At 41.5% G+C, this 288358-nt stretch overlaps 2 protein-coding genes and 1 long non-coding RNA gene across 8 annotated transcripts; 1 reads left to right on the forward strand and 2 right to left on the reverse strand.

Annotated features, from left to right (window-relative positions):
- Positions 1–8102: 8102 nt before the first annotated feature.
- Positions 8103–176496, forward strand: GTF2A1L (general transcription factor IIA subunit 1 like). Of its 6 annotated transcripts, XM_055540050.1 has the most exons (10): positions 8268–8535; positions 10863–10964; positions 11156–11279; positions 21707–21762; positions 24237–24321; positions 25352–25671; positions 43165–43425; positions 44114–44203; positions 175953–176055; positions 176147–176496. In XM_055540050.1, exons 1-10 carry the CDS (start codon positions 8326–8328, stop codon positions 176200–176202), a joined length of 1407 nt encoding a protein of 468 aa, XP_055396025.1. In that variant the 5' UTR covers positions 8268–8325; the 3' UTR covers positions 176203–176496. The 6 variants fall into 6 exon arrangements, with proteins under 6 accessions (XP_055396029.1, XP_055396025.1, XP_055396026.1 ...); XM_055540054.1 differs by lacking the exons at positions 8268–8535; positions 175953–176055; positions 176147–176496 and adding exons at positions 8103–8257; positions 58032–58231; XM_055540051.1 differs by lacking the exons at positions 175953–176055; positions 176147–176496 and adding an exon at positions 58032–58231.
- Positions 68375–131509, reverse strand: LHCGR (luteinizing hormone/choriogonadotropin receptor). The gene is made up of 11 exons (XM_055540047.1): positions 131346–131509; positions 110600–110671; positions 108432–108506; positions 104874–104948; positions 102909–102983; positions 102743–102820; positions 89745–89813; positions 84006–84080; positions 79963–80148; positions 76105–76185; positions 68375–69527 (listed from the first exon to the last, which is right to left on the reverse strand). The coding sequence occupies exons 1-11, from the start codon at positions 131507–131509 to the stop codon at positions 68375–68377; spliced, it is 2103 nt and encodes a 700-aa protein (XP_055396022.1).
- A 99141-nt stretch (positions 176497–275637) lies between the features above and the next one.
- LOC129623052 (uncharacterized) lies at positions 275638–277677 on the reverse strand. Its single transcript, XR_008700317.1, has 3 exons — positions 277055–277677; positions 276164–276282; positions 275638–276008 (listed from the first exon to the last, which is right to left on the reverse strand). It is a non-coding gene; the product is annotated as an uncharacterized LOC129623052 (long non-coding RNA).
- Between the last annotated feature and the right edge of the window lie 10681 nt (positions 277678–288358).

Genomic DNA, 288358 nt, shown 5'->3' on the forward strand with positions numbered 1-288358 from the left:
TGTGTCTAATTCATGTTGTCCCTGCCTCTCCTGATATTTGAAGCACCTATGATAACATAGAATATTTAAGATCCTACCATTACACCTTACAAAATGAGACCAATTATGAAAGAAGATAAGTACAGTTATTGTGGGAACAAAGCTGGTTGGTTCTTTCCAGGTCATAGCCTTAAGTTCAATGTATTAGTTTTTACCACTGTCTTCTCTAAGTAGAAATTTAGGTTGGAAAATTCGCTGGAGACAGACATTATTCTTGCTAATATTTCATGTTCATATTTGATTATACATATTGTGATTAAAGTAATGAAAATGAAATCATTTGATAACTTGGAAATTACTGAATTCTTATCAAGACCCTGATGAGAATGTTGGAAAGTAGCCACAGAGAAAATTGTGTTTGAAGACATCCTTCACACTTTCCATGAGTTAATTATAGTCACTAATTTTCATACGTACACAATGTGTACATCTCTTCAATATTAATGTGTTAGCCGCTCAGTCTTATGTGACCCCATGGACTATAACGCACCAGGCTCCTCTGTCCATGGAATTCTCCAGGCAAGAATACTGGAGTGGGTAGCCATTCCCTTCTCCAGGGGATCTTCCTGAACCAGGGATCGAACCCATGTCTCCAGCATTGCAGGCAGATTCTTTACTGTCTGAGCCACAAGGGAAGCAAATAAATTTGCACAAGTTTACATGCTCAATTCAGTTCAGTTCGGTTCAGTTGCTCAGTTGTGTCCTACTTTTGTGACCCCATGGACTGCAGCATGCCAGGCTTCCCCATCCATCACCAACTCCTGGAGCTTACTCAAATTCATATCCATCGCATCAGTGATGCCATTCAACCATCTCATCTTCTGTCATCCCCTTCTCTTCCCACCTTCAATCTTTCCTAGCATCAGGATCTTTTCCAATGAGTCGGTTTTTCCCATCAGGTGCCCAAAGTATTGGAGTTTCAGCTTCAGCATCAGTCCTTCCAATGAATATTCAGGACTGATTTCCTTTAGGATGGACTGGTTGGATCTCCTTGCAGTCCAAAGGACTCAAGAATCTTCTCCAACACCACAGTTCAAATGTAAACACCACAGTTTACATGCTATAAATGGGAAAAGCTGGGATTTGAACCCACCCAGTCTGGTTCCAGTCTTTGTGCTTAACTGTAACACTATACTGCTGTGCTAAGTAGATGAGATAAGCATTTAAAAAATAGGTTGTAATATGATCATGAACAGTGTTCCACCATGTGATAAGGTCACCAGTTGGCCATAGAACTGTGTCACAGGGTCATTTTAGCTGAATTCCTGTTGAGGTTGGGGGAGGGATTCTGCATGGTGGAATTGTATCTGATGTTCCAATAATGTAAGTTGATTTTACAGTTGTATTAGAAAATGGAAAATGTTATAAAAGTGCAAAGTATAAATCAGAACTACTAACATCACAAACATTTCAAAGTTACAAGGTAAGGCAGTGATTATCTGAATTTTCATTTCCTGAATGATGTGAAGGATGAAACAGAAGCAGAGAAACACAATACTGCTGGGTTTACTGCATTGTGTAAAAAATGTTCAGAAACTAATTATAAATATTTGCTGCCTTAAGCCATATGCTCATAGACTAACTTGTATTTTTCATTACTGATAAATATATTATTTAGAATCTAGAGTTACTGAAATGCCCTGTGTTTGACTGTAAAATTTAATATGTAAAAGATAATGGGCTGTCTCTAAAATACATTTTAAAAAACATTCTTATTCAGAGAAAGGACTTCATAGATATGGCCTTTTCTCACAATAAGCAAAGAGAAATTGTTTCTTTACTTTTGTAATAATATCACTGAAACCTCCAGGCAAAAGTAATAAGAACATACGGAAGGCAGAGAAATTAATCTGATTATTAAGATTTGCTTAAATGTTGTAAAACCAGTGTTGATTACAAATGATACATTAAATAGATATTATAGCTTCTAAACAAAGCAGGAGGAGATGAAAGTCTGATGCTTTGAGCTGGGATGGGCAATCGGGGAGGAGCTTTATGCTTCGCCACAGGTGTACTTTCAAAGAACTACATACTCAAAGAAGGACCAAAGCTCAGCATTCCTTTCTTATTCTCTATTTACTAACATAAAAAAGAGTCACTGTAAAATTGCCTCACTGAGACTTTGGGATCTGGAAATTTAAATTTTAGCATCAAAAGTGTTTCGTGTATGCACCACACTTCCCTTCTGAGTTTGAAAAATTGACAAAAGAAATGTGATCATTACATGACTACAACAGTCTGCTTGTTTGATGATAACCTGGGGTCAACACTATCAAATATCAGCCTGTACAGATTCCTTTACATACTTTTCAAATGCTCTTGGGACTGATGAGGATATTCAAGAAACTTTACATGCTGAGATTACAATGAGAAAAAACCAAGTCTTCACTAGTCACAGTTCAATCAGAGAATGGGGCCTGTATTAGCTATCCCATTTTGTGTAACAAATTATCCCCAATATTAACTGCTTAAATGACAAATATTTATTATCTCGCACAGTTTCAGAGGATTGGGAATCTGGGAGATGCCTCGAGGGTGTTTCTCGTTCAGAGTCGCTCAAATGGATACAGACAGGCTATCAGTCAGGGCTGCAGTCATCTGAAAGCCCATATGGGGGGGATCAATTTCCAAGCTTACTTTTGAGATTGTCTACAGGCTTCTGATCCCTGCTGGCTGTGGACTGGAGTCTTGGTTCTTTACCACATGGACCTCTCCACAGGTTGAGTGTTTGACTATCCTTACAACATGACAGCTATCTTCTCCCAAGTGAGTAATCTGAAGGAATCCAAAGATGGAAGCCATAGTCATTTATAACGTAATCTTAGCAGTGGCACGTCATTACTTCTGCTTTATTCTATGGGTCACCCAGACGAACCATGGTACAGTGTGGGAGGGGCAAACACAAGGTCGTGAATACCAGGAAGTAAGGAATTTTGGGGGCCATCTTGGAAGCTGGCTATCACAGGTTCAGAGCAGATTTGCAGCCTGGATTCACCTGGAATGTAGGTTAAAGTATACCTCCTCTATTTTTTTTCTTTTCTTTCTTTTAAAAAAATTTTTTTTAATTGAAGCATAATTGCTGTACAGAATTTTGTTGTTTTCTGTCAAATGTCTACATGAATCAGCCATAGGTATCCATATATCCCCTCCCTTTTGAGCCTCCCTCCCATCTCCCACCCCATCCCACCCCTCTAGATTGATTTAGAGCACCAGTTTGAGTTTCCTGACCCATACAGCAAATTCCCATTGGCTATCTATTCTACATATGGTAATGTAAGTTTCCATGTTAAAGTATACCTTCTCTAAAAGCCATTGTCTACTGTTGGGAAGAAACTACATCTCAGTCTAGTGACCAGGCAAAACAGACCCTCAGGGGCAAATGGAAAGTTACTGACATCTCTCTGCTAAAGTTACATAACCTCTCTGCAACCTGAGTCCACTAAATATACTAAGAAATAACAGTTCAACATAGTCACTTTTTATAAGGAGCTAAACTTGAATGGTTCTATGAAGACTTACAAGACCTTTTAGAACTAACATCCAAAAAATATGTCCTTTTCATTATAGGGGATTTGAATGCAAAAGTAGGAAGTCAAGAAACACCTGGAGTAACAGGCAAATTTGGCCTTGGAGTACAGAATGGAGCAGGGAAAAGGCTAATAGAGTTTTGCCAAGAGAATGCACGGGTCATAGCAAACACCCTCTTCCAACAACACAAGAGAAGACCCTACACATGGACATCACCAGATGGTCAATACCAAAATCAGACTGATTATATTCTTTGCAGCCAAAGATGGAGATGCTCTATACAGTCAGCAAAAATAAGACCGGGAACAAGACTGTGGCTCAGAGCATGAACTCCTTATTGCCAAATTCAGACTTAAATTGAAGAAAGTAGAGAAAATCACTAGACCACTCAGGTATCAGTTCAGTTCACTTAAGTCGCTCAGTCGTGTCTGACTCTTTGTGACCCCATGAATGCCAGGTCTCCCTGTCCATTACCAACTTCAAATTGCTTACGATTATACAGTGGAAGTGACAAATATATTTAAGAGACTATATCTGATAGAGTGACTGATGAACTATGGACAGAGGTTCATGACATTGTACAGGAGACAGGGATCAAGACCATCCCCAAGAAAAAGAAATGCAAAAAGGCAAAATGGTTGTATGACAAGGCCTTACAAATATCTGTGAAAAGAAAAGAAGCAAAAAGCAAAGGAGAAAAGGAAAGATATACCCATTTGAATGCAGAGTTCCAAAGAATAGCAAGGAGAGATAAGAAAGCCTTCCTCAGTGATCAGTGCAAAGAAATAGAGGAAAACAATAGAATGGGAAAGACTAGAGATCTCTTCAAGAAAATTAGAGATACCAAGGGAACATTTCATGCAAAGATAGGCTCAAAAAAGGACAGAGATGGTATGGACCTAACAGAAGGAAAAGATACTAAGAAGAGGTGGCAAGAATACACAGAACAACTGTACAAAAAAGATCTTCATGACCCAGATAATCACCACGGTGTGCTCACTGACCTAGAGCCAGACATCCTGAAATGTGAAGTCAAGTGGGCCTTAGGAAGCATCACTATGAACAAAGCTAGTGGAGGTGATGGAATTCCAGTGGAGCTCTTTCAAATCCTGAAAGATGATGCTGTGAAAGTGCTGCACTGAGTATGCCAGCAAATTTAGAAAACTCAGCAGTGACCACAGGACTGGAAAAGGTCAGTTTTCATTCCAATCCCAAGGAAAGGCAATGCCAAAGAATGCTCAAACTACTGCACAATTGCACGCATCTCACACGCTAGTAAAGTAATGCTCAAAATTCTCCAAGCCAGGCTTCAGCAATATGTGAACCGTGAACTTCCAGATGTTCAAGCTGGTTTTAGAAAAGGCAGAGGAACCACAGATCAAATTGTCAACATCCACTGGATCATGGAAAAAGCAAGAGCGTTCCAGAAAAAATCTATTTCTGCTTTATTGACTATGCCAAAGCCTTTGACTGTGTGGATCACAATAAACTGTGGAAAATTCTGAAAGAGATGGGAATACCAGACCACCTGACCTGCCTCTTGAGAAACCTATATGCAGGTCAGGAAGCAACAGTTAGAACTGGACATGGAACAACAGACTGGTTCCAAATGGGAAAAGGAGTACGTCAAGGTTGTATATTGTCACCCTGCTTATTTAACTTATATGCAGAGTACATCATGAGAAACGCTGGACTGGAAGAAACACAAACTGGAATCAAGATTGCCGGGAGAAATATCAATAACCTCAGATATGCTGATGACACCACCCTTATGGTAGAAAGTGAAGAGGAACTCAAAGCCTCTTGATGAAAGTAAAAGCGGAGAGTGCAAAAGTTTGCTTAAAGCTCAACATTCAGAAAACTAATATCATGGCATCCAGTCCCATCACTTCATGGCAAATAGATGGGGAAACAGTGGAAACAGTGACAGACTTTGCTTTTTGGGGCTCCAAAATTACTGCAGATGGTGACTGTAGCCATGAAATGAAAAGACAGTCCTTGGAAGGAAAGTTATCACCAATCTAGACAGCATAATAAAAAGCAGAGACATTACTTTGTCAACAAAGGTCCATCTAGTTAAGGCTATGGTTTTTCCAGTAATCATGTATGGATGTGAGAGTTGGATTATAAAGAAAGCTCAGCACCAAAGAACTGATGGTTTTGAACTGTGGTGTTGGAGAGGACTCTTGAGAGTCCCTTGGGCTGTAAGGAGATCCAACCAGTCCGTTCTAAAGGAGATTAGTCCTGAGTGTTCATTGGAAGGACTGATGCTGAAGCTGAAACTCCAGTACTTTGGTCACCTGATGTGAAGAATTGACTCCTTGGAAAAGACCCTGATGCTGGGAAATATTGAAGGCAGGAGGAGAAAGGGATGACAGAGGATGAGATGGTTGGATGGCATCACTGACTCAATGGACATGAATTTGGGTAAACTCTGGGAGTTGGTGATGGACAGGGAGGCCTGGCGTGCTGTGGTCCATGGGGTCTCAAAGAATCGGACACGACTGAACGACTAAACTGAACTGATGAGTTCCAAGGTCCACATTTAATTTCAAAAGTACATATGTTCATCTGAGAAGGATAGAACATATAACGAAGTCTCTTGCATGGTAGGCAGATTCTTTACCTGCTGAATCATCAGGGAAGCCCGAATATAAGATAGTATGCTATCACAGAAAGTTAAGTGATTACCAATTCTATGCATTTAGGAATCAAGTTTTAAAATTTGACTATGAAAAAGATGATAAATGAGAATTTCAGCTTATTTCCCAGGTTGGATAATTTAATTGGATATTTTGATATCAGCAGGAATCAATAACTGTTTCTAGCTTTTCTATTTTAGGTGTAAGATGTCACTTTAAATAATTTTGGTGGTAAATTGCCAGGTAGAGACACAATCATTAAAAATGATTATATAAAATTCTTGACTTTTTGAAAAAGAAATTTCAGATAGTTTTCAATATAGGAAAATCTTCTAAAGAGCTTCATATAAATCAGCTTCTTGAAACTCATCAACCATAAGGTACCTGACCCAGGCAAAGCAAATACAGAATGGTTGGGCGTAAGTGGCTGTACTGAATTTACATGCTGCTGCTGCTGCTGCCGCTAAGTCACTTCAGTCGTGTCCGACTCTGTGTGACCCCACAGACGGCAGCCCACCAGGCTCCGCCGTCCCTGGGATTCTCCAGGCAAGAATACTGGAGTGGGTTGCCATTTCCTTCTCCAGAATTTACATGCACAAATACTCAATTTTAAACCTGATAGGATTTTTAATCATTAACTGATTTAAGTCTTCTGGTTAGGTCAGGACCTATCTGATAGGACAGAAAGGCTTCTTTGAAAGGCAGAGTACTGGCAATAGATGACTTCTTGCATTATCTAACCCTCCAGGTTATCTGTGCTTACATCTGCCCTCAGCCCCAGGCAAGCTGTGCCCCTGGATGCTTTACCCTTCAAGGGAAGGAGGGAATTGTTACAGGTCAAGAGACTGTGATTTCTGCCTGAGGAGGAAAAGGAGCTGGGTGGTATTGGGATAATGACTTTATTTTAGCAGCGGTTCTCCACCTTGGCTGCATAAGATAGAATCAGATTCTCTGGGGGAGAGACCCAGGTGCCAAACCTTTAATAATCTGCAGGTGATTTCAGTGTGCAGACAAAGTTGAGAATCTTAGTTTTGGGACACCAAGTCTTATTTAAGTGCCCATCAGAATCACCTGGAGAGAATGTTAAGCTTACAGAAGGCTAGGTTGTCACCTCTGGAGTTTCAGACTCAGGAAATCTGGCTGTGCTGTGCTGTGCTTAGTCGCTCAGTTGTGTCCAACTCTTTGTAACCCCATGGACTGTAGCTCGCCAGCCTCCTCTGTCCTTGGGGATTCTCCAGGCAAGAATACAGGAGTGAGTTGCCACGCCCTTCTCCAGGGGATCTTCCCAGCTCAGGGATTGAACCCAGGTCTCCCGCATCGCAGGCGGATTCTTTACTGTCTGAGCCACCAGGAAAGCCCAAGAATACTGGAGGGATAGCCTAACTCTTCTCCAGGATATCTTCCCGACCCAGGGATCGAACCGGGTTCTCCTGCATTGCAGGTGGATTCTTTACCAGCTGAACTTCCAGGGAAGCCCAGTAAAGTCTGGGGTGGGACCCAATAATTTGCATTTTAACAGCTTCCCAGATGAAGCGGTTGCTGCTGTCCCACACTTTGAGAACCCATCTTAAAAGAGTTAGATTCTTGTTACATACTGGAGTTCAGCTGTGAGTGGGGCCTAAGGAGAGGAATGAAAATTAGTAGAAGACAGACACCTCTAATTCCTCTCTTTTCAAAGGTAAAGTGAACTGGGATCTACCACTGCATTGCTCATTCCCTATTTTGGTAGCCTTTATTTTACAACTTGAGAAAATAAAGGCTCTTTAAGGGTCATGTGAACAGCCCAAAGCTGATTACTCTGGTGGTTTCTTTGCTCCAGTAGACCAACCTCTCCCCTACCTCAGCACCTAATCTCCAGTTAACCCTGATCGGTTTATTAACCTTCTCTCCTCCCCTGCCCCGCCCGCAGCGTCTTGACGTAGTTGCACGGACAACGTGCACCCACATTCAAAGCCCACAGGGGGCCGTCCTCGGTGATGCACCTCGTGCTGCGCAGGCGCAAGCAGCAAGGCGCTGGAGCCGGTGTCATGGATTGTGTCAACTGGGTGGTAAGTGAGGATCATCAGCATGGCCTCTTGGCCTGCGCCCCGTGGGCGGGGAGTGTGACCCTGCGGTCATGGAAGCGGAGCTCCGCACACCACTTTTTTTCCTCCTGGCCCTTCACAGACATTCAGAGGCCCTCTCTCTTAGGGGCTTCTGCTGTTCTTCGCCTCCATGTTGGAGGACACGGATTAGAGCCAGTAGCTCACCTGGAAGTTGGATCTGGCTCCCATCAGAAGAGCAGATGTCCCTCCTCTTCTCCTTCTCGCTTCTCATCCAAACTGAGGTCCTCTAGAATACGGATGTGGGATGGTGGTTAGAGGTGGAATGCACCTTAGCCCTTCCAGTTTCCTATGTGTTTAGAATTACTAAATTCAGTTTTACTTTTAATTGTAGCCCTTAATTTTAGTATGGCCGCTGTTGAATCTAAGCTGTATTATTTAACTGATACAACAGGTAATGTGATACTTTGTTACCCCAACACATATTTTTAGAGGTCTCCCTCATCCTTCCATTTTCCCATCCGTAAGTATCTTAATGTTTAAGTGTTCAATTGAAATTGATAAACGGAGACGTTGCTCTCCTACCGCTAAGGAGTACCTAAACCTCACATGAGAATTGATAGGTTAAATGGCCTTGTGAGACTTTCTATCAATCTTAAAAACCTGAATTAAAGATAAAGGCAAGGAGTCATGTTGATTTTCAGTTCATTTCAAGTCAAAAGTTCACATTTGGTTAAAGGCAATGTAGTTTGTCCAGATCTGTGGTATTTTATGGGTTCCACCTATACATATACAGCATAAAAGGGTTCATGTCTTGAGAAAAGTTATTTTCATAATGTGTATCCATTGTCTGATTTTAGTGTGTTTTAAGATATGTAAAATAATTATACTTGAATTTACCATGTATACCATTTGATTATAATGAAGATAAACATAAAGTCTAACTGTAGTCCTAGAAGAGAAAGTACGTTCAGTTCCTACTTTGCTTTTGAAATTTTGTGTTGTAATGGGTCATTTTCGATGGCTGCTGTTACATTCTGAGGGTAGATCTTAAAAGATGTTTTTATCCCTAGGAGTTTTTCCCCCTTGCTTTAAATGTGATCACACTAGCTGAGACCAACACTGAAGCCTCAGTTTAGCACTCCTTTATCAGGGTAAACTGTTTTAGAAGAAGAGACTAATCTAGAGCACCTAATCTTACTGTTTATATTTGTGAATAACATATTACTTAAAATATTGTTGATTGGCTTATTTATAGGCTTACCCTTCGTCCTCAGAAGGATAAGTGTAAAGCCTAACTACTCTTGGCATGAACGTATTTATTTACTGAGTGGTATGAAAAAGCAGTCCTTGAATAACAGAATTTTCAATTTGGCCTGTTAATTGCTGAAATAAGAGCAATTCAACTACATTCCTATTTTGTCATTTCCTATCAGTCCACTAGGTCAGGTCAGTATTGTTAGTATACTTAGCATGGCTCTTTTTTTTTTTGCATTAATTTTAAAATTTTATTTATTTTTATATTTTATTTTATGTTTTGGCCATGCTGTATGACTTGCAATGAATCTTCATTCCTTGACTAGAGATTAAACTCGTGCCCCCAGTAGTGAAAGCATTGAGTCTTAACCACTGGACTGCCAGGATTATGGTGGAAGTGAAGCGCAGTTTACATAGATTTGAAGGACTGAGTTTATTTCGCAAGGGCTATTTTTCTATTGATATAGACCAATTTTTAATCTGGTAAAAATCTGCTTTTAGGATGTTACTTACTCTCTGCAGACTATGGAAGGATAAGGTTCATTTAGTTTCTTAGTTTCTGTCCCTCTTAGGAAATCCTTTTTGTTGCAGTTTACTTGACATGGTTCAGGATATCTTTTGGATTATGTGTGTTTTGGAAGTAGGAAGCACTTTGGTGACTATTGTAAATGCCTGCCCCAAATTTATGAGTTGGAATTTATTTACATTTGTGGAAATAATAAACTCTAAAAATGCTCTTTTGATCTGTTTGAGAAAAGAGTAAACTGAACAAAAGGTTCATTTCCACCTGCCTTAAATTCATTTCCTTTTAAAAAGGACTGGGGAGGTTAAATACTGGCACAGAAGTCAGGGAACATAAAAACAAGCATACATCTTGATGAGATTTGTACCTCGTATTTTCTTGTAGTATTGTGATTCAGGGCTTCCCTGATGGCTCAGCAGGTAAAGAACCTCCTGCAATGCAGAAAACCCAGGAGATGCCAGTTTAATCCCTGGGCTGGGAGGATCCCCTGGAGGAGGAAAGTGGCAGCCCACTCCAGTATTCCTGTCTGAAATATCCCTTGTACAGAGGAACCTAACAGACTGTAGTCCCTGCGGTCACAAAGAGTCAGACCTGAGTGAGCAGCCTACACTCTCATTGTGATTCAGCCTTATAGATAAACTGAGACTATGGATCTGAAATTAACACAATTTATGAAAAGCTAAGACTATACTGGGAATAGGATGCATTTAGTGAAAATCCTTGTGGTGGCTTTTCTTTAAATATAAGATTAGAAAGTGTACATTTCATGTTTTTTAAGGCTGGGCATGCTCAAACTTGAATGTAAAACTTTTAACAATTGCTTTTATGTAGGCTAAACTTTACAGATCTGTAATTGAAGATGTGATTGAAGGAGTGAGGGATCTCTTTGCTGAAGAAGGTGTGGAAGAAGAAGTCTTAAAAGACTTGAAGCAGGTTTGTAGAGAGTAAAAGTTTGTCTTTTGTTTTTTCAGCTTAAAAAATGGCTAAACTATAATTCAGAGCTCTTAATTAGCATTTAATACTTACCCACTTATTGAGATTTCAGTTGACAATTTAAAAGTTAAAAGAATAGCAGTAAATATCCTAATTGTTTTTTAAAGCCAACATTTTGTTTCTCTCTGCAGCTCTGGGAAACAAAGGTTTTGCAATCTAAAGCCACAGAAGACTTCTTCAGAAATAGTGTTCATTCACCTCTGTTCACTCTTCAGTTGCCACACAGCTTGCACCAAACATTGCAATCATCAGCAGGTTGGATACAGTTAGTAAATTAGTAGTATTTGTCTTTGTAACAAATTCTCCTTTGGTGGTGGTTTTGAATTAGGGTAATATTTTTAAGGTAAGAGGGCTTGGACTTCAAAAATCATTGTTAAATAAATGAATGCAGGATAAGTCATCACTGCCATGTAATTATTGATAAGAAAATTAGGTTGTTTAAACTATTTTTCTTTTTTTTTTAATTCTGTAGTCCCAAAAGGTGACAAAACCATACTTCAGAAGAACAGTTGTATAGTTCATGGGCTATTGGGAGTGACCTCTGGTTATTTCAGAAAATTTAATTGGCTGTAGCCAAGGAGTAATCCAGCCATTGCTGGTAAAGAAGCAGAGGGAAAGATGGGTACTTGCAAGCTTGTACACTCTTTTTTCTTGCTGTCTGTATGTATTATAAATTTGCCATTGAATTGGAAGCAAAATGGAGCTTTTGTGAAGATGCCTAGAAATGGACCTTACGTGTATTGTCACTAATCTTGATCCTAGTGAATCTAGATCTCTGCTTTTAAGGGAAATATTTGTCCATAATATGTCTATTAGTTTACACTGGAAAAGATTAGCTGTTAGCAATACTATTATGTCTTTCTAGCCTTTATTTCTTTTTTCTCCCCTGATTCTTACGATCATTATGCTGTCCTGATATGTGTATGTGTATACATTTTCTTGTTGATACACAGAGAAGCAGGCAGATAGAGACACTGACAGACGCAGAGGCACACACCAGCAGACACACCTAGATACAGACATGCCCAGACAGACACACACACACAAAGTAGGTTTTATTTGATTTAGCTGGGATTCAATAGATTAATGTCTGTAAGGGTGGATTAAATTGTCAGTACAAACTGGTGTGGGCCAAGGCAAAGGGACAATAGTAAGTAGGCTTGTACCTTCTCTATAACAAGATGAGAGAATTTAAGTGTGGTAGCAATGATAATGTATAAAAATGAAACCAGCAAAGAGTGGTGAGTTACCAAACAGCTTTTATCTGACTCTGTGCTTAAAATGTAGAATATTGCACTGTAAGAGTTAGCCATAGCAGTTTTAATTACTTAGTTGACACACTGAAACATTTTCCATCAAATTTTTTTTTGGCTATGCTTTCATTTTTAATTTTACTGTTTTATTAGGGCATTCCTTTTATTTCTGCATTTAAATAACATTCTTTTACTCTTTTTTTCATCATTAAAGAACTTTAAAGATTTTTTTCCTTAGGAGTGGCTTGGAGTGTGGTCCATGTGGAGGAGTAATATACTTGACTGGATTTTATCAAAAGTGTAGTTCTTGAAAAAAGAATAGCCAGAACACTTTCACTATCTGTCATTCAAAATTGCAATACTAGATTTTGCCGCAAGATGGTAATATTACCAATGATTTAAATCACAAAATAGTCTTGCAACTAATATATCTAGCTGACTTTCACTCAATGCTTCATTCTAATTTCTTTCTTAGAGGTTAGAATAATAGACATAATTACATTTAAACAAGATAGTTTTTCTTATTCTCTCCTGCTTCATTCATAATGAAGTGAAGAGGAAGCACGCGTGTCCTGTAAAACTGCACCGTAGGCCTTACTGCCTTCCATCTTCATTTCTAGGTACTCCAGTACCTAGTAAATTACTAACCTCATAAAATTGGAAGTGCTTTTTATGTCTTCTCATTGTATGCTTTTAAAAGCCTGATTAAGATAACCTAAACTTCTACAACCTTTTCATCTCTTGATAACAAGTTCTAATTAAATCTACAATGGAATAAGTCATTTGCCTTTGTCTGTTCCACAAATTTTATTATGTTTTCTTCGTATTATCCATTTGTTTAATAATTTGCTGTATCTTCAATTGTCAGCTTTTTTTTTCTTTTTTTGGGTGGGGGGTAACTCAGGAACGCTTTACACTTTGAAATCAAGAATCTCAAAGTACTTTTCTTTTGGGTTATAGATATCTGGCATATTAGAAGTTAAAGCTGAGACTTTTTAAAATGTTGATTTATTAATTTAAAAAGTGATTGCATGTTAATATATATTTGTTTAAAATAACTTTTCTAGAACAAAAAGTATTTAGTGAGAAGATTGGTATTGTTTCACTTTTCTGCAATTCTAGTTAATGTCTGGCTTAATTCAAGACAGCTGGATTCTCATATCTATTTCTAAATTTAATCTGTTGTGATATGTAGTTTTAGCAAAACTACATATAAGAAGAAAATCTAATATTCCATGGTTCAGTTCAGTTCAGTTTAGTCGCTCAGTCGTGTCTGACTCTTTGCGACCCCATGAATCGCAGCACACCAGGCCTCCCTGTCCATCACCAACTCCCAGAGTTCACCCAGACTCATGTCCATCGAGTCAGTGATGCCATCCAGCCATCTCATCCTCTGTCGTCCCCTTCTCCTCCTGCCCCCAATCCCTCCCAGCATCGGAGTCTTTTCCAATGAGTCAACTCTTCGCATGAGGTGGCCAAAGTACTGGAGTTTCAGCTTTAGCATCATTCCTTCCAAAGAAATCCCAGGGCTGATCTCCCTCAGAATGGACCGGTTGGATCTCCTTGCAGTCCAAGGCACTCTCAAGAGTCTTCTCCAAGACCACAGTTCAAAAGCATCAATTTTTCGGCACTCAGCCTTCTTCACAGTCCAACTCTCACATCCATACATGACTACTGGAAAAACCATAGCCTTGACTAGACGGACCATTGTTGGCAAAGTAGTGTCTCTGCTTTTGAATATGCTATCTAGGTTGGTCATAACTTTCCTTCCAAGGAGTAAGTGTCTTTTAATTTCATGGCTGCAGTCACCATCTGCAGTGATTTTGGAGCCCAAAAAATAAAATCTGACACTGTTTCCATGAAGTGATGGGACAGGATGCCATGATCTTTGTTTCTGAAGGTTGAGCTTTAAGCCAGCTTTTTCACTCTCCACTTTCACTTTCATCAAGAGGCTTTTGAGTTCCTCTTCACTTTCTGCCATAAGGGTGGTGTCATCTGCATATCTGAGGTTATTGATATTTCTCCCGGCAATCTTGATTCCAGCTTGTGTTTCTTCCAGTCCAGCGTTTCTCATGACGTACTCTGCATATAAGTTAAATAAGCAGGGTGACAATATAAAGCCTTGACGTACTCCTTTTCCTATTTGGAACCAGTCTGTTGTTCCATGTCCAGTTCTAACTGTTGCTTCCTGACCTGCATACAAATTTCTCAAGAGGCAGGTCAGGTGGTCTGGTATTCCCATCTCTTTCAGAATTTTCCACAGTTTATTGTGATCCACACAGTCAAAGGCTTTGGCATAGTCAATAAAGCAGAAATAGATTTTTTCTGGAACGCTCTTGCTTTTTCCATGATCCAGTGGATGTTGACAATTTGATCTGTGGTTCCTCTGCCTTTTCTAAAACCAGCTTGAACATCAGGAAGTTCACGGTTCACGTATTGCTGAAGCCTGGCTTGAAGAATTTTGAGCATTACTTTACTAGCGTGTGAGATGACTGCAATTGTGCGGTAGTTTGAGCATTCTTTGGCATTGCCTTTCCTTGGGATTGGAATGAAAACTGACCTTTTCCAGTCCTGTGGTCACTGCTGAGTTTTCCAAATTTGCTGACATATTGAGTGCAGCACTTTCACAGCATCATCTTTCAGGATTTGAAAGAGCTCCACTGGAATTCCATCATGTCCACTAGCTTTGTTCGTAGTGATGCTTCCTAAGGCCCACTTGACTTCACATTTCAGGATGTCTGGCCCTAGGTCAGTGATCACACCGTGGTGATTATCTGGGTCGTGAAGATCTTTTTTGTACAGTTGTTCTGTGTATTCTTGCCACCTCTTCTTAATATCTTCTGCTTCTGTTAGGTCCATACCTTTTCTGTCCTTTATCGAGCCCATCTTTGCATGAAATGTCCCCTTGGTGTCTCTAATTTTCTTGAAGAGATCTCTAGTCTTTCCCATTCTATTGTTTTCCTCTATTTCTTTGCATTGATCGCTGAAGAAGGCTTTCTTATCTCTCCTTGCTATTCTTTGGAACTCTGCATTCAGATGCTTATATCTTTCCTTTTCTCCTTTGCTTTTCGCTTCTCTTCTTTTCACAGCTATTTGTAAGGCCTCCTCAGACAGCCATTTTGCTTTTTTGCATTTCTTTTCCATGGGGATGGTCTTGATCCCTGTCTCCTGTACAATGTCACGAACCTCATTCCATAGTTCATCAGGCACTCTATCTATCAGATCTAGGCCCTTAAATCTATTTCTCACTTCCACTGTATAATCATAAGGGATTTGATTTAGGTCATACCTGAATGGTCTAGTGGTTTTCCCTACTTTCTTCAATTTAAGTCTGAATTCCATGGTTAGATAATTGAAAAAGCAGGAGTATTTTAATAGCTTTTTTGGGTAATTTGGTACTAAGGTAAAACTCAACAAGTGGTAGCTTTTGAGAGATTAGGTGCAAAGTAGAATCAATATCAGTGGACTTTTTGAAACTATATCAGTGGACTTTTTGTTAAAGTTCCCTGGTGTATCTTGCACTTTGAATGATTCTCTAACCTATGTGTAATTTTGTAACATATGTTGATGACTTGGAAAATGTTAGTTCACTGAGTTAAATATTTGACACATTGTTCATGATACAGGGTAAAAAGTCATTAGCATCCACCCACATCTCATCAGAAAAGTGTTCTAAGTATCAGAAAGCAATGAAGCTCACTGTTGTGGATATAGTTTCCAAAATTCTAATTTTTGCTTGAAAACTTGAATTTTATCATTCCTAAACAAACATTGTCAGTTCGCTTTTCTTTGAAGTGATGGGCACACTTAGTTCATTTTCAGAAAACTGCCATATACCCAGCTTTGAAGAACCATGGTTACTGTCAGTTTTTCTTTCAAGTAAAAGTAGTGTTTGTTGAAAAAAAGAAATTAGCTATGTCAGCTCCCAACTTAAACAATAGCACCATTGCATCTCGTTGTACTTCCTTGTACTTCTGTATGCTACAGAAATGCTTTATATGTTCTTCCAGTTTCCTCATACAGAATATTAAAAGGAAGTATACTTGAGGGTTGAAATTTAGTAAAAATAATTATTTATAGTTACATTAAGGAACTTCTTGGAGAAGGAAATGGCACCCCACTCCAGTACTCTTGCCTGGAAAATCCCATGGACGGAGGAGCCTGGTAGGCTGCAGTCCATGGGGTCGCTAGGAGTCGGACACGACTGAGTGACTTCACTTTCACTTTTCACTTTCATGCATTGGAGAAGGAAATGGCAACCCACTCCAGTGCTCTTGCCTGGAGAATCCCAGGGACAGGGGAGCCTGGTGGGCTGCCGTCTCTGGGGTCGCACAGAGTAGGACACGACTGAAGTGACTTAGCAGCAAGGAACTTCTTAAGTGAAACAGTTTTGTTGTTGCTGGTTTTATTTTTTTGTTGTTGTGAGTGAATAGCCGTAGAGAGTAAATACAGTGAGCACTAGTAGGGTTTGGTGCTAACAGGCTTACTTCATGTGACGGTGCCTTCAGTTTTAATCATTGTGGCTTTGTGCCAAGTGCAGATGTCAATAATACCCTGCCCCAAATGCTTAGTGAGAAATGAAAAAGGCATAAATTGCCTTGATACCCTGGTGGCTCAGATGGTAAAGAATCTGCCTGCATTGTGGAAGACCTGGGTTCCATTTCTGGGTTGGGAAGATCCCCTGGAGGAGGACATGGGAACCCACTCCAGTATTCTTGCCTGGAGAATCCCCATGGACAGAGGAGGCTGGTGGGCTACAGTCCATGGGGTCACAAAAGTCGGACACGACTTAGTGACTAAACGACCACCATTCTATTATTATATATCATTTATAGTCTTTTTTAAAAATAATTAATTTTAAAGAGCATCTTTAGATTCACAGATTTGAGAGAAATTTCGCATGTACTGCTTGCTCCCTACTCAAGCATTAGCCTCTTTAGTTATCAGCATCCCTCAGGAGAGTGCAGTATTTGTTATAATTATAAATAAACCTGCATTGATATGTAAAGTCACAGTTTACATGATCACTTTTGGTGTTCTACATTCTGTAGGGTTGGGCAGGTGCATAATGATTTGAATCCATTGTAATAGTTTCATACAGAGTATTTCCATTGCCCCCAATACTTCTGTGCTCCTCTTCATCGGTTCCCCTCACACCACTCCTTGGAAACCACTGATCTTTTTACTACTAATATCTCTATAGTTTTGCCTTTTCCAGGTTGTCATATATTTGGAATATTATACTATAGTATATAGCCTTTTCAGGTTGGCTTCTTTCCATTAGTAATATGATTTTAAGATCCTTCTGTGTCTTTTCATGGCTTGATAGCTCCTTTTGTTTCAGCACTAAATAATATTCCATTGTCTGGAGGTACTGCAGTTAATATACACTCATCCCCTGAACAATGACATATTGGTCTCTGAATTTGGCAATTATGAATAAAACTTCTGTAAAAATGAGTGTGCAGGTTTTTGTGTAAAAGTAAGTTTTCAACTCCTTTGTGTATAAATACCAAAGAATGTGATTGCTGGATCATATGATAAGAGTATATTTCATTTGGTAAGAAAGTGCCAAACTTTTCCAAAGTGGCTGAACCATGAGAGTTTGTTGCTCTGCATATTTATCAGCATATTGGTGTTAGGTCTGCCATCTGTATATCTTCTTTGGTGAAGTGTTTGTGTAGCTGCTTGATTTATTTTTTAATTTGATTATTTTGTTGTTGTTAAGTTTTAAGAGTTCTTTGTGTATTTTTAATAAGTCTCTTATCAGGTATGTCTTTTGCAAATATCTTCTCCCAAACTGTGGCTTGTCTTCTCATTCTCCTGACTTGTCTTTCACAAAGCAGTTTTTAATTTTAATGAATTCCAAATTATCAGTTATTTCTTTCATGGATTGTGCTTTTGGTGTTGTATCAAAAAATTCATTGCCATATTCAAGTCATCTAGATTTTCTCCTATGTTATTTTCTAGGAGTTTTATGGTTTTGCATTTTACATTTAGGTCTATGATCTGTTTTGAGTTAGTCTTTGTGAAGAGTGTAGGGCCTGTATCTAGGTTCCTTTTCTTTTTTTGCATGGTATGTTCAGTCTCAGCACTTTTTGTTGAAGAGACTGTATTTGCTCCATCTTACTGCTTATGCTTCTTTTGTCAAAAGTCAATTGATTATATTTACGGGGGGTCACCCTGGGCTCTTTGTTCTGTTCCTTTGGTCTATTTGTCTATTTTTGTTTTGCCATATTACACTGTCTTGATTACTGTAGCTTTATAGTAAGTCTTGAAGTTGGGCAGTATTAGTAGTTCAGTTTTTTCTCCTTGAATATCATATTGGTTATTCTGGATCTTTTGCTTATAATGCACTTTTGAGAGAGAAATGGGATTCTATTGATAATAACTTCAGAACAATAGGTGTAAACTGGGACTGTCTTGAGCACACTGGGGTGTGTTGTCAGTCTGCCCATGATTGCTGTATTCCTAGGGCCGTTCCAATCACCATCTGATTTTTGGTCTTCATGTCACATAGTCTTTTTGATGCAACCATCAGTCACTGTGGGAAGAAGATAAGGAAGAACCAGGAACATTGAGAGATTTGTTGGCTTTCAGCTTTGAGCATTGAAACTCTTAAACTTCAGGTACAAACTGCATGTCCAATTGTTCTTGAACTTGGATCGGTTGAAAATTTAAGCATTGCTGTTGTTTCTTGAGATGATTTGAATTAGAATATTCAGTTTGGTCATCAGGAGACAGCCATGTGCTAAAGAGTAGTCACAAAGAAGAAATTTACCAGTCTTTGCACCTCTTGAATAATGTGACTTGGATATTAAAATTTGGAATGGTTCAAAATGGACCCAAGTTTGTTAAGCTGCCTTAATGTATTAAAGACTTTTTGGTGTGTAGGGAAAAACACACTTATAACTGTGAATGTTGTTATGCTGTATTATATATTGTATAGTATATATTATGCTATCTTTTTATAAAGTTCATTAAATTATATTTGGCAGATTTTTAATTCCTTCTATATTCTAAAGCTTATTGTTTGTGAAATTTGCTATTTCTAGAGTATGAACAAACACCAAAATTCTGACTCTTCCAGTTCAAGTAAAAACATGTATTCAGTTAAAACTTAATTGGTTATCAAAACTGTCTTGAGTATTTTAAAAAGTACATTTCAGGCACATATAATTTGTGAATGTGTATGAATGGTGAATTTAACTTGTGAATTTAGTATCAAAATTAAGTAGGAACTGTGTGAAACTTTACTATAAAATTTTGTTAGTTCAGTTCTTTTGATGACTATAAAGAAACTCTTAAAACTCTCTTATAGCTCTGTTTGATTTACATGAGTAGAGAGAATTATCCTCTGGGATTTATTTCAGAGTATTTAAAAGGGGAGAATTGTTGCTATTTTTCCTCAGAAATTCTTTTAATTGCTGCAGACAGTATGTTAACAGATTTTTGTTTCCTCTCAGGCTGTGACTTAAGCTGTACCAGCCTAAGCTTTGCTCACTTCAGCTAATTAAGACTAATACCATTGTGTTCCTGCCACTCCAGTTCTTTCTAATTGAGCCTTTCTAAAAGAATGCCTGCTAATAAGCAAAGCCATAGATGGCAGAGGATAAAAATAATTTTGTACCTCATTAACTATCAGTCTCTGTAGCTTCACTTCTGTTGTCTTAATGTGACAAGAATGGTTAGTTAAAAAAATTTGCTCTTCTGAGCTGTTTGTTGTATGTAATGGAGCCACTTTAGTGTCAGAAGTGGATCTTTGGGGAAGTGAAAGTGAAGTCGCTCAGTCGTGTCTGACTCTTTGCGACCCCATGGGCTGTAGCCTACCAGGCTCCTCCATCCATGGGATTTTCCAGGCAAGAGTACTGGAGTGGGGTGCCATTTCCAAGTCTTCCTTAATACAGTATGTGAAAAAAAATACCATAAAAATATTATGTTTAATATATACATGCTGCTTAAACATGCAAAAATGTTTTCTATTTCATTAAAGAAAAGAGATGGTCTTCTAACAGTCAGGTTCAAGTAGATAAAATGAACCTTGAGGTAAGGTTTAAGGTTATATTGGTCAACTAAGATCCTTCTAGTAACTATTTGTTTTTTAGACTGATGTTTAAATAAATTTTATTGAAGCATAGTAGATTGAAAATGTGTTAGTTTCTGCTGTACAACAAAGTGAATCAGTTATAAATATACATATATCCACTCTTTTATAGATGCTTTTCCCATATAGCAGAGAAGGCAATGGCACCCCACTCCAGTACTCTTGCCTGGAAAATCCTATGGATGGAGGAACCTGGTAGGCTGCAGTCCATGGGGTTGCTAAGAGTCGGACACAACTGAGTGACTTCACTTTCACTTTTCCCATATAGGTCATTACAGGGTTTTGAGAAGTTTCCTGTGCTATACAATAGCTTCTTAATAATTACCTATTTTATATGTGGTAATATGTGTATGTTATTCCCACTCTCCCAATTTATCCCTCCCCCACCTTCTCCCACCCTAGTAACTGTAAGTTTGTTTTCCCCATCTGTGACTGTATTTTGTAAATAAGTTCATTTGTACCATTTTTTTTGATTCCACATATAAATGATATTATATATTTGTTTTTCTCTGTCTGACTTCACTCAGTATGACAATCTCTAGGTTTCCATGTTGCTGCAGATGACATTATTTTGTTCTTTTTTAGACTTATTTTTAAACAATTGCATTTAAAACCATTTGGCCAACCTTCTAGATGTACAAAACCAAAGGGATAGTTAGCATAGGAAATTGGTGCAAATAAAGATAAATGAGATGACAGGTTTAATGCAGGTTGAGTTGGTGTTCTTCTAAGAATTTATTGTCATATTTTTCTTTGCAGTTTACTTGAAGTCCTGCAGAGACTTCAGGAGACATGTTCTTTTAGATTTACTCTTAAAACTGTGTATCTATGTTTGCTTAATTACTTGACTAAAGTACTATAAATAAATTTTCATGAAATAAATTAATTGAAATTTCTTTTGAACCTATTAAAACTTAGAATGATTTATGGTAGTTTACATTTTTGTTTTTTTTGCTCAAAGTATAGTTGCTTGGAAACATGCCATAAAATTACTTTTTTTCCATTATGAAAAGTTGTGATGGAGGTACATTGACTTCCTAAAGACAACCTAGCTGTTTTACTATGGACTTCTATAATACAATATACTTGATTGCAATGGGATTTTCTTTTGGTACTTAAAATAGTTGTAAAGTCTTTATCTGAAATTGTTGGGAAAAGATATGATTAACTATTTTTACCTCACTTGGAATCAGAAAGTATAGAATTTATCATGGTTGAAATGTTAGTGATGGAAAGCATTAAAAAAAATAAGGTATACTTAGAGAAATTTTATTAAATTGGTAAAATCTAATGACTATGTAATGTTTATTTTGTTTTCTATACAGCATCGTTTGTTATTCCTGCTGGTAGAACTCGTCCCAGTTTTACCGCAGCAGAACTGGTATGTAGCTTATTTAAGATATATTTTTAAAAGAGATGCCCCAGTTTTAGTGAATGGTGGCTGAAGGCTGGGCAGAGATGTAATTTGTAAAACTTTAGTTGAATGAGGAAAGATGTCGTAAGGGATGGGAAGACAAAAATAGCTTCTATAATATAGATGTTGGAAAAATTCACGAGTTTCAGATGTAATATTTTCTCACCAGCTTTTCCTATCTTCCAGAGCAGTTGTTAGCATCTGCCAAGACTGTACCTACCAGATTAGGAAATTTCTAAAGTTACATTGTACGGAGTTTTAATACACTGTATAATGTTATATACTTAGTGGTTCCTAAGTAGATGATTTTGATATGCTGCATTTTCTGACTTTTTCCCCCCTAGCGTTGAGGCACATCATAGTTCTTCCTTTTATTTAAGTGGAATATTTGGTTATTTTTTACCTTTGTATAATAGAGGTCGGTTTCCCCCCTAGGATTTGGGGGCAGAAGATAAAATTTAAAATTTACATATAGAAAATTGAGTAGTTTTCAGGTGGGGAAAAATAGAACTATTTCTCTCTCTCTTTTTTTTTTAAAGGTTTCCCTGGTGGCTTAGTGGTAAGAAATCCACCTGCTAATGCAGGAAATGCGGATTCCATCCCTGGATCAGGGACATCCCCTGGGGAAGGAAGTGGCAACCCATTCTAGTATTCTTGCCTGGAGAATCCCATAGACAGTGGAGCCTAGTGGGCTACAGTCCATGGGGTCGCAGAATTGGACACGACTTTGCAACTAAACAACAACAAAAGATGATATATGATTGACTAACTGTTCTTCACCTTCTTCCAGCCCACGAGTTACCTTTCTGGGTACAAGATTTTTGTTGTTGTTTAGTTGCTAAGTTGTGTCTGACTCTTTTGCGACTCCTTGGACTGTAGCTCTCCAGGCTCCTCTGTCCATGGGATTCTCCGGGCAAGAATACTGGAGTGGGTTGCCATTTCCTTCTCCAGGGGATCTACCCCACCCAGGTATAGAACCTGTGTCTCCTACATTGGCAGGCAGGTGCTTTACAGCTGACTCACTTAGTGGACCATTTATTTCTGTTTCTTCATTAAAAACAAAAATCATAGTCCTTACCACAATTTTTAGAAAGAATGGTGCTGCTTTTGATAAGATACCAGTGAAGAAATATTTCTATCTTTGGAATTCTTGGAAATAAGTTCTCATTAATGATGGGCTTCCCTGGTGGCTCAAATGGTAAAGAATCTGCCTACAGTGCAGGAGACCCAGGTTTGTTCCTTGGGTTGGGAATATCCTCTAGAGAAAGGAATGGCTACTGACTCCAGTGCTTGCCTGAAGAATTCAATGGACAGAGGAGATTGGTGGGCTACAGGCCATAGGGTCACAAAGAGTTGGACTTGACTGGAGCAACCAACGCACACACGAAGAGTAAAATCAGATTTAGAAAGTAAAAAGTGATAGGGCCCTACAGTATTGTATCCCAAAGGTAGCTGTTTTAACTGTATGATATATATCCATTTAGACTTCTTCATTAAAGAAAGTTGTATTAATTTTCACAGTAAAAGTAGGATCATTCTCTGGACTATTTCTGTCATTTCTTTTTTCTAAACTTAGTAATATAGATGGCCCTTCTCAATGCCAGGTAAATATTGATTAGCCTTAGTGGATGTGTCACAGTTTAATTAACCAGCCTTTTGTTTATGGACATTTAAATTATTTTTAGTATTTTTCTAATATGGCATTACATTGGTGATACTAGTAGATAATGTGTTGGTGTGTTTGTGATAATCAGGTAATTGGGATAAATTTCTGGAAGTAGAATTTCTGGGTCAAAGATAATGCATGTTTTTAGTTTTGGTATATACTGCAAAATTGCTGTCCAAAAGGATTGTACCATATATGCTCATATAAGCAGTGGAGTGAGAGAATATGATTTTTATCATATTCTTAGCAGCATTGGGTAATATTAATCAGTCTTTTAAATTTTTGCATGTCAGATAGGCAAACATGTTTCCTTATCTTTTCATTTAGTTTTTAAAAAATTTTAAAACCCTAAGGTCTAATTATTCTCAAATAAAAATGATACACTTTAATCTGCTTTAAAATAATATTAGTGATCAACTTACAGACTAGAGGACTCCTATAAACAACTGTGGATCTTATATTTGACATCTTGAGGATCAGTGCCCATTTTAAAGCTATGTTGTGGGCAGATTTTATGAGTCAGTGTTCATGTTATTTATGAAGACTTACTGACTTCATTGCTAATAGCCATAGAAGGAAATTCCTTTTATTTTTAATGAGATGATCTACATCAAATATTAAAAAGCTGTTTTACTCAAGAGTACTCAGCCCTAATGTTGGGTTACTATTGTCCTGTTGACCTTAATCAGATTTTTTTGTATCCTCTATGAGATCAGGAAAAAAGTTTCAAGTAAAGCCTCTTTCTAACTTTTGAATGTAAAATTCTCATATCTAGGGCACCTCAAACTCCAGTGCAAGCTTTACTTTTCCTGGTTATCCTATTCATGTACCGGTGGGTGTGACACAGCAGACTACATCTGGTAAGAGTATAGTCTTACGAATATTTTGTTTTTAGCATTGGTACTGATTTCTGGATATTAACTTCCATGAGTTTAAATTAACTATACCTCAAGTCATTGAAGTTATAGGAACTTTTGATAAACCTTACTTAAAAGTAATAATAAATAGTAGTTGTTATGAAAGCAAGCTACCGCAAAAAAACACTAAGCCTCTCTATTAAGACAGGCACTAAGCTTGTCCCCACATTTCACTTCCAGTTCTCTTTCCCCACATTGTATAAGATGCTTTGTGTAGGTTTTCTCTAGTTTAAGCTAGTTCCCGGAATTTTTATACACATATCCCAGCTAGGTCTAATCAAGAAAAACTAAAGATTAGATTTATCAACCTTTGCCTCCTTTCTTATTGGAGATTGTATCAGAATATTTGAAAAATTTGGAGGTTTAACTTGTGTCTGCTTTTCAGAGAACTGTTTCTTTATTTGAAAGAGAATCATACCTATTTTTTTTTGGTCATTACAGAGTTTAAGCAAAGTACCTGACTCAGTGTTCAAAAAGTAAATTTCTTTCTTCTTTTTAGTATTATTTTAAGGAAAAAAGGGGAAAATTTGTTAACTTTTGAAATTATTAAATCCTTTTTGGACAGCCTTGTCTTATAGTTGTTCTATGGTATCTTATATCTAAAGTATACATTCTCCATGACTAGGTTTCTTAAAAATCCCAATTTAGGTTATTAACACTGTAATTTATTACACAGTGGGAAAGGCTCATGGAATAAATATTGGTGGCCTGTGTATGTCTCCAAATGTGCCATATAAGCAATAGTGGGAAAAGGCTAAAGTTAAAGCAAGATATATTTAATTTTTCGAAATAAGAGTAATACATTATTATGGTAGAAGACACACACACAAAAATCTGGAAAAAAAAACTCCTAGAGATAACCACTGTTAACCTATTGATATATTTCCTCCTGGTCTCCTGTGCATGAGATTGTTTTTTTTTAAAGGAGATTAGGATTCTGTTATACTTACAGTTTTGTTTTCTCCTTTTAAAGCTCACCTTTGTAAAGTCAGTGTACCATTTATGGTGACACAGACTTCTGAAAGAGCAAATGTTCTTCAGCATCCAGTTCAGCAAGTATTTCAGCTGCTTGGGCAGCCGTCAATAATACAGACCAGTATTCCGCAATTAAACCCATGTTTTCTTCAAGCAACTACTGAAAAATCACTGAGAATGGAAACTGTGCTCCAGCAACCTATAGTTCTTCCTTCTGAGACAGTGGATAAGAAACATTTAGAAAACACTACCAGTGATATTCTTGTACCTCCTGGAAATGAGCATAAAATCATATCTGAAGCTTTATTGAATCAGCTGGTAAGCTCTCAGTACATCAGCTTTCCAGGTGGTGTATTTACTCCACAGGTCTCTCAAACAGATTCCATTGTGGAGCCAGTGCTCTGGGTTTCAGCTCGCATGACTCAAAATCTGCATGGGCCCCTTTCCACTGGCCCTCAGGGAGCTCAGCACCAGCATGTGCTTGAGGCTCAGCCTAGTGTTCTTAAAAACAGGATGTGTGGATGTGATTCTGTAAAGCAACCAAGAAATACAGAGGAGCCCAATAGCCTACCTGTCTCAGAGAAGGTAGTACTGTGGTTAACTTACTGATATTAACAGATAAACAGTAGCCAGTGATTAGATGTCCTGAGTGGCTTTTTTTTTAACCTGTAACATTACTCAAAAGTATGCTTTGCTTTTTCGTTTAGAAGATTGTTTCTTTATTTTCTTTAAACACACCTATCAGTTTTTAAAAGTATTCATGCTCAGCATTTCTAAACTTTTAGTTTTCTTGAATGAATTAGAATATTTCTTTGAAGAAAATGCATTTGTTTTAAGCTTCCCTGGTGGCTCAGCTGGTAAAGAATCTGTCCACAGTGCGGGAGATCTGGGTTCGATCCCTGGTTTTGGAAGATCCCCTGGAGAAGTGAACGGCTACCCACTCTAGTATTCTGACCTGGAGAATTCCATGGACTGCATAGTCCATGGGGTCACAAAGAGCTGGACACAACTGAGCGACCTTCACTTTTCAATCTGTTTTATGTTTCCCTTACATTGTGAGGATTGTTTTTGTGTGCAGATGAAGTTTAAGATTCAGAAGTGCATCCTAGTAATTAAGTGAGTATTTTGAGGTAATTCATTAAATGTTCAAAAGAGATCCAAAGTCTTATTTCTTGTTCTACCTTTGTGCTTAGTCACTCTGTTCTACATAATTTTCCTAAATTTCCATATGAAAGTTTTCTCTGCACGAGGAAGTATCTTTCTGGTAGATATTTTGTTTCTCTGTTTGCTAAAATACTAATTTCTTTTGGAATTCAAACCACTAAAAAATAGCTCCTAATTAACTTTCCATATTAAAAATAGGTTCACATTACTAATTTCCAAGGAATTCATAGTGATTGCAGAAAGATTCATGGAGAATTTTGCATGGTAAAATTAAAAAATCTTGTGTTATTTTTTTACAAATGTAAAATGTCTTACAGCTAACTCTACTTATACAATTTAGTGACATATGACAAATAATTGAAAACTTGTGTCTCCGACTAATGATTTAGTAGTCCTTTAGAAATGCTGTACGAATCTGTGGCAATATAGTAGTTAATTGCAACCTTAATACTTTTCTAGATAAAAGGGAAGGGTATAGTATAAGGTTTACTATGAAAGAGAAAGTCACTCAGTCATGTCTGACTCTTTCCGACCCCATGGACTGTAGCCTGCCAGATTCCTTTGTCCATGGAATTCTCCAGGCAAGAATATTGGAGTGGGTTCAGTTCAGTTCAGTTCAGTCGCTCAGTCGTGTCCGACTCTTTGTGACCCCATGAATCGCAGCACACTAGGCCTCCCTGTCCATCACCAACTCCCGGAGTTCACCCAGACTCATGTCCATTGAGTCAGTGATGCCATCCAGCCATCTCATCCTCTGTCATCCCCTTCTCCTCCTGCCCCCAAATCCCTCCCAGCATCAGAGTCTTTTCCAGCGAGTCAACTCTTCGCATGAGGTGGCCAAAGTATTGGAGTTTCAGCTTCAGCATCAGTCCTTCCAATGAACACCCAGGACTGATCTCCTTTAGGATGGACTGGTTGGATCTCCTTGTAGTCCAAGGGACTCTCAAGAGTCTTCTCCAACACCACAGTTCAAAAGCATCAATTCTTCGGTGCTCAGCTTTCTTCACAGTCCAATTCTCACATCCATAATGACCACTGGAAAAACCATAGCCTTGACTAGACAGATCTTTGTTGGAAAAGTAATGTCTCTGCTTTTGAATATGCTATCTAGGTTGGTCATAACTTTCCTTCCAAGGAGTAAGCGTCTTTTAATTTCATGGCTGCAATCACCATCTGCAGTGATTTTGGAGCCCCCAGAAAATAAAGTCTGACACTGTTTCCACTGTTTCCCCATCTATTTCCCATGAAGTGATGGGACTGGATGCCATGATCTTAGTTTTCTGAATGTTGAGCTTTAAGCCAATTTTTGCACTCTCCTCTTTCACTTTCATCAAGAGGCTTTTAGTTTCTCTTCACTTTCTGCCATAAGGGTGGTGTCATCTGCATATCTGAGGTTATTGATATTTCTCCCGGCAATCTTGATTCCAGTTTGTGCTTCTTCCAGCCCAGTGTTTCTCATGATGTACTCTGCATATAAGTTAAATAAGCAGGGTGACAATATACAGCCTTGACGTACTCCTTTTCCTATTTGGAACCAGTCTGCTGTTCCATGTCCAGTTCTAACTGTTGCTTCCTGACCTGCATATAGGTTTCTCAAGAGGCAGGTCAGGTGGTCTGGTATTCCCATCTCTTTCAGAATTTTCCAGTTTATTGTGATCCACACAGTCAAAGGCTTTGGCATAGTCAATAAAGCAGAAAGAGATGTTTTTCTGGAACTCTCTTGCTTTTTCCATGATCCAGCGGATGTTGGCAATTTGATCTCTGGTTCCTCTGCCTTTTCTAAAACCAGCTTGAACATCAGGAAGTTCACGGTTCACATATTGCTGAAGCCTGGCTTGGAGAATTTTGAGCATTACTTTACTAGTGTGTGAGATGAGTTCAATTGTGCGGTAGTTTGAGCATTCTTTGGCATTGCCTTTCTTTGGGATTGGAATGAAAACGGACCTTTTCCAGTCCTGTGGCCTCTGCTGAGTTTTCTAAATTTGCTGGCATATTGAGTGGAGCACTTTCACAGCATCATCTTTCAGGATTTGGAATAGCTCAACTGGAATTCCATCACCTCTACTTGCTTTGTTCATAGTGATGCTTTCTAAGGCCCACTTGACTTCACATTCCAGGATGTCTCGCTCTAGGTGAGTGATCACACCATCGTGATTATCTTGGTCATGAAGATCTTTTTTGTACAGTTCTTCTGTGTATTCTTGCCATCTCTTCTTAATATCTTCTGCTTCTGTTAGGTCCATACCATCTCTGTCCTTTGTTGAGCCCATCTTTGCATGAAATGTTCCCTTGGTATCTCTAATTTTCTTGAAGAGATCTCTAGTCTTTCCCATTCTGTTGTTTTCCTCTATTTCTTTGCATTGATCGCTGAAGAAGGTTTTCTTATCTCTCCTTGCTATTCTTTGGAACTCTGCATTCAGATGCTTATATCTTTCCTTTTCTCCTTTGCTTTTCGCTTCTCTTCACAGCTATTTGTAAGGCCTCCCCAGACAGCCATTTTGCTTTTTTGCATTTCTTTTCCATGGGAATGGTCTTGATCCCTGTCTCCTGTACAGTGTCACTAACCTCCATCCACAGTTCATCAGGCACTCTGTCTATCAGATCTAGTCTGGAGTGGGTAGCCGTTCCCTTCTCCAGGGGATCTTCCCAACCCAGGCATCAAACCCAGGTCTCTTGCATTGCAGCAAGATTCTTTATTGTCTGAGCCACCAGGGAAGCCCAAGGTATCCTATAGGGTACAGTGAAGGATAACGAACAAAGAACATGTTTATCAGAAACCATTTGACTTATTCTTAGAGTGTTTCAGATGTTTGATGAAGCCTGTTCAAAATCTTTTAGCAGGTGTTTTTAGTTTAGTTTGGTATAATGTATTAAGGGCTTCTCTAGTGACTCCGATGGTAAAGAATTCACATGCAATGCGGGAGACCTGGGTTTGACCCCTGGGTTGGGAAGATCCCCTGGAGGAGGGAATGACAACCCACTCCAGTATTCTTGCCTGGAGAATCCCCATGGAGAAAGGAATCTGGCGGGCTACAGTCCATAGGGTCGCAAAGACTCTGACATAACTGAGTGACTAAGTACACACACTAAGGGTAAAACACTTTTTGAGCATTTTTTATCATATTTTCACAAACCATATAAAATTTAAGAAATGTAGGATAAATTCCTAATTATGAAACAGATGATTTTGAGAGAAAATGACTGTAAGTGTTTTCATCACTTATAATTTTAGAGGCGTTTTCCTCCTGGAGTCTGACATTTAAAGATTTCTGGAGTGATGATTCAAGGACTTATTCTGCTGTCACCTATTAGATGTCATCTTGTATTGTTTTGATATGGAGAAGTCGATCAGTTAAGGAGGATTAAGCGAGGATTGTTTAGAGGGTAGTGGTTAAGAGCTTAAGCTTTAAACGCACAACAGGTTCAAATTCCAGGGTTGCCTCTTAAAAGCAAACTATGTAATGTTGCTCTTTAAAATTCAGTGATTGTCTGTAAACTGGGCATAAAACCAGCCTCATAATTTTTAGAGTTATCAGAGATGTTTATGGAGTTTTTAATAGCTTCTGTCACCATGATAAGATTTAGATTAGTGCTGTTACGCTTTATGGGCATGTGACATATTGGATAATGGTTCATACAACTTGTTGGTTGATTTTAAAATATATCTGTATTTAAAACACAAACATTGAAAGGAATTTATGTTAAAAATTTTTTCCGTTGGATATCTTAAAATAGTAATCTGGTAAAATTTATACTAATATAATTTTCAAAAAAGTTTATAAATAACTCTCTATAAGTAGCTTTCAGAAATTCTTATTGCTGAAAACAAGTTACAGTTAGCCCTTCGTGTACAATTAGCCTGCTTTTCCTGTGTAGACTGCCAAAGATCTTAAGTTTTTATGTAGGTTTAACATCATTATTGTTGCATAAAATATATTCCTGACAGTTTTTTACATGCTCCTATTTTATGGTGCATATTATTGTATATTACTATGTTAAGTTTTTCCTCAGTGGAGGAATTTTGTTTTCTAATCTTACAATGCTATAGAAAATTAGGAACTCGGATTTTCATTGTAACTCCCAAAAGTAGAAGGACAGAAATGGGTATGATGGTGTATCTTCTCCAGCTCCTTTTCATCTCTTGCTTCTCTCCCCACCATCTTCATTGTCCCTCTCCCAGATATTATTTCTGCTACCTTCTCTTTAAAATATTTACCTTTCTGACTGCTTCTTCTTATCTCCTTCATGACTCCTCTTTATCTGCCCTTCCTGTTTCCTAAAGGTTCTATCCTCAGCTCGTTTCTTAGTTCATGTTTTCCATGGGCAGTCTCATGCAATATCATGGTTTTAACTATGATCTTCTTATTGATAACTGCATTTCCAATCCTGTTATTCTCTTGAACTTCAGTCTCCAACTCAGTGGACATGAATTTGAGTAAGCTCTCGGAGTTGGTGATGGACAGGGAAGCCTGGCATATTGCAGTACATGGGGTAGCAGAGTTGGACACGACTGAGTGACTGAACTGAACTGAAAGTATTGAAATCATATAGAGTCTGTTCTCTTATCATACAGTGGACTCTTAAACAGCAGAGGGGTTAGGGACCCTGAGCTCTCTGCAGTGAAAAATCTACGTATAAGTTTATATAGTCAGCCCTCTGTACCCATGAAAGTGAAAGTCACTCAGTTATGTCTGACTCTACTGGAGTGGGTACCCTTTCCCTTCTCCAGGGGATCTTCCCAAGCCAGGGATCGAACCCAGATCTCCCTCATTGCAGGCAGATTCTTTACCAGCTGAGCCACAAGGGAAGCCCTCTGTATCCATGGATTCAACCAATCACAGATCTTGCAGTACATATTTATTGAAAAAGATCCATGTGTAATGGACCTGCACATTTCAGACCTATATTGTTCAGGGGTCCACTGTATGGCATGTGATTTACCATTTTAGCCATTTTTTAGGTGTTCAGTTCAGTGCCATTAAGTGTGTTACATGGTTGTGCAACCATCACTACTGTGCATCTCTCGAACTTTCTAATCATCCCCCAACTGAAATTCTGTACCCATTAGAAAATAACTTCCCATTACCCCCTCCATTCAGCTACTGGTAACTTCTATTCTACTTTCTGTGTCTATGAATTTGATTACTCTAGGTACCTTGTGAATGGTATCATACAATATTTGTGCTTTTGTGACAGGTTTATTTTACTTAGCACATTTTTAAGGTTCATTCATGTTGTAGCATATAAAGGAATTTCATTCCTTTTAAAGACTGAATCATATGATTTTTGACATCCTTTAAAACCAAGTATTTCTGGAATCTATTCCCTCTTCTCCATCTATTGCCTTAATTGTCTCTCACTTGGGATAATATAGTTCCTAACTAATTACTAGCCTTATAGTCTTTGCGTGTTCTTATTCCACTCTTCCCAATCCACCCATCCTAGAGGTTAAAAGATTCAGGGATGAGAAATGTTTGGGATTCCTTTTATATCCCTTAATAACCATGTGAGTTGGGCAAGTTTCTATATCCTCATTTGTAAATAAAGATAATCGTATCTACCATAGAATTGTGATGGTGGGAAGATTATGTGAGAAAATCAGTGTGAAGTGCTCAGCAGCATACTTCCTAGCACATGGTAAGAACTCAGTGCACATTTGCTATGATCTCTGCTCCTCTTGCCTACCATAGACTTACCCAGCATACAGCCCGCTTGCCATGTCACTGACTGCCCATCAAGCTACAGGATAAAATTTAAACTCCTTGTGAAAAAACATTAATAGAAACCTCGATTAAATACAGTTGGGAGACCTGCAGGGGGCACTCTTCACACCCAGTGCTGATGGCAGAGCCCAGCTAGAAGAAAGACCCTTCATGTTTCCTGACAACAACTTAACCAATGAAAAGCAGTGGGATCTTTGTTTACTGCAGCTTTCCCAACTTCTTCTTTCTATAAGCTCTCTTCCCTCGAGGGGACTTGCGCATAGCCTCCCATGGTTGCACACCCCACATCTCTGCTGATCCTGAGTAACCCTGTCTATGCTGAGAAATACCTGGTGGTCTCCTTCTCCTAGGCCGGCACTCAGTGTGGCGCACAAGGACCTCCATGCTTTCTGCGTTTCTTTCTTACTCTTCCTTCCTTTCGTACCTACTGCTTTATTGGGAACAACAAACCGCGAGCAATTAGCTATGTTGACTTTGTTGTTTCCTGCCTCTCTTTGGTTTTGCTGTCCTCTCAGCTTTGTGCCTGGATTTTTCTCCCACCATCCTTCCTTATGGTTAATTCCTACTTAGCCATTTATTACTTTCTCCAGAAATCTTATTTTAATACCTTTCTACCTAAGCACTCCCCTTTTATTATTAGCTTGGATGTATCTCTTCTGTATCATCATAGCCCCTTAAGCATGTATCTGTCATAATGTAGTGAAAAGATACGTTACAATGTCCTCTGTGCACGGAGAGGTATATTTTATTAATATCTGTGGACCCAACACCTGAGGGGGAAAGATATATATGCATATTAGAATATAAACTTTAAAAGGGAGGATCTGTGACTAGTTTATTTGGCTCAATAATTCTCAGCTCTGGCTAAATATTAGAATTATTGTGTGCAGGCATGCTAAGTTGCTTCAGTCATGTCTGGCTCTTTGTGACCCTCTGGACTGTAGTCTGCCAGGCTCCTCTGTAGCTGGGATTCTCAGGCAAGAATACTGCAGTGCGTCGCCATGCCCTCCTCCTGGGGATCTTCCTGACCCAGGGGTAGAACCCGCGTCTCTTACCTCTCCCGCGCTAGTGCCACTTGGGACACCCATTAGAACTATTGGGACATTAAAAAATTCCAAATCCATTTTGATATTCCTCTAAGATAAATCATCATACTGATAGTTATTTGAATTGATGATTTAGTTAATTGAGCACATATTTTTTAAGTCACTATATGATACTTCTAAATGAATATCTCTTAATCAGATTTTAAAACTCAGCAGCGGCCACAGGACTGGGAAAGGTCAGTTTTCATTCCACTCCCAAAGAAAGGCAATGCCAAAGAATGTTCAAACTGCCACACAATTGCACTCATCTCACACACTAGCAAAGTAATGCTCAAAATTTTCCAAGCCAGGCTTCAACAGTACATAAACCATGAACTTCCGGATGTTAAAGCTGGATGTAGAAAAGGCAGAGAAACCAGAGATCAAATTGCCAACCTCAAAAAAGCAAGAGAGTTCCAGAAAAACATCTACTTCTGCTATATTGAGTATGTCAAAGCCTTTGACAGTGTGGATCACAATAAACTGTGGAAAATTCTTCAAGAGATGGGAATACCAGACCACCTGACCTGCCTCCTGAGAAATCTGTATGCAGGTCAAGAAACAACAGTTACAACTGGACATGGAACAACAGATTGGTTCCAAATCGAGAAAGGAGTACGTCAAGGCTGTATATTGTCACCCTGCTTAATTAACTTATATGCAGAGTATGTCATGAGCAATGCTGGACTGGATGAAACACAAGCTGGAATCAAGATTGCCGGGAGAAATATCAATAACCTCAGATATGCAAATGACATGACCCTTATGGCAGAAAGTGAAGAAGAACTAAAGAGCCTCCTAATGAAAGTGAAAGAGAGTGCAAAAGTTGGCTTAAAGCTCAACATTCAGAAAACTAAGATCATGGCATCTGGTCCCATCACTTCATGGCAAATAGATGGGGAAACAGTGGAAACGGTGACAGACTTTACTTTTTGGGCTCCAAAATCACTGCAGGTGGTGACTGCAGCCATGAAATTGAAAGACACTTGCTCCTTGGAAGAAAAGTTATAACCAACCTAGATAGCATGTTAAAAAGCAGAGACATTTCTTTGCCAACAAAGTTGTGTCTAGTCAAAGCTATGGTTTTTCCAGTAGTCATGTATGGATGTGAGACTTGGACTATAAAGAAAGCTGAGCACTGAAGAATTGATGCTTTTGAACTGAACTGTGGTGTTGGAGAAGACTCTTGAGAGTCCCTTGTACAGCAAGGAGATCCAACCAGTCCATCCTAAAGGAAATCAGTCCTGACTATTCATTGGAAGGACTGATGCTGAAGCTCAGACTCCACACCTTGACCACGTGGTATGAAGAACTGACTCATTTGAAAAGACTCTGATGCTGGGAAAGATTGAAGGTGGGAAGAGAAGGGAGAGACAAAGGATGAGATGGTTGGATGGCATCACTGACTCAACGGACATGAGTTTGAGTAAACTCTGGGATTGGTGATGGACAGGGAGGCTTGGCATGCTGCACTCTATGGGGTTGCAAAGTTGGATACGACTCAGTGACTGAACTGACCTGATGTGATGTTTTTATTTCTTTGTAGGAAAAAGCCAATTTAATAAAATCTATTTTTTGTATTTGTCAAAATATGTTGAGATATATTTCACCCCAGGTAAGAGTAGAGTGGCATGGGATGATCTTGTACATAGCTAGGTAATAAATAATCATTGCCATTGCTTTATGGGAGATACTTGGTTCAATTTCTGTTAAGAATTAAAGAAGATGTACCCTGCCATTCATGATTATTGTTGTTCAATTGCTAAGTCGTGTCCGACTCTTTGTGACCCCATGTACTGCAGCATGCCAGGCTTCCCTGTCCTTTACTATCTCCCAAAGTTTGTTCAAACTCATGTCCATTGAGTCAGTGATGCCATCCAACCATCTCATCTTCTGTCATCACGTCCCCTTCTCCCGCCTTCAGTCTTTCCCAGCATCAGGGTTTTTCTAATGAGTTGGCTTTTCACATCAGGCAGCCAAAGTATTGGAGTTTGAGCTTCAGCATCAGTCCTTCCAAAGAATATTCAAGACTGATTTCCTTTAGGATGAATTGGTTGGCTCTCCTTGCTGTCCAAGGGGCTCTCAAGAGTCTTCTCCAACACCGCAGTTCAAAAGCATCAATTCTTTGGCTCTCAGCTTTCTTTATGGTCCAACTCTCACATTCATACATGACTACTGGAAAAACCATAGCTTTGACTAGACAGACCTTTGTTGGAAAAGTAATGTCTTTGCTTTTTAATATGCTGTCTAGGCGTTGGTTATAACTTTTCTTCCAAGGAGCAAGCGTCTTTTAATTTCATGGCTGCAGTTACCATCTACAGTGATTTTGGAGCCCATGAAAATAGTCTTCCACTGTTTCCACTGTTTCCCCATCTATTTGCCATGAAGTGATGGGATCAGATGCCATGATCTTAGTTTTCTGAATGTTGAGTTTTAAGCCAACTTTTTCACTCTCCTCTTTCACTTTCATCAAGAGGCTCTTTAGTTCCTCTTCGTTTTGGCTGTAAGGGTGGTGTCATCTGCATATCTGAGGTTATTGATATTTCTCCTGGCAGCCTTGTTTCCAGCTTGTGCTTCATCCAACCTGTTGTTCAGTGTAGAGTTTTTAAAATATATTCTGTATATGAACTCTGTATCAGATACATAATTTGCAAATATTTTCTCCTATTTTGTGGGTTTCTTCTTCACTTTGTTGATAGTATCCTTTGATACACAAAGGTTTTAATTTTGATGAAGTCTGTTTTATCTTTTTTTTTTCCTTTTTGCCTGTGCTTTTGGTATCATATCTAAGAAACCATTCCCAAATTCACTGTCATGAAGATCCTCCTCTATGATTTTTTTCTGAGTCTTGCAGTTTTAGGTCTCATGTTTTAGTTTTTAATCCATTTTGAGTTAATTTTTGTATATGGTGTAAGGTAAGGGTTCAGCTTCATCCCTTTGCATGTAGATATTTACTTTTCATAGCATTTGTTGAAAAGACTGTTGTTTCCTTGTTTAACAGTCTTGTTATTTTTATTGAAAATCATTTGACCATACATGTGAGAGTTTATTTCTGGGTTCCCTGTTTCACTGGTCTTATTTCTGTCTTTATGAAAATATACTGTTTTTGACTACTGTAGTTTTATATTATGCTTTGAAGTCAGTATATGTGGGACCTCCAGCTTATATTTTCTTTTTCAAGACTGTTTTTGTTATTCAACATCCTTTGAGGTTCCATGTGAATTTCAAGATGGATTATTCCATTCACACCAAAAATGTCATTTGGATTTTGATAGGGATTACACTGAATCTTAGATGCCTTTGCATGCATGCTAAGTCGCTTCAGTCATGTCCAACTCTGTGCAACCCCATAGACAGCAGCTCACGATGTTCCTCTGTCCATTGGATTCTCTAGGCAAGAACACTGAAGTGAGTTGCCATTTCCTTCTCCACTTAGATGCCTTGGGTAGTACCGATATCTTAATATTCAATATTAACTTCTAATCCATGAATGTGGAGTTTATTCCCATTTAGTGGTGTCATTTTTGACTTCTTTTCGCAGTGTTTTGTATTTTTTAGTGAACAAGTCTTTTCCTCCTTGGTTATGTTTATTCCTAAGCGTTCTATTTGATGGTATTGTAAATGGAATTGCTTGCTTTGTGTTCAGGTTGTATGTATATAAATGCAACTAATTTTCTTATTTTTTTTTCTGTACCTTTTGCTGAATTTGTTCTAACATTGTGTGTGTGTGTGTGTGTGTGTGTGTGTGTGAAACTTTTGGGGTTTTGTACATAATAAGATGTCATCTGCAAACAGAGCCGGTTTTACTTCTTCCTTTACAATTTGGATGCCTTTTATTTCTTTATCCTATTTGATTGCCCTAACTAGGTTATATTGAATAGAAGTAGCAAGAGTGGGCAGGGCACCTTGGATGAAAAGGAAAAGCTTTCTTTTCACCAGTGTATTAGCTGAGGTCTTCTCATAGTTTGCATTTATTCAGTTCAGTCAGTTCAGTCGCTCAGTCATGTCCGACTCTTTGCGACCCCATGAATCGCAGCACGCCAGGCCTCCCTGTCCATCACCAACTCCCAGAGTTCACTCAGACTCGCGTCCATCGAGTCAGTGATGCCATCCAGCCATCTCATCCTCTGTCGTCCCCTTCTCCTCCTGCCCCCAATCCCTCCCAGCATCAGAGTCTTTTCCAATGAGTCAACTCTTCGCATGAGGTGGCCCAAGTACTGGTGTTTCAGCTTTAGCATCATTCCTTCCAAAGAACACCCAGGACTGGTCTCCTTCAGAATGGACTGGTTGGATCTCCTTGCAGTCCATGGGACTCTCAAGAGTCTTCTCCAACATCACAGTTCAAAAGCATCAATTCTTCAGTGCTCAGCTTTCTTCGCAGTCTAACCCTCACATCCATACATGACCACTGGAAAAACCATAGCCTTGACTGACCTAGAGCCAGACATCCTGGAATGTGAAGTCAAGTGGGCCTTAGAAAGCATCACTATGAACAAAGCTAGTGGAGGTGATGGAATTCCAGTTGAGCTATTCCAAATCCTGAAAGATGATGCTGTGAAAGTGCTGCACTCAATATGCCAGCAAATTTGGAAAACTCAGCAGAGGCCACAGGACTGGAAAAGGTCAGTTTTCATTCCAATCCCAGGGAAAGGTAATGCCAAAGAATGCTCAAACTACCACACAATTGCACTCATCTCACATGCTAGTAAAGTAATGCTCAAAATTCTCCAAGCCAGGCTTCAGCAATACGTGAACTGTGAACTTCCTGATGTTCAAGCTGGTTTTAGAAAAGGCAGAGGAACCACAGATCAAATTGCCAACATCTGCTGGATCATGGAAAAAGCAAGAGAGTTCCAGAAAAACACCTATTTCTGCTTTATTGACTATGCCAAAGCCTTTGACTGTGTGGATCACAAAAAACTGGAAAATTCTTTAAGAGATGGGAATACCGGACCACCTGATCTGCCTCTTGAGAAATTTGTATGCAGGTCAGGAAGCAACAGTTAGAACTGGACATGGAACAACAGACTGGTTCCAAATAGGAAAAGGAATTCGTCAAGGCTGTATATTGTCACCCTGCTTATTTAACTTATATGCAGAGTACATCATGAGAAACGGTGGACTGGAAGAAGCACAAACTGGAATCAAGATTGCCGGGAGAAATATGAATAACCTCAGATATGCAGATGACACCACCCTTATGGCAGAAAGTGAAGAGGAACTCAAAAGCCTCTTGATGAAAGTGAAAGAGGAGAGTGCAAAAGTTGGCTTAAAGCTCAACATTCAGAAAATGAAGATCATGGCATCCGGTCCCACCACTTCATGGGAAATAGATGGGGAAACAGTGGAAACAGTGTCAGACTTAATTTTTCTGGACTCCAAAAATCACTGCAGATGGTGACTGCAGCCATGAAATTAAAAGACGCTTACTCCTTGGAAGGAAAATTATGACCAACCTAGATAGCATATTCAAAAGCAGAGACATTACTTTGCCAACAAAGGTCCGTGTAGTCAAGGCTATGGTTTTTCCAGTGGTCATGTGTGGATGTGAGCGTTGGACTGTGAAGAAAGCTGAGAGCTGAAGAAATGATGCTTTTGAACTGTGGTGTTGGAGAAGACTCTTGAGAGTCCCTTGGACTACAAGGAGATCAGTCCTGGGTGTTCTTTGGAAGGAATGATGCTAAAGCTGAAACTCCAGTACTTTGGCCACCTCATGCTAAGAGTTGACTCATTGGAAAAGACTCTGATGCTGGGAGGGATTGGGGGCAGGAGGCGAAGGGGACGACAGAGGATGAGATGGCTGGGTGGCATCACTGACTTGATGGACATGAGTCTCAGTGAACTCCGGGAGTTGGTGATGGACAGGGAGGCCTGGTGTGCTGCGATTCATGGGGTCACAAAGAGTTGGACACGACTGAGCGACTGAACTGATCTGATGTGATCTGACTAGACGGACCTTTGTTGGCAAAGTGATGTCTCTGCTTTTGAATATGCTATCTAGGTTGGTCATAAGTTTCCTTCCAAGAAGAAAGCGTCTTTTAATTTCATGGCTGCAGTCACCATCTGCAGTGATTTTGGAGCCCCAGAAAATAAAATCTGACACTGTTTCCCCATCTATTTCCCATGAAGTGATGGGACCAGATGCCATGATCTTAGTTTTCTGAATGTTGAGCTTTAAGCCAACTTTTTCACTCTGCTCTTTCACTTTCATTATGTTGAGGCAATTTCTTTCTATTCCTTGTGTGAATTCTTTTAAATCATGAAAAGGTGTTGAATTTTTCAAATGCTTTTTCTGCACTAATTTAGATGATTGTGTAGTTTTTTCCACCTCTTCATTCTGTTAATGTGTTAATATTAATTTTTCATGTTTTGAACCACCTTTGCATTTCAGGAATAAATCTGACTTGGCCATGGTGTATGATCCTTTTAATGTGCTATTGAATTTTGTTAGCATTTTGTTGAGAATTTTTTTTTTTTTTGGCTGTACTGTGCTACTTGTGGGATCTTAGTTCCCTGACTGGGGATTGAACCTAGCCCTTGCAGTGAGAACTCAAGAGTCCTAATCACTGGACCATTAGGAAATTCCCTTCTTGAGGATTTTTGAGGATTGAGGTTATAAAAGTAGAATTCTTTTTTTTTTTTTTCAGCTTTCTTTTTTTTTTTAAATTTTATTTTATTTTTAAACTTTAGTGAAGTCATCTGGTCCTGGGCATTTCTTTGTTGAGAGATTTTTGATGACTAAATTCAATCTCATAATTGGTTATAAGTCTGTGTATATTTTCTCTTTCTTCATGATTCAGTCTTGGCAGGTTATGTGTTTTTAGGAATTTGTTCATTTCATGTAGGATATCCAGCTTGTTGGCATGCAGTTAGTCATAGTATTCTCTTACAGTTCTTATTATTTCTGTAAAATAAGTAGTAAAATTTCATTACTTCTGATTTTAGTTTTCTTTATCAGTTGAGTCATATATTTATCAATTTTATTGATCTTTTTGAAGAAATAACTCCTGATTTTATTTTCTCTATTGTTTTCCTTTTCTTTATCTCTGCTTTACTTGGTATTATTTCCTTCCTTCTACTAGCTTTGGGCTTTATTATTTCTTCTTTTTCTAGTTTCTTAAAATTATTAATAATTTGAGATCTTTCTTCTTTTTTTAATGCAAACATTTACAGCTATCAGTTTCCCTCTGAGCACTGTTTTGCAGTATCGGATAGGTTTTGGTGTGTTGTGTTTTCATTTGTCTCAAGATATTTTTTATCTTTTGACAAAAGATTCTGATTCTTTTGATTTCCTCTTTGATCCATTGATTTTTTTTTTTAGACTGTTCTTTAACTTCTCTATCCTTCTGCTTTTATTTCTGGTTTCATTCCATTTGTGATCAAAAAAAGATACTTTGTATGATTTCAGTCTTTTTTGTGGCCTAACTTACCAGCCTATCCTGGAGAATTTTCTGTGTGAACTTGAGAAAAATGTGTGTCCTGCTGCTTTGCATATTTTGTTTATGTTTGTTAGGTGTAATTAGTCTGTCATGTTCAAGTTCTTTATTTCCTTATTGATATTCTGTCTTGTGGTTCTATTCATTATTGAAAGTGCAGTATTGAAATGTCCTACTATTATTGCAGAGCTATTTCTCCCTTTTTGTTGCATATATTTAGGAGCTCTGATGTTTGGTGCATATATGTTTATAATTGTTATATTTCCTTGATGAATTGATCCTTTTATCATAATATAATTTCTTTGTTTTTAACAGTGTTTGGCTTAAAGTCTATTTTGTCTGATATTAGCATAGTTTCCCCAACCCTTGTGGTTACTATTTGCATGGAATATCTTTTTCCATAGTTTTACTTTTGACCTGTGTGTGTCTTCCGTTTAAGTTGAGTCTCTTGTAGACAGCATATTGCTGGGTACTGTTTATCCATTCTGCCAAACTGTTACTTTTGATTAGGGAGTTTAATCTATTTACATTTAAAGTAATTACAGATAGGGGAGGAGTTATTCTTGCTATTTTGTTATTTTCTGTGTGTCTTTTAGCTTTTTTGACCTTCATTTCTTCCCTTATTATATTCTTTTGTGTGTAGTTGATTTTTTGTAATGACACATTTTGATTCCTTTCTCATTTCTTTTGTGTGTATTCCACGTTTTCTTTGTGATTAAAGTTGTTAACAGTCTATTTTGAACTGATATCAACTTTAATTTCATGTAAATACTCTGCTCCTTTTTATTATTTCCTTGTTTGCTATGAGCTTAATTTGGTCTTCTCATTTTAATTTCTTAAAGTGGAATTTTAGGTCAGCGATTTGAGACTTGTTTCTTTTCTTATATAATCATTTAATGCTATAAAATTCCCTCTACGCAGTGCTTTAGGTTCATCTCAAGTTTTACAATATCATGGTTTTGTTTGCATTCAGTTAAAATTATGTTTTAATTTTCCTTGTGACTTATTCTTTGACCCATGGGTATTTAGAAATGTGTTGTTTAATTTGTAAATATTTGAGGATTTTCCAGATCTTTATATTACTGATTTCTGGTATAATTCCTTTTGCTAAGTGAACATATACTTTGTATGTGTTATATTTGTCAAGGTTTGTTTTATGGTCCAGAATATGATACATCTCATGAACATTCTGTGTGCTCTTGAAAAGAATGTGCGTTTAGCTCTTTGGGAGTAGAGTTTTCTGTAAATGCCAGTTAGGTATGTTGGTTCATTGTGTTGTTCAGGTTTTCTACATTCTTACTGACTTTCAGTCTACTTTTTAAATTGATTACTATGGAGAGGAATGTTGAATTCTCCAGCTATAATTGTGGATTTGTCTGTTAATCTTTTCATTTCTGTCAGTTTCAATTTATATTTTCTTTTAGTGTTTGGCTTATTCTAGTTAGTACAGTCCTTTATATTTTTAATTTATCCATTAAACGTGATGTCACTTGTCCTTTCTACTTTGTTGAATTATTGTTTGAAATAAAACAGTTAAAACTTTAGAGGTATTATTTAATTTTAAATTAGTTTGTATAAAAGCTGAAACTTTTTTTTCTGGGCTTTCTTTTTTTAAAAAATTACTTATTTTAAATGAAACAAAGATGAATATTTTTAATAATAAAAGGTACAGTTCACCAAGAAGATAGACATCATAAACCACTAGAATATCAGAAGAAATATAAGGGAAAATAAAAAAATATATAATCATAGTAAGACATATGAACATTTCTCTGAGAATATTTTATCAAATGCAGAAAAAATAAGAATAAGAGCATCTTGAAATGATGTCATTTATAATTTAAATGTAATAGATTTATATTTAATTTATATTAATCATATCCTACACAAATATATTTAAAATTTTGTATCTCATAGGTTGTTATTAGATGTCCATAGGACATTTAGAAAAACTGGCAAAAAGAAAGTAGAATTCTTTTTTGTGTGACACATGTTATATGTATAAACATGTTAATTTTGAAATTATTTTCCATTATAGGTTATTATAAGATATTGACTATAGTTCCCTGTGCTATACAGTTAACCTTTGTTGCTTGTTGCATATCTTTTTAAAATTAGAAATGTATAAAAACTGATAAATATTACCTGAAAGCAGACAACTGATTTCTGTCTATGTATGACTGCGAGTTTATTTACAATTTAAATATAAATTTATCCCCATATTACATAGAAATGCTAACAATGTTCTAAAATTCAAAATTAGGGAACATCACCTGACTAGGGAGAAATATATTTTAAGAAGCCACTTACAAAATGCTTATGTAATTTTATATTTTGCTGATTCAGTGTTTTGTATACTTCCTTTGACTTACAAAACTTTATTGCATTACTTTCTATTTTTAGGATTCCAGTTCTCAGATGGATTTAAGCATTCGGGTAACTGATGGTGACGTTAATGAGATAATTCAAATAGGTGGAACTGGAGATACATCTTCCAATGATGAAATAGGAAATACAAGAGATGTAGATGAGAATGGATTGCTAGGGATTATTGATGCAGGAGACCTGAAGGTAACTGAAGAAGAAACTGGCAGAGTATCAAATGAAGATTCAAGTGTGAACAGTAGTGATAATGAAGACCCTGAGATAGACCTTTTGGAAGAAGTAAGGATTATTTTTGAGTTGAAAGTTTTAAAAATTTATAGCATTTGTGTTCTAATATACTTTGGAACCAAGAGGAATAACAGTTCAGATCAATGCTGTCTTTAGTCTTTAAAGTGAGACTTACTTGTATTTGTACTTGTATTTAAGCTTTTGACCTTAAGCTGCAATGTAAATCAGTATTAAGTATTTAGGAATCAGTTACTATATTTGTTAGTCTTAACTAGAGGTAGTGGGAGTTTGAAGGGATGAGAGTGAGGTTAAAGAAGGCAGCCAGGGTAGAAGCATAATGTTTTGCTCTAATCCTAATATATGCCATGAACTCTTTGTGGAATGTGATAATTAAGAAGCATAAATGTTATTAGCTATCGTTTATGGTGGCCTTACATATGTGCCAGGTACCATACTAAATCGTATTGCCTTTTGTTATTTAACATTCCACTGCCCTATGGCTCTTATTACTGTTCTCATTTTGCAAATGAGAAAACTGAGCTATGAGGAGTTTTAATAGCTTGCCAAATAGGTCAGTCTTGTGGTTGTTGAGTGGCCAAACTGGGAGTCAAACTCAGGCTGTTTGACTTTTAAGCATAGTACTATTCTTTGCACTTGGGAGAGACAGAATATGTCCCTCTATCTTTAAAAAATTCAGAGTATCATAAAATTCCTTAATGTGACTATCTTTCATCTTTAGGACCCTTTAAATTCTGGAGATGATGTTAGTGAGCAGGATGTGCCAGACCTGTTTGACATGGATAATGTGATTGTCTGTCAGTATGATAAGGTACTGTACTCACCTTTTAGACTTTGGATTGATTAATTGCATTTATAGGAGAAAGTAAGCAAAATGACAGGAAATACTACGATGAGTTTTTATTCAGTTAAATTAATCTCAAACAGATAGTTAATTCTATAAATTTGAGGGGTATTTTGGGTCTAACACTGTGCTGTGTGGTCTCAGTGATACCAAAAAAGTGACAGTCCTTGTCTTAAAGAGGGGACAATCTTATTGAAGCAAGATGTTTCTGTATGGAATAATAGAATGGCATACAATAAGATGGTAGGTAAATCAAAAGCTAAAATATGTGACAGATAAATCAAATACTAAAATACATGGCATGTAAATCAAATACCAAGATGAGTGGCATGTAAATCAAATGCTAAGATAAGTGGCACAGACAGTTAAGTCCTAGAAGTGGCTGGGAAATGCAAGAAATCATTTGTAGTTGGAGTTCTCCACAAATCCTTCCTGGGTGATGTGGGGCTTTTAAATAGGTCTTGAATGATTTGTAGGATGTAGATAAGTATGGAGAGTAGGCATTCAGGAGAGTAGAATAGCCTAATAAAAAGCAGAGAAATGAATGCATGTAGAATTATAAGGAACAGTGAAGAGACAACTCTGCCTTGAATAAAGTGTTTTCCTTTTGAATATTTTAGGAAATGAGGCTGGGTGGGGGACAGAGGTTGAAGCAGATTGGAAAACCCAAAATCCTGGTAGGGAAAATTCAAACTTGATTTGGTGGACATTAGCCCTCTAAGGATGATATTGAGAAAATTTCAATTGGGTTTAAAAACTGGCTTTGTTAATTTGGAAGTGGCAAATAGTAAGAAGAACAGGGATGGTACCTAAAGTAACAGAGCCCAGACTAAAGATGGAAGCATAGAACATAGAAGAATTAGAGATTATGTTGGAAGAATCACTGGACTTTCAATACTATGTTGAAGATAAGTGGTGAGAGTGGGAATCTTTGTCTTGTTCTAGATTTTAGCAGGAAGGCTTTCAGCTTTTCACTGTGGAGTATTATATTGGCTGTGGGTTTGTCATAAATAGCTTTCATTATATTGAGACATGTTCCCTCTATACCCCCTTTCATAAGGGTAATCATTTTTAATCATTAATGGGTGTTGAATTTTATCAGATGCTTTTTCTGTTGAAAGGATCACATGGTTTTTGTCCTTTCTTTTGTTAATGTGGTATATCGTATTGATTGGTGTGTATTAAACCATCCTTGTACACCTGGGGTGAATCCAGATTGGTTGTGGTGTGTGAACTTTTTTTACGTGTTATTGGATTTTGTTTGAGAGAGAAGCAAATCAAAGCTACGGTGAGGTACCACCTCACACCAATCAGAATGACCATCATTAAAAAATCTACAAATAACAATTGCTGGAGGGGGTGTGGAGAAAAGGGAAACCCTCCTACACTGTTGGTGGGAATGTAAATTGGTATAGCCACTATGGAAAACAGTATGGCGGTTCCTCAAAAAACTAAAATTAGAGTTGCCATATGATTCAGCAGTCCCACTCTTGGGCACTTATCTGGACAAAACTGTAATTCGAAAAGATACCTGCACCCCAATGTTTATAGAAGCACTGTTTACAATCCAATAGCCCAGCACATGGAAACAATCTAAATGTGTACCTACAAAGGAATGGATAAAGACGATTTGGTACATATACACAATGGAATATTACTCAGCCACAAAAAGGAATGAAATAATGCCATTTGCAGCAGCATGGATGGACCTAGAGATTGTCATACTGAGTGAAGTAAATCAGACAGAGAAAGAAATACCATATAATACCACTTATGTATGGAATCTAAAATACAACACAAATCAACATATCTATGAAATGAAAACAGACTCACAGATGTAGAGAACAGACTTGTTGCCAAAGAGTGGGGGTAGCGGAGGGAAGGATTGAAGTTTGGGATTAACAGAGATAGAATATTATACATAGGATGGATAAATGACAAGGTCCTGTTGTACAGCACAGGGAACTGTATTCAATAACTTGTGACAAACTATAATGGAAAAGAATATGAAAAAGAATATATATGTGTGTGTGTGTATAAACTGAGTCACTTTGCTGTACAGAAGAAATTAGCACAACACTGTAAATGAGCTATACTTCAGTAAAATTAAGAAAAAAAAAGAATCATTGGGATCTAGTAATTAGCTGGATATGAGAGAGTGATTGACAAGGGAGAGCTAAAGATGCCCTATACACTTTACCTATTTAAAGTGTACAATTCAGTGATTTTTAGTATATTTATGGATATGTGTAACCATTGTTATTGTTCAGTTGCTCAGTCGTGTCCGACTCTTTGTGACCCCATGGACTGCAGCACATCAGGCTTCCCGGTCCTTCACTGTATCCCGGAGTTTGCTAAAACCCATGTCCATTGAGTTGATGATGCCATCCAACCTTCTCATCCTCTGTCACCCCCTTCTTCTGCCTTCAATCTTTCCCAGCATCAGGGTCTTTTTCAGTGAGTCAGCTCTTCGCATCAGGTGGTCAAAATATTGGAGCTTCAGCATCAGTCCTTCCAATGAATATTCAGGACTGATTTCCTTTAGGATTGACTGCTTTGATATCCTTGCTGTCCAAGGGACTCTCAAGAGTTTTCTCTAGCACCACAGTCTGAAACTGTTAGCACAGTCAATTTTAGAAAATTTTCATCACCTGAGAAAGAAAGCCTATTGCCTTTAGTTCTCACTCCCATACTGCTCCATTTCCTCCCATCCTCAGTAGTAAGGCACTGCTAATGTACTTTCTGTCGCTGTAGATTTCCCTATTCTGGAGTTTTATATGAAAAGAATTTATAATAGGTGGTATTTTATAACCGATTTCCTCTGCCACACACAGTGTTTCAAGATTCATCCATATCATGGCTTGTAACAGTTCTTCATTCCTTTTTACTGATGTATATTAGTTCTTTGAATGGATATACCACAATTTGCTTATCCGTTCATCTGCTGAGTGACATTTGAGTTTTTTCTAATTTTTGGCTATTATGAAGAATTTTGCTATAAATATTCAAGTTTTTTTTTTGCGAATATATATTTTTGTTTCTCTTGGTATATACCTAGCAGTGGAATTCCTGGGTCATACAGTAATAATTTAACGCACTATCAGACTATTTTCCAAGATGGCTGTACTGTTTTTTCATTCCTGTTAGTAGTGTATGAGGATTTAGATTGCTTCACATTCTCACTAACACTTGTTATCTGACTTTTTGATTCTAGCCATCCTAGTGAGTATAAAGTGGTATCTGGTGGTTTTGAGTTGCATTTCCCTGATGACTAATACATATTTATACCTTTCACTTTTTTCAGTAACAATTTCAATATACTCAGGAAAACAGAAGATGATATTTTGAATTGCTGTAAAAATAAATCCTTTTCTCTAAAAATAGGTTCTTCTCTCCTATAACATTTTATATATATAGAAAGTGGGAATTTATATGCTAGTAAACATAAACATAAGAAGGAAGAGGTAATAGAAAAGGAACTGGTCTTGGTTTGAAACTGTTTAGATTCTTATTCTTATAAATAGTGTATTGCATTCTATAAACAGTGTGTTGCATTATATAAGGCATTAGATTATATTTGCATTCCACAGAGTCACAAATAGTTTTCTAGACCATTATGGATCAGATCAGATCAGTCGTTCAGTCGTGTCCGACTCTTTGCGACCCCATGAATTGCAGCACGCCAGACCTCCCTGTCCATCACCAACTCCCAGAGTTCACTCAGACTCACGTCCATTGAGTCAGTGATGCCATCCAGCCATCTCATCCTCTGTCGTCCCCTTCTCCTCCTGCCCCCAATCCCTCCCAGCATAAGAGTCTTTTCCAATGAGTCAACTCTTCGCATGAGGTGGCCCAAGTACTGGAGTTTCAGCTTTAGCATCATTCCTTCCAAAGAAATCCCAGGGCTGATCTCCTTCAGAATGGACTGGTTGGATCTCCTTGCAGTCCAAGGGACTCTTAAGAGTCTTCTCCAACACCACAGTTCAAAAGCATCAATTCTTCGGCACTCAGCCTTCTTCACAGTCCAACTCTCACATCCATACATGACCACAGGAAAAACCATAGCCTTGACAAAATGAACCTTTGTTGGCAAAGAAATGTCTCTGCTTTTGAATATGCTATCTAGGTTGGTCATAACTTTCCTTCCAAGGAGTAAGCGTCTTTTAATCTCATGGCTGCAGTCACCATCTGCAGTGATTTTGGAGCCCAGAAAAATTAAGTCTGACACTGTTTCCACTGTTTCCCCATCTATTTCCCATGAAGTGATGGGACCAGATGCCATGATCTTCGTTTTCTGAATGTTGAGCTTTAAGCCAACTTTTGCACTCTCCTCTTTCACTTTCATCAAGAGGCTTTTGAGTTCCTCTTCACTTTCTGCCATAAGGGTGGTGTCATCTGCATATCTGAGGTTATTCATATTTCTCCCGGCAATCTTGATTCCAGTTTGTGCTTCTTCCAGTCCACCGTTTCTCATGATGTACTCTGCATATAAGTTAAATAAGCAGGGTGACAATATACAGCCTTGACGAATTCCTTTTCCTATTTGGAACCAGTCTGTTGTTCCATGTCCAGTTCTAACTGTTGCTTCCTGACCTGCATACAAATTTCTCAAGAGGCAGATCAGGTGGTCCGGTATTCCCATCTCTTAAAGAATTTTCCAGTTTTTTGTGATCCACACAGTCAAAGGCTTTGGCATAGTCAATAAAGCAGAAATAGGTGTTTTTCTGGAACTCTCTTGCTTTTTCCATGATCCAGCAGATGTTGGCAATTTGATCTGTGGTTCCTCTGCCTTTTCTAAAACCAGCTTGAACATCAGGAAGTTCACAGTTCACGTATTGCTGAAGCCTGGCTTGGAGAATTTTGAGCATTACTTTACTAGCATGTGAGATGAGTGCAATTGTGTGGTAGTTTGAGCATTCTTTGGCATTACCTTTCCCTGGGATTGGAATGAAAACTGACCTTTTCCAGTCCTGTGGCCACTGCTGAGTTTTCCAAGTTTGCTGGCATATTGAGTGCAGCACTTTCACAGCATCATCTTTCAGGATTTGGAAAAGCTCAACTGGAATTCCATCACCTCCACTAATACAGTATCCTTAGTGGTACTGCACTGTGGAAAATAGCTTGCAGTTAATTAACACAGTGCTTTATATTTTTCAAAGTATTTTTAAAAAGCATTTATTTGTCTGTTTGAGGCTTTAGTTGTGGCTTGCAGGATTTCTCTGCATCATGTGAGATCGTTTGTTGCAGTGTATGGACTCAGTAATTGTGGTACCGGGTGAGTTGCTCTGTGGCAGGTGTAATCTTAGTTTCCCGACCAAGGATTGAACCCATGTCCCGTGCACTGCAAGGCAGATTCTTTTTTTTTTTTTTTTTTGCAAGGCAGATTCTTAACCACTAGACCACTAGGGAAGTCCCCAAAGTATTTTCTTATACATTGTCTTTTGCCAACAACCTGTGAGGTAGATAGAAAGAGTGGTGTTTGATATTAGTGTTACCAGGTGGCACAGTAGTGAAGAATGTTCCTGCCAATGCAGAAGATGCAGGTTTGATCTCTGGGTCAGGAAGATCCCCTGGAGTAGGAAATTGCAACTCGGTCCAGTATTCTTTCCTGAAGAATTCCACGGACAGAGGAGCCTGGCAGGCTACACAGTCCATGGAGTTGCAGAGTCGGACACGACTGAGGATGTAGCATGCTAATAAATCTAGTTGTCTGAGGGCAATCTAACTAGTGAATATTTTAAGAACAATACAAAACCAGGACATTGGGGGAACTACTGAAAAGTTTTTGAAAAGGAAGTGAGAAAGTTGGAAGATAGCTAGCAAAGAGAATATATCTGCAATCAAAGTGGGATTATAAAGTAATTAGCCTCCAATTAAAGTAAATAAATTTAAATTAAAAAAAAAACAAGGTGGGATGGGAGGAACCATTGTTTTAGTGAATTTTTATGAAAGAATAACTTTCAAGTTCTGGTTACTAGTTGTCTTATTTGAAGAAGTATTGAATGTAACCAAATTCAAGTAAATTGAAAAACTTCAGTAATAGTCTTGTAAGAGCTTTACTGCTTAGTGTGTTTTGAAGGCCAGTAGTATCAGTTCCCCTGGGAGAGTGTTAAAAATAAGGAATTTTGAGTCTTATCCTAGAGTACTGGATCAAAAGTGCATTTTAACAAGACTCCCAGGTGATTTTCATGCTCATTAAACTTTGAGAAGAGCTGGGTTTTTTGTTTGCTTTTCAGTATATTTTATCTGACTTTGATTATCATATGAGATTTAACTTTAAAATTTATAAGCTAACAGTCAAGGGAAAAACTTTGAGATTAAGATGTGCAGTGAAAAAGGGTTAAATGAAGGTCACTGATAAACATGCGGAATGAAAGTTATGGACATACTATTTCAGAGGCAGAGAGAATGTATATGATTAATATAAAGATTAAAATAATAAAGATATTATAGGGAAGATTAATTGTGAAATGAAACATTTTATTATAGTTAGGAGTGTTCTGTGTTATAAATAGGATACTATTTATAGTGGAATGTGAAACTATTTAAATATGTTCCATTTTCATTTAACAGTTTAGCTGACTTTGTCCCTTAGATGCTAGTATTACCAGGTAATTACTAGTGTGTAGCACAGTATCTCTCTCTCTCTCTTTTGTTTTTTGAATAGATATTGCATACACATTGTTAAAATACCTAAATACTATAAAAGGTGTACCATAAGGACTCTGGTACCCAGTCCTTCCCATCTGCTCTTCCTACCAGTAGCTCCCTGTCACTGCCTTCAGTGCAAAGAAGTAACCAGTTACATTAATTTCTTTATATATTTAGTCTCTTTATTCAAGTAGAGCCTAAAGGGGTAGCATAGACAACACTATATTTTGCAACTTGTCTTTTAAGAGATTAGCAATATATCTTAGAAATCTTTGTCTGGATATTTTTATAACTGTGTAATATTCCATTGTGGAATTATTAAAATTTCTTTAACTCTTCTCTTATTTGAGCTATTTTTCAGTTGTTTGCTATTGAATGACCATGTACATAAAATAAACATTTCATATGTGGGCAGTTTTATCTATTAAATAAATATCTATAAGTGGAATTACTGGGTTAAAGGGCAAATATATTTGGTTAGATATTGCCAGAATGCTCTCCTGGAGGTTATTCCAGGATATATGCCTATTACAGTGTTTGAGAGTCCTCCTTTTTCTACAGCTTTGCCAATGGAGTGTAATGAGACATTTGGATCTTTGTTATTATGAAAGGTGAAAAATGATACTTTGCTGACATTAACTTTTTGTGTGTTATGAACCATTTATATTTAATTTTATGTGAACTGCTTGTTCATAACTTTTGTCTGTTTTATTTGTATTTATTTCTAATTGGAGGATAATTGCTTTACAATGTTGTGTTGGTTTCTGTGTACAACAACGTGAATCAGCCATAAGTATACATGTATACCCTCTCTCTTGAGCCTCCCTTTCACCCTTTTAGGTTGTCATAAAGCAAGGAGCTGACCTCCCTGTGTTATACAGCAAATTCCCATTAGGTATCTAATTTACATATGGTAATGTGTATATTTCAATGCTACTCTCTCAATTCGTCCCACCCTCTATGTTTTAAAAAATTGAATTATTAGTCAGTTTATTGATTCCTAAGAGTTCTGTATTATTTTAGGAGAGATTAGCTCTTGGTTAGTGCAAAAATAGTTGTTCCTCAGTTATTTGCTTTCAATGCTTTTTCTTCCTTTCAAGCAGATGTTGAACTTGTCAACCTTTATTTTATGGCTTCTGAATTTTGAGTCATGAATAGAAAGTTCTTTTTTACCTCAGGATTTTAAAGGGATTCACCCATGTTTTCCTCTAGTATTTCTTTGGTTTCTTTTAAAAAATGTAAGTCTTGATTGATGGAGCCATTTTTCTTGGTGTGACAGGTGATTTCAAATTTTTTCCCAGATGGCTACCCAGTTTTCTTAATATTGCTTATTGATAAGTCTATTTTGTCTCCACTTAAAAGAGAATGATTTCTTTATATCTACTGAAGTTCAGTATTTTGAATTTACTCCTTGATTTTCTGTTTTGTCTCATTGGGTTGTCCATTAACCTCTGCTACATTGCTTTAATTGTTTTGAGGTTTTTAATATCTTTATTTTTTAAAATTTATTTATTTTAATTGGAGGCTAATTACTTTACAATATTGTGGTGGTTTTTGCCATACATTGACATGAATCAGCCATGGGTGTACACGTGTTCCCCATCCTGAATCCCCCTCCCACCTCCATCCCCATCCCATCCCTCAGGGTCATCCCAGTGCACCATCCCTGAGCACCCTGTCTCATGCATCAAACCTGGACTGGCGATCTGTTTCACATATGATAATATACATGTTTCAATGCCATTCTCTCAGATCATCCCACCCTTGCCTTCTCCCACAGAGTCCAAAAGTCTGTTCTTTACATCTGTGTCTCTTTTGCTGTCTTGCATATAGGATCATCGTTACCATCTTTCTAAATTCCATATATATGCATTAGTATACTGTATTGGTATTTTTCTTTCTGACTTACTTCACTCTGTATAATAGGCTCCAGTTTCATTCACCTCATTAGAACTGATTCAAATGTATTCTTTTTAATGGCTGAGTAATATTCAATTGTGTATATGTACCACAGCTTTAATATCTTGTAAGGCTGGTATTTCTTCATATTCTTTTCCAGAGTTTTCTTGGACATTCTTATTTATTTCTCTGTATTGACTTAAGAATCAGCTTCTTTGGTTAAAAAAAAAAAAAAACCTGTTGATATTTTCCCTGAGATCACATTAATAGAATTTGGTATTTTAGTAATATTGAGGAGGAGTGGGTTGCAGTTTTGGATGTGATGTCCAGGGGAGGCTTTACTGACAATGTGATAGGGTAAAGATCGAAAGAATGTAAGAGAATGAGCCATGAGGATATTTGGATATAATCATTTCAGACAGAGGGAACAATAAATACATAAGTCCTGAGGTAGAAGAATACCTGTGTGTTCAGGGAACAGTGAGGAGACCAGAGCATTAAGTGAGGGGAAGAACATTAAGTGAGAGGAATGACCTTTTAGGCCATTTTAAGGACTTTATTTTTGAATGAGAAATCATTGGAGAGTTTGAGCATAGAAATGATATCTGATTTATGTTTTTAACAGGGCAACTCTGGCTACCATGTTTAGAGTAGACTTAGTGGGGGACAAGGGTGAAAATAGGGAAACGTGTCATGGAACATATCAGTCCAGGTGAGAGGGGATGGTAGCTGAAACAAGAGTAATAGTCACGGAGGTGGTGTAAATGGTTGGAATATGAATATGGCTTGCAGGTATATGAGGTGTGAGTAAAGATTATGTCCAGAGTAATAGACATGGACGTGGTGGAAATGGTTGGAATATGAATATGGCTTGCAGGTATATGAGGTGTGAGTAAAGATTATGTCCAAGATTTCTTGTCTGAATGAGTGGCCATTCCCCACTGAGATGGGGAAGACTGTGAAGTTCAGGGGAGAATGTATATCAGTGTCCTTGTTTTAAACTTGCTTGAGATGTTTATTGGACATTCAGGAAGATGTGTTGAAGCAGTTGAATGAGAATCAGAGTTTTAAGGGAGATGTATGAGCTGGGGTTATAAATTGTGGGAGTCATAGTTGATATTTAAAACCATGAGATTAGATAAGATCACCAAGAGAGTGATATAAACAGGAAGAAGAGTCCTGGTACACTCTAAAAGTGAGGCGAGGGAGAGAGACGGAGAAATCAGTATAGAAAACAAAGGAATGGTCAAAGAAATGAAATAGAAAGAAGTGGAAAACCAGGAATGTTCTGTAAGCCAAATGAGGAAAATATTTCAAAAAGGAGAGTGTATTTAATGGTGCCAGTAGTCGAGTATTTGTAAAATTTATTACTAACTATGCTATGTCTTTTTTTGCTACAGGAAACAGGCTGTTTATAACTGTTGCTTGTATATGTGAAAACTATGAATTTCTATATATTAATTTTGTACCAATACTGAATTCTTGTTTAGTCATTTTTAATTGATTATCTTAGATTTTTCAGATATCCAGTCATTGTGTCTGCAAATTTATTTCATCTTTTTCAGTTTTCATATCTCTTCAGTTCAGTTCAGTCGCTCAGTCGTGTCCAACTCTTTGCGACCCCATGAATCTCAGCACACCAGGCCTCCCTGTCCATCACCAACTCCCAGAGTTCACCCAAACTCACGTCCATCGAGTCAGTGATGCCATCCAGCCATCTCATCCTCTGCCGTCCCCTTCTCCTCCTGCCCCCAATCCCTCTAATTATGTTGTCTAGTACCAATTGTACTCTCCTTTTGTCTACTATATTGGCTAGTACCTCTACAGTGAAAAGTTAGATAATAGTTTTCTTGTCTATGTTCTGACTTGAGTGGGAATATTTTTAGGATTTTCCTCACTAAGCACTAAGTCACAGCTTTTGGGTTGAGGTAGGGGAGAGAGAGAGAGAGAGTGTGTGTGTGTGTGTGTGTATTCTTAGGACATAGTGTTTCTTAAAATGCTTGAGTTTTATCAAAAGCTTTTTCAGCATCATTGGGGATGATTATATTATTTGTCTCCTTAGGTCTAGTAATACAGTTTTTATACTAATGAGTTCCTAATGTTGAACCATGGTTGCATTTCTAGAATAAATATAGAAAATAATTAATAAATGTAGTCACTTGATAAAGGTAATGGTAAGAGTTGTTGCTGCTTCTGCTATTTTTCTTTTCCTGATATTGGTCAGATTTTATCATTTCTGTTAAGGATTCTGTTGTCATGGTTGTGTTCCCTGAGACCAAAGATAAGTGCACATGAAAATTAGAAAATCAAAACCCAGAGAAGAAATTTTCCATCGTTAGGACATTTCCCCCCTCCCCACACAAATGGAGGACTTATCCTTTGTATTTTCTTGTGCCTCCCCAAATGCATCTGTATACTAGACACAGGGTTTTCTTCCTCAGTTTGACTATTTGCAGTCAACAACTAGGTTTAATTTTTACTCTTGATTTCAGAGCATGTATTTCTAAGCTTTTTAAATAGTCACTTGTGATTTACCCAGAAGTAACAATAATTGTATGATTTCTTACCTATTAAGACGGTAAAATTTTCTAGTTTTTATCTTGTATCAGCCTGGTTTACTGAATCTAAAGAATAGCCAGTAGAATCTGATAGATTATAAGCTATATTTTCTGACCTTGCTCAGTGTGTTCTTTAGGACTATTGACTTTCTTCTTCAAAATGAAACACAACTATTTTTATCATTCTTGATATTAACTGCATCCTCTCTATTCCTTTGCAGATGTAGTGACCTCTGCTGTTCTTGAGCAATCCAGGCATGGCCCTCTCAGGACTTCTGTTCTCTTTGCCTATAATGCTCTCTGGTCAACATATTCTTTTTCTGTCTTTGCTCATATTTTGCCTCAAGCTCCCACTGATGCTTCTACTTAAAATTGTAACCCCATCTCTGTGTTCGTGATACTCTTTTTTCCTGATCTATTTTTCATAACACTTCCCAGGTGGTGCTAGTGGTAAAGAACCTGCTTGTCAATGCAGGAGACATAAGAGACATGGGTTCGATCCCTGGTCGGGAAGATCCCCAGGAGGAGGGCATGGCAACCCACTCCAATATTCTTGCCTGGAGAATCCCATGGACAGAGGGACCTGGCAGGCTACAGCCCATAGGGTTACAGAGAGTCAGATGCGACTGAAGCAACTTAGCTTGCATGCACACCACTTTTTATTAGTCTGTGGAGTTTATGGTTTTATTGGCTTTGTTTTTCCCATCCTTAGTAAAATGTAAACTCTTCAAAGACAGTAATTTTTTTCCTGTTCTAAAAAAAAATTATATATTTTCCTTTTTAAAAAACTAATAAATCTCTAGTGCTTAAAGCAATACCTGATACATAGGAACTCAGCAAATATTTGCTGAATTAATGAATAAACTATCCTAAAGAGATTTGGAAAACTCAGCAGTGGCCACAGGACTGAAAAAGGTCAGTTTTCATTCCAATCCCAAAGAAAGGCAATGCCAAAGAATGCTCAAACTACCGCACAATTGCACTCATCTCACACACTAGTAAAGTAATGCTCAAAATTCTCCAAGCCAGGCTTCAGCAATATGTGAACCGTGAACTTCCAGATGTTCAAGCTGGTTTTAGAAAAAGCAGAGAAACCAGAGATCAAATTGCCAACATCTGCTGGATCATGGAAAAAGCAAGAGAGTTCCAGAAAAACATCTATTTCTGCTTTATTGACTATGCCAAAGCCTTTGACTGTGTGGATCACAATAAACTGTGGAAAATTCTTCAAGAGATGGGAATACCAGACCACCTGACCTGCCTCTTGAGAAACCTGTATGCAGGTCAGGAAGCAACAGTTCGAACTGGACATGGAACAACAGACTGGTTCCAAATAGGAAAAGAAGTATGTCAAGGCTATATATTGTCACCCTGCTTATTTAACTTCTATGCAGAGTACGTCATGAGAAACGCTGGGCTGGAGGAAGCACAAGCTGGAATCAAGATTACTGGGAGAAATATGAATAACCTCAGATATGCAGATGACACCACCCTTATGGCAGAAAGTGAAGAGGAACTAAAAAGCCTCTTGATGAAAGTGAAAGAGGAGAGTGCAAAAGTTGGCTTAAAGCTCAGCATTCAGAAAACGAAGATCATGGCATCTGGTCCCATCACTTCGTGGGAAATAGATGGGGAAACAGTGTCAGACTTAATTTTTCTGGGCTCCAAAATCACTGCAGATGGTGACTGCAGCCATGAGATTAAAAGACGCTTACTCCTTGGAAGGAAAGTTATGACCAACCTAGATAGCATATTCAAAAGCAGAGACATTACTTTGCCAACAAAGGTCCGTCTAGTCAAGGCTATGGTTTTTCCTGTGGTCATGTATGGATGTGAGAATTGGACTGTGAAGAAAGCTGAGCACCGAAGAACTGATGCTTTTGAACTGTGGTATTGGAGAAGACTCTTGAGAGTCCCTTGGACTTCAAGGAGATCCAACCAGTCCATTCTGAAGGAGATCAGTCCTGGGTGTTCTTTGGAAGGACTGATGCTAAAGCTGAAACTCCAGTACTTGGGCCACCTCATGCGAAGAGTTGACTCATTGGAAAAGACTGTGATGCTGGGAGGAATTGGGGGCAGGAGGAGAACAGGACGACAGAGGATGAGATGGCTGGATGGCATCAGCGACTTGATGGACATGAGTTTGGGTGAACTCCAGGAGTTGGTGATAGACAGGGAGGCCTGGAGTGCTGCGATTCAAGGGGTTGCAAAGAATTGGACATGACTGAGCAACTGAACTGAACTGAAAGAGATTTTATTTATAAAGAACTCCCTGGTGGTCCAAAACTTAAGAATTTTCCTTCCAATGCAGGGGATATGGGTTCTATCCCTGGTCAGGGAGCTAAGATCCCATATGCTGTGGAGCAGCTAAGCCCACACATCACAACTAGAGAGCCCACATGCCACAACTGTTGAAACCCACATGCTCTGGAGCCTGCACACCACAACTGCTAAGCCTGTGAGCCACAACTGGAGAATTCCTGCACTGCAACAAAGGATGACACAATGAAGATCCTGCATGCCACAACTAAGACCCAAGGCAACCAAATAAATAAGTAAATAAATAAATATAAAAAAAAAAAGAACTCCCATTTAGGGTCACAATAATCCCATGGGATATGCAAAGAAATGTAAATAATCTTTTAACTTCTTAATTTGATTAATTTAGACTGTTTTTCTCCCTCCAGATTCATCGAAGCAAGGACAAATGGAAATTCTATCTGAAAGATGGTGTTATGTGTTTTGGAGGGAGAGATTATGTATTTGCAAAAGCCATTGGTGATGCAGAGTGGTGAAACTTACGAGCTCAGTACATCATAAACATCAGAGGAACTATATCACATATTGTTCACTGTATGGAATTTAATAAAATTATAATTCAGATGCAGATACAAATATACAATGTTACATTTCTTTCATTTTATATTTCAGACTGTTTAACAGATTTTTATTTTTTAACCCTCATTGTGCCACTACAAAGCACAGATGTATTAGGTGTGATGTAGCATGGAGAAATTTCATATTTCTGTAATTCTGAAGTAAAATTTAAGTCAGACTCCAGTTCTCCAATATGGCAAGGTCAGTATCAGTTATGAGACTGGGGCTGGTGTTCCTCCCACTGCTCAGCAAACCATGTTACAAAAGATCCTGGAGAGTCTTGTGAGTACCTAGATATTCAGGAAGGCATCTCTAGATAAAACTAGTCTACATTTATCACTGACAGTATGCTGATTGTGCAAGCCCAGATGGGTCCTTGGAGACAGATGCCTCAGTTGAGCCTACAGTAGAACATGAAAATCTTTGTCGATGCCAGGATCCCTAGAGCCAAGGATTAGCCTCTGGGTTTATCTTGTGGCCAGACCATTCTTCTTTGTACCCGATATTTCCCTGGGGAATTCTAGGGAGTGGGTTAGGTTTCCATTTTAATTCTTAGAACTTCATATTTCTGTCTTCTTCCTTCATCTCTAATTTTTTCCTACTTTTCTTACAGTGGAAGACTCCTTTGCAAAGTCTTATAACATCAAACATAATGTCTCTCTTCATTTTTCCTAACAGGGAATTCCCTCATTGAGTTTAGGCTTTCTAAATCAAAAGTCAAGAAGAGATGTTCTCTTCAGGAACCTTCTATTTTGGTGAGACAATCTCATTTGATAACAGAAGACCTGGATAATTCTTAAAATCAGAGAGTGGAAACAAAATAGCTCTCATTTTCTTAACACCAATGAAAACAGAGCAAATTAATATTTCAGTAAACTATTCTGCAATATTCTCTTTCTTAGTAATAGATTCAAATTCCTTAAAGGAAACTTTTCCCCATCATACTGCTGCTTTTAGTGGATGGAGTGTGTGTGTGTGTGTGTGTGTGTGTGTGTGACTCAGTCATGTCTGACTCTTTGCAAACCTATGGACTGCCATAGGTTTGGACATAGGAGACTGCCAGGCTCCTCTGTCCATGGAATTCTCCAGGCAAGAATACTGGAGTGGGTAGCCATTCTTTCTCCAGGTGATCCTCCTGACTCAGGGATTGAACCGAAGGTCTCCTGCATTGCAGGCAGATTCTTTACTGTCTGAGCCACCAGAGAAACATGGTCTCTAAGTTTAGGATCCCTACTTTTGGCCCTAAATAGTGTTCTCCACTCGGACTTCCCTTGTGGCTCAGGTGGTAAAGAATCCACCTGCAATGAGGGAGACCTGGGTTCGATCCCTGGGTTGGGAAGATCCCCTGGAGAAGGGAAAGGCTACCCACTCCAGTATTCTGGCCTGGAGAATTCCATGGACTGTATAGTCCATGGGGTCACAAAAAGTTGGACATGACTGAGCGACTTTCACTTGCTCACTAGTATTCTTCAGGACAGTAATTCTGTAACAAAAAGAAGTTCCGAGATGGAATGGGTGAAAAGCTCCTTGAGGGTTAGATTCCTGCATCTGGCTGGTCACAGGGTGAATTCCCCATCTCTTTTTCAGAGAGAGGCATCCCTACTTAGTTTAATTTATTCCAGTGCTTGTTCTGTTCTACCCAAGTGACTCAGCTTCTGTTAGGTCTTTTGAGATATTTGGGTAAATCTCATCTGGACCGTGGACGACATGAGCGGGACACTGCCTTTGGCCTCAAGGTGGCAGCTGCATGAGGATTCAGTTAGTACTAGTTGGGTGGGCTGGTGCCTTCTTCGTCCTCAGGCTCACTGTCCTTTTCACCACCACCTCTGCTATTTCACATCCTGCTCTGGCTCCTGAGAACTTCCAGGAGCTATGGATTCTTCATGGATGTTACCCACCAGGAAATGTTCATCTTTTCCCTTCATGGATGTTACCCACCAGGAAATGCTCATCTTCTCTACATGGAAGGCAGAAAGAGGGCACTTATCCTCTGTGTCATTTCTGAAATGTACTCCCCCACCCCCACCCAGTGTAGAGGAGGGCACTTTCTAGACTTCAGGTGCTCTCAGTCACCCTGTATTAAGTGCTGAATTTATCGACAAGGTGTGTTCACTTGGAAATTGGGCTTTAATGTGTTGGTTTAAGTGTTTGGGAGAGGTGATAATAGTTGTTTCTAAAATTCCTTTCCTCTTTTCCGTGGTGAATTTTAAATTCTCACTTTGCTTCAGTGATTTTTAAAAAAACTATATTACAAATACTACTATGTTGTCCTCTTTATTTATGTGGTACATTTTATCAGAAAAAAAGTCATTGTCTCATTTGTGTCTTTGCATGCCCTCATGCCTCTGATTCTGTAAAAATGTAAAAACATCCATTTAAAATAGACTTACCACAAAACAAAACAAGCTCCGTAATTATTACCTTTGCACGATAGTATAAATGATGATAGTTTGGGTGGTGAATGCACAGAGAACTAAGAGTCCCCAAATTATTGTGGACCTAGGTGCCCTTTTATCAGTCTCAAATAGTACTAGAAAAGAATCCTGAGTCTTGAAAAGTTGTGTAAATTAATGGTTTAAATGTTATTTTGGCCAGTGCCACACTAAGAAATGGGCTCCCCTGGTAGCTCAGATGGTAAAGAATCCGCCTGCAACACAGGAGACTGGGTTTGATCCCTAGGTGGGGAAGATCCCCTGGGCGAGGGCATGGCAACCCACTCCAGTATTCCTGCCTGGAGAATCCCCATGGACAGAGGAACCTGGTGCGCTGTAGTCCATGGGGTCGCAAAGAGTTGGACATGGCTTTGAGTGACTAAGCGCCCACTAAGAAGTAAACTTTAACAACCAGTATGTGTTTGCATGTACATAGATACATATAGCACAAATAAAAGTATCAGAAAATCATATCTGCTTTTAACATGATAGCCTCCTATCTCTGATTCTATTCTGTTCATTAGAAAAAAATTGTTGATGGTATTGGCTCTATAAGTTGTTTCACTACCTACTGATGGGTCATATTAAAAAAAAAATTTTTTTAACCCATGTGTTAAAGATAAAATGAAACATATTAACCTATTTTAAAAGAGAAGATTATTCTCTAAATCCTGTAAGTTGTGAATGTATCTGAGACCTGGCTTTGATATGGTATTACTTTTAGGAACCTCTTTATCATGTCCAAGCTTAACATTTCTTGTTACATATTTTAGCAAAATGTCATAAAGTGAGTTATGTGGTCTTGTAAATACCATCCTACACCCTTTTATAGATGGTGAATGTGTCCCTAATAAAAAGGTTACAGTTTATTGTGTTATGTGAAATTCACATATCATGTATAGTAATTCAGACTTTTTCTCATGCATGCATCCCATAGAGCTTTTTTTTTTTTTTTTTACATGCTTTCCACCTCTCCCTGTCGACTGCGAAGATCTTGAGTTTGCATAGTTAGTCTCTTAGGGACTGACCAGCTGACCTTGCCTGGATTACCTTCTTACCTGTTTCATTCAATGTGCTATAATATGTGTAAAAAAATCATATGTATAGCTCAGACTTCGTAGGGCAATGAGAAGCCAGTTCTGGCTGAGGAACTCAGTTGAAGTCATTTAAGTTGTGTAGCAAAACTAGTAACTTTAGAATGAATCAGTTCAGTTCAGTCGCTCAGTCGTGTCCGACTCTTTGCGACCCCATGAATTGCAGCATGCCAGGCCTCCCTGTCCATCACCAACTCCCAGAGTTCACTCAGACTCACGTCCATCGAGTCAGTGATGCCATCCAGCCATCTCATCCTCTGTCGTCCCCTTCTCCTGCCCCCAATCCCTCCTAGCATCAGAGTCTTTTCTAATGAGTCAACTCTTCGCATGAGGTGGCCAAAGTACTGGAGTTTCAGCTTCAGCATCATTCCTTCCAAAGAAATCCCAGGGCCGATCTCCTTCAGAATGGACTGGTTGGATCTCCTTGCAGTCCAAAGGACTCTCAAGAGTCTTCTCCAACACCACAGTTCAAAAGCATCAATTCTTTGGCGCTCAGCCTTCTTCACAGTCCAACTCTCACATCCATACATGACCACAGAAAAAACCATAGCCTTGACAAAATGAACCTTTGTTGGCAAAGAAATGTCTCTGCTTTTGAATATGCTATCTAGGTTGGACATAACTTTCCTTCCGAGGAATAAGCGTCTTTTAATTTCATGGCTGCAATCACCATCTGCAGTGATTTTGGAGCCCCCAAAAAGAAAGTCTGACACTGTTTCCACTGTTTCCCCATCTATTTCCCATGAAGTGATGGGACCGGATGTCATGATCTTCGTTTTCTGAATGTTGAGCTTCAAGCCAACTTTTCACTCTCCACTCTCACTTTCATCAAGAGGCTTTTGAGTTCCTCTTTACTTTCTGCCATAAGGGTGGTGTCATCTGCATATCTGAGGTTATTCATATTTCTCCCAGCAATCTTGATTCCAGGTTGTGTTTCTTCCAGCCCAGCGTTTCTCATGATGTACTCTGCATAAGTTAAATAAGCAGGGTGACAATATACAGCCTTGATGTACTCCTTTTCCTATTTGGAACCAGTGTGTTGTTCCATGTCCAGTTCTAACTGTTGCTTCCTGACCTGCATACAGATTTCTCAAGAGGCAGGTCAGGTGGTCTGGTATTCCCATCTCTTTCAGAATTTCCCACAGTTTTTTGTGATCCACACAGTCAAGGCTTTGGCATAGTCTATAAAGCAGAAATAGATGTTTTTCTGGAACTCTCTTGCTTTTTCAACGATCCAGCGGATGTTGGCAATTTGATCTGTGGTTCCTCTGCCTTTTCTAAAACCAGCTTGAACATCAGGAAGTTCACGGTTCACATATTGCTGAAGCCTGGCTTGGAGAATTTTGAGCATTACTTTATAGCAGTGGTTAAATGGGTGGTGAGAAGGGGACTTTAGTGGGGGAATTTATTTCAACTTTTGTTAGTAGGTTAGTACAGTGCTGTTTGTCTGTAAATATACTCTGAGCTAGTTGGAAATTTTATAATTTGTAACTAGAAAGCTAAATTATAAATAGGAAGCTCATGGTAGCAACTCTTAGGAAGTAACTTGATATTAATAAAAATGTTATACATTATGAAAAAACTTTTTCCAGTTGTGAACATGTTTTATTGAAATCTTTGTGGCATAAAGATTCTTAATTTGCATGTGAACTTAATACATTTTTGAAAAAACTAAAACCAGGCTCTTTATCACAAATGTTATAACTTTTGGACAAAATGCCTTTTAAAAATATTTTGTAAGTTTAGATGAATTACTCCAAATTGATTAAATCTTTTTAGTCATTCTGCAGTGTACATCAAACATGGTAATACAAAACCAAAAAATGCAAGATAGAAATATAAATTTCTTGAGCATTTGATGTTTTATGTATGAGAGATTATGTAGATTAGGAACATACACTTTCTATGAAGCCATCTCATAAGAAAAATGCTCCTTAACAAAGATTGTTTTGTATTTCAGTTATGAAAATGAATCAGCTAAAAATATTAATTGCCTTACTTGTAAGACTAGGATAGATATAGTGGGAGAAACAAAGAAGTAGGTGAGAAGTTACTAAAGGAATTTATAACGTGTGTGAAATAAGAGATATACATGTAAGATAATAATACCATCAGTGTAGAACAAAAAGAAGGGATACAGATGATAGGTGCTAAAGAAGTTTAAAGAGATAAACCATTGTGGATTACATATTTATTATTTATGCCCTGCTCTATTTGACTTTAGTGGATTGGGGAGGGAATCTTGAATTTTTGGTAGGTATATAATAAGATGAGATAGGATTTTAGGAAGGTTAATCAGTGGTGGAAGAATTTTTCTTTGGAAGAAAAGTTATGACCAACCTAGACAGCATGTTAAAAGGCAGAGACGTTACTTTGCCAACAAAGCTCCATCTAGTCAAAGCTATGGTTTTTTTCAGTAGTCATGTGTGGATGTGAGAGTTGGACTATAAAGAAAACTGAGGACCGAAGAATTGATACTTTTGAACTGTGGTGTTGGAGAAGACTCTTGCGAGTCCCTTGGACAGCAAGGGGATCCAGCGAGTCCTTCCTAAAGGAAATCAGTCCTGAATATTCATTGGAAGGACTGATGCTGATGCTGAAACTCCAATACTCTGGCCACCTGATGAGAAGAACTGACTCATTGGAAAAGACCCTTATGCTGGGAAAGATTGAGGGCAGGAGGAGAAGGGGACGACAGAGGATGAGATGGTTGGATGGCATCACCGACTCAATGCATATGAGTTTGAGTAAACTCCAGGAATTGGTGATAGACAGGGAAACCTGTCCATGAGATGCTGCAGTCCATGGAGTCGCAAAGAGTTGGACACAACTGAGCGACTGAACTGAAGTAAACTGAATCAGTGGTGGTGGGTATGAGAGTATGGCCATAGGAAAGGTTAGATATGAATAAAAATGAGGGAGGTGTAGAAATACTTGAGAGGTAAGGGGAAATGGCCTGAAATGTGGGAATGGTGATAGGAATGCAAAATAAAGAACTGATGTGGAAGACAATTTGAAGGGATAACTAATGAATGAAAGGATGCGAGGATGAGGAAGATAGTACACTATGACTCTTGTGTGTTAAAACTTAAATTATAATGTAGAAAGTAAAGATCAGTATTTGTGGGAAAGGCTGTAAAAGTTGTTTTCAGAGTATAGGTACAAGTAAGGCTAAAACAATAAAGGTATAATTTATTATTTAAAGTTATCTATAAGGATATATTTTATTTTTTCTTTTGTTTACTTTCTGCTGTTTTGCTTGCTTAATTGTTTTGGTTCTGTGATTATCAATCAAAAAGTTTACTGTGTGTGTGTGTGTGTGTGTGTATAGCAACATGACTAATTAGCATTCTCTCATCATTGAGACAAATTCTAGAACACTTGCTTACAAGAGAGAGAACAGCATCTGAATAAAGACAAGCAACTAGTTGTGGAGTAGAAAAGTCAGAAATATGAAAAACACATTATAGAAAAGAGATATTTTATAAAGTTTATACTTTTTTTATAATCTACTTTGAAATACTTTGCAAAATGGCATAATAATTGAATGCAGACTAAATGTGTGGAGAGTCTAGTTGTGACTTTACATTTATTTAACAAATGCCAAAGAAGAGCGAAAAACTGAAAATAACCCAGATATCCATTGATAAGAAAATAGAAAACAGTGTTATATTCATACAATTGGATACTATTCAGCAATGAAAAGGAATGAACTATTGATTCAAGCAGCAGCAGCAACGATGAATAGCAAAAACATTGTGTTGAGTCAAAGAGCTTTATACAGAAGAATATTAACTATATGATTCTATTTATATGAAATTCTGGAGCAGACAAAAATTCATCTCTTAGGAAAAATATAACCATTATTATCCTGGGCTTCCCAGATGGTGCTAGTGGTAAAGAACCCTCCTGTTGATGCAGGAGACACAAGAGCCCCTGGAGGAGGGCATGGTAACCCACTCCAGTATTCTTGCCTGGAGAATCTCATGGACGGAAGAACCTGCAGGGCTACAGTCCGTGGGTTGCAAAGAGTTGGACATGTTAAAACAGCTTAGCATGTATGCATTACTACTCTTGTTTCACTTTCATGCATTGGAGAGAGAAATGGCAACCCACTCCAGTACTCTTGCCTGGAGAGTCCTGGGGATGGGGGAGCCTGGTTGGCTTCCATCTATGGGATCTCACAGAGTCGGACACGACTGAAGCGACTTAGCAGCAGTAGCAGCAGCAGCAGCAGGGCAGAGGGGAGGGATTAATTAGGAAGTGACATGAGAAAACTTTCTGAGGGTGAGTGTTCTGTATCTTCATGAAGGTTTGGGTTACATGGGTGTATACATTTCTTAAAATGCATTAAATGGTATGCTTAAGGTTTGTCTATTTCATCATATTTAAATTTTACCTTAAATATGTAAACAAATATTAAACTTCAGTTAATGATAAGCATACTGAAGGGTTTAAGGGCTGACAAATACTGATGTTTGTAACTTAAATTGCATCAGAATTGATGGATGGATAAATACTGGATAGATATTAATAATTATATAGAATTATTTTTCTTATCATGATATTTTCTAAACCAATATAGTAAAATGTTGAGTCTCAGTATATGGGTGTGCACTGTACAATTATTTCAAATTTTCATATATTTGAAAATATCACGATAAAATGTTGGGGGAAATTAAAAGAACTTTGAATACATATTAAACCTTTGGATGGCTATGATTTACCAATATGGGAGGAAAGTTATGAACAACCTAGATAGCATATTCAAAAGCAGAGACATTACTTTGCCAACAAAGGTGTGTCTAGTCAAGGCTATGGTTTTTCCTGTGGTCATGTATGGATGTGAGAGTTGGACTGTGAAGAAGGCTGAGCGCCGAAGAATTGATGCTTTTGAACTGTGGTGGTGGAGAAGACTCTTGAGAGCCCCTTGGACTGCAAGGAGATCCAACCAGTCCATTCTGAAGGAGATCAGCCCTGGGATTTCTTTGGAAGGAATGATGCTAAAGCTGAAATTCCAGTACTTTGGCCACCTCATGCGAAGAATTGACTCACTGGGAAAGACTCTGATGCTGGGAGGGATTGGGGGCAGGAGGAGAAGGGGATGGCAGAGGATGAGATGGCTGGATGGCATCACTGACTCAATGGACATGAGTCTGAGTGAACTCCAGGAGTTGGTGATGGACAGGGAGGCCTGGCGTGCTGCGATTCATGGGGTCGCAAAGAATCGGACACAACTGAGTGACTGAACTGAACTGAACTGAACTGAAAACAGTGTTAAAAGGCTGGGGTCCTGAATCAGAACTTTGAGTTTGAATCCTATAAGTTGAAGCTTTTATCAGTTTTGACAACTTGGGAAAATTGTAATGGGCTTTCCTCTATTCTAAAATGTGAATGATATCTTCATCATAGAGTTTTATGAGATTAAGTGGGTTGAATTATATAAAATACTTATCAAGATGCTTGACATATAATAAACTTTCAATAAAGTTAAAGTTTCAATAAAACTTACAAAAGCATTGCAGTTAAAACCATAATTTTATTGTCCTATAAGAGTCAATTCTGATAAATAAAATACCTTCTAGCAAATATTGGATATATTTTTCAATACCTTCAAAGATAAAAACTATGAAAGTTAAATATTTTAAAATATTTAAGCATTTTCTTTTACTTCCATAAAAGATAGGGCCCTAGAAAGAAAAAGAAATCATTTTATTTTTCTTGTAGATTTCATAACTTCAGTGTCATTCAGCACATTTTTTGCATGCTATTGCTGAGATCCTGAGCTAGGAAATAAGGAAGCAAAATTGAGACAGGGTTCCTACCCACAAGGAGTTTACAGTCTACTATTTAATGCTTCACTGCTCTTTAGAGACTAAATGTCAGACCAACAGGATGAAATACGCCTTTAGATGCTTACCTTACATTAATTCTAAATAGTATAATTTAAAATTTTAATAATTATTAAATCTAGGATCCAGATATGGGATAAATAAATGTCTAGGACAGCACTGTCCAATAGAACTTTCTGTGATGATGAAACTGTTCTGTATATGTGTTGTTCAGTATAGTAACCACGGGTCATGTATGGGTATTGAGCACTTGAAATGTTGCCGAGTGCAGTTGAGAAGACACATTTTTAATTTAGCTTAATTTAGCTGCCTGTGTCTTGTGGGTACCAGATTGGACAGTGCATCTCCAGAGTCTATATTTCTCAAACTGTCTGAGGAAAAGGACTAGTTATTTCAAATTTCAAATCTCTTATGGACTAATATTTTTGTAAAAATGCAATAAAAATTACTGTAAGGATGAAATGAGAAAAAAATTACAGTCATGCAAAACACCATCTCATTTTTGAAATAGTAGATACAGCAGACATAAAATTAATCTGTCAAGATTGCTGTAAAAGTTTCTAAACAATCTGTATTGTTATCATGTGCCAGTGACAAATAGTTTTTAGACTGGCCATGGTCATGGAACACATTTTGAGCTAGGTAGAGAGTCTTTTTTTGCCTAATGTGCCTAACACATAATTTCCTGAAACCAACTCTTTGTTAATATTGCTGGTAGAGATAAATTTTTTACATATTTAAGTATAATTCAGTAATGTGTTTACTGATATCACAGTTAACACTCCTTACAGCAAGTCTTGTCCAGGACAGCTGAATATTGACATTGTAATGTAGTCAACTTGAAGGTAGACCGGGAGGGCTTATTTGATCCAGTGAAGCCATTTTTGCAGTTGGAGATATAAGCTGAAAAATCCTTCCTCCTATAAAGTTCAGCTCGATATTTACAGCAGCCAAATTTGCTCAGCAACAGAAAGAAATCCCTTCGGAATGCCTTCGTGAAAATTGCGTACAGAAACGGATTGGCGCATGAATTGACAGGATAAAAGAGAACCAGTAGAACCTTTGAGTTGGTTACTGTAATGAGGGGCACTTTGAAGGCAGCTGAGATGGCAAAGAAAGAGATTGGTGCCATGCAGGTGAAATCGGTGAAGATGAGGACCGCCATTTTCTTAGCAATCTTCGTATCTTTGTTGGTAGCCATCAGCTCTGGATTTTGAACTGCAAAATAAATTTTAATGTAGCAAGCACAAATGATGATGAAGGCCATCACGTTGAGAATCAGGATGGTTAAGATGTAGACCTGTGAGAGCGTGCTTTCCACATCCATGGGGAGGCAAATGCTGACCTTCATGTAATTGCTGACACCCACAAGAGGCAACACGGCAATGAGAGTAGAAAAGAGCCATCCTCCGAGCATGACTGGAATGGCATGTTTCAGTCGCAGCTTTTGGTCCAGTTGAATAGCATAGGTGATGGTGTGCCATCTTTCTAGTGTGATGACTGTGAGGGTGTAGACAGAGAGTTCACTTGCAAACACAGTGAAAAAGCCAGCCGTGCTGCACCCACTCCCTGTCTGCCAGTCTATGGCATGGTTGTAATACTGGCCTTTGGTCTGGGCATCAACTGAGGCAATGAGCAGCAGGTAGAGTCCCATGCAGAAGTCTGCAAAGGAGAGATTGCACATGAGAAAGCGGGGGACTGTCAGTTTATAACGACTGGTCAGGAGAACCAAGAGGACAGTTACGTTTCCCGTGATGGCTAGGATATTAATCAGCCAAATCAGGACTCTAAGGAAGTCGTAGCCCATAATGTCTTCACAGGGATTGAACGCATCTGGTTCAGGAGCACACTGGAGTGTCTTGGGTAAGCAGAAACCATAGTCATAATCCCAGCCACTCGGTTCACTCTCAGCAAAGATGGTGGAATAACTGTAAGAAGAATATTGTGACTCAGTGTAAACTTAAGAGATTTTCTATGATTCTGGGTATTGAAAAACATTTAGAAATCGTCCCTAGTGGTTTTTTGTTTTCTTTTTTTAAGGACAGCAAACTAAAGGAAACAAAGTCAAAACAGCCTCAATCTTATATTTATTTGTTATCTGAGAACTCTGAATTGGTGTAGGAGTTCCTTAAGAAGGGAACGAAAAGCCATTTAGATTTTTTTTTAATATGCAGATTTTACACAGTGATGCAAGGATTTAATGAAGCTGTTTACAGAGCATTCTTTTCTTTGGAAAACAAATTTAGAGACATAATCTATGCTTGCTCAATCTAAAAAAACTTTCTTGACATTTTCTTAGCTATTTATCTCCTTTAGTTGCTAACCAAATTGCTATCAAGCTGTTTGTCTGCAGTAGAACACAAATGGGATTGAAAGGCTCACACTATTGAAGATTATCAGCTTTGGGAGGACATGCTGAAGTCCTTGGTTAATCAGGCAGCCCAGTTGAGAAATGGAACCAAGGTTAGGTTACTCAGAAGAAATTTAGGAGCAGAGGGAGAACAGAGTCATGAACAATAGAAAGAAATAATTGAAAATAGATAATTCTTAGGATATGAGTCAGATTCAGAGAGTGGATTGACTGAAGAGGGACTGTGTCCCTAGTGAAGGAATGGTCCCACTCTGGCACTCCCTTTCTCCCAACCCCACCGCTACTGCTTGAGTTCAGATTTTCATTCTTTCTAATGGGACAGTTACATTAGTTTTCTTCATGGCATCCTTCCCCCAATTTTAGCCCTCTTCCTAGTCCATCTGTATATTCCTACTGGAATGGCTTGTCTTATGCACAATACATTAATTCCAACATTTCTTAGTTTCTCATTGGCTATGGGATAAACTCCAGACTCCTTGTGAAGACCTCTAAGTCTCTCCTTGATCTGCATTCTGTCTCCTCTTCTAACCTCATCTCTAAGAAGCTGCGTGTGTGTGCGTGCGCAGGCATACCCAGTCTTGTCTGACTCTCTGCGACCCCATAGACTGTAGCCCACCAGGCTCCTCTGTCCATAGAGTTTTCCAGGCAAGAATACTGGAGTGGGTTGCCATTTCCTATTCCAGGGGATTTTCTTAAACCAGGGATCGAACCTGCATCTCTCCTGCCTTCTGCATTGGCAGACCTGTCTGTACGTGTAGCTTACCTGGGAAGCCCTTAAGAAGCCGTAGTGCTGTACAGTTCAGAACATAGGCTCTGGAGCAAGACTACCTGGGTTCCAGCTTTTACCAGCTGGGAGAGTTATTTAACATTTCTGTTCTTTAATTCTTCATTTGCCAAATAAGGATAGTAATCACACCCCCCCTCACTGTATTGTGCTAAAGGATTAAATGCATTAAAACATGTAAAATTTTTAGGATAATGCCTGATACCTAGTAAGTACTCAGTGACTGTTAGAGATCCTTATAATTATCTCTTGCAAATCCTTTATGCAACCCTTTGGTCACATGAAAAGACTTGTGGCTTTCAGAACAGGTTTTTGCTGTCTTGTCCCTTTGTCTTTGAATGTGTTGTTTTTTCTTCCCTCTTCTCCCTCATTTCTCTGGAGAATTCCTCCTCATCTTTAAAGATAATCGTGTCTATGAAGCCTTTCTTGATTCTACACCTCTAAGGAGTTTATCACTCCTCCTCTAAGCTGCATTTACTGTTGTAATTCTCAAACTAACGTGGCCATTATGTGATGATACATGGCTTATTTAACAGTATATGAAACTATTCTTTAATAACCATGAAGGCAGGGGACTCCATCTTGTTTATGTCTGAACTCTCAGTGCTGCACACAGTTTTGTCCCAGAGTATTCATTCAATAAATGTCGTGGGATGAATAAACCAGGGTGATGCTGGCTTGGGAAGGAATCGTGAGGCTGCAGGAACAGTGAGCGATACAGGATGATGCGTGTGTGTGCTGTGCGCACTCATGTCTGACTCTCTGTGACCCCATGGACTGTATAGCCCACCAGGCTCCTCTGTCTATGGAATTTTCCAGGCAAGAATACTAGAGTGGGTTTCCATTTCCTTCTCCAGGGGATCTTCCCAAGCCAGGGACTGAACCCACATCTCCTGCCTTGGCAGGCGGATTCTTTACCACCCGGGAAGCCCCATGATGCATGTAGGCTTAACAAATTTTCTCTTTGCCCACAGTCAGCTAACATAATCTTGAAAGGTGGAGAAATGGGCATAATTTTTCTGTCTGGGCCATTACAAATATATATTTCACCCCAGAGTTTCTCACACATTAAAAGAGCATTTTTCTCTACTCTCAAAACTTAACTTCTTATTTTCTGTAGAAGGGAGTGTGTACCTAATACTGTTACTGGATAAAATGATATATTTGAGCAACACAATTACCTAAGGGAAAGAACATAGATTTCCAAAAAAGTGAAAAGAAATCTATGACCTGGGACACCAAAAAATGTGCTATAATGTCATAGAAACCAGATTGAAACTGGAAAAGTACTACTGCCACTCACAGGAGACTGCATAGGAAACTCACTTGTTTTATTATTAAATATACCTAGCATATTTGTTTGTACTCGTCCCATGCATCAGTATAATTACCTAATTTTTAAATCTTTAAAGAGCTAATGGTGGCTATCAGAGTGATGAAGGACCTGGGAAAAGCCCTTCATTTTATTGGTAAGGAGCCAAGATTAAAGGGGGTAAGTGCCTTGCCCAGGCCCCTCAGCACTGGCCACTAGTGGCAACACGAGGTCTTCACATGCATCGTCCAGGGAACTTGCGTCTACTCCACCATCTCTCAGGGTTTTTCAAGGTGTGGCCCTTGGACCACTTCCATCAGAATCACTAGTGTGTTCATTACAACGCAGATTCCTTGGCTTCACTTCAGACCCTGAATCAAACTCTCTAGGGACAGAGCCCAGGAATGTGCATTGTAAGCAAGTTCTCTGGATGATTCCTACAAAATAATAACCTTCATTACATCACATGAGAACTTTCCAACTATTGTTGCCTTGGTTTCCTTTACTACGTCCCCCTTCTCAAAATAACTTCAGCTGCTGCTGCTGCTGCTAGGTCACTTCAGTCGTGTCCAACTCTGTGCGACCCCGTAGACGGCAGCCCACCAGGCTCCCCCGTCCCTGGGATTCTCCAGCAAGAACACTGGAGTGGGTTGCCATTTCCTTCTCCAATGCATGAAAGTGAAAAGTGAAAGGGAAGTCGCTCAGTCATGTCCGACCCTCAGCAACCCCATGGACTGCAGCCTACCAGGCTCCTCCGTCCATGGGATTTTCCAGGCAAGAGTGCTGGAGTGGGGTGCCATTGCCTTCTCTGTCCAGCTGCTACTAGAAGCACTAATTTAAAGACATTAAAAATTCTGCCATGGTTTCTAAATAAACTTACATCACTAAGAGATCAAACAGGTTTCCTTTTCCACTCCCCTGGTCCCTTGCTCTTTCTTTTTTTGCCCTACTGGGCATACGTCTAGGTTTTTCTCCCTGATAATTTGTCTTCGGACTGAATACCTATCTGCTGCTACTTACGTTTGTGCCCTGGGATGACTCCTGAGGGCATCAACATGCTTATTGACAAAACCCTGCATGGAGCTGTCTTTAGTACTGAAGGCTGTGCAGAGAGTGTGAATGGACTTGGATGGGCTTAGCAATATTGAGTCAGAGGAAGGAGAAACAGTAGCACCACTGCTCCAGCAACAATCAATAGACAGGAAAAAAGACGGGGGTTTTAGGAGGACAGTGGGGCCAACCATAGCAGTAGAACACCAAAATATCTTAGGGAGAGCAGATAAGACTCAGTGGCTGGCTCTAGAATTTCTGAACTCCAGGGACTCAGGAGTAGCAATCTAGTGGGAAGGGAAGGAAGGGGATTTATCACAAGAAATGTTTTCACGGGGAGCACATTCTTTTTACTTAGATTATATGTTAATTTTAGGTAGTTTTGGGGGATGCTGAAGACTGCTGCTGCTGCTGCTAAGTCGCTTCAGTCGTGTCCAACTCTGTGCGACCCCATAGACGGCAGCCCACCAGGCTCCCCCGTCCCTGGGATTCTCCAGGCAAGAACACTGGAGTGGGTTGCCATTTCCTTCTCCAATGCATGAAAGTGAAAAGTGAAAGTGAAGTTGCTCAGTCGTGTCCGACTCTTCACGACCCCATGGACTGCATGCAGCCTTCCAGGCTCCTCCATCCATGGATTTTCCAGGCAAGAGTACTGGAGTGGGGTGCCATCATTTTCTCCAATGCTGAAGACTAGAGGACTTGCAGTGTTAGCATGGCAGACTCAAGACTGGATGCTTACTTGGGAAGGCATGGAGTGGTAGGGGCTGATGGTTATTGAGACTGAGCTAAAGTCTCCCCTCCCACTAAAACACCCCTTGATGGTACCACAGACTATACCCAAAAGTGGTTTCCTACTGATGAAAAAAAAACACATGATTGCAAAAGTGTTATGTGGAAGGTGATAATGGAGAGAATATTGAGAGAGAAGAGTGGGAAGGGTGAGGAAAGGGAATGCTGAAGGATAGATGGTGTCAGACCTAAATGAAAGGGAAAAGTAAAGAAGAATAGAGACTATAATATAAGTTACCCTAGCTGTCACAGTCTTTAAAAACTCCCTTTATTCTCATGCTTCTGAAAGCCAAATGATGTTTCTATTGTCCCTTACAGTTGAGGAAAAAAGTCTCAGAATAGATAAGTATTGTCAAGGGAAACCTAATGTTATAGGAACATTAGTGTCAAGAATTCATATCCAAGTCTGAGGAGCTCCAGAGCCCAGGGTCCTTCCATCATACCACCCTGTGCCTCTATATATCTTGCAGATTGATAGGAAAAAAAGAGAAAAGGCAAAAAGATGTAGAAGAGAGAATGGAGATTGGTAGGGTGCCTTAGAAGGGCATCTGGTTTGGTTTTGTAGCCTGAGGGGCATGGAGTGGGGGATGGGAGTGGAAGGGAAGTAATAACACTTGCAAATCACAGCAAATGTGGCACCTTTTGAGGCGCGCACCTTTACCGCTGCACCAAAGTGTCATGCCTTTGGTTTAAATTTCCCCCCAAAGAACCAGCATATTAAGTTATAATTTATAGCCTTTTCTATTTTAATGTGCCTTGACTTACTGAGCCTCATTCTAGTATCAGTGGGCTCCCCTGGTGGCTCAGATGATAAAGTGTCTGCCTGTAACGCTGAAGACCTGGATTCAATCCCTGGGTTGGGAAGATCCCCCGGAGAAGGAAATGGCAACCCACTCTGGTACTCTTGCCTGGAAAATTCCATGGATGGAGGAGAGCATCAGACATGACCGAACAACTTCTCTGGTTTCTCTACACTTGAACGTATATGAAATGCCAAGGCAGTAGAAAAATGTTTTTGTTTTTTTTTTAAATCAGGGGCTTCCCTGATGGCTCAGTGGTTAAGAATCTGCCTGCCAATGCAGGGCTGCTGCTGCTGCTGCTGCTAAGTCGCTTCAGTCGTGTCCGACTCTGTGCGACCCCATAGACAGCAGCCCATTAGGCTCCTCTGTCCCTGGGATTCTCCAGGCAAGAACACTGGAGTAGGTTGCCATTTCCTTCTCCAATGCATGAAAGTAAAAAGTGAAAGTGAAGTCGCTCAGTCGTGTCCAACTCTTAGCGACCCCATGGACTGCAGCCTACCAGGCTCCTCCATCCATGGATTTTCCAGGCAAAAGTACTGGAGTGGGGTGCCATTGCCTTCTCCGCAATGCAGGGCACACAGGTTTGATCCCTTTCTGGGAAGATCCCACATGCTGCAGAGGAACTAAGCCCATGTGCCACAACTACTGAGCCTGTGCTCCAGAGCCTGGGAGCGGCAACTGCTGAGCCCATGTGCCATAACTGCTGAAGCTGGTGCATCTGAGAGCCCATGCCCTGCAACAAGAGAAGCCACGACAATGAGAAACCTGCCCGTTACGAGAAGGGTAGGCCCCGTTCATCACAACCAGAGAAAGCCCGAGTAGCAACGAAGACCCAGTACAGCCCAGAATAAATAAATCTTTTAAAAAATATCAGTCAGTAGAATAGAAATGCAGCTCCCATCCAATATGTGTCAGTGATAGTGTTAGGTCTAAATAATTTTAAGCTCTAGAGCATAATGATCAAGGTGGCCTAAGTCTCTTCGAAGGGGAGTGGCTGCTTCTAGAAGCTGTCTACAATCAGGTAATCTTTGTGGAATGCTGACCACATGACTAGTGAAAAATCCTTACAAATGAGGCTATCATTAAACAAGTCCTTAGTGACATCAGAATACCTGCAAAGAAAATTTTAATTTTGGAAGAGAATTTAATATGACTGTAAAATGAATATGTAGGTATGTTTTTACAAGTATTTTTGTAAACAGTTGAAGAGATAATTGATCACCTGGAATGCCTTGTAAAAAAACACACACACACCCCATTTTAAAGCTATTAAAATATGCTCTGCAAACATGGCCCCAACCAAGACTTTTATGAAAAGAAAATCATTGGCACTGATAATGCTAAGGTGCCCACAGAATGAGACATGGCTCCCCGAGTTTCCTTCCATGCAAATACTTACAGTGTTTCATTATTTGGTCTCCTTGCTGTGCTTTCACATTGTTTGGAAAAGTTTTTAAAAATGGAAAATGAAAAATTCTGCCTGAAAGAGGTAAACAAACAAACAAACAAAAAAACCAGTTGAGCTTTTGGTCTTTAAGCCTGCTCATGCTTGTTTACGCTTTGTTCTTCCAAATTCTTTCCCTATTACACCAGCGTTGTGTTCTGTACCATTGTCCTAACTGAAACACTTCCAGGGGAGAGAGTGAAGGCTTCTGAGTTGTCATTAGAGTGCTTCCAGCTTAGATAAAATGCTTCTGAATGCTAAGTGTTTTGTGTGGGCTCTAGAGATGAAAAAACTTAAATTTGTCACATTGAATCATGGATTTTTCAGTGCTCATTAAAAGATAACTTTGTGGCATATTCAGGTTTTTCTACTCACCACTCTCCTCCCCACATCGGCCTTGATGAACAAATAACCATTCAGAGTTCATGGCTTTGAATTATAACTGGGAATCTCTCTTGTAAAGATTTGAAGATTCTGGACCTGGCTTTAAAATGATGTGAATTTTCAGCCTTTTTGGCTTATGTGCAGAAATATAATGTGGTTGCTCCCTATTCCTCCATCTTTCCCTCTAAGAACTGTAGCCTGTGGAAGGGGGTAAATGTCAAGAAATTAAAAGAAGGCTATACTTATATTCCTAAGATGAAACCGTGGTGAAGCACAAAGGAAAACTGGATGGAGAAACAGAGAGAAGAAGAGCAGGCTGTGCAAATTCCAGCCTTTTCTGAGGAGGAAAGAGAAATGTAATTCAAGATGGATATTTCTATTTATTATTCTTCTCCAACATTAACAGGGCTTCTCAGGTGGTGCTAGTGGTAAAGAACCCTCCTGCCAATTTGATCCCTGGGTTGGGAAGATCCCCTAGAGGAGAGCATGGTAACCCACTTCAGTCCTCTTGCCTGGAAAATGCCATGGACAGAGGAGCCTACAATTGCAGCCTACAGGTGGGCTACAATCCACAGGCTGACACAGTTGGACAGGACCGAAGTGACTTAGCACGTTAGCGATATTACCAAGACAATCCCTTGTAGGAATGACTTTGTGTAAAAGCAGGATGGTGGGGAATACGTAAGGACTGTTTGACCTACTGGACTCACTTTCAGAAGTTACTCAGCTGATTATTTCGCTTGTGCGAGAAAGCGGGAGTGAGAAAGAGAGATTGTGTGTGTGTTTGATGCTGACTCTGCATCCAATACTTAGAGATGCTCAACATGAACCAATCTGCAATTAACAGGAAATGTGGTTGTTCTTGGCCTTCAGTTCTGTCTACTCTCTCTCTCTTTTGGAATTTTAATCAGAAACTCCAAGGAGAGTTTGGGGGCCATCTGCCTAGGCAGCTGTGTGGGTTATCCAGGCTCCACAGCTGCAGGGCAGAGGGCTGACCCAGAGTTTGCACAAACATCCACTGGCCCAGCTTCATGCTCTCCATCCTCACTAGCGTCCAAGGTTTCTGACTTCAGGGATAGAGAGGGGGTCAGCTGAAACTTGTCATCCTAATCAAGACAACTGCTGTGTGACTGCATTACCCTCTCACTTGGTGCTGGCCCACAGCTGTGTAATGCCCCCCCCCCCCCACCCCGCTTTTGTTTTAACCCAGAGATGGTAGTCTCTTCTTTCATCTGCTGGAATAAAACACCCCTGAACTAAAGCTTTAACATGTCAGTGACTTCAGAAGGGATGCAGCCTCCTTTCCCACAAAAGTGGAAATGTCTGGAATCAGCTTTATCCCAAGCCAGCATCTGTGCTGTGTGGTGTCTCCATTGTTCTCTCACCAGCTTTGCTCACTCACAGCCCAGAGCGCTGCTTTACAGAAGCAAATCTGAGTGATTCTGTTCTGAGTTCTCCAGTGGCTCCTCAACCTCTCAGCGACTTGGCCTTATGCTCAGAGCCCCTCATAGCTCACCTCTCCCTGGTCTCCTCTGCTCACTCATCCTCCTCTCTGTAACCATAAGTTGTCTTGTTCTGGTTTTTCTGAATGACTTTCATTCCATGGTCTCTTGCCTTTGTGCCTTCACAAAAGCTCTTCCATCTTCTTGGCATGCTTTCTGTCACACCTGTCTAGCTAATTGCTACCTGTTCTTCAGAGCTCAGCAGAAGTCACTTCCTAGGGAAGTCTTCCATAAGCCCTGTTGCCATTTAGAAATTCTCCCTCTGTTCTCGCAGAGTCCTGTGTTCTGTTCTCAGCTCTAGCATAACATTTGCTGGACTGCACCTAAGTATTGGCTGTCTTGTATTGTCCCTAGATAGCTGCTCATGGCTCTGATGGTTGGGATGAGCTCTTACTCATCTTTGTAGCTTCAGATTTTTGCACAGTGTTTTTCTGGAACACGGTGAATACTCAGCTAATGTTCTCTGAAGCTCAGGTAGTGGCACACAGCTTTCTGAGCACAGCGAGTGGCCTGTCTTCTTGGTTACCCCCAAAACTTCAGGTAGATCTGCACCTCCCTACCTATGCGAGGTATGAAATGGGTGTACGAAGATAACATGTGCTGGTTGATTAATTGTAAATAGGTTGATCCCCAAAACAGTTGCCTCCTAGTGACACCCTCTTAATGCCTCATCTGATTAATTGTTTGAGAAGCTTCTTAGGCTGTATAATATCCTTTTAGGGCAATGTTTTTCCAGCTGTGAGTTGTGACCCATTAGTGGGTCATGAAAGCAATAAGGTGAATCAAGACTAGCGTTGAAAGCAAACAAACATGAAATAAAATAGACAAGAGAACATCAGTGTATGCTGGATAACCAGCATAACCGACAAGGACCTCCTGTATAGCACATGCAGCTCTGCTCAATGTTACGTAGCAGCCCGAATGGGAGGGGTTTTGGGGGAGGATGGATACATGGATACTTGTGGCTGAGTCCCTTCGCTGTTCACCCGAAACTATCACAGCATTGTTTGTCAATCCGCTATACCCCAATGTAGAACAAAAAGTTAAAAAAAATAAAATTATGCAAAAGAAAGAAAAAAAGAGAATAACAGTGTATTACATGTAAAACAGTTAAGTAGTGCTCTGTTTTATTTCAGTTACATATGTCATGTTTACTGGTTGCAATGTAAAAAAAAGTACTTCTTTGTATGCATTACAGTGGGAAAAAAATCTGGAAGAGAGTGCTTTAAGGAAAGAATAAAATCTTTCACACCCTGCCATTCCGTTCTGGACTGAAGTGAATTAATTGAATCAGTAAGACCACCCCACCTCCCTGAAGCCAGCACTGGTCACAAACCCACAAACCAGCCAGGAGCTTCTGCCTTTTCCATTCCCATACCAAGCTAATCCTTAGTGAGCTAGGATTCTGTTCTATAATAGAAGATAGTCTTCTGCCGGGAGAGAAATAGCTTTTTAAAAAAAGCAGTGAAAACCTTCTGTAGTGTTCTGTGTCTTTTTTATTTTTTTTAACTAAAGATTAAGACATTAAGTAAAATTGACCTTATTGAGCCTACTTCCCCCACTTCTTTAGAAATGATGTTCTTTGATAAGGATTAGAGCTAGTTGATCTTTGAGGTACCAGTTTTGTACTTCATTTTGCAACTGCAATTATAGCCTGATTTAAGGCTCTAATTGAATTAGCTCAGAATAAGTGACAAGGGTCTTTTAGCTGCAGGGTGAATCGACTCTTTGGAGTCAGTTTTCAGGAGGCACAGGACAGTTCATTTTCTTCTTGTCTGTCTGAGAGTGACCGCATGACTATGGGTGACTGGGGCGCTGGTTTAGACGGCAGGCAGTAAAAGGGCAGGGAGCTGCTGACCAGCTGACTATTTTCAGATCTGAGTTTCTGCCACACTTGGCAGGCTCTACCTTTTGCTTTTTTACTTACTCGTTTGTTGGCAAGTTTCTAAAAGCACAGCAGTGGCTGGGGTAAGTCAGTGTGGCATCCAGGAGGTTGGTAAATTTTTCTCTTGATGGCAGTTTTTTCAGAGAATAGGATGATGTGGCAATTAGTGTCTGAATGGACTCTAGCCCATAGCTAGGCAGGGCCTGCAGTTTAGTGGAAGAAATATCCCTGAAAAGTAAAAAAAAGAGAAAGGCTTACTTATTTATTTAATATACTTGATTCATAGAATGAAACTTTGTCTCAACAATAGCATCATTCTACGTTCTGAGGCATTTTTTTTCCATCTTGCTCTCTCCCTGATTCTCCCTTTCAGTTACTCTCATTAAGATCTGAATTCAAAAAGCTACATTGTGTTTTCCCTCATATTCGCCCCACTATCCATTCATTAGAATTGCCTTTCCTCTCCTGCTTTCTTTCTCCCTCCCTCTCCCTCCCTCCACTTAGCCAAAGTGAAATAACCACTTGCTTTATGATAGAGCAGGCAGATGCAGTGACATCAGCTTTGTGCTCTAGCCCAGGTGGAAGTGTTTAGGGCTTCAGATGCCTCTCTTTGCTGATCAAGCTCCACAGAGTAGGTTTTCATGATGCACAGGCTGCTTATGCTATTAAGAGCCACTATGTGACATAAACCATCACCTACCTTCTCTAAAGGCAAACTGGATTCATCAGTCCAAAGCAAGCGAACACTCATGCAAGCAGAATTGTGTGGAAAGCTCAGGGTTTTTCAAACAAGGTCCTGAACCCCTTAGCTTTTCTAAACCTGAGGCAATGTGCAAGAAACCTCCAAACAAATTAAATGTGAGAAGGAAGAATAAGTGGGCATTTAAAAATTCTTCCTGTCTTCCTGCTGATACACTGTGAAGATTTTCAGGCAGCACCACCCCCTTCAGCACTCTGGCCCAATACTTAGTGCCCAGCGCATGGGATGGGATCAGTGGGTGATCGATGGACAGATGAACTTGACACCATGGAGTGATGATCAGGGTTGGTCCTTGGTGGAATAATCAGGGTGGCAGAATTTGCCTCGGGGATGGCAGACTCTTACTGCTTTTCTGCCCTTATTGATTTAGGTAACCAGTGTTCTCATTCCGTTTTACAGAGTAAGTACCTGATTCTTTACAGGACTGGTGAATTTTTTTGTTTTTATTATTTTGGAGTGGAAGTAATATGTTTTAAGTTAGGATTCTATAAATGGCAAGGTCTCATTACAAAGGAGTAAATCTCTGATGATAGATTTTCAGTTTCACTGAGTGACTCGTGGGGGAAATATTTTGGGGGTGTGGATGGGAGGAAGGCTTATAGATATCACTTAAACCCTAAGGGCATAATGCGGATAATCATTTGGGTAGTAAGAGACCTAGGCCTGGTCCCACTGTTCTGAAAAGTCAATGTAAATGCCTGCAGGGCTCACAGTCACTTCTAAGCAGGCAGGCCCTGCAGCTTTTCAAGGGAAAACTGTCACATCGAGTGACTTACAACCATGCTTACTCATTCTTGCACCTGACCAAAGGCAGCTCTCCTAGCCGTTCATTGCCAAGTAGGTGGCCGGTTTGCTGTGAGAACTCTGCCTGTAGGGTGTGCTAGCCCGGAGTACTTTGAATACAAGACTTGTAGACAGGGACCCCTATGGTAGGATGGCAGAAGCTGAGAGACAGCAGAGAAAGCAATGAGCAGGAGCCATGAGGAAGTGGAAGCCACGAGGAAGCAGAAATCATGAGGTTGAGTGGAGAACAGAGAATAAGTAGGACTGATGATGCCATAAGTTAGGGAGTGGAGGAAGTCAGGAGTTTTGGTGGCAGGAGTTAGTATGTCAAGAGACTCAGGGTAATAGGAAATAAGTAGAGTCAGACTGGTAACAGGACTTGATAGTGGTGGGAGCTAGGAACCAAAGGAAGTCAGGAGTTGATAGGAGAGAGGAGTTAGGGAGGAGTCAGGAGTTGAGAGTGGCAGGGGCTAAGAAGTAGAGTTTGGGGCTTATAATGGAATATAGAAAAGTAGACAAGATCATGAGTAGATACTGGCAGGAGCTGGGGTATAAAGAGTAACTGGGTCAGTTCATTCCTTCCTCTCATCAAAACCTTAGAGCCTCCTCGCCTCACTCAAAGAGTAGCCATAGGCCCCTGACCTGGCTCTCGCCACCTCTCTGCCCTGCTCTGGGCCCTTCCCCTTGGCTCACTTGGCCACACTGTTCTCTTCTTTGTCCTTCCAACATGTGCAGATCCTGCCCAGTTCCCTCCAACTGGAATGCTCTTCCTGTTGATGACCACACAGCTTTGCTCCCTCCTTTCTTTCAGGTATTTGCTTTTTTTTTTTTAAATTTTATTTTATTTTTAAACTTTACATCAAAATGAATCCACCAGGACAGTCTTCCCTGACCATCCTCCTGAAAATACTAACTGCCCTTCCTGAGAACTCTCTTCGCCCAGCCAGCTAAGTTTCTCCACTCCACAACCATCTGGTGTAGTACATATTTTCTTTACTCATTTGATTCTTGTCCGTCTTCCCCACTCTATGAAGGCAGAGACATTTGTCTTTTCTTACTCACTGCTGTTTCCCTGATGCCTAATTCAGTGCCTGGCACATAGTATGGATGTACAGTTATTGGAAAAATCAATGAATGAATGAATAAATAGATGAACTGTACTACACTGCTCACTGTCTTTCTAGTACTTTTCTCATTTTTAATAATTATATTTATTTATTTTAAGTTGATTGATGATTGCTTTATAATATTGGTTTGATTCTATCATACATCAACATGAGTTAACCATAGATGTACCTATGTCCCCTCCCTCTTGAAACTCCTACCCACCTCCCACCCTTTCCCACTCCTCTAGTTTAATACAGAACCCCAGTTTGAGTTCCCTGAGTCATACAGCAAATTTCCATTGGCTCTCTATTTTACCTATCTTAGTGTATATGCTTCCATGCTACTTCTCCATTCATCTTAATACTTTTCTCATTTTAAAGTCATGTGCCTGTTTATCACTTTGCCTGTTCATCATTCTTTCCCCTCCATAGTGTAATTTTTTTTTATAGTGCGTCAACCAGAGCCCACCACTGTCTCTGCAGCATGGTGCCTGGTAAACAGGATGTGTTCAAGCCATGCTTGAAGGCGTTAGTGATGGGGTGCCAGAGTAGGAAGTAGTGGGCCGGCGCCTCTGCGGAGAGGTGAGGCAGCCTCTGTTGTTAGAGCTGCGGCGTGTTTGGAGCCCTCTTGCATTTCTCCCTGAAGCCTGGCTGCAGCTGCAGTTGTTTTCTATAGGATGTTTCTGGCTTCCCAAGGCGTTGTCGGGAGACTACTGGTTCAATCTCCTGTTCCTCTTAATGTTCCCATGTGTCCTTATGCTCAATGCCCATTAACTGAGGGAACTTGGCTCTGCTCCTTGCATCCTCAGAGAGCCTGACACAACAGCAGCTCACTCAACCTTAATTCTCACGAGGGGATACCAGGGAACACCGGACCCCCTCTTGCCAGCATGTGAAGAGGCCCGCCATATTTGATGCTGATTGAACTGTGTCTCACCCAAATTCATATGTTGAAGCCCTAACTCTCAGTACCTCAGAATGTGACCTTAATTGCAATAGGACTTTCTAGAGGTAATCAGGTTACAATGAGATCATGAGGATGGGGCCTAATCCAATATGACTGGTATCTCTGTACAAAGCGGGAAATTTGGAGACAGAGAAACACATCGAATACTCTGTGAAGACTGGAGTTCTACTGCCACAACCAAAGGGAGCTACCAGGAGCCAGGAGAGGTCTGGCATAAGTCCTACCCTCACAGCCCACAGGAGGAAGCCGGCTTGCTGAAAGCCTTGTTTCAGACTTGAGCCTCTAGAACTGCAGACAGCACAGTTCTGTTGTTTCAATCCCTAGTGGGTGGTGCTTTGTTAGGGTAGTCCTTTCCCATGCAGAGACTGGTTGCCCCGCAAACCCAGCTGGGGATGATGTGACCGGACACCCTGAGCAGGCTTGTTGGGGTGCACCGGGCAGGGAGGGGAGGCGGCACCGGTGTACTCACAAAATGCTCGGCCCCGTGGCCCCCCGGAAGGCGTCGTTGTGCATCTTCTCCAGGCGTGCATTTTCCTTTAGCTCCCTGTGGAGAAGGACAGTGCCCTTAGTGGGTTTTTCAGCTCATGTGTGAACAGTCAAAGCTGTGCACATGCACGTTTGGGCCAGCCCATGTATGTGGTGCTCAGGGGTGGAGGCGACAAGGAGGGGCTGTAGGCAAAATGCAAAAACGGCATTCTTGTCTTTGGCACAACTGTGAAATCTTGGGTGTTTGACTCTGCCCTTTCCCTGCAGTTTCCCCCTCTCTCAGTGGAACCTTTTGTCCTACCACTGAAAGCACTCCCACTGCTGCCCTGGAGCTGTGCACATTTACTCCAGGCAGCTGGGCAGGGCAGAAATGCTGCTCCAGCGTTCAAGGCTGAAGGCTGCGGGTGCAGCGCACTCTGTACCAGGCTCGCAGCCATCGTGACCTTGGAGAGCTCAGTGTCTATTAATAGTAATATACTGAAGTTTGCAAATCTTAAAAGCAGCATCCATTCAAAGCTACCCCCTTTCATCGTGTTAATTGGACTCTTTTTCTTTCAGCTGTGTATTTCTCCTTGGGCCTCCCAGGTGGCGCTAGTGGTCAAGAACCTGGCTGCCAAGGCAGGAGCCATAAACGACTGGGGTTCTATCCCCGAGTCGGGAAGATCCCCTGGACAAAGGCATGGCACCCACTCCAGTGTTCTTGCCTGGAGAATCCCATGGACAGAGGAGCCTGGCGGGCTACAGTCCATAGTGTCACGCAGAGTCAGACATGACTGAAGTGACTGAGCATACATGCATGTACATTTTTTCGGTGGGTGACAAAGGGGAAGAAGAACAGTCTGTATAGAAAATTGCCTCCTACACCAGTCTGGGCTATGTGTCTGATCATCACTAGGTATGTGTGTTGTAGGAAAAAAAAGGGTTGAAGGCCACTACTCTTAAGGAACCCAAAAGCTGCAATGGGAGTAACCACCTGAGGGCTTCTGTTCCTTTTAGGGCTCCCCTGGTAGCTCAGATGGTAAAGAATCTGCCTGTAATGCAGGAGACTGGAGTTCGATCCCTGGCTCAAGGAAGATCCCCTGGAGAACAGCTACCCACTCCAGTATTCTTGCCTGCAGAATTCCACAGCTTAGAGTAAACTTCTCAGGACCAGCTTGGCCTGGCCCCACTGAGCAGCTCCCATCTGGGCCCTGACGGTGGTGTCTCCAAGCACATGCCCTTCTGGATGGACAAGGGAGCTGGGAAAGGAGTCCCTGGGCTCAGACTTGCCAGATCAAACTTTTGATCACTTTCTTCCTACAAGAGAAGGGTGGTATTTCAAAGAACTTTCTGGAAAACCCTGGACAATGGGCACATTCATTTTTGGCATGATGATTTTGAACACGGGACATGATTCTTTTAGTAGCACTGTTACAGTGGCGAAAGAAATATACCAACACCCACTGCCCCTCCCTTGCAAGATCCTTTGTAATTAGGCAGCTCATCTCGTAGCTTTACATCTTCTTTATCATCTTTCTGCAAGACTCCACATCACCCTTGCCATTTAAAAACTGCAAAAGCCCCTGCATTTCACCCATTGGTGGCTGTTTTCCATATGCTTCTACTAAGCATTTTCCTTGGGAAGCCTCAGCCCTTTCATCACAATGCACCCGTCCGTCTCACATCGTCCCATCCCCTGGGTATATTTCCACTTTCAAAGCAATGAGGTTGTCAGAGTCAATCGGTATTTAAAATCTAAATCAAAAGAAAATTTCCTTCCCAAACCTCCCTGGCTCTTCTTCCTGATTTGGTTTGTTTTAATTATGTTCAGTTGTGGTCATAAATCATGGAAACCAGGCTCTGAGAGCAAATAATCCTCGTGTCAGCCAGGTCAAATTAACTGTTCAAATTTTATGACAGCTTTTCGCATGTTTTATTAAAACTCAGATCTTTCTGTAAAATGATAACTCTGCATTATGTAACTCGGCCAAAAAGAAATCAAATTTATCTACCACGTTTTCCTGCAGGTCCCTTTAGGAACTCTCCCCAGTGGCATGGCCATCTAGGCATGAGAGACACAGGCAGGCAGGATGACCTTTTGAGGTAGAGTGGGAGAACCCTCAAATTCCAGCCAAGGCTTCCCTAATGGGGGTGCTCAGGGAATGGTAGGGAGGGACTCTGGGACCCCTGGTGGTATCTGAGGGTAACCTTCTGAGGTTGCTCCCCTCCACCATATCTGCCTTAGTAAGCAGCATATTTGAGGACTTTGCAGTGCTCTGATATCATTGTTCTGGACAGCTCTGGACAGGCCTCTACACGAGGAAGGGGTCAGAAATGGGGCTGGATTGTATAGTTGGAACATTTTGCCCAGTTCTTTTGAAGACTACTCCCTCTGCCCTGCTCAAACCCTTCAGTGGGTCTCCTTCCCCTCAGAAGAGAATTCAACCCCTTCCCATGGCCCCTCCATCCTGACGCCTTGCTCCTGACACATCTCCATGATGATCGCATCCAGGGTCCCTCTTGCTGATGGCCCTGCAGTCACACCAGCCTCCTCCCAATTCTTGGAGCTTATCAACTTCATTTCTTGCTCAACTCAGGCCCTTCGCACATGCTGGTCCCTCTTTCTGTAATGTGCTTCCTCTCATGATTGCCAGGGCTGACCCCTTGTCATCCTTAAGACTCAGCCTAAATATTATATCCTTGGTGAGGGCTGTCCCTGAGCACCTAACCTAGAGTCAGTCTCCTCGCTGTGGTCTCTCAGATCTCAGTAATGAGTAATTTTCCTTCACGGTATTTATCACTGCCTACAATGAGTTCATCTATATTTTGCCTTTTGGTCCATCTCTTCTGCTAGAAACTTCATGAGGGCAGGGACTGTTTCCATTGTACCACTGCAGACCCAGCCCTTAACACCGTGCCTCATATACTGGTGATGCTCAATAGATGTGATGTGTTGAATGAATAAATGAATGAAATAGGTTTGTGTTCTTGGCAAACTGATTTGTGATCTTGGTTTCCTCTTTCTTGAAACTATGAGGTATGGGGCATTCATACTAATGGGATTTGGGACCTTTTTAAGTTCACACCCGTTTCAGTGCCTCTAAAGGGGTTGACCAGGACCTCCCTCCTTACGCCCTGCTTTCCCTCACCGCCCAAAGCTGCGCCCTGCTGGCTGCCTCCTCACCTCTGACTTTGCTCTGGCTTCTTTTCCTCATCTATTGCGTTTCTTTAATTTTATACTCAGTCCTCTTATTTTTCCTCCTTGTGCAGGTGACCAGGGCCACAAAGGACTTCACGTATCCCCTCTCCTCAGGTACTTCTGACTTCTGTGTCTGCCCTGGTCTACCCCTTCCCTCTGCTCTTCCAACCCTCTGCCCTTCCTGCTAACCCATCCACCAAGCTTCCCTGAGCAGCCCTCTCATACTTTCTACCCCAGGACTTTCAAAGGCTTGTTTTCTACAGCAGAGTCGAAATTCTTTACCCCAGCATTGAAGGTCCTTCCTGCTTTGTCCTTGATCCACATCTAGGACTTTTTAAATGCTACTATTTTCTGGGCTATGAGCACATCCCAAGCACCTTCCTCTGGGCTTTTCTTGTCCTCTGAACATAGCACATTTTCCTTCTGTCTCTGCTTGTCCAAGTTAAGCCCAGCTCAAGGTCTGCATCTCTCATGAGGCGTTCTCTAATCCCCTTCTCTTCTGCCCCTGAGATCCCAGAGCACTTTTCCTCTCTCCAGCCAGGCACCATACTTTGCCTTCTGTTTTAGTAACTACTTAGTGTACAGTTTACATACCATTTAGGAGTGTTTCTTCCTAGGCTGTAAACTCCTGCAGGGCAAACACCAGGGCTTAGTCATCTTCGTTTCATCTCAAAATATAGCAGGTTCCTTCAAACACAGCTGAAGCCTGGCAAACACTTGTCAATACCAGCATGAGGCATTGGGAGTGCTGTGCCCGGAGAGGATAGGCCTCTGATTTTAATTCAGCAGAAACAGATTCAACTGGCCAGAGTGAAACCTGCATTGAATTCAAGTCCACCAGAAAATGAGGGAAAATCTACTCCATGATAGGAAGGACAGCTTTTTAAAAAGCTGCAATTTCTTGAGCACTTAGAATGTGCCAGACCTGTGTTAAGTGCATGAAAACATAATCATATTTAGTATCATTCATTCATAATTAATATGTAATGTGACAAATAATAAGTGAGCACCTACTTTATGCTATGCACTGTGCTAAGTACTGAGGATACAACACAGAGCTTTTCATTTGGTGGGATATCCTCCACAAACCCATTAGCAGCTCCATTTTATGGATGAAACACTATGGTTTAGACTGGTTAAGTGACTTGCTCAAGATTAAGGTGATAAATGATGGAATTGGAGTTTCGGTCCCAGTTAGTGACTGTTAGACCTGTTTTCTTAGCCACCAAGCTACATAACATGGTATCAGTATAATAGGGTCTTTAATTAATATTTATCATTAAAGTATGTAGTGTACTATATTTAGACTTATGCTACTCTACTCCAGACTGGCAGCATTAGCATCTCCAGGGAGCTTGTTAAAATTTCAGATTTTCAGGCCCCACCCTAGACCTACTAAATTAAAGTGTCTTGGGATGGGGCCTGGGATCTCTGTGTTAACAATCTCCGTGTTATTCTTATGTTTGTTAAAGTTGGAGAAGCACTGGTGAAGACCATGGTTTATACGTGAAAAGTGAAAGTGTTAGTCACTCAGTTGTGTCTGACTCTTTGTGAACCCATGGACTGTAGCCCGCCAGGCTTCTCTGTCCATGGGAGTCTCCAGGCAAGAATACTGGAGTGGATACCATTCCATCCCCCAGGGACTTTCCCGACCCAGGGATTGAACCTGGGTCTCCCACATTGCAGGCAGATTCTTTACCGTCTCAGCCACCAGGGGAACCCAAGGTTATGCATATGACTTATTAATGATAAAAGCCTTTTCATCTGTTTGCTTTCCTCAACTTTGGCTTATTTGCGCCTTTCACATGTTGTAAGGTTTTACTCTCGACAACTGTAGGGTGATGGTCATCTTACTTGGTACCTGTTATGGTTCAAGCAGTGCACCCCTCCCTGCCCACCCCCTGCACCACAAGCTTTGTGAATGAGCCACTTTTTTTAGGAAAGGGGCCACAGAAAGAAAGAGAGGCTGAGGACCATGAAGGAGGCAACAGGGATGCTTCTCTAGACTTGAAGGCTGTTCACAATGGGGACCAGGGTAGGTTGTGGTGAAAATGCAGGGCTCCCTCACCTTGTGGAAAATGAGCTCCTTACCCACTCCTGCCCCCAGCCCCCGCAGCAGGGAGATGGGATTCTGTGTGGGCCTGTTGAGGCTGATTAGGCTGGTAAATGGCCTTATCCAACATCTTTGCAGTGGGGCCAGGAGGAAGAATTTCTTCACTGAAATCGTGCTGCCTCTAACACACCATCAACCCAAGTGAGGGGACTAGAGAGGGGGGCTGTGAGATGGAGAAGCTTAAAGGAGGGTGTTGAATATTTCAGCAAACTGTCAACTTCAATGTATCCAGGCTGCATCTGTTTTTGATATCAGGGTGCTCTGGGGTTTCCAGTCAGCCAGTTGCCTAGTAACACTCATGCTACACTGAGGACCAGGCACTTGAAAGTTTATTTTTGTCCTGAGTTAGTTGCTGAAGATTGAATGTGATCTGGTAGCCAGAGTAATATTTCATTTTTATTCATGAGCTGGGGAAACAAGCACATACTTACAGGGAAATCAGCGTTGTCCCATTGAATGCATGACTTTGTATTTCTTCAAATCCATTTCCATATAGTTTTCTGAAGAGGGAGGAGAGAGATTTTAGAAATGAAAGAAACACAGTTTGGAATCACACATTCTTCTTTCTGTGACATTTATCACTAAGATAATTACTGGCATTTACAATACCTAGCTCAGTTTTTCTAACATTTTAGATCCTCAGGGCCTACTGAGATAAGACTGTTTCCTTGCTCTAGCTTACTTCCACCTCCACCACCAGCACCACTACTAATTTATTAAATGTTTGGTAATAAACACTTAATAAAATATATGCAAAAACTTCTGCATATATTTTATGATTTAATCCTCATCGTCATTCCCACTATTCGGATCAGAAACCTAAGCCTTCATGTTGCTGTGTAGCTTGCTTAAGGTCAGAGAAAACAGTGGCAGAACTGGAACTGGAGTCTTGAGCCACCTAACACTTAAGTCTTCTCTCTGGCTGTCCAGGCCAGTGTGGGGGTATGGGCTTTCCAGATCACTGAAAGCTGAGGGCAGAAGAAGGCTCCAGTACTGAGTTACTGTTTCTTTTTCTTAGATGAGTCTTTGGTGTTAGTGATGCCATATTTTGTTCCACAACCAAGATTTCAGTGTCTGTGAATAGTTATTTAAGACCCTTGGATAGTGAAATCAATTTGTTCCTGCTGTTGCTAAGTCGCTTCAGTCGTGTCCGACTCTGTGTGACCCCATAGACAGCAGCCCACCAGGCTCCTCTGTCCATGGGATTCTCCAGGCAAAAACACTGGAGTGGGTTGCCATTTCCTCCTCCAATCAGCATTTAGCAAAATGAAATAGAACAAACCGGAAAATATTAGAGTATGTTGCATGTAATCAACGTAGTACTGTTTATGATGCTTTGTGCCACCACTGTTTATGTTATGTACATAAAAGTATATGTATACATACATATATATTAGTCTGCCCAGACTAAGACAAGGACTTAGTTCTAGTCTGAGTTCTAAGACGCCTTAGAACACAGATGCTGGGAAATGTTAGAGCCAGAAAAGAACTTGGAGAGGAGCAAGGCGCATCCTTTCACTTTACAAAGAAGGAACGAGGTTCAGAGAAGAAAGTGGCCTGTCTAAAGTCCACAGTTGGTGGAAATGAGACCAGAACACACTTTGACTGGGGCTACTTCTAACACATCACTTTTGCTGGTTGATGTGCCTTTTCTTCCCTGAAATATCCACATGGCCCCTCTTCCTCCTCCTATAGAACTATGTTTAATGTTATGTTCTGGTGTGGCCTCTCCTGACTGCCCTATTTACCACCCTTCCCTTCCCCAGCATTCCAGCATTCTCCCTCTCCCTTCTCTGATTTACTTTATCAGCATCTGACCCATGATTATATTGTTGTCTACCTCTCCCAGCAGAATGTAACCTTTATGAGAACAAGAATTCAAATTATTCTGTTCATTACAGGGTTACCTGTATGTAGAACAGTGCCTGGGACCTGGGAGGATTACAGTGAATATATGTTACATGAATTGAATGGACAAATGGTAATATATAAGATGAGTTTCTCAGTGTAAACCATAGCCAAGCAAGTTTGAAAGCCACAGTCTCAAATGGAAATGTTTGTGTATGTTCTCCATAAACAATGGCTTAAGACTCAAGTAAGAAAGGGCTGTGGTGTGACATAAAATTAAGCTTCTGCATCTGGCAAGATGCTCACTTTGCTTTTCAGTGTTGCTGGCAGCTGCATGGGCTGTGTCAGGGACAGCCTGGAAGGGGTGACATGACAGTCTCCCCCTACTCCTCAGGTGGCTGCTGTCTGCAAGGTTTCTCTGCTGCTGCTGCTGCTGCTAAGTCACTTCAGTCCTGTCCGACTCTGTGCAACCCCATAGACGGCAGCCCACCAGGCTTCCCCGTCCCTGGGATTCTCCAGGCAAGAACACTGGAGTGGGTTGCCATTTCCTTCAATGCATGAAAGTGAAAAGTGAAAGTGAAGTTGCCCAGTCATGTCTGACTCTTAGCCACCCCATGGGCTGCAGTCCATCAGGCACCTCCATCCATGGGATTTTCCAGGCAAGAGTACTGGAGTGGGGTGCCATTGCCTTCTCTGGCAAGGTTTCTCTAGCCTTTGTTAAATAAAACTAGCACAGGATTTCACTTCATTGTATATGTCTGTGTGTAATATGTATGTATATAGTGTGTGTATGGGGGTGGGGAGGGTCCCTTCCTTTCCATCAACACAGCTGAGACAAACCAGCATATAGGTGGGACTCAGTGTTGAAGCATGGTATTTAAAGACTGAAATTCAGAAAATATAGAGATTACAAAATAATGAGTTCAGAAATTGCAGGGGATTGTATTTAATTCATTTTGTAAACCGCCCAGATCTCTCATAATGCTATTATCTAGTAGGAGCTCAGTCAACAGGCTGGCGGCAGCAGTAGCCTTGCCCTTCCACAGGAGAAAGAGCCTTGTCTGGCTCCCTCTGCTCTCACAGTTCTCCTGCGTTTCCAGTTTCACACATGAGCTCTTAACTGTGTTCGGTAATGGATGATCGGATGCCACTTTCAATGGTTTCCTTCACCATTTATATTGTAGAATCCGAGGGGATTGATATTTGGATTATGTCTGTTGTCTTGTGCAATTACACACAACCTTCTTGCCTCCTCCACACAATCCCACTAGAATTCTCCTTTTCTTTTACACTTTGTCACCCGCTTTTCATCTTAGGGGCTGAATGCCTTTATAATAATCTCTTTTAGATGAAGAAATCATACCTGTCTCTTCTCTGAACTTTTGAAATTGGATCTTTTAGAGTCTAGTCTACTATTTGTCAAATCAGCCTCCTCCATCCACTGACTCAGCATCATCTGGAGTTGCTGGCCAGAAACGCAGACTCAGACCTACTGACGAGGTGCCCTGCAGACCTAGAGTCAGACCCTGGCTGTGGTAGCCAGTAACATGCACATTTTTTGGAAGTGCATATTATTTTGTCATGAGTTACTTTCCTTTTTAACAAGTAATTATCTTTTGGCTGCACTGGGTCTTCACTGCTGTGCACAGGCGTCCTCCAGGCGCAGAAGTGGGAGCTACTCTAGTTCTGGTGCACGGGCTTCTCATCGCAGTGGCTTCTCTTGCTCCGCTGTGGAGCACGGGCATGTGGGCTTCAGTAGTTGTGGCTCCTGGGCTCTAGAGCACGGGCTTAGTAGCTGTGGTGCACAGAATTAGTTGTTTCGCGGCATGTGGGATCTTCCCAGGTCAGGGACTGAACCCATGTCTCCAGCATTGGCAGGCGAATTCTTAACCACAGTGCCACCAGAGACGTATGCAAAGGCACTTTCATAGCAAGCTCTCCCAGTGAGCTTTGGGCATGCCACTTTGCGACCCCTTGCCCTAGGGTATATGTAATAGGATGCTGCAGCTCTCATTGTTTTCATGGTGCAAATCAGACGGTCTGTTGGACAGCACTGAGTCCAGAGTCTGGTCCTGCCTTCTTAGTGGTGGAGCTCCATTGTAGGAAAGGTAGTCCCTACTCTGCTTCTTGCAAAGCAAAGCTGCCAACGCTTGTCTGAATGCCCAGTCCTCACCACTTTTGATACATCTTAGGATCTTCCAGTTGACTTTTTTGTGGGGCCTACAGTGCCATTGCTCTAAGCACAGCCTTGCAGGTAAGTCTGCAAGCCCCGAACCCAAGCCTTACCTGGGCTTGAATCCTAGCGCTACTACTTATGAACTAAGTTGCTTTAGGCAAGTTACTTAACCTCACTGCGTCTCAACTTCCTGATCTGAAAATAGGGATGATAATAATAGTCTTGAGCTCAAAACACTGTTGTATAGATTAAAACAATATACATACATCAAGTGCTTAGAACTAGGTTCTGGAACAAAGTAAATGCTTAGTGTGTTGCTCCTATGATAATTATTATTATCATATTTAACAGTGGCTTCCAGATCTCTGGCAGAACAGAGGGAAAGATGTCCCTTTCCATGCTCTGAACAGCCTGTCCTGAAATGCAGTAACCTGTTAAATTGAACTGTCATTCTCCTCTACTGAGGTGGGGGCCTTTCTTCTCCTGGATGGAGCAGGTCAGCTCAATGGCCTGGGCTGCTCCAAATGTTCTCACTCCCTGGGGGCCCTCAGCCACCTCTGGTCTATGTTGGCATCATTGCATTTTTGTATTTGAACATTTTTCCTGTCTTAAAAAAATTTTTTTTTTATACTTTGGGTTCTGCTTCTTCCAACTTTCCAAAGAATCTGGCTCACTATTTCCTTTTCAGCTGCTGTTCTTCGTCTCTGTTCTTAACATTTGAAGACAATAGAATGTGCTGCCTTGTTTTGATTAAATGAGTGGAGAAATTACAGATGTGAGTGGAAAACCTCATGCTGTCAGCCTGCAGAATGCTTTAAATGCCCTTTAAAACATCTGGAGAGTCACTTCAGTTCGCTTTTCTCCAAAGCATCATGGTGTCAGAATTAAATGAGGAGGGCTTCCTTTGCCTTGAGGATGCTGTCACAGGCATAGAAATGAATTTTTCTCTCTCATCTATTACAATAACTGCACCTTACTTTAAAGCATTGTCTAGGTTCTCTATTCAAATGTCAGAAATTGTGACTCAGAGAGAATGGCACCTTTTTATTCAAAATAAGATTCGGGCTTTAGAACTTCATCACAGATGACACTCTAATTCTGAATGCTGCCTTATAGCAAACCCCAACTATTCCTGGGGCTTTAAAAGTATTTCTGGGATTATAGTAGCAGTCTCAGACATTCTGCCATAGTTCCCACTCAGATCATGAAGCCAACTTGTTTTTGAATGATTTCAAAGAAGAAAGCTTAGCTTAGGTTTATAGATCCTCAGGGTCTCAAAGACTGCCCCCACTGAATGGGGAAGTATCACATACCTTAGGATCTGGGGTCCTCCCTTGTCTTTATTGAGGACACAAGACATGTAAGATCCATGTCCTTGCATGCTTAGTCACTGAGTCGTGTCTGACTCTTTGCAATCCCATAGACTGTAGCCTGCCAGGCTCTTCTGTCCATGGAATTTCCCAGGCAAGGATACTGGAGTGGGTTGCTATTTCCTCCTCCATACATGTCCTTGAGAGGATCATAATCTCAGTGAGTGAAAACATGAAGTAATGAAAGAATAATACAAACTAGGAGACATTCCCTGTGAGCATGTGTGGTGTGCAGAAATGAGAAGTCTTGGAGAAGTTCTCTGGGGTTAGAGAAGTCAGAGAGGCTGCATGGTGGACTCAGACCTTGTGGAATCAGAAACACACTCTTCTAGAAAATCTGCCCTCTGGTGGTATATCTGTAAGCAAATTTTTATCAGATGACCATGCAAACACCATCCTAAAGAAGAGGGATCCTGTGCACCAGCCCCAAGCATCCAGTTTCGTGCATCGAACCTGGACTGGGACGACCCAGAGGGATGGAATGGGGAGGGAGGAGGGAGGAGGGTTCAGGATGGGGAACACATGTATACCTGTGGCGGATTCATTTTGATATTCGGCAAATCTAATACAGTTATGTAAAGTTTAAAAATAAAATAAAATTAAAAAAAAAAAAAAAAAGAAGAGGGATCCTAAAATCACCACTTTCTTCTTATAATACTTTGCTGAAATCCTTTTATATCTGAATACTTCTTCATGCATGAAGATACTGCTTCAGTGGGGGCCCTGGCAGTGGTCGTGTGGATAACCGACTCTGGTCACTGCTGGATGCTGCCATGACCCTAGTTTTGGATGTTCATCAGAACTCCCCCATATTTGTGGGACTCACATTCTCTGTAGCAAGGAATTCCTCCCTCTGATATGAGCACACCTCTTGCTTTTCAGCAGTACTGAGTTTTTATGTTTCCCTCCATTATGGCCAAGTTCATGCCAGCTTACCATATGCAACAATAAAAAGGTGACATGCATTCAAAATAATAATGATAACAATAGAGAACAATGCATTGAATAACATTTTGAAAAAATCCATGTTTCGTAGTGATACTTAAAAAGAGAGAGAGAAAGAGGAGAATGAAGAAAAAAGAAACCTTTTTTATACAGAAGAGTGCTGGCTGATAAATGTAGAGGAGTGATACATTTAAAATTACCATTTTATAGCTCTCTATAATAACTGAATAATGAATGAATGCTGAAACCACTGGATGAAAGGTTGTTGGCCAATGGATGGTCACACGAACTCAAAGTATCCCATGATGGTTTGCTGAATTATGACAAAGGGAGAAACATGCCCTTACAATGAAGAGGTCTGGCAGTACCTCCATAGCCAAATGGCCAAGGAGTGGCATCGCGTGACATGATGCACCTCTTGGTCTGATGCAGAGGGAGACATTTAACATCTAATCAGGACAGTATAGTTGGAGGAGTCCAGACAACTGGCCTAAGCCCTCAAAGGAATTCGTGTTTTGCAGAGCAGAGGAAGACAGGAGGGCGATTCTCAGGGGTGAGGTTGGGAGGACTAAGGGACATAACCAAAAATGCCATGGATAATGTTTGAATTCTGAGTTTAAAAAAAAATCTGTCAAAGACATTTTCATTTGAACACAGACTGTAAGTTGGATGATGTCATTAAATCCATGTTGATTTTCTTAGGTGTAATGATGTTGTAGTTCCAGAGAATGTTTCTGTTTAGGGAAATACATGCTGAAGCATTTGGAAGTATCATGTCTATAAAGTTCTTTTGGATGGTTTGGCAAAAGGGAAATGTGTTGTATATGTTTACATATACAGGACGGCGTGGATGTGGCAAGACGACAATAGTAGGTGAAGCTAGGTAAGATGTGCAGGGGTGTTCATGGTGCTGCTCTTTCCTTTCGTCAGTGGAAAGACAAATGAAAAGTGATTCTATTTGTCAGTTAAATTTTTCAAAAAAAAAAAAAGTATTTAAAAAGAGATGATGCGACACGTTTTCATGATGGTCTGAAATAATCGGCTTCTAAATATGAGCTTTTAAGTGGTGATACAGTGTGGTTGTCACAGTGTGACTGAATTGGATTTGCATGAGGGGGTATGAATAGTCCCATTGGAGAGTTTGTTGCGGGTCTGTGACTTGGCTTAAACTGGGTGGACTTAGAGCCAGGGCTAATGCCCAGGCTTTTCTACTTCAGGGCTCAACAGTCTCCCCACTGCGGCTCATCACGGGTGCAGCCAGGGATCTTGTCCTCCTTTGCCGGGCCACCCTTCTCTGAAGGGTCTTAGAGAATTGATTGCCATGACCTTTCCTTCTCTGTGAGGAGTTCAGATGTGAATCAAGGTTGACTCCTTTTTTGAGCCTGGTATGACAAGTCATTTAGAATATTGTAAAGGCGGCGCAGCCAAATCCTGCTCATTCAGGGTGGGGGGCATTTCAAGGTAGCCTCTTGAGGAGATTTAATGAAAAGCCAAATGGCTTTAAAGGGACATAAGAGCATAATGCATAGTTTTAGCATTAGCCCCACTGAGCTTCTCCAGCATCAAGTGAAGTGTTTTGTTTTCATTAAAAGAGCTCACAGTTGGTAAAGATCTGGGCAGGGGGAGGGCAGGAAAGCTTCCATAAAAAGCGAAATCTCAACTACTACTAATAATGAGAAGAGAAGGCTTGCCTTCATTATTTTCTAATTAGAGAGTTGAACTTTATAGCTGAGGAAATAAGGTTTTCCTCTTTGAATGTAATACCCTTTTCCAGCGGGGTGCTCCACATGATCCTTCATGTACAGAAAGGCCCATTCAGCTGAGAATAAGTGCCAAGCAAATGACTAATCACTGCCTTCCAGATGAAGGGCCAAGAGCGAGGAGGGAGATGGAAGCACAATCCCTCATGGGCTTCCTGGGAGAGATGGAGCTGCAGTCCTCGTTAACTTCAGAAGTGGGGCAATTAGGCCCTGCTGGTAGGCACTATTCTTCTTAAAATCATAACTAAAATAAGATAATGGCCCCTAATAAAAACACTGTGCAGCTCTTGTGTACAAGATGCTGAAATGTGACGTGTGAGAAGAAATAGTTGGTTTCCCCTTGGGTTTGGTGGGGTGGCCCCATCGTGTGAACTCATAGACCCCTATGGCTTATCTCAACATTCATTTTCTTATTGGTCTTCTTCCCCATCTTCTGCTCTTCGTTCCGTTCTCATTGCACTCCTCTCCCATGGCTGTGCTTATATCTGGGAGGAGTACTTGCTACTGTTTTCCTGATTACTTTCAGATTTAGGTCAGAATCAAAGGAAGTCTTGGCTATTTGTGATCTTTGAATAAAAGCTCTTCTACTGAGTGGTTTCTTCTTAATACTTTTTTTTTCAGGGTTATTTCTAAGCTGTTAGCCCCTTAACCCTGCATTGAAAACGCTCCGCAATCCAGTGTTTCCTCCACCCCCCCATTCATCTAAATGTCTTTTCCAGCTGCCAATAGATATGCCTCATCCTCTTTTCCTCCTTCCCACTGCCATGCTTTTGCTCATGTTCACTTGGAATGTTCACCCCCTTTTTCTCTGTATATGGTACCACATTAATGGTTAAGACTATGACTCTGGAGCCAAGACTGTCTGAGACTAAAGCTTGACCTGGGGTGAATTACTTAACTTCTCAGTGTCTTGGTTGCCTCATCTAAACATGGGGTGGACAGTCCCTACCTTGTAGGGTTGCAAGATTTAAATGAGTTTTTAAAAAAGTACTTTAAAACAGTGTAGGCACTTAATAGGAGAAGGCAATGGCACCCCACTTCAGTACTCTTGCCTAGAAAATCCTGTGGACAGAGGAGCCTGGTGGGCTGCAGTCCATGGGGTTGCACAGAGTCGGACACGACTGAGCGACTTCACTTTCACTTTTCACTTACATGTATTGGAGAAGGAAATGGCAACCCACTCCAGCGTTCTTGCCTGGAGAATCCCAGGGACAGGGAAGCCTGGTGGGCTGCTGTCTATGGGGTTGCACAGAGTCGGACACAACTGAAGTGACTTAGCAGCAGCAGCAGCAGACACTTAATAAGTGCTATATAAATATTAGCCACTTTTATCATATTTACGCATACAGGTGCTACTGATTCTGCAAGGTCTCACTCAGGTCTGCAGCCTGACTTCTCAGCCTAAGAGGACCTCTCCAAGACTTCTCATTTCTGTGTACCACATACTCGAAGTGAGTGTCTACTGGCTTGTATTATTCTTTCATGTTTTCTCCCATTGAGACTGTGAGCTTCCCAAAGACATGGATCTTATATGTCTTTTATGTCTTATATGTCTTTTGTGTCCTCGGTAAAGACATAGAAAGACCCCAAATCCTAAGGCATGCAGTGCTCTGTAAATGCCCTGTTTCTGACAGGGGACATGATGAATGAGTAGTTCCTGATCCATAAGTGATGGTGCGTCAGAAAGGCTTTATGAACAGCTAGAAGAGCTACAGTACCTGAGGGAAGTGGAGGAGTAGAAAGACTCTAGAGAAGTTTTTCTAGGATCTAGACTCCTTTCTGATCTCCTTATAGATGCAAAGTAAGAATTTGATTATTTTGAAATTATTTTTGGTTGCTGGTCTGTATTCTTTTGATTGCAGCACTCTTGAGTCCAGGCTGTATTGGCCACAGTTTTGTAACATGATAACTGTATGTGTAGAATTATACTTATACACAGTAAAAGCAAAATGGCTGTCTGGGGAGGCCTTACAAATAGCTGTGAAAAGAAGAGAAGCGAAAAGCAAAGGAGAAAAGGAAAGAAATAACCATCTGAATGCAGAGTTCCAAAGAATAGCAAGAAGAGATAAGAAAGCCTTCTTCAGTGATCAGTGCAAAGAAATAGAGGAAAACAACAGAATGGGAAAGACTAGATATCTCTTGAAGAAAATCAGAGATACCAAAGGAACATTTCATGCAAAGATGGGCTCGATAAAGGACAGAAATGGTATGGACCTAACAGAAGCAGAAGATATTAAGAAGAGATGGCAAGAATACACAGAAGAACTGTACAAAAAAGATCTTCATGACCAAGATAATCACGATGGTGTGATCACTCACCTAGAGCCAGACATCCTAGAATGTGAAGTCAAGTGGGCCTTAGAAAGCATCACTACAAACAAAGCTAGTGGAGGTGATGGAATTCTAGTTGAGCTATTCCAAATCCTGAAAGATGATGCTGTGAAAGTGCTGCACTCAATATGCCAGCAAATGTGGAAAACTCAGCAGTGGCCATAGGACTGGAAAAGGTCAGTTTTCATTCCAATCCCAAAGAAAGGCAATGCCAAAGAATGCTCAAACTACCGCACAATTGCACTCATCTCACATGCTAGTAAAGTAATGCTCAACATTCTCCAAGCCAGGCTTCAGCAATATGTGAACCGTGAACTTCCTGATGTTCAAGCTGGTTTTAGAAAAGGCAGAGGAACCAGAGATCAAATTGCCAACATCCGCTGGATAATGGAAAAAGCAAGAGAGTTCCAGAAAAACATCTATTTCTGCTTGATTGACTATGCCAAAGCCTTTGACTGTGTGGATCACAATAAACTGTGGAAAATTCTGAAAGAGATGGGAATACCGGACCACCTGATCTGCCTCTTGAGAAACATGTATTCAGGTCAGGAAGCAACAGTTAGAACTGGACATGGAACAACAGACTGGTTCCAAATAGTAAAAGGAGTATGTCAAGGCTGTATATTGTCACCCTGTTTATTTAACTTATATGCAGAGTACATCATGAGAAACGTTGAACTGGAAGAAGCATAAGCTGGAATCAAGATTGCCGGGAGAAATATCAATAACCTCAGATATGCAGATGACACCACCCTAATGGCAGAAAGTGAAGAGGAACGAAAAAGCCTCTTGATGAAAGTGAAAGTGGAGAGTGAAAAAGTTGGCTTAAAGCTCAACATTCAGAAAACGAAGATCGTGGCATCCAGTCCCATCACTTCATGGGAAATAGATGGGGAAACAGGGGAAACAGTGTCAGACTTTATTTTTTTGGGCTCCAAAATCACTACAGATGGTGACTGCAGCCATGAAATTAAAAGATGCTTACTCCTTGGAAGGAAAGTTATGACCAACCTAGATAGCATATTCAAAAGCAGAGACAGGAGAGGGACAGGGTGGGAAGATTTGGGAGAATGGCATTGAAACATGTATACTATCATGTATGAAACAAGTCGCCAGTCCAGGTTCAATGCACGATACTGGATGCTTGAGGCTGGTGCACTGGGACGACCCAGAGGGATGGAATGGGGAGGGAGGAGGGAGGAGGGTTCAGGATGGGGAACACATGTATACCTGTGGCAGATTCATTTCGATATTTGGCAAAACCAATACAATATTGTAAAGTTTAAAAACAAAAACAAAAACAAAAACAAAAGCAGAGACATTACTTTGCCAACAAAGGTCCGTCTAGTCAAGGCTATGGTTTTTCCAGTGGTCATGTATGGATGTGAGAGTTGGACTGTGAAGAAAGCTGAGCACTGAAGAATTGATGCTTTTGAGCTGTGGTGTTGGAGAAGACTCTTGAAAGTCCCTTGGACTGCAAGGAGATCCAACCAGTCCATTCTAAAGGAGATCAGCCCTGGGATTTCTTTGGAAGGAATGATGCTAAAGCTGAAACTCCAGTACTTTGGCCACCTCATGCAAAGACTTGACTCATTGGAAAAGACTCTGATGCTGGGAGGGATTGGGGGCAGGAGGAGAAGGGAACGACAGAGGATGAGATGGCATCACTGACTCGATGGACATGAGTCTGAGTGAACTCCGGGAGTTGGTGATGGACAGGGAGGCCTGGCGTGCTGTGATTCATGGGGTCACAAAGAGTTGGACATGACTGAGCGACTGATCTGATCTGATCTGACAGTAAAATTACTAACCAAATGCAGTGCACCATTGATACCAGTTTCTAGAATCCATTGTATAAAAGACAATCCTCTGAGATGGTCTCTTCTCTTGTTTCACAACTAGCTCCTCATCTCTGGGTCATCAACACATGCTCTCTCTTTCTTTAAGGATATTTAAGGTCATTGATTGTCTTATCATGATCCTGCCATGGAATGTAACCACAGCAGAATGAGTGAGAAGATGTGGATGTAGGAGCAGAATTGAACACGGGTCACCGGGCTTTGGAGATAAATGAGACATGGTGTCCAGGATTCTGCCTCTGAATGGTGGAACAAAGGAAGGTGGTTCATGTGAAGAGGGCAGGGATCTAATGGGAAGGAAGTCAGGCAGGTGTACAGTGAAGAGAATAAGTTGGGTTATCTTAGCTCGAACTTTAATGTGATGTGAATCACTTTGAATCTATTAAAATGCAGATTTTGAGTCCGTAGGTCTGGGATGAGCCTGAGAATCTGAGTTTCTTACCAGCTCTCAGAAGACACTATAGATGCTTGTCCATGGACCATATATTTAGTAGTGAGGCCTTAGGAAAGATCATGGAAGGGATTGGCTTGTGTGCCTGATACCCTGATGAGTGACTGCCAGATGAGAAGACATTATTTTCAAGTATGAAAGGATGTAGGGAATGGGCATAGTTGGTGTTCCTTCAGAAACAAAGTAAGCAGGTTCCAAGTACAAGGTGAAAAATAACTGAGAGAGAGAGAGAGAGAGAGAGAGAGAGAGAGAGAGAGAGAAGGAGCAGGGTCCTTTGATCAGCTACTCTACCTACTTGAAGAATATCCTTCCAACCTCTTCTCAGTTGAAACTTGAAATTTTTGTGCTCTCTTGTTACCAGGGCAGTCACTCCTCTCCAGGCTGTCTCTTTTTAGCTTCAAAGCAGTCCATCGATGTAGTGAACAATTTCATCAGCTGGAAATTCGGTCACTGTAAATCCTCAGGGCCCATTTGATTAATTTTGAACTTAATGGGTTGGTTGGCTGTCATAGGAACAGATGACCTAGCTGCCATCCCACACAACTCCTCTCACCCTTGGCATTTTAGGTCAGAAAGAATGTCAGCAGCGAGTTAGGAACATGATGAAAGACAAGAAAGAGCCCACCTCAAGCTAGAAGTGGGAATAGTAGGAGCTGCATGGCAGGGCCTGAATTTGCGCATTTACTTACAGCGTTATGGATTCGTTATTCATCCCTTGAAAAGCATTTCTTGGTACGGTGGTTATGTGTAAGTTATCACAAATTTCCCTTGAGGAATGAAATGAGAAATATTTACTTTCTAAATTTCAGCTGCAAATAGGAAACTCTTATGCATAGCAATCAGCCTGGTACTTACAGAATGAAATTAAATTCAGAGGAGAAGATCTTCGTAACATCTGGAAGCTTGTGGATGCCTGTGTTACAGATGCTTCTGTGATTTGGGGCAGGATGGGAATGTGGGCAGAGTGAGTATAGGGGATTGTTACTAAGGAGTAAAGATAAAAACAGTAGAAAGACACTATGCAGATAACTATTTTCACTAAAATGTGGAGTTTGGCTCTATCAGTAACACTTCTGGCTGTTGAGGATCAGAATTAAAACTATGGGGGAAGTTGCTCCTTTTAGAGATCTAAGGGATGGGGCCAAACTCTTCTGTCTTTTTTATTTGCATTTGTATTTCCAACCTGCCTTTTTCCTATTGTATTGCGTTCCATTTCCTTTTGCTAATTAGTGTATTCTGTGTTCTTAATGGTTCTAGAAAGCATCTCTCACTTTAGAACAGGTTTTAACTCAAACACTTCAGGAAGATTAATCTCCATGTGAGAAATCATATCCTCATTATTAAAGATCTCCCTTTATTTAGCTACCTTACAATTCAGGGAGTTCTTCCCTGTATTTCACTGATCATGGAACATTCTTTTGGTTTTGGAGCTACTCAAGGCTCTTCCTCTTTTCCTCCCACCTTTTACTTAGCCTTCAAAGAGGAGTGAGACTTCAGTGATAGGTTAAATTGAAGGATATTTTATTACACAAGAATGGGACTCCTTGAGAGGAGTCCAGCGTCTGGATCTTCCCAGCCGAGTTTTAAATTCACCAGTCATGGATTGTGGACAGCTGAACTGAACTGCCCAGCACTCTGGTGATGAAGAAAGGAATCCAGGTTTCTCTTTTGGCTCTCTCTGGTTCTCTTCCTTACCTGTTACCCCAGATCACATGGAATCCTTGTCCTCTCTGTGACTGGTGAAGGCAGTGTGGGCTTGGACTGCAGTGTGTACTGGGTTGTGGGAATATTGTATTTTAGGGGTGAAGATGCTATTTAATAAAAGTAGTGATTCTTAGATAACAAGGGGCTGCAGTGGTCAAATTTGGTTTGGGGATTTTCTTATGTTTTTCCAATGTATTTGATACTACAGATGCTTATGCGTCCTGTAGATCCCTTGGAGGTCTGGAAAAGCAGTACACTTGGGTTAGGAATTGTCATCCAGAGTTAGAGCGGCCAAAGGGGCTACGCTCGTGGCCCAGGGCAGGGCTGCTAGAGGTGGTGGACTTTGCATCCTCTGGGGATTTTATGAAATTTAATTCATCAGGAAGAGGAGAGAATGGACATCTATATCAGAGGGTTAAATGTTCATTTTTTTCTCTGTGAATAAATGATTACTTGATATGTGAGAAGATCCAGGGTGACTAGTTTACAGATTTGTATCACGTTACAGGGATTCTTGTTTTGCTGGCAAGGTGATAAATCTGCTAGGCTACAGTGGTACTCAACTTACAATGCTAACTAGTAGGCTTAATAAGGTTTAATGGGAAATAGGAAATAATGATTTGGTTTCTATGGCACAAGGCCTACTCAAGGCAATACTTTAAAATTCGCTGAGTGAATGAATGAACACATGAGGGAAATGAGGTCAGGAATTTTTAACCATGGATGGGGGTCAAATCAGAACTGCCTCTCCACTTTCACCTGTGCCCTGTCTATATCACCACCTCACCTTAGAGAGTCCGACTTACCCTTTTTACAGTGTCCTGACCTCCCTGCCCTGTGCCCACCTTCACTTTGAAAATCATTGCAAGGGGGTGATATCCTTCTTGGAGGTTTGGGACAAAGGAAACGTCAGGAACCACTTACATGTATTCAAAAGCACCCAGCATAGTGGTTAATAGGAAGTGCTGATTAGCTTTTAATCAGAAAGCTGAAGACAGACACGCAAATAATGCTAAGTATGTGGTTTAAAAATTCTTCCCAACCTTTTAATTGTTTAAGTTTTCATCAGATGCCCACATCCCCTGCTCCTATTGCTTAAAAAGGAAAATTCCTCACAGGTATTTTAACTGAGGGAGATTTGTAAATGCTCCAGCCTCAATGTGCACCAGGTTTTTAGTGTTCTGGATCAGTCTGTAAAGAGAAATGGAAAAACAGGCAGCAGTTTAATAGACGCGCTTTATTTGGACTGTACAAGGCCATGGTCACCAGAGGATGCTGGCTGAAAGTGGCATCAACAAAATCAAGTGACTTTCTTGTGCTTGAGGGGTGCTCCTGAGACCCTCGGGATAGAAACGGGATGATGAGAGCCCGTTGGCTACTGCTAGGAAGTTCTGCTTTCAACCTCTTGCTGAGATAAGTGTAAGCATTATAGCTGGGAGTCTGTTCCATTCTCCCTGCTCTCCTTCCTGCCCCCGAGTAACAACCAACATCCAGGGCTCCTGGCCAGCTAGGTCCTGCCCAACCATGGGGCCAGCCCACTGGGGGTGACGGGCAATTTCACTCTCAAGAGAAATGAATGAATTGGCTCTTTGCTCTTGGAGACAAACTGGTCATCTTCGTAGTGGCTGGCAGTCACACTGACCGGTGATTCAGATGGCCACTCAGCCTTTGGAATAGCCCAGGGCTGATGCTGGGGCTTGCATTTGGGGGTTTTTACATCCATTCTATAGATAATTGGTTGTGTGATGATGCCAGGCCTTCTAACATCCCTGAACTAGTGCTCCCTACTGTAAAATTAGAATAATAATAGCACTTCCTCTGCCTCACAGGTTGGTAGGGAGTAACATAATAGGTAGAGATAATGCACAAGGCAGGGCTTGGCAAAATGGAAAAGCACAGCCACAGTACTGCAGTGGCATTATTGCCTTCTTCCTAGTTCCCCAGTGACTTTGAAAAGCAGCTACATTTACTGAATTCTGTCTGCTATGGATTCAATAAAAGGTCAGTAAATGCCTCTGGCTTTTTAAACCCAGGCAACAGCCACGGAAGGAAATGAGAATTACTCTAGTTCTGTAGAGAAAATCTAGAGTATTGGTTAGGTGGATGGACTCCGGTGTCAGCTTGGTTTAACAGGCTGGTGTTACTAGTTGTATGACCTTGGATGCATCACCTGAAGCCTGACTTCCTCATAGAGTGGGTTTTGAATGTAAATGTGTGCGTCTGGTTCACAGTAAGCCTTCCAGTGTTGACAATAGTGGATGAAGTCAGGACGTTGAATGACTGGTCTCTAATCACAGAACTGAGAAGTAGCAGAGCTTGGAGGTGAACACAGCTTTTCCAACTCCAAGTCTAGCGTGTATTCCACCTTAGTATAGTTTCCCATCATGGTGCCGATTTCTGTCCTTTACATCCCTTTGATTCTTTAGAGGTGAGGGACTTTTTGTTGTAATTAACTTTACAACAACTAAGTCAAGCAGTCTTGGGCCATATAAGACATCAGGTGGGTAGGATGGAAAGAACTTCTGTTTCTTAAGATTCTTTTGGAATCTGACCACTCATCCATCCATTCATTGAACAAACATTTATTGAATACCTTCATGTACCAGGCACGGTTCTAGGTGCTGGAGATCCAGCTGTAAACAAGGCAAAGAGAGCTGTGGGGAGCTGACATTCTAGTCTCGGGGCCTTCCTTCCCTTAGAGCACTTTATTTTTCTTTCTGTATCAATAAATTGATACTTTATCTATCTATAAATTGATACTTTATCTTTACATCTATATAAAGATAGATATCTTTATCTATTAAATAAAACTGCTTTACATCATGAGCAGTTTTATTTATCTCAAGCTGCTGTGGTTCAATGTTGCTTGGGAAGTCTGTTAAAACTGCAGATTTTCAGATTTCCAGGTCCAGGTAGGACTGGTAATGGAAATGATGTAACAGAAATGACCTTCCCCTACCCTACTCCCACCATGAAATTCTACTTCACAGCGAAGTCCAGACTATACCTTTTGCACTTAAATACCTGTTATTTTTGATTTCCCTCTGTTTGGTGAATTAGTCTTACTTCCCTGGTTACACTGTTTTCTCTTGGGGGAGATGTAAATTTTACCTCCTCTGGATTCTAGGATCATTTGACCCTTAGTTGGACATGTGTACCCACATACTTATTAATTCATTATCCTCTCTATATGATTGCTAATTGGACCTTTCACAGGGAGGCCTTGTGGTACAGTGGAAAATGCCCAAGCTTTGAAGACATGGGCTGGGGTTGAATTCCAGCCCTGGCATTGTCGAAGGTGCCACTTTGGTCAAGTTACCGACCCTTCTGAGCCTCCATTCCTTCCTGTGAACAAAAGGGATAATTACCCCACTCTGCAGGGCAGCTGCAAGGATTAAATGACACAACCTAGAGGAAATAAAGGCTGAGCACGAGTGCTCAAAATATATTTGTTGCTAATATCTTTTCTGCTTCCTTAACTTTGGAAAGTCCCCTGCTGATGCAGCTTGTAGAAGTTCAGATTTGGGCCAAACTAGAAGGCAATGGCACCCCACTCCAGTACTGTTGCCTGGAAAATCCCATGGATGGAGGAGCCTGGAAGGCTGCAGTCCATGGGGTCGCGAAGAGTCGGACACGACTGAGCAACTTCACTTTCACTTTTCACTTTCATGCATTGGAGAAGGAAATGGCAACCCACTCCAGTGTTCTTGCCTGGAGAATCCCAGGGATGAGAGCCTGGTGGGCTGCCGTCTCTGGGTCGCACAGAGTCGGACACGACTGAAGTGACGCAGCAGCAGCAGCAGCAGCAGCAGGCAGCAGTAAGAAGCCTGGTTTAGGAGTCACATGACCTGATTTCTACTCTTATTAACTCTGGCGCTAACTTGCTGTGTGACATCTGAAAACTGAATCAAGCTAGTCTTCTCCCATTCCCCTTTTTTTGTGTAAATTGGAAGAAAATGATAATTTGGAAAGATTATAAAGAATCAGTTCAAAAACATCACAACAACAAATCCAACATACACATGTCAAACACTTTTACATGGTAGGTTTCTAAGAACCATTTACTAAATAAGTGAATATGCCCAAATAGTCCCCAGTGAACTAATTCATGATCTCTAAGTGAAAGTGAAAGTGAAGTCGGTCAGTCGTGTCCGACTCTTTGCAACCCTGTGGACTACAGCCGGCCAGGCTCCTCTGTCCATGGGATTCTCCAGACAAGAATACTAGAGTGGGTTGCCATTTTCTTCTCCAGGGGATCTTCCCAACCCAGGGATTGAACCTGGGTCTCCTGAATTGCAGGCAGACGCTTTATCCTCTGAGCCACCAGGGAAGACTCTAAGCTCCTTTCTAAATATTCCACCACCTCAAGGACTCCATACCCTTCCTTCCAAGGTAAGAGCTACTTGGCAGGACTCCACAATGTCAATTTTAATTTCCAACTTTGTGTTGTGATGTTTCAGAGTTTATACAGCTCCCAGGGAGAAGCAGTTGTCACCATGGCAACCTGCAGGACACTGCAGTGACAGAAATTGGTGCCTGCCCAGACCTAGTAATTGCTGCAGGCTTTTCCTCTTGGATTCCTAGCTATGGATGCTTGAATACAAATACTGAGTGGGCTCCAGCCAGCGAGGGTAATAGTGTACAGCAATAAACTATCTGTTAGCTGATGCTTACATTTCAGACAAATTGAGGAGGTTGTCAAAGGCATTAGCTTCTATCTTTTCCAGGGAATCACTCTGAGAGATTTCACTAGGGGAGAGAGAGAAAAAAAAAAAAAAAGAAAAAGAAGCATGAAATAAATGATTGTTTCTGCATGATAATAAGCTGTATGCATGACCCAACAATGGGTGGGGGGGGTGTGTCCTTTGAAATAAGAATAGGGATGCCTTAAGTTGTCCTCACATCATAACGTGCTCACACCTCCCTCTAGAAGCCCGAATGGGCACCTACAACCCAGATGCAGTTGAAATGCAAGTTTCAGTATTTCCTGTTGATGTCACCATTTTGCTTATTTATCTATGGACTCAGAGTTACAGATTGTTGGAAGTAGACATGTCCTCTGGGGAAATCTAGTTGGATTCCCTTGTTTTATAGCTTTGGGCATTAAAATTCTGAGAGGAGAGGCAAATAGTGCTTATAAGAAGATTCGGGATCAGGATCAAAATGTCTGGGTTCCCAACTCTATCACTCTAGTGAGGTTTTAATTTGGGTTAGGATTCCTGGTTTCTTGACTCTTTACCCCTCTCCCAAATCCTCTTCTGAGGCAGCTGCAGAGTGGTCAACTCCTGCACGAAGTGTCCTTATTGGGTTGTGACTGTCTGTTTGTATTTGACCATTTTCCTCACTTTGTTAGCAAACTAAGGACAGGGACTATGTCCTAGTCACTCCTGAATCCCTAGTGGCTGCATACAGCCTGGCATTTAGGGTATCAATGAATGAGTAGATAAGTGAATGAATTAATTTTTTTAAAAAAGAAACACAAAAGTAAAGGAACCAACTTTGCCATATATCACCCCCAAGCATGTGGGTAATGTCAATGTTACCCTAAAATCCCCATATAAGCTATCATTTGCTGCCAGCTGAGAAAAGAGTCTCAAATTCTAAGGTTAACATTCACTGAAGGTTTCAGACTTGATGAGCTTTAGCCCACAGGAAGGCTGAGTCTAAGGCAGTTAAGATCTTTTATGAAAACACAGTAGTGGATAGTTCTAGGCTGATTCATCTTATTCCTACCTAATAGTTTTGCTTATTTAACTGTGGCTGCTTTTCTCACTAGGAGGTCTTAATGCATTCAAAGTTTTCAAAACTCAACATTTAAAATTCTTGAGAGCAGAAGAGTAAAGGTTAGCCTCAGGCAAACTGACATTTCTGTAACCTGCAATGAATTTCCTATAATATGCACTAATTCTTTTTTTTTTTTTTGCACTAATTCTTAAATTATTTTTAATGTTCCTATGGACGTGAGTCTCAGTGAACTCCGGGAGTTGGTGATGGACAGGGAGGCCTGGCGTGCTGTGATTCATGGGGTCACAAAGAGTCGGGCATGACTGAGCGACTGATCTGATCTGATTGCTTGCTAATACCCTAAAGAGCAGTCAGAGTTTCCCCACAGAACCAGGACTGATGATGTAGCATCTTCAGAGATGCAGATCTGTTTTCAAAGCCCTGAAAATTGTTAAGATGCTCTCTGGAAGCATCTAAATGGCCTCTGAGGTCCTGTGACTCAGACTGACATTAAGGAGGATGCTGGAATACTGGACTCTAGACTCGCTTTCCATATATGGGCTTTTGTGTCCTAGAAGCTGACCCACGAACATAGGATTGAAGTTACACTTTGCACTGAGAGCACACTGCATTGTCAGGCTGCTTTACACTTTTGATAAATGCCTTTTATCAATATAGATACAAATACTGTATTTGTCATACACTTATTATTTAGATACAAAGATAATCTTCTGATGCACAATAAACTTTCAACACAATTTCTTCTATGCGGGTGTTATCTAAAAATGTGACATGAGGGAACAGCCGCTCTAGCAGAGGGAGTTTTTTATGATTGGAATCTTTTTTTTTTTTTTTTATTGGAGTAGTTTATCATCACCTATCAAAATGCATTCAGTTTGTTGAGACAAGGTTAATTATCTGAATTTTAATGACTCTTGAAAATCATCCCTTTTCTTCAAAGGTCCCTGGATATTATTTGTATTTTAAAGATAAAAATACTAGGGTTTCCTAAACACAGTTTCTCTCCTAGAAAAATTACCACTTTTCAACTATGTGTTCTCTGAGAAAAAATTTTATTTCAATTATGAATGTCTTTTGATATGCAGTATCTTACTTACATTTTTATGACCTCATTAAGTCCTCTGAAAGCTTGAGATGGGATTACTTTGATAGGGAGATAGGTGAGTGATCTAGAAAAGAAAAAAGGAAAGCCAAGAGTTTAAGATTTAAGATTCGATGCCTTTTAAGTTCATGAATGAAATGTGTGTGTATATGTGTGACTGCAGAATTCCCAATAGCTAGATTCAGGTCGAAAATTCTAACTTCTATCAATAAAGAAATGTGCCATGACTAATTCTTGGTCTTTATCAAAAAGTGTGTAGTTTCGTGGTTAAGATAGCGAACCTTGGGATCAGATGTACCCAGGGTCAAATCTCCACTCTTCTACTACATGGCTACAGGACCCTAAGCATACTATTTAGATCCTTTATTTCAGGTCCTTTGTCTATAAAATTGAAATAATAATTCCTATTTCACAGGATCATTGTGAAAATTAATCAAGATAACCTGTATAAAGAATCGGGCTTGGTACCAAGTAAGCAGTTAACACATAGTTTTAGAGTGGACATATAGGCTTGTTGGGAGGATAGAAAAGAAGCTGTCTTGGGTAGAGTGGAGAAATGGATGGTGAAAATACAACTGAAAATCAGGCAGGTAGGAGAAGGGAAGATTCACTAACAGCATGCTCCGATTTCGCTCTATACCATCTTCCCCAGGCAGTCTATTTTAATACTATCTCAACCAGACCACTTTGCTCCTATGGTTAATCAAATGCCATTTTGATTTAATGCCATTTAATCTCATGCCATTTGAGGGAAACATCTAAAGAGACTCCTTCAGGCTCTTACTTATATCCAGAAGAACAATCTGAGTGTTCTTGAATTGAGATCAAAGTTATGCATTACAAAAAGTTGAGAAAAGAGTGACCACTCAGCGAGAGCAAAACCAGAATAGGACAACGTATGAGTGATAAAGGAACCTGGGTTAAGATAACTCAGGAGAAAGCATCTGCAAGGCAGAGATGAAGGTTAACCGGTATTTATCAAGCATCTACACTGATTGAAGGATTTGGCCCAGGGACTGGAAGAGAGGCGGGGAGTGGACCAGGCATTTCAGGAGGGAAGTGAGTATTGAGAGTATGGAGAACAGAAGTGGAGATGCTGCCTTGCTTTTCTGTGTATGCAGCAGAGCCTGGCTCATCTGCTGGGAGAGCTCACCTCCTCCATGACGAGCAGGTAAGAATCAGTGAGATGTCTTACAGTTCCAGAAAGGACTTGCTCCTGGGACTTGTAACGTGCTGTGTAAACTATGCACACCCATTTCTAACCTTATTTTATCCACTTAACAATGGTGTGAGGCAGGTATTTCCCTTCAATAGCAGAAGAAACTTGATCAGAAGAAATTCAGTAACCTGGACCAGATGACACGACCAAGCTGACAGAGTCCAAATGTTCTTTCCACTGTGCAATATGGGCTGAAGTATATGGCTCCTAACCCACGCACTCTCTCTTTTTTCCCAACTTTATTGAGGGATAATTGACAAATATAATTGTATATATTTAAAGGGTACAACATGATAATTAGATATATGCAAATTAGATATATACATACATTGTGGAATGATTACCAATATCAAGATAAGGAACACATCCTGTCACCTCAACACATCAGTCACATCTCAGTTAACGTGTATGTGTGAGTGTGTGTGTGTGGTAAGAGTATTCAGCTCAGCAACTTTTCAAATACACAATAGCCACCTATTCTTTTTTTCATTAATTTAATTGGAGGCTAATTACTTTACAATATTGTGGTGGTTTTTGCCATACATTGACATGAATCCACCACGGGTGTCCATGTGTTCCCCATCCTGAACCCCTCTCCCACCTCCCTCCCCATCCCATCCCTCAGGGTCATCCCAGTGCACCAGCCCTGAGCACCCTGTCTCATACATCGAACCAGGACTGGCGATCTGTTTCACATATGATAATATACATGTTTCAATGTTATTTTCTCAAATCATCCCACCCTCGCCTTCTCCCACAGAGTCCAAAAGACTGTTCTTTACATCTGTGTCTCTTTTGAATAGCCACCTATTCTTAACTATAGCCGCCTTGCTGTACATTAGATTCTCAGAACCTATTCTTCTTATAACTGAACGTTTGTACCCTTTGACTTGTATCTTCATTTTCCCTTGCCTGTGGTCACTGGTGACCACCATTTCTATTCTCTGTTTCTATGAAATTGTTTTTTTCCCCCTAGATTTCAGAGAGAAATAATACCATGTAGCATTTGTCTTTCTCTAGCTTATTTCACTTAGCATAATGCTTTCCAGTTTCATCCATGTTGCTGCAAATGGCAAACTTCCTTCTTGTTATGTCTGAAAAATATTCTGTTGTGTATATATATACACACACAAGGTATATATATATACACACACCATATTTTCTCTGTCCATTCATCTGTCAAATAACTTTAGGTTGTTCCTATATCTTGGCTATTATGAATAATGCTGCCATGAATATGGGATGCAGATGTCTCCAAGAGTAGTGATTTCATTTCCTTTGGATGTATGCCAGGTCACTCACTCTTTCTCATTGAGCACAGCGAAAGGACAGGCACTGGACCCTCGCTTCTCTTGAGAAGAAGCATGTTACACTCTTGCTATTCCTCCTGCAAAGCAGCTTACCAGTAATTCCTCTCTAGGAGCTAATGCAAAGAAATTTCATTGCAGAAAAACACTTTCACTCAACAATCTCTTAGAGGTGTTACAACCTAGAACAAGTAATCCAAACTTGGTCCTCTAATTTTATTCCTTAAGACAGTCCCACCAAGCATATCCTTCAGTACCCAAACTTATTTGACAGAACATCTGAGAAGAACAGGGACAGGACAGGGAGAAATCTTCTTATGATGGCATGTTTGCTTCCTATATTTCTTCTGGAATCATGTCTGCTTGGCTTACTGATTAAAAACACAGTTTTATTGCTCTCTGCACTGCCAAGTCAATAAATTTCCAGAAGAGAAAGCTGTATTCTACTGTACCCCATGCAACATCAATAAAACTGACAGCCAAATTCTGATTCCAGAATCTTTATTGCTGGGGATAATGCAGTGCAGAACATATTTTGGAGAGTGTTTACATAAAAGCTTCAACTGAACCCTTCAGAGCTGTTTATTCATGCAAATGCAGCTCAGAAGCTGAAGCCTCTTAGCAGGCAGCCTTCTCCTCCAAAAGGGAGCACGTGTGGCTCCCAGGAGAGCAGTTTGGCTCAGAGCTGACCCAGGGAGGACACCTGAGTGTTTGATTGATGGAGGGATGAGGGGTAAGGAGCAAGGGTTGGACAGAAGTGAGAGAAGCTGTAGATCATCACTGGCTGCTCCCAGTGACTGTGCAACAGCCCTGGTGCAAGATGAAATTTTGTAGAGTTGATGTTGATGCTGCAGAGCAGGAAAGGCTAGTGATGAGAGTGAAAACAGAGTGCCGTCCATAAAAGAGACACCGAGTGAACAGCAGGTAGCTTTATGGATGTGGCTGGCCCCAGAAAAGAGGCCCGGGGGTCAGAGGATGGAGGGAGAGATGGGGTGAGACAGGTGCACCAAGCTTTTCACAACAGAAGTATTGGCATGAAGTGATATGGGGAAGGTGGGCCTATGAATCCCGAACTGTTTCCTCCACTGACACATTTTTATTTTAGTGACGTCATTCCTTCTTTAGTGACGTCCTTTAGTGACGTATTCCTTCCTGACTCATTTTCCAAGGGCAGCAGTTCCGAAGCATTCACATGTCTGTCTCCTGTATTTAAATGTTTGTTCATGTGGCCCATGATTTGTTAATAACCATCTCAATGTACTCCCTTTGGAGGTGATCCTTTTCCTGTTTGATGCTTCTGTGATTCTACCCATGAAGCCAGAAGCTCTTAGCAATGTGGACAATTGTCCCAATAACCCTGCAGTTCTACTCCTGTATACATCCCAGAGAAGTTCTCACACTGATACTTAAGGAAACCTGCACAAAGATTTTCTTGAGGGAATGGTGAAATGGGCACACTTACCTAATGGGTCGGCAGGTAGGAGCAAGTGTGTAAAGGTACACGGAGCAGTGTGTGTGGATCTTAGAATCATGGTGTTAAGAGAAATGCCTTCATGTTGATGCATGGCAAAACCAGTACAATATTGTAAAGTAATTAGCCTCTAATTAAAATAAATAAATTTAAATTAAAAAAATAAAAAGAGAAATGCCTAAGAAATTAATGACATATATGCACAATACTACTTGCAGAATTAAAATACATGCACACCAGACATTAGAAAACATGAACATACATCAGGATGGTTGCCTACGGTGCGCCTTAGTACCTGAAACTATGCTCCCCCTGCACTGGTACTTATTTTGGCCTTGATTTCTTATCCTGTACCCTGCCTGGTCTCCCCAAAGTCCATCCAGAAGGAAAGCCTCTGACCTTCCTTTCTGCCAATCACCAGATCTTGAGCCCTGTATTTCTGCCTCTCAGAAGACACGGCTGACCTGGATAGGTTCCTAGGTACTATCTGGTTCAGCTCAGTTCAGTCATCAGTTGTGTCTGACTCTGCAACCCCATGGACTGCAGCATGCCAGGCTTCCCTGTCCATCACCAACTCCCAGAGCTTGCTCAAACTCATGTCCATTGAGTTGGTGATGCCATCCAGCCATCTCATCCTCTGCTATCTGATTAGGATCAATATAATACCTCTCACTGCTGGCTTCTCACTTGCAAACTGGGTCCCATGGCGTAGATGCTGACCCTGTGCTGGGGCCACCCGGTGCAGCTGGGTCAATTCCTCTAGTGGATGCTGTGGTAGGCTGCCACAGTCTTCTTTTAGGACTGAGGTCCTCTTTGGGAAGCGATAAAGAATCCACCTGCAATGCAGGAGACGTGGAGACATGCGTTCTATCCCTGGGTCAGGAAGACCCCTTGGAGAAGGAAATGGTGATCCACTCCTATATTCTTGCCTGGAAAATCCCATGGACAGAGGAGCCTGGCGGACTTCAGTCCATGGGGTTGCAAAAGAGTTGGACATGACTGAGTGGCTGAGCACAGCACCCATTCCCCCAGATATTGGGAGAGTCGGCAACTGAAGTTCTCGGCTGAGTTGCCCTCCTGGAATTCCTGTCAGCCTTAGATTGCCACTTCACTCAATAGTAGGCCTTCTTTCCTGGGTATCCAGTGACTGGTCATGCCTATACTTAGTTGTGCCTGACTCTTTGCAACCCCATGGATTGTGTAGCCTGGCAGGCCTCTCTGTCCATGGGATTTTTCAGGCAAGAATACTGGAGTGGGTGCCATTTCCTCCTCCAGGGGGTCTTCCTGACCCAGGGATCAAACTGGCATCTCCTGCATTTGTAGGCAGAATCTTTACCTGCTGAGCCATCGGGGAAGCCTGGATGCATAGACTAAAGGTCCAGCCCGTTTGTCTTGCCTAATGTGGAACTGCTCATGAGAGCCATCCTGCTTTCAGACCTCCTTTACATCAACTCTTTCACCTGGGCCCCGACTCAGTGCCCTTCCTAGCCAGCCCCAGTTGTCAAGGCACCAGCTCACCTTCTGTCAGAGCCCAACAACAGATAACAAATAGCATTCAGATGAACCTACTCCCCTTGAAGAAGATTATCAGGTCCTCCTTAATTGTTCCTAATGTCTCTTTGAGGGATCAAGGGTGGGGCTTGGGCCCCTCTTATTTTTTTTTTTCTTCTGAGTTTAATAATACAGATGACCTTGGAAGAAGCCAGTTTGTCCAGCTCACTGGTTTGTTAATGAACGTTCAACATAATGTTAGCAGGAGAGTTTCAGAATCAGGAGTTTCTTTGTCCCCCTTTAAAGAAGCCCAAGATTTAGAAATCCTTGCTTATAAAAACCTGTCCATTGGGAGACATTTGTGTTATTAAAGAGTTCTTTGTTCTACAGGAAGATCTGATGAAAGGCTCCTTTAAATAGCAAATTCCCTAGGTGAATGAAAAATACGGTTTAACTGACACACTCTCCTTTTAAAGATAGGTATTGCCTCAAACCAATTACAACTGTAGGTTCTCCCACTTCCCCCCTCATTTTAGGAGCTTGGAGTGCACAGATGCTTTCCAGGGTAGGACCACCTGCTGAAGCCCACAGGCTGAGCAGGACCAGAGGAAGACAAGAGCCAGGGAAGAAATCCCATGCTAATCTGGAGTCCTCAAAGCCTGGATGGGGTCTTGTTCACCTTGCTGGAGCCTTTACCTCTTCTGCTCAGAATGGCAGAAATGAAATGTTTTCATTCATTTCCCTCTAATCATTTAGAAAAGCCATCTGTATTACCAATTTAAGAAAGCTACAAACATCCAGCCATCTTGCATAGCTACACACCCTGAATTTTAAAACACTGAAAAATCAGAGGAAGAGAAAAAGACATAAACCCGGGATGGTCAAAGATATGTTTGCAGATGAGCTCAGAAATGGGAGCATTAAACACTGAATTGTTCAACTTTAAAAGAATGTTAATGTTTTTGTATTTATTACATAAGACCTTGTTCTACATTGAACAGAGACTTGAGAATTCCTGCGTTCTTTTCAGTCATTATAATAAACTTGCTTTCATCTTGGAATGAAGTAAAAATGGCTTTTCCCTTCACAAATGATTTTAAACCTTTATACTTTCAAATGCATTAATCTATTTGGTAACTTCATTACTGAGTATGTCTTCTTTTATTGGCCTCTTGTCTTTAGCATTTACCTGGAGGACACCGAGATGTCAATGTTAACTGAAATATGAAGTCAGTGTAGATGGACATCCAATATGTTAACGTTTTACATCAGAGAATTTGGGAATACACTTTTAAGCACTTCCTGCATTAGAGTCAGTGAATCAGAATAAAAAGGATTGCTTGCAAGTGGTTTGGTCCAACCCCTCACTTTAGATGAAGAATCTTAAGTGAGGAAAAGTGAAATGACTTCCCTGAAACCGCAAGGCAGTTCAGCAGCAGATCTGGACTAGAACATAGGTTACTCTGTTCCTGGTCCAGTGCTATGTCCTACGTTAGTCAAATTGCAACAGTCCTGTTCCTTAGGGGTGTGTTGATACGCCCCACTACACAGTCCTCTGGTTCTTCTGCAAAAACCTTGCTTCTGTGAGAGCCACCAGCTTCTTGAGGGTGTGCTCACAGTCTTTAACTTCAAAGTGTGAGTCACTCAGTCATGTCCGACTCTTGGCGACCCTGTGGACTGTAGCCCACTAGATGCCTCTGTCCATGGAATTCTCTAGGCAAGAATACTGGAGTGGATAGCCATTCTCTTCTCCAGGGGATTGTCCCAACCCAGGGATCGAACCCAGGTCTCCTGCACTGCAGGCAGATTCTTTACCATCTGAGCCAGCAGGGAAGTCCCCTAAGTTCCTGTTTTCCCATGAAGCTTTTAGAGCCTACTAGGGTGCTCTTTCTTCCTCTCCCCTGTCCTCCTCAGCACTAATGGCTACATTAAAAATAGTTTCTCTTTTTCTGCTCTGTTTTTTGAGAATTCACCAGGTGTTTTGTATGAGTGTTTCCTCTCTTCACCATTGAATTTCTAGTGTCGGCTGGATTCTACCTTCAGACCATGAAGGCAGAATCCAGCTTCACAGCCCCTTTATTCTCTCCCCACTGTCATTCTCCTTGGCCATTCTTCACCTTGACTGCTCCATAGTCCACATATTGGTTTCTCTTCACACCATCCTAAGCTTCCTCTGCCCAGTAGGGCCTTTCCTGATAACTCCCATCATGTCACTCTACTACTCAGATTCTTCTGTCCCTCCTCTTGACCTGTCTACTTTTCTACAAATGTCTCAGCCTTGCATTCGAGGCCCCTGAAACAAAAGCTTAAACTTCATTTGCCAGTCCTATCACCCACACTTCCCCTCATATAACCAATACACTAAACTGGCACTGTCCAAAAATGCAGCCGCCAGCCACATACGGGTATTGAGCACTTGAAATACATCCAGGCCAAACAGAGATACACTGTAAGTTTCAAATACACACCAGATGTCAAAGACTTGGCAAAACAAAATAAAGCATCTCATTAATAATTTTTATATCGATCGATGTTGAGATGTATGTGGCTGAACCACACTGACTCTGTTTTTCTCAGCTCTCTCTGAGGCCCACAGTCTTACCCGTCTCCTTTCTGCATGGCTGACCTTTAGTGCACTCAGAAGGAATGCACCCAAATTGGATGAGTTTCCTGTCACCTTTTCCCCTTGTCTTCATCCAAAATGAAAACTGGAAGAACGCCTCCTGCTGATGCAGATGATTAATGGTCATGAAACCCCCAAGCGGAAGGAAAAACCCCTGGTTCCCATCTGGTGTGGACCTGCTTCTCCATGGCAGTCAGGTTCTATTTTCAGCTCTGGTCCCTGTAAAGCCCCCGTATACCCTTTTCCACACCCTGCAGTATGGAGTACAACTGTGCACGTTGTCCACTTAATCCCACCTGCATATAAATTACCCTCAATAAGCTTCATAGTTGCACTTCATGAAGATGCCTGTTTTGTTTTTCAATCTCAAGTTTAGAAGACATTATTTAACATAATAATTTTGCCTTCCAACAAAAATTCAACATTGAATATTCAAAATTTCAATATTCAATTGAATATTCAAAATTCAATATTCAATTTTGCCTTCCAACAAAAATGATTTTGTACATTTGGATTAAATAAAATATTTTACCAACCTAGACAGCATATTAAAAAGCAGAGACATTACTTTGCCAACAAAGGTCCATCTAGTCAAGGCTATGGTTTTTCCAGTAGTCATGTATGGATGTGAGCGTTGGACTATAAAGAAAGCTGAGCGCCAAAGAATTGATGCTTTTGAACTGTGGTGTTGGAGAAGACTCTTGAGAGTTCTTTGGACAGCAAGGAGATCCAACCAGTCCATCCTAAAGGAGATCAATCCTGGGTGTTCATTGGAAGGACTGATGTTGAAGCTGAAACTCCAATACTTTGGCCACCTGATTCAAAGAGCTGACTCATTTGAAAAGACCTTGATGCTGGGAAAGATTGAGGGCAGGAGGAGAAGGGGACGACAGAGGATGAGATGGCTGGATGGCATCACCAACTCAATGGACATGGGTTTGGGTAGACTCTGGCGGTTGGTGATGGACAGGAAGGCCTGGCATGCTGCAGTTCATGGGGTCGCAAAGAGTTGGACACAACTGAGCAACTAAACTGAACTGAAACTTTATTTCACCTTTTTAAACCTTTTAGAATGTGGGTATTAAAAATTAAAATGACACTCGTGACTAACATATTTCTACTGGACAGTGCCTCCCTAGACAAATCAGACTGTCATGTTTCCTGAATTTGCCTCATATTGTCCTGACTTCCAGAGAAGGAGATGGCACCCCACTCCAGTACTCTTGCTTGGAAAATCCCATGGACGGAGGAGCCTGGTAGGCTCCAGTCCATGGGGTCGCAAAGAGTTGGACACGACTGAGCGACTTCACTTTCATGCATTGGAAAAGGAAATGGCAACCCACCCCAGTGTTCTTGCCTGGAGAATCCCGGGGACGGGGAAGCCTGGTGGGCTGCCGTCTCTGGGGTCACACAGAGTCGGACACGACTGAAGCGACTTAGCAGCAGCAGCAGCAGCAGCAGTCCTGCCTTCATTCACACCGTTTCTGCCACCTGGCGCATCCACCCTCCTCTGCTGGTTAGAATCTACCCTTGGTTAAGGTCTGTCTCGGGCGCTGTGTACTTTGTCTTCATCGCCACGTGCATGTGCCTTCTCTCTGGTGGCAGCATGGTGGGAAAGTGACAGTGTCGACTCAGGAGCCAGGCTGCCCGGGTGCATTTCACATGTATAGAGTGATGATGATGCTAACTACTGCACAGATTGTTAAGGCAATGTTTATGTAATACTAATATGGCATCTCTCACAAGATTAGAGCTCAATAAGTACTTTTAATTCCCAGCTGCTTGCTGTGAAGGGTTCAAGCTACCCCAGCCATGCCTCATGACAACTCTGCCTCCTTGCTGGGGATGGGGTAGGGTGGACTCAGTACTTTGGAATGGATTCTTCTATTTGTCCAACCCTTACATCGACAAAGCGCCTGTGACTTGTCTCCAACTCTTTACTCCGCTGATTATACATAGGACAACTGAGAGAGAGGGTGGACATTCCCACGTGGCACCTTTCCATTGAGCTCAGGTATTCCTTATAGACTGTGTCTGATAGCCTTTTAAAGAAATGATAAAGAACAACCTTCCATTAAGTATCTCAATTCTAGGGAGCCACTCGGCAGAGTTCTCATTTGCTCATTGATTCTAAAAAGTGTGGTCAGTTGAAACTCTCCCACTGGAAAGTACAATCTGAGTGACTCTTCTTTAAGACAGCCTTTGCAAAGCACCTGAGGAGCTTGAGGAGTTTATGAATCACAATGTGAACCAAGAGTTTCAAGAAGATTCCCTGGGTAATGGATTTTCCAAATCATTTGTACAACAACTAAATTAAAAATGTAAAGCCCCGGAGAAAAATGGTCAACACATCTAAGCCCTTACTCAAGACCCATCTAAAGTTTTCTAAAGACACAAAGCAAAATAACCCCATCTCTACCCCCAAACTCGAATTCTTCTAGCAATAATATAACACGACAGGAATAACTCTGGTAAATAAAACTACATGTTGAATCTTCCCCAGGGAAGGTGTGCATTTTCTGTAATGATTTCTCAAAAATATTTCTTAGAAGCAGAGAACATCATGTTGTCAGGGCAGTCACACTGCAGCTATGCTTCGGGAGCCTCTTTCATTACAAGCTTCTGTTTCCAGACACTTTTTTATTTTTTTGGTGAGCCTGTGAAAGCTGGATGCAACTGATAAACTACATGCTTTTAATTAATTTGATGGAATGGGTTTGAATTGCCTGAAATTATTGGCATGTGTATCTTCCTTTTTCACTAGCTCCTCAGATCTGGTAGACACAAGTGTGTGTGGTTGCCTGGTTCAAAAAGGCCCCTTCGCTGGAAGCATCTCAGTGCTGCTGGCAGCAGCATGGGCGCATCTCGTTGTCTGCTCCAGTCTCAGCAGTGGGACGGGGCACGCGCAGATTCTCCCTCTAGGAATTTGAAACTTGTGATAGGTCTTTGGAGCTGCTTCATTACAAAGGTGGAATCTAGAGAAAAGTTCCCTGACCTCTTGCTGCTAAAATGCCAAATCCTCCCTGGATCTTGCTCACATCCTTCTAGCTCCTTATTCTTCTGTTAAGTTAATCTCTTATGATTAAATCTGTCAGAGTTGATTTCTGGTGCCTGCAAATAAGAAAAGCCTTCATCAGAACCACACCCACTGTTTCCAGGGGAAAGTCATCCACTCTCCATTGATGATCCATAACACAGACAGGGCACATGCCTGGTGATCCATGAGAGAGCAGAAGGCTTTGAACAGTGATTCCCTGGTGGCCTCACTAAGCTGGTTTCAAAGGCCAAGATGGAGCCTGTGGGATAACCATGTTATTCCACTGCCCCTGCAGAGAGTGAGGCTTAAAGAACTACAGTTCAACAATCTTTTCACCGAGGTGTCTTTGTTACTCTGGCTAGAAGGGACAGAATCTTTCTCTGAAATCTCACTAGACTGTGTGTGTAACCTTCATCTGGCTTTTATCACCTTCTGCATTTCCGTCAGTTACCTGAGAATGAGTCCTCTCCCTCCTATGGCTGGAAGACTGTAAGCTCTTGGGGGGCAGGGGCTGGTCTGTGGATCCTGTGCATCGCCCTATACATGTCAGTACCTAGTTCCTGAGTGGTCAGCAAGCCTGACCTGAAGGTTTTCTGTGTGTCCAGCCACAGGCTTTGGGAAGGGGAAAGGACCTAGAATAGGCTTGGATGCTCTAGCTGGACAGGTAGGACTGGCCCAGTTGAATGATAGAAAACAGAGTATAATCACGTATTACGTGACATGTTTGAGAGGCCGCTCAGCCGGTGCTGAAAAGACCAGCATATATGAGTTCCAGGCAGTAATGAGCTCTGGTGTTTCAGGATTCTAACTTATTTACCTTCCAGGCTGAGAAGACCCCGTGGGTCATTTTCTCTAATTAGCACCTCACAGGAGCAAAACTATTCCATCAGGCTTCCATCAGCCTTTGCAAAGGCTGTCTTAACAGTAATAGATATTTACTGTTCAACTTCATATACAGGCTGTGGGTTTTTCAGGTCTTCTCTGCATCATCAGATTATTACAATAATCCTTTGCAGTTATGGAAAACCTTTATTTCTGAGTACTTTTGGCCCTGCTGTCTTGGTTATCTTCACCACAGTCGACCCCACTCAGGGGTAAGAATCATGATGCCCCTTTTACAGACAGCACAGAGGTTTTCTTGCTGTCCTGAGCCCACACTGCAAATTAGAGAAAGGGGGACCTGGTGCTAGGACTCACGTCTGCCTGGTCCATGTCCTGTTGATCAATTCAGATAATTTGGGGGATGTGCTGGGCCTTACCCCATCGTACCAGGGTGTCTTCACCCCTGTGGGATCAGAAATGCTCTCTACTGCTGCTCCCGAGGTAGAATTATGAACCCGGGAGTCACCTCATTTTATCAGCGTCAAGGACAAACTTAACAGCAGCAAGGGATAAAGTTTTCCTTCTGAAAGTTGAGTTTTACTTGTAGATTGGACTTTTCTGACTCTGGCTCAGGTGGCATTCAAGACTCGTGGTTCAGGGCCACCAGAGAACAGCTGTGAGTGGTGTGCCAGCATGGAGGGGGCGGCATCTCCTAGTGAGGCAGAAGCTGAGAGTAAATGAGGACCATGTGGGGAAGCAGCTAGAAGCTTCCCACTAAGTCAGGGAGCCCACCTGCCTGGTGGGTGGGATTATTTTAATTTCCTTCTTAAAAAAAAAAAAAAAAAGAACTGGTGTAAAATTTGTTAAAATCTGCATTAAATGTGATTTTTTTGCACATTAAGGGGAGCTGCCAGAATGGAACACATATGCTCCCATGGAGCCAGCCCTCTTGGGTCTGGTTGGAGAGCAGCAGGGCCTCTCTCCACCACCATGACCCTGGCTTTAAAATTCCATATGTAAGATCAAAGTTACACACGGCCAAGACACTATCTGGTGCAGCCAACCTGAGAGATTATATTTTGGAAAGAAAGCTTTTGTGTCTCATTTTTTAAGACATGAAAAGTAGCCAAATTGAGGAGATTAGAAAGAAGGTAGAGGTGGGTAAAGGAGCAGAACTGGAACCCTGAATTAATCTAACACACTGCTTTTGAAATAAGAAAAAGGATAATGTAGAGAAAATCCAAGGAATTATTGCTCTGCAAAGGGAAGGCTGGATCCAATGCCAAAGGGATCTGTGTGTGGAGCTTTTTGGCCGCACACTTCCACTGAGACTCTGGGAGCTCTGCTGCTTGCGTTTTAGTGTCCTTCTAGGTGCCATCATTCACTTTCCCCAAAAGGATGATTTCTAAACTAATAAAATCTGGCCCTTGCAAAGCTTCTCCCAGGGAGTCTGTTTATAGGCACAGCCAGGTTTAAGAATTGTCTTGAAGATAATAACTGGGAGAGCTGAGTCAGAACTGAAGTTCAAGATCAACCTCTATCTTGGGCCTTTCTTTCTGTTTTTGTGGGAGTGAGGTAGGAAGGTGGAACATGAGCTTTCAGAATTCTGAGATTTTTTTTTTTTTTTGAGTCTGGTTCAGCTGCAGGGAAGCTGAAGGTAGGGCCAAGCTGTTTTACTTGAAAGAGTTTAGTAAGCTTCCCTCTGTCCTATGGACTCTTACCTGGTGCCCCGACCCAGGAGCCAATAGGTCTCAGTTCACGTGGTTGTTTTGTTTTCATGGGTCCTGGGCTGGGAATTGATTTTTTTCTAGTGAATGAGTTAAAACAAATTGACAACAAAAATTAGAACAATCTATGGGACTGTTGGGATACACGATCAATAATATAGGTAAGCTTCCGGTCTTGCTTCTCTGGATGGTCCTTTTAAAGGACAGAAAATCTGGGACCTGGATGTTGATATAATAGAAAGAACCCCCCTCTGATACCCATAGCACCTCACCTTCCCATTTTCTAGGATGGAGATTTTTTTTTTCATTTATCCATTTTTTAAATTGGAGGATAATTGCTTTATAGTGTTGTGTTGATTGCTATCATATACCAATGCGGATCAGCCGTACATACACATATGTCCCCTCCCTCTTGAACCTTCCTGCCACCCCCCACCCCATCCCAGCCTTCTAGGCTGTCACAGAGCACTGGGTTGGGCTCCCTGCATTACACAGTAACTCCCCACTGGCCAACTGTTTGCACGTGGTGATGTGTGCGTCTCAGTGCTGCTCTCTCCATTCGTCCCCCTTCTCCTTCCCCTGCTGTGCCCACGAGTCTGTTCTCTGTGTCTGCATCTCCATTCCTGCCTTGTACATAGGTCCACCAGTACCATATTTCTAGATTCCATATATATGCATTGATATATGATGTTTGTTTTTCTCCTTCTGACTTACTTCACTCCTCACTAGGACTGATTCAAATTTGCTCCTTTTTATGGCTGAGTAATATTCCACTGTATATATGTGCCATAACTCTTTATCCATTCATCCATAGGGGGATATCTACATTGTTTCCATGTCCTAGCTATTGTAAATAGTGCTGCAATAAATATTGGGGTACATGTGTCTTTTAAAATTATTGTTTTATCAGAGTATATGCCTAGTGGTGGGATTGCTAGATCATATGGTAGTTTTATTCCTAGTTTTTTTTTTTTTAACAAGTCCCTAGGATGGAGATTTTAAAGTAACAGTTAGATGTGGTACGTGCTTTCCTTGTGTACTGGTTCATTGTTCCTGCTCAGCTCAATTTGATCATCATATAGTTCAACAGACACTTTAATCATACTACCTGTGAACTTTTGGAAATCCTGAGCTGAATAAGACCCCTTCAGGTGCTTCTCACTTTAGCACAATGATTCAAAACCATGGTGGGGTAAGGTGGGGACTCCTACTCCCCGCCCCAACACACACTGTCACCAGGGGCATTTGACTAATATCTAGAGAACTTTTTGTCATCATCTGAGAGGGTAGTGCTACTGGCATATAGCAGGTGGAGGACAGGGAGGTGCCTGACACCCTGCAGTGTACCAAACAGCTGCCCACAGCAAATGATTATCAGGCCCCAGAGAACAGCTGTGCTGAGGTTGAGGAAGCCTGCTGTTGCAGAGGAGGTCCATGCGGAATAAACAGTTTATATGGGAGATATGCAAAAGCAGATATAAGTACAAAGTATCAAAGCAAGTGTGTGTATATGGGAGAGAAGGGCCATGGGGAAATCTTGTTGGGAAGCGATTTCAAATCATGATTTTTATTTAATGCCTTTGTAATCAACTATCCAAGAATGACTCTGAAAGTTTATTAGTCGAGAACTACATATTGGGAATTTTTTTTTCTTTTTGCACAACTCTGGGTAATTTAATCAAACATTCCTGATAACTTTATATTTCCCCTTACAAAAAAATTTCCCCAAAGAACCAGGGAGAGGTATAAATAGGGAAGAATACATTCAACCTTATTCTCTGCTTCTCAGCAAGGAAATCTCTAGCCCACTCTCAGCTGTGATTTTCTTTCACCTGGACTCTCCTTTCCTTCTCTCCTTCAAGGTTTAGCCTCATAACCCTTAGTCCATGACGCTTTCCCTTGGAGATTTCCGTGCATAGGGAGCGGTCTATTCCCTGAACTCCTCCGAGCCTCACTGCCCACGCTTCTCCTGGGTGTGAGTGTGTTTCTGCCTAGACTGTGGGCTCCTCAAGGATGGGGACCACCCCCTCCATTGGTATATTCCTCTACAGCACAGAACATGCTCTGGATCCCGATTTACGCTCAAGGTAGGAGAAGGAGAAAGACATTCAGGAAAGATGTTCAGAAAATTAACATCTTCCTGTGACACTGGACTGACAGATACAGCACATTTTCTCCTTCTAAAGTCTCTGGATTGTGTCTTATAATAAAGTTTAAAAGTTTAATCTCTGTTTAGTAGGCACAACATGCAAAAAATAAACTGTCATTATTATTATTATTAGCATTTTCTGACTAACAGATTTTTCAGAAGCTGTTTCTATATCAAGCAGACCAACCTTTCTGTTGTCATAGAGACAAAGATCTTTATATAACCATAGGCAAGGTGAGATTTTTTTTTCTTTCTCTCCTTCTACTTGTCTGGAACTAATAAGAAAAGGAAAAGGAAATTTTTAAAATTAATTCTTTTAGATTTTTTTTCTCCAGTTAAAATGAGTGAACACATGGGAGGCATTTTTTTTTTTTTTGTATTACATTTTAGATTTTAAATTCTTAAGTTTTTAATAAAATACTGTTGGGCTAGAAAGATCTGAACAACATAATTATGCCATTTTCAAAATTTGCAAGTAGTGGGCTTATTAATGATAAGCAATTATTATCTATGTTCCTTTTTTTTTAAACCAAATAGTGGACTTCAGATGGAAGTCTTATAAGGCAGGACTGCTGCTGCTGCTGCTAAGTTGCTTCAGTCGTGTCCGACTCTGTGTGACCCCATAGACGGCAGCCCACTGGGCTCCCCTGTCCGGGGGATTCTCCAGGCAAGAACACTGGAGTAGGTTGCCATTTCCTTCTCCAATGCATGAAAGTGAAAAGTGAAAGTGAAGTCGCTCAGTCGTGTGTGACTCTTCACGACCACATGGACTGCAGCCTACCAGGCTCCTCCGTCCATGGGATTTTCCAAGCTAGAGTACTGGAGTGGGGTGCCATTGCCTTCTCCGAAGGCAGGACTACCAAGGCCTGAAATGACTGAAACATAAACTAGCATCTACTGATGGACCAGTGATGAATCCTAAGGTGCTCTGTGGTTCTTACCTGTCCAACCCCCAGAACTGAGAGAGCCACCCTTCACTGCACAGAATCAAACCCTGTGGATGACCTAGTGCAAGACTGCATCCTTCTTATCCTTTATCTCATAATTTCAATTCTCTTTTTATGAACTCCCAATAACTTGTTATTTGTGTCATTTTCTGTCTCATAATTACTGTTTACCACTTCATTCATCATTAAGAAAAGAGGATTTCAGCATGAACCCATTCACTTTTTCTTTCCTTTGCCTCAGTGTTAAATTACACCTTTATCCATCTGTCTTCTTCTCTCAGACTCAGAAGTATCCCTCTATTTTAAGAATTACCCCTTCCCCTTTGATCTGATGCCAGTGCCTTCCTCCCACTCACACTGATATCTTATACCATCATTCCTTGCATCTTCAATCAGTCCTTCTCCATAGATTCCTTCCTCTACTCCTTTTTGAAGACAAGACCAGAAAAATAAAACAAAAAAACTTTTCTTAATCATGTTTATTTTTCCATATGTCTCAGACTTTGAGGTTTTAATCTGATCACAACTGCCTTTTTTTTTTTTTTTTTTAATAAATAGGTATTGTCTATGTATGTGTGTGTGGATGTTGGAGGAGATGGAGAAGAGAAGTTTATGGCACATAGAAGTTCTAAACATTCTTCTTGCTTTCCAGAAGATCATATCCTCCATGGAGAGCAACTGGGATTTCCCAGGTGCACTAGTTGTAGAACTGCCTGCCAATGCAGGAGATGCAAAAGATATGGTGTTCGATTCCTGGGCTAGGAAGATCCCTTGGAATAGGAAATGGGCAACCCACTCCAGTATTCTTGCCTGGAAAATTCCATGGACAGTGGATTCTGGTGGACTGCAGTCCACGACGTCGCAAGAGTTGGACATGACTGAGCGACTGAGCACTGGCGAGCAATACCTCGATGCTCAAACTTTAGCATCTATCAGAATCTCTCAGGGAGGTTGTTCAAATGCAGACTGCTGGACTATACCCTTGGAGTTTCTGATGTAGTAGATTGGGGCTGGGGGCTGAGAGCATGCATTTCTAACATTTTCCAGGTGATGTTTATGCTGCTGGTCTGAGGAACATTGTCTTAAAGAAGCTGCTACTAAGCTGCTAAGTCACTTCACTCGTGTCCAACTCTGTGCAACCCCATAGACAGCAGCCCACCAGGCTCCCCCATCCCTGGGATTCTCCAGGCAAGAACACTGGAGTGGGTTGCCATTTCCTTCTCCAATGCATGAAAGTGAAAAGTGAAAGTGAAGTCGCTCAGTCATGTCCGACCCTCAGAGACCCCATGGACTGCAGCCTTCCAGGCTCCTCTGTTCATAGGATTTTCCAGGCAGGAGTACTGGAGTGGGGTGCCATTGCCTTCTCCGCTTAAAGCAGCTACACTCCTATTAATTCTTATGCAACTCTCTTGTCATATGCATGTTTAAGTCACCTTATCATGCTGAGAAACTTATCCCCTTTTGGCCTTTATAGGCTCCACCTCCATAGGGTTCTCCCTTGAAGGATAAAGTCATCTCTCAACTATCTGATCCTCAGGAAGCCTGGCCTTGTGAGGGTCAGAATGTGTGCTGAACTAAGGGGTTTAAAAGTCTAGGAGAAGCTGCTGCTGGCGTGTATGACAAAACAGTGCATGTGAAGGGAGGAAGGTCAAGGATTCTGTAGCATTCCCCAGGGATGGGAAGGGCTTCAGAGCCCGGGCAGTTGGCTCCTTTTGGGGAATGCGACTAGGACCAGCGGGCCCCAGCATGCTAACAGCGCTTATACTGTGCCTGCTTCCCACCTTCATCCCCAAACCCAGTCAACCTTATACATCTTTCTGAGGGGTTCGAGGCTTCTTTAAACTGTGCTGTGGGACAGTGAGAGAATCTGTTGAGTTTTAGTCTTTTCACTTCAGCCTACTCCAGGGAAGAGGTACTACCTTCCTGAAACCAGTGTGGGTGTGGCAGCAGGAACTGTTGAGAGAGCACAGTGAAAAGCTGAATCTGAAAGGAGCTGGGACTTGACTCTCTCATTCCTGTCTTCCACCAGGAGGTTCTCTGTGCGTGCGTGCTCAGTCACTTCAGTCGTGTCTGACTCTTTACAGTTCTATGGTCTGTAGTCCGCTGGGCTCCTCTGTCCATGAGATTTTCCAGGCAAGAATACTGGAGAGGGTTGCCATGCCCCACTCCAGGGAATCGTCCTGAACCAGGGATCAAACCCATGACTCCTGTGTCTCCTGCGTTGCAGGTGGATTCTTTACCACTGAGCCATTAAGGAAACCCACAGGAGGTTCTCTACTCAATGCCAATTTGGCAAAACTGAGAACTTTTTTTTTTTTAAGGAAGGGGTAATTTTCTTACAAAAATGAGAAAATATTAACAGCAAGTTAAGACCTATCTTTGCAACTCAGTAGCTGTGGGACCTGGGGAGGTTTTTATACGTCTTTGGATCTTAGATTCTTATAACCTGTATGATAAGTAATGCGTGAGTGAGAAAGGCACAGTATTAATGGCACAGTCATCCATAAAAGCAAGATGGGAGGCTTGTCAGGGAAGGACAGGGGCTGGGACTTGGAAGGCAGTTTCCATGGATTTATTTATTGATTGAAACAAATTCTATCAGCATGGTCCTTACCTTCAGGGAATTGAGCTGACAAGATAATTAATGGAAACCAATTAATATAAACTCTTCAACCTTTACACATATCTCTCAACCACAAATATTCTCCAAAGGCCACTAACTCTTCCAGAGGAGAAGCTCAGCCCCTCATGCTCTTGAGGAGAAGTGGGCTCCTCACAGACTTCTGGGAGCCCATGGAAATGGGGTAGGGGGGATCTCTCTCCTCCCCCAGCATGGAATTCCATCACACTATCGGTTAGAATAGAACCAAGACCTCCACCAGCCTGGTGCCTTTGGTACACCTTTATAGTCCTCTTCTTTCTCTTTCCTTCTCTCTTTTATCACCTCTACCAAGATGTAATTTATATACAATACAATTCACCCATTTTAATTGTACAATGCAATGTTTTTCCGTTTGTTCAGGGAGTTGTGCAACCATGACCACATCGAATTTTAGATAATTTTCATCACCTCAAAAAGCAACAGCTGTTAGCAGTCACTGGGCCTTCACTCCAGCCGGATGGCTACTAATCTCCTTTCTGTTTATCTGGACATGTCATATAAATAGAACCATGTACCTTGTGCTACCTTTTTCCCAAATCGAAAAAGTCTGCTGACACTCTGATACACTTGTACACTTGTACACTTTTCTCCTCTTTACCCCATCAGTCTTTACCCCAGCTTCCTCTGCCTGCCTGCCAATGTGTCCAGCTCCCTAAGGGGTGGTGGTGTGCCAGAGCTGGGACTCAGGGCCTCTCACTGATTAGGCAACGAGATTGAAATGCAAGCACATCTGGTCAGACAACCAGGCTGAAACCCAAGTACATCTGAGGCTGGGGTGGAGCAGTGGTTGGTATGTTCACAGAGTTGTAGGTGGCCCTGGTGGGCCAGCAGACCCCACTGAGTGACCAGGTCACCTCTGGCCATCAGGTCTGAACACCCCATTTCTAGAGGACCACAGGGTCCTCCTCACAGGAACCCTCGCCAGCATGGCTGGCCCAAGGCTCAAAGACCACGCAAGGCTTCTCGTGTCTCACGCCCCGTCCCCTTTCAGCAGTTGCAGGGAGAGGCCTTCCCATGTGGCCTGTGGGCAGCTCCACGCCCCTGGCCACGGTCCCAACCAGGGCGAAAGAGTGGGTCTGGGGCCGCCAGAGGCTGGAGGGTGCACGGGGCCCAGGCGCGGGAGAGGGTGGCAAGGACAGCTCCCAAGCTTGGGCTTCTCATCACCCTGAGAGGTGGTGGAGTTCGACAGGCACTGCGTCTTTCTCCAAGCATCCAGGTAAAGGGGATCAAAGAGCAGGGAGGCCAGGAGGCCGGAGGGTGCCTGGGCGGGGGCGCCGCGTACTCACAGTCGGCTGAGGCCGGCCCGCGGGCCGGGGCAGCGCAGGGCGCCGTCGGGCGGGCAGCTGCAGGGCTCTGGGCAGGGCGCCGGGCGCTGCGCCCAGAGCAACGGCGCTGGCGGCAGCAGCAGCAGCGCCAGCAGCAGCCGCAGCGCGAGGGACGGCCGTCCCATGGCCCGGAGCCTGAGCGCGGGCTCCTGCCGCAGGGCGGGCCGCCGCCCCAACAAGTGCGGCCGGCGCCCCTCTCCCCGCCCCCTGGCCTGCCCTCCCTCCTCCCTCGCCGGCCCGCCCCGGCCCCCCGCCCCCGATGGCGCCCCCGCCGCTGAGTCTGGCACTCCCTCGACTCGCGACAGTGGCCAAAGGGACTCCATCACCTCCTTTCTGCTCTGTTCCCTGGCCCATCCCATCCGTCTGCAAGTGGCCCTAGGTACGGGAGGCAGCATGTGGAAATGGTGAATGCTTTGGATAAGGGAAGAGGACGGAGTTCTGAATTCTCCTGGCTCTGCTGTAACTGTGTGTGAAGTCCAGGGAGAACCTCTCATTTCATCTGTGAGAGAGGCACGCTGATAGTCCATACCAGCTCTGTCCACCTCAGAAGCGGGGAAAGTACCGAGCTCAGACGCTCCTCCTCCTGTCTTTCATTCTCAGCCCCCAAATCTGTTCCCCTTTTCTCCCACCAACTCTCTCATCCTATAGTTAGTTAATCTGTGTCCTCCCAACATCCCCAGTAATGTCTCTGTACTTCTTTCAGTAGTAACCACTTTCCTCCTTATAGAACAGGCATTTGAGTGTGTTCTCTATCTTCACTATAGATTGTGAAGTCCAGTTCGGGTTTATTTTATATTTCTGGTTTCTACATGGTAATTCTTCCGTAAAGATTTGCTGAATGAATGAAACTGCTATAATAATGAACAGAAGCTGCCCCAGTGGGAGGCCCAGGATATGCTAGACCCTGTGAGAGGCTCTCTTCCTCACATCATGTCTAAGTTTCACCATAAGCAGGAAGAGTGTTTGCAACGAGCAAAATGATGTCCTGAGAGGTGACGTGACTTCCTTGAAGTCACACATCTCTTAAGTGGTGGAAACGTGTTTGAACTCATGTCTATCACCTACTTTATCTTGCCAATAAAGAAAATTAAGTGTATGATCTGCATACCAAGGACTTGGAAAGGAGACATTTTATGGTTAACTGCCATGATGTAAAATTTTTCCTATTTAATTTCATCATTAGAACCCTTGACCTTTCCTCTTTCCTAGGACTCTGTTTGGACTCTGAAAAGAGGTAGACTTTGAGAGCTGGGAAGATGTCTAAGACTACAGACAGGAAATAAACAAACGGAGTTGTTTCTGACTTGAAGCTAACTCTCAAGGTCAGAGTGGCTAAGTCACTAATCTGCATCACTTGTGAGTCTCTTGCCTGAGGAAGGTAGTTTTTTTTTTTTTTTTTTAATTAAAAAAAAAATCGTTTGGCTTTGGCCACATTGTGCTGGATGGCATGAAAAAACAAAGCTTCTGTCTATAATACTGGGCCCCTCTCTTTTACTGCTTACCTGATCTCTTCACCCTTTCATACTACTGTATATGCTATTCATTTACCTGGAATGATTTTCTCTTCCTTTTCCATATTCTATTAGGTAAACTTCTGGCTGTCCTTCCAAATTCAGCCCAAAGTCATTTCTACCATAACACCTTCTTGAACCCAACCTAGCTGAGTAGTTGTACCCATAGCGCTTGATCTTATAGCCCATGATATAACACTCTGTAAGATCCCCTGGAGAAGGGAAATGGCAACCCACTCCAATATGCTTGCCTGGGAAATCCCATGGACAGAGAACCTGGTGAACTACAGTCCCTAGGGTCACAAAAGAGTCAGACATGACTTAGTGACTAAACAACAACAATGATAACACTTACTACTTTAGTTTTGCTTCCCCCTGACTATTCATCTGAGTATTGTTAGGACATGTCATAGTTTCTAGCTCCTAGTAGGTGCTGCTCAGTATATATCTGTTGAATAACAGAATGAATAAATGAAACCCAAGCACAAATCTATAGTAGATGTTTAGTAGATAATCTGAGATGAAATTAACAGACTTGCTTGATTAATTCTCAACCATTATGGATCTATCTGGTAAGTACAAAGTATGCTCCTGTCTGGGGCTTCCCAGGAGGCACTAGTGGTAAAGAACCTGCCTGCCAATGCAGGGGTTGGAGTTCACAGTCCCAAAGACGTAAGAGATGTGGGTTTGATCCCTGGGTTGGGAAGATCCCTTGCAGGAGGGCATGGCAACCCACTCCAGTATTCTTGCCTGGGAAATCCCATGGACAGAGGAGCCTGACAGGCTACAGTCTACAGAGTCACACAGAGTCAGAATGACTGAAACGACTTAGCAAACATGCATGAACTGATGACTTTGAGATCACATTTCCTCTCTTTTAATTTGCCAGATTTTGGTAAGGGAGTTGGGGTAGCACTGGATTTTTCAAAGGTTTCCACCATGTAGGCTGAATTAAGGAGAGAAGAAATGAATAACTCAAGGTGGCCAAGTGGCTTTTGTTTCAATTCTTATGTTTTACGTGGCTTTTTCTTTCTTTCTTTTTTTTACTTCAAAGCACATCTGTTATGTAAAATGAATGGCTGTTCCCACCCACCCCTGAAGAGTCATTTGATTCAGTGCTTGGCTATCCTTGGGACTTCTTACATTCCAGTAGGAGAAGTCTTGGGCAGTCAGGATATCCTGACTGTCATCGCTAGTGTGACTTGGTCTTTGGTTTCCTCATCTGTAGGAGAAGGGGTTGGAGTTCACAGTCCCAAAGTCTCTTCTAGCTTTGAAGCACAAAGATTCTGTGGTTAGCACTTATGTATTGGTGGTGGAAGGACTTGGATTGGGTACATTGATTTCTTATTGCTTGTCTTGGATTGGAAATACAATCCTGTTTGTGAAGAGATGCAATTGTTTATTTGGAAGAAAACTCACAGCTATAATGAGTTTTCATAGAATGTTTCTATCTCTAATTAATTTCAGTTGAATCTTAATCATTGCATTAGTTCTTGCAATGTACCTATTATAACCAAATCTTGTGGAATTGTTTGCTGTAATCATAAAAGTTTGTTACAATGGAATTTACCTATCCTGCTCATTAATATGTGACCTATTTAGAGTGAATATTTTTAAATCTGAAGGACTTCTGTGTCATATAACTCTGCTCATAGTTACTTTTGTCACAGAACTTCAAAAGAGCATGACCCACAAGGATTGCTAATTATATTTTGCTGACAAACTAAAGTTCATGAAATTCATAAGAATTTTAATTCTACCTTAGAGATATAAAAATATCTGACACTACAACTCAGAAATCCTGGTAAAGCTCTCCAGAATTCTAGAAAAGAGCTTCTCATAATGTGGGGTTGCAGAAGTACATTTGGGAAGTTTTAAAAACAAAGGTCCCTGGTAACACTATCTAAAAAGATTCTGAATCGATTGGTATAGGCTGGGGCCCGGAGTCTGCGTTTTAACAAGCACCTTATGTAATTTTGAATCATGGAGTCCCCACAGCATAATTCATGAAACTCCAAAATGGAAATTCTAGAATTGCTAGAGAAGACAAAGTTCAAGAATCTTTACTAAGAACTCTGAGTTCTAAGTAATTGTGATGCATTGTTAAAGAAACCTGGTGTAACATGCACGCAAATAGTAGTGTCTGTGTGTGAGCGCATGTGTGCAAAACTGCTCAGTTGGTTGTAATGCTGAAGATTTTTTCCTTTTAAGTAGCAATCGATTTAAGTGTTCTCTTTTTTGGTGGAAGCGAGCAATTTTAGAAGATCATGGATGCTGTTTTTCTCCATGTCTTACTAGATTAACTCAACAGCACTTAATGTCATACTAAGACACTGGAGTTGGAAGAAGTCAGCAAAGTAAACAAAACAAAACAAAACACTTCCGGTAGAATAGGCAAGATTTTGTGACTTTTGAACACATACCCATTAGTGCTATAACTTGTACTTCTTCCTCTTAAAAGCAGTGGTGTTAACCTTTTCCTCAGAAGAAAGGTGAATGTAAGGGCAGAGGAAGGAAAAAAAAAATGTATAAGAAAAGAAAAAATACAGAATGATATCTGTGAGTGGTCCACACTTGCTACTTGAGACGAAAAACAAAACAAACAAAATTTTAAAAGGTGACCCCTGAAAGTTATACTCTGAAACTTTGTGCAACCTCTTTGTTGCTTGCTTAGAAATTTCATCACTGCCTGTGTGGTGTGAAAACAGAGATGTGGTCAGCTGTGTGCCACCTCCAGGGTGGCCCTGGGGTTCCTGTGGGCCTTGAGATGAACTCAGAACTAGAGGCTGATGAGCACCTGGGCCCTGGTCCTAGTGATGGATCTGGAAATAGAGGGTGAAGGCTGATCTGGGACATGAGAATCCTTCTCCAAGGCTAACAGACAGAGAGAGAGAGAGACAGCGAGAAAAGGGGGCCTTGCTTTTATGATTATGTTGCTGGAAGACTGAATAAATTGAGAACTGCTATTTTTCTTGTCTCCTGGCAAAAGCCTGTCTTTTCTGGCCGTGACTCAAGCTACAGAGAGAAAAACAGAGATGAGAGACAGATGGGGCAAGCGGACCTGAGGCTAGCACCTCCCTTGGACTTGCCAATGTAATAAGCCAATACATCCCCTCTTTTGCTTAAAAGCTAATTGAAATAGCATCTCACTCATTTGCAGTCAAAATTCCTAATCTCCACTGTCAGCCTTGCCATGACCTTTATTTGAACTGCATGCTTCCACCACCCCTTCTCAGTTGGGAAAGAAATAGGACTTTTCTCTTTTTATATCTGTCATAGGCCTCATCACAAACACCAGTGAATTTTCCCCCTTTACACTGGCAGAACTTATCACAGTGCTTCAGGGAATAAATGAGTGGAGTGAGTGAGTGAGTGAACAAATGAATGAATGATGAATGAGTGAACAAAGAGGCAGTGACCTAGAACCACATTATTATTTCTAGAGAAGCTGCATTTGGCTAAAGAATTCACATGGCATTCTTTGCATTTTAGGCAATGCCTCCTAGCAAACTGTGACCTTGGTTTAGAAATTAAATTTCAAGCTTGAATACTAGCTAGAGTCTATATAAGGAAGGAGAGAAAACTTCCTGAGATGATGAAATAAATCCACAAGGAAACAGGATTTGATTTTTTAAAAGCAGATGTAGAAGTAATCAAATTGTGTACTATAGGATACTGGTTGCCTGCAATGCTCCTTGGAAATATTTAGGGGAAATGTGTCAAAGTTCAGGAAATTTGGTAAAATTTGGATTAAAAAGTTAAATAAGGTTCTTTACTAGACAGTTTTTCAGAACTTTTAACATGCATTCTAAATCTCCAAGAGGGTCATAGTATACGGCCCTGTGACTGTGGAACATGTTTTGAGAATGTAGATTTGGGAAAACAGGTTGAGAACACTGGTTTATTCACAAATGTTCAGGCACCTGACTTTTATGGCAAAGAATCCCTTCACTGAACTAGAAGCCAGAGCTGACATTAGGATGGATAGAGCCCACTAACATGCGGCTTTGGTGGCAAAAGGCAAGGTTGCCTGGATCCCTCTTCTCCCTTTGATGTGGATACTCAAGGTCTAGAAATCCCACTGATATCAATGCATTATTTTAGGTTAAGCATCACCTTCCCCAGGCCTCTTTTAAAACTGAAAACACAGCACAGGGTGAGAGCACATTGATTTGATTGCATCTTCACCTGAATTATTAATTTTCAAGACTACTTTTTTATGGAGAGTGTAGGAGATAGATGCACTTCGCTAGCAGAGAGGGAAGTGTTCGCAGAAAGCTTCTTCCCATCAGAGCTGTGTCAAGAACCTGGACTCTGATCTGCCTTCAGATGCACTTAAAACACAGAGATCAGGGCCTGGAGGGTGAAGAAAACCTCTGTTTTACTCCCAGCTGCTTTGTGTGGCCCTCTTCTCTCACCCCTCCTCACATCCTGTCCTGGGTGGGCATGGTGATGGGCTGGCAGGCCCACTGAGAGAGCACTTCCTAGGGTGTGTCTCTCTTAGAGATGCACAGAGAGCCACCCCATCTGTCTGCCTGCTGCTGCTATCTGTCACACTGAGTTATGCTTCCTGAACATGATGTGGCATGCAGACAAACAGAAAGGCCAGTCATTACCCTCGGGTCTCCCAGGCCTTTATCCAAAGAGGAATCGCCTTCAAAGAATAGTTTGGAAATGGCCATCAGTTTTGAACTGTGCACGTGGGGCCCAAGACTGGAAGAGTGGTGGTTCTGTTTTCATCAAAAGGGAATACAGCGGGAGCCGATCTGCGGAGGGTGCCTGTGAGAGAAGAGCCAGGTTGCAGACGAGCAGTGCTATTAGGATGTGCGAGTCTGAGGCCACATCAGGCTGGAGAGACCCAGGAGGCCACTGAACTGCACTGGTGCAGAGCAAGGAAAACACTGAAACGGGAGAGAGAAATCTGGGTGTCCTACCTCAGTGGTTGTCAGTCTCAGAATCACTTCTGAGAAGTTGCTTAAAAGGCAGATTCAGGGAGCTTCTGCTTCTGTGCATTTGGCATCAGGCTAGGAAATGTGCTTTGAAGGTGTCTCTAGTGACTTTTTTGGGAGAAGGGACCTTGTTCTACTCTCTGAGAAACATTGCTCCAGAGTGATTAATGAAACCCTGGGAGAGATTGCTGGAAGAAAAAAGCTGTGGGCTCAGGATAGCATGGTGGGATCCCTACCAGGAAGGAGGAGGAATCAAAGGCACTCTTGGAGCCAGCTCTGCAGATGATCCATGCAGGCGCAGAGAACAGGCAATCCATACAGGGACTGAGAAAAATTATAATCAAACATAAAGGGAGAGGCTTTCTACCTTGAATTTAAAGATACCGAAAATTAAAGAAAATCCTGTGCATGACTTTACTTCTGCTAAACTAGTCAAGAGAAAGGTCAGTTAAAGGAAACACCAAATGGTGGAGAAATAAGTGTAAAATAAATATACTCCTGCATTTAAAATGGTTTAAGCCTTTTGGAAAGAAACATGGTAATTCTCATCTCAGTTCAGTTCAGTTCAGTTGCTCAGTTGTGTCCGACTCTTTGTGACCCCATGAACTGCAGCACACCAGGCCTCCCTGTCCATCACCAACACCCAGAGTTCACCCAAACCCATGTCCATTGAGTCAGTGATGCCATCCAACCATCTCATCCTCTGTCATCCCCTTCTCCTCCTGCCCTCAATCTTTCCCAGCATCAGGGTCTTTTCAAATGAGTCAGTTCTTCGAATCAGGTGGCCAAAGTACAGGAATTTCAGCTTCAACATCAGTCATTCCAATGAACATTCAGGACTGATTTCCTTTAGGATGGACTGGTTGGATTTGAATCTCCTTGCGGTCCAAGGGACTCTCAAGACTCTTCTCCAACACCACAGTTCAAAAGCATCAATTCTTCGATGCTCAGCTTTCTTCACAGTCCAAGTCTCACATCCATACATGACCACAGGAAAAACCATAGCCTTGACTAGACGGACCTTTGACAAAGTGATGTCTCTGCTTTTGAATATGCTATCTAGGTTGGTCATAACTTTCCTTCTAAGGAGTAAGCATCTTTTAATTTCATGGTTGCAATCACCATCTGAAGTGATTTCGGAGCCCAGAAAAATAAAGTCAGCTACTATTTTCACTGTTTCCCCATCTATTTGCCATGAAGTGATGGGACCAGATGCCATGATCTTCGTTTTCTGAATGTTGAGCTTTAAGCCAACTTTTTCACTCTCCTCTTTCACTTTCATCAAGAGGCTCTTTAGTTCTTCACTTTCTGCCATAAGGGTGGTGTCATCTGCATATCAATCTAGGCATATGTATATGTTCCTCAATCCAGTGATCCTAGAATTGAGGATTTTCCAAGGAAATAATTGAATAGACTAAAAATGCCATGAGAATGGAGATGTTCAATATGGTCAATTCTACATTACACATTTGAAATAACCTGCATATTCAGCAATATTGCAGTGATTTAAAGAAATGATGATTCATTTAAGCAATGTTACTGTGCAGTCACAAAATAATTTGAGAGACATAGGAAAGTTGAATGTGTTAAAAAGTCAGATTACAAAGTCATGTTTGAACTGCAAATCCAGTAATGTATTCCTGTTCCTTTGAGGAGAAAAGCAATTGTTATTTTCTGTCCTAATCCTACACCTGTAAGTCTGCTCAATACATATATATTTTACATATGGTAATGTAAGTTTCCACGTTACTCTTTCCATACATCTCACCCTCTCCTCCCCTCTCCCCATGTCCATAAGTCTATTCTCTGTCTGTTTCTCCATTATTGCCCTGTAAATAAATTCTTCAGTACCATTGTTTTAGATTCCCTATATATGCGTTAGAATATGATATTTATCTTTCTCTTTCTGACTGACTTCACTCAGTATAATATGTTCTGGGTTCATCCACCTCATTAGAAATGACTCAAATGCATTCCCTTTATGGCTGAGTAATATTCCATTGTGTATATGTACCACAACTTCTTTATCCATTCATCTGTCAATGGACATCTAGGTTGCTTCCATGTTCTAGCTATTGTAAATAGTGCCGCAATGAATAATGGGATACATGTGTCTCTTTCAATTTTGGTTTCCTCAGGGTATGTGCCTAGGAGTGGAATTGCTGGGTCATATGGTGGTTTTATTCCTAGTTTTTAAAGAAATCTCCAACTCTTGCCTCTTTATCAAGCTTAGAGTGCCACATCCAAGTCTCCTCACTTTATATTAGCAGCTAGCTCTGCTCCTGACTTTCATCTTCCCCCAGGCCCTCCTGTGACTGGCTGTTCCAGTATCAGACCATCTCAGGTATTAACCCCCACATCAATGGTCCTTTAATGCATTTAAGTTTTTACTTTAAAAGATTACATCAAAGTAATGTTCCTGCTAAAATTATTCAAATGGCTTTAAACAACTAATATTAAAATATATAATACTTCCTCATATCCCTCCCCCATCCACAGCCTTTGCACTTGCTTCCTTTCTAAATAATTGCTGTGTGTTTTGTTTTATATTTTCTGTGTGCTTTAATTATCTATTGTTGTGTAACAGATTACCACAAACTAAGCAGCATAAAACAACACGTATTTGTAATTGCACACTTGCTGCGGACCAGGAGTTTGGGCCCGGCTTAGCTTGTGGAGGGTGGGCAGGATTTGCGAGAGGAGATGGTGGCCTGATCTCTCTGGATTCAGATTTTTACGGGATGAAGCTGTTTTTACCCCCTCATTGCACCCCTCTTCCCGCCTTCTGCAATAAGTTGCATCTCCAAGTCCCAATTGTTTCTGGATCTGCTGGTGGAATTGGCTCAATGCCTATCACCTTTCCATTCCACTGCGCTTATGGGTCACACAGCTTACATCAGCTCCTGCTCCTCCATCAGCTTGTTATCTTCCAAATATTTGCTGAAATCTTTCACTTGCAGTTATGCAATAGTCTGGTCTCCCAAGAGGCAGATTTCAAGATGATATTAAGTGTGCAAGGGTTTTATTAGAGAACTGCCTTTTTGAGAGAATATGGGGAGGGAGTCAGAAAAGGCCAAGAAAGCATGAGACTGAGATGAGAATGAAGGAGAGGAGGGAATAAGGCTGGTTGGAGCACCCCAGACCATGATGCAATGCAAGGGTGTTCAGCAAGGCAGGCAGGAGTCCTTGAGCCAAAGTTGGCTTTTGGAAGAGTCTGGTATCTGCTTGGAATGGTTTTGGCTTAGTTCCTTGCCATACTCAGTCATCAGTAGGGAGCAGCCCCGGGGAAGCATGACATTGGCCCAAACTCAACTATGGGTTGTAGGTGACTTTCAGAGCCCAGCAGCAGGGGCCCTTCGTCAATTACACACCCATAAATGGAAGCCTGAGCAGTCTTATGGATGCCACAAATTATTTCTTTTCTCATTCTCTCTATCCTTTGGATGATTCCTTTTTTGGGGGAGTAGGGTGACTGTGTTTAAAAAAAATTCTTATTATATTTTAGTGGCATCTAGAAAAGGAAAGGAAATGGGTCGGTGTAGTTCCATATTCATTTTCTCAATCATTTGAACTAATTTTCTCCAAAACTTAATATATTTCTATTTGAAAAAAAGTTTAAAATAAGAAGGTAAAGCTGATCAGAATTGTCACATTCAGAAAGCTGGAGAAGGATGGAGACTGAGAAAAGGGCGTGTGATGTGCTGACTAGGAAGTTGCTGGTGGGTGAGCTTATTGCTAGTTCCACAGCTGTGGGGGTGAAAGTCAGCTTGAACAAGACTGAGGAGTGAGTAGGTGTAGACAAGTCTGTCAAGAAGTCTGGTGGTGAGGGGAGAGGAAGAGAGAGTTAACCCAGGGGTGAGCTAGGTAGAGGGAAAGGAGCTCCTAACAAGTTCATTAGTAGATATAAAGGGCCAGAATGGAGGCAGAGATAAAGGGTGCAGATAAGAAAAGACATTTTGAACAGGATCTAAGAGGAAGCAGGGGTCAGGGATAGGATCAAGAATGGATGTGCAGGGCTTATTCAGAAAGCAGAGAGGTGGGAGCAAAGGAGGAAGGGCGGTGCAGACATAAAGAAAAGTTTCGCTGGTCTATCAGTTAGGATTGCTTCTAGCTACAAGAGGCAGAAACTTGACTACTGTGGTTTTGGAAGTAGGGATTTATGTGATAGGCAGTTCAGAGCAAAGATGACAGACAGCAGTAAGAGGCTGCCAAGGGCTCAAGATCCTTTCATCTTTCTGCTTCATCTTGCTCCATGAATGAATGAATGAGCAAAATATCGGGAGATAAGTATCACATTCCTATTAAGACTTTTCTCATTTAATGTTTGACCCATAGACTGAATCGTAGTAAACCTCTTTTAAGGAATAAATGCTACTCATATGGATTCTTAAAAAAAAAATGAAGAATTTTCTCTTTCAGTGAACAACAGTGTGAGTGACCGAACTATGATGATTTGTTTAAATAATCTGGTATGCTAACAAACTGAATATCACATTACTTTTTAAAACTATGTAAATGAAGTCAGGACATGAAAAAATCTAGATTCTGTGATGTTAAGTAAATAAAATCTTAAAATAATATGAGTACATTGATAGCAACTATGAAAAATTATATTTGTACAATATTAAAGCAAGGAAGGATCCTTATATCTTGATACTAGTTTCGATTTTATGGTAAAGAAGCCTGGGATTTTCCTTTTTTCTTCTCCTTTCCCCAGTTTTATTGACATATACAATTGTGTAAGTTTGAGGTGTACAGCTAAATGATTTGACTTCCGTTCATAATGAAATGATTGCCACAATAGGTTTATTTAGCATCCATCATCTCATATAGATACAATACATAGAAAAAGCATAAAAAAAGTATTTTTTTCTTATGATGAGCACTCTTAAGATTTACTCTCGTAATTACTTTCCTGTGTATCATCAGGCATCAGGTTGTACATTACATCCCTAGTGCTTATTTATCTTAGAACTGGAAGTTTGTACCTTTTGAGCACTTTTCTACAAGCTGCCCTCCACCACCCAGCTGCCTTCCACCTGCCCTTCCGGCAACTAGAAATCTGATCTCTTTTTCTGAGTTTGGTGGGTTTTTTTGTTTGTTTGTTTCCACATATGGATGAGATCATACAGTATGTCTTTCTCTGTATGACTTATTTCACTTAGTATAATGCCCTTAAGTTTCATTCATGTTGTGGAAATGGCAGGATTTCCTTGTTTTCCTATGGCTGAATAATTTTTGATTTTGTACATATATAATAAATATAAATATATAAATGTTATATATATATATATATATAGGCTTCCTAGGTAGGTCAGTTGGTAAAGTATCCACCTGCAATGCAGGAGACCCAGGTTCAATCCCTGGTTTAGGGATTGAATGAGGAGCCTGGCAGGTTACAGTCCATGGAGTTGCAAGAGTTGAACATGACTTAGCGACTAAACCACTATCATATGTGTGTGTGTATATATATATATATCACATTTTCTTTATCCATTCATCCATTGATGGACACTTAGGTTGCTTTCATGTCTTGGCTATTGTAAATAATATTGCTATGAACATGGGGGTCTAGATATCTTTTTTAAGTTAGTGTTTTCACTTCGTTGGGTTATACTCCCAGAAGCAGAATTGCTGGACCATATGCTGTGCTTAGTCACTCAGCTGTGTCCAACTCTTTGCGACCATATGGACTGTAGCCTGCCAGGCACCTCTGTCCATGGGGATTCTCCAGGCAGGAATACTGGAGTGGGTTGCCAAGCCTTCCTCCAGGAGATCTTCCCAACCCAGGATCAAACCCAGGTCTTCCACATTGCAGGCAGATTCTTTACCGTCTGAGCCACCAGGGAAGCTGAGATCATATGGTAGGTATATTTTTAATTTTTTGAGACTCCTCTGTACTGTTCTCCACAGTGGCTGTACCAGTTTACATCCCATCAACCATGCAAAAGATTTCCCTTTTCTTTACATGCTTGCCAGCATTTGTTATCTTGGCTTTTTGATGATGGCAGTTCTAATAATCGTGAAGTGATACCTCAGTATGGATTTAATTTGCATTTCCTTAGTCACTTGATGTTAAATATCTTTTTATATACCAGTTGGCCATTTGTATATCTTCTTTGGAAGCATATCTATTTAAGTTTTTTGCCCATTTTTTTTTTTTTTTTGCTACTGAGTTCTTGGTGTATGTGTTCTTTGTATATTTTGGATATTAACCCCTTTTCAGATATATGGTTTACATATATTTTTTCCCCATTTTGTAAGTTGTCTTTTCGCTTTATTGATTGTTTCTTTTGCTGTATGGATTTTTCTTTTTGAGGATTCTGTTTATATTTCACTATAAAGTTGTTAACTTATAATTAAAAAGTTAAAGTGCCCCTGTGGAACATTCTTTAAAGCTCACCTAGAAGAAAGGCACTTTAAAAATATAAACATGGTCATCAAAATATTATCACATCATAAACGTACATTAAATTCTGGTAACTAGCTAGGTTGCAATTAGAAAGCTGACTGAGTCTCTGTGGATCTTCTTGCAATGGTTAGCCTGCAGTGAGGTTTCTTGGGGCTGGGGAAGGGTGGACCCCATGGTGTCACCTATGTGATATCTGAGGGCCTCTTTCCCAAGTATTTCTCAACCTCCCACACAGGTCTGCAATTCTTTTTTGGGAGGTGGGGAGGAGGGAGGAATGTTTTCCTTTGCAGCAGAAGAGGCTTTGAAACCTTCACACTACATATAAATGTTTATGCTTTTCTAAAGGAAACGTTTCAATATCTGTGAAGGGAAAAAGTATGCAAAAGGAGAGACTGGATTCTCTGAAACCTAACCCATTCCTGAATGTGCTGAGGTTCAATCTAGACCCCAGTTCAAATGACCTTTGGTCTGTCACTCTTTAATTCTCTCCCCTAACTGCTCCTCTAACTGCTTCAAATTAACCCCCTTGCCTTTTGTCAGCAACTTGAAATCATTCCAGTGAAGGAAATATCTTTATTTTTAAACACCAGAAGAGCATGTTCTTCAATATCACTCAATCATACATTCTCTGCCTGGCAAGACTCACCCCAGAAATGCTTCCATAAGCTAAACTTCCTAATCTGAATTTCTTACCTGCAAGTTACAGCCTGTTTCTTGTTGGATGCCATCAGAGGTTGAGAAGCCTTAATCATAGCCTCATAGACCTTTAGAATTCTTATCTGGAAGCTCTAATTAGGCGAGAGGTTATCTAACTTTCCTTTGCTAAGGCTGGGCTCAGAGACCTAGGAACTCAGAAGCTGATGGATCCTCTTTCTAGGTCTTAGTTTCTTTCTCTGAAAAACAAGAAGAACAATATTCACTGCTTTCCTCCTTGCGTGGACTTTGTAAGGACCAAGTAAGGTGAGTAATAGTACTCTGGGAACTATAAAAAAATCCAGGATATTATTTAAATTCTTCTTACTTTCCCCTCGAATCTTTCTTTGCTATTGTTTAAGGCTTCTCTGCTCCTACAGCAGTTGACTTTGGCACTTTCTGACATTTCTCTCAGGCGCCTTATAGCCCTCTAGCCAGCCTTCTGCTCCTGCTAGCAGCTTGAAGCTCTGTTCAATCCACAGCACTGATTATTAGGGCTGAATGGATTTCCTGGTCCACACAGATTCGACTCAGGTTAGTCCCTGCCTTTACTTCTTTTGTAGCTTGCTAAATCCCTCTAGACATATGGCTGTCACCTCTAGGTGACTCTCTTCCCTTCCACCCCTTCCCATGAGGGGACATTTGGCATCTGATGTAATTTTTGGTCATTATTATTGGTGGAGTGGTTAATGGTTCTCCTCACCAATTCCAACTTCTATGCTATTTTCTCCCACATTAAGCCACTGTCTGACACTGGCTGAGTGTCCTACCATTCAACTCAACTCTGACACTATCTACCCAGAGATGGTATCAGATTCCAAAGGTTACGGACTCAGTCCTACAAGACTCCCCTCCACTTCAGATGCCAATTTCAGGCCCAGGTTGTTACCTGTGCTTCTGACCAACTGACAATAAATCAGAGGTTCCCACAACCCCTTCTTTAGGTTCGATTAATTTGCTATAGTGGCCCACAGAACTCAGGAAACCTGTATACTCACTGGGGTTATCAGTTTATTATGAAGGATATTAAAGGATACGAATCAACAGCCAGATGAAGAGATACATAGGGCGAACAAGGGAGCCTGTGTCCTTGTGCAGTTCATGGCAGCCCGCTCCAGTATTCTTGCTGGGATAATCCCATGGACAAAAGAACATGACAGGCGACAGTCCGTGGGGTTGTAAAGATCAGACATGATTGAGGGACTGAACGTGCGCACAAGGTGGTGATTGGAAGTATTCAAGTTCCCTAACCTGGAAGCTTTCCAAACCCTCCCTTTAGGCTTTTATGGAGCCTTCATTGCATAGGCGGTGAAATCATTGGTCTTTAGTGACTGATTCAACTTCCAGCTTCTCTTCTTTCCCCAGAGGTGAAGGTGAGGACTGAAAGTTCCAACCCTCCAATCCCATGGTTGGGTCCCCTGGTAACCAGCCCCCATCCTTAGGTTACCTGGGTGCTTTGCAGAAGTCACTTTATTAACCTAACAATAGATACTCTGGTCACTCTCATTGCTTACAAAATTCTCAGGATTTTAGGAGATATGTGACAAGAAGAGTGGATGAAGATCAAATGTTTATGTCTTATGATAAATCATAATATCACACGGTGCTACTGGTATGTAGTGGTAGAGGCCAGGGATGCCGCCGGACATCCTACAAGGCACAGGACAGCCCCTCCTATAAAGACCTAGCTGGCCCAAAATGTCATTAATGCTGAAACAGAAACTGGGCTACAGATTAAGCTCCATGAATGACATGGAGCTTTTATTTTAAACAGCCTTATCAAGATATAATTGATACACAGGAACATGTACATATTTAAAGTGTGCCGTTTGGTGAGTTTTGACATCAGCGCGTGGGAAGCTATCACAACAGAATGAACATACCCTTCCTTTGGTCACTCAGTCCTCCTCTTGCCACCTGTCCCACTAACCCCATCCTCAGTCAACCACTAATTTACTTTCCATTACTGCAGATTGGTTTGCCAATGCTAGAAGTTTGTATAAATGGAATCATACAACTTATGCTCTTTTTTTTTTTTGTCTGACTTCTGTCATTCAGCATTGATTATTTTTAGATTTATCCATGTTGTTGCTGAACTCCTTATTCCTGAAAAAAAGAGATAAACTCATGGTTGAGAACAAAGGGGGTATGACCTCTAGGCTCTCAGGTCACTCTTATCTACTTCTCTGACGATTTTACTTCCTAAATGGGATACCTCACCTAGCTGTTCTATACTTTATTGTTTTCTTTTCTTTTGTTTTTGTTTTTCTTTCATAGTACTTTCCTCGTCATGATTCTCAATATGTGACCAATGAACTATTAACCCTCCAGTCTCTGGTCTAGTCTCTGCTTCTTTTAATTCACGGAACCCTGTTTTCTATTTTCCCCCTCCAGAAGGTCTTAAAGAGCTAAGTTATAGAATACCAATTTGAGAAATGCTGCCCTGATGTTGCTTTTTTTAAAAAAAAAAAGGAAAAAAAAAGTTCTACATGTCAGGCTTCATGGCTGTGCAGGGGACACACAGAGAAATAAGTCTTGAGACACCATTTCCACATGGCAGTGGTTACCTGGTTTTGCCCGCTGTGCCCTCAGAATCTTCCCTGAAGTCATATCCAGTCATGATACCAATGTTTAATGATTACAGGATGAATTCTTTAAGAAGGAACTTTGTGAAGTCCGTAAAGAAATTAGTTGATGATGATTGAACTCACATGTAATTATGAGGACTATGTGTATTTTATCACACAGTTAGCTGAAGCATACTTTTATACAACACTGGCACGTGCTTTTGGAGTAAGATTCTTGAATAAATCTTAAGTAGCGTCTTTCAAGACAGTTAATGAAATCTTTATCCCTAAGAAAATGTTCCTCTTTTTGGTGTGCTCTGTGGTTTTCTTCTGCAAGCGTTTTCGGATACCCTGACCCTGTAGGATGTGGCCTGATCTTTTCTCACACAGTTGCTCTGGGGTTGATCATGTTCTTACCTTAATGCTGATATTCTTTTTCATAAGCTCTTGGTTTTTACACCTGCAGATCTTCCAAGGTTATGTAAGAGTTGTGCCATTCATGTGAGCATGTTTTTCTCTCCTCCACACACAGTGCTTATCCCCTGGAAATTTGTTACTTGGGAAGACTCTTCAGTCTTCCCAAGTCTGTGAGAGGCACTAGTCATTTTGTCCGTCCAGCCTCCCTTCATTTGGTTGCAGCACTCTGCTTTCCTTTTACGGGAACTCTCCGTCCCCTCTTCGATGTGTTGGGTTAACCTATTGATCTAAGTACTCCTTGGCCCTCAGCTCTCTTATCCATGGAGTGGCAAGCACATAACCTGGGTTAGGCCCATCCGACTCCCTCCTGGGAGTTCAGTCGGCAGTGGAAAGACTCAGAGAGGCGGCCAGAGCTGAGTCATTCTTCTTTCATCTGTGAGATCCTGACTGAAATTCTTGGAACTGCTCTTTTCCTGTCCTTCTTGAGGACTGCTTGTTCAGATCTTCCTTCAGTCCTCATACATTAGCCAATGAATTATTATTTTGTCTACATTTTTCAGAGTCAGTTTCAATTGCTTACAAACAAAGAACCTAATCGTATACAAAGTCTCTCTTCTTTCCACTCATGGTCTTTTCTGCTGTTTGCTGCACTGTCTCAAAGTAGAAAGGACCACTGCTCCCTTCTTTTAGCAGGCAGGTTGACTTCCTAATTGTAGTCTGAGTAAGATTCTTCCATGACCATCTTGGTGACTTCATTGAAGAGACTCTAATGGTTGCCATCAGGAACAATGAGAGGAGTGGGAGAGTGAATTCCCTCAGACTTGAATAAGCACCAGGACTGGTAGGCGGCAGGGAGAAAGCTTGGCAAGGCTTGGGCTCAGCAATGTGAGGGCTTTTGGCCCAAAATGGCGACAAGATTTTGGGAGGGGTGAATGATGAATCTAGGGAGGCTAACTTTAGGCTTCTTTGTTCACAGTGGTAGAAAAAAAAATGCTTTTCTTCTGGCTGGGCATGGAAGCAGAGAGATACCAGACTTAAAGACTTTACTGCAGGGCACAATGAGGATGTCAACAGTGACCATGATGGGCAGCGTAATTGAGTCCCTTCCCTTGCTTTTTTGAGGAAGCCTACTGGATTCTGGGGAGGCCTGAGGATGAGTGAGACTCCAGCAATACCTGAGGTTGAAATTTTTGCAAATTTAGGAGGATGTGAACTCAAAAAAGAAGTTAATTTGATTTAATGAAAATGAAGAGATCATTTTTTTGTATGTCTCAGTTTATAGATTGAGATTCATAATGACTCTAAAACTTAAAAATTTCTTATCCATAGATTTATGAGTGTAGTCAGTGCCAAGTCTCTCCTAAACATTAGCAAGACTCTGTGGGTAAAGCAAAGACATACAGGGCTTTGCCTCAGTTGGAGAGAGAAGACTTAAATAGTTGGGGGTAAGTTATATATCCTTAAAGAGGTAGTTATAGGCTTCTGACAGTTTAGGGTCTACCACTTATGCCTAAGTCAGGAAGATCCTCCGGAGAAGAGAATGGCAACCCACTCCAGTAGTCTTGCCTGGAAAACCCCATGGACAGAGGAGCCTGGCGGGCTATAGTCCATGGGGTTGTGAAGAGTCGGACATAACTGAGCAACTAAAACAGACGCTTGTGCTTAACTGGTGAATGAGTGGCCTGGTCAGTAAGCACTATGCATTCACTGGCTGTAACATTAAAGGAAAGTCAGCAGAAAGAAGGAAAAAATAATGCTCTTTGTTCCAGTAAGGGTGAATTTGCAGGATTGCTTGTTCTAGGAAAAAGAATGATTTGTTTCTGCAGCTCACCATTTCCCAGGGAACCCATGCTTTGCCAGCCTGTGGTCTCAAGGGTCCCTCCTCTGGAGATGGGTGTCAGGCCGACTAGAACAGCCTGCAGAAATCAAGCAGGCTGCTAATGCACTTAAAGATGTTTCTGCTGTCCTTTTCCCCTGTCTTCTCAAATACATAGCACTTGTCCCGGTCAATGTCAGAGGAGCTTATGTTTCTTTTAAGCAGTAAGAGCCAGCAGGCAGGGAATTGCTTGGGGATTAGGGAAACGCAAAGTGGCTTTGTATGTCAGGGAGATGAGTCTTTTCTTCCATGCCTGTATCTAGCACACGGTTGTTTGAAAGCCTTGCTTAAAAAAACTTCAAGTTGGGACTTCCCTGGTGGTCCAGTGGTTAAGAATCCACCTTGCAATGCAGGGGACACAGGTTCGATCCATGGCTGGGGAACTAGAATCCCACATGCTGTCTATGCACCAAGTGGTGCAATTAAATAGATAAATATTAAAGCCAAAGAAATAAATAATTTTTAAAAAATATTTAAAAAAATATCAAGTTATGGCCAACTTGCAGCTCTGGACATTGATGTAGGCAAGATGAAGAGATCAGATGAAGTTCTGTAGAGATCTAGGCCATGAGGTTGAGTGAATGGGGAAGGAATTGGAGAGCTGAACCTAAACAAATAGCTGGGTTTGTCCCGGGCTATTCTTGGATGAGACAGGACTCCCTTTTGGAGCTTGTTTTTTAAATCTATAAAATGAGTATAAGATATAGGTAAAGCTATGATCAAAACCAACCACAAACATCTAAATATTCTACATTAACACATTCAGGAGTATCATTCACTTTGCAAAAAGGATTGTCCCCTTTATAAGAATTCACAGTAAAATAAATTTACAGGTCAGATGCTTTTCATTTACAAGTGGAATTTGGTTTTCAAAATGTGACTGCAGTCTTAGCTTCTAATGAAAATACCAGTTGCATAAAGGGAGTTCTAAATGTCTTATTTTGTTCCTTCTTCAACCCTCCCCTAGTATTCTCTTCTCCCCATAAAAATCTTGAAGATGTTTATAGGCTTAATATATGTTTAAGATCTGAGTTGAAAGATCCAAATTGATGGTAGACTCATCAGCAAGATAAACTGAGATTCATTCGCCAGTAGTTTCTGGATTGGCAGTGGCAGACCTGGGTTCTGGTCCAGGCTTTGCCTCTAAGTTGCTGGGTTCCTTTCGACAAGTCTTGGAATTGTTGTACCTTTGTGTCGGAATGGAATTAGGGGTCAGTTAGTCTAACCTTCTTTGAACAAAGGTGTTTCTCTACAATATTCCTGCCTAGTGAGTATCTGATCTCTCTAGTTTTAGACCTCAGTGTGTCCATAGGAGAGTTGATCTTCAGTTTGAATCAGGGCCCAGGGTGAGAATGGGAGAGATGAGAAAGCAGAGGCCAGGACTCTAAAGTCTAAATATACCAACATTACAGTCTAGCAGAGGCCAAGCCCTACATATAGGGTATAAATAAGAACCCTTGGGGAATAAACTCCATACATTCCTTCCTTCTTTACAGATCTGGCCAATAGTGAGGAAAAGTTCTGAGACCTTGAAGCGCTTAGAGTTTGATCTGGAACTGTGCGTAGGTACCTCAGTGATTTCAAGGAAGGTGAAGTCAGCATGTCAGTTGAGCTCTCTTCACATGTGAGCTGAGTACTAGTCCAAGATTGAGCAGACTTCTTCCCTACTTCAGGCTTTCTCTTCTTCCTTTCCCTCCATTCCCCTTCCAACTACCTTTTTTGTTTCTTTCTTTCATAGCATGCAAATTTCAAGGATGTGCAGTTGGATCTTGCTGAAATCAGCCAAGTGCTTACAGGATTTATCCTTGGAAGTGCCTAGGGTCATTGTCATGGCAATTTTGATAGTCCTGACAGAGTGCAGATGTGTCTGTCCAGGGCAATCCAAGAATGCCTCCTACTCTCTCTCTAGCCTCAGTCACTGCTTGGGGAAAATGGGGCTTGCTTACCCTTTTTTGGGTTATATATTGCAAAAAAAAAAAGAAGAGTTCTCAAAATTTCAATTATAAAACCCCTGTACCAAAAAATTCTATCAAAAACTTCATATGGAGCAAGACTCTGCAAACCTTGGATGAGTCACTAAAGGGATGGGACAAATAGGCCATTCTGCATCGCTACACTGGTTCTTCATTGTCTGTTAACAGGTTATTCATCCTCTTCAATCCCACCTCCCATTGCTGTATTCAGATCTGGATTATGCAGTCCTTAAGACTAGTTCATCTTGATGTCTCCAATACCCAGCACTGTGCCTAGGCACTTAATAGGAATTTAATAATGTTTGCTGGATGAATGAAGAGGTGAGCATAAGATGGCAGAGGGATGTATAAGGTGACCCTGGTAGGTAGATATTGGATGAAGGTAGGAATGAGTGGTATGAAGAGACAGGGGCTTTCAGTCCAATTGCCAGGACAAAATATAGAAGGGAATGAAGCTGGTAGGGTGTACTGGGGATGCCACACCATGAATGGCAGGCCCTTAGCCAAGGCTCTTGAGCATGGAATGGAAACCATGAAGATCAATGCCAAGAAAAGTAAACCTGGTGTCAAAATATGGGGAGAACTAGAGTTGGAGAGAGTTTGGAGGCAAGGAGACCAGCAAGGAATGAATGTGAGTCTGTTTGAAAAAGTACAGAGTGGAGAAAGCAGTGCTGGAGGAGAAAGCAGTCCTGGGGGAGCCTGAGAGAATACAGGTCCATTCATAGTGCCAGGAGCACAGCCAGGAGAGAGATTCAAATGTCGACAGAGTTAGGCACCAGCTTAAACATGAATGTTCACAGCATCATTATTCAAAATAGCTGGAAAGTGGAAACAACCCAAATCTCCATCAACTGATGGGTGGATGAACAGATGGTGGTGTACCTATATAATGGAATATCATTTGGCAATAAAAAGGAATGACATAGAAGAACATGCTATAGCCTGAACCTTGAAAACATTGCATTAAGTGATAGAACCAGTCAAGATATGAAAAGGTCTTATCTTGAATTATTCTACTTATATAAAATGTTCAGAATAGGCAAATCCATAGAGATAGGAAGTATGTTAGTATTTGCCAGGGCCTGAGGAAGGGAGCAGTGGGGAGTGATTGCCAATGTATACAGGGTTTCTTTTTGAGGTGATGAAAATGTTCTAAAAGTATTAACAAATAGTGGTGATGGTTGTATATGAATATACTAGAGCCCATTAAATTATACACTTTAAAAGGTTGAATTGTATGGTAGTGAATTATGTCTCAGTAGAGCTGCTATTAAAAATAAAAGAGTCAATCACTTGATCTGAGGGTTTAAGGGCTCTGGAAGAGAGGATGCAGAGAATAAGAGTTAGCCAATAAACCCTTACAGCAAGTTGTTCATGTTAGTAGCTAGTGTGTATGAACGAACCAATTCACAAGTCTGCAAATGGTTATCTCCTTTTTTCTTCCTATCTATTCCAAATGTGGGCTGGTTCAGATGCAGCTTGGGTGGGGTCCACTGTGTGGAGTGCACAAGTCCCCCCAGCTCCTGCTAGCTGTACCTGAGTAAGGGAGCCCCGGGGTTCTCCTGGGTTGTTGCTCCACGTAGCTCAGAGATCATTATAAAGCATCTCTTTCAGGTTTCACCTGCTCTTATTTTAGCCGCTCTTTCTCTAGGACTCAGTTTCTGTTGGAGGACCATGTTAAATGATAGATACTGTTTTGTTTTCAAGATGGCCCCTCCCTTAAGGAGATCCTTAAATCCACTTGTGAACCATGATACAGAATGACAGGCTTCTTTGGAAGCTACTAGTGCTGTGACCATAAATCAGCTCTCCAGAAAAAAGATTAAGTCCCAAATGGCAGAGCAAAGACTAGAGCCTCTGTCAGTCAGACTCCAAGCAGGTGCTTTTAATCACTGGACTGTCCTGCTTCTAAAACACAAGAGTTCACATGACCCCCAGCTCTAAGGGCTCCAGGAAGAAAACGGCCCAAGCAAAGAGGCATCTTCAGATCAGATCAGATCAGTTGCTCAGTCGTGTCCAACTCTTTGCGACCCCATGAATCGCAGCACGCCAGGCCTCCCTGTCCATCACCAACTCCCTGAGTTCACTGAGACTCACGTCCATTGAGTCAGTGATGCCATCCAGCCATCTCATCCTCTGTCATCCCCTTCTCCTCTTGCCCCCAATCCCTCCCAGCCTCAGAGTCTTTTCCAGTGAGTCGACTCTTCGCATGAGGTGGCCAAAGTGCTGGAGTTTCAGCTTTAGCATCATTCCTTCCAAAGAAATCCCAGGGCTGATCTCCTTCAGAATGGACTGGTTGGATCTCCTTGCAGTCCAAGGGACTCTCAAGAGTCTTCTCCACTACCACAGTTCAAAAGCATCAATTCTTCAGCGCTCAGCCTTCTTCACAGTCCAACTCTCACATCCATACATGACCACAGGAAAAACCATAGCCTTGACTAGATGAACCTTTGTTGGCAAAGTAATGTCTTTGCTTTTGAATATGCTATCTAGGTTGGTCATAACTTTCCTTCCAAGGAGTAAGAGTCTTTTAATTTCATGGCTGCAGTCACCGTCTGCAGTGATTTTGGAGCCCCCAAAAATAAAGTCTGACACTGTTTCCACTGTTTCCCCATCTATTTGCCATGAAGTGATGGGACCGGATGCCATGATCTTCGTTTTCTGAATGTTGAGCTTTAAGCCAACTTTTTCACTCTCCACTTTCACTTTCATCAAGAAGCTTTTTAGTTCCTCTTCACTTTCTGCCATAAGGGTGGTGTCATCTGCATGTCTGAGGTTATTGATATTTCTCCTGGCAATCTTGATTCCACCTTGTGTTTCTTCCAGCCCAGTGTTTCTCATGATGTACTCTGCATATAAGTTAAATAAACAAAGAGGTATCTTAGACTAAGATAACCAAGAAAATGGATACATTCTGAAACCTCCACTGTGGCTGATTTCAAACTACCAGTGTGATGTCAGTGAACGTAGGGTAGGGAAGAGAGGAGCAAGATTGGCTCTTGAGAGATGGAATGAGCCTGCACCGGGCCAGTACACCCTGGTGGCGCTTTCAGCAGCTTTTCAGACACATTTATATGGGTTTATCTAGGATATTCAGAACACAGGAAAGGTTTCTGCTTTTCCCCCCATGTCCATTTGTTTGATACTTGTGTACTTGTCCACTTGTTTGATACTAGGCGCACTAGACAGGGATGAATTACTAATGAGGAAATGATATACAGGTTTGATGTGGACAAATTCCACAGCAAACTATTGATAGAGGTGAGATTAGTTTCCAGATTCCAATGGACCCAAGTTGGTTTGCTACTCTGTCAATTTCAGAAAGCCTGTGATTATATAGGATGAATCTGTATAAATTTATAAGGGGTTTAAAAGTAAACTGGTGGACTCCTTTTTGCATATTCTTTCTAGTTCCTAGTCTTCAATCTGGTGGACAAACCTAAACTTTAGCATGCCATCATCAATCACATTTTTTTAGGTTTCCATCCTTACTTTTGCATTTTTCTTAAATTAAAAACTTTTGAAAAGTATTATCACAATCTAATTTTAGAACATTTTAAATGACCTCCAGAAGAAGAAACTATATACTTTTATAGTTAATATTTGTTATCACTCCCTCTTCACACTGTCTGGGTCCATTTCTAGGCCCTGATTTACATTCTGTTTCTGTGCATTTGCTTCTTCTGTACATTGCTGATAAATGAAATCCTATGTGGTTTGGAATCACAAATGGTCATAATATGTGGTTTTAGTGTGTCTGGCTTCTTTCATTTAGCATAATGTTTTCACGTTTCCTCCATGTCATAGCATCTATCAGCACTTTATTCTTTTTTATTGCCAAATCACATTAGGTTGTAGGGATATGCCACATTTTGTTTATCTGTTTATGATATGACAGACATTTGGGTTGTCTCCACTTTTTGACTCTTATGAATAATCCTGCTATGAACATATGTGTACAAGTTTTGGTATGGATGTAAGTCTTTGTTTCTCTTGCGTATATACCTAGTAATGGATTTGCTGGTTATGTGGTTATGCTTTAACCTTTTAAGAAATTGCCAAACTCTTTTCCATCATGGTTGCACCATTGTACAGTTCCACAGCTAGTGTGTAAAGGCTCCAGTTTTTCCACATCCTCACCAACATTTGTTACTGTCCCTCTTTCTGATTATAGGCTTCCTAGCTCATGGTAAGTGGTCTCTCATTGTGGTTTTGGTTTATATTTACTATTGATTGCTGAAGCTGAGCTCCTTTTTATGTAATTATTGGTTGTCTATCTTCTTTGGAGGAGTAGCTATTCAAATTCTTTGCTGATTTAAAAATTGGATAATTTTTCTTTTTATTGGTAAGTTGTAAGTGTTCTGGGTAGGTCAAACATGTATTGTCATATGTATTTCTTGCAAATATTTTCTCCTGTTTTCTGGGATATCTTTTCACTTTCTTGATGGTATCATTTGATGCACAAAAGTTTTTAACTTTCATGAACCCCAATTTATTCATGTATGTTTGTTGCTTTTGTTTTTGGTATCTTATTTAGAATATTTAAGTATAACCCAAGGTCATGATGATTTATTCCTATATTTTCTCTTGAGAGTTTTGCACTTTTAGCTTCTACAAATAAGTTTATGATCCATTTTGTGTTCATCTTTGTTCATAGTGTAAAGTAAGGGTCCAACTTTTGTGTTGTCCCAGCCCTGTGTCTTAGAAGACTATTCTTTCTCCACTGAATTGTCTTGGCATGCTTGTTGGAAATCATTTGACCATAAATGTGATAGTTTATCTTTGGATTCTCAATTCTATTTCCCAATATATCTATCCTTGTGCCAATATTACCCTGTCTTGATTGCTTTGTAATAAGTTTTGTGGTTATTTTATCGTAAAAAGATGTTGGGTTTATGTCCAATACTTTTCCTGCATCTATTGAGATGATCATGTGGTTTTTAAATACTTTATTTTATTAATATGAGTGTTAAACCAACACTGAAACTCCCTTTTCCTTTTTTTTTAAGTTTATTTATTTATTTTTTAAATTTAAATTTATTTATTTTAATTGGAGGCTATGAAAAAGTTGGAAAAGCCTGGCTGCTATTTTCTGTTGCTTTTTGTGATTTTGGTTTTGAACTAGGCTCAGCCTAAAGGTGACTGTGTGTAATTATCTTGCTAAGCCTAGCCTGGGATTCAGTCCCAGGAGAAACTGGGATCTGACAGCTGTGTATCCTTTGGGGGGGTTATGGAATGAATGTTTGTGCCCCCTCCCTTATATGTTGAAATTCTAACCCCATGTATTGGGAAGGTGACCATGTCTTGAAGGTGGAGCTCTCATACTGGGTTTCAGTTCAGTTCAGTTGCTCAGTCGTGTCTGACTCTTTGCGACCCCATGAATCGCAGCACGCCAGGCCTCCCTGTCCATCACCAACTCCCTGAGTTCACTGAGACTCACGTCCATTGAGTCAGTGATGCCATCCAGCCATCTCATCCTCTGTCATCCCCTTCTCCTCCTGCCCCCAATCCCTCCCAGCATCAGGGTCTTTTCCATTGAGTCAACTCTTTGCATGAGGTGGCCAAAGTACTGGAATTTCAGCTTTAGCATCATTCCTTCCAAAGAAATCCCAGGGCTGATCTCCTTCAGAATGGACTGGTTGGATCTCTTTGCAGTCCAAGGGACTGTCAAGAGTCTTCTCCAACACCACAGCTCAAAAGCGTCAATTCTTCGATGCTCAGCTTTCTTCTCAGTCCAACTCTCATATCCATACATGACCACAGGAAAAACCATAGCCTTGACTAGATGGACCTTTGTTGGCAAAGTAATGTCTCTGCTTTTCAATATGCTATCTAGGTTGGTCATAACTTTCCTTCCAAGGAGTAAGCATCTTTTAATCTCATGGCTGCAGTCACCGTCTGCAGTGATTTTGGAGCCCCCAAAAATAAAGTCTGACACTGTTTCCACTGTTTCCCCATCTATTTGCCATGAAGTGATGGGACCAGATGCCATGATCTTCGTTTTCTGAATGTTGAGCTTTAAGCCAACTTTTTCACTCTCCTCTTTCACCTTCATCAAGAGGTTTTTGAGTTCCTCTTCACTTTCTGCCATAAGGGTGGTGTTATCTGCATATCTGAAGTTATTGATATTTCTCCTGGCAATCTTGATTCCACCTTGTGCTTCTTCCAGTCCAGCGTTTCTCATGATGTACTCTGCATATAAGTTAAATAAACAGGGTGACAATATACAGCCTTGACGTACTCCTTTTCCTATTTGGAACCAGTCTGTTGTTCCATGTCCAGTTCTAACTGTTGCTTCCTGACCTGCATACAAATTTCTCAAGAGGCAGGTCAGGTGGTCTGGTATTCCCATCTCTTTCAGAATTTTCCAGAGTTTATTGTGATTCACACAGTCAAAGGCTTTGGCATAGTCAATAAAGCAGAAATAGATGTTCTTCTGGAACTCTCTTGCTTTTTCGATGATCCAGCAGATGTTGGCAATTTGGTCTCTGGTTCCTCTGCCTTTTCTAAAATCAGCTTGAACATCTGGAAGTTCACGGTTCACGTATAGCTAGAAGAGATAAGAAAGCCTTCCTCAGCGATCAATGCAAAGAAATAGAGGAAAACAACAGAATGGGAAAGACTAGAGATCTCTTCAAGAAAATTAGAGATACCAAGAGAACATTTCATGCAAAGATGGGCTCTATAAAGGACAGAAATGGTAGGTACCTAACAGAAGCAGAAGATATTAAGAAGAGGTGGCAAGAATACACAAAAAAACTGTACAAAAAAGATCTTCATGACCCAGATAATCATGATGATGTGATCACTGACCTAGAGCCAGACATCCTGGAATGTGAAGTCAAGTGGGCCTTAGAAAGCATCACTATCAACAAAGCTAGTGGAGGTGATGGAATTCCAGTGGAGCTATTTCAAATCCTGAAAGATGATGCTGTGAAAGTGCTGCATGCAATATGCCAGCAAATGTGGAAAACTCAGCAGTGGCCACAGGACTGGAAAAGGTCAGTTTTCATTCCAATCCCAAAGAAAGGCAATGCCAAAGAATACTGGGTTTAGTGTCATTATAAAAGAAACTCCAGAGAGCTCTCCTGCCTCTTTTTTTCTTCATTTGAAGACATAAACAGAAGTCAGACATTTTTAAACCAGGAAGTGGGCCCTCATCAAACACTGAATCTTCCGAGCCTTGATCTTGAACTTCCCAGCTTTCAGAACTAGGCTTCCAGTCAATAGTATTTTTTGTTATAGCAGCCCAAAGGGTTTAAGACAGGGAGCAGTGAGATGGATAGCTGTCTTATCCAAGGAATCAGAAGTGGAACTAACAGGGGTAAATCCAGTGCGTGGTCAAGGTGTTAGAACTAGGAAATCATAAGTGGCCTGAGGTTCATGACTGGATGTGAGTGGGCTTCACAGGCAGTTGCACAGAGCTGCATTTGGGCAATGACCAGAGTGGAAAGGAGAGCAGAAAGGGAGTGGGGGACACTTGATGAAGTAAGAAGATAGGACCTGAGGCAATGTGGTTTTACAGCTTGCGTACCATCTCACCTGGGACTGATCATCCGTCTAGGCTTTCAACCATTGTGGTCTCAGCATCTCATCTAGAATAATACTGGCTTTCTTTCAACACCCTCTCCCAACCACTGGCCCTTCTGCATGGTTCTCAGCATGACTGTAGATAGGTTTAGTATGACATCCACTTTCTTGTATTAATTTAGTCCAAGGAAGCTCTTGGCCTGGGAATATTTCCTTTCTGAAGGTCTTATGCCAGGGATCTTGTGACCTAATGTGAATGTTTATGAATGAGTACAGCAGTCCAATGATTAACAGCACCATCTTTGGAATCAGAGAGACAAATTCTGTCATTTGCTATTTAAAAAAAAATTATTTATTTTAATTGGAGGCTAATTACTTTACAATATTGTGTTGATTTTTGCCATACATTCACATGAATCAGCCATGGGTGTTGTCATTTGCTATTTACTCAATCTTTCTAAGTCTCCGTTTCCTCATCTGCCAAATGGAAATACTGAATGCCTTCCCAGGTGGTGCTAGTGGTAAAGAATCTGCTTGCCAATGCAGGAGACTTGGAGAGACATGAGTTCGATCCCTGGGTTGGGAAGATCCCCTGGAGGAGGCCATGCAACCCACTCCAGTATTCTTGCTTGGAGAATCCCATGGACAGAGGACCCTGGTAGGCTACAGTCCATAGGATTGCACAGAGTCGAACATGACTGAAGCAACTTAGCACGCATGCACCTAAGTTTTACCTGAGGTATACATAGAGTTTGTAAATAGTGTCTGACCCTTGAGTGACCAACAGCAGATGTTGCTATAATCAATGATAATTTTGATGGCACAGATGTGCTGGCCCCTTCACTTTCTCCTGATAATTCTCTGACATAGGATCTGGTGTATTTTGGAGGGTATAGTAAGTGGCTTTTGAACCTGGAGATAAAAATGGAAAAAGAAGAAAAGAAGAGAAAAATTTATTGACAAGTGTGTGCAAAGTCTTGCATTTGCATTTGATTTAGTTTCTCCACTGAAAAAAATGCTAATAAATATGATTAAATGGCTGTGCTTAATCCTATAACTCAAGAGGGAAAAGAAATCATTAGCAAGTTGATTATTATTATTAATACTCAAGGTAATCAGGTTCATTTATAGAGGCTGATTAAAAGTGAATGCCAAATGAACATATTAGGTTTAAATTAATAAAACTTGGAGCCCCAAATATTTAAGACAGTAATCTCTGTTACCACAATAAGATTAAAGTGATTAAATTAGTGGCGATATTTGCACAGGAACATGTGTGTATTTTTTCTCTGTCTCTCTAAATAAAAATGGAGAGTGGGAATTTCCAAATCTGTTTCTTTAATAAAACCTTTTCATTTTTCTTGTTCAGTTAATAGTAGTTTCATTCAACAACTTTGTTCCTTGGCTGACAATCACAGTTCTAACCAGGCATGATAGAAATGCCTCACTGAAAACTTTTTTGAGTCAGCTTACCATCAGTCATTCTTTATTGACTTACACTTTTACGTAAGATTAAACACTCAGCACCAGCTTACACATTAGATGGCAGATTCTGGCAGGATACCGCGACTCTTGACAGGAGAATATTACCTAATTTTTGGTTATGCTGCCCTTCAGTCACTTGCTAAGACATCAAACCACTTAGTGCTGGCATATCTTGCTTTACGAAACATGTGTTTTCCAGAAAATGAAACGTTTGCAAGTTAAATTCTATTTTAAATGTAAGGTGGCTCTCCCCATGAATTATCTAGTGTATGCTCTATAAAGAGCTGTCAGGCATTCTCTTCTTCTTACGCCTTCAGTTGCTCCCTTTGTCTTACTTCTTTTCTGCCTGGGAGGGTGCTCACATGACTCCAGTATCCAAAAATCCCTCCCTTCAGCCCCTATCAAACACCAATCAACTCTCTGTTTCTATGAGTTCAATTTTTCTTCAATTCCATGTCCATATAGGTGAGATCATATAGTGTTTGTCTTTCTCTGTCTGACTTACTTCACTTAGCAAGATCCATTCATGTTTTTCCAATAGCAGGATTTCCTCCTTTCTATAGTTGAATAATATTTCATGTATATGAATATATATATTTTCCCATTTTCTTTTTCCATTCATCTGTTGATGGAAACTTAGGTTGTCTCCATGACTTGGCTATTGGAAATGAGGCTGCAGTGAGCATGGGGGTGCAGATATCTCTTCGAGATAGTGATTTCATCTCCTTTGGATATATAATCAGAAGTGGAATTGCCAGATCAAATGTAGTTCTGTTAATTCACTGAGGAACCTCCATGCTGTTTTCCATAATGACTGTATCAATTTACATTCCTGCCAACAGAGCACAAGGGTTCCCTTTTTTTTTTTTTTCCATATCCTGCAGGCATTAATCTCTTGTTTTTTTGATAGTAGCCATTTTAACAGGTGTGAAATGATATCTCATTGTGCTTTTGGTTTGTGTTTTCCTGGTGACTAGTGATGTTGAGCCCCTTTTCATGTACCTGTTGTATGTCTTCTTGGGGAAAATATCTACTCAGTTCCTCCACCCTTATTTTATTTGGATTACTTTTTTTTTTAATTTTTGCTATGAGTTATGTGAGTTCTTTGTAAATTTTGGATATTAACCCCATATCAAATATATGATTTGCAGATATTTTCTCCCATTCAGTAGGTTAGCTTTGCATCTGTTAATTATTCCTTTGCTATGCAGAAACTTTTAGTTTGATGTCACCCTACTTATTTATTTTTGTTTTTGTTGCTTGTGCTTCTGGTATTATATCTAAATATGGCCAAGGCCAGTATCAAGGAGTCTTTCCCCTGTGTTATCTTCTTGGAGTTTTATGGTTTCAAGTCTTACATTCATTTTTATTTATTTGGAATAATTTTTGTGGATGGTAAAGTAGGGGTCCAGGCCATTATCCTTCTCAGTGTTTCTTTGCTATATACCTTTACTCAAGCATCTAATACCCTCTTACTTTTTTCACTTCTAGGCAAGTCATGTAAACACTCTCAGCCTCATCTCAGATGTATAATGAGCATTATATTAATGATCTCCTGTGTAATTGTGAAGGTTAAATATATTAGTCCTACATAAAAATATGTATAACATGTCTAGCACAGTTCTAAACATATAGTATACACTCAATAATTGTTCCTTATTTTTTCCCATTTTTTCTCCTTTCATAAACTCACTTTCAAAACATGGCATTAAAAAGACTGTTTAATGAGTTACCATTTTTTGTGGCATTTGCATGTTATTCTAGATAGCATAATCATTCATTCCTTTATTCCATATCAATGGATATTTTTTGAGGGGAGGCACTGTATATAATCCAGAAACTATGTTAACAGTTAAAAATTAAGCAAAAAATTAAGTTTAAAATTGGGGGTCTGATATTGCTGAAATTTTACCTGAATTTGAACCTAAATACACAGACATGGTAAGATATTTGAGTTATCTTAGTAGTATGTTACAACTTACTTTATTGGGGTACCCTTCCTAGCTGAAAATATCACTGTCATTGAAATGCCTAACAACAGTCATCAGAGTTATAAACCTTATCATCTCTGAAGGCAAGGACGAAAAAGAGACAGAGTAAAGGCAGCACACCAAACACGTCTTCCCAAATGTTGCTGTTTTGTCTTGAGAAGTCTCTGTTTTAATAGCAAGCCTATATGACAGGCGTTACTCTTTGGGGATCCTAGACCTTGTGATAAAATGATGCCGAATATCCTGTAGCGAGAGGCACTGTGATGAGTCAGAGATTTCCTTGGGGCTTCGTTAGCTGTAACAGAGATAGGACCATGTGCAGAACTAGGGTAATTCTGGAGACAAGACATTGAAGGGCTGGGCTAATGCTATAGGGGAGGGTATGGACGGTTAGAGCAGGGACACAGTCCTTCTGTGTTTCTTAGCACTTTTTAATCCAAAGACCTAAAGTAGTCTCTCAACTTCACTTGCCCGTGAAGAGAGAACTGGCATAATTTATTCCTACTTGACAGGTGAGGAACTGAGAAGCATAGAGAGATTCAAGGCATCTCTTCCCTCGCTCCAGCTTTCCTGTTCCTCGGTATTCATAGTACCTTAGTATCATCTTCTGTAGCAATCACACACAAAAAAAGAAAAATAGTTCCCCAGTTTTACAGGAGTCCCCTCTTCGCCCTGGTGTAAGAGAGGACAGTGCACTGATCCCAGTTTACAGATGAAGAAACAGAAGCTTAGAAAGCTTGAATGACTTACCCGAGCTACCTGATTAGTCATGGCAAAGTGGGGGCAAATTTCAGCCTCCTGACTGTCCATTTCCTTGACCTCTCTGCCCTTCAAAACATAGGGAGGTGGGGTTCTAGAAAGCCCCTCAGTGTACACTGAAGCTGTACTCCCAGGACCACAGACAGAGCAGGTGAAGAAGAAAGGAGGCACTACGTATCCATCCAGTTCTGTGTCCTCTTTATCTATGGATTCTCCTTTTGGCAACTTAACCACTTTTCAGAGTTAGCACTTAGTGATGGTTGTAAAAACACAAACAATTTAGCACACAACACTCTGAACTGTAAACTCTGGTAAATAGGATCAGGGGAAGATTTAAGTAGAAGGGACAATGGCTATAAAGACTTAACAGGAATTCATTAAGCTCCAAAGATAAAGCAGATAAAAGATCCATAACCACATGCAGGAAGTGAAAGGAGAGTTCTAAATCATTAAGATGCAATGAGGTCCTGCCACAACTCATTAATCAAATCATCCTCACGGGCGCTGGGCTCAAGTGTCCAAAGGACCCCGGAGCAGGAAGGCTCCTGTGCCAGCCATTTTAGATGGGAGCAGGGACTTAATGGCAGGCATGGCTGTGCCAGAGATTTAATGCCATCTGCCCAATTCTACCGTTTCTCCTTTGATCATTTCTTTCTGTCTCCATATACTGTTATTGCTTCTTTCTCTCTCACCTTTGTTCCTTTCATTTCTCCTGCTTTCTCCCTTCCCTTCCTTTAAAAAAAGAATCCCATTTCCCTGTTTTTTTTTTCCCCACCTGCCTTTGCCTTTACCAGCTGTCCCCCACCCTCTTTCCCTTTCTAAAACTCTTCCATCCTTCTCAGACGCTCTCATGGACTTGCCTTCCTCCTCTTCCTCATCTCCTACTGCCCTGAATCCCCTCCCTGGAAGATTCAGTAGTTCCCTGTGTCTGCAGACTTGGGGTGGGGATGGATTCACAAGTCTCCATCTTTCTCGTTTGCTTTTCCTTCAGCACTTTTGTGTGGGAGGTCTGGGGTGATGAGGGGCAGAGTAGAACATAACCAGTGAATTGGGTCCTAAACGTTTGCTTTTATCATCAAATCAGATGTCCTCAGATTTCTCTGTAAAAACCAAACAAAAGTAGGCTCTCTGTTTTTTTTTTTTTTTTTTTTTTTAAGAAATATAAAGGGACACAACTGAAAACAATATTAACTGTTAGGAAATGCGAGGTGCGTATTTCTCACCTCACGCTAATTAGCACAGATTTTTTTCAGAAGAGAATTCTGGTGGGCTTTCCATCCTCCTATTCTCTGACCTCCCCTCAGAAGAGATATAACAGAGTCTCAAAAATTGAGCAGTATTTTACTGCAGTTTTTATACAGTTTTTTTGGCAGTAATTTCTTGTAAGTGGAAACACAGAACTAAAGAACTTTGGAGCAACACCGTCTCACTTCCAATTAATCAAAAAGGAGGGTGAGTAGGTGGTGTTAAGTGACAGGGGAAACTGCTCAGAGAACAAAGTGTGTATGTGTGTGTGTGTGTGTGTGTGTGTGACTGTGTCTGTTTCTGCAGCATCTTGAAAATCCATCCCAGTCTCATGAGTTCTCTAAAATTGCTGACGAGCTTGTGGGATGATGAATACCTGTGCTCCCTTCATAATAAGACTCTGGATGAACCCTTCACACGTTCAGCCACAGTAAAAAAGAAAAAAAAAAAAACAATTTTCTGTACTACAGGGGGCTACGATTTGAGCTCTGTAACAATTAGTGATTTCATCCAGGTGTACTTGACCCCCTGCTCATTTTTATATATTAAATGTTAAAAAGGAAAGGGAGAAGGGAGGGCTGGTTGATTGAAATTTCAAGAACTTTCCTGTAGATAAAATTTATTGAGAAAAGACAGGGTGCTAAGCAGGGTGAAAGAGAGAGAGAGAAAGAAAATAATTATAACAGAAAGGCCCCCCAAAGTCTTTCTGATTGTCAATAATGTTTATAAACTTTCAAGGCTGTTTGCTGTGTTGGTGCCATAGTTCATGGGTTCTCACCTCCTGCTCATGACGTGTGCCCTCTTCTTGCTTCTCCTCCCCACTTACTCTCCCCACCTGCTTCTTTTCCTCCTTCTTCCATCCTCTTCTTGCTGTCTTTACTTTTCCTCCAGAAAGAAGTTGTAAAATGCCTTCCAGAGAGGTGGACTGTGTAATGTTGGCTGTTTGTCATGGAAACATACAAACGCCAAGACCTTGAATCCTGCCAGAGTGATCTAGGATCAGATCCTGCCTGGGTCAGAGGCCAAGGCTGTCCTTGAGATTTCTGGATAAGGAAAGCCAGAAGATACAAGTTCATGGGAGGTATAGATCAGTGGCCACAGTTCTTCTGTTTCCCACTGTCCATAATCACATTTGCTCTTAACAATCTAGGTAAATGTGGTGAGTATAAGACGTTGGAAAGATACAGAATAATTGCAGTATTTTTAACAAATAATCTATTTATTGATTTCCGACTGTGCTGGGTCTTCATTGCTGTGCGGGCTTTTTCTGCAGTTGTGGTGAGCAGGGTTTCCTCTTTCCTGTGGTGCATAGGCTTCAGTAGGCTCAGTTCCCAGGCTCTAGAGCACAGATAGACTCAGCAGTTGGGCGCACAGGCTCAGCTGCTCCGCAGCATGTGGGATCCTCCCAGATCGGGGATTGAACCCGTGTGTCCTGCCTTAGCAGGCAGAGTTTTTACCATTGAGCCACCAGGGAAGTGTTTTTCTGATGATTCCTTATTTATAAAATGATATGGTTCATGTCTCTGAGGACAGTCTGAAGAATTTTCTGCCTATTCTCTCCTATCAGACCTGGTGCAAGGAATTACTATTTCAGTAGAATAAAAAAGATTAGTTAGTTTTTGAGATGCCGAAGCTGCCTTTGTTTCCTGCAAATCAATAACATCACATCTGTAAAGCACATCAAGTTGTTTGAGGTTATTTCATTTTGATTCACTGTTTTAACTTAGCTAACAGCGGTGTCATCCCTGTCTCGGGCCAGGGTTCCAGAGTGTTCAGTTTTCCTCTCTCTTCAATGAAAACACAAGTATGGGGACTTCCTCTCCAGTGTTCTGTGTAGTGATAAGGGTCTCACCTCTTTCGGAGGTTTTTGTACTTTTCTAGACAGGGGCAGAAGTAATGGGCGAAGTAGATGGTGACAAGTAAGCAAAATTCACTGAATTCTGACCTCTGTTAATGCAGGGAAGATCATCTTTCTTTCAGTTTTTCTCAGAGACACTCCTCTTTCCTTTTCTTGCTCTACACACTATCCCCAAGCCAATTTTCCTGCTGTTCATTCACAATTAGATCCCAATGACCCCGGAAGCCCAGAGCCCAAATCATTCAAAACTGATTCTCTTTCTGTGATGGTGAGAGAATTTGCTGTTCATGCTGTCTTAGAAGATGAAGGAAGTGTTTATATTCTACCCTTTAGAAAAATAGCAACAAAAAATGCAGTCAAGTTTGCAATGAAAACAGCTTACCAAGATTTTGACCATATAGTCTACTTTTTTTCTTTAAAGAGTTTTGTGTGTGATTTTTTTTAAATTGAATTTGTTGTGACATTGCTACCGTTTTATGTTTTGGTTTTTTGGCTGTGAGGCATTTGGGATCTTAGCTCCCCAACCAGGGATCAAAGCCACACCCCTGCGCTCGAAGTTGAAGTCTTAACCACTGGATGACCAGGGGAGTCCCAATCTAGTCTACTTAAAAATACTCTTTCCTCCAACTTGTTCAGTAATTGGTGATTGCATAAATGTGAATTAATTGGTGAATGCTCTTGTCAGTTGACAGATTTTATTCAGTAGGAACTTTTGAGACATATAGGATGATTTTGTTAGGCTCCCAGGAATGGAAGGGAGTCATCGATTCCTGTCTGTGGTATCTCCACAAGGGCTGATTCAAACTATCTTTAACATCCTCACCGCCTGGTTGAGAGACCCCTTCTTTCGCATACATGGCTCTCTACCAGTTATCCTCCTCCTCTCTCAGCTTTGTCAAACCCCAAATCTACATAGATTGTTTTCATTAAGCTTCTAAATATGTTCAAGTCTCCCCTGCTGCTGCTTAGTCGCTCAGTCATGTTCGACTCTGTGCGACCCCCTGGACTGTAGCCCACCAGGCTCCTCGTCCATGGGATTCTCCAGGCAAGAACACTGTAGTGGTTGCCATGCCCTCTTCCAGGGGATCTTCCCAACCCAGGGATCGAGCCCGGGTCTCCTGCATTGCAGGCAGATTCTTTACCACTGAGCCACCAGGGAAGCCCCAAGTCTTCCCTAACCTTAAAAAAAAGCAAAGAAAATAAATAGGCTTTCCTGGTAGGTCAGATGGTAAAGAATCCACCTGCAATGCGGGAGACCTGGGTTTAATCTCTGGATTGGGAAGATCCCCTGGAGGAGGGCATGGAAACCCACTTCAGTATTCTTGCCTGGAGAATCCCATGCACAGAGGAGCCTAGCAGGCTACAGTCCATGTGGTCGCAGAGTCAGACACGTCTGAGCAACTAAGCACAAGGAAATCAACCAGACATTGTCTTCCTTTATCAACCATTCAAAATCTTTCCTTCCCTCCATAGCCAAATGTTTCCTAATAGTATTTATTTATTGTGGTAAAATATACTTAACACAAAACTTACCATTTTAGCATTAAAATTTTTTAATTGGAAGATAATTGCTTAACAATGTCTTGTTAGTTTCTGCTGTACAACAGTGTGAATCAGTATACATATATCCACTCCCTCCTGAGCTTCCCTCCAACCCATTTTCGTCATTTTTAAGTGCACAGTTAGTGGGCTTTCCAGGTGGTGCTAGTGGTAAAGAATCTGCCTGCCAATGTAGGAGATGCAGGAGATGTGGGTTCGATCCCTTTGTTGGGAAGATCCCCGGGAGAAGGAAATGGCAACCCACCCCAGTATTCTTACCTGGAAAATCCCGTGGACAGAGGAGTCTGGCGGGCTACAGTCCTGAAGTTGCAAAAGAGTCGGACGTGCCTGAGCACACACGCACAGTGGGATTCAGTACATTTTCATTGTCATGAGACTGCTACCACCATCAATCTCTAGAACTTTTTGACTTCCCAAGCTGAAAGTCTGTACTCATTAACCAATGACTCACTATCCTCCCCCCTCCCCTAGTTCCTGGTAACCATTTTTCTACTTTTTGTCTCTAGGTCCCTGCTAAGTAGAATCATGTAATATTTTTCCTTTTATATCTAGCTATTTTACTTAGTATAATGTCTTCAAAGTTCATCAGTGTTGTAGCATGTGTCAGAATTTCATTCCTTTTTAAGGTTGAATAATATTCCATTGTATGTATATATCACATTTTGTTTACCTAATCATCTGTTGATGAATATTTGAGTTGTTTCCAGCTTTGGCTATTGTGAATAATGCTGCTCTGAGGGTTGGTGTATCTGTTATCTTCTCTGCTCTCAATTCTTTTGGTGTATATCTAGATGTGAAATTGTTGATATAGCCAAACTTTTTACCTTTTTTGCTTTTTAAAGTAGTTATTTATTTGGCTGCACCAGGTCTTGGTTGTGGGATGCAAGATCTTTAGTTGCAGTGTGCAAACTCTTAGTTGCGGGGTGTGGGATCTAGTTCCCTGAGCAGGGATCTAACCTGGGCTCCCTACATTGGTCGTACAGTCTTACCCACTGGACCAGCAGGGAAGCCCCTTGTTTGCTTTTTCAAGTAGTCATATATCTAGTTTTAAAAGTCAAACACTACAGCTTATAACAAGGACAGCAGTTACCTGTCCTGTAAAAGATCCCGTTTTCAAAAACAACCACTTTAAACTCTTCTGCTGTTTGTTCTGTTTGCCATATTCCTAAATTACATACTGATTTGCTGATTTTTCCACGTTAGACATTATACTGATTTCCCTCTACAGAAGACAAAGACTTCATGCTCATATACCATTGTAGAAGAGTGATTGAAAAAATGGCCACATCACATTCTCTCATCTTGTATGCACACCTCTTTGCAGTGTGCCTTTGTAGCTCTTCATATCAAGAGGAAGAGTCTGTCTCCTGACCCTCTGAATCTGGGCTGGCCATGGGACCTGCCTTGACCAATAGTTGTACCGGCAGTGATGCTGTGGGATTTCAGACCTAGGCCTGTAAGAAGTTTACACCTTTGTTCTCTTTGAGAACACTGCCCTGAGGCTCTTAGGTACATGAGCCTGATCTGACCTACCAGAGGGAGACAGGCTACAAGAAACACAGGCAGGTGTTTTGACCTACCATCAGAAGAGAGCCTGTACAGCCCCCAGACATGATACTCTTTTAGTTGAATCCCCAAATGTCTGCAGTCATGTGAGGGAGGAACTGCCAATGTGAGCCCAGTCCAAATTGCTAATCTACAAACTCATAAGCAAATAAAATTGCAGTTATTTTAACTCACTAAACATTGGGGTGGTTTGCTACACAGAAATAGCATGCGCGCGTGCTTAGTCGCTCAGTTGTGTCCAACCCTTTGTGACCCCATGGACTGTGGTTGGCCAGTCTCCTCTGTCTATGGGATTCTCCAGGCAAGAAAACTGGAGTGGTTGCCCTTTCCTTCTCCAGAGGATTTTCCCGACCCTGGGATCGAACCCACATCTCCTGCAGCCCCTGCATTGGCAGGTGAATTTCTTTATCATTGAGTCACTTGGGAAGCCCACACAGAAATAGATATCTGATATAATCATCCATCAGTCATACATATTTCATTTCCCTGTATCTTTCTAGTATAACTTTACCATAATTTGGTACTATCCACATTCATTGTTTTCACAATTAATCGTTATGTTACAGTGTTCACTTTTTGAGCCAAGAAGTATGTTATGAATGCCTGTCCCTTCTCATTCAACTTTTGGTTTGCCTATGGTTCTTTCCCTCTCTTAACATTTTTTAAACTCTGGTTTCATTCATCTTTTGCTAAGTTTTCCTATATCCTCCAGTGGTTTTATAAAGTGACTCTCAATCCAATTTTCCACACCATAAACCTGTCAGAAGATCTGTCAGTTTTATTTTCTTCTGGAAACCTCTGTGTCAGCGGCTTTTCCCCTTCTGCTTCAGTCTGGACCAGTTGCCCTCTAATATGGTCGCTCAGCTGCTGTCATGGGACTTTCCCATCATACTAGAGATTCTCTTTACCTCTCTCACTCTTAGACTTCAGTTATATGGCTCCCACTTCTTCCTCTTCCTTGTTTTGTTGTAACTTTTTTTTTTTTTCAGGAACTTATCCTCTAGAAGTTTTTTGAGAAAGCATGCTTAGGAGGTATTTTTTTAAGACCTTGCATGTAAAGAAACGTCTATCTTTATTTTTGATTCAGAGTTTGGTTGAGTAAAGAACTATAAGTTCAGCATTATTTTTAATGACTATTTTGAAGACATACCTCACTATCTTCTAATTTACAATATTGCTATTGGGAGGTCTGATGCCATTCTTATTCCCAAGTCTTCATGTCATTTGTTCTTTCTTCTTAGAATCTTTTGTTTATCCTTTGGATTCTGAAGCCTCTCAATTATGTCCTTGATGCGAATCTTTTTCATCATTATTTTGAGCCTTTGTGCTTTTCAGTCTGGAAACTCATTTCCTTCTAGAATGCATATCATATAGTCTTGTATTTTTTTCTCGGACTATTTCCTCCTCTGTATTTTCTCTGTTTACTCTATTTGGAACTCCTTGCTTGGGATATTGGTCCTCTTAGATCTTGTAGTTTTCATTTATTTACCTTTTTGATTTACTTTCTATGAGTTTTGCTCTGGATTGAATGTTTATGTCTATCCCAAATACATATGTTGAAATCCTACCCCCCAATATGATGGGGGGGTGGGATTTGGGGAGATAATTGAGGTTAAATTAGGTCAGAGAGTGGCCCTCATGCTGGGATTAAAGCCTTTTTAAACAGAGGAGACATGAGAGGTCTCTCTCTCTGTTTACATGGGTGCACCAGGGAAACGCCATGTTAGGACCTAATAAGAAGACAGCCATCTATAAACCAGTAAGTGGACCCTCATCAGACATTGAATCTGATGGAACCTAGATCTTGAAAATCCAGAACTGTGAGAAAGAAATATTTGCTGTTTAAACCACTTAGTCTATTATAGCAACCCGAACTAAGACAAGATATTCTTAAGTTTCTTTTCCAGCCTTTTTTCTTGATTTGAACTCTAGCTGCCTGCTTGATATCAACATGTTTTTATGGGGCTTCCCTGATGGCTCAGATGGTAGAGAATCTGCCTGCACTGTGGGAGACCTGAGTTTGATCCCTGGGTTGGGAAGATCCCCTGGAGAAGGGAATGGCTACTCACTCCAACACTCTTGCCTGGAGAACTCCATGGACAGAGGAGCCTAGTGGGCTACAGTCTATGGGGTCACAAAGAATCAGACATGGCTATTTTTTATATCTGCTCTCAAATTGAGCCAGTTCAGGACTGAATTCATCTTCAGCAAAACTGCATGTTTTCCATCTGTCCTCTGTCTTGGGGAATGGTGCTACCAAATTAAAGGAAATGCAATTCTCATTGACACTCTTCTTCCTCATCCCCCAATCCAAGCCCTATTTATTCTACTTCCTTCAGTTCAGTTCAGTTCAGTCACTCAGTCGTGTCCTACTCTTTGCGACCTCATGAATCGCAGCACGCCAGGCCTCCCTGTCCGTCACCAACTCCCAGAGTTCACTCAGACTCACGTCCATCAAGTCTACTTCCTTAATGAATATTAAATGTATCCAGTACTCTTTATCCCCATTACTTCTGCCTTAGCTTTGGCTGTTGCCATATATTTCCTGCACTAGAGCAATGCCCTTTCCACTTATATCTCTGATTTCTGCTGCTGCTGCTAAGTCACTTCAGTCGTGTCTGACTCTGTGCGACCCCATAGACGGCAGCCCATCAGGCTCCCCTGTCCCTGGGATTCTCCAGGCAAGAACACTGGAGTGGGTTGCCATTTCCTTCCCCAATGCGTGAAAGTGAAAAGTGAAAGTGAAGTCGCTCAGTCGTGTCCAATCCTCAGTGACCCCATGGACTGCAGCCTTCCAGGCTCCTCCGTCCATGGGATTTTCCAGGCAAGAGTACTGGAGTGGGGTGTCATTGCCTTCTCTGTGAGCTCCGATTTCTGCGTGATTGTAATCTAAGATTTTCCAATCTGCAACCAAACCTTGAGATTAAACTCAAATGTTTCTGCCCCACCCTCCAGTCCCCAGGTTTTCATCCTGTGTTTTTCTTATCTCTACAACTTTTCACCCTGGGTATTGTAGTTGCCTATCCCCTTGCTTGGCTTCCACTCTACACCTTGAATGACATAAGGGCAGGGTGGTTCTTATGGACTTCCCTGGGGGTTCAGTGGTAAAAAATTCACCTGCCAATGCAGGAGACGTGAGTTTGATCCCTGGTCCAGGAAGATCCTCTGGAGAAGGAAATGGCAACCCACTCCAATATTCTTGCCTCAGAAATCACCAGCCCAAGGATGCTTGTGGGCTACAGTCCCTGGGGTCACAAAAGAGTTGGGCATAACTTAGTGACTAAATAACAATGATAGTAAGTAAGTGTAAGTGTTAGTCACTCAGTTGTGCCCGACTCTTTGCGACCCCATGGACTGCAGCCCACCAGGCTGCTCTGTCCATGAGATTTTTCCAGGCAAGGATACTGGAGTGGGTTGCCATTTCCTTCTCCAGGGGATCTTCCCAACCCAGGGATTGAACCCAGGTCTCCTGCACTGCAGGCAGATTCTTTACTGACTGAGCTATAACAGAAGCCCAAACAACAACAATAGCTTTTATTTATTTATATTTTTATGAGCAACAGGTTCATAATAAATATTTATTACAAATATCTCTTCTTCCTTAGGTAGAATATTTGAGGTAGAATATCCAATGAGTCATCTTTGGATAACTCTATTAAAATATTTTCCCTCCTACTGAGCTAGAATTTATCACCCTAGAATTTGTCCTTATTCATTGTAATTATATAATCATAAGTCCCAGATTTTCTAGAACACGATATCTGATTTCAAATATTTACTGCCTTTATAAAGCATCGCAAGGTCCTAGAAATTTTCCACTTTGCATATTCAAACTCATGCCCTAATTGTTTCTCACAGATATCCTTTGTCATGGAATGTGTTCTGATTTTTGCTTTGGAAAGTTTGGGAACTACGCAGTCTAATGACTCTTCTTGGTGCAAGAATTTTGTCCCTATTTTCTCTAGACTAGTACTTTTCAGGCTGAGTCTCATGGATGTTTTTTATGCTCATCCTTGGATCTCTATGCCTCTATTTAAAGTGTGTGGTGCCACTGGCACATCTACCTGTGTTCAGTTCAGTTCAGTCGCTCAGTCGTGTCCCACTCTTTGCGACCCCGTGAATTGCAGCATGCCAGGCCTCCCTGTCCCATCACCAACTCTGGGAGTTCACCCAAACCCATGTCCATCGAATCGGTGATGCCATCCAGCCATCTCATCTTCTGTCGTCCCCTTCTCCTGCCCTCAATCTTTCCCAGCATCAGGGTCTTTTCAAATGAGTCAGCTCTTCACATGAGGTGGCCAAAGTATTGGAGTTTCAGCTTCAACATCAGTCTTTCCAATGAACACCCAGGACTCATCTCCTTTAGGATGGACTGGTTGGATCTCCTTGCAGTCCAAGGGACTCTCGGGAGTCTTCTCCAACACCACAGTTCAAAAGCATCAATTCTTCGGCACTCAGCTTTCTTCAAAGTCCAACTCTCACATCCATACATGACCACTGGAAAAACCATAGCCTTGACTAGACGGACCTTTGTTGACAAAGTAATGTCTCTGTTTTTAATGTGTAGACTGGGTCAGACACTCCCCTCCCTGTCTCTGGACACTGACTTGCTATTGGCACAGCCCAGTTTGCTTTTGCTCTCTCTGGGGGTAGTCACATTGTATGTGTGACTCCTAGTTTTTGCCTTTAGTTATTAAGCTCTATCTTCTACATGTTATACTTAAAAGTTACATTTATTTCTGTAGAAAAAATATATGGTTATGTTGGGGTCACCATACAATTTTGTGTTTTGCTCTGGATTCCAGTCCTGGCACCCCTATATTCTCTGGTCATCTCAGACTTGTGGCATCAGAACGATGCTGGTTTGAGTTGTTGGCCTGTAAAGTATGACTGGAACTTTGAAGGATATTTGTTTAGTTAGAATTGTCCTTGTAGGTGGTTTTTCCTGTGATGACATTTGCCTTGTGAATACATGTTTATGTGTTGAAATTTCACCCAGTATTGTTTTTCACAGCAGGAACTTGGAGTCAAAAAAGCGTCTTCTGAGCTAACACATAATTAAGGAATATAGTTTCTCTAAGAAGTAATTTTCTTTCATGGTAGAATGACAGGATATAATCTTATTCAAATATGTATTCAAATATTTGCTTATTCTTTTTGTGCCACACGCACACTTGCAGATCTATCTTAGTAATAAGACAACTAGTTAGACATCCTTTTTCTCTATTTCTAATCTGAATATTAAAAAAAATAGATTTTTATGTCCTCAAGGGCAGAGATAATATTTTATACTTCTCTAACAGTCTATACCCATAAAAACTTTCCCCAATAATCAAACAGTTTCCTCTTTCCAATGTCCACGCCCTCCCTTGTCCTAGCCATCTTTCTAGAATGTCTCCCCTCAACATACTCTCATGGGCTAAGATTTCTGTCATTTTTCATAGCTTAACTTAAATTTCATATCCTTTCAGAAACCTTTTTCTGGATTCAATTGAGCACCAGTTTCTCTGTACCTTGAATATAGGATTTATATATGTTAGTATTTTTTTCTTTTAACTGGATTGGAAACTCCCTGAAGGTGGGGACCATATCTTCTCTTCCTGTGGGTTTCCCTGTTCATCTCTGTGGGCTTCCCTGGTAGCTCAGCTGGTAAAGAATCAGCTTGCAATGCAGGAGACCCCAGTTCAATTCCTGGGTCGGGAAGATCTGCTGGAGAAGGGATAGGCTACCCACTCCAGTATTCTTGGGCTTTCCTGGTGGCTCAGCTGATAAAGAATCAGCCTGCAATGCAGGAGACCCTGGTTCAATCTCTGGGTTGGGAAGATCCCCTGGAGAAGGGAAAGGCTACCAACTCCAGGATTCTGGCCTAGAGAATTTCATGGACTGTATAGTCCATGGGGCTGCAAAGAGTTGAACACGACTGAGCAACTTCCACTTTTCACTTACAGGGACACCATATACATCTAGTTGAATTGAAATTTTGCAAAATCTAAGGAAGGGAATGATTTCTAGAAAAGCTGGGATCATTATTTTTCTTTAAAAATACACCGGTGAGAAAGAATAGGCTTTTTGAAATTGCTGTAGCAATGCTTTTCAGTGCTGCTGCTGTTCCTCACAAAAGCATTGTAAGTCTAATTTGAGTATTTGTCATGACAGGAATTTTCATATCCTTCTAGGGCATCATCAGACAGGAGAATGACCATGGAGGAGAGGCTGTGGTGGACAGCCCCACACGGGGCAAGGAGGGAACCTGCAGTTTCCAGGACCTGGTAGAGCACAGTGGGCATCTCTCTTTAGTGTCAACTCAAGCACACATGATTTCATTTTTTTATGTTTTATTACTGTTTTTTTTTTTTTTTCTTTTTGCCAGGAAAAAATGGGAGAAGCCTTGACTATTTTAGGAGAGCTTTATCAGTTTTTAGTTGAGATCAACTATTTGTTTTCAAGGTAATAGCACATATTTCTACCACTCTCATCCTTCCCAGCTAATCTGGGAGGTCAGTGCTAAAGGATTAGGTTTGCCTCTCTTGGAAGAAAAAAAGAAAAGGCCCTCAGTACAGTCAGCTGAAGCAGGTCATTTCCCCTCCCAAAACACTGCTTAAGCAATGGGACCATTCAGTTTTTTTCAGTGGATGTTTGACATTTATCAAATTCCTAAACTGTGCTATGCAACTGAACTTCCTGTCTGCTATCAGTGACTTGTGCATTTTTAACACTTGCCAGATACATTTTGGTAATTATGTAGTGAAGAATTAAATGTCCCCAAAGAGAAGTCTCGTGTTTGTCTCTGCTCGTAACTCTTGAAATCTCCAAAATGACAAGAGAGTCTCTGCTCTTCATGGGGGCCCCTTAGAGCACACCAGATCATGGTTTACATTAATGCAGGGACTTAGGTGGGTCCTCAAGCAGTTTGTGCTAACAGGATAACTCAGGGTGGCTTTTGGCCACACCAAAAGACCAAGCATGTAATTGGATGGTTGGGGTGGTGAATTTCTCTGATTGGCAATACTCTGGGTAAACTGCCACAGATCAATGCTGGGAGGGTAATGCATATAAGGATGGTAGAAACTTTGTGTTTAGAATCTTCTCAGACCTCATACAATGCCTCTCTTCCTTTCAGTTCAGTTTAGTTCAGTCACTCAGTCGTGTCCTACTCTTTGCGACCCCATGAATCGCAGCACGCCAGGCCTCCCTGTCCATCACCAACTCTCGGAGTTCACTCAGACTCATGTCCATCGAGTCAGTGATGCCATCCAGCCATCTCATCCTCTGTCGTCCCCTTCTCCTCCTGCCCCCAATCCCTCCCAGCATCAGGGTCTTTTCCAATGAGTCAGCTCTTCACATCAGGTGGCCAAAGTACTGGAGTTTCAGCTTTAGCATCATTCCCTCCAAAGAAATCCCAGGGCTGATCTCCTTCAGAATGGACTGGTTGGATCTCCTTGCAGTCCAAGGGACTCTCAAGAGTCTTCTCCAACACCACAGTTCAAAAGCATCAATTCTTTGGCCCTCAGCTTTCTTCACAGTCCAACTCTCACATCCATACATGACCACTGGAAAAACCATAGCCTTTAGCTGGTTCTAATTTGATCCTTCTGCTATACTAAAACCGTAAGCATAGCACCTTCCTGAATTCTATGAGTCATTCTAGCAGATTATCAAACCTGAGAGTTGCTATGGAAATCCTTGAAGTTTTAGTCAGCTGGTATGAAGTGACCTGGGGACTTGTGACTGGTGTCTGAAGTGAGAGCAGTCTTGTGAGGACTGTATTCTCAGAATGTGCACTTTGTCTCATTCATTGTAGTAGTCTGCTGAGAAACAGAAAATGAAAGGATAACAGAAGAAGAAAAAAGAAAACAAAATTATTTATATCAAACAATAACAGGTGACTGAAAAAAAGTGTTTTCTTTTTTTTTTTTAATCCTCTTTCTCCTAAAACAAAGAGGAAGACAGGAATGTATTTTTGTTCTGTGTTTTGTCTGTTGGATCTTAGAATTTTTGAAAGAATGCCCTTATTTTTCTAGGAGAAGAGAAGTAGACTGCACCCTTCAGGTATTTAGGGGCAGAGATGTGGGAGTTCTGGGTGGGTGAAGGTGGGGGTGGTAGGGAAATAATTCCCCCTTGGAGTTAAATGGGCTTCTCTTTTATGCAAATGGAGATGCCCTGGGCACCATAGACTCAAGGACTAGCCTGTACTCCTAGTACTGACAGTGTTAGTGTATCTAGTACATTAACAGTGACCCTTCATGACACCTATCTAGTCCCAGGGGGGCCTTCATCTTTTCTGGTCTGCACAGAATAACCATAATGGTGCATATTGTCATAACCCCAGTAGTCAAGTCACAGTAAAAGGAGGCATTTTTCTATTTCTTTCTCTCCTCTAGCTTCCTTGAGCTTTACATTCAAGATGCCTTCACTCCTGCTGTTCAAAATCTTTCTTCCTATTCCTCCACTCACATACGAACCTAAACACTTTTTTCAATAAGCTGCCTATTGGAAAAGAACTGATAAGCTAAATTGTCAGAAGGTGCTCCTGGCTAAAAACAGCTCAGTGGGTAGTTCAACTTTGGAGTAACAGTGCTTTCAACCCAAATGAGCCAAGCTCGAAAGGTGGTCTTCAGTCACTGTTGCAGAACACTGGGAAGATATTTTGGGCCGAAAAAGATCTCCCTGGGTCCACTGAAATCATACATGGAAGTAACAGGTTATTTCAGTCATGCCTGCGTGATGCCCGTCTCATGGCTGGCTGCTTGGGCTGTAATAGAGTGAGGAGAGAGTGAGGGAAAGTCCGTTCCTACTATGAAGCATCATGTTCCTCCATTATTAGGCTTCTTTATAGGGGTCTGCCTGTGGTGGAGCAGTAGGTAATGCTTTGCTACCGTTTGCTAGGAGGTATTCAGAGCCTTAGGGTATGCATGACAATCCTTCTTAGGGCATAAATATTTTCTTAAATATTTAGGGGAAAATTGTAGTATAATTATTTATTGAAACATTAATTTATATTTTGTTTTGGAGGCAGTTGCAGGATTAGAAACAGTGAGAACTATTTGTATATTTTTCTGAATTTGGAGGTCATTGTGTTTCCTTTTTGTGGTATTAATAACATCTTGAAGATAATCTATTGAGTTGGATAATCTATTGGTCATTTGGAATGAACTTTTTGGCCAACCCAATATTTTCTGTTTTTTCTTTTTTTTTCCTTCAAAATCTGAAACTCTGAAATTATGCTAAAGTTACGGATGTGTGTGTGTATGGGGGGCTGGAGGACTGTGGAGAAGAGGGTGGAAGTGGTAAGAGAGGGGAGAATCCCAGAACCTGGGAAGAGAGGGAGGAGTATGAGGGGGCTAACTGGGAGCTTACAGAGTTGCAGGATGGCTCCAACTTTGGCAAAAATCCCAGTAGGGGCCAGGCTGAGGCTTAGCAGAGAAAGTGTGGAGCTTCCCGATGTCCTAACTCCACGGGTCATGCATATCTGGACAATGGATTGATTAATGGTGAACAGTACAAGCCAGCAACTAGAGGCTTTCCCAAATATTCTGTCATAAACACCCAGGACTTTGATAAGACCCTAGAGGAGTTGATGTGGGTAGAGATTTATAGGCCTGAATAAGGTAATTTCCTACCAATCTGGCAGGGGAAAGAGGAGAAGGAGGCCTGCATTCAATTTAACTTTATAGAAAAAATTTTTGGTAATTGTTGAAAAATTGTATATTATCATCTATCATTATGTAACAAATTTCTGCAAATTTTAGCATGTTAGTACAGTAAACCCAATGCTCAGCTGGGTGCTTCTGGCTCGGGTGTCTCTTGAGGCTACAGTCGAGGTATCAGCTCTGGGAGAAGTCATCTCAGGGCCCGAGAGGGGAGGAGCTGGTCCTCAGTAGGCTCATGTGGCTGTAGGCAGGCCTCCGGTCTCCTGTGGGTGTTGGCTGGGGATGCTGCATTCTTGCCCTGTGGTCCCTTGCACAGGACTGTGTTCACAGGAGGGCAACTGATTCCCTCAGAGCAAAGAGGGAGAGAAAAAGAGAGAGAGAGACAGAGAGAGAGAGGGAGGGAGGAAAGGAAACTGGGAAAAGGAAAAGACAAGATAAGATGGGGGAGAGAGAAAGAAATAGATCCTAGACAGAAGCATAGTATTTTCAAAGTCCAGTCTCAGAAGTGACAGTCCATGGCTTTCTCCAGTTTTATTAATTAGAAGCGAGTCCACAGACTTATCGTTTCAGCCTTTTATAGAGTTCATGAGGTTCTCAAGGCAAGTATACTGGGGTGGCTTGCCATTCCCTCCTCGAGTGGATCACGTTTTGTCAGAACTCCCTGCTATGACCTGTCTGTCTTGGGTGGCCCTACATGACATGGCTCACATCTTCATTGAGTTATGCAAGCTTCTTCATCATGACAAGGCAGTGATCCATGAAGGGATGATTGCTGGACGGCATCACCGATGCAATGAACATGAACTTGGGCAAACTCCGAGAGATGGTAAGGGACAGGGAGACCTGGTGTGCTGCAGTCCATGGGGTTGCAAAGAGTCGGACATGACTGGGCAACTGAGCAACAACTGCAGACTTAGAGAACAAACTTATGGTTACCAGGGGAAAAGGTGAAGCAAAGGGATAGTTAGGGAATTTGAAATCGACCTGTACACACTGCTGTATTTAAAATGGATACCAACAAAGACCTACTGTATAAGACAGGGAACTCTGCTCAGTGTTATATGGCAGGTTGGATGGGAGTGGGGTTTGGGAGAGAATGGGTACATGTGTATGTATGGCTGAGTTGCTCTGCTGTGCATTTGAAACTATCACATCATTAATAGGCTATGTGTGTGTGTGTGTATGTAGTCACTTAGTCCTGTTCAACTCTTTGTGACCCCATGAACCATGTAGCCCACCAGTCACTTCTGTCAGTGGAATTCTCCAGGCAAGAATACATGAGAAGGTTGCCATTCCTTTCTCTAGGAGATCTTCCCGACCCAGGGATTGAACCCAGCTCTCCCACATTGCAGGTGGATTCCTTACTGCTGAGCGACCAGTGGCACAGAAGTGACATGGGTAAGTTGGAGTGACGCTAGGAGATAGCATAGAAAATGGACTGAATATAAACTAACGTGCACAACAAATGCTGTTTATACCAAAGACTGGTGGTGGACATAGGGGTGGGCAGGGCACAGTGTTGGAAGGACCTATCTAGTATTGGGGGAAAACATGAAGAGAAGGGGAGACCTGGCTGTATCTGAAATTGTCGCGGTGGAGGTGGACAAACAACGCGGGCAGGGGCTCTAAAGAGGGAAGAGGAGTGCTGTATTTGGCATCTGACTAGACTGGAGAGCAGGTGTCTGTGGAGTGTGGGACCTGGCTTTTCCATCATTGTCTTGTTCCTCATCTTCAGTGTGTTTTTGGGGTGTCTCTTTCCTGCATAGCTTTGCAGTGGGTGGCAATGGAGAAGCCAAGAGCCAGTAGTGACCTTGAAGAACACAGGCCTCCTTCCAGGTTTCCTGGGGCACCCATTCAGCCTTCCTTACTCGCCTTTGAACAAAATTAAGTTGGTTAAATCAGAAAAAGGGAAATCCTTTTCTTTTCCTAGAAGGGATCATCTCTGGGGGCAATAGGTTAATTGGTTGAAAACCAAACAGTTTCTTCTTCAGAGAAATGATGTTTAATCAAGGATCTCAAAGAAATAACCATCTGTTTTATTTATTTATTTTAGTTAGATAAAATTTTATTTTATTTTTTAAAAATTTATTTATTTTAATTGGAAGCTAATTACTTTACAATATTGTAGTGTTTTTTGCCATACATTGACATGAATCAGCCATGGGTGTACATGTGTTCCCCATCCTGAACCCCACTCCCACTTCCCTCCCCATACCATCCCTCAGGGTCATCCCAGTGCACCGGCCTTGAGCACCCTGTCTCATGCATTGAACCTGGACTGGAAACCAGCTGTTTTAAACTAATTGAATGTAATTCGCTACGTATTGTAAGGAGTTCCAAGGTGCACACTTATTTTTAGGGTCCCAAGGAATCAGGAACTTGTTTGAAGCTTCACATTGAAGGTAGATCTAGGGTTCTCTGAGGTGATGGGCACAGAGACCAAATTAAAGGCTTTCTGAACTTGGAATTTGTGTGATTTTTAAGGGGAGGAAAACTGTCTTCATTTTATTCCCAGGATGTCACAGTTTGGGGATTTAATGAGTTGGCAATTTCAAGCTAACTTTTAAGTTAATCTTTGCTCTTACAGGTATGCTCTTACAGGCTTGTCCTTCCTTCCTGATCCCGAGCCAGTAGTGTGAGATCTGAATCCTAATTTTCTAACCTTCCTGGGACCAGTACTGGGCTCTGAAATGGGTGCCCAATGCTGGACCACCAAGGCAGCAGTTGGGTGAAGGCTGAGGTTAGCAAAACCAGTTTTGTCTCATCAAAATTCAGACGTTGTAATCTTGTGTCTCTGTTTGCCCCCCAAAACTTTTTAGGTATATACTTCATTCTTTTCTTACCTCATGGTAAAAAATTGGTCTTTAGATAATTGTAAAAGAAGATGAAAATATGCATTAATATTTATTTATCTACCTCAGTTCAGTTCAGTCGCTCAGTCATGTCTGAATCTTTGCGACCCCATGAACCACAGCACGCCAGGCCTCCCTGTCCTTCACCAACTCCCGGAGTCTACCCAAACCCATGTCCATTGCGTCGGTGATGCCATCCAACCGTCTCATCCTCTGTCGTCCCCTTCTCCTCCTGCCTTCAATCTTTCCCAGCATCAGGGTCTTTTCAAATGAGTCAGCTCTTTGAATCAGGTGGCCAAAGTATTGGAGTTTCAGCTTCAACATCAGTCCTTCCAATGAATACTCAGGACTGATCTCCTTTAGGATGGACTGGTTGGATCTCCTTGCAGTCCAAGGGACTCTCAAAAGTATTCTCCAATACCTACTTATTTACTTATTCACTTACTTAAAGCTATTATTCTTATGTTAATGTGAACTTTTAGGTGGACACCAGTCTCTGGGCCAAGACTTCTCTTTGAGAACATGTTGCTGATTAGAATTCTGTGTTTCTTTCTTGTATAAACCAGTCCCTGCAGTGTATCAGCTCTGATTCTAATTTTAGGTTTTTTAAAAAATGGAGTGAAAGTTATATTCAAAGTAGAGTATATGCTTACAAAGTAGATTCCTAAAATTTTACCATTTCTTCCACCTCCAGTCTTTTGCAGTTGTCTCATTCATATCTAACTCAATAACAATTTGTATTAGCAAGTTATGTTTGAGATTTTTTAAAAACATCCTGCTTTGGTTTTTATAGAAAGAACTCTTTTTTTTCATACTCATATTTTATCAGTATGTACAATATTTCATTGAATTAGATACTTAAAATTAACACATAAATGTTACATTTAAAAGTTACATGTTAAGATACTTAAATGGTACATGAACACAGTAAATGCCAAAATACTTTTGGAAACCATTTACTCTTGGAAAGTATAAAACTCAGTTGGTGGGAAGAAATAGTGTATTACTTATTATTTGCTAGATTTGAGCTCAGAATGTTGTATATTTTAAAGGGAATAGAAGGTTATCAAAAAGCTTTCTGTAAAGGGCCACATGGTCAATTTTCGGGCTTTGCAGATTATATAATTTCTGTATCTGTGAACTCAGCTCTGCCATTGTAGCATAAAAGCAGCCATAGACAATGTGTAAATGAATTGGTATAGAAATGTTTCAATAAAACTTCATTTATAAAAACAAGCAGTGGATAGGATTTGGCCTGAAGGCCATAGTTTGCCAACTCCTTGTCTAGAATATCAATAAATTGGCAATTTAAGAGAGTTTCTCTCATTATGATTCAATCCACCAGATGTTTATTGAGTGCCAACTATGTACTCAGTCTTTCATATGTAGTCAAGATAAGAATGTGACTTTTTTTTTTAAACTTTATTTTACATTGGAGTATAGCCAATTAACAATGTTGTGATAGTTTCAGATGGATAGTACAGAGACTCACCATACATGTACATGTATCCATTCTTCTCCAATCTCCCCTTCCATCCAGGCTGCCACATAACATTAAGCAGAGTTCCCTATGCTATGTAATATGTAGTTGTTGGTTATTCATTTTAAATATATTAATAACAGTGTGTATATGTTGATCTCAAACTCCCTAACTATCCCTTCTCCCCATCCTTCCCCCTAGCAACCACAAGTTCTTTCTCTGAGTCTGTGTAAGTCTGTTTCTATTTTGTAAATACATTTATTTATATCCTTTCATTTTAGAGTCTGCATATAAGGGATGTCATATGATTTTTCTCCTTCTCCTTTTCTTACTTCACTCAATATGCCGACTTCCAGGTCCATCTGTGATTCTGTAAATGGCATTATTTCATTCTTTTTGATGGCAATGTTGTATTCCATTGTATATATGTAAGGAATATAAAGGAATTTTTCCAACCTGTAATATAATCCATACCTTGGTGCTTACTCATCTGTGGGCTAGAGTACTTTCCATGCATTTCTTCACCTGGCAAATTTCTGCCTCTCTTTCAAAGTGAAAGTGAAGTCGCTCAGTCGTGTCTGACTCTTTGTGACCCCATGGACTGACTGTAGCCTACCAGGCTCCTCCGTCCATGGGATTTTCCAGGCAAGAATACTGGAGTGGGTTGCCATTTCCTTCTCCAGGGGATCTTCCCGACCCAGGGATTGGACCCAGGTCTCCCGCGTTGTAGGCAGACGCTTTACCATCTGAGCCACCACAACTTATAAGCACATCTCAAAAATCACCTCTGTAGGAGAACATCTCCAGGGCTCATATGGCCCTGCTTCAGGTTGACGAGGGATCACAGTGCACTCCTCTATCACAGAGCTTAGCATGCCACATTGTAAAAAATGGTTTCCATCTCTCTCTTTCCTTCTAAGCTGTGACCTTTTGAAGGCCAAGGCTCAGTCATGTCCATAGTTGTTTAGTACACAGCAGGTGTTTTCTATAAACGTTTGTTGAATGAATGACAAAATCAGTCTGGCAAAGCATGAAATTGACTATTCAAGTAGCCTTCGCTATCATTTATGTGTATGTATTTTGACCTTGTAACTTTTTCTCTCTTTGTATTTATTGCTAAGAAGGTGGACGGAGGGGGCAGGTGTTCTTAACATTTCTCATAGAAACTTAAATTTATTTATTATTTATATACATTAAAAAATAAAAGCAATATGTGTTTGAAGATTTTAAGGTCAAATTGTACTAGAAGAGTTCAGAGACTCTGTTATGTGTCTCTACACAGCCATTCTCAACCCCTTTCTCCTTTGCTTGCTTGCATCACGGAGGATGAAAACCCAGACCTTCCCTTTACTGGCCTCTGTCAGCTTGAGGGTGCCCATGTGACCCAGTTCTGGCCAATGAGATGTAAGAACAACTCTGCAGGGCTCTTCCAGGAAAGATTTCCCCTTTTTAATTGTGGTAGAAACTGGGAGTCATTTGCTGTCTTGTTCTTCCCTTTTTAGAACCTACACCGCCCCCCTCCCCCTCCCCCCGCCCCCTTTTGCTGTGCATGTGGCTACCAGGAATAAATTTTACACTCTCTAGCCTTCCCAGTAGCTACTGGTGACTTTGTGTGTAAATACTGGCCAACATTCTAAAGCAGAAGTGTTTTGTGGATACTTTCAGGAAATTTCCCTAAAGGAAAGCTCTCCTGTGCTGCTCTTTTATTTGTAACTTCCTCCTTCCCACTGGCTGAAATGTTGACATAATGGCTGGGAGTAACATCTAGAACCATGAGATGGCCTTGGGAATAGGGGCTGTGTCTAGTGGAGCAACAAGAGAAACAGAGCTTGTTCTTTGAGGAGATAACGAGCAGAGCCCTCTCAGCAGCCCTGGACTACCTACTTCTACTCTTACATGAAGCAGCTTTCTGCTGGTTCTAGTCACTCTTTCTTTGTGTCTCTGTTCTCACTACCAAGTTAATCCTGTTACATGAGGACGGCTTTCTTCCTTCATCATTGACTGCTCAGCTCTCCACGTCCTGTCTGAAAACACGATGCTCAGAGCTCTGGCAGCCATTCTGTGACCCTGAGTTTTCAAAGGTGAAAAGTAGCACATTGAGGATGACAAAACCCTGGGGCCATCTCCTTCTGCATATATTTAAAATAAACAACAAATATCCTATGTGATAAGCCACTATTAATTTAGTTTCCTGCTACTGGTAGCCCTTAGTTAAACGAAAGCAATAGTCCTTTGCCTCTTACCTACGCATCCTTATTCTACCTCTTACAGGAAGCCACTTTCACCACTTAGCTCTTTTCCTCCTCCATTCTACTAAATACCTAAAATCAAATTTTGAGGATTTTGTTCTCTTAAATCACTTCCGTTACACACTTCCCTAATGTCTCTTCTTCTATCTCAATCTAGCTATCTCACTATTTTTGTTCATCATGACTTTGTCAATATCACTCACAGCTGAGTCACAGTGTTTCAAAATTTCATTTCTTTTGCAACTTCTTTTCTTGGCATTGTTAATTGACTTGCTTTTTCATTTGCTTCATTTTTTATGTGTCTATCAATAATTCATTCCCATATACGGAATATGGGAATTAATATGGACCCCATATATTCCACTGGAGCGGTAAAACTCTTTTTGTTCCATTTAAACACATGAAGTAATAATTCCTTTCTCTAGAAGTCATCTCCCCTGGAGCCTTCCATTCAACTCCTGCATGTGGGTGCATTGTTATTTCTGATTGCTGCACAGTTTGCTGTCTCCAATGCCATCCTGGTATTCTCTTGGTCTCCTTCCTGTGCGGGAGGCTCTGCTCCTGGACTCTTGTTGTTTGGCTACTATACATCTTCCTGAAGCTGTCTAAGAAAGAATACTTTTTTTTTAAAGATCCTATGATGCTAAAGCTGAAACTCCAGTCCTTTGGCCACCTCATGCGAAGAGTTGACTCATTGGAAAAGACTCTGATGCTGGGATGGATTGGGGGCAGGAGGAGAAGGGGATGACAGAGGATGAGATGGCTGGATGGCATCACTGACTCGATGGACGTGAGTCTGGGTGAACTCTGGGTATTGGTGATGGACAGGGAGGCCTGGCGTGCTGTGATTCATGGGGTTGTGAAGAGTTGGACACGACTGAGCGACTGATCTGATCTGATGTGTCTGAAAATATCTTTACTTGACCTTCTCACTTGGTTCGTAGTTTGGCTGGCATAGGATTCTTGGCTGGAGATTATTTTTCCTCAGAATTTTGTAGTCATTGCTTTATCATCTTCTAATTTCTTCTGTTTCTGAGAAATTGGATATGATTTGTCTTACTTGGTTTTGTTTTGCTTTTTGTTTCCTTTCCTGGATAATTTTAGGATCTTCCCTAATTCCCATTGTTCTGAAATTTCATGAGGATAGTTTGTGTCTTTTTTTGTTTATTGTATGGAATATTTGCTAGATTCTTTTAATCTGGAAAATTTTTAAATATAGGTATTTTTCGTTCCAGTAAGTTCTTTGTGTTATGTCGTTGACCATTTTCTCTCTACTGAACTTCTTATGCTTGATTTCTGGAACTTCCAGTCTGATGTTGTATCTTCTGGATTGGTCCTTTATTTTCTCATTTCTCTCCTATTTTCCATTTCTTTCTCTTTTTGCTTTAATGTAATATGTTTTTTCAACTTTGTTTTCTAGTCAACAGAATTTTAAAAATTCTTTCTCGACTTTCAGTGGAATTTTTTTTTTATTTATTAATGAATGCCTTATTTGGATCCTTTTATTAGCTTTGGTTATCTTCTTTGAAAGTGAAATGAAAGTGTTAGTCACTCAGTTTTATCCGACTCTTTGCAACCCCATGAACTGTAGTCAGGCTTCTCCATCCATGGGATTTTCCAGGCAAGAATACTGGGTTGCCATTTCCTTCTCCAATACTGGAGTGGGTGGCCATGCCCTCCTCCAGGGGATCTTCCCAACCCAGGGATCAAACCCAGGTCTCCCTCATCGCAGGTGGATTCTTTACCATTTTAGCCACCAAGGGAGCCAATTATCTTCTTTATTAGTTAGTTATCAATTAAGTACAAGGTAAAAAAAAATCATATATAAATACAATGTGAAACAACACACATACATGCATTAACACACACATAACCATGAAGGAAATAAAGGATAAATCACTCTTTTGACTCCACTTTTCCAGTGCTCTCCCAGGCTTTTTCTAGGCACTATATGAATACTTGTATCTTCAAAATAAGGCTTTTGGAGTGCTTAAATTTTTCTTTTGTTCCTTGTTTTGTCTCTTTTCTTTTGAATTCTTTTTATTTTGTTCCAATAACTCTACTTTTTGTGTGAGATTTCTCGCAAATGGCTTTCCATTTTATTTAAGATGGAAGTGCTAAAAAGACAATTGAAAGACTCACACGAGAGAACAGGGATTGTACCAAGTGATGGCTAATCACATGGGGACTTACCTGTTTCACTGGAGGACCCCTAAATACCACCATCTGTAGTCCTTTGTTCTTGGGTTGGTCAGCTTCTGTAGAGCAGTTCTCTGTATTTTCTACCTGGAGGTATAAGCTTGGCAGCCAGAGTTCCGGGAATTGGGAGTAGGGTGATATCTTACCATTGAAGATGCTAGTTTCTACTTGCGTGTGTGCATGCTAAGTTGCTTCAGTCGTGTCTGACTCTGTGACACTATGGACTGTAGCCCGCCAGACTCCTCTGTCCATGGAATTCGCCAGGTAAAAATACTGGAGTGGGTTGCAGTGCCCTCCTCCAGGGAATCTTCCTGACCCAGGGATCAAAGCTGTGTCTCCCGCATTGGCAGGCGGGTTTTTTTTTTTTTACCACTAACGCCACCTGAAAAGCCAGGTTTCTACTTAATCTCCCCTTTTTTGTATGATTTTGTGTGTGGTGTTGTGATTTTTGCTTTTTCTCATTTAATAGATTTGCTGAAGTATAATGGACATAACTTTTTGCATTTAGTGCAATGACTCACCTCATCCTCTCTTGGGCAAGCCTTTCCTTTCTTCTGCCCTGGAGAAGGAGTCTTCAGAGGCTCCTAATGATTCTAAGTCAGGTTTTCTAGGGTCTGCAGCACAAAACTGCATGCCTTTTAGTTTAGGTCTCAGCTTCTCTGGTCTGCTAAGTCACTTACCACTGCATTCTAGCATCCACTTTGCCCATCTAGCATCCACGGTTTAAGCATTGTCCTCATTTTAATTGGACTTGAGGAGAAGTGGAGTAAAATGCAAATGTCCAATCTGTCACATCTAACCAGAAGCCCTCCCAGCTGTGTTTTACTAACATTAATATCATCTGTTCGCACTGCTCAAATGTGGATCCTTGAACTGTCTGGAGGTTAGAGGTCAAGAGTAAAGGATATATGTACATGTGTGCTTGTTTGTGTCTCTATCTGTGTATGTGTGAGGCTATGTATGGGATGTATATGTACATGTGTATGAAAATGAGTACAAGCGTGTTAGCCAAGGAACTGTAAATAGGCTTGGGGTAGTGAGTGAAAAATTAGAAGCATGGGGAGTAACACATGGAAGAGGAGGAACCTGCAAGTTTTGGAGTGATATTATGTCTCAGTGGAATATTTCCTTCCTTTTCTTAACCTGGCTCTTCAGCTCATCTCTTTGTCAAAGTGTGACATTCAACATTATTTCCCTCCCCAGTTCCTTTAAAGCTCTCTCTACCTTTCCCTGTGTTCCTCTGGATTGTCTTGTAATTTTCTGCTTGCCCAAATTTCCACTTTACTCTTACCTTCCATTTTGTGCTCTCTACTTATGCCCCCTCCATGCACAGAATATGAAAGTACAAAATGTCTTCTTTTTTACATGCATTTGATATCTCACTTAATTTCCATATTACCTTATGAGGCAGGTCTAGTTTGTGCCACGTGGTAGATGAAGAAACCAGTGCCTGGAGACATGTGGTTTCTTTCCTAGAGTCACACATATAATAAGGAGCAGAGCTGTGATTCGATTTTAGCTGCTCTGGTTTTAAAGTCCATGCTTAATCAAAACCACAATGAGGTACCATCTCACACCAGTTAGAATGGCTGCTATCAAAAAGTCTACAAACAATAAATGCTGGAGAGGGTGTGGAGAAAAGGGAACCCTCTTACACTGTTGGTGAGAATGCAAATTACTACAGCCACTATGGAGAACAGTGTGGAGATTCCTTAAAAAACTGGAAATAGAACTGCTATATGACCCAGCAATCCCACTGCTGGGCATATACACCAAGGAAACCAGAATTGAAAGAGACACATGTACCCCAATGTTCATCACAGCACTGTTTACAATAGCCAGGACATGGAAGCAACCTAGATGTCCATCAGCAGACGAATGGATAAGAAAGCTGTGGTACATATACACAATGGAGTATTACTCAGCTATTAAAAAAGAACACATTTGAATCAGTTCTAATGAGGTGGGTGAAACTGGAGCCTATTACACAGAGCGAAGTAAGTCAGAAAGAAAAACACTAATACAGTATATTAACTCATACATATGGAATTTAGAAAGATGGTAATGATAACCCTGTATGCAAGACAGCAAAAGAGGCACAGATGTAAAGAACAGTCTTTTGGACTCTGCGGGAGAAGGCGAGGATGGGATGATTTGGGAGAATAGCATTGAAACATGTATATTACCATATGTGAAAGAGACTGCCAGTCCAGGTTTGATGCATGAGACAGGGTGCTCAGGGTTGGTGTACTGGGATGACCCTGAGGGATGGGATGGGGAGGGAGGTGGGAAGGGGGTTCAGGATGGGGAACACAGGTACACGCATGGCTGATTCATGTCAATGTATGGCAAAAACCACTACAATATTGTAAAGTAATTAGCCTCCAATTAAAATAAATAAATTAATTAAAAAATAAAGTCCATGCTTTTACCAATACATTGGATTGCCTCAGTATATCTAATTTAATGAATATCCATTCATAATTCTACATGAAAATTTTTATATATAAGGAGGATGCATTAAAGTCAGTTTATAAACACATTGGCATTTGATTGTATAAGGTACAATACAGATTCTTGCTGAGGTTAGAGTACAGCTGTTAAGAAGAAAGGCATCTTCTTTACCTTCAAAGAACTTGTTGTTCAGTCACTCAGTCATGTTCGACTCTTTGTGACCCCATAGACTGCGGCACACCAGGCTTCCCTGTCCTTCACCATCTGCCAGAGCTTGTTCAAACTCATGTCCATTGAGTCAGTGATGCTATCCAACTGTCTCGTGTTCTGTCGTCCCTTTCTCCTGCCTTCAGTCTTTCCCAGCATTCAGGTCTTTTCTAACGAGTCGGCTGTTCACATCAGGTGGCCAAAGTACTGGAGCTTCAGCTTCAGCATCAGTCCTTCCAATGAATATTCAGGACTGATTTCCTTTAGGATTGACTGGTTTGATCTCCTTGCAATCCAAGGGACTCTCAAGAGTCTTTTCCAACACCACAGTTTGAAAGCATCAATTCTTTGATAAGGTGCTTAGCCTTCTTTATGGTCCAACTCTCACATCCATACATGACTACTGTAAAAACCATAGCTTTGATTATATGGACCTTTGTTGGTAAAGTGATCTCTCTGCTTTTTAATATGCTGTATCGGTTTGTCATAGCTTTTTGTCCAAGGAGCAAGTATTTTATAATTTCATGGCTGCAGTCACCATCTTCAGTGATTTTGAAGCCCAAGAAAATAAAGTCTGTCACTTTTTCTATTGTTTCCACGTCTATTTGCATGAAGTGATGGGACTGGTTATCATTAGCTTCGTTTTTTGGATGCTGAGTTTTAGGCCAGCTTTTTCACTCTCCTCTTTTACTTTCATCAAAAGGCTCTTTAATTCCTTTTTGTTTTCTGCCATAAGGGTGGTGTCATTTGAATATCTGAGGTTATTGATATTTCTCCCAGCAATCTTGATTCAAACTTGTGCTTCATCCAGCCTGGCATTTCTCATGATGTACTCTGCATATAAGTTAAGTAAGCAGGGTGACAATATACAGCCTTGACGTACTCCTTTCCCGATTTGAAACCAGTCCATTGTTCCATGTCTGGTTCTAATTGTTGCTTCTTGACCTGCATACAGGTTTCTCAGGAGGCAGGTCACGTGGTCTGGTATTCCCATCTCTTTAAGAATTTTCCAGTTTGTTATGATCCACAGAATCATCAGCCAAACCTTTTCTGGCTTCATAGGTGTGAGGATAAAGATAGATAATAGATATAAAGGTTTTACTACAATTTTATGACAAGTAATGCAGGTATCATTATTTATAATGTTAAGCATAAGGACCATGAGGACCTTGATGTTAAGATGCTTGCACAAGTTCACATGACTAGAATCTAGTCTTCTGAAGGGCAGCCCAGGGCTATCCCTTTTCTCATTAACATTCTTTGCAGTCTTATGTACTTTTCGAAGATGCTGCAGCACTCTTATGAGGTGGGTAGGGTAGGGAATATCTCCATTTTATGGATGGAGAAACTGATGTGAAGAGATGTGTTCAAGGATGCTTTTAGTAAATGCTCTTTTAGGGTGTACATGAATGGAGTCCCTAAATTCTGAGCAGTTTGGGCCCATAGTATGGGAGGAGGGGTATGCATCTCTAGGAAGGAAAAAAACCCAACATTTATTGAGCTTTTGTTGTATGCCAGACAGCCGGAGACTGTAGCAGGGATTATATATAATCTTGTCGAATCCTCAAATTATTACTGTGGGTTTAGTAATTTTATCTTCTTTGCGCAGAATCTTAGAAAGGCTGTGAAACTTTCCCATCATCACACAGACCATCCAGCTATCATTAAATGGGTCAATTTCGTACAATACCAGACAAAGTTGATATTTGATCCCAGGACCATATTATTTTAGAGCCCACGGGTATATGTGTTGTTAAGCTTTTCCTCAGTGTCTGCAACTAATCATTGAAATATCTGTGGCTTCCTAGAGCTGAAACCAAAGATAAACGTCTGCAACCATTTCACAGAGATTCCTCTTATTTAAAGAGCCCACTCATGTACTTTAGGTGCTGTTCTGGGAAAAGGATAAATCATGTGTTTGAGGAGATGTTCCTTCAGTGGCTACTTTAATAAAGGCTTTTCTGTTTTCCTTCATTCTGAGTCCATAGACAATATTTTTAATCACCCTGCTTATTTCCCTGAGTTATAAAAGTCATGCTATAAAAGTTATAAATGTTAAAAATTTTATTCATCTGCTAAAATCTCTGCCTCAGAGTATATTCTGTTGGTTTGGATTTACACAGAAGTGTTATAAATAAATGATTTAAATAGAAAATGTGTTTGATATGGAATTTCAATAGTTAAGAGACCCATAAAGCTTGCCAGATGTTTGTGTGAGGAGCTAGCAGTTCAGGTGGGTGAGGATTTATTGCTTCCTGGAGAGTCATATGAGCTGATGGGGAGTCATGAACTGAAAAAAAGACCCTCATCTGTATTGGGGAAAGAGTGTGGTGCCACTGACTTCATAATTAGGAAAAAGCTAAATGTGAGGATACACCAACACACAAGTCTCCTGTTTTAGAATATCTTTTTATTTTAAGGATAATGACTTTTTTCTTTTGCTTATGATGCAATTTTTTTTTTTTTTCCCCAGGGAATTCAAGCTTTGGGTTTTGAAGGTGATCTCAGGGGAAGTTCTGTAGACACGAGTTTAGAGTTTGTGAATTGTAAGCCCATTTGTGGAAGCACATACTGGCTGTTATCATAGATGAAGTGAATGCCTTGTTGCTCACATCCAAGGGCCACTTGAGCCACTCAACCCTCTATAGTGACTCTTGGTGAGATCCAGGAGCAGAAATTAGTTCTGCTCCCTTATTGTATGTCACAAAGCCAGCGAAACACATTCCCAAATTACTGTATTAGACACACTTTTTAGTGGGCTCATTTTCTTGTTTCTTCTGCCTAAAGAAAATATATGTATATTATTCTAAATTTTCTAATTGTGCTGAAATGAGAGGTGGAACTGAATTGGCCCAAGTGTTTTGTTTCTTATTTTCCTCTTTAGAGCACACCAGGCACATTTTGAAGACAGGCATTAATTGATAGTTTGCCTAAGAATTGGTTTGGCACTTAGAGGAATACAAAAGAAGTGAAAATCTCCTGGATTAGGGTGACAATGATTAGATGAATATCCTCCAATAATTAGAGGGGAACACAAGGCCTAAGTACCATGTACACTCATATTTGTAGTTAATGGCAAATCCCATGGATGGAGGAGCCTGGTAGGCTGTAGTCCATGGGATCGCTAGGAGTCGGACACGACTGAGCGACTTCACTTTCACTTTTCACTTTCATCCATTGGAGAAGGAAATGGCAACCCACTCCAGTGTTCTTGCCTGGAGAATCCCAGGGACGGGGGAGCCTGGCAGGCTGCCGTCTATGGGGTCGCACAGAGTCGGACACGACTGAAGCGACTTAGCAGCAGTAGCAGCAGGGGCTCAAAAGTTACTGTTTCTTGGGTAATTGAGAGGAGACGATGATCTAGAGGCATGAAATAAGCATGTTTATCTTCTAATAAAGAGGTTATAATAAATAAGAGGTTGTAATAAAGAGGTTTAGGGAGGGCACAGGCTTTAAGCTGGATATTGGAAGATCAGCTGCAGTTACGTGGATAAGAGGTAAGTCCTGCCAACCAGGGAGGAACATTGTACAATATGAAGAGGTGAGCAGTGGCTTGATTCATGAGGGGTTGAGTGAGAAGATCTATATGAATCAGTCAGAGTGTGATATTGGGGAGAAATGAAGAATGATTTTTTAAAAACTGTACATCCCTTCTCCTTTCCCTTTAAATCACCCTGTCCCTCGTTAGTCACTGTTATCTTCTGTCTTTTGGCATGCCTAGGCTGTGGGGCTTCATCTCTTCTATAAGTGGCAGGGAGCTTATTTAGAAAGGAACAATATATAAGTATAGGAGGTGACTTTGGGTCCTATACGGTGTGTGGGTGCTAATGGAGAAAGGAAATATTGAGTCCCTAAACCCAGCACCAAACATTGGGTAGCTCATGTCAGCATTTTCTTACCATGAATTTCCTCCTTGCAGTCTTGTGTTGTATTTCAAACTTATGCAAAGAGGTTTTTAGCAGCATAACAGGGATGCTTAGTTACCACTTTATTGGGGAGTAAATTAGATGGTTATAAAGTTAAATAAAACCCAGAAAGTTCCTACTGCGTTTTCTTAAAATCCTTTGTCAAAACAAATAGCCTTGAAATGAACATAAAAATTTAAATGGCATTGACTCTAATGAAACAACAAGGAGCTTAATGAAGTTGAAGTACTGTGAGAGTTCTGGGAAAACGAGGCTGCTTTTATCTTATTGGAATGTTTATGTCCTTGCACGTCTCCTAATCACGCTGTGGTAACGTCATTCCCAGAAAGTGCTTTAGGGAAGATTGCTAATAAAAAACAAAAATGATACGACTTCAAATTAAGAGTTCCTCAAGTAGTCAGACAATCAGTTGTCTGAGATAGGGCGCTAGCCTGGAAGAATGTGATTGGCAATGGCGCCCATCTTATTTTGGGTTTTGTGGATATTTGGCATCATCAATAAAGGGTTTTTCAACAGTCACGGGGACGGCCCCTCAAACTCTACACATGTTGGGGATTCCAGTCTCTACCATTCTCTTGGGAGCCAGCTTTCTCTTCACTGTCCCTTATTTTTACAAACGACTCTGTGCTCTTCCAGACATCCAGGCTTGAGGCTTGAAGTCATCCTTGGTTCCTTTCTCTCTCCTCCCACATCTCAAAGTTACTAAATTTTATCTCTCAAATGCTCCAGAATCCCTCTCATTCATTCCCTGGCTACAGCTACCAGCTCAACTCACTTTCTTGATTCTCTTCAGTCACTGGCCTTGGTGTTTCTCTGACTTCAGGCTCACCAGCTTCCACCTTCATCCTACCCCCTAGATTAATCATCCTCAATCCCACATCATGGTGTCATTTACCTAAGCACTTGTTTTTGTTGTTTAGTCACTAAGTTGCTGACTTTTTGTGACCTCCATGAACTGTAGCCACCAGGCTCCTCTGTCCATGGGATTTCCAAGGCAAGAGTACTGGAGTGGGTTGCTATTTCCTTCTCCAGGGGATATTTCTGATCCAGGGATTGAACCCACATCTCCTGCATTGGCAGGCAGATTCTTTATTGCTGAGCCATGAGGGAAATCCTCACCTGAGCACAACCCATAACACAATCCTGATAGTTAAGGCCCTTTACCAACCAGTTTAACCTGCGTTCCCAGCTCCATCTCTTGACATTGCCCCAGATGCACATGGGAGCACTGCTATCACAAGGTGGACATTGATCATTTTCCACTTAAATGTGGCTTGTTCATTCCTTCAGTATTTTTTTCATTTACTTGTCCCCTTCTTTAGGATGTTGCTTTTCTTCCTCACTACTCATGCAATTTCTTGCAAGGTAATGGCTTGTAACTTTTTCAGTCACCCCTTTGAGAATCTGATGAAAGCTATCTTTTATCCCAGGAAAATGCATATCCAAAGGGTTCATTGACTCCTGAAGCTCGATTTATGTACCCATTAAGAGAACACTGACCTTAAATTGAGAATTGTTGTTCAAGGTAAAGTTAAAAATCCTCAGTCCTCCAGAAAGCCTTCCTAAATCACTTGGGCTAATGATGAGAATTCCCTGACCCCCTCTTTTCTCACTTGAAGCCCACTGAAGTTACCTCTTCCATTCATTTGATATTTACTGAAGACCTCTGTGTATTATTTGTTTTCTTTCTTTGCATGAGCTCTGTTTCCCCCTGTAAACTAAAAGCTCCTTGAAGGCAAGGCCCTGCCACATACCTCTTGGAATTGTATATAAATCAGGGCATGTTGCTTTTGTTCGTCCAAGAATACAATCAGGCATATACAGGAGTTCAAAGGGGCAGTGTTTTCTTCTTCCATTTTGGTTGGTTGCTGTAGTACATTTTCTGGAAGGGCCTCTGTTATACCCAAGTCATCCAGAACCTGATTTCTGTGAAGGCCTCTTGATCTGTAACTTGATTGGAATGGTTACCAGAGTGGCCCCTGGCCTGAGATCTCTGGTTTAGAAGGAGTGAAGGAAACTGGCCGTGCTTGATATTTAAGGGCATTTTGGGGTACAGCAAAGTATTGGCACTTACTATGAGATCTTGGCAAAATTGTGAAGATGATGAATGCATCCTTGGTATACTGTCAAGACTCCATCTTCCCTGACATCTTGTTCCTCAGGTATCTCCTCTCCCAACCTAAATCTGTACTCAGGAAAATATTTGCTGTAAATTATTTAGTCTTTAGTCTGAATAGTATGCTTTCTATTCTTTATTTCAGGATTATTTACAAAGTCTTTCTTTTAACTATTGTGCCAGTGGTAAAGGATCTGCCTGCCAAAGCAAGAGACAGAGGAGACTCGAGTTTGATCCCTGGGTTGGGAAGATCCCCTGAAGGAGGACACGGCAACCTCCTCCAGTGTTCTTGCCTGGAGAATCCCATGAACAGAGGAGCCTGGTGGGCTATAGTCCATAGGGTCTCAAAGAGTTGGACATGACTGAAGCAATTTAGCACACATGCACACAGTTCTAACTATGGCATGAAAAACTTAGTTTTCTAGTAAAGATAAATCTAGGGATCTGATAATATGCAAGGAATTTTGGGGGCCAATGACTCATACTTAAATCAAGCCATATAATTTAACATCTATTCCATCCTTTTCTCATTACCCCCACAATGTACACACACACACACACACTCATGCTCTCATGACCGGAACTGGCTTCCGTTTAATCAATTATATAGTCTTAATAACACTGATCATTCATTGAGGAAATCCTCATTATCCAAGTCCCCCAAATAATCTGAGCCATACTGCTTCACCACACCTCTCGATGTTTTCCAGTAGAGAAGGAGTATGCACTGGAAGGGAAGGTGATAAGAAGCTGGATGAGCAAGGTATAGAGTAAGTATGAGTAGGTATAGAAATAGCATGTAGGAGTGTCTGAGTTACAAAGCTCAACAGCAGCACAGGCCATGTAGGCCTGAGCCAGCACAGAGGCCAGAGACCCATCCCTCAAACTTGTGCAGGTGATGGAGCCCCCGGACAGGTTGGTGCTCTGGACTTCTATCATGTTCTTTATGGAGCACCATAAAATGTTGATATATTTTCCCCTAGCAGGCAAACAAGGAAACCTTGCCTATATTATATGTATGCAATAAAAGCTGAGTAACAAAAGCACATTTCCACCAATATAAAACAAAGCACAGCACCTCTGTGGGGGAGGTGGGGGAGGTTGGTGTCTCACCTGCTGATACAGAGACCAAAGGTCTTCAAATAACAGGTATGATGCCTGCATTCTCACAGCAGTGAACGTCAGGCAAAGTCAGTGGTCATGGCCAACTGAAGACAAAGGGCCCTGTCTTGGTTTTTGTAAAACCACATAAGCCTCCTGGTTCTAATTCAATCAAGGGAAGGTTGAGTAACTGCAAGTAGATTTCTTGCCCACCAGTTGGGACTGAAAAAGATTTAGTTTGATTCAGAACAATAAGGAAATGGGATGTTACTCACACCCATGTGCCATGAAGCAAATCATGTCACTATAGGTTTTTGGTTCTTGTTTCACAGTTGGAACTATTCTTTCTCAACAAGAGTAAAGTCAAGTCCTGAATCTAAGAATTTAAACTTTTAAGATTGCCTTGGTAAAGCCTTGAGTTTAAGAATTCCTCTCATTACTGTCTTGGAATCTGGCTTAAGTGTACACCCTGCTGTTGAGCTTCTGGTGATCACATAAGCTGCCCTCTGTCTGGGTGTACTAACTAGCACATGGGAATAGATCCCAGAGGCTAGAAAATGAGGAAGAAACAATTATGCCAGACTTTTCCTGTGAACTGGGGAAAAACTGTCCTAGATCAAGTTCAGGCAAGAAATACCTGGGTTCAACTATCATTCAAGGTTGAGATCTATAATATGGAGCAGTAATTCTCAAACATTACTCTACTGTGCATTACCCAGAGAACTTGCTAAAATGCAGATTCTGACTCACTGCTTCTGGGGGTTGGTGCCTGAGAGTCAGCATTTCTCAGAGGATGAGGTGCTATCAGCCCCTAGACCACACTTTGGGTAATAGTTGTCTTAAATATTGTTCTATGTCTGCCTCAGACTTGATCTTTGACCTTTAAGATTTATTTTACCTTTCTGGATCTCAGCTTCCTTAACTGTAAAAGAAGAGAATTGGGTTGAATCCTGAGAAGAACATTTTATATATTTTTCTACCAAGCATGGACTGCCCCTTCCTAACAGCACTTTGATTTTCTTCTGGGGAATTTGCTTCCTTCCTTTGTGTGCAGTGATGGTAGGTGGGCAAGTTTGGGGACTTTCTATTTCATCGTGGCAGCTGAGGCAGACTCTCCTGTCTCAGTTTCCATGAACTTCTTCTTAATAGGCAGGGTACACCTAAGCTTGATTGGTTGTTTCTCTCCAGGAATTTTGACTCTTGAGCAGAGTGAACCAAATAGAAAGAAGCTGTTGACACTCATCATTCCAGCTGCATGGCCGCAAAACCGTCTGGAGCCTCCTTGTCCCTATCTGCTCCATGCTTTGTTGCCTAATTCTACCTTCAATCATGTGAGCAGCCCCATGGCTTTTTAGAATATGCTGTTTTTACTTGTTACCTAAAGTCCATTTCTGTTGCTTGCAACCAGACAGAGTCTAGTTCTCTAAGCCTCTTCTGACTCAAGCATTGTAGGGCTCAAGCCTTGAGCAGCCTGTTGATGAGTCTGATCACTGTTTTTTGAAAGGAAACAGAAAGGCATAAGAGTATTTTCCCAAAGGAAGATCAATTCCTTTGAAGTCTTGGGCGTGGGTTTGGGTAGGGGTTATTGGTTCAGGAGACAGCTGTTGATTACTTTGCAGCAAGTTGGTAAGTGGAGGTGATCAGGTTGTTTTCCTTTAGCATCAGGTTGGCACTGAGATGCCTCCCTGTGCTTCAGAAGCAAGTAGCAAGACTCTGCAGGATGCTTCCTTGTTCTACTTAGACTTGGAAATAGCAGGAAAGGTTGCTGTTTTGCTTGCTTTGACCCTACTCATCCTCATCAGTGTATGGAATTTTCTGAGAGGCTTCAGAGTTTCCTGTCTGAAATTGAGAATAGCAGCTAAAAGCAGGCAGAGAAGATTCTGGAGAGGAAGACCCATTGCTAAATAGTAACAGAACTTATAGTCTAGTCACCTTAAGTTGTAGTTTGAAGAATGAAGAAACCTGACACCTCACTCTCATTACAAAGTTATAACATATACACATGTCCCCCCTTCCTAACGCACAACAGAGCAGCCAGCAGCTCATTGGTTAATTTCAGTCTTTCTCTTCCTGGTCTAGGGCTGCAGTACTGTAACCATTTCCTGTTGTCTGTCAGCGCCTAGTAGGAATGAATTTGTAGTTCATAAGTTCATTCTTCACCTTTCTTATCCCCACCCTATACAGGGATTTTTAAGAGGCCAGTAAACGACACCCTTCTATTCTCAAACAGTTCTGAGGAGTCTGAAAGATGAAGATCACATGCCTGCTTTATTGATAAAACCATGTTGAAGGTATATAGCTTAGACCACTGGTCAGTTAACTCTGCAGAGCTTCACTTCTGGTCCTAGTCTGGCTGAAGGGCCCTGCCAACAAGGGGCAGTGCCTGCTGGGCTAAGCTACCTGGGAGAAGAGCAGAATGTGTGTGTCACGTGCAAAGACAAGGCAGAGAGCAGTCAGTGTGATTTGGGGCTGAATTACATTAGGGTTGTCTGTTTTGTCGTTTTCAGTGACAGAAGAAATCATTTTTCTCTTTTTCAATCATCTTTTCAGTGTGAAATCGACCTGTTTGCCTTCTAGACTGTTTCTTCCTACTTCCATTAGCTTTAATCTCCCTTGCTGTCCCTCCGCATTTAGGGTCCTAACAGCACAAAAAGTATCTACCCTGAATGTAATGTTACTGGAATTCTTGATCACAATGAAACATGGCCTGTCTGAATACCAAGTCCTTATCAGCCATTTACTTTGTGTAATAGGGCAGTCTGCCAAGGAAGCACCGTGTTCTGTCCAGCTGGTATTCACTTGGCAGGGGAGGGGAGAGAAGGGGGAACCCTCTTTTCAGATGCAGTTCTGCTCAGGCTCTTTGGTTTTCATAAGATAATGTCTCTTATGAAAGAGACATATGGAGAGAATGTTCCCACTCAACAGATTATTAAAGGATACAGATATTTCCTGGGATAGCTGTACTCCAGGTCCATTCTGGAGACCATAAGCTCAACTGTAAGAAATAAAACTCTTAGAGGATTGTTGGAAGGTTTTCAATTCCTCCAGTAGCCCAAAATTTATCTCCAGATCAAGCAGAGTCTTGCTACTTGCTTCTGAAGCACAGGGAGGCATCTCAGTGCCAACCTGATGCTAAAGGAAATCATCAAAGAAATATGTACTTGGAACACATTTTTTTTTTTTTTTTTTTTTTTGGTCTCTCATAAACTGCTTTTATTGAGCTGGACTTTGGAGTGAGTCAGTGAGGATGCTGTAAGGAGAAGCCATATGAAAGTTGCCTGTTGTACTTATTGAAGGAGTTTTCAACTGTATTACATCATGACCCTTATGAGGATCATTATTTTTTTTTTTCCAGATCTAAATACTAGGAAAATCTACCGTTCTCCTCTAAGTTTGGCTGCTGTGACACTTAGGAGTAAACTTGGAACATTTAACCTTTGTATATGACATTCTGACATCCATGCTTTTGTATTTTCAATTTGCTTATAGTTTCTAACACTATTTTACCCTTGTTTTGTCTTTGTTCTCTCTCTTTATCTACTCTCTTTCTTTACCAAATTGTCTTCTGTTTTGTAAGCTGATTCAAGCTCTCTTAGTGGGAATGAGAATGTCAGTAAATGAGTTAATTAAAAAGTAAATGTGGATCCTTCACAGAGGAGAATATTCTTACCACTTGCCCACACAGTAATTTTGTGCCTTGTTATCTGTCACCTCTGGCCTGCGGTGAAGCTTATTTTGTTTTCTCTTCTACTTAGGCCACCCTCATCTCCACCCAGGTCATCTCATGGTGTCCAGTTACATCTCGAGGTCTGATTCCAATTCTGTGCCACAAGCCCATAGATTCTATCATTCAAGAGCTCCAATTCGGAGTCTGAGTTTTCCCTGCAGACTTGTGTCTCCCCATTTATCTCTGAGGTAGTGAATGGTGTCACCATCCCTGAAGATACCCTATCAAAGAACTAGGAGATACTCTAGACTTGTCCCTTCTTCAGTTCCTTTGCATCTAGTTCATCCACAGATCTGACTGACTTCTCCCTCTTGGATGTATTGCTAATTCTTCTACTCTTCTCTACTTCCACCACTAGTTCAGCTCTTGTCATTTCTAGCTTAGGCTATAGTTCTGCACAGAACCACTCTCAGCCCATTCTCTACACAGCTTCTAAAATTTATTTCTGAAATACAAATCTCAGCTGATAAAGAACCTTCAATAGAACCCTGTTCTAAAGGGATAAAGTTCAAACTTCTATATATTGCATGAAAATGCTGCCATACGTTGTGAACAGAATGATAGTCTACCATTCCAATCTTATGTCCTGCCACAGCTCTTTTCATCATCTTTATATTTGATGATTATGGATGATTCCCTGGGCTTTCTTTTTAAGGGATAACTTCCTGGTGCAAGCTCGAAATAAGAGCTAGCTTGGCTGCTCACTCATGATGGTACTGAGGGATAAGTAACCTTCCCCACTGCCTATCTGGGTGCTCATGATTCCCTGGAAGAGTTAATAGTTTAATTCTTCATTAACCATTACTATTTTGTGCTAAAGTGAATCAGTTAGATCCAGTAAGCACTTATGTAAAGAGTGTGACATAAAAATTGAAGAAACAGGTTGGTGGTTGCCAGAGGCAGGAGGTTGGGTGGAGGAAATGGGTGAATGTGATCAAAAACTACAACAAAAGAAAAAGGTGAGGGACAGACATTAAGTTCATCTGGATGCAAGAAGAGGGGAAGGGAAATTCTGGCTGTGGGGTTCTGGGCAACTCTGTCATGTCCCTGGAGTGAGGTTGCCTTGGGAGCAGGATGAGGGCATGGAATGGAAGGAGGTCACCTATATAAGAAGCAAAGATAACCATGAGTTGTGCCACAGTTTTTCCAAAGATGAGAATGGATTCTGACACTTTCACTATATCCTAGAAGAAGATTAGTCATTTGATGAAATAATTCTGTTTGTAAGGACTAGGTTGTGTGAGGTTGGGAGTGGGGCAGCGTGTGATGAAGAGAGCCTTGGCTAGTCACCATCAGCCTTTCATCAGGGATAGTGGGATGGGGGAAGCCACACTTCTATGCAGAAGACTGTCAATTTAATGTGACTCAACAAGCATTTGTGGGATATCTTACTAGGCCTTGGAGGGGTATTTGTTGTCAAGGTGATAGACAGTCCTCTCTCAGAAAAGTAGGGTATGTCAACATAATGTGCTAAATTTGAAAAAACATCATTTTGAATTCATGAACTCAAATAGAAGTATCTTTTCCAGTTCTGTCACCTCCAAAAATGGCCCAGCTGCAGAAGCAGGCCTTTTGGCCACTACTGACTCTCATATACACTCTTAGGTTCCCAAATATTGGCCCCCTGCTGCTGCTGCTGCTGCTGCTAAGTGACTTCAGTCGTGTCCAACTTTGTGCAACCCCAGAGACGGCAGTCCACCAGGCTCCCCCATCCCTGGGATTCTCAAGGCAAGAACACTGGAGTGGGTTGCCATTCCTTCTCCAATGCATGAAAGTGAAAAGTGAAAGTGAGGTTGCTCAATCGTATCCGACTCTTAGCGACCCCATGGACTGCAGCCTACCAGGTTCCTCCATCCATGGGATTTTCCAGGCAAGAGTACTGGAGTGGGGTGCCATTGCCTTCTCTGATATTGGCCCCCAGTAGGAGCCAAAACTTCATGGAGGGGAAATGATTCCATGTCTTGGCACAGGAAAATTCAAGAATATTCTGTGCTTGCTCGGAAAAAAGTTTCTTCAAGGATGTCAGGTGGCTCTAAAAGGAAACAGGTTATAGAACACAGTTGTAACAATTTGAGGATCAAATGCTGCTGCTGCTGCTAAGTGACTTCAGTCGTGTCCGACCCTGTGCGACCCCATAGACGGCAGCCCACCAGGCTCCCCCATCCCTGGGATTCTCAAGGCAAGAACAGTGGAGTGAGTTGCTATTTCCTTCTCCAATGCATGAAAGTGAAAAGTGAAAGTGAAGTTGCTCAGTCATATCTGACTCTTAGCGACCCCATGAACTGCAACCTACCAGGCTCCTCCATCCATGGGATTTTCCAAGCAAGAGTACTGGAGTGGGTTGCCATTGCCTTCTCCAGAGGATCAAATGGTAGGGGGAAGGGGTTAATATATATGAATATTTTGTTTCTTCTATTGTATTTAATCTGTTCTTACAGCATCTTAGAGCTATTGTTAAAAATGCATTCCCAAATAATCTAGGGAAAAATAGTAGAAACCATTAAGAACAGGACAAATTGGTTGTATCCATTGTCTCAAATAAAAATGACATTGAGGGCCCAAGATTTAATTGGCACAATGATAAGTCACAGTAACCAAGTTGAGAGAGAGGTTAATATTGTGTGGGCAAGGTTTTCAATTGCAGAGACTCAGTCTCTCATCTCCTAGGAAACAAGACACTTGGATGGCCTTACTGATCATAGTAATAGAGTAATTAAGAATGTAATCTTTTCTAATAATACTAACAAGCCAGGTTACTGTAGTGCAATGATGGACAAAGGTTCATGCTAACCAAGTGAAACTTGAGTACAGTACGTTGTTTCAATGGGAGATATTAAAACCTGTGTGAAAAGTGTGAACTTAAGAGCCTTATTGACATAATAAAGGAAGTTTAATTCCTAAAATTGCTTAACCAAACCCCAGGTCAGATAAAAACCGCCGAACCCAAACAGAAGACAACAAAACAAACCCTTACATTACTCCCCACTTCAAAAAAAAAAAAAAAAAAAAAAAATCCCAAAGGATCAGGTATACAGGCACACCTCAAGAAACAAGAAAAAAGTCGAATAAATAACCTAACTCTACACCTAAAGCAACTAGAAAAGGAAGAAATGAAGAACCCCAGGGTTAGTAGAAGGAAAGAAATCTTAAAAATTAGAGCAGAAATAAATGCAAAAGAAACAAAAGAGACCATAGCAAAAATCAACAAAACCAAAAGCTGGTTCTTTGAAAGGATAAATAAAATTGACAAACCATTAGCCAGACTCATCAAGAAACAAAGGGAGAAAAATCAAATCAATAAAATTAGAAATGAAAATGGAGCGATCACAACAGACAACACAGAAATACAAAGGATCATAAGAAACTACTATCAACAATTATATGCCAATAAAATGGACAACGTGGAAGAAATGGACAAATTCTTAAAAGAGTACAACTTTCCAAAACTCGACCAGGAAGAAATAGAAAATCTTAACAGACCCATCACAAGCACGGAAATTGAAACTGTAATCAAAAATCTTCCAGCAAACAAAAGCCCAGGTCCAGACGGCTTCACAGCTGAATTCTACCAAAAATTTAGAGAAGAGCTAACACCTATCCTGCTCAAACTCTTCCAGAAAATTGCAGAGGATGGTCAACTTCCAAACTCATTCTATGAGGCCACCATCACCCTAATACCAAAACCTGACAAAGATCCCACAAAAAAAGAAAACTACAGGCCAATATCACTGATGAACATAGATGCAAAAATCCTTAACAAAATTCTAGCAATCAGAATCCAACAACATATTAAAAAGATCATACACCATGACCAAGTGGGCTTTATCCCAGGGATGCAAGGATTCTTCAATATCCGCAAATCAATCAATGTAATACACCACATTAACAAATTGAAAAATAAAAACCATATGATTATCTCAATAGATGCAGAGAAAGCCTTTGACAAAATTCAACATCCATTTATGATCAAAACTCTCCAGAAAGCAGGAATAGAAGGAACATACCTCAACATAATAAAAGCTATATATGACAAACCCACAGCAAACATTATCCTCAATGGTGAAAAATTGAAAGCATTTCCTCTAAAGTCAGGAACAAGACAAGGGTGCCCACTTTCACCATTACTATTCAACATAGTTTTGGAAGTTTTGGCCACAGCAATCAAAACAGAAAAAGAAATAAAAGGAATCCAAACTGGAAAAGAAGTAAAGCTCTCACTGTTTGCAGATGACATGATCCTCTACATAGAAAACCCTAAAGACTCCACCAGAAAATTACTAGAACTAATGAATGATTATAGTAAAGTTGCAGGATATAAAATCAACACACAGAAATCCCTTGCATTCCTATACACTAATAATGAGAAAACAGAAAGAGAAATTAAGGAAACAATTCCATTCACCATTGCAACGGAAAGAATAAAATACTTAGGAATATATCTACCTAAAGAAACTAAAGACCTATATATAGAAAACTATAAAACACTGGTGAAAGAAATCAAAGAGGACACTAACAGATGGAGAAATATACCATGTTCATGGATTGGAAGAATCAATATAGTGAAAATGAGTATACTACCCAAAGCAATCTATAGATTCAATGCAATCCCTATCAAGCTACCAACAGCATTCTTCACAGAGCTAGAACAAATAATTTCACAATTTGTATGGAAACACAAAAAACCTCAAATAGCCAAAGCGATCTTGAGAAAGAAGAATGGAGCTGGAGGAATCAACCTACCTGACTTCAGGCTCTACTACTAAGCCACAGTTATCAAGACAGTATGATACTGGCACAAAGACAGAAATATAGATCAATGGAACAAAATAGAAAGCCCAGAGATAAATCCACGCACATATGGACACCTTATCTTTGACAAAGGAGGCAAGAATATACAATGGATTAAAGACAATCTCTTTAACAAGTGGTGCTGGGAACTCTGGTCAACCACTTGTAAAAGAATGAAACTAGAACACTTTCTAACACCATACACAAAAATAAACTCAAAATGGATTAAAGATCTCAATGTAAGACCAGAAACTATAAAACTCCTAGAGGAGAACATAGGCAAAACACTCTCCGACATACATCACAGCAGGATCCTCTATGACCCACCTCCCAGAATATTGGAAATAAAAGCAAAAATAAACAAATGGGACCTAATTAAACTTAAAAGCTTCTGCACATCAAAGGAAACTATTAGCAAGGTGAAAAGACAGCCTTCAGAATGGGAGAAGATAATAGCAAATGAAGCAACTGACAAACAACTAATCTCGAGAATATACAAGCAACTCCTACAGCTCAACTCCAGAAAAATAAATGACCCAATCAAAAAATGGGCCAAAGAACTAAATAGACATTTCTCCAAAGAAGACATACAGATGGCTAACAAACACATGAAAAGATGCTCAACATCACTCATTATCAGAGAAATGCAAATCAAAACCACTATGAGGTACCATTCCACGCCAGTCAGAATGGCTGCGATCCAAAAGTCTACAAGTAATAAATGCTGGAGAGGGTGTGGAGAAAAGGGAACCCTCTTCCACTGTTGGTGGGAATGCAAACTAGTACAGCCACTATGGAGAACAGTGTGGAGATTCCTTAAAAAACTGGAAATAGACCTGCCTTATGATCCAGCAATCCCACTGCTGGGCATACACACTGAGGAAACCAGAAGGGAAAGAGACACGTGTACCCCAATGTTCATCGCAGCACTGTTTATAATAGCCAGGACATGGAAGCAACCTAGATGTCCATCAGCAGATGAATGGATAAGAAAGCTGTGGTACATATACACAATGGAGTATTACACAGCCATTAAAAAGAATACATTTGAATCAGTTCTAATGAGGTGGATGAAACTGGAGCCTATTATACAGAGTGAAGTAAGCCAGAAAGAAAAACACCAATACAGTATACTAACGCATATATATGGAATTTAGAAAGATGGTAACAATAACCCTGTGTACGAGACAGCAAAAGAGACACTGATGTATAGAACAGTCTTATGGACTCTGTGGGAGAGGGAGAGGGTGGGAAGATTTGGGAGAATGGCATTGAAACATGTAAAATATCATGTATGAAACGAGTTGCCAGTCCAGGTTCGATGCATGATACTGGATGCTTGGGGCTGGTGCATTGGGACGACCCAGAGGGATGGTATGGGGAGGGAGGAGGGTTCAGGATGGGGAACACATGTATACCTGTGGCAGATTCATTTTGATATTTGGCAAAACTAATACAGTTATGTAAAGTTTAAAAATAAAAATAAAAAAAAACAAACTTACAAACTCAGTTGACTAGTCTGAGATTTTTTTGGAGAGGGACAAGAGTGGACTTGATAAAATTACTTACTGCAACCCTTGGAAGATATAGAATTTAAGCTAAAGTTATTAACACTTAAAGTAGTTTTATATTTAATAGCAAATTCTGTAATACCTATGGTAATTTGTGGTAGTTTTATCTACTTCTAATATGTTTAAAGAATTTGTGAGAATGTGACATATCAGTTTTGTGATTTTAATTAAATGTTTAGGAGAGTTTGAGAAAAAAGTTTATATTCAATATTTGAATGTTGAGGAAAATCCAATTTATTATATCATAGGCATTGGTTTCTTATTTGTGTAACTGAGCTATGAATTTTGAGGACTCTTGAGTCCTTTATGTTTAAAGGAATGTTAATTATTTTATAGATTTATAGATGGTATATATTGGGCATAAAACAATAGTTGAAGTAAAAATTCCTCTTCAGGAACAAAAATCAGGAAATAATCTTTTTTTCTTGACACTGTAGGACATGGTTACTGTTCTCAAGTTTCTCTCAAATTTATTATGGGCTGTAAGAGTAGCCTACAAGTAATTATTTAGAGTTTACTTGCGATGACAAAACACAAGTCATCGCAAGGCTTGAGACCGGTGTGAAAGACAAGGATACAAGGTAAAACTGTGCTGAATGCTTTTTGAGGCAACTGGAACTCTGGCTGTAGAAGGTTCGGTTTGTACAAAGTAGATACCTGCAACCCTGGGGGTTGGTTGAGAGAACTAAGTGAGGACACGGACACTAGATTACGAGATATGACTAAGTCTCCAGCTTCTTGGGGCAGAGACGAAGCCCTTTTCACTCTGCCAGCACTGCCTACATCTGTGCTGGGGCACATGGGGCCATATATGACATAGACATAGCTAAGCAGACAATACACGAGATTAACAATACTAAGTATAGAGATAACATAGCGGCAGTAATATATTCCGTCATGAGAAGCTAAGAGTTAAATTGGGCAGATGAAACGAACTTATCAAGAAGAAAAATTTCATTGTGAAAATGAAGTTCTAATGTGTATGGGGAAGAAGGTAGAAAAAGGAGAGTATTTCTGCTCTTTCAAATTACTCAAAAAAAAAAAAAAGACAAAAAAGGGACAAAGAGTAGCAGCAGACAGTTCATAAAACAAGATATCCAAATGGGCGATAGACATATAAAAAGGTGTTCAGTCCCAGTAATTATCATGGGAGTAAAAAATAAAACTAGTTATAATTTATCATTTATGAGACAGATACATATTTAAAAGATTATGATATTCACTGTGGGCGAGGATGGGAGGAAACTGGTGTCTCATACAGTGCTGGTTGATGTGGGCTATGGTGAAGACTGTTAGGGGACTTATTTCTTAGTATCTTTCAAAATTTATGTATTTTTTATTTTTAAAAAATATTCATATATTTATTTTAGTTGGCTGCATTGGGTCTTTTTTTTTAATTTATTTTTTTATTTTTTTAAAATTTTATTTTATTTTTAAACTTTTGCCAAACATCGAAATGAATCCGCCACAGGTATACCCGTGCTCCCCATCCTGAACCCTCCTCCCTCCTCCCTCCCCATACCCTCCCTCTGGGTCGTCCCAGTGCACCAGCCCCAAGCATCCAGTATCGTGCATCGAACCTGGACTGGTGACTTGTTTCATACATGATATTATACATGTTTCAATGCCATTCTCCCAAATCTCCCCACCCTCTCCCTCTCCCACAGAGTCCATAAGACTGATCTATACATCAGTGTCTCTTTTGCTGTCTTGTACACAGGATTATTGTTACCATCTTTCTAAATTCCATATATATGCGTTAGTATACTGTATTGGTGTTTTTCTTTCTGGCTTACTTCACTCTGTATAATAGGCTCCAGTTTCATCCACCTCATTAGAACTGATTCAAATGTATTCTTTTTAATGGCTGTGTAATACTCCATTGTGTATATGTACCACAGCTTTCTTATCCATTCATCTGCTGATGGACATCTAGGTTGCTTCCATGTCCTGGCTATTATAAACAGTGCTGCGATGAACATTGGGGTACACGTGTCTCTTTCCCTTCTGGTTTCCTCAGTGTGTATGCCCAGCAGTGGGATTGCTGGATCATAAGGCAGGTCTATTTCCAGTTTTTTAAGGAATCTCCACACTGTTCTCCATAGTGGCTGTACTAGTTTGCATTCCCACCAACAGTGGAAGAGGGTTCCCTTTTCTCCACACCCTCTCCAGCATTTATTACTTGTAGACTTTTGGATCGCAGCCATTCTGACTGGCGTGGAATGGTACCTCATAGTGGTTTTGATTTGCATTTCTCTGATAATGAGTGATGTTGAGCATCTTTTCATGTGTTTGTTAGCCATCTGTATGTCTTCTTTGGAGAAATGTCTATTTAGTTCTTTGGCCCATTTTTTGATTGGGTCATTTATTTTTCTGGAGTTGAGCTGTAGGAGTTGCTTGTATATTCTCGAGATTAGTTGTTTGTCAGTTGCTTCATTTGCTATTATCTTCTCCCATTCTGAAGGCTGTCTTTTCACCTTGCTAATAGTTTCCTTTGATGTGCAGAAGCTTTTAAGTTTAATTAGGTCCCATTTGTTTATTTTTGCTTTTATTTCCAATATTCTGGGAGGTGGGTCATAGAGGATCCTGCTGTGATGTATGTCGGAGAGTGTTTTGCCTATGTTCTCCTCTAGGAGTTTTATAGTTTCTGGTCTTACATTGAGATCTTTAATCCATTTTGAGTTTATTTTTGTGTATGGTGTTAGAAAGTGTTCTAGTTTCATTCTTTTACAAGTGGTTGACCAGATTTTCCAGCACCACTTGTTAAAGAGATTGTCTTTAATCCATTGTATATTCTTGCCTCCTTTGTCAAAGATAAGGTGTCCATATGTGCGTGGATTTATCTCTGGGCTTTCTATTTTGTTCCATTGATCAATATTTCTGTCTTTGTGCCAGTACCATACTGTCTTGATGACTGTGGTTTTGTAGTAGAGCCTGAAGTCAGGTAGGTTGATTCCTCCAGTTCCATTCTTCTTTCTCAAGATCGCTTTGGCTATTCGAGGTTTTTTGTATTTCCATACAAATTGTGAAATTATTTGTTCTAGCTCTGTGAAGAATACAGTTGGTTGCTCGATAGGGATTGCATTGAATCTATAAATTGCTTTGGGTAGTATACTCATTTTCACTATATTGATTCTTCCAATCCATGAACATGGTATATTTCTCCATCTGTTAGTGTCCTCTTTGATTTCTTTCACCAGTGTTTTATAGTTTTCTATATATAGGTCTTTAGTTTCTTTAGGTAGATATATTCCTAAGTATTTTATTCTTTCTGTTGCAATGGTGAATGGAATTGTTTCCTTAATTTCTCTCTCTGTTTTCTCATTATTAGTGTATAGGAATGCAAGGGATTTCTGTGTGTTGATTTTATATCCTGCAACTTTACTATAATCATTCATTAGTTCTAGTAATTTTCTGGTGGAGTCTTTAGGGTTTTCTATGTAGAGGATCATGTCATCTGCAAATAGTGAGAGCTTTACTTCTTCTTTTCCAATTTGGATTCCTTTTATTTCTTTTTCTGCTCTGATTGCTGTGGCCAAAACTTCCAAAACTATGTTGAATAGTAATGGTGAAAGTGGGCACCCTTGTCTTGTTCCTGACTTTAGAGGAAATGCTTTCAATTTTTCACCATTGAGGATAATGTTTGCTGTGGGTTTGTCATATATAGCTTTGATTATGTTGAGGTATGTTCCTTCTATTCCTGCTTTCTGGAGAGTTTTGATCATAAATGGATGTTGAATTTTGTCAAAGGCTTTCTCTGCATCTATTGAGATAATCATATGGTTTTTATTTTTCAATTTGTTAATGTGGTGTATTACATTGATTTGCGGATATTGAAGAATCCTTGCATCCCTGGGATAAAGCCCACTTGGTCATGGTGTATGATCTTTTTAATGTGTTGTTGGATTCTGATTGCTAGAATTTTGTTAAGGATTTTTGCATCTATGTTCATCAGTGATATTGGCCTGTAGTTTTCTTTTTTTGTGGGATCTTTGTCAGGTTTTGGTATTAGGGTGATGGTGGCCTCATAGAATGAGTTTGGAAGTTGACCATCCTCTGCAATTTTCTGGAAGAGTTTGAGCAGGATAGGTGTTAGCTCTTCTCTAAATTTTTGGTAGAATTCAGCTGTGAAGCCGTCTGGACCTGGGCTTTTGTTTGCTGGAAGATTTTTGATTACAGTTTCAATTTCCGTGCTTGTGATGGGTCTGTTAAGATTTTCTATTTCTTCCTGGTCGAGTTTTGGAAAGTTGTACTCTTCTAAGAATTTGTCCATTTCTTCCACGTTGTCCATTTTATTGGCATATAATTGTTGATAGTAGTCTCTTATGATCCTTTGTATTTCTGTGTTGTCTGTTGTGATCTCTCCATTTTCATTTCTAATTTTATTGATTTGATTTTTCTCCCTTTGTTTCTTGATGAGTCTGGCTAATGCATTTGGTCTTAACTGCAGCACCTGGGGTCCTTGTTACAGCATGCCTGGTCTTTCATTGCAGTGCATGGGCTCTTTTCAAGGTACTCAGGCTTCTCTCTAGATGTGGTCCTTGGTCTCAGTAGTTGTGATGTGTAGGCTTAGTTGCACCATAGCTTGTGGGATCTCAGTTCCCAGACCAGGGGTCAAACCTGTGTCTCTGCATTGGAGGGTGGATTTTTAATCACTGAACCACCAGGGAAGTCCTTCAAAATTTAAATTGTATTCATGGTTGGCCCAGAATTCTAACAATTTTGAAGAAATCCTTGTTCATGTCTACCAAGATGTTGTTCCCAGGATGTTTAGTGCCGTATTATTTTATAGTTGTGAAAAGCTACATTGCTCAAAGTTTTCTTAAGAGATTAAATAAAATAAGGTATATCCGCTCTGTGGGCTATCATGTGACAATTAAAATTAAAAGTCAGAAGTATCTCCAAGTACAGACATAGTCAGATAACTGAGGAATCTTGTTAAGTGACAAAAGGCATTAAAATTATATATAATGATCCCATTAATTAAGCAACCAATTATGTTAGTGTATATTTATGCGTGTATGCTAAGTTGCTTCAATCATGTCCAGCTTTTTGTGACCCTATGGACTGTAGTGCACCAGGCTCCTCTGTCCATGGAATTCTCCAGGAAAGAATACTGGAGTGGGTTGCCATGCCCTTCTCCAGGGAATCTTCTTGACCCAGGAATCAAACCCAGGTCTCTTGCATTGCAGGTAGATCTTTACCAGGGAAGCATATGTTTATATATGATTGAAATTACATACAGAAACAATTTGAAGGAAATCCTTAGTTATTATCAATAGTTATCTTTGGAAAGAAGAATGTGTTTGGAGGTGGGGGCATTTAAGAGACAATGTTATGTTTTATATTATGTATTTATATCTGTGTTTATGAGTCTATCTATTTCAATGCCCATCAATGTCTGTGTTGATATGATATCAATGTCTTGATCTGTATTGGTTCAGACTTTGAGTTTGTATAATACTCATCTAATATGAATTACCTTTTTTAAAAAAACTAAAACATTTCTAAAGTCCTGACCCTCCAGTCCAGTTCTGGTTCCACTGTAAGAAAATAACCATCAGAGTAGAGTAAAATAAATGACATAAATAGGCTTGAAAAGAACAGATGGCTGCTTCTTGGCCTTGGTTCCTTACCCCCGGCTCATTTTGCACTACAAGGTGTGGAGGTAGAGAGTATCCTGCTACACCTATGTGTGCGTATTTGACCTCTTCCCAGCTTCTACAGTTAGAGTACTCCTGAGATTATACCTCTGTGAAGCCAATTTAAAACTTTTTTTTTCCCAATGCCTGGTTTTCCTGTGCTTGGCAGACATCTCCAGAGCTGCCCCAGGGTGCTTGCTTGCTCTCTCCAGGTGAAACAGTGGTTTGTCCTCTGCTCTGCTTTGTCCTTGCTTAGTGGAACCACAAAGACGACCTGGCTTCATGCTGGAGCCAGGCATGCAGACTGGGAACTAAAGCCTGTTCTTCATTTACCAAATAGAGCAGTTCTGCTCAGGGAATCTGTTGTGGCTGTTGGCCTTTTTTGCCAAGGGAAAAAAGATGAGTAGTTCGCTTTGAATGCTCGCAGTGCCCTGCATTGGCTCCTGTTAATCAGAGACTGGCATTGGCATGGCACCTGTGCCTCTTGGGATGCGAGTCACAGCTCCCACATAGGAAAGCTGTTCAATAGAGGAGCCTGAAAGGACCAGCCACCAGGTGCTGGGGACCGTCCCCACCTTTTCCATTGATTATTCATTTATTCAGCAAACATTGTCTTTTTCGACTCTGGTCTGCCCGTGAAATTCATCACCGGGCACATAGCAAAGCTCACCATTTCTGTGATTTTCTCACACTGCCCTCTCCCTGGCCTGTTTTGATTTATTGTTCTTGGTTTTCTTTCATCTTCCCTGGCTCTCTGCTCCCATGGTCCTACACCCTTGTTCCTGGTAGTGGTTCTTCTTGGACCAGTTGCTCTGAGTCACAATTAACTTGCCCTTACTTAATGGATTATGATTTGTCTGTGATTCTTTGGCTTTGTCTTGGCCCATAGACACAAAACAGGCTTGGCTAACTCTTTAGGATTTTCTAGGCAGTGGAAGGAAACAGATGGACTCTGTGGTCAGGCATTGTGCTGGGGGCTAGGTTGTGGGTGGGAGCAGTTAGGGCTCTAAATTTTCTTACATTCATTCATAAGACAGAAATTTTTTTTAAATTATATGAAATATACAGTCTGTCAGACTTTGAGAATTGCTTAAAAACATATGTAAAGAGGAGAAAAGATATTGGGCTAGGAATAGGGGTAGCAATTTAATAGGGATTTAGAGAAGTCCTCACTCACAGGGTAGTCAGCCTTGTGAATTGCTTGGGAGGAAGGTATGCTAGACAAAGGGAAGATCAGGAATGATGGCTCTGAGGTGGGATCTGGCCTGGAAGGTTGGAGAAGAGCGAGAAGGGCAGGGGAGAAGCGCGAGGGGAGGAGGGGGCTGTTCCTGAAGCTCAGCGCTGTTATACATGGCTAGAATGGGCTGTGCTCTTCGGTCCATCATCAGGAAGCCAGCCCTCACATCCAGGGAGCTGCAGAGACAGGCACTGCTAGTGGGGAGCCTTGTGGATAGAGGTGAATACCCACTCAATGCCCTACTGTGGACCATCTCATTCGAGGTGATGACAAGGCTGAGCGGGAACAGCCTGAGGGGGAGGGTGGTAGTTGGGAAGTGGGAGGAGTTTTCCAGGAAGAGGGACCAGCGTGGGCAAGAGCTCAGATGTGCGCCATCATGGCGTCTTTGGAGAATGGAGAGTACTTAGCTGTGGCTCAAGACGGCAGTGCAAGATTGGAGAGGCAGGAAGGAAGTGAAGAGGAGACTGGTGAGGCAGGGGATGTTAGCTCAGAAGGGCCTTATTTGATACAATAATGTGGTTAGATTTAACCCTGCAGCCATGGAAAACCATGGGAGATTTTTAGATAGGGGATTGTAACATTGTTGTGAAAATAAAAATAATTTTCACTCTTATGTCTCAAGTTTTCATGTCATCTGATGGTAAGAAGGCTCAGAATCTAGGGAAAGAATGATTGGGACTGAGTTCTTCCTTCTCACATAATCCTAAGTTTCCCGATTTGTGAAGTGAGAGTTTTAATCTGCTTTACCAATCAGGCTTCTATGAAGAATAAATAAGATAATGTACACAGAAGAGCACTGCAGTCTGCAAACACCCCTTAATCACCATAAATCAAAATGGCATGGACAGAGCCAGCGAAATGAGTGGACAGCATGCTCAAGTGGAAAATGCATGGTTCTAGAGTCGTTCATCAGTTGGAGTCTTGGCTCCACTACGTATTGACCTTGTGGTCTTGGGACCACATGCTAGACCAAGAGCCTCTGTTTTCCCATCAGCAAAATGGGTTCATTTTTACTTCCCAGGCTTGGTGTGTGGGCTGAAAACAGTGTGTAGACTAGAAACAGTGTGTATGAAATACCTAGCCCTGTGCATGGTCCAGAGAGGAAGCTCAGTATCTGACAGCTTTATTTTTCTGAGAGTGATCCTGGTGAACGCATATTGGGATGGATACTTAACACTAGCCCTACCACGGGCAGGTTACTGTGCCTCGTGCTGTTAGGACAGCTCTACTGGTGCTGGTAGGAGGTGTCATCTGAATCTGAGCTGCTTCTTTCGTGGTGAGGACCTTTACCTTGCCTGGACCTGTTTGTGCCCATGGCATGCTGTCTGTCTGCAGTTGAGGGTGTGATTAGCACGTGTGAAAGAAGTGTAGCTGAAGATGGCAGAGGAGTAGGTGGATGTGGAGTACCTCTCTCCACAGATGCACCAGGAATACATCTTCAGATGCAGAAGATCTTGCAGAACACTAGCTGAGACCAGGCAAGAGTCCCTGGCCACTGGAAAGGAATATATAGATCCACACACAACTCAGTAGGACAAATGAGGGGAGGGAAAAAGAAGAGAGTGAGCGGGATTGGACCTGCATGCTGAGGGTCAGATCCCCACAATGGGGCAATTGTTTGGGGAACCATATGAGGAAGTGTAGCTGATGGGCCCCCAGGAGCACCATCTCAGGGCTGACTTGATGTCAATGCTAGGCTCTGTCCAACTAATCTGACTGGCTTCAGCCTGACTTTTGGCCATTGATTTGGACAGGACCAAGGGAAATGGGAGCTGGACAATGGGTTTATAGATCTAGTTCATAAGTTTCCACTACTGAGGGGGAAAAGGTAGCTTGCTTTCTTAATCTAGGAGAACAGTCATCTGCGTTGATTGAATTCTTCGAATTATTTCTTGTTTCCCTGCTCTGTTTAGTCTCAGAGCACATGGCTTCACATGTAAGAGAGAGAAAAAGAGGAAAATGACTGTTAGGCTGAAATTTCTCATTTGGCAGGTGCTCAGCTCTGGATTTGACAGGATGTGATCTATCATTTAACTTGCCTCCTGATACTGCCCCTGGGCAAGACTGATTTGAATCAGACCCCAGTGCAATCATCATCTTGGCTGAAGATTCGCACCTACAGTTCTTCCTGTAGATTGTTCAGTTGCCACCACAGTGGACTCTGAGAAAAACGATCAGCAAACAGTGCACTTGCCAAACCGAAACTGGCCTCACTGCTCTTTCCAACAGGGCTGCCTCGATTCGGCCTTTTAACAGTTCCCCGTGGTCATTAGTCATTCATTCTTTCAATAAATAATTAACCGCCTAACATGGTACAAATGCAAATAGTATGATCTATGATATTTCCCTTCAGGGAACTTACAGTTTAGTAGAGAAGATAGGATGTGCACAAATAACTAGACTCTAATATAGGAGCACAGAAGTGGATGACAAATAGTAAGAGTTGAATTTGAGAGCAGGGGAAGATAATTTATTGTCAGGAATTACTTCATGGAGTGGGTGGGATGGTTTGGGTGGTAGCTTGAAGGAGTGGTGTATACAGCAATTGAAATGAGGGGGAGTAGGTGAGTATTCCAAGCTCGAATGGTGGGAGAAATAAGAATGTTGTGTTCTGTAATGGCTTTTTGAATTGAATTGAAATACGCATCATCTGGAGTAATGTAATACAACAGCTTGAAACTTTTAAAGAGGCTGCATAGAGGGAGACCAGTTAGGAAGCTAGTATAATAATCAAGGTGAGAGAAAAAGGTTATTTAGATGAAATTTTAGTCTTTCTGGTCTCAGCTTCCACATATGTTCCCTTCCTAAAAGATCTGTGTCCTTCAGTCTTGGAAAAAAGATACTATTGAAGGCAGTAACTTAGAACACCTTCCCTCATCTCATCCATGGCATGGCTGTCCTTTCAGTTATGACTCTGCTCCATTTTCAGCTGTGATACTTAGGGTCATAGATCTACAGAAGGAAGGAACTGGGGCTTGGGATCCTGTAGCCCCCTGATTTACAGATGTGGAAACCAAGGTTTAGGAAGAAAAGAACTGGCTTGCCTAAGACCTGACAGGTGGCCAGCAGTGAGACTGAAATTGGGTGTCCTGATTCTGAGTCCAGTGGTCTTCGTAGATTACCCCTCCCATGTGACAGAGACAGGTTAGCTGCACACCAAACTCCTTTTGTTCAAACTAGCCTACATTTTCCACTTGCTCTTGCAGTCGGGTGTGACTGTATGTCTGAGGTCTGGTCAGGGGAATATGGGTAGAAGTATGAATCCTCACTCTTAGGCCTGATCCATGTAAATTTCCTTGCTCGAACCTCAACCTCTTCACTCATTTCCTAACAAGATATCCAGGGCAACCTTGAAAGCAATGTTTTAAAATGGAAGATCCTCCATTAACCTGGAACCTTGAATGACTCCATGGAACAGACACTCCTCCCATTCATAATTATAAATTCTATTGTTTTAAGCCACTGAGATTTATGGATTTATTGGTTAATGTAACTAATATTAGGTAATTACATCTTGCCACCATAAACCTAGAGAGTGGGACTTCAGTAAGACTACTGAAGAGCTTAACATATTTTTCCTGAAGTTGGTTGGCACCATGACTTGGAGTTGGACTTTGGTATGAATCTTGTCCTAGAAATCTAGAGGATATGACTCTGGTACCAAAACAGGATGAATGGGTTGGGATTAACCTGCACTCCTAGAATTTGTCAGGGCAAAAGGAATATGGACTAGATATTGGTCATGCAACAGAGAAAATCTGCCTGGAGCTTTTTTTTTAAAAATTGAAGTATAATTGATTTACAATACTATGTGAGTTTTGGGTATGTTACATAATGATTCAAAAATTTTTTAGATTACACTCCATTTTTATAAAAATTGGCTTTATTTCCTGTGCTATACACTATATTCCTATAACTTATATATATAATACATAGTAGTTTGTGCCTCTTAATTCCCTACCCCTGTCTTTCCCTTCCCCACTTCTTTTTCCCAACAGGTAATCACTAGTTTATTCTCTATATCTGTGAGTCTGTATCTGTTTTGTTACATTCATTTGTTCACTTCATTTTTTAGATTCCACATTTAAGTGATAACATACAATATATGTCTTTGTCTGGCTTCTTTCACTAAGCATAATACCCTCCAGGTCTATTCATGTTGTTGCAGAGGTTATTGATTGATCACAAGTGCATGAGTTTATTTCTAGGCTCTCTGTTGTGTTCCATTGATCTGTCTGTTTTTGTCCCAGTACCATACTGTTTTGGTTACTGTAGCTTTGTAATATAGTCTGAAATCAGGGAGCATGGTGCCTCTAGCTCTGTTCTTCTTTCTCAAGATTGCTTTGGCTAGTCAGGGTTTTTTGTGTTTCCATACAAATTTTATAATTATTTGTTCTTAGTTCTGTGAAAAATGCCTTTGGTATTTTGAAAGGAGTTGCAATGAATTTATAGATTGCTTTGGGTAATACAGTCATTTTGACAATATTGATTCTTTCAATCCATGAACATGGTATATTTTTCATCTATTTGTGTTGTCTTCAGTTTCTTTTAGTGTCTTACAGTTTTCTGAATACAAGTCTTTCACATTCTTGTTAGATTTATCCCTACATGTTTTATTGTTTTAGATGCAATGGTAAATGGTATTTCTTTCTTAATTTCTCTTTCTGATATCTAGTTGCTAGTATGTAAAAATGCAACATATTTCTGTATATTAATTCTGTATCCTACAACTTTAATTCACTGATGAGCTCTAGTAGTTTCCTTATGGCATTTTTAGGATTTTCTAGGTATAGCATCATGTCATCAGCAAACAGTGACAGTTTTACGTCTTCCTTTCTGATTTAGATTCATTTTATTTCTTTTTTCTTGTCTGATTGTTGTGCCTAAGATTTTCAATACTATGCTAAATAATAATGGCAAGATTATGAACCAGAACAAGAATGAACAAGATTCTTATCTTATTCCTGATCTTAGAGGAAATGCTTTAAGGTTTTCAATGTTGAGTATAGTGTTAGCTATGGACTTATCATATGTGTCTTTTATTATGTTTCACTGAGATGTTTTCCACTTGAAGAGAATTTTTATCATAAATGGATGTGGAATTTTGTCAAAAGCTTTTTCTGCATCTACTGAGATAATCATATGGTTATTATTCTTCAATTTTTTAATGTAGTTTATTACACTGATTGATTTGAGGATATTGAACCATCCTTACATCCCTGGGATAGATCCCATTTGATTATGGTACATGTTCCCAGGGTCAGGAAGATCTGGAGAAGGAAATGACAACCCAGTCCAATCTTATTGCCTGGGAAATCTGATAGTCATAGGAGCTTGGCAGGCTACAGTCCATGAGGTTGCAAAGAGTTGAACATAACAACTAAACCACAGCAACAATGATCCTTTTAATGTATTGTTAAATTTGGTTTGCTAGTACTTTATTGAGGATATGTACATCTATCTTTTTTAGTGATATTGGCCTGTACTTTTCTTTTTTGTGTGATACCTTTGTTTGGTTTTGCTATCAGGGTGATATACTGGTCTCAGAATGAACTTGTAAAGTTCCGTCATCTGAAATTTTTTTTCCCAATAGTTTGTGAAGGATAGGTGTTAAGTCTTTGCTAAATGTTTGGTAAAATTTACCTGTGTAGACATCTGATCCTGGACTTTTGTTTGCTGGGAGGTTGTTTTTTTTTTTTTTTTTTTTTTCCCTTATTGATTCAATTTCATTACTGGTAATGGGTCTGTTCATATTTTCTGTTTCTTCCTGGTTCACTCTTGGGCAATTGTACATATCTAGGAATTTGTTCCTTTCTTCTAGGTTGGTCATTTTATTGGTGTGTAGTTGTTTGTGTTAATCTTTTATGACCCTTTCTATTTCTAAAGTGTCAGTTGTTATTTCTCCTTTTTCATTTCTGATTTTATTGATTCAGGGCCTCTCTAATTTTTTATAGATAAGTCTATATAAAGGCTTATCAGTTTTATTTCTTTTCAAAGAACTAGCTCTTAGTTTTATTGATCTCTTAAAAAATTTTTTTTAAGTTTATTTCATTTATTTCTGCTCTGATCTTTATGATTTATTTCCTTTTATGAACTCTGAGTTTTGTTTGTTCTTTTCCTAGCTTCTTTAGGTATAAGTTTAAGTTGTTCATTTGCAATTTTTCTTGTTTCTTGAAGTAGACTTTTATCACGGTAAACTTCCCTCTGAGAACTACCTTTGCTGCATCCCGTGGATTTTAGATCATTATGTTTTCATTTTTGTCTGCAGGTACTTTTAAAATTTATTTATTTAATTTTGGTGATACATACCTGGAGCTATTTTGACTCCTGTTTTAGTAGACTGCAGAGCAAGGAGACACTGATGATGGAGAGGGTATCTGGGTAGTAGAGTCAACCAGAAAACCTGAGGTAGAGGGAGAAGAAGCAACAGCAGAATAACTAATGACATTGCCCCCATGATCAGAGTTGCAGGTTGGGGGATCTCAGCTGGGGAATCTCCAAGGAACCCAGATGTCACAATAATCAGATTTAAGCATTAGCTTAGCAAGAACAAGACATCACCTTAAGATCATACCAGTCAAGTAAGAACCTCATAAATCCTTTCCCATTCTCCCTCTCTTATGTTCCTACTCCAGAGAGGGAACAGGAGATGAAGCCAACAATATGCCCTTTCTCTAAAGCAGGAGGTCTACCATACTGTGGGTTTCTAGTTGGTGAATAAGTGGAAAGGAGTCTTAACTATGAAGGAAGATAGACATATGGATTAATAGACTAGAGTATAAATTCTACTTTCTCAATTGAGACTGTATTTTTTACTGAAAGTGACCAAATTACATCTTAAAAGGATTAAAAAAATCTGGGGGCCTGCCAGAGCAAGGGAAAAAAACTCTCTGATGATAATCACTTTAGGAGTAGAGGGAATCAAAGAATAAAGGTGATTCATTCATCAAGTGGTGCTTGTTCAAGGTGATACCAATGGTTCTAAGCACTATGATAAGTTCTTGGATGGTTGTAAGGGCTTGGATACTAAGAGAGCGTATGGGAGGAACATCAAACCCAGACCTGCTGAAAATGATACCAAAAGTGAAAGCTAAAGGAAGAAGCAAGCTGTGAGGTGGAGGAGTATCCCAGATAGATAGAACAATAAGCAAGCTGGGACAAGAAGAAGAAGACACTGAAAAGTGACTGGAACCTAAGAATTGGGGTGGTGCAGAAACCGGGTTAGGAAGCCACATGGTGGTAATCATTTAGAGAAATTTGGATCAACCTAAGGTATTCTGGAGAAGGAAACGGCAACCCATTCCACTATTCTTGCCTGGAGAATCCTGTGGACAGAGGAGCCTGGTGGGCTACAGTCCATGTGGTTGCAAAGAGTTGGACATGACTGAGTAACTAAACAACAACAAAGGTATTCTGGGAACCCTTGGAAGTTTTTTTAAACAGAGGAGTGATATTAGATTTGCGTTTTAGAAAATTCACTCTGTCCAGTGTGTCCGGGGGAGGATCTTGCCCCAACCTTCTGAAACTTATTGTGTGGAAATCCTTCCCTCAGTTTCCAAACTTCAGCTACATAGATCTACTTTCAGTTCTGCAAACACACAGCAGGCTCTATCCTACTTCAAGTCTTTTGCACATGCCCTTCCCTCTGCCTGGAACACTTTTCCTCCATTTCATGGCATTTACTCATTTGGAGGGTCTGTTTTAAATGTCATTCCCTTTGTAAAAAGTCTTCACTATCTACTCTATCTATATTAGTTTTCTCTTGCTGCTATAAAAAATCAACACAAAGTTGAGTTTAAACAATGCAGATTTACTATCTTACTGCTCTCAAGTCAGAAATCCAAAATCAAAATTTGGCAAGGCTGAATTTCTTCTGGAGAATGTGCTTCCTTTCTGTTCCCAACTTCTGTAGGTCATTTGAAGACCTCTTCCTCCATATTCAAAGCTGGAAACAATGGATAATGTCCTTTCCACACTGCCATCTTTTTGGTTATATAATTCTTTCTTCCACCTTTAAAGATCCTTGTAATTGCATTGGGCCCACTGAAGTAATCCAGAATAATCTTTACATTTTAGAATAATCTGATTAGCAATGTTAATCCCAACTGCAATCTTAATGCCCCTTAGGATTATAACCTAGTGCTTTTACAGGTTCTAGTATTAAAACAGAATTTGGGGGGGGGGGCTATATTCTGCCTACTATGCTATTTAAAGTAGGTCTCATTGATAGTCCTTGTTCAGTTCTTGTTTGTTTTCATGGCACTAATCACAAATTTGAATTTACTTATTTTTTTGTTTTCTTTTTCTTTCTCTCATCAGATGTATTCTCTCTTAGGGCAGGAAATATCTGTTTTTATTGCATTTGTGTGCTTGACAGATAGCTGATACTCAGTAAACATTGATTGAATGAATTGACAAATGAGTGAAGAGCTGTTGACAGAATGGATTGTGGAATTTAAGTTGGAAGGGAATTAAAGTGAAACGCTGAAGAGGTTATGGAACCCCAGGCATCAGTGAAGTAGCTAAGGAAAGAAGGCGAATGATGGGAGGCTGTGAACAGGTGAAAAACACTAAGGGCAATTTTAATATCTAGGGAAGTTATTCTGAACTATCTTTGGGAAAAATTATGATTAGATGGTTATATAGCATCACCGACTCAATGGACATGAATTTGAGCAAATTCCAGGAGATAGGGAAGGACAGGGAAGCCTGGCATGCTGCAGTCCATGGGGTTGCAAAAAATCGGACAGGGCTTAGCAACTGAACACACACACACACATATACTCATGTGTATGGTGTCTCTTAAAAATAAAAAGTATAGGTTCCTTTTCAAGGAAAATAGATAACAAACATAAAAATTTACATCCTTTTTAGGAGACCTACAACTATCCACAAATCTTTGGTGATCAAGGGGGTGACTCGGAGGTCAGGAAATGATATAAGGAGGGTAGAGAATTATAGAGGTTAATGGCATGACTTTAAAGGACATTTCCTCCCAATATTTCTTTATGACACCTTGAAGTGAAATGAAGTGAAGTGTTAGTCACTCAGTTGTGTCTGATTCTTTGCGAGACCATGGGCTGTAGTCAGCCAGGTTCCTCTGTCCATGGGATTCTCTAGGCAAGAATGCTGGAGTGGGTTACCATGGTTGAACCCAGGTCTCCTGCATTGCAGGCATATTCTTTACTGCCTGAGCCACCAGGGAAGCTCACTTTAATTGGTGCCAAAATTAGTACCAGCAAGAGGGTTGCAAGCAGAAGACATATGGGTCACTTGGTATTGGTTATTGGCCAAGAAAAGGCAAGAGGAAATGAGACTTCCTTCTTCTCTATTTTAGGATGGCAACTATAACTCATACTATTAAATAATAAAAGAGCTACTCAAGTTATCAACACAAGTTCTCTTGGGACTACATGTCTTTGAGGATGAAGCTCTGGGGGGGAATGGATAAGATAGCTGGTGTCATAGACTCATGCAAGGGGGATGGTAAATATTAAATCTGGGGCCAGGGGCTTTTTCTGACAGATTTTCTGACAAGTTCATATTTGAAAATTCTTACCACAAAGCAGAGAATGAAATCTGCAGCATTTATTCAATCACAATGAAAGGATCTTCATATTTGACAATTCTTACCACAAAGCAGAGAATGAAATCTGCAGCATTTATTCAATCACAATGAAAGGATCTTCTATTGTTGTTAACTCTACAGGGTTGGGAATGTTGAAAATGAAACACAGAGATAGGCAGTTGCTGGATTACAATATCATTTAGATTAACACCTTTGGCGCTGCTCTGGCTACTTAGAACATTGTTTGGGGAGGGATGGAACCTAGACAACTGACAGGGGACCTCCAACAGGATCATGGGCATTTGGAGAATTTGATGTCCACAGTGCCCTAGCACACACCCCACCACTGCTTTCCTATGGGAGAAAAATGGCAATTGCCATTCATTCTCAGTGGCCACAATCACTGGTTATCCTTGAATATCCTTCTCCCCTTTCCTCTAGATAGCTAGAACTCCTGATTATTTTGCAAGGCCCATGGCTGACCAGAATAAATATTCCATTTTCTGGCTCCCTTATAGCTCAGTGGGACTGGGTGATGAAATTCTGGCAAGTGGGATGTGAGTGACTAGTGCAACTTTCAGGAGGGAATGTTCTCCTTTCTCCTTAGTATAATTCAGACATATTGGCTTGGACAGCATCAATCTGTTTGATCATCAGGAGCCTATTGGACATGAGGGAGCATTATGATATCCGTGATAGCAGTCATGGAATGCCTTACTAGCCCTGTGCTACCTACCTGGACTTACTCATGAGAAATATGTACTTGTCTCTTGCTTAGGATATTGTTATTTTAAGTTTTATTACTCTCATCTGCCTAGTTCTCTCTCATCCTTCATAGTTCACCCAGTGAGCAGGGAAGATCTAATGATGATATGTAATATCCTACTTTCTGAGTTTTGGTCCTTGTTCTTGGGAACCTGGCTTATGCGGGTTTAGAGGTCTTGGTAATCAAATGCAAGATTCTTTCATTGGGGCAGGAATGGGTCCACTGCATTAGAAGTTGAGACAGGCCATGTTAGGCTTCTCATACTATTTGAGAAGGGGAAAAGTGGTGATGGAGTTGACTGGAGTGATTCACCTTGATTTCTCAAGAAATCAGGTGCCTACTACCAAAAGCAAATGAATACAATCTAAGGAAGCCCTTATTGTGCTGTGTCATGCGGTCAAATTCAACATGTAGTTGCTCTGTTGCTCTATTGGAGAGACCATCAAGGGCCAAGATCCCTTAGAAGAGTCGCTTCTCCTGTGACTCTTCAGCTGGTTGAAGAGTCATGACAGAGCTTCAGCTGGTTCTCTCAGAAGTTCTGGTCAAAGATCAGAGAAACATGAAGCAGATATTAGAGGTGGTGATGAGCACGAACACCAGCTGTAGTTTTATGGTCAGCTGGGGAGGTGAACTTACAGCCTCTACTTGCATCTTCTTGCTTACTGCACTGTATGTGTATATGAAGATTTTCTTTTATTTTCTCTTTTCCTCAGATTATTTGGGATTGTTTATCATTTAATCTAGAAGTGTAGACAAAGAGCTACAGTCATTATGGAACTTTCCAGGAGCTCTGAACCTAGAGAAATGTGTGTGTATGTGTCTGTGTTTGTGTTTGTGTCCTGGGAAGCTACCAAGCTGTGGACCAAGGTAGCAGTTTATTTTCACCTGCCTATTGTGGTGTCTGAATCCCCCTTCCCATCTCTTTTGCTAACAGTTGCTGTATCCCTGACACGGTTCCATGCTGGGCCTCCAAATAGTATCTTACATCCTGTTTCCAGGAATAAGTTGGGTCAATTGCATTCTTTCTCCTGGAATTTCTTTTTTTTAATTTATATTTAATTGCAGGATAATTGATTTACAATATTGTGTTGATTTCTAATATACATCAACGTGAATCAGCCATAGGCATACATATGTCCCTTCCCTCTTAAATCTCCCTCTTGCCTCCCACCCCATCCCACCACTGTAGGTTGTCACAGAGCCCACGGTTTGAGCTCCCTGCATCATACAGCAAATTCCTACTGGGGCTATCTGTTTTACACATGGTAATGTATATGTTTCAATGCTACTCTCTCTATTCATCCCACCCTCTCCTTCCTGGACTGTGTCTACAAGTCTGTTCTCTGTGTCTGCATCTCTATTGTTGCCCTGCAAATAGGTTCATCAGTACCATCTTTCTAGATCATATATATGTGTTAATTTACAATATTTGCTTTTCTCTTTCTGACATACTTTACTCTGTATAATAGGCTCTAGGTTCCTCTACCTCATTAGAACTGACTCAAATGGTTGAATAATGTCCCACTGTATGAGAAATCTGTATGCAGGTCAGGAAGCAACAGTTAGAACTGGACATGGAACAACAGACTGGTTCCAAATAGGAAAAGGAGTACGTCAAGGCTGTATATTGTCACCCTGCTTATTTAACTTATATGCTGAGTACATCATGAGAAACGCTGGACTGGAAGAAACACAAGCTGGAATCAAGATTGCCGGGAGAAATATCAATAATCTCAGATATGCAGATGACACCACCCTTATGGCAGAAAGTGAAGAGGAACTCAAAAGCCTCTTGATGAAAGTGAAAGAGGAGAGTGAAAAAGTTGGCTTAAAGCTCAACTTTCAGAAAACTAAGATCATGGCATCTGGTCCCATTACTTCATGGGAAATAGATGGGGAAACAGTGGAAACAGTGTCAGACTTTATTTTTTGGGGCTCCAAAATCACTGCAGATGGTGACTGCAGCCATGAAATTCAAAGACGCTTAACTCCTTGGAAGGAAAGTTACAACCAACCTAGATAGCATATTCAAAAGCAGAGACATTACTTTGCCAACAAAGGTCCGTCCAGTTAAGGCTATGGTTTTTCCTGTGGTCATGTATGGATGTGAGAGTTGGACTGTGAAGAAGGCTGAATGCCAAAGAATTGATGCTTTTGAACTGTGGTGTTGGAGAAGACTCTTAAGAGTCCCTTGGACTGCAAGGAGATCCAACCAGTCCATTCTGAAGGAGATCAGCCCTGGGATTTCTTTGGAAGGAATGATGCTGAAGCTGAAACTCCAGTACTTTGGCAACCTCATGCAAAGAGTTGACTTATTGGAAAAGACTGTGATGCTGGGAGGGATTGGGGGCAAGAGGAGAAGGGGATGACAGAGGATGAGATGGCTGGATGGCATCACTGACTCGATGGCCATGAGTCTGTGTGAACTCCGGGAGTTGGTGATGGACAGGGAGGCCTGGCGTGCTGCGATTCATGGGGTCGCAAAGAGTCGGACACGACTGAGCAAATGAACTGAACTGATATATATGTTCCACAACTTCTTTCTCCACTCATCTGTCAATGGATATCTATGTTTCTTTCTCTTGGAACAGCTAAACTTGAGCCAAGGTACAGGAGGATGGAAGGTTGTCAGTGCAGAATCACCTCATGGTAATACCCTTGAGTGAAAGTCTGTTAAGTTTTATGCTTAGGATTTCCAACACTTCTTTGGTTTGTGTCTTCCCTACACCTGAAAGTTCAGTTCTTTCTGAAATTTTGTAAGTGATCTCAGACTTTTTCCAATTTTCTATTTACATTAGCCACAGTAATAATCTCTTGCTTGCAACCAAAGAACATGAACGTAGGATCCATAAATTCAGAAGTAAACATGGGCTTCACACCTATCGTGTGAAGTTCAGTTGTACCCACTTCACAGAAAAGAGAAGATGCAAGCCTGTCTAAGGCAATCCAGAGACTTGGGAGAGCCAGCACTGGAGTCAGATTATTTGACTCTGTGTTGAATATTCTTTGAACTTGTCTATATCAGGCTCAATCTGCTTCCTATAATAAAGCTAAAAACAGTTAATCTTTTCTTCAAAGGAAAGCGGGTGTGAACATGAAGGCTCAGGTTATGAAACAAGGGAAAATGTGAAGCACTTTTGCCCATATTGGGCTTGGAAGCCAACAAGCAGAAACAGAACAAATTGTCCCCAAAGTTCACAACATAAAATAAGACAAATCCTGAAAATTAAGTTGACAAGCATATAGAGCAGTGTATTTTTTAAAAAATTAAACTGATAAAGATCCCCAGTTTCACATAAGTCAATGAAAAACAACAAACTTACAGTGCTCAAAGGAAGGAAATTTATGAGTTGCTGAAAGAAGAATGTAAAAAAGAAAAAAATTAATGAAATAATCCATGCTTTGTTGACCTCCTTTCCTTAGGGTAGGTGATGGGTTGGGGGAAAGGAAGCAAAGAGGAAGAGAGATAGCAGCTTCCACAAGTTAATTTCTAGGGTTGTCCTTCATGGAGGGTACATCAGGCAGAAACAATGACTGCCTTCTTCCACCTTGGGAATAAAAGGAGCATAAAATTAAAATAAAGATTAGAAGCAGCCTTGATTCTTGGGAGATCCTCTCGAAGGAGTCTCTTTACGGCCCTGTTGATACATTGTACAAGATAGATGTGCTCCTGTCATTTCATACAGAATTAATTTTTACAAATTCAAACCACTTAAAAAGTTTTATTTCATTATAATGGCTTAATTTCTAGTAGATGGATGCAAAATATGCATGCCTCCTGCCCTCACAGAGTCATTGGCCATCAGTCATGGCACTGTTTCCCAGTGAGCTAATTAAGGATCAGAATCCTTCCCAACACAGCTTCCAGGGAACCATCCCAGCCAGCCAGAGTATGCCCACAAGGGAAAATCTATTTGACATCTCTGGACTAGTTACAAGGGTAGGTTTTTGAGGCAGGTGGATGAGGACTAACAGCATCATTGTGTCCTGTGCAGGCTTGGGCAAAGAACTGAACTGCTCTGAGCCCCATTGCTAAGAATTGAAGTATATGTTGTCTTAAAGTTTAAAGAAATATATGTACACCTGGGTCATATTTTGAGCTGTTGATTTATGTCTTTTCCTGCCAAGATTTCGCTTTCTACCTCCCTGTCTACCACCCACTGAAGCACAGGGCAGCGTCTAAGAGGAGCTAAGTGGTCAGAAAGGAAGGAGAAGTAGCCTTCAGAGACATGCCAGCTTTTGTTTTTACAAATGGAAGCTTATCAGAGAATATAGAAGTTCCAGAGGAATTAGAAGGGAGAACAGGCATTGTGGAAGAAACAAAGTTAGAAAAAGTAACAGGAAGGAAGGCTTTCCTCTGGTTAAAAGGAGATTCTCCAGATTTATTGAGAGTCTCTGCATGTATTTGGGCAGATCCTACTTCCTAGCAGGACCCCAGAAAATAGTGGCCACACGTGCATGAGATTTGTTGGGGTTCTGTGTCTCAGCTGAGGGGCTCAGGCCCCAGCTGATGTGCCTCCAAGGAGCCACTGGATCTGAAAGGCCATGACAGCTGGATTAGGGGATATTCCTGAGGGAACATGTGTGCAGAGTAATTCAGGCTAGAGGGCCCTTGGACTGTGTACCATGGCACCTTGTCACCTAGTATTAATGTTGTGGCCTTTTGGGTTTGCAAACCCCAGTGATGACTGAGGTTAAGTTTCCTGTCATCCTGGTAGGATAAGAGCTCAAAATAAAAAATAAATTGTTGCTGTTGTTCAGTCACTAAGTCATTTCTAACTCTTTATGACCCCTTCGCCTGCAGCATGCCAGACTCCCCTATTCTTGGCTATCTCCAAGGTGCAATATTTCTTACACCCTTGAATCTGAACTGAGATTCATACCTGTTACCTCTGAATATCACCTACAACAGTGCCAGGTCCACAGTGAACACCTTAAACCACTGTTGTTATTAGGAAAGGTATTAAAGAAATCCTTTTGGAAAAGTGAAGAATTCATTTGCACTGTGTATGTCCATGGAGAAGGCAATGGCACCCCACTCCAGTACTCTTGCCTGGAAAATCCCATGGACAGGGAACCTGGTAGGCTGCAGTCCATGAGGTTGCTAAGAGTCGGATACAACTGAGCGACTTCACTTTCACTTTTTACTTTCATGCATTGGAGAAGGAAATGGCAACCCACTCCAGTGTTCTTGCCTGGAGAATCCCAGGGACAGGGGAGCCTGGTGGGCTGCTGCGTATGGGGTCTCACAGAGTCGGACACGACTGAAGTGACTTAGCAGTAGCAGTGTATATCCATCCCAGTAAAACCACATTTTTCTCTTCATTGGATTATTCTCAACTTTTCTATGCCCCTAGTCCAGACCTTGTCACTCCCTTCCCTGCTCTATTCTGTGCCCCAGAAGGCTGACCCATATGGGCTGCCTGCTCCAGGCTTACTTGCTGGTGGGCATCTGGTTGGGTCTGAGTAGAGGGATACACCAGCAGGAGCTGGGAGTGTGGGAGAGAAAGTTGGAGCTTTCTTACCAGTTCTCTCTCTGCTAGGCATCAAGGGTCTGGACATGGCTGCAACCCTGGGTGACCACAGGTCTCCTGGTGGTCCCTTCTTTGTGAGTGTGTGCTAAGTCACTTCAGTGATGTCCAACTCATTCTGACCGTATGGACTGTAGTCTGCCAGGCTCCTTTGTCCATGGGATTCTCCAGGAAAGAATACTGCAGTGGGTTGCCATGCCCTCCTCCAGGGGATCTTCCCAACCCAAGGATCAAACCCACATCTCTTATGTCTCCTGCATTGGCAGGCGGGTTCTTTCCCACTAGGCCACCTGGAAAACCTGGTCCCTTCTTCACAAGACTACAATCACACTACTTTTTCCTTTACCCCTTCAGGCCTCGAGGTGGAAATAGCTTCCTCCTCCTGTTGTTAATTTCTGGGACCTCAAAACTCCTAGTCAGTTCTCTAGCCCTTCCTATTCCTCCGAGGGCAGTCTTTTCTTTATCTTTATTTGAAGCATCTGAGTAGAATTGTTTCCTGCTAGGACCTTGACTGATAACATAAGCAAGATTATTCTTTGGGTTGTTTTCCTCTTGTTGGGGATGGTTATAGTGACCTGGTCACTTTGTGCAACTCAGATTCTATTCAGACCCACAGTTTCTATCAGTCAGTGTGAAGGCTGATTGGGTCAATCAGTGGCTGGCACCATGGAGCTGTGCTCAGTGAAAGATTAGGAAGATGTGGTCAGTGCCTTCAAAGGTGTTGGCATAGCTTACCTGAGTTCAAGTTTCATTTCTACTTAGGATTTACTTGCACTCGGGTAATTTAAATAACCTCTCTAAGTATTCATTTCTCCGTGTGCAATGTGTGCTTGATATGAGCAATCACCACCTAGGATTGCTCATATCCCTGTGCTGAGAGTAAATGAGATGATGAAAGTGCTCAGCGTACATGGATCAGCTCTGAGTGTGTGAATGTGGTCAGAAGGATTGCTCTTTGGCATCAGCAATTAGTTTTTGTAAAGTCAACTCACTGTTTTAGCTTCAGGGTTCTGATCAGTTCCAGTAATGTAGCTTCTCTGGCAAAGTCTTTGTTGCTGCTGCTGCTAAGTCACTTCAGTCATGTCCAACCCTTAGTGACTCCATGGACTGCAGCCCACCAGGCTCCTCCGTCCATGGCATTTTCCAGGCAAGGGTACTGGAGTGGGGTGCCATTGCCTCCTCCCGGCAAAGTCTTTACTGTGCACTAGTAGTCCTCTTGGCAGTGACTGTCATCCCTGGCTGCACATTGGAATAATCTGGGGAGCTATAGCAAATACTTCTGCCTGGGGCCCACCTCTAAAGACTCTAGTTTTGTTCACTTGGAGTAATCTAGGCATCTAGATTTTTCAAAACTTCCCACATGAGTCCAACTGCAGCCAGAATGAAGAACTTCTGGTCAGGACATTACACTGCCTCTCCAAGTTTGGGAATGAAGGTCTCAGGTACTGGCATCTAGGGACCCATCAGTGGGGAGAGCCCAACATGGGCATCTACAGTGGAGCAGGTATTTTGCTTACTTTGTCCTTGAATCCCGTCAACAATCTCATGGCTTCCATTCCCACGGTGAAGATGAAGAAATAGACTCAGAGATTAACATTCCCAGTGTCCCATTTCTGATAAATGGCAGAACTGGGGTTAGAAGCAGCTGACTCCATGGCTACATTCTTTCAGAACTTTTGGACATTGCTTTAGAGTTAATTCTTTCTTATTTGTTTCAGGATTTATTATTTTTAAATTTTTTTTGTAAACCAGATGGCCAGAAAAAAATTAATTATATGCTCATATTCTCCTGTGACTGGATTGGTTCATGATTTTAAAATAGTCCAGCTTCATTTCAAATAAGCCACTATGTCCTTTTCTTCTGGGATTTTATCAAAGGCCTCCCTTTTGATCAGATGTCACATATGCACTGCATAATGTGTATGTTTGAAAATAAGTTTCTCTCATTGAAAAACACATTGTGAGACTTCCTTTTTTGTTCTGGTGTAGCCAGGGCCTTCCAAATACTTATCATCTCTGGGCTCCAGTTTCCCATTCAGCAGGTTTAGGAGAATGAAGTAAATGATTTCTAAGGTCTTTCCTGGTGTTTATTCCCTACGCTGCTCGCTGACTATACCTCTGAGACAGAAGTTGCCTAATTGGCTGCTAAGCCCCAGCTGTTCTGTGTGGAGTGCAGGAGCCTATGGTGGAGAGAATGCACATGGTGCCCTGGTGGAAAGCCCTTTCTGGCCTGAGTACAGTCTCTGTCCACTGATGGAGGCTGTGGATACTTATAGTTATACTCTGCCAGGCTCATGTCTCAAAATTAGCCTCTTCTTTAGGGGTTCAGTGTCTGTGAAAGGGGATCATTTCAGGAACAGAGGCTGAGCTGAGCTGGGAGGGTGACTGGGTTTATGGAACAAAGTTGGGCTTGGTAGAGAACTAGGGCTTCCCTTACCTGTATAGGACCTTCATTCATTCATCCGTCCATATCTTTCCCAAGACAGAGGTGGGCCAGTGGAAATCAAAATCCAGGCTTCATATATCTTTTTTTTCTCCCTGGATACTCTGGCAAAGACCAGGTTATGACCCAAGCATCCTTTTGAATTGAGATAGCATTTGGCAGCAAATCTTTTATAAACGATGGCATTGACATTATATCTCTGTTTCAGTAATTTACTCCCCACAGTAATTTTGACTTAGTTTGTTCTACACAGAGGGTTATTTTAATCATCCTTTCAGTTTTATTGATGAGGGCTCTTGGAAAAAATGATTAGAGGATTAGTTTAAAATTATCCCCAGCGAATTTAAAACAATAACAGGGATATGAATACACACTAAAACAAATCAAGGGCTGTCATAGATGTACTAAAGGCTATTGTTTGATAAATTGCAGACATAATGGCAGCATTAATGGCAAGGCTTGGATCCACCTTCTTTTAGTCAACTTGTCCCTGATGTTGATCCTGTCTCTCCCCTCTTCCTGCCCTTTAGTGATGCTCACTTTGCATTTGTGCCTCTTTTCCTTCCTTTCTGAGCCATGTTTGGGCCATCCGATCTCTCCAGTCCAAAGAACCCTTTTCATTCCCTCCTGTCCCTGGAAGCTTTCGTTAGAACCAATGTGGCTACCTTCAAGGGACAGGTTGGTATCATCTGCTTATTATTTTAGGAAGGATTCTATTGGTTTCCCAGGATACTAATAATTATTCTGAGGAAGAAAGTGTGGGGGGTGTATGAAAAAATTTCTTCAGGGAATGTTGAGTTAAAGGTAAAAATGTTTATTTGTTCTCTGCAAGACTTTGATATCAGAGTCTTTAGTACACTGTTGAGCTTAGTGAGTCTTCCAATGGAAAGTCATGGTTTACAGCTTTCTCCAGAGTCCCATGGTTTACCTCTAGTAAGGGGCATGTGCAATGTAAGGAGACATGGGAGAATAAGGGAAATGTGAATCTCTGTACAATTAGAGCAGTTACAGTAAGTGTATATCTCCAGCCTCATGGAGATGGGGACGTATTCAAAGACTGGGATGCTCCAGGGGGGCTCCAAGTTGCTCAGATCCATAGTTCATGGACTCTGGTGTCTTCTCATCCATGGGACCCACATATTTGCTGGAATATACTCCTCTTTACTACAATTACCAATTCTCTCTATGTAGTTCCAGATTCATGAGAAAGTTTTTCCAAACCAGCTATTGACTCCTTTCCCTGGTTGGGTGGAATTTTGTGTCAAGCCCTGCCACAGGCCACTAAAATGAATGTGAGTGCACTGCCCTGTGGGCTCCAATGCAGTCAGGGGTCGCCTCTGAGCAAAGTCAGCTTTAGCACCACTTCCCCAGCGCAGAGTTGAGCAGCTTAAGCTGGAGGGGCAGCTGGGAGAGGCAGTCTCGTGAGTAGTGATATATCCAAGATAGTCCACTCTGGAGCACTGTGAGTATACCCCCTGCCTTTCCCTCTCTATTCATTTCAAAAGCTACCACTTTTTCCAAACCTTTGCATTCATCATCTCTTGTAATATACACAAAAACTCTGGGAAATAGGTATTATCATATTGACTCACAAACAAGAATATTGAGCCTCTCCAAAATGTCAGCAAAAGTAAGCCTAAGGTCAAACCTTTAGTAAATGGCAAAATCAAAATTCAACCATAGTTCTGTATGTTTCCCAGATGTGTTCACCTTCAGCACTGTTATATGGCTTCTGTCAGGCACACACTTAACCCGGAGAACCAACCAGAGTCACTGCTGCCCAGTGATGCCACCCCTGGACCTGTAGATCAGACTGCCTGGACTCTGACTCAGCCAGAGTAGAATGTGATCTTTCAAGTTGACAGCTGCGAAGCCATCTCACCTGCATGTGGGAGGGAGCACAAGTCATGACAAAGAGGGCATAGAGAGCCTCTGTTGTTCCAGAGCCTCGGGTGAGCTCTATGTTCCAGAGCCACGTAGTGAAGGTGTTGATTGCTAAGCACATGCATTAGTGGGTATCTGGATGGTTCTTGCAAATGTGCAGCCAGGTGGCATGCTCAAACACACCTTTTTCTGCTAAAGCAAGAAATCACTGTCTAGGTTTGAAGGAAGGGAAGGTGAGTTACACTGTAGATTCTGTGGTCGATGAGTGCTTCACTTGGAGCACCCCGTCAGGAGGTCAGCTCAGTCAAGTGCATCTCTGCTTCTTTACTTCCATATGGTCTCAACTGACTCTCTGGGAAGACACGCTGCCAGAGAAAACCCGGCTGCCCACAGTGGCTCTCTTTTAAAAAACAAAGTCAACCAACCCAGAGCTTAAGCTTTTAACAGCAGATTTTCTATTAGTTTAGGTTTAGCAAAGTTGGAGAATGTGGTCATATAAGTACGTTTAAATTTATGGAGGAACTTCCAAACTCTGTTATGAGTGAAACCGTCTTATGTGTCCTGAACTGCCTATTCCTGGTTTCTGAATGTGATGGGATGTTCAGTGGGGGAGGTAGGAGAATTAACATCAATGGCCAATACGCACAGGGTTGGGCCTGGAAAATTGACCAAGCAGCGGGAGTTAGCACCACAGGCCAGGGGATTCCAGGCATTCTTACCACTGCCCATCTAGTCTGGCTGGGGTCAGAGTCCAGGTAGTCTAATGCCTGTGATCAGTGATTGTGGTTGATTCTCCGGGTTAAGTACATGCCCGATAGAAGCCATATAACAGAGCTAAAGGTGAACACATTTGGGAAACAGGCAGAACTGTGGTTGAATTTTGATTTTTGCTATCTACTAGATGTTTGACCTCAGGCTTACTTTTGCTGAAATTTCAGTGAGACTCAATATTCTTGTCTGTGAGTCAATACAGTACCTATTTCCCAAAGTTTTTGTGTATATTACAAGGGATGATGTATGCAAAGGTTTGGAAAAATACCTGACACCTCAGTAAATATCTCTGTCTCTCTTTGAATCAGAGAAAAAGGGGATTTTCTTTTACTTAATAAAACCGGTGGACTTACCCTGGCACATACATCTCCCCTCATTGCTGCCTCATTCCTCGTTCTCTTTTATTAAGCAGGGAAAAAAACCTGGTTTTCTGAAGGTGATGGAGAAGGCTTTGAATCAAAAAGCTCAAATCCCACCTGGTGTGTTTCACCCTTCCTTTTAGGTTCTTATAAAATTATTATTGCTGGCACCACCCTGCCAGCCTCAGGAGCGTACTCTCCTCTCCATCCCCTGACTTTAAATTACTTATACCAAGCGTGGATATACTCATTACTCCTCTCTGAAGTCTGACTTAGATATGACCTAAGCGGATATTCTATGAGAAACCATCTTTCCCAAGAGACTAAGAATCCCGTCTCTGGTTTCTCTTCTCTGCTAAAGCAGCTGACATTTTCAAGCACTACTAAATGTTGAAGAACAAGTAGAAATTGCCTACATACTTCATATTTATGATTCTGCCCCAAAGTCCTTTATGCACAAGTCATTCAGGCCCTGTCCTGTGCTTTTTCCTGATAATCTATACTCTAGGAGTGCATGTTGGGGGGTGGATGTGGGTACAGGGGGCTGGGGATAGTAAGGGAGGGGAGGGTTGGCACAGCTTTGCAGGCCTGAGCTCCTCATTCCCAGACCCTTGTTTCTCTTCACTAAGAGGCGACAGCAACGCCTTCCTCCAACGGGGAACCCAGCCACCTCACCACCTTGTAGGTCCCCTGAGGGCCCAGACTTCCGGTTTAAGAGCCAGTCTGACACACCCCCAACTAGTTAAAGCCAAGAGTGACTTAGCCTGCAGGTTACTCCCACCTGCAGAGGGAAAGCCCTTTCTTTGTAAGATCTGACCACTTAACGGTCATAGCATTCACGTGATGATGTTACCCCACACAGCTTCTGATGTCTCTCCCAGGATCTCTCACGCACCTGACAAAGGACAATGGACAGGAAGTCCAATGTGGAGTCCAGGCAGCAGAGAGGCTGGCGGGGTTAGGGCAGGAGGTCAAAGGCTTCCCTGTGGGAAAGCTGAGGCTGAAAGGGAACCTTCATAGGCCACCCCAGAGTGCAGGTGGGGATGGTGGCAGCCGATGTTCATGTAGGTGTGTAGGGACTAAAAATGATCACCTTCAAGTTAGAGGCCAGCAGCGCGGGAGCCCAGACCATACCTGGACCCCACTGGGTGGTGGGGGAGGGGCTTATATAGGATCAACAAGTCTGGCTTTTAGGGGCATGGGCCTTGGCAGGGCTGACCTTGAATCGGCAGAAGCAAAGCTTGTTGAAGGCAGCTGGGGGAGGTGTGCTGGGGTAATGATGGGGATCTCTCTCTTGGTCTTGCTCCCAGCACGCAGGTTCAGCCTTTTCCCTTGTTTTAGCCTCTTCTCTCTCTTCCTTAGATGCATAAGCATCCCCTGGGTGCCGGTTAAGATTGCAGTTTCCTGGGACTTATCCCCAGTGATTCAGTTTGTCTGGGCTGGGGGCCCAGTTACCTGAAATTTTAACAGCCACACAGGCTGCTTCTAAAACAGGGGTCTATGGATCCCACTTGACAAATGTTACCTTTGATGACTACATAAAATCTAGCACTGGGTTTTATTTACCTTATCTGAAGTGGTATGAAGACAATCTGTTCTGAAGAATGTCCACACACCACTGATAACTGTTGACTGAACTTGAACTTGTTGTTGACTTTCTGACTACATCCTGGGCATTAGCCAGGAGATAAAACTAATGTAACACAAAGCTGTAATTTCAGCTTACCAGACACATACATGTATAGGCATATAGTTCACAGCTCTGTTCTTATCTGTGTGTATACATGGAGTTCATTTATCTGACTCTAAGTGGCAGGATTGCCATTCAGGAATTAAAATCCATTTCTACAAATTGCTGGGAGCTGCTGCTGCTCCTGATTATGGACCCAGTGAACAAACAGAAATGCTAATGTTCCTCTGTTGTTATTGCTGCAATCTGATGTTTCCCCCTGAAAACTCTAAAAGCCTTTGCAATGTTTTTATCTAATGAGGATGTGAATCACAAATGTTTCCCAAGTAATAAGATAATTTCTCTGCAAGACCTCAGAGTTTAACTATTTCTTTTCTTGTGTGTGGAGCAGAAGAAATGTTTGAGGAGGCTCAGTCTCTGAGTGTGTGGAGGGTAGCATCTAGTGTCTTTCCTTGGGATGCTTGCTGAGGATGATTCTGGAAGGTCAGAGCTCTTTCAGTGGGCTGTGCTGCTGCTGCAACTGGACGTGGTGGTGCTTCTGGCTGGTCGAGCTGATCCTAGCTTAGCCTCAGGCTGAGTTTTGTATGATTTTATTTTTCAGTTCTCTGTCGTTAGGTTTGGAGATCATTTATTATGTGGTTTTTGGGGACCAGCACTGCATACTCATTCAATAGGAGTCCTGATATCTGGGATGTTGTTCCTGTCTGTCACTAATCAGTGGAGCAACTCTAGACAAGACACTGACTCTCTTAATCTTTGGTTTTCTCATCTGTGAGCTAGGGATGGTACTTGTCTTGCCTTCAAATTCTTTGAGTGGGCCAAAGGAAACTGGGTGGGGAAATTCTGTGGGAAATATACACCTATCCAAGTCTGAATAGTACTATTATTTTAGGCTTGATTTTTATACAAAGCCATGATGGGAAAATACATCATGGTCTTTATATCAATATCTGCCTTTCAGAAATCCACTTCGAAATCAACATTATTGTTATAAAGTTTTAAAAAGACAACCCAGCAGAATATTGAGTCTTCTCTCCTCTTCCTGACAATGATTTTTTTTCTTATTTTCTAAATTATGTGATGACTAGGAATCTTTCATCAGGGGAACTCAATATATGCATGACCCTATTTACCTGTACTTCCACAAGTAGTCAATCACATCAAAGCACGTTGCAGAATTATAGCTCCCGAGAGACTAGCGGTTCCCGTGGTGATTGCAGAAGGTAGGAACTTCCTGTGGTGCCACCAGAATTGTCACTGGTCATCTGAGATGTCCAGTATCGGGGGTAATTACAGCTGGAACCATGAAGCCATGAAACTGGGTTAGAGGTGGTTCTGCACAGACCCCCTAGACAGCTTATAAACGTCTGCGATTTAGCATTTACTAAGAGTCACCATTTTTCTGTTCTACAAACAGGGTTCACATTGGTGACTCAATCAAATTCAAAACTTGTTAGCACATTGAATGTGAAATTACCTAGGAAAGTTTGAAATGGGAGACAAATATAAGATGTCATTTTGATATTTCTAAGAGTCTTATTTCTAAGATACTATTTTTGATATTTTTACATCTCTGAACTCTTCTTTCTTTAAAAAAATTGTTTATTGAGATATAACATGTATTCCATAAGCAGCACACATCTTAAGTTGCATGTAAACTCATTAATTCTTAAAATTTCACATTCTTAAAAAAAGCCTTCTGTACCTTATGTGCTTTACCAAGAAGGTGTTATTGCAGTGGGCTATGTGTTAAGATCAGATTCATCCAGGCATTCAAGCTGATAAAATAATATTACTGGGGCCGGAAGTGGCTCCTTATATATGTCTTTCCAGTCGTGTGTGTTTCAATGCATTTACATATGCATAAATAATATGAGCACATAGATGGCAGAACAAGATATTAGTTCTGTAGGAATGTGAGTGTGTAGGGGGAGGTGTGTGTGTACGTGCATGTGTCTAATTAAGATTCTTTTGGCTACAAGGAGCAGAGCACCAGGGAAGAAAAAGGATAAGGCCAGGTACCTGGGCCTCATCTGGAATGGAAAACATCACAGGGTTGGGTACCAGTTTCCTCCCCACTGTGGGCTGCGTTCACCTCCCTCTTTGTGACTGTTCTACTCATCTTTGTCACTTGGTCCTCTATTTCTTACTCATAGTTTCTTCTTCCTCTTAACTATGTGAATTTGCGCATGGCTTCAGCATGCTCTGGCCCCACTCTACATTAAGCCATTTTTTTTTTTTTTTTTTTTTAGTTTTGGCTCCCACTAGTGATGGAACAGTCTTTCCCATGTTTCTTAGTTTAAACTGTAGAGACAGAAAGTATTCTGCTGCTGCTGACCAGCCTGCTGGTTGTTTTGGGCTCTAGAGTTCACTTCTGGCCCCATACGCTGTGGCCAGGGAGGGTGGGGAAGGCACTTGTGGGAAAAAACATGGCTCCCTGTGTCTTTCCCTTGAGCAGAGACAATTAGTGGTATGTCCTGAATGTTAAGGAAGGAAGGGAGGGAGAGAGGGAAGAAAGAAGAGGGAGGGAGGAGAGAAGGAAGGAGGAAGGGATGGAGGTGTAAAGTCAGGAAAGCTTTTCACAGGAAATCAAGTTTGTGTGGACCTTAACCAGGAATAGGGACGGACTGGTAATGAGGATGAGAAAGGGCATTTTAGTCTTAAGACTAGTCTTATTCAAAAGTAGGTTTGCTGGATGCTACACTCAATATGAGTCAACAGTGTGAAGTGACTGCTAAGAAAGTGAATGCCATTTAGGTGGTATTAATGGCTGTGCTTTGCTGGAGAAGCCGTGAAGAGATACCCCACACCCAAGGTAAGAGAAACCCAAGTAAGATGGTAGGTGATGCAAGAGGGCATCAGAAGGCAAACACATTGAAACCATACTCACAGAAAACTAGTCAATCTAATCATACTAGGACCACAGCCTTGTCTAACTCAATGAAACTAAGCCATGCCTGTGGGGCAACCCAAGATGGGTGGGTCATGGTGGAGAGATCTGACAAAATGTGGTCCACTGGAGAAGGAAATGGCAAACCACTTCAGTATTCTTGCCTTGAGAACCCCATGAACAGTATGAAAAGGCAAAATGATAGGATACTAAAAGAGGAACTCCCCAGGTCAGTAGGTGCCCAGTATGCTACTGGAGATCAGTGGAGAAATAACTCCAGAAAGAATGAAGGGATAGAGCCAAAGCAAAAACAATACCCAGCTGTGGATGTGACTGGTGATAAAAGCAAGGTCCGATGCTGTAAAGAGCAATATTGCACAGGAACCTGGAATGTCAGGTCCATGAATCAAGGCAAATTGGAAGTGGTCAAACAAGAGATGGCAAGAGTGAATGTCGACATTCTAGGAATCAGCAAATTGAAATGGACTAGAATGGGTGAATTTAACTCAGATGGCCATTGTATCTACTACTGCGGGCAGGAATCCCTCAAAAGAAATGGAGTAGCCATTATGGTCAACAAAAGAGTCTGAAATGCAGTACTAGGATGCAATCTCAAAAACGACAGAATGATCTCTGTTCGTTTCCAAGGCAAACCATTCAATATCACAGTAATCCAAGTCTATGCCCCAACCAGTAATGCTGAAGAAGCTGAAGTTGAACGGTTCTATGAAGACCTACAAGACCTTTTAGAACTAAATACCCAAAAAAGATGTCCTTTTCATTATAGGGGACTGGAATGCAAAAGTAGGAATTCAAGAAACACCTGGAGTAACAGGCAAATTTGGCCTTGGAATATGGAATGAAGCAGGGCAAAGACTAATAGAGTTTTGCCAAGAAAATGCACTGGTCATAACAAACACCCTCTTCCAACAACACAAGAGAAGTCTCTATACATGGACATCACCAGATGGTCAACACCGAAATCAGATTGATTCTATTCTTTGCAGCCAAAGATGGAGAAGCTCTATACAGTCAGCAAAAACAAGACCAGGAGCTGACTGTGGCTCAGACCATGAACTCCTTATTGCCAAATTCAGACTTAAATTGAAGAAAGTAGGGAAAACCACTAGACCATTCAGGTATGACCTAAATCAAATCCCTTATGATTATACAGTGGAAGTGAGAAATAGATTTAAGGGCCTAGATCTGATAGATAGAGTGCCTGATGAACTATTGAATGAGGTTTGTGACATTGTACAGGAGACAGGGATCAAGACCATCCCCATGGAAGAGAAATGCAAAAAAGCAAAATGGCTGTCTGGGGAGGCCTTACAAATAGCTGTGAAAAGAAGAGAAGCAAAAAGCAAAGGAGAAAAGGAAAGATAAACGTCTGAATGCAGAGTTCCAAAGAATAGCAAGAAGAGATAAGAAAGCCTTCTTCAGCGACCAATGCAAAGAAATAGAGGAAAACAACAGAATGGGAAAGACTAGAGATCTCTTCAAGAAAATCAGAGATACCAAAGGAACATTTCATGCAAAGATGGGCTCGATAAAGGACAGAAATGGTATGGACCTAACAGAAGCAGAAGATATTAAGAAGAGGTGGCAAGAATACACAGAAGAACTGTACAAAAAAGATCTTCACGACCCAGATAATCACGATGGTGTAATCACTGACCTAGAGCCAGACATCCTGGAATGTGAAGTCAAGTGGGCCTTAGAAAACATCACTACGAGCAAAGCTAATGGAGGTGATAGAATTCCAGTTGAGCTCTTTCAAATCCTGAAAGATCATGCTGTGGAAGTGCTCCACTCAATATGCCAGCAAATTTGGAAAACTCAGCAGTGGCCACAGGACTGGAAAAGGTCACTTTTCATTCCAATCCCAAAGAAAGGCAATGCCAAAGAATGCTCAAACTACCCACAATTGCACTCATATCGCATGCTAGTAAAGTAATGCTCAAAATTCTCCAAGCCAGGCTTCAGCAATATGTGAACTGTGAACTTCCTGATGTTCAAGCTGGTTTTAGAAAAGGCAGAGGAACCACAGATCAAATTGCCAACATCCGCTGGATCACCAAAAAAGCAAGAGAGTTCCAGAAGAACAGCTATTTCTGCTTTATTGACTATGCCAAAGCCTTTGACTATGTGGATCATAATAAACTATGGAAAATTCTTCAAGAGATGGGAATACCAGACCACCTGATCTGCCTTTTGAGAAATTTGTATGCAGGTCAGGAAGCAACAGTTAGAACTGGACATGGAACAACAGACTGGTTCCAAAGAGGAAAAGGAGTTCGTCAAGGCTGTATATTGTCACCCTGTTTATTTAACTTCTATGCAGAGTACATCATGAGAAACGCTGGACTGGAAGAAACACAAGCTGGAATCAAGATTGCCGGGAGAAATATCAATAACCTCAGATATGCAGATGACACCACCCTTATGGCAGAAAGTGAAGAGGAACTCAAAAGCCTCTTGATGAAAGTGAAAGAGGAGAGTGAAAAAGTTGGCTTAAAACTGAACATTCAGAAAACGAAGATCATGGCATCCAGTCCCATCACTTCATGGGAAATAGATGGGGAAACAGTGGAAACAGTGTCAGACTTTATTTTTTGGGGACTCCAAAATCGCTGCAGACGGTGACTGCCACCATGTAATTAAAAGGCGCTTACTCCTTGGAAGGAAAGTTATGACCAACCTAGATAGCATATTCAAAAGCAGAGACATTACTTTTAAATATAAAATAAAATTAAATAAAATTAAAAAAAAAAACTGTAAAAAAAAAAAACAACAAAAAAAACAAAAGCAGAGACATTACTTTGCCAACAAAGGTCCATTTAGTCAAGGCTATGGTTTTTCCAGTGGTCATGTATGGATGTGAGAGTTGGACTGTGAAGAAGGCTGAGTGCCGAAGAATTGATGCTTTTGAACTGTGGTGTTGGAGATGACTCTTGAGAGTCCCTTGGACTGCAAGGAGATCCAACCAGTCCATTCTGAAGGAGATCAGCCCTGGGTGTTTTTTGGAACGAATGATGCTAAAGCTGAAACTCCAGTACTTTGGCCACCTCATGCAAAGAGTTGACTCATTGGAAAAGACTCTGATGCTGGGAGGAACTGGGGGCAAGAGGAGAAGGGGACGACAGGGGATGAGATGGCTGGATGGCATCACTGACTCGATGGACGTGAGTTTGAGTGAACTCCGGGAGATGGTGATGGACAGGAAGGCCTGGCGGCAAAGAGTCGGACACGACTGAGTGACTGAACTGAACTGAATAGAAGCATACTTCCTAGAATGAAGGAGGTGATTGTTTGGTGCTGTCCTGACTACAGAGCTATTAGGTATAGATGAGAGATGCATATGTAGAACTGTATGAATGTATTAATTTGGGACCTCCGAGAACTAGATGCCAATGTGAGGTTAAAAATATAACAGTTTTATGAAGGGAATTTCCTTAGGAGCATCATAGGGAGAGAGCCAGGGAAGGCTGGGCAAGCCGTCAGACTACAATAAAAGTCTTACCCCAGTTTCAGAAGAGAGGGGAGAAAGGTTGTGTGCAAGCATTCCAGACTGTTGTGCAGGCTAAGGAAAGATTGGCAAGGGCCTCAGGGAATCCTCCAGCCCAAGTCAGACATCTGAGCATCCTGTGTTTTTCCAGGATCCTGCATGCACTTAATCATTGGCTGGGAGCAGCCTGGGGGAGTGTGGCCTTAGTGCAAACATGGAAGTGGATTTCTAAGGCAGCAGCTGGGGCATTTGCCTGATCAAACTCCTTGTAGCTGGGAACTGGGAAACTCACCTGGCGCTGGTAGAGGATGCCTGGGGCAGTGAGAAAATTCAACACTATAATGGGAAAGAAGAAGCCTAAAGAAGTCCCAGGGGTGACCCATATTGTTCATTTTTTAAAAAGTTATTTATTTGATATTTATGTATTCATATGGCTATATGCTGAGGATCCCTGTAATAATAGACCCATCCCTTAAGGAGCTCGTAGTCTAGTCGGGGCTGCAGCCCGATATGCACTGTGAAGAGTGTGTGTACAGGGAATGCTGGGAGCACAGCCTGGCAATGATGCTGGTGGTGACAGGGTCACTCGATTCCTGGAGGGGCTCCAGCTGAGTTTTAAGGACAGACTGGAAGTCTTTAGGTAGAGATGGGGGGAAGGATTCCACTAATATTCAAAGAGGCATGGAATATGGGGTGAGAGTTAATATTCATGTGAAAAACATAATGATTGTTTTGAGCCCATTGGATGAAAACTGGGGAGACAAATTTGGAATCAAAATAAGAAAGAACTTACTGGTGGCTGGAGCTTTGTGAAGGTGGGATCAGGTGCATTTCCAGCACTACTCAGAGCCAGCTGGGCAGGTTGTTAGTAGAGGTGGCGTCAAGTTGGGAAAGGTTAGTTGTAATTCTCAAGGTGATTGTTAAAGTTCTTCTTATCCTTGAGATTCTGTGATCCAAAGAACTCCTTCTGCTCAACAATACCTGGAAAGCGGCCACTGGGGTAACCCTCTGCACCATCTCAACCTTGAGCTGTGAACTGCATTTCCTCTTGACTGGAGATGGGAACAGGGGACCTTATTTCTTAGAAGGGCTAGTGTCAATGCCCAGCCCAAGACATACCACAAAGACAAGGAATCCCAGACAGTGACTTCCTCTGGCTGATCAGGGGAGAGATTTCCAGCTGCACTCTTCTGATCGGCCGCTCCAAAAAAGGAAGCCAGGCCATGAATATGCACGATGCACTGTAATTATTGCAGAGACTTCTCAAGAACTCTCTCCTTCCTGGAGAAGCCCTCTCTAGAGACTTGATAAGTGTCTGAGAGAAAACAGGCTGCTAATTAACAGAGAAATCAGATTACATATATGCCTGACAATATCCATTTTTTAATAGAGTTGGATATTAGTTGTTTAAATCTGATAACAGAACCTACATTCAAAAAAGTTTGTTTTTAGAAGAAAAATCAGAGAAGCGTCAGTTGTACAGACTATTCATAAGACATTGTGTATGCATGCTAAGTCGCTTCAGTCATGTCTGATATTACTTACTGGTAATTCTGAAAACTGAGCTTCATGGATAAAGCATTAGTGTTAGTCCCCGTCTGGCCTCATGCTGGTTGTGGGGCCTTGTGAAAACGTGTCTTCCTGGGTCTAACTGTCCTCATCTGTAAAATGGGGACTTAAAACTTACCTGTATGTGTTAGAGATCTCTGCTGAAAACAATAGACTGGCTGATGGATGCAGAAAAACGTGTATGAGAGGATGCAGGCAGCTCCTGGAATCATTTGGGAAAATGGCAGAAACTGGGAAGGGCCATGAAGCAGAGATCCCGGCCAAGGTCACACAGGAGCACTCTGGTGAGGATGCCCCTGTTTTAACTGCCTTCTCTTGAGGGTAGTACTCATTGGTCCCCTGGGTGACTGTCACCTGCCTCTGTGTCTGTGAGTCACTACTTACAGATTCAGAGGTCCAGGAAGGTACATTTGATTGCTGCCTCGGAACCCTACGTTAGGTCCAAGCTGGTGAAGGCAGGGAGAAAGAATGTCTGCTTTTTCAGTCTCTATAGGGTCTCCCAAAAGTCCCAGAGAAGAGAACTCCCCTCAACAGGAAAGTTTTTGAACACTGGGTGGTCAAATAAAAAACAAACGGGCAATGGCCACTGTGTTATCTCTTCCTAATTTGAGAAGTTGACAACTGTGTGTTAAACTATCTCATACACACTCAAGTACACTGTAGATGCTGGGCAGTTAGAATCACCATCCTTCCATGTGTGCTTTTCCTCCAAGGTACGACTTGATTTTTCTTGCTCCCCCATTTCTTTGCTCTAATTCACCTTTCCCAGGAAGCCCTCCCAAATTGGCCATCTCAGTGTCTAGCTCTCCCTGCACTTCTTCAGCGCTCCAGTCTTTCCCCTGTTAGATGTTGCATTTGAACTTTTGAAGGAATCAACGAAATGGTTTTTATGCTGGGTTCCATGGAGTGCTATGGTTTAGCGTGCGTGCGTGTGTGTGTGTGTGTGTGTGTGTGCGTGTGTGCGTGCGTGTGCCTGCACGCGTGCACGTGCGAGTGTGTTAGTTGCTCAGTCATGCCCGAATCTTTATGACCTCATAGACTGCAGCCAGCCAGGCTCCTCTGTCTATGGAATTCTCCAGGCAAGAATACTTGAGTGGGTTGCCATTCCCTTCTCCAGGGGATCTTCCTGACCCAGGGATTGAACCTGGGTCTCCTGCATTGTGGGCAGATTCTTTACGGTCTGAGCCAACAGGAAAGCCCTATGGTTTAGCCCAGGTAGGAGCTGTTGCAAGTGGGTGGGGAGGGAGACTGAAGGACAGGCTGCTGACCTCTTTGTAGTAGCTGGGTTTCCCAGAAAGCTAACCCAGAGTTTAAAGCGGAGGGTGTTAATTAAGGAGCAGCCTTGGAATTGGTCCAAGGTCTCTACTTTCCTTTTTCATAGGAGTGGGCAAGTAGGAGTGGGCAGAGGGAGCTGTCGTGCTGTGATGTGGCCCAACAGCAGTGCCAATCAACTGAGCAGGAGTCTGGAGCTAGAATGGTCCATCATGGTTGTCCTGAGTTGGGCAAAGATGGCTGGGCCCTGTGAGGGGTCTCTCTGCAATTGAAAGCTGTCTGTTGCCCTCAGCTCCAGTACCCAAAAAGTTCTGCTTTAAAGAGGTTTTTGGGAGCACACAGCAGAGTCTACCACAGAGACCACCTCTGTGCTTCCTCACCCAGCTTCACCAAGAGAGAAGCCCTTTGCTCTGACCTGTTTTATAGTTATGGTTTCTACACAAGAGCACCTTTGAAAGGTAGATTCTATTGCTAAAAAAGTTTAGACTTTTCTGTTTTTGTCTAGGCTTCTTATTTTTTAGGGGAAGAAATGGAGGCCTGCTTCCCTGATTCCTAACATAGTATCCTTTCTATTATACCAGACTGACATCTTGTTATTTTTATTTCCTTTCTTTATATTTAACACCTGTAAGGACAGACTGACCGGATGTGGCAGACACTATTGGCTTCCTAGTAGTATTTATACTCTCTTCCTATAGAACCTTGGTTAGTGCTCAGTGGCATGTACTCAGTTAAAGGATCTCATTCACTAGCCTAGTTTGCAGCTAGTGGTATCCATGTGGCAAAGTTCTGGCTCATGAGAAGTAGGCTGAAGTCTTCTGGGAAAGCTCCCCAATATGAGTACCACCACTTCTTTCTTTCCCTTTGACTGCTTCTTGCCACCTGGAATGCAGACATGATGGATAGAGATCCAACAGCTATTCTGAGAGAAAGAGGACAAGGTTCATATCTGAAGAATGGCAGAGCAGAAAGCTAGAAGTGCCTGAGACTGCATAGGTTTTGTGGCTGCTGCTGCTGCTGCTAAGTCACTTCAGTCGTGTCCAACTCTGTGCGACCCCATAGACGGCAGCCCACTAGGCTCCTCTGTCCCTGGGATTCTCCAGGCAAGAACACTGGTGTGGGTTGCCATTTCCTTCTCCAATGCATGAAAGTGAAAAGTGAAAGTGAAGTCGCTCAGTCGTGCCCAGCTCTTAGTTACCCCATGGACTGCAGCCTACCAGGCTCCTCCATCCATGGGATTTTCCAGGGAAGAGTGCTGGAGTGGGGTGCTATTGCCTTCTCCGAGGTTTTGTGGAGCTTTCATCTATTTCCCATGGACTTATGCTATGGGAAGGAAATAAAAATTCCTGACTATTTAAGGTCTTGCTATTTGGAATTTGGGTTGTCCAATCCAGTCTCAGATGGATAACTCTGGGTTAAATAGGAAAAGCAGTAGCTTGGAAATGATGTGTTCAGAGTCATATCTTCAATTGCTCTGGTCTCAGAGACATCAAAATCAGACCTGAGGAATCTATGGCTTCCTGCATGAAGGCTTAGTGAAGGGAAAGGACATTAAGCTAGAAACTTAGAAAACTGGATTCCAAGAAGACTGAGTTCTGGGTCCATTTATGCCATTCATAAGTTTTTTCATTTAGAGAAATTGGATAGCTTTGCAGGGGCTGTTTCCCCTAATTGTAAAGACCCAGAGTAGAAGTAGATCTTAAAGTTTCCTTCCCTTGTTTTAAGTCACTGTTTCTCTCAACTCATAACTAAGTCTACACTGGAAGAGTCATATTTTGGGGTAGTAGTTACAGATTGAGAGGTTGTGGGTGGGACAAGTGTGAGAAATGGCTTTGTTTTTATTTATTTATTTTTTTAGTATTTATTTATTGGTGGCTCAGAGGTTAAAGCATCTGCCTGCAATACAGGAGACCTGGGTTTGATCCCTGGGTTGGAAAGATCCCCTGGAGAAGGCAATGGCAACTCACTCCAGTATTCTTGCCTGGAAAATCCCATGGACAGAGGAGCCTGGCGGGCTCCAGTCCACGGGGTCACAGAGTCGGACCGACTGAGCGACTTCACGTATTGGTGCACGGGGTCTTTGTGAGTGCGCAGGGGCTTTCTCTAGTTTTGGAGACTAGGGGCTGCTGTTCAATTGAGGTGCACGGGCTTCTCATTGCAGTGGTTTCTCTTGTTGCAGAGCACAGGCTCCAGGCACGTGGGCTTCCGTAGTTGTGGCTCACGGGCTCTGGAGCATAGGCTCAGTGCTTGTGGCACAGGGGCCTAGTTGTCCTATGGCATGTGGGATCTTCATGGATCAGGCATCGAACCAGTGTCCCGTGCATTGCAAGGTATCCACCTAAACCACTGAACCACCAGGGGAGCCCTAGCTTTGCTTCTAAAGGCTGTTTCTTGCTGTGTATAATCCAATTTACTAATGATTTTCTTCATACAAAAGTTTTTGTATTTTTTTGTGGGTTGATTATTGACTTAATTAGTGTAATTAAACACAATTACAAAATTAGTGCAGATCTTTTTAATCAGGTACCAATACCGTATAATTAAGTAACTATATCTTGTAATTAGAGACTTGAAAATGCAATGCCTCTTTAGAGTCCTTGTTCTACTTTGTCAAAAAGTTTTGCTACACACAGAATATTTTAAGACATTCATAGTTGAATGGGTGTTTTGTATTCCTGGGGCTTCCCTGTGGCTCAGACAGTAAAGAATCTGTCTGCAGTGCAGGAGACTTGGTTTTGATCCCTGGGTTGGGAAGATCCCTTGAAGAAGGGAATGGCTACCCACTCCAGTATTCTGGCCTGGAGAATTCCGTGGACAGAGGAGCCCAGAGGCTACAGTCCATGGAGTCGCAAAGAGTTGGACACAACTGAGTGACTAACACTTTCACTTTCTTTTCACTTTGTATTCCTATTAATTGTTAATAACACTCTTTTTCCTTATTAGATAGTAATAATGTATTTTATTTTTAAATCAAACATCTTTTGGGGGTTCACAGAGTTAAAATAAATTTCCTTCATACTTTAAAACAAGTAGTTGTGACTCAAAAATTATGTAGGGAGATTGAGAAATGGAAGGAGAGAGGTGCTGGTTTCAACTTAAAGCATGTGAAATAGAAGCTGGCAGGCTCAAAAAGAATGATTTGAATTCTAGAAAAGGAAATTCAGAAATAACACTGCATGAATAACACTGAATCATATCAATAGTTGTTGGAAGTAGAGTTTGACTAATTTTCCAGATATTTTATATATATTTTATTTACATCCAAATTTTTAGATACATAATATTTTTATTATTTGAAAAATTCATTACAGAGGTCCAAAGATGATAGGAATGCCCCAAATTTGTAGATCCCTAGTTTTTTTCAAATGAGTTTGGAAGAATGGTTGTCCACAGAGCACCCAAAAAGCCTCAAAGGAAATCTGCTCCTTTTCCATTCTGTTGGGTTGGCCAAAAAGCTTGTTCAAGTTTTGCCTAACATCTTACAGAAAAACCCAAATTAACTTTTTGACCAACCCAATAGAAACCAGTGTGTCTTATTGCTATGTGAATGGGTTAGGAGCTGGGTATAGTTGCCTTATTGGTGATATAGAAAACCATAAATAGTGAGTTAACATTTGAGGCATATTGAAGCAAAATGATATGGCCTCTAATGCTCCCCTTCCTTAGAACTTGAGGGTTGTAACTTCCTAGAACTTAGAGCCCCTGAAAGGTAGATGAAATGCCCTAGTCTGGGTGTTAGTGTATACTGAATTTTGGTGTCCATTCTGCCTTTGACTAGTCTCATGATTTTTCTGTCTCCTCATCTAGGACATCGGAGAAGGCAATGGCACCCCACTCCAGTACTCTTGCCTGGAAAATCTCATGGGTGGAGGAGCCTGATAGGCTGCAGTCCATGAGGTTGCGAAGAGTCGGACATGACTGAGTGACTTCCCTTTCACTTTTCACTTTTGTGCACTGGAGAATGAAATGGCAACCCACTCCAATGTTCTTGCCTGGAGAACCCCAGGGATGGGGGAGCCTGGTGGGCTGCCGTCTATGGGGTCGCACAGAGTTGGACATGACTGAAGCAACTTAGCAGCAGCAGCAGCAGCATCTAGGATATATACCTAAAAAGTGGCTCTTTTAGTTTTTCTAAGAGATAAACTTCCCAGCCTTCCCAGGGGGTGCTCAGTTCAGTTCAGTTGCTCAGTCGTGTCCGACTCTTTGCAACCCCATGAATTGCAGCACGCCAGGCCTCCCTGTCCATCACCAACTCCCGGAGTTCACTCAGACTCACGTCCATCGAGTCAGTGATGCCATCCAGCCATCTCAACCTCTGTCGTCCCCTTCTCCTCCTGCCCCCAATCCCTCCCAGCATCAGAGTCTTCTCCAATGAGTCAACTCTTTGCATGAGATGGCCAAAGTACTGGAGTTTCAGCTTCAGCATCATTTCTTCCAAAGTAATCCCAGGGCTGATCTCCTTCAGAATGGACTGGTTGGATCTCCTTGCAGTCCAAGGGACTCTCAAGAGTCTTCTCCAACACCACACTTCAAAAGCATCAATTCTTTGGCGCTCAGCCTTCTTCACAGTCCAACTCTCACATCCATAGATGACCACAGGAAAAACCATAGCCTTGATTAGACGGACCTTTGTTGGCAAAGTAATGTCTCTGCTTTTGAATGCTATCTAGGTTGGTCATAACTTTTCTTCCAAGGAGTAAGCGTCTTTTAATTTCATGGTGGCAGTCACCATCTGCAGTGATTTTGGAGCCCCACAAAAATAAAGTCTGACACTGTTTCCACTGTTTCCCCATCTATTTCCCATGAAGTGATAGGACCGGATGCCATGATCTTCGTTTTCTGAATGTTGAGCTTTAAGCCAACTTTTTCACTCTCCACTTTCACTTTCATCAAGAGGCTTTTGAGTTCCTCTTCACTTTCTGTCATAAGGGTGGTATCATCTGCATACCTGAGGTTATTGATATTTCTCCGGGCAATCTTGATTCCAGGTTGTGCTTCTTCCAGTCCAGTGTTTCTCATGATGTACTCTGCATAGAAGTTAAATAAGCAGGGTGACAATATACAGCCTTGACGTACTCCTTTTCCTATTTGGAACCAGTCTGTTGTTCCAAGTCCAGTTCTAACTGTTGCTTCCTGACCTGCATACAGATTTCTCAAGAGGCAGGTCAGGTGGTCTGGTATTCCCATCTCTTTCAGAATTTTCCACAGTTTTTTGTGATCCACACAGTCAAAGGCTTTGGCATAGTCAATAAAGCAGAAATAGATGTTTTTCTGGAACTCTCTTGCTTTTTCGATGATCCAGTGGATGTTGGCAATTTGATCTCTGGTTCCTCTGCCTTTTCTAAAACCAGCTTGAACATCAGGAAGTTCACGGTTCATGTATTGCTGAAGCCTGGCTTGGATAATTTTGAGCATTACTTTACTAGCGTGTGAGATGAGTGCAATTGTGCGGTAGTTTGAGCATTCTTTGGCATTGCCTTTCTTTGGGATTGGAATGAAAACAGACCTTTTCCAGTCCTGTGGCCACTGCTGAGTTTTCCAAATTTGCTGGCATATTGAGTGCAGCACTTTCACAGCATCATCTTTCAGGATTTGAAATAGCTCCACTGGAATTCCATCACCTCCACTAGCTTTGTTTGTAGTGATGCTTTCTAAGGCCCACTTGACTTCACATTCCAATCTGCCTGCCAATGCTGGAGATGCAAGAGACGTGGGTTTGATCCCTGAGTCAGGAAGCTATCCTGGAGAAGGAAATAGAACCCACTCCAGTATTATTTACCAGATAAAACTGTAGCCTGGCTCCACACCAGTGATCCAGGCTTCTTACCCATTTAAAGTTTGAGAATAGGTTGAGATCGTTTTGTCCCTAAGGCCTTTAATCATGGGCTCAAACAAACCTTGTGCCCACCAGGACCCAGAGACCCCACAGAGACTGAGCCAGAATTGTGTTTGAGTGTCTCCTGCAGAGGTACAGGTCAGCAGTGGCCTGCTGCAGGGGCAGGGGCTCTGGATGCAGAAGACCTGGGTATGACATAAGCCCTCTTGGAGGAGATTGCCATTAACCCCACCACAGAGCCACCAGAACTTACATAGGACTGGGGAAACAGACCCTTGGAGGGCACAAACAAAAGCTTGTGTACACCAGGACCCAGCAGAAAGGAGCAGTGACCCCACAAGACTTGTCCATGAGTGTCCAGAAGTCTCTGGCACAGGCGTGGGTTGGCCGTGGCCTGCTGCAGGGCTGGGGGCACTGAGTGTAGCAGTGTGTGCATGGGACCTTTTGAACAAGGTCACCATTATCTTCATTACCTCCACCATAGTTTGGTCTCAGGTCAAACAACAGGGAGGGAACACAGCCCTGCCCATCAACAGAAAATTGGATTAAAGATTTACCGAGCATGCCCCCACCCATCAGAACAAGACCCAGTTTCCCCCTCAGTCAGTCTCTCCCATCAGGAAGCTTCCATAAGCCTCTTATCCTGCTCCATCAGAGGGCAGACAGACTGAAAATCACAGTCACAGAAACTAAACAATCTGATCACATGGACCACAGCCTTGCTTAACTCAATGAAACTATGAGCCATGCCATGTAGGGCCACACAAGATGGATGGGGTCATGGTGGAGAGTTCTGACAAAGATGGTCAGAGAGGGAACATGGTCAAACATGGTCCCTTCACTGGAGAAGGGAATGACAAGCTACTTCAGTATTCTTGTCTTGAGAACCCCATGAACAGTATGAAAAGGCAAAAAGATAGGACACTGAAAGGTGAACTCCCCACACATTCAAATGTGTTAAAAAGAACACATTTGAATCAGTTCTAATGAAGTGGATGAAACTGAAGCCTATTATATACAGTGAAGTAAGTCAGAAAGAAAAACACCAATACAGTATATTAACGGATATATATGGAATTTAGGAAGATGGTAATGATGACCCTATATGCAAGACAGCAAAAGAGACACATGTGTAAAGAACAGATTTTTGGACTCCATGGGAGAAGAAGAGGGTGGGATGACTTGAGAGAATAGCATTGAAACATGTATATTATCATATGTGAAATAGATCAACAGTCCAGGTTCAATGCATGAGACAGGGTGCTCAGGGCTGGTGCACTGGGATGACCCTGAGGGATGGGATGGGGAGGGACGTGGGAAGGGGTTTCAGGATGGGGGACACATGTACACCCATGGTTGATTCATGTCAATGTATGGCAAAAACCACTACAATATTGTAAAGTAATTAGCTGCCAATTAAAATAAATAAATTATTTGAAAAAAAGGAAAAAAAAAAAGAAAGTCTTCCTCAGTGATCAATGCAAAGGAATAGAGGAAAACAATAGAATGGAAAAGATTAGAAATCTCTTCAGGAAAATTAGAGATACCAAGGGAACATTTCATGCAAAGATGGGCACAATAAACGACAGAAATGGTATGGACCTATAAAGAAGCAGAGGAGATTAAGAAGAAGTGGGTAGAATACACAGAACTGTACAAAAAAGATCTTCATGACCCAGATAACCACGATGGTGTGATCACTCACCTAGAGCCAGACATCCTGGAATGTGAAGTCAAATGGGCCTTAGGTAGCATCACTATGAACAAAGCTAATGGAGGGTATAGAATTCCAGTTGAGCTATTTCAAATCCTAAAAGATGGTGCTGTGAAAGTGCTGCCCTCAATATGCCAGCAAATTTGGAAAACTCAGCAGTGGCCACAGGACTGGAAAAGGTCTGTTTTCATTTCCAATCCCAAAGAAAGGCAATGCCAAAGAATGCTCAAACGACTGCACAATTGCACTCATCTCACACGCTAGTAAAGTAATGCTCAAAAATCTCCAAGCCAGGCTTCAATAGTACATGAACCATGAACTTCCAGATGTTCAAGCTGGATTTAGAGAAGGAAGAGAAACCAGAGATCAAATTGCCAACATCCACTGGATCATCGAAAAAGCAAGAGAGTTCCAGAAAAACATCTATTTCTGCTTTATTGACTACACCAAAGCCTTTGACTGTGTGAATCACAACAAACTGTGGAAAATTCTGAAAGAGATGGGATTACCAGACCACTTGACCTGCCTCTTGAGAAATCTGTATGCAGGTCAAGAAGCAACAGTTAGAACTGGACATGGAAGAACAACTAGTTCCAAATCAGGAAAGGAGTACTTCAAGGCTGTATGTTGTCACCTGCTTATTTAACTTAAATGCAGAGTACATCATGAGAAATGTTGGGCTGGAAGAAGCACAAGCTGAAATCAAGATTGCCGGGAGAATATCAATAACCTCAGATATGCAGATGACACCACCCTTAAGGCAGAAAGCAAAGAAGAACTAAAGACCCTCTTGATGAAAGTGAAAGAGGAGAGTGAAAAAGTTGGCTTAAAACTCAACATTCAGAAAACGAAGATCATGGCATCCAGTCCCATCACTAAATGGCAAATAGATGGGGAAACAATGGAAACAGTGAGGCATTTTATTTTTGGGGGCTCCAAAATCACTGCAGATGGTGACTGCAGCCATGAAATTAAAAGACACTTGCTCCTTGGAAAAAAAGCTATGACCAACCTCAACAGCATATTGAAAAGCGGAGACATCACTTTGCCAACAAAGTTGCGACTAGTCAAAGCTATGGTTTTTCCAGTAGTCATGTATGGATGTGAGAGTTGGACTATAAAAAAAGCTGAGTGCTGAAGATTTGATGCTTCTGAACTGTGGTGTTGGAAAAGACTCTTGAGAGTCCCTTGGACTACAAGGAGATCCGACCAGTCCATTCTAAAGGAAATCAGTCCTGAATATTCATTGGAAGGACTGATGCTGAAGCTGAAACTCCAATGCTTTGGCCACCTGATATGAAGAACTGACTCATTGGAAAAGACCCTGATGCTGTGAAATATTGAAGGTAGGAGAAGGGGATGACAGGCTGAGATGGTTGGATGGTAGCACCGACTCTGTGGATATGAATTTTAGTAAGCTCTGGGAGTTGGTGATGGACAGGGAGGTCTGGCGTGCTGCAGCCCATGGGGTTGCAAAGAGGCAGACATGACTGAGTGACTGAATGGAACTGAACCAGTATTCTTGCCTGGAAAGTCACATGGACAGAGGACCCTGGCTGACTACAGCCCATGTGGCTGCAAGTAGTCAGACATGACTGAGCACACATACATGTAGTTTATCTAGTTGTCAGGGTCAAATGGACAATGGGTATCAGTTCAGTTCAGTTCAGTTGCTCAGTCATGTCCGACTCTTTGCGACCCCATGAATTGCAGCACGCTAGGCCTCCCTGTCCATCACCAGCTCCCGGAGTTAACTCAAACTCACATTCATCGAGTCAGTGAGGCCGTCCAGCCATCTCATCCTCTGTCGTCCCCTTCTCCTCCTGCCCCCAATCCCTCCCAGCATCAGAGTCTTCTCCAATGAGTCAACTCTTTGCATGAGATGGCCAAAGTACTGGAGTTTCAGCTTCAGCATCATTCCTTCCAAAGAAATCCCAGGGCTGATCTCCTTCAGAATGAACTGGTTGGATCTCCTTGCAGTCCAAGGGACTCTCAAGAGTCTTCTCCAACACCACACTTCAAAAGCATCAATTCTTCGGCGCTCAGCCTTCTTCACAGTCCAACTCTCACATCCATACATGACCACTGGAAAAACCATAGCCTTGACTAAACGGACCTTTGTTGGCAAAGTAATGTCTCTGCTTTTGAATGCTATCTAGGTTGGTCATAACTTTCCTTCCAAGGAGTAAGCGTCTTTTAATTTCATGGTGGCAGTCACCATCTGCAGCGATTTTGGAGTCCCCAAAAAATAAAGTCTGACACTGTTTCCACTGTTTCCCCATCTATTTCCCATGAAGTGATGGGACTGGATGCCATGATCTTCGTTTTCTGAATGTTGAGCTTTAAGCCAACTTTTTCACTCTCCACTTTCACTTTCATCAAGAGGCTTTTTAGTTCCTCTTCACTTTCTGCCATAATGGTGGTATCAACTGCATATCTGAGGTTATTGGTATTTCTCCCGGCAATCTTGATTCCAGCTTGTGCTTCTTCCAGCCCAGCGTTTCTCATGATGTATTCTGCATAGAAGTTAAATAAGCAGGGTGACAATATACAGCCTTGACGTACTCCTTTTCCTATTTGGAACCAGTCTGTTGTTCCATGTCCAGTTCTAAATGTTGCTTCCTGACCTTCACACAGATTTCTCAAGAGGCAGGTCAGGTGGTCTGGTATTCCCATCTCTTTCAGAATTTTCCACAGTTTATTGTGATCCACACAGTCAAAGGCTTTGGCATAGTCAATAAAGCAGAAATAGATGTTTTTCTGGAACTCTCTTGCTTTTTCGATGATCCAGTGGACGTTGGCAATTTGATCTCTGGTTCCTCTGCCTTTTCTAAAACCAGCTTGAACATCAGGAAGTTCACTGTTCACATATTGCTGAAACCTGGCTTGGAGAATTTTGAGCATTACTTTACTAGTGTGTGAGATGAGTGCAATTGTGCAGTAGTTTGAGCATTTTTTGGCATTGCCTTTCTTTGGGATTGGAATGAAAACAGACCTTTTCCAGTCCTGTGGCCACTGCTGAGTTTTCCAAATTTGCTGGCATATTGAGTGTAGCACTTTCACAGCATCATCTTTTAGGATTTGAAAGAGCTCAACTGGAATTCCATCACCTCCAGTAGCTTTATTTGTAGTGATGCTTTCGAAGGCCCACTTGACTTCACATTCCAGGATGTCTGGCCCTAGGTGAGTGATCACACCATGGTGATTATCTGGGTCGTGAAGCTCTTTTTTATACAGTTCTTCTGTGTATTCTTGCCACCTCTTCTTAATATCTTCTGCTTCTGTTAGGTCCATACCATTTCTGTCCTTTATCGAGCCCATCTTTGCATGAAATGTTCCCTTGGTATCTCTAATTTTCTTGAAGAGATCTCTAGTCTTTCCCATTCTGTTGTTTTCCTCTATTTCTTTGCACTGATCGCTGAGGAAGGCTTTCTTATCTCTTCTTGCTATTCTTTGGAATTCTGCATCAGATGATTGTATCTTTCCTTTTCGCCTTTGCTTTTTGCTTCTCTTCTTTTCACAGATATTTGTAAGGCCTCCCCAGACAGCCATTTTGCTTTTTTGCATTTTTCTTCCATGGGGATGGTCTTGATCCCTGTCTCCTGTACAATGTCATGAACGTCCGTCCATAGTTCATCAGGCACTCTATCTATCAGATCTAGTCCCTTATATCTATTTCTCACTTCCACTATATAATCATAAGGGATTTGATTTAGGTCATACCTGAATGGTCTAGTGGTTTTCCCTACTTTCTTCAATAAGTCTGAATTTGGCAATAAGGAGTTCATGATCTGAACCACAGTCAGCCCCCAGTCTTGTTTTTGCTGACTGTATAGAGCTTCTCCATCTTTGGCTGCAAAGAATAGAATCAATCTGATTTCGGTGTTGACCATCTGGTGATGTCCATGTATAGAGTCTTCTCTTGTGTTGTTGGAAGAGGGTGTTTACTATGACCAGTGCATTCTTTTGGCAAAATTCTATTAGCCTTTGCCCTGCTTCATTCAGTATTCCAAGGCCAAATTTCCCCGTTATTCCAGGTGTTTCTTGACTTCCTACTTTTGCATTCCAGTCCCCTATATTGGAAAGGACATCTTTTTGCGTGTTAGTTCTAAAAGGTCTTGTAGGTCTTCATAGAACCGTTCAACTTCAGCTTCTTCAGCATTACTGGTTGGGGCATAGACTTGGATTACTGTGATATTGAATGGTTTGCCTTGGAAACGAACAGAGATCATTCTGTCGTTTTTGAGATTGCATCCAAGTACTGCAGTTCGGACTCTTTTGTTGACTATGATGGCTACTCCATTTCTTCTGAGGGATTCCTGCCCGCAGTAGTAGATATAATGGTCATCTGAGTTAAATTCACCCATTCCAGTCCATTTTAGTTGGCTGATTCCTAGAATGTCGATGTTCCCTCTTGCCATCTCCTGTTTGACTACTTCCAATTTGCCTTAATTCATGGATTTACATTTCAGGTTCCTATGCAATATTGCTCTTTACAGCATCGGACCTTGCTTCTATCACCAGTCACATCCACAGCTGGGTATTGTTTTTGCTTTGGCTCTATCCCTTCATTCTTTCTGGAATTATTTCTCCACTGATCTCCAGTAGCATACTGGGCACCTACTGACCTGGGGAGTTCCTCTTGTAGTATCCTATCATTTTGCCTTTTCATTCTGTTCATGGGGTTCTCAAGGCAAGAATACTGAAGTGAAAAAAAAAAAAAAAAAAAGAATACTGAAGTGGTTTGCCATTCCATTCTCAAATGGACCACATTCTGTCAGACCTCTCCACCATGACCCGCCCGTCTTATGTGGCCCCACAGGGCATGGCTTAATTTCATTGAGTTAGACAAGGCTGTGGTCCTAGCATGATTAGATTGACTAGTTTTCTGTGAGTATGGTTTCAGTGTGTCTGCCCTCTGATGCCCTCTTGCAACACCTACCATCTTACTTGGGTTTCTCTTACCTTGGATGTGGGGTATCTCTTCACGTCTGCTGCAGCAAAGCGCAGCCGCTGCTGTTTACCTTGGACGAGGGGTATCTCCTCACCGCGCCCCTCCTGACCTTGAACGTGCAGTAGCTCCTCTCGGCCCTCGTGCACCCGCGCAGCCACCGCTCCTTTGACCTGGGGTAGCTCCTGGAAAATGGACAATGGATATAGAAAACACAAAACACAGGTATAGCATATATCTTTGCATTAGGTTTTATTTCCTATTATCATTTAGGGATATGGGAGATTTCGGGGATGTCCTTCCATTTTATTCGTGTAGGTCACTACTTACTCCTCTTTTTTATATAGGTGCAGCTTTTTAAAGCTGGCAGAGTTCTTTAACACCCTCAACTGAGGCCTCAAACTGAGGCTCTGAGAAATCAAGTGATTTGCATAAAGTTCAAAGTTGGCTAGTAATAGAGCCATTTTTAGAATGCAATTCTTTTTCAAGTGCCCTTTCCAATCACTCTTATTACTTATGGCTAGTGTTGTCCTTGGGTACTGGTGGGAGTTGGGGTATTATCTGTCTCATAGATATATCTCTAGAAGTAGAACAGACCCTTGTCATGTTGACATTTTCCCTAGAAGAGATATGGATGTTGATGTTTCTCAGTACCTTTTTTCTGGAAGATAGGAGGAGGCAAGAATTGAATTTGGTGAACTAGGAAAACAGTTTCTCAGGTGGATTATGAAAATTTGGGATGAAGAGGAGAAGCAGGGGGTGAATTGACTCTGCCTTATGCTGTGTGTAGGGGTTGTAGTCTGGGGACTTGAGAATAGAGGAGTGAGGTCACTATAGCAGTGGAAGAGATGCTGGATGTCAAGGAGCTTTTTGTTCTATAATGAGGTAGTTCTGTGGCTTTAGGTAGAGCAGGTTAGTGGTAGATCCAGAACTATGGTGTAAAAGTTCTCTGGCTATCATGTTCTTGTAACATAAGTTGATATATGCTTTTTTATGCAGTGGTTACCATTTGCTAACTCTTAACTGAGATGGTTGAGCTTGTCAATCTGCTTCAGGACTTTCTCTTACTATTTGTGGAAAGAGTGCTTTTCCCTTAGGATTTGATAAAAGGATTGATTCATTTTGGATGACTGAACCCACTCTGTGGAATGGATATATGATTTACAGAGGATTTAACTTAAATATAGCTTGTAGGCAGAACTACAACCATGATATAGTGTGATTTTTATTGCCTTATCTCTGCTTACTAAGAAATGGAAAAAATTTGAGACATTTCTAATTTCTATGCAGTTTCTCTTTTTTCAACACTTTAATTTTTAATTTCTTGTCTATGCTTCCCTGCAGTTTGTACTCCATACTAAACTGCCTTAGAAGGTTTTTTTTTTAATTGAATGATGGCCTTTAATATCAATTAAGGAGGCTATTCAGTGTCTTTATATACAGTTATTCAAGTTCAGACTGGATTTCTAAATGGACCACTTCTCTGTAGCTCTAGCTACCTTATTTCCCATCCCTAATATCATGTGAAAACTTATAATTCACACTTTAAACAATGCCTGCCACTTCCCTGATATTGAGACAGCCTGTTGGGTTTTGTGTCCCTTCACAGGGCTGAACTGCTCAGATTTGTGCTGTGGCAACAGGTTTGTGCATGCTACATGCTAAGTCGCTTCAGTTGTATCTGACTCTTTGCAACCTGATGGGCTGTAGCCTCTCAGGAATCTCTGTCCATGGGATTCTCCGGCAAGAATGCTGGAATGGATTGCCGTGTTTACTGACCCTAAATTTTGTTGAGTAGGTGAGAACAGTGGCCAGAAAGTTTAATCACTCTCTGTAGAAGTACGTCAAGCTATATGAAATTCTTTTATCATCTGGTTTTGATGATCAAGACATCATATATTTTGTCTATCCTGGATCAACAACATTTAATTATTTTAATTATTTATTTAATAATTAAGTTAAATTATTAATCCATTTATTTATTTTAATTCCACTGTATGAAGTCAAAAACTGTGAAGGACTAGAGATTTTATTCTACCTGCAAGTTAACAAGTTATCCTGCCGTTGCCTGTTGTGTGTATTTGTGTGCATGGTGTATATGTGTGTGTGTAGTAACAGAAAACAGAAGACCTCTAGGTCAGACACAAAGACAGTTGTTTATGTACAGAAAAACCTGCAACTTCTTAGCTGTAGTTCTCTAAGCCCCAGTCTGCACATGGTGATATGGTGAGGGACCGATATTGGGTGGGACAAAAAATTCGTTTGGGTTTTTCCATCCCATCTTATGGAAAAACCCAAATGAACTTTTTAGCCAGCCCAATAGTAACTGTGCATGTGACAGAATGTATTATAGGAGAGGGACTCCACAATATGGAAGCTCTGATCCTATATCTGGCCTCTGGCAACTTGTCCATCCTGCACTTCCAAGAAAGACCTTTCTTTAGCTTCTTTAGACATTTATTTGTTGTTGTTGTTGTTCAGTTGCTAAGTTGTGTCTGACTTTTTGTGGCCCCCATGGACTGCAGCATGCCAGGCTTCCATGTCCTTCAGAGATAGCATCCTTCCACTATCTCTTGGAGTTTGCTCCAACTCCTGTCCATTGAGTCAATGATGCCATCCAACCATCTCACCCTCTGCTTCCCTCTTCTCCTGCTCTCGATCTTCCCCAGCATCAGGGTCTTTTCCAGTAAGTTGCCTCTTCACATCAGGTGGCCAAAGTTTTGGATCTTCAGCTTTAGCATCAGTCCTTCCAATGAATATTCAGGGTTGATTTCCTTTATTATTGACTGATTTGGTCTCATTGCTGTCCAAGGGACTCTTGAAGAGTCTTCTCCAGCACCACAATTCAAAAGCATCAATCCTTCAGCACTCAACCTTCTTTATGGTCTAACTCTCACATCCGTACATTAGTACTGGAAAAACCTTGTTTAAGTGAAAGTGTTAGTCACTCAGTTGTGTCTGTCTCTTTGCAACCGTATAGCCTGTAGCCCACCAGGCTCCTCTATCCATGGGATTCTCCAGGCAAGAATACTGGAGTGGGTTGCCATTCCCTTCTTCAGGGGATCTTCCTGACCCAGGGATTGAACCCATGCCTCCCAAATTGCAGGCAGATTCATTACCATCTGAGCCACCAGGGAAGACTAGCATTGACTATCTGGATCTTTGTTGGCAAAGTTATGTCTCTGCTTTTTAATATGCTGTTGAGGTTTGTCATAGCTTTTCTTCCAAGGAGCAAGCATCTTTCATGGCTTCAGTCATTGCCTGCAGTGATTTTGGAGACCAAGAAAATAAAATCTGTTACTATTTGCATTTTTTCACCATCTATTTGCTATGAAGTGATGAGACTGGATGCCATGATCTTTGTTTTTTGAATGTTGAGTTTTAGGCCAACTTTTTCACTCTCCTCTTTCACCTTCATCAAGAGGTTCTTTAGTTCCTCTTTGCTTCTGCCATTAGAGTGGTATTTGCATATATGAGATTGTTGATATTTCTCCCAGCAATCTTGATTCAAGCTTGGGATTCATGCAGCCCAGCATTTCACATGATGTATTCTGAATATAAGATAAATAAACAGGGTGACAATACATAACCTTGATGTACTCCTCTTCCAATTTTGAACCAGTCCATTGTTCCATGTTCAGTTCTAATTGTTGCTTTTTGACCTCCATGCAGGTTTCTCAGAAGACAGGTAAAGTGGTCTAGTATTCCCATCTCTAAGAATTTTCCCCAGTTTGTTGTGATCTACACAGTCAAAGGGTTTAGTGTAGTCAATGAAGCAGAAGTAGATGTTTTCCTGGAATTTCCTTGCTTTCCCTATGATTCATCAGATGTTGGCAATTTGATCTCTGGTTCCTCTCCCTTTTCTAAATCCAGCTTGTACACCTCCAAGTTCTTGGTTTACATACTGTTGAAGCCTAGCTTGAAGAATTTTGAGCATTACTTTGCTAGTGTGTGAAATGAGCACAATTGTACAGTAGTTTGAACATTCTTTGGCATTGCCTTTCTTGGGGATTAGAATGAAAATGGACCTTTCTCCCGTCCTGTGGCTACTTTGAGTATTCCTAATTTGATGACATATTGAGTGCAGCACTCTAACAATATCATCTTTTTAGGATTTTAAATAGCTCAGTTGGAATTCCATCACCCCTACTAACCTTGTTTGTTATGATACTTCCTAAGGCCCACTTGACCTCACACTCCAGGATGTCCAATTTTAGGTGAGTAATCACACCATCATGGTTATCCAGGTATTAAGAACTTTTAATACAGTTCTTCTGTGTATTCTTGCCACCTCTTCTTAATCTCTTCTGCTTCTGTTAGGTCCTTGCCATATCTGTCCTTTATTGTGCCCATGTTTTCAAACTTTATTTAGCAAGGCAATCTTCTCCAGGCTGGAAAGAAGACATATGTACCGTTCCTACCCTGGAATATCTCTGGAGAGGGGTTTTAAAGCTTTACTATATTGGACAGGAAATAAATCCTTTCTCTGATCTGGAGAGATGCACTGTTTCTAGTTTCCAAAGTTGTTTGCTATTCAAACATTCTGGAAGAGACAGTTTGAGATGTGCATAAATATCAGACTCATGGAGAATTACCTCTTATAATATATGTAGACAAAATCTTTCCCATAAACAGAGTAATCAGAAAACAAATGCACATTAACGATTGAGGCTCCTGGTGAACTACAGAATAAAATTTAAGCTTCTGAGCTTGGCATTCAAGGCCTTTCTCTGCCTTCTACAACTCCCCCTCTCCAATCCTCTTCTTGGACATAACTGTCTTCTCGGTGCTGGCTTTTCCTTTCTACGTAGTCTTCTCATGGCCTTCATTCTCACTTTCCCCTGCTTTGGGAGTACCTTCCCTCATTTCCTTTCTATCTTTATTAATTTCTTCCCATAATTCAAGAGCTAGTTTATCAAGGTGCATCACCAGTCAGTCACTCATTCTTTCCAGTTTTAGGATAGGCACACCTTCCTATCTCAGCTAATCCTAAACCTGACATTCATTGTAACAGAAGGAAGAGTGTGACCTGGTTTTTTTGCAAGAAAATTATCACCTCCAGAGCTCACCTATTTTAAGGTCAGAATTCAGTTGGGGACAGAGTGGATCACACTGGTCTGTGGCCTGGTTAGCCCAGTACCCATATCCCAGTCTTTCAGAGGCCCTTTAGATTAAAAGCAGTTTGCTGAGAAAGCCAAGTTCAGGATTGTGCTCTGATCCCCTAAATTTAGGATTAAAATGTGCCCCCAGACTCTTCAGCTATGTCCCACTTCCAGCTCCAATCAGCCTTCAAGAGAAGGGCTTCTCAAAGCTTAACATGCATGAGAAACACCTGAGGAACCTTATTTAGTAGGTCTTGGGAGGGACCTGGGAATTTGTATTTCTAAAAGGCTCTCGAGTTATACTGATGCTGGCCCATGGATCATGCTTAAAGAGGAAATGTTTTAGATAAATTTTAGTGATCAGTGTATGTGTGCACATTCATGTGAGTCTCTGGAGATGCTATTTACCTAGAAAAAGAATATAGAGAAGAGACTGATATATCTGAGCATATTATCCAGAGGTAGGATTTTTTTTTTTCTTTTCTGCCTTACAGCTAAGGAAACTAAAAGGATTTATCTTTCTAGAAGAGATTAATCTTTCTGATAATAAGCAAAAGAGCTAGAATTCACACTCATTCCTTCTCATTGCAAATCCTGAGTTTGTCCACCACACTAAGGTCAGTATATTTCAGATCTGTTGGCTTTAAGTGGAAATAACACCCGGGAAGGCCACAGGCCCTGAATAACCATTCAGTGCACTCAGTCCAGGTGTGCTGTGAAGCAGGCAGGCGGGGTGTGTGGTTAGTTGGGGTCCTGCTGCTGCTAAGCCGCTTCAGTTGTGTCCAACTCTGTGCGACCCTGTAGACGGCAGCCCACCAGGCTCCACCATCCCTGGGATTCTCCAGGCAAGAACACTGGAGTGGGTTGCCATTTCCTTCTCCAATGCATGAAAGTGAAAAGTGAAAGTGAAGTCACTCAGTCGTGTCTGACTCAGCCTAACTGTGGTCAGTTGGGGTCCAGTTGACCATAAATCTTTGAAATATAAGGTACTTTGTATAATACAAAAGCATGTTTGAAAGGTCACAGAGTTCTTCACTTGCTTTGTAACTTTCTCTGAATTATCTAGACCGTGTGAAAGAAAGAAACAAAGTGAAGTCGCTCAGTCGTGTCCAACTCTTCATGACCCCATGGACTGTAGCCCATCAGGCTCTTCCATCGATGGGATTTTCCAGGGAAGAATACTGGAATGGGTTGCCATTTCCTTCTCCAAGGGATCTTCCTGACCCAGGGATCGAACCCTGGTCTCCCGCATTGCAGGCAGACACTTTACCTTTTGAGCCATCAGAGAAGCCCTAGACTGCGTAATCCTCTTTAATTTCCCAAACCTAAAGCTTTAATTAAATTTAATTAATATTTTATTAATTGAAGTATAGTTGATTTACAATGTTATGTTAATTACTGCTATACAGCAAGGTGATTCAGTGTGTGTGTGTGGCCCATATAAGTGTATATGGGCTTCCCTGGTGGCTCAGATGGTAAAGAATGTCTGCAATGCAGGAGACCCAAGTTTGATCCCTGGGTCGGGAAGATCCCCTGGAGAAGGGAATGACTGTCCACTCCAGTGTTCTTGCCTGGAGAACTACATGGCCTGGGGAGTCTGGTGGGCTACAGGCTACAATTCCATGGGGTTGCAAAGAGTTGATATAAAAAAATATACATATATTTTATATTCTTTTCCATTATGGTTTATCATTGATATTGAATATAGGATATTGAATACAGTTCCCTGTGCTTTTTGATCTAAGTTAAATAAGGACAAAAGTCCCTCCTCCTCTCAGGAAAATCAGGGAAGACGACCCCCAAACTCCTCCTTTCTCAGTGAATGTTCCACCCCTTTATTTGTACGCCCCTCATAACTGGGTTCCCAGAGAAACCCAGGGTGGCAGCTCCTCACCTGCCTGCCTGCTCTCCCTGAGACTGTGTCCTTGCTTAGATAAACTCTCACTTTACTTTCTTAACCTCTCTGCTTCATTTCCAGTTTCTTTTGTGAGGAAGTTGGTGTTCAGTCATTTAAGTCTTGTCTGACTCTCTGTGACCCCATGGACTGCAGCACGCCAGGCCTCCCAATCCTTCACTATCTCCCGGAGTTTGCTCAAATTATGTCCACTGAGTCAGTGATGCCATCCAATCATCTCATTCTCTGCCTTCCCCTTCTCCTTTTGCCTTCAATCTTTCTTCAATGAGTCAGCTCTTAATATCGGGTGACCAAAGTATTGGAGCTTCAGCTTTAGCATCAGTCCAATGAATATTCAGGGTTGATTTCCTTTAGGACTGACTGGTTTTATCTCCTTGCAGTCAAGAACCTTAAATTCACAGGGAGCAACCAAGAGGATGGGCAGACAATTCCATGTAGCCGTGTTGGCCCTAAATGTATGGGTCTCAGTGCAGCTGCTTAGGAGAGAAAAGCCCTGGGCCAAAGGAAGCAGGCACACTATGGGGAAATGAGGAATAAAATGTTAAGTTCCAGGGACTTTAAAGACTTGGCGCAGGGAGGTGCCCAAGTTTTCTGATTCAACAAATGAATTCTAAATGGCTCTGGGAGAAGAGAGGCCCTGAATAGGAGCTGCATTTTCAGAGAAATGAGAGTTCTTAAAGCTGTCTGAATAGGAAATAAGGTTATCATTATGCCTTATCATTAGAAGAGAGAAGAATATTAAAAGGACTCAGTTCAGCTTGAATAAAAAAGATAAATTTCAAGTAAACTGGCATACAGTTTATCCATGACTGGATTTGCCGTAATAAAGTCAGCCAGGGAATAAGCTGGGTGATTTACAGGGAGCCTGCTTCTGTAAAATTTACAAACTGCTGTGATAAAATGTCACCTTTTATGATGCATTCCACCCGGGCTGCATATATAAAGGGCACTTCGATGGAAAGAGTTGCAAAAACAAAGCCATGGCCTGGCTCCCCAGCTGCCTTTGTCTGCCTTTCCAGCAGAATTGGGAATTTATGGAAAGATGACCCAGCCACTCGCCTTTTACGGTTGTGGATTGCAAACTGCCAGTGAAATGGCATCATTTCCTCGAGTTTTATTTTGCAACCTCAGGGACTGCTTTCAATAATTTTGACTAGGAAAGCTTGGGGTAGGGTGGGGAAAGCTGGGATGAGGGAGAAAAGACCCTCAATTCCAACGGTTTCCAATCTAGTGGGGAAAGCAAGCTTGCCCCCACAGCGATTTCACACAAATGTGGCAGGTATGAATGTTTAATACAATCCATGTCATAATCCTTTACTTTTCTAGATCAAAATTTATCTGCTCTGAGTCTCTGCCTGCCTGTTTGGTGAAATTAAATCTCAGTCATTGTTGGGGTTCCCTCCCTACTCTTGAGATCATAGATGAGTCCTGGGCTTACATAGTACCCCAAACCAGGGAGGATCAGATCCTTGGACCATGGTTTGCCCATCTTCACCTTTGTCCTTTTGCCTTCACAGTGGCCCTGTCAAGAGTGATCCTGTCCCTCTGCTGGTATCCCAGTCCTGATGCCCTGGGACAGTCACAGAGATAAGCCCCTGGTACCTCCCCCAGTGACTGCAGCCATCTACCCAGTACCCGCAAACCCGTTTCCTAGCCCCACCCACCCAGGCCACTGCCTCTGACTGAGGCCCTGGCATCTCACCTTGCACCTGTCTCAGAGGAAACTTCACTCACCTCAAGCTGCTGGCTTGTTTCGCTTCCCTGTTAGCGTTCAAATCCACGCCTCCTTTTCAGCAGCCCCAGCTGCCTTCCTCACTGGGTTTGAAAGATAAATTCTGTGTGTCTGTGTGCACATATGTGATGTATGCATGTAAAGATGAACTTGGATCTTGAAAAAAAAGCAGTGTTGGCTCCTTTGTGCAGCTGGGGATGGAGGGAAAGCAATGTTCACACCAGTTACTTTCTTTTTTTAATTGGACTATAATTGCTTTGCAATGTTCTGTTAGTTTCTGCTGTACAATGAAGTGAATCAGCTGTAAGTACACATGTATCTCCTCCCTCTTGGACCTCCCTCCCCACCCCCCGCACCCCATCCCTCCTATCTAGGTCATCACAGAGTACCAAGGTGAGTTTTCTGTACTTTTTGCAGGTTCTCACTAGCTATTTGACACATGGTAGTTTGATCATTTGTGTGGCTGTATTAGGTAGACAAGGATCTGTGCTCTAATGAGGCTAGAAGTGAAGTGTCTGGGGATATCAAAGGTGAGAGAGATTGCTCTGAACTTGGAGGTACCGGGGGTGGGGGCGCTCCAAGGAAGAGGTGAGATCTGATCAGGCTGTGAAGAACAAGAGAAGCTTGCTCTGTAGGCAAGGTCGATCCAGGCAAGGGTAATTCAGGCTTGAGCTGGGCCTGCGGTTGGGGGCATGGGCCAGGAAGAGAACATTTGGTTTGTGTATGGGGGAGGTGGGAGGCTGGGGAGGAAGAAGTTGGGGCTAGGCTTTGGATACAAGGAAGAGGGGTGGTGGCTGCTGTGTGGGGTGCTAAGCAGTGTGAAATATGATGTAATGTGGCTATATCAAGCACTTAAGCTCGTCCTTGGCAGTTCTCAAGTAGTAGAAATAATTTAGCTTATGAAACTGGGTATGTGGGTGGCACTGAAAACAAGAATACATTCCTGAGACTCTGTCCATTAGATACCAGTAAAAAATTCAGGCTGTCATAACCCAGCAGTCACTTGGATAACTATTCAAAGTGGGCTCTTTTCTGTTAACTTACCCAGCACCTAGCTCTCTATTGCCCCGAGGGCCTGGGGCAGCAGGTGGCACTGAGATCCCTCCCAGTACCCCAATCCCTGGCCACTCCCCTCACTCTTCATTCTCTGTTGTGCAGATACTGATGTCCATTAGACTTGGCATTAGACTTGGCAATCCTGGGATGGGGAGGGCCAGTTTCTCAGGAGGCAGAGGCTCCTGGGGTTGCAATGGCCAGAGAGGTTGGCCCCAACCCATCCTTCCTTCCATCTTTCCTTCCAAAGAGATAGGCTTTCTGGAGAGAGAACTCCGGGGTGGAAAAACCACAAATTACCACCAGTAGCAGGCTGGTAACAGACAACAAATAAGCAATCCCTTTAGAGGCAAGGAGAATTGAGTTCACTCAGTCCAGGGATAGGATCAGGTAAGTGGTTCAGAATCCAAGCTTAACCAACAGCAGCATACTGAACTCCTTGGTTACATGCTGCTTTTTACATATGGTGCTGGGTCGACATGGGGATTGACCACCAGGCTCCTCTGTCCATGGAATTCTCCAGGCAAGAATATTGGAGTGGGTTGCCATTCCCTTCTCCAGGGGATCTTCCCGATCCAGGGATCAGACACAGGTCTTCTGCATTTCAGGCTGATTATTTACCACCTGAGCCCCCAGGGAAGCATCCTGAACTCCTTGGTTACATGCTGCTTGGTGTATATGGTAGTGGTGGACACGGGGATTTGCAGGGACTGTAGACCTAGTTTGCTAAAGAGGGAATGGAGCTGGCTGCTTTGAACGTCAGCTTCCCCTGAGATCCGAACCCTCTTAGCTAGAGAAAAAGAAACATCAGCTTCCTTGTTCTACTCTTCCTCAGTTAGCAGGGGCCAGCAGTTGTGGTAAGAGAGTAGCCTGGACAGCAGGGTAGGGTCCCAAATCCAAACTGTTGGGCAATCCCCCTGTGGCTTGGTTCTCTGTCTCCGCAGTCATCAGGCTTCAGGAACTGTCCCTTAAGGATCTGTCACTTGCAGAAGATGTATCTCCCAAATTAAGAGTTTAACTAGATTTTATTCTGGGAATTGAGCAAGAATTGGCAATATTTTACCTTATAAAACTGTAGTTTAATGAAAGCATAAGACAATAGGCCTGGAAGAGGGTTTTTACTATCCTGAGATGAGAGTTTCTATGGGTGTTCTGACAGATTTACTGTTGTTTTAACTTAATAAGCTATTTCTGTTTTAGCGTTGTTATTGTTTCCGTGGTTATAGGACACTCTATATTGTTTTATTATGTCATCTCTCCCCCTTGGTTTTATGGTGGCGTTTTTCTCTTTGCTTAGCTGGTAAATATACACATTTCTTCTGATCTTCCCAACTCTTCCAGGCACATGAAAAAACAGCAGTTCGTCAGGACATGGGGTGGAATTTGCCCCAACCCATCCTTCCTTTCTTCCTTCGGGCTCATAAGGGCAGGTTCCTCTTGAAGTCAGTTTCCTGGTCCTAAATTGTTTTCATTTCTTCCCTCCAGCCATCCGAATAAAATAATGTTTATAAAGTCTTAGGCTTATAACGCATTTTTAGCTTTAAAATCTGTTGTCTGGTGTAACCTCTGTGAGTGCCTGTGTGGCGAACCCTATGGAGGATGGGGATGTGTTACTGTCTACATTTTACGCATTGGGAAATGCACTTCTCAGACAATAAATAGGATGCTGAGGATTACTTAGCAAGTCGAACCTGGACCAGAACTCAGGTTTCCTGGCCAGTGATCAAGGCACTTTCCAGGCTAGAAGGACTGGGTGGAGGCAGAGGGATCAAAGTGGTAACCTGTTGGCCATGGAATACTCCATCATTGTTCCATTACCTACTTAACAGATGATACCGAGCCTTAGGCTTCTCCCCCCCTCTCCCACTGCCACCCCCCTCCTCCACCCTCCCCCCCACTCTTCTTATGGCCCAAGGGAGAACAAGAGAGAAGTTGTTGCTGGGAAGGAAATGCAAATTTAAATCTATCACCTTCACTGTCACTGGCAGAGCCCATGACATGAGATGGACAACAAGGTGGTCAGCATTATGTAGGGGAGATATAATGTTCACTAGCTGGAGGGAAGGTCAAATTGAGTACGGAAAGAATGGAAGAGAACCAACACCCGTGCCAGAGATCTTGTCTCAGTTAATTCTTTTAACAATCCTGTAAGATAGGCAAGTCTCGACTTCCAAAGAGAAATCTGGACAAAAAGAGTCAGGGACTAATGTGGAGATCAAGTACCCAAGCAGGTGACAGTACCAGATTCACATTTTTCTCTAAAGTCCAGAGTCTTGGGCCCCTGTCCACTTGTCCATCTCTATTTCTATCTATTTTCCTCCTTGGTACCCAGGAGGGACTCTCATTTGAGTCCCCTTTCTCTCCCAGGACTAGGTGTTTAACATTTAGTAACATCTGATTAGAGTAAAACTATCCTTAAGAGATAAAGGGACAAGAACCCTTAAACTTTTTGTCTATATTTGAATTTTAAAGAAGATTAAGCAAATTATTCTCTTAGATCAGTCTCTGTTTGGAAGATCATGTAGGGTGGGAAAAAGTGAAAGACTGTTCCTGGAGCTTCTGGCAGTCAGTCAGGATGAAGCTACTGTCCTCTTCCATCAACATCCATCAGCTTCAGGCTCCTCAGATATAAAGCATAGATCTTTTCTAGTTCTTATACTCTGTATCTCTCTTATGAATTCATCAAAGTTGGCCCATCTGGGCCTGGGACCTGTGCTCCATTCAGGAAGGGCACACACCAAGCCTATGATGCTCATCTAGCTTTTTGTTTGTTGCATTTGGTCCCTTACTCAGTTTGCTTCCTCCTTCCGGTTATTTAGTCTCTAAGTCGTGTCTGACTTTTTTGTGACCCCATGGACTGTAGCCCGCCAGGCTCCTCTGTCCATGGGATTTCCCAGGCAAGAATCCTGGAGTGGATTACCATTTCCTTCTCCAGGGGATCTTCCCAACCCAGGGATGGAACCCATGTGTCCTGCATTGGCAGGCGGATTCTTTACCACTGAGCCACCAGGGAAGCCCCCTCCTTGCGGGTAGCCTCAGCTACAACCCTAACATTATTTCATGCCCAAAGTGGTTTTCCCTCCTTCTTAAGTCTGAAGATTTCTGAGATTTGACTTTGAGAATGATAGGGAGAGAGCACTTTTCCTAGAGACTGGATATTCTCCTTAATCTGAAAAGATCCCTTTTACCTCTCTAGTTTACTGAGGCTTTGTACAGGGTCAACTTTCTTTTCTCTCTTCCTTTTTGGTCCTCCTGTGCATTTTTTTAAAGTTTTCTTTCTTTCTTTCTTTCTTTCTTTTTTTTTGTTTAATGAGGACCATTTAAAAAGTATTTATTGAATTTTTTTTTTCTTTTTACAATATTGCTTCTGTTTTATGTTTTGGTTCTTTGGCTGAGAGGCATATGGGATCTTAACTCCCCAACCAGGGATCACACCCATATCTCCTGCATTGGAAGGTGAAGACTTAACCACTGGACTACCAGGAAAGTCCCTCTTCTTCTTTTTTCAAGTTCTTTCATAAGGTTTTTGTTGAGAACTTTCCTTTGGGACCCCTATGGGAGGGAATGTTAAGGCAGATGGATCACAGAGATCACCCTAGGAACCAATATGATATTCTTAGGGTCCACACCTTGCTTGGTTCAGAAGTGCCAGAACTGCTAGCTTGGGGTTAAACTTCTGGATTTCTTATATTCCAGGAGACTATTTTTACTATTATTATTAGTATTCTTTTTTTTCTGCTCTATCAGCATGAACCTTCCTAGCTCTGGGTGACTATCTGATTTATCACCAATATTTTAATTTTAGCCAATTCTGCTATTTCTCTGAGCTTAAAGTCAGCATCCCAAGTCTCAGCATCATAATTCTGAGTGTAGGTGTGGGGCATGGACCCAGGCTCTGATATGGCTGGTTACAACTCACGGTAATTATTCTGTGAGCACAGAATTGAATTTGCATTAAACACCAGCCTCCAAGGCCAAGTCCAAGACAGGTTTTGGGCAATGATTATGGATTCCTGACAATAAGGTGCTGCCAAAAATTGTTTGAGGAGGGGACAGACATAGTCAACACATTACTTTATGAAGTATTTACAGAGATACTGAGATCCTTCAGGTCAGTGACTGTGTTTTATTTGTCTTTAAATCCCTAGTGCAGAGCTCAGCATTGAGTATAGAGGCATGAATACTTTGAGTAGGATTAATGAATAAATGAATGAATAAATATGTGCATGGCACTGATTGTAGAGAGGTGAAATCAGAGGCTGGGAACATTTTCAAAAGGCCTTTGTCATCATAAGATAAAAGGACATGGTGATTGATCACATGTGGAGGAAAGGAAATAATAAAAACTGATTTGAAGTTTATTACTACAACTTTGGAGAATGGAAACTTCTGTCTTTAGAAACAGAAGAGATAAGGCAGTTGGAGACGAGTTGTCAGCATCATGTTGAAGTGATGTGGGGATGTCCAGATGAGCACACAGAGCAGCAGCTAGGGAGAGAACGGGAGATCCGCACAGAGGACAGGGCTTGGGGTGGAGTTGCTAGAGCTCTTTTCTAGTAGGTAGTACTTTACATGGGATAAAATTAGGTATCTAAGGGAGAGCGTGCAGAGAGGATAGAAGAATAGCTGACGCATGTGATGATGGAAAACTATTAAGTCCTTATATGGGGCTGATGAAGTGAATTGTTAGTCACTCAGTAGTGTCCAACTCTTTGTGACCCTATGGACTGTATGTGAAACTCGCTCAGTCATGTTCGACTCTGCGACTCCATGGACTGTAGCCTGCCAGGCTCCTCTGTCCATGGAATTCTCTAGGCAAGAATACTGGAGTGGGTTGCCATTTCCTTTTCCAGGGGATCTTCCCGACCTAGGGATTGAACCCAGGTCTCCTGCGTTGCAGGCAGACTCTTTACCATCTGAGTCACCAGGGAAGTCCTATGGACTCTATGGGTTAGTATAAATATGCTTCAGTGACATAGAAAACTAAATTAGTTATGGTACCATTTCCAATGCTCTACACCAATTCCTAATGAGCACTGTTTAAAAGTACTTCTGTCTGCAAACAAAGAATGAATATATGTGGCATAGAGATCCACCCATTCATCCATTCATTGACCCATCCATGTCTGTTTACCTCCCCACCCATCCATTTCTCTGTCCTTGCATTTACATATGCACCCACCCATCCACCTATAATCTCCCACATTTATGGAATGGTTTTCTAGGATAGGCTAAGAAACAGAGACTTTTAAACACTGCTGATAAATCTTAACACCCTGCCACATTTTCCCTGAATCTGCCCACATGGTGTGCAATAGTACTAACTCCTCACCATGTCCCCCTCCTTTTCTTTCTGCTCCAGATAATACAAAAATGTGGCACCCCTAAACTGCAGTGACCTTGTGCAAAATTCCCTTTCTGTAATCACTTCTCCTTGTTGAGCCTTCTTTTTACCAGCTCAGTGTAGCTTCTATCCAAGCCTGCTCTCCTTAGATGATACCTTGATTTCCAATCCAAGTGAAGTTGCTCAGTCGTGTCCGACTCTTTGCGACCTCATGGACTGTAGCCTACCAAGCTCCTCTGTCCATGGGATTTTCCAGGCAATAGTACTGGATTTAGTATTGGATTTCCAATCCAACCGCCCAACAAAATAAAACTCAGGACAAAGTCAGTAAGCCCAGAGTTCCATTCTCTGGTGATCCTTGCAGCTAGTCATCTGTATATGAGTTGGTTGGAGGGGTTCCTATTTTGTAGAAGGAACTTAGAGTGAGATGCCTTATCTTGAGTCTTCTTTTCTGCATTACCAAAATGCTGATGGTGCCTGTATTATAGGGTTGATGTGAGAATTACACAGACCAGTAATATATGCATTTATCTATAGATGCTTTGTGTGTACCAGGAACCAGTCTAAGTGACCTCTATGGGAATTATATCATTTAATCCCTTACGATAACTAGATTATTCCCAATTTGTAGCTGAGGCTCAGAGGGGCTATGTAACTTGCTCAAGGTCACATAGTTAGCAAGTGGCAGAGTCGAGCATGACTCTGACAGTAAGATTCTGCGGCCATGCTCTTACCCAGTTCACCATACTGCCTCCTAGATCATGAGGGTTCAGGCTATGGTGGGAAGGTTAGATAACTGAGATCTAGGGTTGGCTGTGCTGCTCAATGGCCATGTAAGTTTGAGGTAAGTCAATTTTCCTTTCTGGGTCACACTTTTTCCATCTGTAAAGGGTACCACCATATCACATAGGTTTTCCTCCTTGAGCTTTTATGAGGATGAAACAAGATAATGAATGAGAAGGTATTAGAAGCAATATTTGAGCTCTTGGAATGATTCCTGTTGCAGGTTTCTGGTTTCAGCATAGTTTAGCTTGATTGTGTGGGCCTCAGGATACAGAGAAGTGCCTTTTAGTTTCCAGCTATCAGAGATTGAACCCCATGGAAGGTAGGACCAGTGAAGAGCTTCTTAAGTTTCCTTTGGAATAAAGAAAAGTCTGTGTTTTAACAGGCTACATTAGTTACTAGAGTAATACTGGTGGCCGTAAGAAACAAAACCCCCAAGTATCAGTAGCTTAAAACACACTGGAGGTTTCTCGCTCATTAACAATCAAATGCATGTCAAATACATACACGTGTTTATTGTCAGTGGGTGGGTTTTCTCCTTAGTGTTGAGAGACCCAGGTTTCTTCCATCGTGTGGCTTCACCATCCCCGTAGTGCAGTGGTTCTCAATCCTCGTTTCCTATGCAGCTTTAACAAGGGTTCTTGGTTCCCACCCGCGCCCCCGCCAGAGATACCGATTTAATTGGTTTCTGGTGTGGTCCTCCATTGGTTTTTGTGTTTTTTTAAGTGTCAGGTGATTTTAATGTGTAGCTAAGTTTGGGCACGCCTGCACGTCATGGCGTCCTCTCCTTTTAACCATGAGCAGGAGAAAGAAACGGAGAAGACAGTGCATTTACTTCTTAAAACCGTCAGTCCATGTGTGGTGGACATTGCTCCTGCTTACATTCTGTCGGCAAGAGCAGCTTTCTGGCCACTCTGGGTGCAAGGTAAGCTGTGAGATATGGCCCCAGGTCGGGTTGTTTCTCAGCCATGGCTGTGTACTGTAGAAGGGGAGCATTTGGGTCGGTTATTTAATCTGTGTCCCAGGCATCAACAGATCAACTTCCCCAGATGCTGCGAGACCTAACCTGTGGCACAGAAGCTTAGAGGTGTCCTCAATTCAAAGAGGCTTTCCTCGGGGTTGGGGGAGGAACGGGCGTCACCTAATTGTCTTAGGTTTGGGAGCTGTGGTCACCTACATTCCTGTCTATAGCCTGGTATTAGAGAATAGTTTCTTGTTGTAAAAGAGCACAGATTTTTCAGGCAGGAGAATTTGGTTAAAATCCTCATTTATTGTTAGTAAACTTGTGATTTGGGGCATGTTAATTAACATCTATAGCCTTCACTCTTTCAAAATGTAAAATGTATATAATTATACCTGAGTTGAAAGGTTTTATAATAATAATACAAAACTGCCTACCTTGCCTTAAATAAGAAGTCTGTTATGGTGCTGAAAATGACAGGCATTGAGCAGGGGAGGGATCCTTGTAGAATTTTCTCTCCTTGCAGAAGGGAGAAGGGTGGGACTCTCTGCGGTGGCAGGGAACTAGGGGTTGAGGAGAGAGGCTGAGTTTTGCCACTAGGCTGAGAAGCAGCTTTGGGGCCACACTTGGCCTGTTAGGTTGGAATAATGGGACTGGATTACCCCAACAGACAAGACCCCCGCACACACTAGAAAGTGACTCCTCTGCTCAGTCCAAGGGCCAGCAGCCACGTCTTCCCTTGCATCTCCTCAGTGCCCACCCCTGCAGTAAGAAGGAGACCTAACTTCGAGAGCCCTAAGCAGTTTGGGAGAGAGACTCTCATCCCGAGAAACAGGAAGGCTGCAGCAGTGCCTGGGCTCATCAGAAGCCTGGCTGGAGTCTTTCTGCTGGGGTTGCTGCAGCTGTGCCTGGGGCTGTTGATAAGGAAGATGGGGAGATAGTAGGACGCCTTCCTGTTAGTGCCAGCGAAGAGCCAGCTGGTGCAGATAACAGCCTGTCAGCTCCTAGCCTGGAGTGTGACAAGACTGGCTTTGTGTGACTCTAATTAATTCTGCATGTCTCTGGTTGGTAGTGGGGATGGGGAGGACTACGAAACTGACAAGGATAGTTTTGGGGGGCTTTTCCATTTCCTTTCTGCATGACTTTTTCCTTTTCAGCTACGTGGCCGTTGTGGATTCCCCTACACCCCATTCCTTTCAGGGTTGACCTGGATGAGGTGGGGCTGAGGTTATCCCAGGTTCTCCAGGGGGGTGATTTTCTCCTAGGATCCCAAGACTATAGAGGTGAAGCAGCTCCTGCTGAGGGCGGTGGGGGCAGGGGAGGGTGGCACTGTCTGACTTATGCCCATGGGTCTGCTCCACCCTAGGCAGATGGCAGCAGGACTACAACATTATCAACGCCTGTGGGGAAAACCCCTGCTTACCTTAAATTTTCTCTTATGGAGTTTTTAAGCCCTCATCTTTTTGTTTCTCCTGGTATGCAAGTCTGAAGATAGAGCTTCTGTGATCCTTCCTACAAATGGCTGAAAATTACATCAGGCACCTAGTGTGTGCAATGCACTGAGCTTGACCCATTTTCTAGGGATGGTCCAAGCTTCCAAGCAGACGTTCAGGGTATCTATTTTTATCCCTTTTTACTGATGAGACGAGAGTCCCAGAGGAGCTAAAGAATGTGCCCAGGGTCATGGAGCTTATTAAAAGGTGCTGGACTGTCTGATTTCAAAGCTGCCTCCTCTCTGCTCTGATCTCCAGCTGATTTTCTAAAACACCTTTGTAGATGAACAATAAGTTATATAATAGATGGAATGCTATTTTATGAGGCAAAATTTTGCAGTCTTGAATCCAAACATATCATTCTCTATCTTCTTGAAAAAAATTACGGTTCTGTAGCAGGAGTTAGAAAATTAAACCCTAAGGTCCCAACTGGCCTCCTGCGTCTCCTTGGCCTAAGACTGCTTTTCCCTGGTGACACCCCGTTATTTTGGTACAATCTTCAGCAAGCCTGCTCCCATTTTCCACTGCACTCTGACAAACCAGTATTAAGCTTCACTTTTTTTGTTTCTTAAACCATGTACTCAGCCTAGATGTTAGGGTTTGGTGGGTGTATGAGCCGTCTGAGATAGAAGGATCACAAGTTCTGGAGGGCATGTGTATTTTTTAAAAACATAGTGTTAAAATTACTTGGTTTTAGTCATGATACTTATGATAATGTTAAATAATAGTCATATGTTAAAATGTTGAGAAATATAAAAAGTCACAATGATGTGTGAATGTTGAACATAAAATGCCTCACCTTTCTCAGAATATTTAATTCAAACATGTGGCTATGACAAATGATGAGATTTCTGCAGTGAGGCAGGCTGATGAGAGAGACGAGGGATGGGAAGTTTTAGGAGCAGGAGTGTTTCTGGGAGGTACCCCCAAATCATATCCTACAGAAGCTAAGGATGGGTTTGAGAGCAGTTTGGGGGGATTAAAGTCCTCAGTCCCCCTCTTGACTGCAGGTGGTAACTGTCTCCACGAATGCTCTTCAGAAAGCTGCCTTCAGGTGCTGTGTTTGTGGTGGGGATATGGGGATAATGAAGGACAAATGCGCCTGTTTGAAATGGAGAGGAGAACCCACTGGGCCATTTTGTTCTGGTTGTTAGGGAGCATCTGATTGTGGGTGTATTCCCAGTGTGCCGATTTCTAGCCAGTATGTGGAGGAAACAGGACTTGTGTGGGAAAGAGAACACCACATCACCCACATTCAGATGTGACTAGGTGGGGAGCTCTTAGCCCCTGAAGGACTGTTCTGGAAAGCTCCCTGGCTTTTATGCTCACCCTCAGGCAATACTTCCCTGGTGGCTCAGACGGTAAAGCGTCTGTCTACAATGTGGGAAACCCAGGTTCAATCCCTGGGTCTGGGAGATCTCCTAGAGAAGGAAATGGCAACCCACTCCAGTATTCTTGCCTGGAAAATCACATGAATGGAGGAACCTGGTGGTCCAAGGGGTTGCAAAGAGTTCAGACATGACTGAGCGACTTCACTTTCACTTTCAGGCAATACAGTCCCATGGACTCTATCAGTTACACAAGTCAGCTCAGGAATCAGAATATCCACCCCAAAATATTTATTTTATCTTGACTGGACCACCACGAGCAGTTCTCCTGCCCCACCTCCACAGCTTGGACCTGTCTCCAGAAGTCCTCATATAGGAAGAGGACCTTGCCTTGTGCTTTTCCTCTGCTCCCCCTCTGTCTGTTGCTGTTTTGATGCCCCAGGGATTAGTGTGAGACAGGGGAGGGGATAGCTGGTTTTCATTGGCTGGATGCCTGCACAGTCTTTCCCGGCCAGGAAGGTGGTTAAAGAAGCCTTTCAAGTGTTGAGTACTTGAGGTAAGCTCTTCCAGGTTTCCCTGCTGGGCCCTTTCCCTGTCCTGCTATTACAGGCGTTCCCTTGAGATTCCTTCCTAAGCTCCTGGACACTGTATGTACCTCCAACCTTTTTCAGTTGAGGTCTCCCAAACCTTACAAACCCACCTCTTGCGGCTCATGATGACTGCATACCAGGTTTTTTTTTTTTGGGTGTGTGGGTGGCGCACTTGTGGCTCACAGAGTGCAGGGAGCTCCCACATTCCTTGGGAGTACAGGCTCATCCTGGAGCAGCTGCCCTTCACAGCTCCCATCAAGCAGTTTTAGTTGTCAGGGAGGACCGGATTGCAGGTGTATTCCCAGTGTGTTGATCCGTAGTCAGTGTGGAGAGGAAACAGGACTTGTGTGGGAGAGAGAAGATAGCATCACCTTCTTGACTTCTACATTTCCTGGGCAGGAATCAGGCCTCAGTCTACAGTCCTTGTGATCTTCCTAGAAGTGAGGCCCACACCAGTCTTTAGCAACCCCCCAGTGGCAGAAATCACACTTCAGAGCATCCCGAGTGGTTGCCTTGGGGCCCTTGTCTAGATGAAAGGTTAGAGGCCACACATCCCTATCCTTGAACAGAGCAGGATGGGGTGGGGAGTCACAGCTCACAACCCTTCTCTCCAAGGAAATTTCTCTTCCAGCTTCTCTTAAAATCCTTCTCTAACTCAGTTTTGTATCCTTGATCTTGTTATGTGGTCCACACATTGCAAACTAGGTTCTCCTTCATTCCTGTAAATTCTTGCCTTATGAGTGTTTGCTTGGCAGCTCTGTGTACCACTTCCTTTGATATCCTGATATCCATGGCCCTTCTTTCAAAACTGCAACAGCATATCCCAATATATAATATCCCGTGCATGATCCCTCTGAATCAGTCAGTCATTCTTCAAATAGTCTGCTTTGTTGAGTGGAGATACAGGAGACTTGACAGCAGTTGATCTGAGGGTACCCACTCTACCAGCCACAAAGCAGTGGGGTTTGGAGGTGACATCCATAGTCCAAAAGGGCACAGGTGAGCAGGGGATATAAGAGGGTGGAGGAAAGGGCACCTGATGTTTCCTGTGGTGATAGAATCTTTTGGCTAAGGCTTTGTCCATGTGAGAACTGCAGTCTCCTAGGGATGGGTGTAACCCTTGGATCAGCATCAGCTCATGAGCCTAGTCCACAGGCACGTGGCCCTCAGGAGCAGGAAGGGGCTCCCTGGGATGTTACTGCTTTGACTCACTAGAGAACCTCCAAAGCATGTCCTCCATCATGGCATTGACTTGGGCTTTTCTCAGCTACTTGTGCGTTCCATCACTGTGTCCTGTTGAAGTCCAATATAAAAATGGGCCAAATTCATGCAGCTCTTGGGGGCAGGGCCCCAGGATGAGTGCAGGCTGCCTGACTCCTGGGGCTGGCAAATCCCAGTGGATGTGTCCCTTGCCAACAAGTGCCTTCTGCATTGCAGACACGTCACCTTGTGAGAGCTCCACTCTGAGCGAGGACCTCAGGGCAGAGCTCTGAGGAGACATCTTTAGAACTGCCATGCTCTGGTGGTCTCTTGGCTCCTTGCAGTGGAAATCAGCACCACATAGGGGTTAGGAACTCTCTCCCTGGGGTGAGGTGACCTTGGTTTGAATCTCTATTTAAATTGCAAATTGTATAATGTTGAGCAGGTGGTTTTTTCCTGGCCTTGGTTTTCCCATCTGTAACAGGGGAGTAATAGCAATGAGATTAATTGCGAAAAATCCTTGTAAGCCACACAGCATACAACTTTAACAATTCCTCTTGTGAAATTACATTGTGGAAACCTCCAGACAGATAGTAGCTGGTACTCAGAAATATTCAACTCCTTCTGAACTCACTATGTTATTGGCCTCATGTCTATATGCCTTTTTGCCCCTTCCCTCCTCATGTCAGTTTCTACTTTGGCACAAAGAACTATTGCCAGATGAGTTATTTGAAAACATTTTAAATAATTTGAACTCTCAAATAATTAAAGTGCCCTATATTTTATTCACCAAAATGAACCAGCAAAAACAGCAACAAGCCTTCTTGTCACTGCTCCCTTAACCTCATCCCAAATACACACACACACACAACACTCTACAGGCAACCCAAGTAGTGGGAGAATCTTTCTTGGGGACAGACCTTGAAGTTGTTAACCAACCACAGGATTAATAATATCCACGCTCCCATGGTTTTAGCATGATGTCATGCTGTCTTGTTCCATTGGAGTGCAGGTGGTTCTGTCTTGGGATTGTGTTTCCCTAAAAGCAGCCTGGATTAGTGAGCAAGGGGCAGTGAGAACGAGCCCCACTAAACCTGCAAGTCCTGTTTGGAACCATATTTGAGTCCGTGTCTTTCCTGCCCCTGCCTCCCAGCCCCATGTACCATCTTAATTTTTGTAGTTGCAGTTTGCTGCTCCAGTAGAAAAAAGCCAGAGCGTTCACAAATTGCCTCATAAAAGAAGCTCCATTTAGAAAATCTTATTCACTAAGGATTTATTAGCTCTTCACACTCCAGAAGGCTGGAGTTTTATCTTGACTTAGAGTTAGTTGTTCACCCAAACCAGCTGAATAATTCTCACCCTGGAGACTAGAAGCCAGTTGGAGGCAAAAGCTCTTCAGCTGCCAGCAACTTCCCCTTTGGTTGTGGTCTTTGGGTGTATGTGTTGTGGGGGAGGGCCCTCTTTCCCCAGGGCGCAGCCCCCCAGGTGTGCCACCACATACAGACTAGACAAGAAAGCCCTAAGCTTTAATTACTTAAATAAATGGCAGGGGTAGTGATGGAGCAGACATTTCTACAAATTCATTGTCCAAGATGGTTAACAGTAAAATATACAGGTAGTGTAAGCTCTATATGTGGTCAGAGGCAGAGTAGAACAGTGAAGAAAGGTCCCACTTGAAGAGTTAAATATCAGTAGGAGGCAAGTTTGTCAAGGTCATGTCAAAAGTCCAGTAGAGTACCTTTGAGCTGAATGGCATAATGAGTAAGAGCCAGGTATTCAGAAAAGTATTGGTCAGGGTACAATGGGTTGGTCAGGGAATGCTTCATGGAAAGCAGAATTTTAATTGGGCCTGCAAGCATGAGTTTTATTTGGGCAAAGAGGAAGGAAAAATGCTTCAAGGGAGAACAATTAAAAAGACCAGTCTTTGCCTTGGAATTCAGGCAAGATTTGTCTTAAGAGAGAACTGGTACAGTTTCAGAACCTACCATACTCAGTTTCAACTATACATGCCCAAACCAAGTATTTGGGAACACAAGGAAAAAGAATAATTATCAGAAAGCTATCTCTTTCTTCTACTTTCTACCTCCTCCTGCTCCCTTCCCCCAAAGGCTTAAGAACTGAGTAACCAATGCAGGTCCAAGGGAAAATAAAAGTTGGAAGTTATTTAGTACTGGAAATACTCCCGAGGAATTAGGCAAGAAAAAGCAATAAGAGGAATCACAAATTGGAAAGGAAGAAGTAAAGTTTTCACTATTTGCAAATGATATGTGTAGAAAAACTGGAAGAATCCATGAAAAACCTCTTAGAATAAACAAATTTAGTAAAGTTGCAGGATGCAGAATCAATGAACAAAAATCTGTTGCATTTCTATGCACTATCAGAGAAGCTAAAACAATTCTGTTTACAATTGCATCAGAAAGAATAAAATACCTGGGAATAAATTTAACCAAGAAAGTGAAAGACTTGTATGTTGAAAACTGTAAGACATTAATGAAAGAAATTGAAGATACATATAAATGGAAAAATATTCCGTGGTCATATATTGGAAGAACTGATTTTTTAAAATGCCCATACCACCCAAAGCAATCTACATATTCAATGCAATCCTTATCGCAATTCCAGTGGCACTTTTCACAGAAATAGAACAAACCTAAAATTTGTATGGAATCATAAAAGACCCTGAAGAGCCAAAGCAGACTTGAGAAAGAAGAACAAAGCTGGAGTCATCACACTCCCTGATTTTAAAGTATGCTATAAAGCTATAGTAATTAACACAGTATGGTATTGGCATGAAAACAGACACTCAGATCAGTGGAACAGAAGAGAGACCCCAGAAATAAACTCACTCATATATGGCCAATTTCTGACAAAGGATATACAGTGGGGAAATACATAATGGGGGAAAGGGATACACAGTGGGGGAAAGAACAGCCTCTTCAATATATGATGTTGGGAAAATTGGACAGATGAAAAGAATAAAACTGGGCCACTATATTAGACCATAAACAAAAATTAACTCAAAATGGATTAAAGACTTGAACGTAAGACCTGAGACTGTAAAACTCCCAGAAGAACACAGGTGATAAGCTCCTTGGCATAGTATGCTGGGGGTGTACTGTGTTAGGTACTCTCAGCCATTGTATCCTTCTATCATCACAGCTCTGGTGAGATGTTCTAATCTATTTTATGTTTGGGGAAATACTCAGAAAGATCCGGTAACTTGCTTGTAGTCACAGAGCTACTGAGTAGCGGAGGAAGGATTCACACCCACTCCTTAGGCCATAATAAATACTACCAACAATTTATGTATAAACCTTGCTTTTCAATATTGTTCATATCAGAGGTTTTGTTGTATTTTCGGTGGATCTTCTGCTGAGGACCTGAAATTAAACCATCTGAGGACAGGCACTAGCTTGGTTGAATGTGAAGAATCAGTCTGTGCCATCCAATATTTAGTAAAAATTTTCTACTGATGGGAGGATGAGCTGTGATAATGCATATACAGTGCCTTGCACTTAAGAATTCAATAACTGTTATCTATCATGACGATAATGATGATGGTAATGAAGATGATTAAACAGTCTCTGCCCAAAAGGATTTCCTCTGACAGGCTATTGATTTCTGCAAAAGAATTGGCTTAATAGGATAGAGATTGTCATCCCCACATCATTAATTACAAAGCATTTGTCCACTGAGATGAGGAAGCAGGCTCCAAAGCCTGGAGCTTAACATCTTGTGGCACCTGCCTCCTTGCGGGGCTCCAGGGCTCCAGGTCTCCTGTCCTGTCTAATAGAGGACACGGTACATTTTGTTTTGCTTTTTTGAGTCAATGAGAAACATTAGAGCCCTCCCTCCTCTAAGAGTTGATGAATGATCTTGCAGATATTTTCCTTTAAGAATATTCCCAGCCTCTTCTGCTGGGTGACAAGTATCCTCTTAACTAGTAATGCTAAGCTCTCCTTTTGCATATCCGACCCATCTTCCCTTGACCTTCTAAGCCCTCCATCCCCTTTGTGATGCATAGAATACTATACAAGGTGAAGACCTTCATCTGAACCTGAGGGAAGGAGAGGGACACCATCTTTAGATCTTGACTTCCATACAAGAATACCAGATGGGGAATTAATTGCCAAAAATATTGTTGCTGTAGGACTTTAGAGGAGAAGCAAGATTTAACTCTGGCCTGGGGTGGTCAGGTAGTCTTCTTGGAGAACATGGGTCTTAAACTGGTAGGGCCTGAACAGGTCCTTCAGGTCATTAAGGCCAGACTGCTTGGCACTGAATCCCAGTTCTACTACTTACTACCTGTGTGACCTTGGTAGGATTTTTTTTAGTCATTCTGTGCCTCAGCTTCCTCATTTGTAAACTGGGGATAATAATGGTACCTGCCCCATGCGATTGTTGTGAGGATTAAATGAATTGGCAAATCTCAAGTGCTGAGAACAGTGCTTAGCATCTAGGAAGAGTTCAAGAAATATTTTTAATAACTATTTTTACTGAAGACTGGGAGATAGTCAGAGAGAAGCCATATATCAGAAGCAGAAGAGAGAATTCAGGTCAAATTTATATTCCCTCCCAGCCAAGGCAGGAGGCCTGACTCATTCCGTTTCACTGGTGACACAGCTGGGGACAAAATGTTTATCGTGTGTCTTCCCTGAAGGTATAAGTGGCTCTTTGGGTAACTGCAATGTGGAAAACAGTTTTCTGAAGAGCTTAATTTGCTCTTTGGGAATACATTTGGACCTAGGGAAAGGCTGGCCCTGAGGGGGAACTCTCTCGTTTCTTTTAGAAAACATAGCCTGTTAGAAATTCAGAAGACTTGCCTGCTCAGCTTCACTAACAGCCAGGTCTGAGCACAGCTGTTGGTTTACATCTGACTTCTAGGGAAGACCTGGGTCTAACCTGATTTTCCATCTGTTCTGAGGCAATATCTGGATTCTTTTCAATAGCGGATAGGCATTTATTGATCATCTTCAGCGTGCCACAGTGACAGACAAGTAAGGAGGCAATTACATTGTAGTGTGACAGATGCTCTCACAGGGGAAGTGGAGGGTAGCAGGGGAACAAGTCCAGTCTAGTTCAGGATGATGGAAGAAGGGACATGTAAATTAACCCCAGAGGAGGAGGAGGGATTAACCTAGAGCTGCAGGGTTGGGGGGAGGAGCAGCTGGTGTACTGGCCTGCTGACACGGCTAAGGTGAATACTGTGTGCATGTGAGCCCAGGGGTGTGTGCGCGTGTGTGTGTGTGTGTGTGTGTGTGTGTGTGGCGGGGTGGAAGAAAGATGGGGAAAGTTTGGGATAGTGAAGAGAGAGCTCATCTGGATTAAGAAAAGGATTCCCATTTTTGCAATATTTTACTGGCTGACTTTGAGTAAATCACCTCACCTGTATGGAACTTAATCTCTTCATCTATGAAATGAAAATGCTATTATAAATTTGGCCTAGTTCCTAAGGCTATTTCATAATAATAGATATGCAAAGGCTTAAACACACAGTATTATATGCTTTTAGGAAATTATCATTATTACATGATTTCATTTTGTGAGGCTGACAGTGCTTCTCGCATAAATCCATGGCACTGGGGATATGTGAAAGTGAGTAATTAGGCATCACCATCAGGGACAATATCTTTAATGCTCCCAATGCCACTATTAGAATCAGAGAAGTGGAGCTTCTGGTTATGGTGATGGATCGTGGTAGTTTATTAGCAGACAGAGTAAATGGTCACCTCTGCTGTCGGTTCATGCTGTCCCATGGCCATCCTCCATCTACATATGCCCGATAGGTGGTGACTGATACGATATACAGAAAAGATGGAGATTCTGTCTTCCAGTTCCAGTTACAGAACATGAATTCTTGTTACTACTTTCCTGTTACTGGTTTATAGAGATTACTTGGTCAGATGGCTCAGCCGATGGTGGGAATATGGTAGACGGTGAAACTATGTGATGTAGGAGGGGGGCTTCTCACTCAACAGAGAGGTGAAGGGGGGACTTCAGAGTCACGCTCTAGGCACTGGGGATGAGGGTGGTAGTTTGGTCAGGTAAGACAAATAGTTTTCCATCCCAATCCTAGTTTTAGGTCACCGTGTGCCTTCGGAAGATTACTTTCCTTCTTGAGGCCTCAGGTTCTTTATAAGCTGGTGATAATAAGGGTACCAATTTCATACAGTTATTGTAAGAATCATTAAAAAGTAAAATCATGACATCCAAATATAAAATGAACATGTGTCGAAGACTGTACATAACTTGTTAATTTAAAAGGGAAGCAGTAAGATGATACCACTGGCTTAAAGGAGAATTCAAAGAATCATACATAATATAGGCAATAAAGATTGCTGAGATGAATTTAAAAATAGGTGCAAACTGAGTTTATCCAGAAGGCAGTAATCAGTTGTATTCCACTGGGCACATTTCATTTGCATTTCAACTGACAAATTTATTTGCATTGTTATCAGTTTTAGCATCTCACAGAGTTGTAGAATAGCTAAAAGAAAATCATAACCCAGCTCATGCCCAGTTTTCTATTGAAAAAAATCCACTGATGTTTTTGGTCCATTTCAAAGTCTTTTTCACATTTAATTAAATAGAAGCAATGCATATAGAATGCTTGGCAAAGACTAAGTGCTCAATAAATGCTAGCTATTATAAAAGTCACTGAAATTAATAGTAATAATAAAAATCTTTTGCACTGCTGGCAGCATTATAGCCCTGAAATGAAGCTTTGGGCATGATACATCCTTCTCAAAAACTTGGAGTGACTCGTCATTGTCTCTGAAATAAATTCTATGCTTCTTAGCTGGACATTTAAGTTTCTCTGATCTGTGCCCATCCAAACTTGCCAATTCATTTCCTGCATCTAACTCCCTGCAAGATGTGTCCTGCTGCCTGGAATTTCACTTTAGGAACCAAGCTTTGCGGACACTGAAGCCTTTGGGGTCTCTAAGCACTCCCTCTGAAAATGTCAATGCCACCAAGGGAGGGTTTTGTCTGGAGATGATTTGGCAGCAACACGGTTGTCCAATTGGTAAGTGTATTAGCCTGCTCAGGCTGCTATAACAAAATACCATAAGCTGGGTGACTTAGACAACAGATATTTACCTTCTCACAGTCCAGGAGGTTAGGAGTCC

The sequence above is a fragment of the Bubalus kerabau genome, chromosome 11 (genome assembly GCF_029407905.1).
Source record: "Bubalus kerabau isolate K-KA32 ecotype Philippines breed swamp buffalo chromosome 11, PCC_UOA_SB_1v2, whole genome shotgun sequence".
Lineage (NCBI taxonomy): Eukaryota > Metazoa > Chordata > Mammalia > Artiodactyla > Bovidae > Bubalus > Bubalus kerabau.

Excerpts from the sequence above, each read along its gene's own strand:
- GTF2A1L (XM_055540050.1), top strand. The coding sequence starts at position 8,326 with ATGGAAGCGGAGCTCCGCACACCACTTTTTTTCCTCCTGGCCCTTCAC. Across the intron at positions 11,280-21,706 it reads AACATTGCAATCATCAGCAG|CATCGTTTGTTATTCCTGCT; the intron begins GTTGGATACAGT and ends TTTTCTATACAG. Across the intron at positions 176,056-176,146 it reads CCAGGACCTGGTAGAGCACA|GAAAAAATGGGAGAAGCCTT; the intron begins GTGGGCATCTCT and ends TCTTTTTGCCAG.
- LHCGR (XM_055540047.1), bottom strand. The coding sequence starts at position 131,509 with ATGGGACGGCCGTCCCTCGCGCTGCGGCTGCTGCTGGCGCTGCTGCTG. Across the intron at positions 84,081-89,744 it reads GGGACAACGCTGATTTCCCT|GGAGCTAAAGGAAAATGCAC; the intron begins GTAAGTATGTGC and ends CCTTCTCCACAG. Across the intron at positions 80,149-84,005 it reads GCCACGGGGCCGAGCATTTT|GGATATTTCTTCCACTAAAC; the intron begins GTGAGTACACCG and ends TTTACTTTTCAG.